Source organism: Thamnophis sirtalis, unplaced genomic scaffold (assembly GCF_051295495.1).
Source record: "Thamnophis sirtalis isolate CommonGarterSnake01/CBP01778 unplaced genomic scaffold, rThaSir2_p1.2 scaffold_1, whole genome shotgun sequence".
NCBI lineage: Eukaryota > Metazoa > Chordata > Lepidosauria > Squamata > Natricidae > Thamnophis > Thamnophis sirtalis.
This window is the reverse complement of record NW_028261381.1, coordinates 83,874,429-84,118,812: the sequence shown is the minus strand read 5'-3', so window position 1 is coordinate 84,118,812 and position 244,384 is coordinate 83,874,429. Positions and strand designations below refer to the sequence as shown.

At 36.3% G+C, this 244,384-nt stretch overlaps 2 protein-coding genes across 3 annotated transcripts; one reads left to right on the top strand and one right to left on the bottom strand.

Moving 5' to 3' along the window:
• Positions 1-2,237: 2,237 nt before the first annotated feature.
• On the bottom strand, positions 2,238-4,947 carry ADM (adrenomedullin). The gene is made up of 4 exons (XM_014051682.2): positions 4,822-4,947; positions 4,121-4,223; positions 3,684-3,839; positions 2,238-3,224 (listed from the first exon to the last, which is right to left on the bottom strand). Exons 2-4 carry the CDS (start codon positions 4,216-4,218, stop codon positions 3,032-3,034), a joined length of 447 nt encoding a protein of 148 aa, XP_013907157.2. The 5' UTR covers positions 4,219-4,223; positions 4,822-4,947; the 3' UTR covers positions 2,238-3,031.
• A 22,461-nt stretch (positions 4,948-27,408) lies between these two features.
• SBF2 (SET binding factor 2) lies at positions 27,409-241,106 on the top strand. 2 transcript variants are annotated; one of them, XM_014051690.2, is made up of 41 exons: positions 27,409-27,655; positions 79,953-80,038; positions 117,410-117,547; positions 124,790-124,903; positions 126,456-126,566; positions 128,367-128,472; positions 144,313-144,445; positions 145,952-146,060; positions 147,211-147,324; positions 150,602-150,679; positions 151,632-151,745; positions 154,973-155,101; positions 155,793-155,891; positions 156,674-156,878; positions 159,219-159,328; positions 160,143-160,292; positions 181,900-181,968; positions 189,156-189,326; positions 197,012-197,274; positions 197,366-197,538; positions 197,798-197,871; positions 198,682-198,877; positions 201,284-201,411; positions 202,446-202,621; positions 203,290-203,435; positions 203,525-203,723; positions 207,180-207,376; positions 209,768-209,905; positions 210,792-210,887; positions 215,493-215,680; positions 217,179-217,355; positions 219,059-219,160; positions 220,415-220,600; positions 224,597-224,723; positions 226,433-226,560; positions 227,648-227,881; positions 229,977-230,081; positions 232,939-233,129; positions 234,236-234,323; positions 235,255-235,386; positions 238,806-241,106. In XM_014051690.2, the coding sequence occupies exons 1-41, from the start codon at positions 27,601-27,603 to the stop codon at positions 238,902-238,904; spliced, it is 5,634 nt and encodes a 1,877-aa protein (XP_013907165.2). In that variant the 5' UTR covers positions 27,409-27,600; the 3' UTR covers positions 238,905-241,106. The 2 variants fall into 2 exon arrangements, with proteins under 2 accessions (XP_013907165.2, XP_013907166.2); XM_014051691.2 differs by lacking the exon at positions 210,792-210,887.
• The last annotated feature ends 3,278 nt before the right edge of the window (positions 241,107-244,384 follow it).

Below are 244,384 nucleotides of genomic sequence, written 5' to 3'. Positions count from 1 at the left end.
TGGACCATGTAAATCTGTCTATGATTACAGTAAGATTGCTAATGCAAAAAAATTAGAATATTATTGTATGATGAAGAGGGGATAAAAGTAACTGAATACAATTTTACATGCAAAATATTAGTTTACATTCTTGGAATTTTTATTTGTAAAAGTATCAAATATAGGGCCAATGTATGGTATTATTTCCAGTATCTCCAGCCAGCACAGTGTAGGATGCTGTTCAGGGACTTACGGAGAAGAGCTCTGAGACCATCAAGAATGAACAATTCCAAACTTAACAGAAAAGTGCTTTCTGGCAGCTGGTGCTAAAACAAAAATCATGCTTCCATGAAACTGTAAACTCCCTCCATCAGATTATCAAACACACACACACACACACACACACACACACACACACACACACACACACACCTGCATACCAAATTTTCAACCAAAATACCATGACAATGTGCCACCCATAGGTGGCTATTTTGGTTGAAAATTTGAGGTAAGATTATTTATGGATGGCTTTATCTACATGCATACATGGAAAATACAGGTACTTTTAAAATGTATGATTATATGTACTGGCAGATAAGCCCATCTGTGGATAAGCTGAATCCCATTTTTTTAGGTTTTGGGATCTAAAATTCTTATCTATAAGGAACATTGAGTTAAAGACGTTCATGTACAGGGATGCTATTCCACAGCACTTAAGGCTGTGGGAAGCTGACTCAGCTGTGCACAAGGTTAAACCAACTCTGTTTCATCCAGGTCACCAAAATGCCAGAGCCATCAATTGCCCATTGGGTCACGCAGCCTGGAACAGCTGTGGAAAGGATGAGAAAGCCATCCTCTCTATTAGAGATCTCTCTGCCAAGATCAGCAGCAAGGACATGCTTTCAAATGTTGCTGTAATGGCCAAGCCATAGGGAATGGGGTATCTGCTCAGGCAACAGGCAAAGGGCTGGCAATGAAACCTTACGAGGACTTTCCTGATTTATGGAAGAGGGCAGGAAGACCATATTCCAAATGCAACTTCTGACCCTGTTACTCTAATCTGGTTGTTACAACTACCAATGTGGTAACTTGACTTGACTAGTGTCTTACTAGACTAAGTATTTCCCAAGAGTATGGCTTTGGTGTCTAGAAAATAAACCTTTTTATTTTATTCTGGTTATTGTTACTATTGCCTAGTATTAGCCAATCCTTTGTCTTCAGGTCATATTAATTCACTAGTTTTAAACCAGTATTGCAATTGAATTAACGTACACCTTGAGAATTTTCCAGCCAACGTAATAGTTTAATTTAAAAACATTATTCTAGGATCTGCAAAAATACTTTATTTTCAAGTTTCTTAAAAATCCATGTACTGCATTCCAAAACATTACTTGGGAATAAAAATATGCCACGCTGTCTTGGGGCTATTCTTGAGAAACCAAATAGCAGCACCAGAATAATGATAAATTATGCCACTAGCCGGTGCTGTTGTTACATTAAATGACATTATGACTAGAAACTGATGAAATGTGTGTTTTGGTCACTGGCTGTAATGTGTTTTTGCCCACAACAATCCTCTGGATTAAACCTGAACTGTGGTCCAGGAAATCCTTTAACCTTGGAAGCTATTTTGGCCATTTTCCTTTTTCTAAGAATATGTTCTTCTCCTACATAAATCTCTGAATTTAGTTGTGCAACGTGAACAGGACAGTTGCTTCTATGATTAATTGCAGCCAAAAATAGTAATAGAAATACAACAAAATAAATAGACAGACCAAATTCTGGCATGTTATAGCTTCACTTAGAAACATGTGTGAGGAGACGGGACCTTGAAGTTTATAGGGCTTTTGGCCTCAACGCTGGCTTTTTGGCCAATGACAAAACTATGGCAACTGAGGAGGTTAGGATTCATGTAATTCTAAAGCTAAGCATGAAACATCATGTCTTCCCATCTTGTCTTAAAACATCAACCGAGAATTATTTTTTTGCAATAAGATTTATTATTTCTTTCACATATTGGTCTTGGAGAGATTGGCAATATAACTTCATCAAATGGGGCAAACAGACTAATATAAATACAATGAAAACTACAGGATGCACGTTTCAATGCACTCCTGACAAGTAGCTTGTTTTCCATCGGTCTCCTTGATGCTTACAAAATGCACTTTTCATACAGAAAGTATAACTGAATCATAAAACTACACATTACAACGAAGGCTTGTAGTCCTACAGATCCTTGCAGGAAAGCCACCTCCACCAAAATGCAAGAGGGGTTAATTTAGAGGAAAGATGCTTAGGTTAAACATTGTGGATGTGAAATATTTTAAAGAGTTCTTCATTGTGAAATTTAACGCATCTTGCCAATTCTAAAAAAAAAGCACTTTTCCTCCCCTAAAACTGTTTTATAGCGGGCGATCCCACCAATGAAATCCTAAAAGTTGGAAACGAAATTTTTGGGAATTAAAAAAATAATGCCCATAAGCAATATAATCTATGTCTATACATATAATATAAAAATATCTCTGTCATTAAAAAGAATACAAGAACAGAACACCACTTGTTTAAATAGGATCGATTTCTCTCATCGGCAATCACTCGCTCACTCATCCTTATTTGATTACAGGCAGAAATAACCTCACACACATTGTATAGTCCATTGCACTTTGCCAGGCCGGATCATTCAAGTATCAAGACGCCCCTCCTGAGAGAAGGGCCTGCCAATTCCATGCCATGTGGGGAAGAAAGGGAGGGCAGTCACCCCGAAGTAGAGAAGAGCCAGCCACCAGCAGCACCATCACCACCAAAACTTGACGAAAGAGTGCCTTCTGTAGCTTCCATCCAGTCTTTATTCCACAAGATACTTAGGGAGGGGTGTAAAGTTTGGTCACCTGTTCCTGCCGTAGCCTAAAGCCTGAGTCCTTGGAGGGCATATGCCCGTTCCCCCTTTTCGCCATCAGGGGGCTGCAGCAACTCTTTTGATCCTCTCCAAGGTTGGGAGCACATAGATTTGCATCAAAGTGGACTCCGACTCAATCAAACTGGCCGTGAACTCCTACCCTTGGACGAAGAAAGCAAAAGAACGCCGCCTGCGCCCGTAGCCCGAGATGGTGAGCTTCCTGGGAGGAGCAGAGAGGTCCTTGGAACTGTCAGTCCACTGGTTGAGCCGCTTGACTAAGTCCTGAGTGACACATGTCGACAACTTGCAAGCCGGTTCTCTCTTCGCACGGATGCGTCTGCTCTCCAGGCTGAGATGGAGGAAAAGGAAAGTGATACAAGAAGTTGTGAGTGAAGGATGACAGAGAATCCGCAAATCCCCGGCAAGAACCCAGGGAAGTAACCAAGGTGCAGAGCAGAGCTGCAACAAACCAAGAAGGGTTCTTTACCCAAAGAGTCCAGTTTTGAGTCCTTTGGGGAATGAACACCCCCTCAGCTTTAGGCACTTTGATCTCCTTTTGGCACCTGCAGACCTGACATTTATCTTCTTAACAGAGTTCACCGCAACGTGCCAAGGAGCCCACTTTCAACTATCATGGGGAGGCATCTCTAAGGGGAGTGTGTGTGCCTCCCTTGCTCTCTGTCCAACTCTGGCTCCTTTCTTGCTCTTTCCTTTTCTTGCTCAAACCTCCCATCCTTCCATTCCCCCACCCTCCTTTGCCTGCAAATGTTCTGAGAGTCACAACATTCAGGTGAGAAGAGTTAATTACCTGGGCTGCTGCAGGATGTCTTTCACATCCTGGGTGCGGATGAAAGAAGGCACCCTTGGATCAGCCACTTGCTTTGGCAGGTTCCAATGCAAGCTTTCAGCAGCCACCTGAGCTGGCAGGTCCCGCCTGGTTCGGCTCATCAACTTTGTGATCCACCTGGATAATGAGGAAAAAGAGGAAAAAGCGATCAATGCTGAGTTATGTTGGTGGTATAGAACTAGCGAGTTGCCCTTCCTTTGAGAAAGGAGTGATCCGTTGAAGGACAGTCTGCCTTTGGCAGGAGGAATAAGAGGTGCCAAAGGGGGACCCAGAGTTCTTCTTCAAAGACCCCCCCAAACTTGGAAACAACAGCGGTGGTAAGAAGATCCCATAGGAAGACTGTCTTTCTCGATCACCAGTCTTAACCGCAATTCTAAGTGCTGTTGGTGCCTACTTACTTCCTTTTGAAGTTTGATGCAATATCCAGCTTGGTTGCGTCTACTCCGAAGAACAACACCGAACCCAGGTAGAGAAGGGTAAGCGAAAGAGCTTTCATCTTGTCTGTGGAGAGAAGGGCAAAGGGTCAACACAAGACTGATCTTCTCCAAGAGTTTCTTGGCAGCTCCCTCCTCTTCTCCTTCTCTGTCTTCTCTCATTCTCCCCATTCCTAAGTGAGTGAGGACCTTTCCAGGCAATGCTAAGAGTCTGCTTAATCATTCATTACAGCAAGATCAATACCCAGCGTCCAAGGGCTCCCATCTGACACACTTTCCGTTTGCTTAGAAAGGCTAAGGTTAAAGCCACCCCCCCTCCCAACCCCCCCAGGTAAAAGCATTTTAAAGACAGGCTCCTGTTGCCTCCTATCTCTGCTTTTTCCCTCTCCCACTTTTGCACAAGGCAAGTGAATTCTGTCCATCGCTACTTTTAGGCTCGCCTCCTCCCTTGAACTTCTAAAAGAAGCCCCGATTCTAAGGACCGGCAGCCTCTGGAGCAAGCGTCTCTCGCCCGTTTTCAGACCCGCCGCCGCCACCTGACAATCCGCGCTACACACGGTGCATACGCGCTCCAGTTGAAGGACTCCCTTTCTCCTTTATTTTCCCTCGCTCCCCCCCCCCGCCCGCGCCTTAAACTTCCCACTTCAGAAGAAGAAAATGCAGACCTGATAACGAGGATAATCCAACCGAGGGTTCCCACAAATCCTCCTGTAAGATAAATGCGGGAAAAAAATATAACCCCGACAGCTGCTCGGCTCCGCGTCTACCTCGCTTGCGCCACTGAAGTTACCACTGTCTCTCCTCCACGCTCCGCTCGCCCTTTTTATAGAGCAGCAGGAGGAAAAGGGGGGGAAGGGGCGGGGCTATTTACTAAGGTCACAGGGGGAGGGGGGGCAGGCTGTTGAAAAATAGGGAGTATTTTTATTTAACTCTATTTGAAATTAGATCTAATGGACCTGAGGAAAGTCAGGAAACTTCCAGGGCTTACCTCCTAAGGAGAGCCTTCCTAACTTTAACTATATAGGTAAATCTGGTCCGGGAAGATCAGATTCAGATCAGATTCTTTTTTTTAAAGACGATTTGGCTCCTGGAAAAGCGGCCGGGCTTATTTTTCCGCCGCGGGCCCTCCAGGACCTGGGAATCAGGATTCTAACGACCCGGGGACCGCTAACCACTCTTCCCTCTGCAGCTAGCAGGGTCCCTCTCATTTGGAAAATATTGCGGGGAGTGGCATTTGCTTATCAACCCGATGTACTCAAAAGTGGGTTGATTGTGGGCAAAGCGCTCCTTGGATGGGGTTACATTTCTTCCTGCCTGCGCCTTCACGCCAAAAGGAGAAAAGGATGTTTAGCAAAAAAAAAAAAAAAGCCCAAACCCCATTTCAAGGGAAAACCTCGCGCAACCGTGAAGGGCGCGCAGCAGTTGTTGCAACAAACCTTAAAAGCTTGGGAATTGAAAAAAGGGAAAAATAAGAAGGGCTGGGTGTGTACGTGCGCGTGTAGGCGCACATGGGTGTGAGCGTATGTATATGTGTGCATGTAGGGAAAAAAACCGTGGACCAATTTATTTGTGCTGGGCAGTTGATGCACCGCGAGGAATCCAGAGCGCATTACTCAGCTGCATGTGAGCTTTCCTTTTAACCGCTATCTCTGCACCTCCTTCGCCCGCCCGGCGGGATCTCTTTTCCAGCCGCCAGCTTACGTTCTTTCGCACACGTAGCCTGCCGGAGCAGCCTCTCCGCCAGCTGGCTCTCCTCCTGGGAACGTGCAAAGCTATGCAAATCAGAAGAGCCGGCGGCTTCTATCTGGCTCCCGTCCTTCCCTCCCTCCACCCATCCCCCGTTTTCCAGGACTTTTGCAAAGAAAAAGAACCGAAGATAGATTTAAAATTCCCGGGGACTTTTTTTCTCTCTCTGGAGATCGCTCTTGGGCTGGCTGCGAAAAAAATAGCCGCGCGCCGAGAGAAGAGCCGGTTGCCGATTTGACGCCGGGAACCGAGGTTTGCAGGCGCGAGGAAAGACCCAAGGTTGCCTTGACTGCCGAGTGGGTGACTCGGGCAGAAAAGGGAGGGCGTCCCATTGACAGCAGCCTTCGGGAAGAAATCCTGCAGCCGCAGGAATACGCTCGCACGGTATCTGCTTACCGCTCGCCGATTTAGGAATCTGGGTTCCTCCTGTAGGGGTTACTTTTGCTTGCCCCAAACTGAATCAATCCTCTCCCCCCCCTCCCCCAGTTCTGGGAATTTGCAAAACTACTCAAATGAAGTGCCTTTACTTGGAGCTTAAGAGATTGCCCGGATCGGATCATTGGAGTTTGTAAGGGGGTTGTTCTCTAGGGATTGTTTTGCTGGCCCAACGCAGCAGAAGGTAGTTTATTCAGTAGAGGTTAAATCATTCTTGCCTGTCTGCCGGCGTCAGTCAAGCCTGGGAGAGGTGACCGCATTGCAAAATTTCAAGCAGGGTTTTCTATTAACTGCAGTCTGAAGTTTTCAGGGCTGAGGCTGGTTCTAGGGAAGCAGCTTTTGAGCGTGTACATACATACACACACCTACACACACACACACACACACACACACACACCATGTAGGTATGTACGGACACACAGGTATATTAGATACACACACACACTATAGAGGAGGAGAGAGAGAGCACCTACACAGATTTGTCCCTCCCCAAATCCTGCTGTGCTGCTTCAATTGGGTGTGTATATATGTTCCAGAGTGGAATGACCGAATAACCTCAGGAGTGTATGCCATGAATATATATTCCCAGCAGGGTCACCCCAGGCGAGAAGGTCATTCCCACTGCCCAGCTAAAGCAAGCAGACATCTATATTGGGCTGCAGTGATGTAGGAAGATGCCAGAGGCAGGCAATTACTTTACTGACAATGGCAAGGGCACCGCCTTATACTGTGTGGGAGAAGACAGTGGGAAACCTAATTTTGATTAAGGAAACCATATGAATACAGATAGTTGTCAACTTACAACACTTCATTTAATTATTATTCAAAGTTACAACATCACCAAAAAAGTGACCATTTTCCACTCTGCTGTTGCAGCATCTCCATGGTCACATGATCAAAATTCAGATGCTTGGCAACTGACTCGTATTTATGATAGTTGCAGTGTCCTGGGATCATGGGATCATCTTTTGCGACCTGACAGCAAAGACAATGGCTAAACCAGACTCACTTAACAAGCGTGTTGCTAATTTAACAATTGCAACGATTCATTCAACAACTGGCAAGAAGGATTGTAAAATAGGGTAAAACTCACTTAACAAATGTCTTGCTTAGCAACATGCATTTTGGGCTCAATTGTGGTTGTGCGTTGAGGACTACCTTTTGAAGCTATAAAATGATGGATGATATCGTGCCAGATGATGGTGCCCTTAGACTGGAGAGGACTCAACATCAATGAGCACCAGTTTGGTCTAGTGGAGGCCGGGATGGGCAATTAATTTTTTCAAGGGACCACATGAGAAACTGGAACTGATGTTAATGGCCCCCATGCCTCCCCTCTCCTGACGATGCACTGATACCACACTGGACCAGACAGGGTTCGATATGACCCACAGGCTATAAAATGCCCAGGTCTGGTCTAGTAGGCACTAGGTCGGAAGCTACGAGACTATGAGTTCTAGGCTTGCCTTATGCATGAAAGATGGCAGGGACTTTGGCCAGTCACTCTTTCCCAGCCCAACCCACTTCACAAGATTCTTATTGTGAGGAAAGCAATATGAAGGAGTATTGTGGGTGCCTTGAGTTATTTATAAAATCAATATAGGATATAAATAAATATTCTACTGAGGAAGAACTGTGGTTCCTCCAGAGTACCAGTGCTGTTTATGACATGGCCAGATTAAAGTGTTTAGGATGTCTGGTTACTGATTGTGCTGTACAGAAAAAGAAAAACAAAGCTGCAAAAATAGAATCACAATAGGAACACTGGATGTAAGAAGCATGAGCATGGGAACACTCAATGTAGTGAAAGATGAAACGAACTGATAATTGACATTGCTAATTGAGATGGACTGGATACTTCCAACCAGAAGATACCACCATTTATTACTTAGGACTTGGAAAAAAAACACCGAACAGCTTTTACAATTAGGAAGAATATAATAAAAAAAGTGAACAAATAATATCAGACCACATGGAAATCTCTTTAATATGATGATCAAATTTGTGCTCTAATCACTGATACAAAAGAAGTGGAGACTGATAACTTATTCGATCAAATTCAAGTCTAGAAAACCAATTTGGGATAACATACCACAGTCTTAGGATCTAGATGAAGAATGGCAATTAGGATGAGTGACCTTTAATCATCACAACCAAACAAACCACACCTATCTAATAAAACCACTTCCAGGAATGCTGTTGCCCTGAAAGATGGCATCACCAGAATAGAATTGGGACAGGCCATGCCAGAAACTAAGACAAAGTTCTTTTAAGTAGGGAATGGCTGAGAGCCCATAATGTGACTGTGATGCTCTGAAACAAAATTAACACATAAGGTTCAAGAATGTCTTCTCAGGAAATTTCAAGGCACTTGGCATGATATTGGCGCAGCCAAATCAGAAACAGATGGTTAGCTTCCTTAGATATTGAATTATAGCATCTATCCCTTTGCAATTTTATTTTACATATACATATACATACAGACAGACAGACAGACAGACAGACAAATATCAAATTAAGATAAACTCTAATAATATCACAATCATGTGGAGCCATAGAATTGCATATGCTAACACTTTATTTAAACTAAATTTGTATATCAATGATTTCATGGCTTCTATAGATGCCATACACTAAATAAATAAATAATCATATTCAAATTGACAGAACATACGAGCAAGATGTACTGCTTGTCATTGGTGAGTGGAATGCCAAAGTTAGAAAAATGAAAGAAGTTGTAGTTGCCTTGTATTGCTAGGAAAACCAAAATGAAACAGGAACAGTGGACATTGGATTGGAAGAGATCACTCTACCTTGAAAAAAAGATTTAACAGAATGTGCAAATATTGTATAATAGTCTTCATTTCATGTTAGAAAAATAACGCTTAGAGTAATCCAACACAGTTTAGAGCTCAAATGGAAAAAGAAATGGCAAATATATACTTGATATTGATTATAGAAAGGCCTTCAATTATCTTAATCATGTCAAGCTATGGAAAATGTTCAGAAAAAATGGAACCTCAGAACATCTCATTGTTCTCATGGGAAACCAACATAAGTCAGGAAGCCACAATATGGTCAGACTATGGGTGAAACAGATTGCTCCAGGTTGGCAAAGGAATGAGACAAGCTCCTCAACTTGTATTTGTTCAACCTCAATATATATTCAGAGAAGCTGGATTGGAAGAAGATGAGAATGGTTTTAAAATTGGAGGAAGAAACATCAATAACATGTTATGCTGATAACACTGTCCCAATTGCCAACAATGCAAAGGAGCCACAAGCTATAGTAATAAAAATCAAGAAGCCCAGTGAAAAATGGAGCTAAAATTAAACATAAAGAAAACCAAAGAAGAACAAGACATGCAAAAAAAGTATGTGTGTGTTAGGGCTAGGGTTAGAACAACTAGCCAGTTGACAAAGAAGATACCAAAGGGGTAGATAGCTTCCTCTTTTTAGGATCAACTATGAACAGTAAAGAAACCAGCAATGAAGAGATACATGCAGACCAGCACTTGGTAGAGTGGAAAACAGAATCAAACACTGTAATATATGTATATACAAAGAACAGAATTGTACAAACCATGTGTGACACAAAGGCTGTGATGCTCTATGGATGTAAAAGTTGGACTTCCAGGAAGCAGATTAGGAAGAATATTGATACCTTTGAACTTTGGTATTGGAGAAGACTTACGAGAATACTGTGGACAATCAAGAGAATAAATCGAAGGATCATAACCCAGAGTTCTCACTTGAAGCACAAATGATCAGGGTCTATTGAACACATTATGCAAAGATTTCGGTCTCTGGAAAGGACTCTAATGCTGGAAGGAAAGAGAAGAAAAGGATGACCAGTTCCCCAAAGGGGACTCAGGGCGGCTCACAACTCAACCAGGGAAGGGGGATACAAACAAGAATTTAAAACGACATAAAAAAAACAATGCATGATTAAAACACAACAGTCATACCAATTCGAGACGGGGGCAACAGTTCTTTAGCCCCAGGCCTGTTGGAACAGCCAGGTTTTAAGGGCTTTGCGGAAGGCCTGGAGGGTGGTGAGGGTTTGAATCTCCACGGGGAGTTCGTTCCAGAGGGTCGGAGCAGCCACAGAGAAGGCTCTCCTCCAAGTAGTCGCCAGTCGACACTGGCTGGCGGATGGAATTCGGAGGAGGCCTAATCTGTGGGATCTAATCGGTCTAGTGGAGGTAATTGGCAGCAGGCGGTCTCCATTTGAGGACTCCAATGATTAGATGGAAAAATAGCTAATCCTTAGTTTGAAGATGCACTTTGTGACTGAACAAGATAAATGTTACTTCCAGTGAGAAAATCCCTGGCAGTATCAGGCACTCTAGTATTATTGTAACTAGGCAGATGTAGATTCGATTCTTACAGAAGCAGAATATTTGCAGTTTTTAAGGGGAAACCCCCAACTTCCCGTTAAGAAGTATGTTCCTCTAAATCCAGGAAAGTACCTATGAATTTCTGGACCGAAACTATAATGAAATATCCCCACTGTTTCCAATAAATAGGAACTATCCAGATAAATTAAAGAATTGTACAAATTATTGATGCTATTTTCAGTGCATCCAGCAGAACACACTTGGCAGATTTCAGATATTTTAAATTTAACTTAATTTGGAACTATAACTGCTACACTTTTCCCATTTCTGAATGTTTATTCTGGACTTAGACTTTAGTTGGTATTTTTGTACAATCTAAAATGTGGGGAAAGTGGGAAAAGAAGGAAATAAGCAGGAAAGGTAGGTGAGACAACGTGACATTTCTGCCTCTGGTGGAACATTGATCAGCTTGTAAAAGTGCAGGATTATAAAACCTTAATTAACTTTTATGACAAAGCAGTGTTGGTTTGCTTTACATCAGAGGAAAGCAATTGTTTGCTTACCAGAAACTACACTTAATGTGGGTGTGGGCAGGTGTGCCACATCACACGTAGGGATAAAAGGAAGAGAAATGATATTGTCAAGTAGATAAAGTTAGAATTCTCTGTCCAGGAATACCCCCTTTTTAAGAGGATGTTTTAACCATCGGTTATCTGCCCTTGTGACCTCTAGACTGGACTACTGCAACGTGCTCTACATGGGGCAGCCCTTGAAGAGCATTCGGAGACTTCAGCTTGTCCAGAATGCAGCCGCGCGAGTGATCGTGGGTGCACCTCGGTTCACCCACGTAACACCTATCCTCCGCGAGCTGCACTGGCTGCCTATGGGTCTTCGGATACTCTTCAAGGCGCTAGTCGTCACTTATAAAGCCCTTCATGGTATTGGACCTGGGTACTTGAGAGACCGCCTGCTGCCAATCACCTCCAATAGACCGATCAGATCCCACAGATTAGGCCTCCTCCGAATTCCATCTGCCGGCCAATGCCGACTGGCGACTACCCGGAGGAGAGCCTTCTCTGTGGCTGCTCCGACCCTCTGGAACGAACTCCCCGTGGAGATTCAAACCCTCACCACCCTCCAGGCCTTCCGCAAAGCCCTTAAAACCTGGCTATTCCGGCAGGCCTGGGGCTAAAGAGCTTCTGCCCCTCTTCTCGAATGGTATGGTTGTTGTGTGTTTTAAATTGTGTATTGTTTGTTTGTCTTTTTATCCCCTGTTTGTACCTCCTTTCCTTGACCGAGTTGTGAGCCGCCCTGAGTCCCCTTCGGGGAAAAGGGCGGCATATAAATGAAATAAATCCTAATCCTAATTTCTTTTAACTATATTAAAAATCAAAACAACAATTAACATTTGCTATTTTACATTTCTACGCAGCCTTATTCAAAGATGTACAGGGCAGTGCATATGATTCTGCCTTCTTACAGTCACAATTATTTTGTGAAGTAGTTTCTGCTTCAAATTGATGATTGATCCAAAGATACCCAATGGAATTAATGAATGGAATTCCTAACCTGATAGTATCCCCTGGTGTGTTGGAGCTGTGCAAGGGTGGGCTTCAAACATTTTAGCGAGGGGTTCTCTGCCCGATTACTGGGTGGGTGTGACCATGGTGGGTGTGGCCTAGTCAGCCTCCTGCACCACAGGGGGGGGCATTTTTGCCCTCCTGGGGCTCTTGAACCTCAGGGGGGGTGAAAACAGCTTCCCCAGGCTCTGGAGGCCCTGTGGAGGCCAGAAATGGGCCCATTTCTGGCCTTCCTGAACTTCCAGGAGGCCCGTTTTTGTCTTCCCCAAGCCTCTGCTTGCACTATGCACTTATCTGCATCCAAAATGGGCCGCATGGATGAAGCCAGCCAGCAGTGGGATTTGGGGGTTCTCTGAACTGCACAGAATCTTAGCTAGAGATTCTCGCAAATGCTTGCGAACCCCCAACCTCTACCAGAATTTTAACCAGCATCTAGAACGACCTAGTTCCATTTTTTTCCTCATTCAATCATGTCCAGTTCTCAGAACTGGCTGGCAAAAGTCCCTGAAGTTTCCTTGACAAGGTTTTTTAGAAGTGATTTCCATTGTCTCCTGCCAAAGACTAAAAGGAACCAACTGGCCCAACATCCCTCAACTGGCTTTGTGCCCAAAGTGGGACGAGGACTCATGTTCTCCTAGTTTCTAGCCTGATGCCTTAACCATTACATCAAACTGGATCTCGGCTCCATATTAAATACTAATATATCAAACAGGACTTGAAAGTAAGCATACATAGATGTAATTGGTCCAAGTCACTGTGTGTTGTGTGCAACCCTATTTAGCCAACCTTGGCTGACCTTAGAAAAGCTAAGCAGAGGTTGGACATGGTTAATGCTTATGAAGTGTTAAGCTACATTGGTAGATTAAAAATATTTTAGAAAAAGGCAGTAGGAAACCATATTTCTATTACCTCAATAAACTTTAAAGATGATATTGTCATTTTAGCTACCTGTTATATCCCAGGCTGTGTAGAGGTTTTCTGATAGTTACCGTTTCCTCTTTTTTTGCTGTGCCATTATAAGCCTTTGTACTATTTGGATTGCACACTGCACACTGCACACTGAATCATGTAAGCTAAGTATATTATAGTCCTCTTCTGTTGGGACAACTACTGTATATTAAAATGATTTTTTCATAGTTCTGTATAGTTGTGCCAACAAAGAAAATTGGGTTAATAAAAAAAAACCCCATAAATTTTATATATATATATATGCTGTTGGTCATGCATGCCCAATCAAAATATTTAAGTGTCCATAGAACCTTAGTAGGTGTCATCTTCATTAGGTAGACCAGGTCAGGAAATTAACTCTGGGTAAAGCTAAATCTATTCTGAATAAAATTAATTATAACAAAAGAATCTTATAAGTCTGATTGTTCTGTACATTATCCTTCTTTTTATACTCTAGAGAATTAAGGATTAGTGTTAGCATTTAACATTTCAAAATGTTATTTTGTGGGTCTGGACTTGAAAAGACACAAGACTTGAAAAGATGTTCAGTCCCTTTTGCCTAAAAAATTATTCCTTGCATATCTTCACCAATCTAATCTTTCTTACCGCCTAAAGTACGCTAACAGTCTAACCATTCAGACTAAATTACTGGTTTACATACATTTATCACACAAATGATGCAGAAGTAGCTCAGAGGAAAACTAAAACTTGTCATTGTAATTCTTACTATTGAGTACAGTGCTTGGCTGCAGAGAAATCAGTCACCAAAATAATACGAGTTAGACTGGATGGAAAACTCTTTTAATACGATGATTGGTAAATCTGTGCTTCAACAATTGATACAGAAAAAAAGGAGATTGATGACTACTGTGATCAAATTCAATATGAAATCGATAGAACATGCAAGGAAGATGTGCTGCTTGTCATTGATGACAAAGTTAGAAAAATGAAAGAAGGAAATATAGTTGGCTTGTAAGGCTTAGGAAACCAAAATAAAACAGGAGACTGACTTAACAAATTCTATCCCACCATTCTTCCAGCAATTTCTTCATAGCTAGCACTGACTTCAAAGAACTAAAACAATGCCTCAATACAATGACGTCACCAGATGGATATATAAAAGTTAACATGTGGTAAGATGGGCAGCCAATAAATTTAATAAACAAACATAAAAATAAAATTACTATATTATTGCTAAAAGGAGGTGGAGTAGCTCAAATAGAGTATCAAATACATGACTGGTGTTAACTATGTAATTCTTAATACAAAATATTGTTTTGTTTTTACTTATACGGAAGAAAATGCTTTCTCCACAATCAGCCACCAAACATTTCGTAAATTTTATGAGTTAATTTGAAAGTTTATTGGGATGGCAACAGCATTTGTTGGTCAATAGAGGAGAGGAGTAAGAAGAACGTTATAAATAAAAGTTCTTTCTTAAACCTCATGGAGATAAAAGGAAAGAGGAGCATATTTTGGATTCCCTTAAATTAATTTTTTTTTAAAAAATGGGGTAATATTTTTCAGCTGAGCTAAGAATTATGAGACACTGTTTAGTTCTTGACAGATTTTGTATTTTGATCAATGGGCATTGTCAAACTCTCTTAAAGAGATGCCTTATTAACACTAACCACTACTCTCCCTGCCATAGTCTTCAAATTAGAACCAGAGGATTTGCCAGCTCTACAGAGAGAGTGTGGGGCTGGGGCAGTGGTGCAATTCAGCCGGTGGGTGCACACACATTTGCGTAGTGAAGGTAAGTTGATTTCACCCCTGGGCTGGGGGTACATCAAGAGAGAGGAGGAGTTTACTAATTTTTATGATATCAATGAACAAAAACCATTGGATGTAACTTCCAATACTAGTTTAGTACATGTTTAGTTTCTTTTAAACATGTTTCTTTTAAAAACGAATAGTGAACTTATGAAAGAAGTCCTATTTTTTGAAAAAATCCTACTTTTTCAAATTCTGCTGAAATGTGGAGAACTGGAATTTTTACCAATATAATTTCCATTTTTTCTGGGTTCAGTATCACTTTGTTTGGTCAAGACCCAGGAAATAATTACTTCTGGGGAATGGTCATTGTGGTATCTAAAAATAACTGAGAATTTTTGTCCTCTCATGCCCATAGAAGCCTTGGCTAAAACATGATTTGTTCATTTTTGGTTGGGTTCATTGGGTAAAAAAGCTAAAAGTTATAGCTTAGTAAAAAGCATACAGGATTTTAAAACTCTTGTTTATCATGATGTATGAATGTAAATGAAGCTCAAGAACTTTGGTCATGTAACAAAAGAGAGAACTCATTGGAAAAAACCTCAGTGTTCTGAAAGATTGAAGGCAAAAGGAGAAGGCGATGGCAGAGGATGAGATGGTTAGAGTGTCATTGATGCAATGAACATGAATTTGAGCAAACTGGGAGATAGTGGAAGATTGGGGAGTTTGGGATGTTATGGTCCATGGCAGTGGTGGGTTCCTACTGGTTCAGACTGGTTCAGCCAAGCTGGTTGTGGTTTGGCGGCCTGGGTCTCTGGAACCGCCAGCCTGCCACACCCCTGACCCGGTTTTCCTACAGCGGCACCATCTTGATTTTTGGTTCTATGCATGAACAGAACAATTTTCATTGCACAAATGTAATTTTTTTTAAAAAAATTAACATTTTGCTCATGCACATACCTTTTTATGTGCAAATGTGCACGTGCATGGAGTGCGCACAAAATTTCTGTGTGCACCGAACTGACAGTAATGCTCACAGCAACCTACCCCGGTCCATGGGATTGCAATTGTGAAGAGTCAGACATTACTTAGTGACTGAACAAGTGAATATAAACAATATCACTAAGATAGTTGACTATAAGAAAGGAGAAAAAGAGGACGTTTCTGGAGCTGGGATCGTGGGGAGCAGGTAAGGAAGAGAAAAGCAAGGAAAATGTTAATTCTTCCTGTTGCTGCAGCCAGTATGGAACTGCAGGTCTGAAGTCCAAGACCATAAAGACCAGAATTCCAAATCCATAGATTGATAAGTAAGGAGATGATGATGAATGGGATGTGATCAGTTTTTCAGCCAGGCATAATGTGGTTATTAATGCTATTTTATCATGTATCTATGTTCAGGGACATATATTCTATTCAGAAGTGAAGTTTATTTTCAAAGCAATGCGTTTCTTGCTAAGACAACTGAAGCAAATTTTATTTTATTCCTGTAGTCAGAATGGTGCCATTTTTTCCAGTGAGTTGAAAATGTGAAACTGGGTATACATAACTACTGTAAAGGAATGTAGATGCAAAATACCAACAATGTGTTCTTTACAAGGCTGTTAAAAGGTCTAATATTAGTTGTATCCTGCTAGTTTTGAGTTGAAAAGATATTTCATCTTCTGAAAAATAATAGGAAGTTGGTAAATTGCATAGGTTTTGGTACATTCCATAGATGTATTAAATGAAGGACTTTATTATGAGCCATTTGACCTTGCTAAATCTTTACTCTCCCATTCCGCCTGACATGGTCAGATGCTAAATGTGATAAATATGCATTACCTACTTAAGTGCCACTTGCATTTTCCATTCTATTACAGTGTGTCCTTGCTATGCCAGTTTGGGGAAAAAATTCCCACATAGTGCCCACATTTTAACGGAGGAGAAAATGTTCATTGTCTTCTTTGCTGGGAAACTGTATTGTATAATTTGTAATTTGTGTTACTCAATCCTTTCTGTTTCAACCAAATGATAATTACAGATTGCTCTGTGGTAATTGTTGAACTTAGAGTCTTTAAGTTCCCCACTAAAAAATTTTTAGCCCTTAAACCCCATAAAAATAAATAAATCACATGGCTGGAAAAACCTCCTCTTCTTTTTTTTACTATCTGTAGGCAAAAACAGATTGCAATGATGCACACATATTATAAACACTTATAAATATATGCCTTCCAAAGATTACATTAGGCAAAATCAGTACTTTTGTATTAATAGTTCTAAGTTCATAATGATCTGATTTAAAAAATGAGTATGTTCCAGACACATCCATATAAATATTATTTCGAGATCTTGTATAAGTGTGTTTCCACAAAGTTTTGTAAAACTTTAATTCATGGGAGTAGTCATTTGTAATTTCAACTAATGTATACAATATATGTATTGGCACTGTGACATACCATAGACACATTACAAATGTCAGTACAAATCTTTAAACCCAAGATGAAAAGATCTGAGTTTTACCTAGATACTCTAAATACTGCTTGCTTTTCTATGAAAGTCCATGGTGGTGCACTGGTTAGAATGCAGTATTGCGAGCTAACTCTGTCCGCAGCCTAGAGCTCGATCTTGACTGTCTCAAGGTTGACTGAACCTTCCATCCTTAAGAGGTCAGTAAAATGAGGACCCAAAATATTTGGGGGCAATATGCTGACACTGTAAACCGCCCAAAAAGTACTATAAAGCCCTATGGAGCAGTATATCAGTGCTTAAGTGCTACAGCTATTGCTATTTAAACTATTTTAAATACTTTCAGTTTGGTTTATTCTGGTTAGTTTCGGTCATGTTCCCAACCCCTTGGCCGTGTCCTATTTGAAAGCAGGCTGGCATGTTATGACCCAGCTCCCCAAACACAAAAAACCCTCTTTATATAAATCAATGATTCCTATATTAGGAGCACCAGCAGCCCTGGCAAAAAGTTTCTCTCTCAATGCAGGCTAATAAGTCTCTCTGGTAGGGAGATGAATTGTCGTCTGCCACATCTATTCATCTCTGCCCCCTGCTTTTTATCCCCAGAGCTAGGGTGGGGCTTCGCTAGCAGCGGTGACTCTTTCGTCCCAAGGATCGGCCCACAGATTTCCACTGCTTTCCCCTCCTCTGCCTTCTGCACATGCACTGGACCCAGGTATTCCTCCTCCTCATCAGCCATCTTGAAACCTGGAGGCTGTTGACTCTTCATCTGAGGGCTGATGGACAGCCCAGTCTCTGTCTCTGTCTGTCTCTCTCTCTCTCTTACAGCTCCATTCCGTCTTCCTCCTTGGAGCTCTCAGGTTACCTTGATGCTGACCCTGACTCCCATGCCTCTTCCTCCTGATTTGGCTGCTAGAGGGGCCGGCAGCTGACAAGCCACAACACCGTATGAGCAGTGTGCTCTCGTGACGCTCTCATGCAAATGGATCTGTATGCGTGCTTGGCCAGCTGATAGCACGGGCCCGGTTCCCCTCTCTCCCCCCACAGCTGGGCCCCCAAGCTGCAAAGGTTGGCACTTGCTGCTTTAGATAATGCCAGTTATCTACAACGGTGAATGGTGTTTTAAAATACTTTAAGGAATATGCGCATCTATATTTCTTGTTCCTTATATCAAATAGAACAATGCAACTGAAAATCTTAAAAATATGAAGATAATTTGGGATTAGAATATGATAAGCCTTTATTGTAAGATTTTTTATAAACATTAATTTCTGTAAACATACAAGTGTGTTCTGTATGTTCTCTTTACACTGCATGCATCTCTATAAACTTCAAAGGCACAATTGCTTTGTAGAAGTAGTCCACAACTTACAACAGTTCAATAGTGACTGTTTAAAGTTACAGCAATGCTGAAAAAAGTGACATGACCCTTTTGCAATTGTTGCAGCATCTCCATATTCCCATGAATAAAATTCAGATACTTGGCAACTGACTCAAATTTATGATCGTTGTAGTGTCCTGGGATTATATGATCCCCGTTTGTGACCTTCTAACAAGCAAAGTCAATAGGGAAACCAGATGACCTTAACAACCAGATTACTAACTTATGAACTGCAGTGATTCACTTAATAACTGTGGCAAGAAAGGTCGTAAAACGGGCAAAACTCACTTAACAAATATTTCACTTAGCAACAGAAATTTTGGGCTCAATTGTGTCATTTGCAATTGAAAATGACATAGGAACAATAATAACCTCCAAATGCAACTCTATGGAATTCATCCTTTAAATCCTTCTGGTCCTTAACTCCCAGTACATACCAGTTGATGATATAATTTCATCCAGCCATTCTTAAAAAGGACCATCACAGTCTTCTTAAGGAATTTCCCCCAAAAAGGGATCTTCAATTCTATAAAGTTTTTATTTTTCTGCCATGTTACTTTTAACTCTACCTACTATTCTAGAGTCTTGACTATATTGTCTTTTAATATCTTTATTGCCTTACTTTTTTACCTTGTAGTCTACTGACTTCTTGTCTGTATGATTGTATTTCTTTCATCAAACAAACATCTTAATTCTACCCATCTTTAAAATTTCTTTTCTATGCTTGGGAAGGCTGTGAGTTGTTAGTTATGGTTATTTCTGTCTAGTGGATAATAAAATCCCATTCATAAATTTCAAATCTTTCTATCTTTCTGTCTGTCTGTCTGTCTTTCTGTCTATCATCTATCTATCTATCTATCTATCTATCTATCTATCTATCTATCTATCTATCTATCTATCTATCTATCTACCTACCTACCTACCTACCTACCTACCTACCTACCTACCTACCTACCTACCTATGATTCCTTATTAGTCATGTCTTCATCCAAATTCAAGACAATGAACTTCCTTAAAGACCTGTTGTAAGATGGAAACTATCATTAGGAAAGTTTGATTGAAAAAAAGCTTGAAACTATATTATTGTGGCATATTTTGCAGTGAACTGACACTTTTAAATGTATTAATTAAATAGCATAGCCCAAAAATAATAATAAAAAGAATAAAAATAAAGCTTTAGGTGAAAATAAAGGGGTGGAGGCATAGGAGACATTGTAAACCTTTTCAGAAGTAAAAGTAGGAGAATTTGAGGGCATTTGGATGTTTATTATTCCTAATGGTATAAATTAGACAATTTCTAAAATGGTATAGGGTCTCCTGCTTGAGCAGGGGGTTGGACTAGAAGACCTCCAAGGTCTTCTAGTCCAACCCCCCAGAGCTGTGTTGGAGCTGTCCAACACAGCTCTGTTCTGATTGATTGATTGATTGATTGAAAACCAATATGGGATTTTTAAAAAGCAAAATAGTTACTAGCACCAGTTATTGGGATATCAATAGTAAGATGCTATGTAAGAAAGAATAGGCGTCTGTGTTATTTTCTTCAGGTGAGGCTAAAGTCACCTTCAAATCAAGCTAATCTTCTGCTGACTTTCTGGATACATTAGTGCATGTTTCTTGTCAATAATATGGAAATGATTTTGCATTGCTTTCTTCTGGGTTAATTCTTTTCCTCACCAGACTGGCGTACACCTTTGATAGCCTCACTTCCAAGAATGACGCTGAAGTGTGGAAAAACAATTTCACCTGTTGAGAAGCCACTTCCTAAGCAGTTTTTTTCCTGCTCTCATTTAGCATGTCCGTTCTGCCCCTTTTCTCTTTCTGCTCTTAAAGAACTATTTGGTTACTAGCCGTGTGGAATGTATGCTTTTCTACTCCCACACAACAGATCCTGGTGATTTTTATGAGAGCATATATTACAGGACTGCACTTAAAGTTACTGGCAAGTATTCTCCCCTCCCTCCCCAGTGCTTTCCTTCAAAACTGTAGCTGAGAAGGGATATCACAGGAGCGCAATAATTGTTCGTATTGTATGCGAATCCTGTCTGGTATGTTTGATTACCACTTGTAGCTTGCCCAAGTCATCTTCTCCCTCCTTTTCTCCAGTGGGGTATGTTGTTGCCTCAAACCACAGGAAAATGTAAACAGGAAACATCCTGAAATTCCATGTAAAAATTCCATTCTTGAGAATGAGCTGAGGGGTGGGGTGGGGGAGGTGTTACATTAAAGAGTCTTTGTTATCTATACTGTGGTACTGATACAAGAAGTACATCAGCAAAATATTAAAAACACATTGCTGGAAGCTATCAAATGGAGAATGACCCAATATTAAATTTTTGTGGTTGGAGAGGCTTTTAAGAGGGATGTGCGCAGGTCACAGGCTACCACAGTAAAAACAAAGAAAGCACAAAATGTAGGAACAGTAGAATGTTCTTTCGTCATTCTCAAGATGTGTTTTAAAGTTTTTCTCTTGTTTTGATCTGAAATTCATTCATTTATTAAAACTTATTGCTGCTCAACTACAGTGGACTCTGGATGGAATACAAAATTAGTAAAAAACAGCTAAAAACATTGGCTCAAATAGACAATCCAGACTAAAATAATGCAATAGATGGCAAAAACAACAAACAAAGTAGAAAGGCCTTTAAACAAATAATAAACATCAACCCCAGGCCTGGGACCAAAGTCAGATGTGCAAAGCTCTCTGGAATCACCTTATCTCTGGGGAGATGCTGTTTCAGAGGATGGGGGCTGCAGCAAAGAAGGCACGCTTCCTAGGACCTACAAAACGGCAGTGTTTAATGGGAGGGATCTGTAGTACATCTACTGTGCTAGGTGATAGAGAGCAGTTGAGCGGTTGAGACAAGCAGTCTCTTGAGTAACTAGATCCTATGCCATATAGAGTTTTATGGGCAATAACCAGCATCTTGAATTTCACTCGGAAGCCAACTGATAACAAATACAGCTCACATATCAGTGGTGACCCATAGGCATACCAAGAGACATCTATTATTGCTTACATGGTTGCAATTTAAGCCAGCTGTAGCTTCTGGATAGTCTTCACGAGTTGCCCTGTGAAGAGCCCATTACAATAAATCCAAACATGAGGTAACCAGGACATGAGTGACTGAAGGGTCTTCTGATGAAGGAAAGGGCACAATTAGCATACAAGTTGAATCTATAAAAAAGCCCTCCTGGCCACAGCTGCCACCTGCACTTTGAACAGTAGCTGCCAGTCCATGAGGATCCCCAAGCTCCATACCAATCTTGACTAGGGAAGTGCAGCCCCATCCACATTTGGAGACATCCCAGATCCAGGGGGTCCAAACAGTCATAGCCAAGCAGTCTTGGTAGGATTCAGCTGAAGTTTGTTCTGCCCCATCCAAACCCAAATAGCCTCCAGACAAATTGGATCAATACAGCAACAGCTTTACCTGTGCCACTTGGGGTAGAACTGGTATTATCAACATGCTGATGGTGCTCCATCCTGAACTAATAGATGACCTCATTTAATGGTTTCATATAGATGTTGAACAGGAGGAGACCATCAAGCCCTGAGGCACCCCATATGATAGGCCTCAGACATAATTTCTCCTGTCAGCATCAACTAGAACCAACCACTGTGGAAGAGATGAGTTACTGGAACACAGTGCCTTCCACTCCTAACCTCTGCAACTGGTCCAGAAGGATAGTGTGGTTGAAAGTATCAAAATCTACTGAGAAACTAAAGAGCATTAAGTTGGATGCACCACTCCCATCCCAGGTCCACCAAACGTCATCAACAAGTATGACCAACGCCTTTATACAATACACTGGCCTTAAGGCAGACTGAAACAAGTCCAGATAATCTGTTTCCAAAAAGATCAGCTATCATCCAACCACCTTTTCCACAAGCTGGGAAAGGAAAGAAAGGAAACTGGCTGATAATTCTCCCAACAGGGAAGATCCAGTGATGATCTCTTGAGAAGGAAGCATACCACCTCCTCCTTCAGGATTGGTGGGACCACCCCTTCTCTCAGAGTGACTGAAACCATCACTTGAACCCATCTCTTGATCAGTTTCTGGGCTGCTTTAATAGCCCAGGATGGGGCAGGCTCCAACAAATGAATTAACAGACAAAAGGACCTTGTCCATTTTCTCAGGCATAACAGAATCAAAGTTAGTCCAGATAGCATAATAGGGCTGTTTCTTGGGCAACACATTAGGACTTGCTCACTCAAAGTTCAACTCTGAGTGAATCTTCCAAGATAACTATTTGAGGATCCTGAATAATTTTCTGTTTAAGATAATTTCCCCCCTTATTATTAAGCAAGCCATATGCAAAAGGTTAGGAAGGGCAATCCATCTGTCTCCTCCCTCAAATCTCTTGGCACTCACTTTTCATACTAAACAGCAAACCTTTAACATGACTAAAATGGTAGATATGCAATTAGCACAACTTCAATAGTTTGTGGGGAAGAGAACATTAGCCCTCTTACAAAAATAAACTGTTCATGCTTGTTGCAATCTTCTTTGATAATTTCAAAATATGGTTATGTGGTCAATTAGAAATGTAAAATGTGACAGTTGTAGAGTCAGGGAGTTACGTGAAATTTAAACATTTCTGTGGAATCAGTAAAAATGCTGTTTGTTTCTACTTGTAAAAAGATTAAAGTAACACATTTTCTGGCTTATTGATATTTTGAAGTAATGTCCTAATTATAGGGAACGCATGAGAAACATATTACTAGAAGAATGCTAGGTGCATTGCTTTATAACCTGCAATCTTAACGATAACTGAATTCCAAAGACCTGGTATTTATAGAACTGTCTAGTCTTCAAACGCATGCCGTTCTCTTCGGAAGTCGTAACTGTGTAGCACAAGTCATGCATTGCATTTAATTAAGTTTATATTCAATTCTGAACTTGGTTTCACACTTCAGTAGGATCATCACACAACTTTTAAGATGACATCTTAAATGATTTTCAGATGGTTTCCTTAGCTTAGAATCACACAAATGTAATGTTAGAAGGATCATCTCTTCCAGTCTTCTGCAGCATGCAGAAAATCCAGTTAAATCCTCTTCAAGAGGTGGTGGTTAAACCTTTTTAAAATTTCAGAAATAAAGACCCTACTATTTCTGTAAATAAATTGTTATTGCCAAATAGATTTGACTGCCAGTTTTTCTTTCTACTTAAATGAAAAGTTTTCTTTTCCTTAAATGAAGTTTTCTTTCCCTTTTGTCTAAATGAAATTTAAGTAATTTAGGGTAGTTTTAGGTTATCACCTTTTTTATACACACTGGAAATTAAGCAAAGCTGAGTTATTTGTAGATCATATTAAATTCACTATTCCCTTCCAATTCAGTTCTCAAACTGCTATGAAAATCAGGTCATTCTGACACGACACCATTTTTTATGATTTCTTTATATGCATACCAAACATAATTCCTCCCCTGACCAAGAACATTTGAATGGGTCAGTTTAAGGTCTCTTGTAAGAGAGGTGAAATGTGTTGTTGTCTGCCTGATTTCTATAGTTTCGCCTTTAAGACTAGACGTGGGAGGGAGAACTCACATCTTCCTGGAGAAAGGTATGGAAACTTTTGTTCTGATGATCCAACAGGCTTTTTTACCAGACCCCAAAAGTTTGCAACATTAACAGAATTACATGGCTTTCTTCAAACAATATGTCACTTCTTTGCCTTCCCCTCCCCGTCCTGTCCTGCAAATATAGAATATGAAAGTATTCTCGGTGCTGCAAAAATCCAGATGACCACTGGATGGAGGTAAAGATATGCAGAAAAATCTAATTATTTTCTCTCATCTTGTGGTCATATGGATTTCTGCAGCCTTGATCTGGTAGATTGACATAGAAGTGTAAGCAGTTTTTATTTGTTTCTTTTTGTATTATTATACATGTTGATACAGACATGTTTATGTCTGTACATTGTTGTTTATATAATTAAAGGCTGTGACATCTATTATTTAAATAATGTAGAATATTGAAAACAACAGAAAAACTGGGGCAGTTGTTAAGTAACACAGCAAATGCTAAGCATAGACTGCTATCATTAAGCAAACTTTTTGTTCGGTATGGGGTGAGTTCGCCAGAAACCAGAAATAGATGCTTCTGGGAAAACCATTGTAAAAGGCAGTCAGGTGACCATGGGGCACTGTAAATAGCCATTAATGCAGGCTGGCTGAGTGTCCAAAATGTTGTCATGTGACTGTAAGGGGACCTTGATGTCAGAACTTTGAAACTAGGCCTGACTAAGTAGCTTGTTGGGGTGCTTTGAATTATTGCTAAGTGACTGGTTGTAAAGTCAAGGACTCTCTGTATTAGGTTTCTATCTTGTCCCTTTTTATACAACTGCTAATTTTCAATAGTGTATTTGTAAACCTTTAAGACTTCTTAGTGATTGTTTTTGCAATGCTGCATGATGTTGTATGCATATAAGAACCATGTAACTGTAAGCATTAATTGGGTAATTTTATTTAGATGGGCAGTTTCCCACATTAGATTCTATAGCAGTGATATTCACAAGTGTTCAAATACAATACCATATGAAAAATGTGTTTTACTTAAGCTACTTCATACATTATTTTAATGGTGCCATAATTAATATGAGGGAAATCCTAAAGACTTCATGCAGTAGGCATAAACTAGATTAAAGTCTCTATCATTAAACTCTGATTCATGTAACTTTTCATTAGTTTGAACCAAAGTACCTGAAATGTGCTAATTTACATATGCGTCCAAAATCCAGGACCCACAACTCCCGTGGAATTGGGCTATTTTAAAGGAAAATGCATCTCTGAATGTATCACAACTTTTCCAATGAAAGCAGTACATTAGAAATTCTGTCATTGTTGAGGGCACTCTCGGATCTGGTAAAGAAATATTTCATAAAGGATAACCTAACGGACCACAGGTCCTCTAGTAAGTTACGTACCCCATGCTATTATTTGTAAATACATTTAAAGCATTATTTATTAGCTCCAAGAACAGCTAGTTGTTGCCACTTTAGGTATGAAACATTAAGTATCAATCTGACATTAGCACCAATATTTAGAGAAATGACTGCCAAATTAGAAAAATAACTGTTGCAATTTAGCATAAGTTTACTATAGCAAGTCTGCATTGAGGTTTAGGCCAAAATTATCCATGGGGTATCCATTCCCCTTCAGACCCTATTATTAAACTAGTTATAGTTTTTTCAAAGCACTGATTTGCACTGATTTATTTCTAAAGAATTTTTAAAAATTCTATAATTGTGGGTGAGACTAGCACTTAATACTGATAGTCCTCGACTTACAACAGCCCATTTAGTGACCGTTTGAAGTGACAACGGAATTGAAAAAAGCGACTTATGATCATTTTTCAGAGTTATGACATCCCCACAGTCACGCGATTTACATTTGGATGCTTGACAACTGGTTCACATTTATGACAATTGCAATGTCCCCGCGGTCATGTGACCACCCTTTGCGACCTCCTGACAAAGTCAACGGGAAAGCCAGATTCACTTAACAACTGTTACAAATTTAACAACTGGGGTGATTCACTTAACAATAGTGACAAGAAAAGTCATAAAATGGGGCAAAGCTCACTTAACAAATTTCTCACTTGGCAACATAAATTCTGGGCTCCATTGCAGTCGAGAACTCACTATACAAGATTGTTTTCGAATTGCCTTTGAACCCAGCAAATTAGTGCCCCCCATTTTTTTCCCAAGCCACACTTCCACAAAAACAGAAAACTCAGCAGCGACAGGAGGGGAATTTAGCATCCTTTTCAACAAGGGCATTTAGAACAGAATAGAACAGAGCTGGAAGGGACCTTGAAGATCTAGTCCAGCCCCCTGCTCAAGCAAGAGAACTTGCCCTATACCATTTCAGACAAGTAACTGTCCAGTCTCCTCTTAAAAACCTCCAGGGATGAAGCACCCAAAATTTCTTTTTTAAAAAAGTTTTTATTTTATTTTAAAACAAACAAAAACATACATAAAAATATCATCAGTTACATATATTTAGCATGTCGTTTGGTCACAAACATTTGTGCATCACCGCTTTCAATTGCACATAGAATCAGTAGTTATCAGCCCAATACACGTTAGTACATTGATTATCATTGTAAATCCTATATTCAATTTACTCTTATAATTTCTTCCTTTTAAACAGCGCCCACGATTTCTGAAGGCAAGCTGTTTGCCCATCTTCAAGACGTGTCTTCTTACTCGGGAGTCAGTCTTTTACGGAAATCAGCCTGAAACCGATTTCCTGCAGAAAGCGGCTTCCAACGCTTCTCCTCGCCTACCAAAAGCGCGGCGGCTCCCGTTCAACTTCGGAAACAGGAAGGAAGCCTCTGATTGAAGAGGGCGGCTGAGCTTTATTTCTGGGAGCGCCTTCCGTTTTCGGGTCGCGTTTTAAGGCGAGCCCAGTGCAAAGCAATTATGTAACCCACGTCCACACAGGGATGTAACGGGGGAGCGAAGAGTAAAGAAATCGCCCTGTCGAAGCTGAGCTGGAGGCAACCCCGTCCAGCGGCGCTTGTAAGACCCGGAATTGCCACTGCCTCCTCCTCCTCCGCCGCCTCCCCCCTCCCCTCTTACTCTCACCGCGAGCCCGGCTCGAGCGAGGCCACTGGAGAACGGCTCTCCGAAAGGGAGGGGGGAAGAGAATGAGGACCGCGCAGGCGCACCAGGAGCCTGACTGTCCAACATGGCTGAGCTGCTGCTGCTGCCGCCGCCGCCACCACCGCTGCCTCTTTTTGCAGGACAGGGGGAGTTGAAGGGAGGATGCTGAACTATTCCGAAGCAGCAGCGGGAGCGGTAGGTGGAGCGAGGCTAGCGAGGACGGAGCCGGCCTCTGCTCGGCTATGGCCCGCCTGGCAGATTATTTCATTGTGGTGGGCTACGACCACGAGAAGACAGGTAGGTGTGGCTATGAGTAGTACGCCGTTGTCTCTGCCTTGCATTTGAAGGGAGGGGGGCTTCCTTTTGGAAGGGGCCGGGCGTGGAGGGGGGGAAGGCAGCTGGTCATCGTGGGGAGGGGGAGGCGGCGACGAGGATCCCCTTTGGGACAGAAGGGGGGATATCATGGAGGAGTGGGTGGAGGAATGTCAGGAACAAGCGCTTGGGCTTCCTCTCCCGTGGTTGAGTGGCTTGGCAAGGAAGAGGAGTGTGCGTGTGTATGTGTGTCAGTCATCTTCCTTTACAAGACTTGCTGGGGATTTGACACGCAAGGGGATAGCAGCATCAGCAGCGGGGGCTGGTTCTCCCTCTTTGAAAATTGGGCGTGGAGATGTAAAGGGGGCATTTCTCCCCCTCCCTTGAAAAGCCACCCCCGTGGTTTTTCTATGGGGATGGGGGACAGGTTGGCTTTCCAGCATGGCTAGGGAGGAATTTTATTGACCACCTGGCCAAGGAAAATGAAAAGTAACCAGTAGTAGCTTCTCCCTTATCTATTTAATGACATGCTGGCCTGGGTCTGTGTATTAGGTGAATTGCCAGATGTAGAAGGCGATCTTCCTTCTTCCCCAGCATTAGGAGAAAAATAAACATTAGAACGAATGTGCCCTCCTTGTCTGTGTTGTCATGAGTGTTAACATCCAGTAGTAATTAAGGTTTGTTTGGCCACGTGAGAGTTGGCTAAATTTAGTTGATTCGAAAGTACAGTAGAGGAAACTTGGGTAACTTGTTGAAACATTATCAATGCAGATATATAATCATGGTAAAAACCAGTTACTTGTAATTTGCAGGGAGAGTTTGAATCTGGAAAATAAATTTATAAATTTATATAAATACAATTATTCAGGTTCTAGGAATATTTTAATAAATGTAAGGCAGTTCTTAATAACATAATGAGAAGCGTATAAGTCTGCTTCAAAAAGAGCACAGATGTTAAAGGGGAAAACAAGTTGTATAGTAGAAAGTTTACATTTTCTGTCATCTGAATAGAGTGCCATTTTTGAAGATATAATGAAGGGTTATTATAATATTTTTCTTACAATTTTTCTTTTTGCTAAATAAAAAGCAAAGTAGTTTGATTTGTCTGAATGTTTCTACATAAGAGTGCAGGATCTGGCACTCTTCTATCTACTGTAGCACACCTATAGCACAGTATGCTTATAGAAATATGGGATAAACAATGTAAGTTTATTTGAGAGAAGATGATAATTTTACAGAGATATGATATGGAATGCTGAGCTAGTGTTATTTCCCTATCTTAAAAAAGTAATAAAAGTTTTAAGATTCATGTTCAAGGAATTGAAATAGAAGTCAGGAAACAAATATTTAGGAATATTACACGGTAGTAGCAACAATGCTATACAGCCGTGTTTCTTAAAGCGTGTTCCTAGAATTCTCGTTCACCCGCCTTCTCATGGGTCTTTGAAATCAAAATTATTTGCCAGCTTATGTTAAAAAATAATACAACCTTAAAATCCTATCAAACAATCTGAGCACTGATAGTGGCAGTGAATGCATCAATTTCAATTGTTAATAAATGTTGATAAACGTAACACATTTGGACAAAAAGCTCTTTTGGAGTCCTCCATAATTTTTTAAGTGGTAAGGGGTCCTGAGAGAAAAGTTGATGAAAGACTGATATATAGCAATGTTAGCTAACTCTAAGTAACTCTACTTCCACTGATTTATTAGTCGTTGCTCTTCCAGTGTTATATTCATAATATGGTGTTTCAGCTTTTAAAACTATTGCCTATATCACAATATATACACAGTGGGATATTGTACATTTTATAGTTATGATTTAGTTGTTTATTATATATCTTTCTATTAAAGTCGCCTATGTGTGAATTGGATGGCCATATAAATTTGTTTAATAAATAAATAATGTGCGTGTTAGTTACACTAACTTTAGACCTGAAAATATTTAAGAAATTATCCAGTTTCATGAAGCAGGATTTGAACAATTTTTAAAGGGTTCTAAGAAAGTTTTAAAATTGTATGTTCCTGAAAATACAGACTTAGTCTGGCAAAGTAGTCTCTTCTGTAAAGAACTACAACCAAAGCAGATTCCAAACTCTTTGATATAGTAAAATATCCTATCAAATGTATGTTATATTTGTAGCAAATGAATCTTCAGATTATTACTTTAATTTTTTACAAATGTGCTGTTAAATTCCCCTTTGTATGCTTGTTTATTTTTAGAGTCAGTAATTAAAACTATTTCAGAGAGAACCTTCTGTAAAAGAATAAAGTGCACTGTCTATTCTAAATTCCTTTATCCCACATGCAGTCCCATGATGCATAGAGAATTGACCTTTCTTAATCAGATTTTTTTCCTAGTGAAACTCCAGCATTATGAAGTTGTTCTTCAATCCATACACTCAAGAACAAACAGTAGTGTAGTATCTCATATTTAGTTTTGCACGGATTTAGTTGTTGATATGCTTTGACTTAGGCCTAGTATGTTCTTAACTATAATCTGGAGCAATAGTTTTAAAAACTCAGAGTTGGGGATATTTTAAAATCTTTGATAGGCTCATTCTTTCAAGGGTTCCCTGATAGATTTCTCCCAAGTCAGGCTAAACCTTCTAATACCATCTAGTTTGTCCACCTTGGGAATTTTTAGCCTTTCCATCAAAGTCTTCTTCCTTGTGTTTATCTCTTGGGAAACAGAACAGAAGGTGCTTTGGATGTTCAGAGAATCAGACAGTTTAACACATCTTATGTCAAATCTGGCAATATTTGACATAATACAGACTGTAGAGATTCTCAACCATCCAAGTCATGGTTGTCTAAAAGATGCTTTTCCAAAAGGCACCTGTACTTTCTTGGTGAAGAAAGTTGCCTTTTGGAAAAGCACCTTTGGGATAATTGTGTAATCTTACATGTATCTAATATTTTAATGAGATTCTTGTCTAAACCAACTCTTGAGATGTAGAAAAAAGCCTATTGGGAAAAGGTAAATTCAGGTCAACAAGGGAAGGCAAGCTGCATCCATTCTGTGCTATAAGCTCTGCTACTCTGACTTGATTACAGTCTACTGCAATGTGGGAAAGTGTTATTTAAATTGTCCCAAAGGTGATTTTTCAAGAGGCACCTGGACTTTCTTGTTTTTCTATGAAAATGTTTTGCTTCTCATTCAAGAAGTTTCTTCAGCTCTGATTAGATGGTGGGGAATGGAAGGATTTATATTCCTTGCAGGCAGCTGACCATTTGCATCCTTTTAGAGAAAGGGTGTCAAACTGGTGGCCCATGGGCCGGAAGCGTCACATGCAGGCCAAGCCCACCCCAACTCTGTAAAGGCAAAAAACATCATCACGCGTCATGTTATGCAATTGAGTTTGACACCCATGACACCAATGACTCTCCACTTGGAGGTTTATCTGTGTCCTCAGGACCATCTGATTAGTGCAAATGGGTGTGGAGTCTTCTTGGAACTGGTGAAATGACTGTGTTGTAGATGTATCCTTCAACCTCTGTTGAGAGAGGACTGTTCAGTTTTGACATTGATGGCCTCTTTGACCCCTCTTTCAAACCAGCAGTCCTCTCTGTCCAAAATGTGGACTTTGCTATCTTCAAAAGAGTGACCTTTGACTTTTAAGATGGACTGCTGAATCTTTTCCTGATGGATTTGTTCTATGTTGTGCCATGCATTTATGAAGTGGTTGTTTTGTTTCCCCAATTTACAGATCTGCACATGTACTGCATATACCATGTTGTTCATTTTGTGTCTGGATGTTTTATTCTTGGGGTGGACAAGCTCCTGCCTTAATGTATTCTTGAGTTTAAAGTGTGCACGTATGTTGCGTTGGCTGAATATCCTCCTGACCTTTTCAGATATTCCTGCATGAGATTTGCTTTTTGTTTGAAAACTCTTCAGTTGGACAGTTTTTAAAACTAGTTTTCATTTTCAGGAATCCCTCTTTTTGTTGTTCCATATGCTGGTAGATGATCATAATAAATATTTGATTTGATCTGTTATTCTCCATTGAAACATTTGCCTGATGCTAACATGACTGTTCCTCATTGTCATGTACTTTAATATTTCAGTGTTCCTTTTAGCTCACTTTTGTCTAAGTTGACCAGGAGTAGCTCTTGGGTGACTGCTGATATGTCATAAGCTATAGTTCATTGGCTTTGTTTTGATGAATATGACGTACAATACGTTAAACCGGGAATCATGTTTTTACAGAACACAGTGGATGAGTTCATGCTCTATACAAACTGAAGTTAAATTGTTCTGAATTCATGTGATGTGTAAATCCAATGCTGTGGTTTCTTTAGAAATCTTTTCCAGAGTTTTCAGGGACTGAAACTATTCACATTCTGCTTAGTTGTTTTGTCCAGATTTTGGCATGGAGAGATTTTCCCTATTACATGCAGCATGTCCTTCAACATGTAGCTAGGGTATGTCCTTTCATTGTGCATTGACTCTTTAGAAGGCAAGCATGCAGGTTTTTGAAATTAATTGAATTTGGAAAACAGATTTCTATAATATTTTAGCGTCTAAATAATGAGATTGTGCTAGATGGTAGCAGCTGGGTTAACTTGTGTAGTAGGTTCAAAAACTGAACATGGTTGGGTCTGATTAATACTTGGATGGCAAAATGCACCCATGGAATTTCAGTGCTGTAACCTTGAATTGGGAAGATAAAATATATCCTAAACCGAAATGCAGAAATGGCAAATATATTTCTGTATTTTTGTTATGAAAATTGCATGGCTGGTCCTTTTGTTGTCAAGATTTGAAGCAAATGACAACCTGTATCTTGTTTGAAACTGTGTGAGAGTATTTTACCAACTTTGCTTTTCAACTCTCTATAATATAACTTCCATGTTAGTCATATTTACTCTATATCAGCATATAAATTATCCTGATTTTCCTGGCAAATTTCAGGGCTTGAATTTTTCCTGTGTCTTGGGCTGCAGATACCCATTGACAGTGTTATTTGCAAACCTGAAAACCTGTAGAGCTATGATGCAAAAGGTTTTATATATTACCTGACAAAACCATATAAATACATGTGACCAAGGGCATGAATTGTGTGTGCACCTGAATACTAAAAATATATTTTCTTGTGAAGAAAGGAAAAAAGCTATTTTTTTATTTATGGAGACATAGAAGCTCTGTACACAGTAATTGGCCAGTTTTGAAACAAAGCAAATTCTGACTGGCTGGCTGGCCATTGTCTATGATTGCCTGGACTGTGATTGGCTGAAGATGCTATCTTCTATGTTATGTTTATTTCAGAGTCTTTAAATTCTTAAACTTATGATTAATTTATTTTTGTTTAGGACTGAAGGCAAACTGTTTTTTCCACTTTCCAAAGGTCTGTTTTCAAACTTTCCAAAAGTCTCCAATAATTTAGTAATACTTAATGAACAATTTCTGAAAGTAATTAGTAAGGTTTGTGAATTTAAAAGTCTTTACTGCTGTTCTTAGCAAGATGGCTAATCCCTTTGTCTCCAGGTACTCAGACCCACAAGAAACCACTCTACTGCAGTCTCCTTATGAGGAGCAGCAGTCTAGAGAATATGTGGGCAACCTCCTGTCCTTTCCTTATCCAGATAAATGTCTTTGTCACTGTCGTTGGCACCACTTTTGCAGAGTTCTCTTCAGTTTGCCATACCTCCCTTGAAAGTTTGTATAAAGTGTGATTTAATATATTAAATAATTTTGGTAAGATGCAGATACAGAAAAATCTAATTGAAGAGTAACATTTTTGTGGCCATATCTTTTAAAATGTATCAATAACATCAATAATTCCCATGTAATGTTGTTTGCTAGAATATTTCTAGGACTTGAGGGAAATAAATAGATGTTTACAGAAGATAAGGAGAAATATAAATATCCCACTGTTTCCCTTTTGATTTCTATTTATTAGCATGAACAGGTTTTAGTTGATCTTGCATTTATAGGGAACATATGACCTCTGAGATTCTTTCCAACTCTGATTCTATGAAATTTTGATCATAGTTGTCAGATCCAGCTGCTCAGAAATATAATTACAGCAACTTTCTCAGGGACATATACAACCAAGCTGAAAACTACGGTAAGTGTTATTGCAGGCAGTTTTAATGACCAAGAAAAATATTGATCAATTCTGACAGTGTTGAACTGTCATTAAAGAAACAGATTCATATCCACCTGCCATATTTCCTATGTTTGTAACTCCATCAAATCCAATTTCACTTTAGATTTCTTGCTCCTTCCCTCGAGGCTATAGAATATCTGCATTCTCCACATTCCTTCAGTGGAAATAGACAATGCATTGGTCTTAGGCTGAAGAACTTCTCTTTCCCCAAACTTCTAAGAGTATTCATGTTTAGTTATTTGTTCACCTTAGTAAATATCTTGGACTTCCATAGGTACAGTTGTTTAAAACTAAAAATGTTTAAAAGGTATGGTGCTAGGACATCTACCCCAAAGCTGCTTTTTTAGTGATAAATGCTTTTGGATTGGTTGAAGAGCAAAAAGGAGCAATGTAAGCTAAATCATGTAATTTCTTCAATAGATATGCTGCATACACATAGCATTAAGCTATAAAAGAAAAACCGTTTAAAAGTTGTAATAAGCAGATATCAGCAGGCAGTCACATTGTGTCTGTATTCCATTGCTTGAAACTCCTGAAAAAGTGTATATTTGATTTCCTACTTAAATGCAAGACTTTTATAGAATGTCAGAATCAATTAAGCATAAATAACCTTTGTAACTCTTTCCTTATATTATTTCCATGGGAGGCAAGCAAAATGTGTTCCTCCCAACAGGAAATATTTGACACAGCTAGTTTGGTTTTAAAATTAATGCCCAGAAGGGACACACATTTTTGTCAGCAAAACATCCGGAAACCCATTTAACTTCCCAATTTGTGAAGACAGTGAGACTGTTCAATATAAGGGAAAGTACTGAAGTTTATCTTGAGCCAAAATGTTGATAAAGAGAATAGTTGTTCAGTATAATGAAACAATGTTGCTACAGTTGTGCTTAGCATCTGCAGCTTCGTTTATTGATAGAGACCAATAAGAATCTTGTTTTTGAATGTCATGTGGTGTTTGAGTAAATCTATTAATTTTTATCAGAATCTCTTTAGGAATATTTTAAAAATTGTTAGTACTGAAATCAAAATTCTGTCAGGAAACATGGCAATCTGAAGTTGAGTAAACATTCATTCCCTGCCTCAACATAGGTTGTGTGTTGTTTGTGTGTGTGCATGTGTGTATGTGTATACAGTAGGTTCAGGGGCATAACACAGTAGAAAGTCTTCCACATGATCTGGATGGGTTTTGTACCTTTTGTATCTTTTGATGCAAATAGATGATACAAGATAGTCGTCAACTTACAGCCATTTGTTCAGAGACCATTCAAAATTATAATGGTGCTGAATGAAGGGATTTACGACCAGTTATGACCACTGCAGTGCTACTATGGTCACATGAACAAAATTCAAGTGCTGGACAATCCGCTCACCCTTATGATCAACTGCAGGGATACTGTTGCTACCCTACCTGTGTATCTTTTCCTGCCCTGCTGAGTCCCTTAGACCTACCTCCCACACACCTTGGCTCTGCTTCCTGTACCACTGGGTCCTTCACCTTTGGACCTCCACTACCCCCCATCATGCTCAGTCCACTTACTTTTTCTGAAGATTGCCTTTGAGAAAGAAAACTGGTGGATCTGCCACGTGGCCTTCCTATGCAGAAGCCATATGATCCTGTCCCAGAAACTGGTGCCATTTTGGAACTAGTCTCAGTTTTTGAATCATGAGAATTACCACTACTCCCAAAATGTTGCTGGCCTTTAGGAAGGCCACACAATGGATAGGCCAGTTCTCTTTCCCTTTCTTTTGAAAAACTAAGTGGACTAAGTCGTGGGGAGGGGGAGGCAGGAGACTGAAAAGTGTGAGACCTAGTGGGCAGGAAGATCTGTAAGAAGTGACTCAAGGTGTGTGGGAAGCCCAGGGCAGACCACATGTGAGCTGGGCTGGTGCTGCTATGAATTGTGCAGTCACTTAACAACCTCAAACAGGCAGCAAGGATTGTGATAGTTAAGCGAGGAGATTATGCGGGTACCTCACTCATGAACATAATTCTTGGCTCAGTTGTGGTTGTATGTTGAGGACTACCTTTATTTCTCTCTTTCAGAAACGTAAAAACTGTAATTTTTCAGTTACTTACTGTATACTGATATAGATCTAAGGATGTATTTTTGATACAGTAGCTGAACACAACTGCCTTAAGCTATGTCTTTATTGAGGAAATTTATTTTCTACCCATTCAAACTGAATCTATAATCTACATGATCTTATTTTACAACTAGAATATTGCAACACTTAAGATTGTTGCAATTTCAGCAAAATTGAAACTGCAAACCATGACAAAGTAAATGTATTTTTATTAGGATGGCGTATAAGTGTGACATCTGTTTCATAATAGAATGAATTCTACATCACATGAGAATTTCCTCTATTAAGTATATATGACAAATGCTTTTGTTTAAACTGCTAACATTGAAATTGCTTGTCATCTTTTGCTCTTCGTACATCTTGAAAGAAAAAAATGATAAGATGGAACACTGGAAGTTATGCTCGTTCAATAAAATATGACATTCCCACAGCTCAAATTTTATTGTATAAGAATACCACAGATTCTTTCTATATTCTTGAAATTTAGGGAGATTTGCAGTAGTTTACAGTTCTTGGACAACTTTGTTAATTTCCTGCATAGATCCTTTTTGTAAGGAAAAGCGTTTTCTTTGTGTTACTAATCTTTTTCTCATTCCTATTCAGTATTTGAAGAGTTTACGGGTGGGGGTGGGGGATTGGTTTGGTAAAATCTCAAAGATTGGAATCTGAATATTTTATGCAAAATGAGCAAAAGGTTTCATGATGGAATATTACATGAAACAATTACATTATTGAGCAACAGTTGGGAGAGCAAAAGAGCCTTTTATGCTATGAGGATTAAATTTTTCAGTTTATTCAATGAAGAATATTTATCTTTATAAAAAGACTTATTTTTTGTATTTTAAATGTTTATAATACTACAGAGTTCATATTGCTTACAAATATTATATTTTTATAATTATAATCTTACATAGGCATTCTGAATATGTTTAAACATTCCCCCAATATAAACATAGGCAATTTTTTAAGGAATATTATGGTTGTAAACTGGAAACAATAGTTTACCATATGTGCTTTAAATGCTTATAAAATCATCAGTAACTATTTTTTTATGCTTGTTCCTCTATTTCTTTTTAATCTGTAGTTTTCATTGATATAAGATTTCTAAATTTATTGCATAATAAGGATATAGTTTAGAAATAATATAGAAACTCTATTGTATGGCTTTATTGAATTGACTATCTGCCAACTCAAAGGATATTTAATTTTTCATCATCAGAACTAAGTTGGTTCAAATTAATAATGTTTAGGTGCTCCCTCCAAATAAACTTGCCTGCTATTTTAAAACGTGGGTTATTCCATACTTCCATAAGTTCTTTATAAGTATTAAAAATCAAAATGTTATATATAGCTCAATATATTCCATATGTTAAGTACTAGTACTGAAACTAATCCTTGAATGCAGAATGTCTTCCAGAATTTCAAAAGGATCAGATAACAAGTTTCAAGTTCAGCCCCAAGACAGCTGAATTCTGAAGTTCCTTATTCCAACTAGTATCTAAAACTGAGATAAGTAGCATTATAATCCTAAAACTATAAAAACATTGTACCTGATTTTTAGAATTATTAATCTGCATATTGAATTTATCTAGCTAGGATAAATTCACTAATGATATTTTAAATTCACTTAAAGTAGTACAGCATAAAAATAAAAAAAACTTTTAAAGATATTAGTCAATTTTAGAGTTAATCACAGAAATTTAGACTATGTGTTTAGGTCTTCTTTCATTTGTTTCAAAGTAGGGGGAAAACTACCTGAGAGAATTTCATTTAGTATATAGATTTCTAAGATACATTATATTCTAGATCTGGTATTCGCTTTGCAGCATTTTTGTCATGATCTTGTTCTAGGAGACTTACCCTCAATTGTCATCTATAGATCATGTCCTTGATTTCAGGGAAAGGGGGTCTATTAAGATGGTCAATCCCAGATGTCTGATCAATCCAGGAGGTTTCACTTTGCGGAGTTTCCCAGTGATCTGGAAATCGCTTCTATTTAAGTGCCTTGTTGACCACTGGATAATAGAGGCAAAAAGAGTGTTTGGCAAGATCAGTCCAAGAAGCTTTTCCTCACTTGCCAAACCCTCCTGCACAGGTTAATTTATTGAGAAGCTGTGTGAAAAGGAGTAAAGAAATGCATGCAGTGACACTAGTGTAAAACAAGAAATGTATGCGGCCAGACATAAGAGTTCAGGTTTAAGTATATATCAATAAGAGTGATAAAGTATAATTATTTTTCCATCCTTGTTGTGTCCATGGAATGCCAACCAGGGGAAAGGTGGGCCAGAAGATCCATTCATTATAAGTTGTAATTGTTTGACCAAACATTTTGTTGATAAAAGTGTGCATATCTGCTCCAGGTTAGAAGTTTGATGGGCACAATCTATTGAGCTGACAGAAGTGACCTACTCTAGCTTTATCTGTATCCTAAGGGAGTAGAGTCCTCTGCAACTTTAGTTCTGCCACTTGTGAGCTGGACCGCTGCCCACCTGGCTAATTCAAGTAGGGAGGAGACTGAGATTAGAATATAAACTATAGTCAATGCCTTTTTGAGAAAAGGAAGGAGTTTTCACAATTTTGAACAGCTGCTACCTATCCCTAACATTTAGGAAGAAGGTTTATTGAGAAGATAGTGGGACTACAGTTGCAGAGACAATGGATTCTAGACAATGGATTATTAACCCATGGCAATCTGAATTCAGACCTGCTTATGGGACACTCTGATTGATTCCAATACTGTGCCAATGTGTGCCATCTTTTTTTTTCTTGGATTATGCTCATAGAGCACATTCATAATCTGAGGATGTCATTGGACTTGTGATTCTTGCTGTAAGAACAGGGATACTATGGCCATCAAGTTCTGCTTAATGCAGTAAGACAAGTTAAAAAATTTGAGACAGATACAAGCAGTAAGAGAAGCACACCACTTTTCTTGAAATTGGTTCCAGTCATTCAACCAGAATCTACCTACCTGAAATTTCATCCTGCTCTCTGGGCTGATAAGAGAACAAGTCTTTATCTCCTATGTAATATTTTTTCAGGTATGTACTGTATATTATCCCTGTTTTCTCTAATCAAGGCTAAATATTCCCAGGATATTATTTTTTTGCTTGTTCTCTTCTTTGGATTTCATTTCAAGTCCCAATTATCCTGTTGTTATCTGTTGCCAAAAGAACACATTGCTTATTGTAGGTCAAGTCAATTCAGAACAAAATTATTATATTTGTGACATAGCTTAAAATTACATTAGCCCTTTAAAAACTTTTGCAGCCATATTATAAATTAAAGAGTAAGAAAGATGATCTTGATGGAAATATACAAGAACCTCGCTGAAGAGGCTGAAACATTAAGCCCTGGGAAACAAGTTTAATATTCTAAAGTGGCTCAGACAAGATGCCTTTCGGATTAACTGGGGAATAAAAAGGGATGGGGGATGTATAGTACAGTTAGGCTTGCAAGATTTTGATATTGTACAAAATGGTATCAATGTTAATGAAGTTTTCCTGTTGTGTTGATTTCCTGGTCTGATCTAGTAAGGCTGATAGTTATAGTAAATAAAGTAGCATTCTCTGCAGCTGATTAGTAACAAAGCAGTTACTATTTTAGAATCTGAATTAATGATGTAAGGTTGTAGCTTAAGAATTAGTCATAGAATTAAAAATCTTTTAAAACTGATGTTATGTAAACTTCATAAAAAGATAATGGCAATTTACATATTTAAATACTTCATTATGGTTCTCTAATATTGGGGCCAACAAATCTATAAACATAGATTTATACCATTTAAGAGGAAAACTTTTGGGCCCAGGACTTTTCCATTTTTATGAGTTTGATTGTCTGTAATATCTTGTGAAGTTTCAAAGATGCTTTCAAAATGCTTATGCAATCTTGTGATAAGAATTGAATATCAAACTCACTCAAAACTACCCATTTGCTGTTGATTTACCATATTATCAAATTTATAAAATTGCTTATTGAATTGGAAAAAAACAATAGGTTCATTATCTTTGAGTCTCAACTCACTTGTTTTAAACAATGTGCTAATAATTTACTGGCTTTTTCATCTGAGTCCCAATATTTTCACTTTAATCTCCTCCCAAACAATTCAACGTGGTTAGCATAAAAGTAACTTATCTGAAACTTGGTTACATGAATTTCTCATAAATTTGCACCAAGGGATTCCTTGTATCAGTCACTAACCATTATTTAACTAGATTCCACTTTGCAATCTCTGAAGGAAAAATAAATTTTTATGTCCAGAAAGTGGCTACTATCAGGTTTATGCAAACTGATTGAGATAAGTAGCAGTTTTTTAAAAAAATTCATTTGCATTCATGTATGTATAAATCTTTATTATGGTCAAAGACCATGCAATACACATTACTTTTTACAATATGTTAAAAAGTACTGACATTAAAATATAATTAAAAAGTATTGGTGTTAAAAGTGGATAATGGCATATGTGTTCTCAATTTGTTCAGGTCACTCTCTGGTTTACCTGGGTGCAAAGCCGATAAGTATGGGAGTAAATACAATGATCCATAAATTGTTAGAGATATGTCCAAATAATTGGTACAAGATGCTAACTATACTTCTGTAACCAATTTTTTTCTTGTGGACATTGCAGCAACACAGAACTTTGCCACTGCATACGTGGTAGCTGGGTTTGTGTCCTGAAGGAGAAAGCCTAGATAAAAATTGTCTGCCCTCCCTGGCAATCCCTCTAATAAGGGGAGAATATGTGCAGACCTACAAACTCTGTATAGCTCACAGTGAAATAAAGCATGTGAGATATTTTCCACTTCTCCTTTACCACATATGCAAACCCATTCTGCTGTTGGTGTTCTCTTATACCTGCCCTGGAGGAGTGCTGAAGGGAAAATGTTAAATCTACCTCTGAAGAGAGCTATTCTTTATTTTGGGAAGATCAGGTCATTTAGATATCTTGCCAATTTCCACCCACCCTGTTTGATTCTGTCCCTACTGTGGAGAGGCAACCTATTTAGTTCTTCTTGGAACTCCATATCCTTCATTCTATTGATTACTACTTGCTTTGCTTGATCAAAGCCTAGAGACATTAAGAATACTTAACTGGGCAAGAATTCTTAAATTCTTTGCACTTGCATGCATATGTTTATGAAAATAAGAAAGTTATTGGTATGACAGTTTATCTAACCAGGAGTAAAGAATGGAATGGAATGGAATGGAATGGAATGGAATGGAATGGAATGGAATGGAATGGAATGGAATGGAATGGAATGGAATGGAATGGAATGGAATGGAATGGAATGGAATGGAATGGAACGGAACGGAACGGAACGGAATAGAATAGAATTCTTTATTGACCAAGTGTAATTGGACACACAAGGAATTTGTCTTTGGTACATATGCTCTCAGTGTACATAAAAAGACAAGATATATTCATCAAGAATCATAAAGTACAGCACTTAATGATAGTCATAGGGTACAAATAAGCAATCAGCAAACAATCAATAGCAATATAAATTGTAAGGATATAAGCAACAAAGTTACAGTCATGCAGTCATAAGTGGGAGGAGATGGGTGATCGGAACTATGAGAAGACTAATAGTAATAGTAATGCAGCCTTAGTGAATAGTTTGACAGTGGTGAGGAAATTATTTGTTTAACAGAGTGATGGAGTTTGGGGAAAAACTGTTCTTGTGTCTAGTTGTCTTGGTGTGCAGTGCTCTATAGCATTGTTTTGAGGGTCGGAGTTGAAACAATTTATGTCCAGGATGCGAGGGGTCTGTAAATATTTTCAGGGCCCTCTTTTTGACTCTTGCCGTATACAGTTCCTCATTGGAAAACAGGTTGACAGTAATTGGTTTTTTTCCTGCAGTTCTAATTATCCTCTGAAGTCTGTGTCTGTCTTGTTGAGTTGCAGAAGCAAACCAGACAGTTATAGAGGTGCAGATGACAGACTCAATAATTGCTCTGTGGAACTGTATATTAGCAGCTCCTTGGTCAGTTTGAGCTTCCTGAGTTGGCACAGAAAGAACATTCTTTGTTGTGCTTTTTTGATACATTTTTGATGTTAGGTGTCCATTTTAGGTCTTGAGATATGATAGAACCTAGAAATTTGAAGGTCTCTACTGTTGATACTGTGTTGTCTAGTATTCTAAGAGGTGATTGTATCATAGGGGTTCTCCTAAAGTTTATCACCATTTCTATGGTTTTGAGTGTGGTCAGTTCCAGTCTGTGTTCCAGTCGCACCATGAGGCTAGTTGTTCAATCTTCCGTCTGTATGCGGTTTCATCATTGTCTCAAATGAGACCAATCACTGTTGTATCATCTGCAAACTTCAGTAGTTTAACACACAAACACTGAAAAATACATACCACATTTTTCAGAGTATAAGACACACCTTTCCCCCCCCCAAAAAGGGTGAAAATCTGGGTGCGTCTTATACACTGAATAAAGCATTTTTGCCCTACTGAAACCCTTCACCCTTTGCAAAAATAGATGTGCACAGGGTTTGGAAGGCTTGCAAAGTGCTTCTGGGGGCTGGGGAGGGCAAAAATGAGCCAAAACCGGCTCATTTTTGCTTCCCCAGCCCCCAGGATCACTCTACAAGCCTCCCAAAGCCTCTGCATGCCTCCCTTTTTTTTGAAAAAAAAATGGGCCATTTTTGTGAAAAACGGGCCATTTGTTGCTCCCACCAGCCCCCAGTAGCACTCTACAAATCTCCCAAAGCTTTGAATGCCCTTTTTTGGATAAAAATGGCTCATTTTTGCTCAGTTTTGCCCCCCCCCCCAGCCCCAGGAGCACTCTACAAGCCTCCCAGAGCTCTGCATCCCCCCCCCTTTTTTTTGCAAAAAGCAAGGCACACAGAGAGTTTGGGAGGCATGCAGAGTACAAAAACTTTTTTTTTTAAAAAAATTACCTTTTCAAAATCATGGTGCATCTTGTATTCTGGTGCGTCTTATAGTCTGAAAAATACGGTAATACATATTAATAATATAAACACATCCAAAGTCTGAATTTACTTTAGAAAAAAGCTTGATTTCTTAGGGATTTGCTTCTAAGTGCAAATGAAATTGCAGCCATTACCCTAAATTCCAAATGATTACTGTCTCCTTTATTGGTAAATAATTATTCAGTAGTCTAGTTCTGAATTAAGTATGACTTAAGTTTTTAAATTTCACTCACATGTCAATGCTTTGTTCAACAATAATAACAACCCCTTGCATTATTGAATATTATGCCATATCTTTTTCCACAAGTGACATTATTGGTTGAACATAGAAATTGTCCATAAACATTGTATAATCACAATGGACCAAATATTTACCTAACTGATAGCATTATCTTTGAGAGAACTTTGTTTCTCTTTGAGAGGAGAAAGGAAGGAAGATGTTGGCTATGATAAAAACAATATTCAAAGTAATTCGTTTTCCAGGTGCATTTCTGCAGCTGTAGAGTTGAAACAAATAATAATGCGTTGTATAATAAAAATATTGCTGAAGTCTATTATCTTGATGTTGCAGGAAGTACAAGGGTGGATATTTCAAAGAGTTACCAGTCTGTAGGATTTTAATGGTATTTATACACCTGTTCAGTTTTGGGATGATAGGAAGCTTTCTTTTTCACATGCCTTCTGTAAATCCTCTTAATTGTTTGAGTAATATAGTCCAAAAATATTAAAATAATTTACTATTAGAAATAACTGATCCCCTGATAAGATCATTTAATTTTAAAGAAATAATGTGCCCTAGGGCTAGTTTGAATGGGCCTTGAATGGAAGGCTTTCTATTTGTCATGGAAAAATTTTTTTTTGAGTATTTTTTTTTTTAGTATTTTATTAGGATTTATAGGCCGCCCTTTACCCTGAGGGGACTCAGGGCGGCTTACAATCATTAGGGAGGGGGTGCAATTCAAAATAAACAATATGTGAGCAAAATAAAATAATAAAAACACAACTTGCATTCAACACTCGGGTGGGGCAAATTAGAGGCTTATCCCCAGGCCTGTTGGGATAGCCAGGTCTTGAGGGCTGCGCGGAAGGCCTGGACGGTGGTGAGGGTGCGTATCTCGACGGGGAGATCGTTCCACAAGGTCGGAGCTGCAACAGAAAAGGCTCTCCTCCGTGTAGTCGCCAGTCGACATTGACTGGCGGATGGAATTCGGAGGAGGCCCAGTCTGTGCGATCTTATCGGTCGGAGGGAGGTAATCGGCAGAAGGCGGTCTCTCAAGTACTCAGATCCACTACCATGAAGGGCTTTAAAGATGGTCAACAGCACCCTGAAGCGCACCCGGAGATCAACAGGTAGCCAGTGCAGCTCGCGGAGGATGGGTGTTATGTGGGCGAACCGAGGTGCGCCCACTATCACTCGCGCGGCCGCATTCTGAACTAACTGCAGTCACCGGATGCACTTCAGGGGCAGCCCCATGTAGAGCACATTGCAGTATTCCAGCCTAGAGATCACAAGGGTTCGAGTGACTGTTGTGAGAGCCTCCCGATTCAGGTAGGGTCGTAACTGGCGGACCAGGCGAACCTGGGCAAATGCCCCCCTGGTCACAGCCGACAGATGATGGTCGAGAGTCAGCTGTGGATCCAGGAGGACTCCTAAGTTACGAACCCTATCTGAGGGGTATAAAATTTGACCCCCCCAGCCTGATAGATGGAACATTAGCCAAATTGTTGGGAGGGAAACACAACAGCCACTCGGTCTTGTCCGGGTCGAGTACCAGTTTGTTAGCGCTCATCCAGTTCTTAACGGCCTCAAGACCCTGGTTCATCACGTCCACCGCTTCATTGAGTTGGCACGGGGCGGACAGATACAATTGCGTATCGTCCGCATATTGATGGTATTTTATCCCGTGCCTCCGAATGATCTCGCCCAGCGGTTTCATGTATATGTTAAATAGTAGGGGGGATAAGACCGAACCCTGCGGCACCCCATATTTTAGGGGCCTCAGGGACGATCTCTGCCCCCCGACCAACACCGACTGCGACCTGTCCGAGAGGTAGGAGGAGAACCACTGCAAGACAGTGCCTCCCACCCCCACCTCCCGCAGTCGTCGCAGAAGGATACCATGGTCGATGGTATCGAAAGCCGCTGAGAGGTCAAGGAGAACCAGGATGGACGCATGGCCTCCATCTCTGGCCCTCCAGAGATCATCGGTCAATGCGACCAAAGCGGTTTCTGTGCTGTAACCGGGTCTGAAGCCGGACTGGAAGGGGTCAAGGTAGCTAGCTTCCTCCAAGGCCCGTTGAAGCTGGAAGGCCACCACCTTCTCAACAACCTTCCCAACAAAGGGAAGGTTGGAGACAGGACGGTAGTTATTTAAAATGGCTGGATCCAAGGATGGTTTCTTCAGGAGGGGTCTCACCACCGCCGTTTTAAGTGCGGCGGGGAAGTGCCCCTCCCGAAGGGAGGCGGTTACGACCGCCTGGATCCAGCCACGTGTCACCTCACTGCTGTTGGCAACCAGCCAGGAGGGACACGGGTCCAGAATACAGGTGGAGGCACTCACAGCTCGAATGGCCTTGTCCACATCCCCAGAGGCAACATCCTGAAACTCAACCCAGAGATGGTTTGCCAAGTGATCCTCTTGTGTCCCGGCTGGATCTGCAGTGGTGGAGTCCAAGTCCGACCGAAACCGAGCAACTTTGTCCGCTAAGAATTGGGCATAATCCTCAGCTCTACCCTGCAAGGGTTCCCCCGTATCCCTCCTATTTAGGAGGGAACGGGTTATCCTAAACAGGGCGGCTGGGCGGGACTCAGCGGACGCAACCAAGGTGGCAATATGAGATCTTTTTGCTGCCCTAAGTGCCCTGATGTACTCCTTGGTGCAAGTTGTTAGGAGTGCTCGGTTCGACTCGGACTTATCAGACCTCCACAAGTGCTCTAGGCGTCTCCTCCGGTGCTTCTTCTCCCGGAGCTCCTCGGTGAACCAAGGAGGTCTCCGGGATCCGCTGACCCGGAGGGGCCGTAGTGGCGCAATCCGGTCAAGAGACTCCGATGCCGCTGAGTACCAGGCAGCAGCCAGAGTCTCCGCCGAACTGTGGGCGAGGGTATCAGGAATAACCCCAAGCTCCGTCTGGAACCTCAAAGGGTCCATCATGAATGAAAGGAAGGTAGATTTATAGATCAAATCCATGTTTCTTAAATAAATGTATCTTCTTAAAAACATTACAATAAGGGGTGAAGGAGAGAGGGTTTCTTTATGTGTAATTTTTATGTAATAATTTTCCTGCCTTCATATACTATTAATATTTTATAATAATATTTTTCATATTTTTAATAGAAAATGTGTTCTTGATATATCAGATCATTAATAAGGCTTTACATTCTGCACTTGGGGGTATGATCATTATTGTTCTACTACTGCAATACAATGAAAAACTGAGGATCTCTTGCAGTGAACCTTAAGATACAAACTTTATGCAAGTTGAAGAAACAAAATTGTACCACAGAACATCATAAGAGTTTAAAATTCAACCTTAAAATTCAAACTGTATGCAAGCTGTCATAATCTAAACTCTAAAAGGCAAGGACAGAGCCAAAATATTATATGAATTAATTAAGTTAACTACAGGTAGTTTTTTACTTACAACTTTCTGTTGCTAAATGAGGCAGTTAAGTGAGTTGTGCTTCATTTTATGATTTTTTGCCATAGTTGTTAAGCAAATCACTACAGTTGTTAAGTGGATCATGCGATCATTAAGAGAATCTGGTTTCTGCCATTCACTTTTCTTGTTGGAAGCTGATTGGGAAGATTGCAAATGCTAATCCACACCCTCCAGATGAGATTGAAATTCAGCATTTATCATTCAACATCATTAAAACTATTTTGGCCAGGTCTAATGAAAATTAAAGTTCAACAGTATCTAAGACACTATATATTGTGCATCTCTTTAACTTGAATAGCAACACAAGCCTTTGACGTGGGAAAAAGACCACTGTGTGTGCTATATCAACTTCTCTTTTTAGCCCAAAAGATGGTTTGTGATGAAAAGTCTTCTCTAATGTATAGCAAAATAAACTAACTTTTCTTAATATCTGTGGAAATTTTCGGTCATCCAGGTTATGGTTTCCCCAAAAGTACTTTTTCAAGAGGCAACTGGACCTTTTTGTTTTTCGCTTCTCATCCAAAAAGCTTCTTCAGCACTCTCTTCATTCTCTTCATGAAGGATTTATCTTCCTTGCAGGCAGCTGGTCATTTACATTTTTTTAGAGAGTTGACAAATTTGGAAGTTTGTCTGTGTCCTCCGGATCACATGAGTACTAAAATGGGTGTGGAGTATTCAAGGAATTGCTGAAAGATCTGTTGTGGAGCTGTGCGTTCTGTAGGATGTTTTAAGAAATTCATGTTTATCACAAAAAGCTGTTGTCTATAATGTGTGCTAAGTGTTTATATATTCTTTTTATTTTTTCCAATACTTCAGTAAAACTCTTTCTTTCAGGCAACCTTATAAGGTGGTGCATTTCCATGACTCTTAAATATTGTGACTGTCTTTTTAGATGTTTCTGTGGCCTGTTTTGTTAGTGGTTAAAAACATAAGTGCTCCAAAACTGGAACGCCTTCTGTTTTGCACTATAACTTGTCTAGTATGATTTCTGTAAGAGGAATTTAATCAGTATGGTGAAGCAGCTGAGACTGAGGCGTTTGTCATAGGCGTTTTACAGCTTTGATCAAAGATTTTTTAGATGGGTTTCAATTTAGGCTGCTTCTAAGGATGTGATCTGTGCGTGACATTTTTTTGACATGTGAGAAGATAAAACCAGCTCTTCATCTCTATCAGGATGCCTGCTGGTTTCTACATTGCATCATACTGTATTATAGCAACAGGGCAGAAATACTGGACTTTCCAATTGTTAGACTTTGTCAAGCGTTACCAAATAAGTACAAAAAGAAGTTTGTCTTTCAAACTAAAACAGTATTTGTAATTAGGGTTTTTTTTGCCTTAAGATAAATCATACAGATTTACGCAGGATCGGGATATATGTGATACTGCTAACAAAGCAACCAATAATGGTAAGCAAGGTATCATATCTGATTTGGATTTATCAAGGGTAACTGTAATCCAAGTCTCCAGGGAGATATTATAATTCAGATGGCACCCTAGGAGGCAACTTTGAGATACATCCATTGTTCCCTTGAGGCAGAATTCTTCTCTGGCAGTGGAGAAACTGAGCTATTTACCAGACTTAGAGAGCCAGAAAGTACAATGGCAAGCAACAATTGGGTAAAAAAAATAAGCACTGAGATTAAAATCCCCAAAACTTTAACTTTAAACTGTCTACTATTGACTTCACCCCATTCCTAAGAGGTCTGTAAGGGGCATCCATAAGTGTACCATTGTACCTCCCATCCCTGTCCTACTGTCCCCATTTATTCATATCCATTTAATTCATACTCATGTTTATTCTTATACCTATTATCTTGTAAATGATTGACAAATCAAATAAATCAAATAAATAAAATAGCATAAAGTTTTATGAAATGGACTTCTTGAAAATGAAATCAAGCTCCCACACTTTCACCTCTCAGAGTCCAGTTTATCAAAATTGAACTTTACATGCCAACTGATTTGGTTACTTTCATCTTCTTTCTTGGACTATCTGGATTTCTTCTTGACCTGCAATTCTCTCTTGTTGAAGTTGGTGGGAATTGCAGTACAGAGATCTGTAGTCCTCCAGAACTTCTGCACGATACTGCTATAGTTCTGGTCTAGTTTGCTGTTGGCAACCAGCTTGTACTTATTTGCAACCTTCTCTGCTGACTTCCCACAAGCAAAGTCAGTGGGGAAGCTGTCAAAGTTGTAAGTTACTCCCAAAAAGTCAGTCCTGCTCACGCTTTTTCTCTTAATATGAAAATGAACAGCATTTAACCTTTTCCTTCTGCATATGCTATACTTGAGGCTAGTTACTTGATTTGACTGATCAATAGCTTAAGAATAAATATTAAAAACAAATAGAATAAAACATAGCAATATTGAAACTTAACTGCAACAAATTTAAAATATGAGTAGACTAAAGCAGTCTGGTTACTTTTAATAGTTTTTAAATTTCCAAACCTGATTTTAAACCTATTTTTTTTTCGCTGAGTAAACTGCGTATAGTAATTACTATAACATCTAATTTAGAAAACAGTCTGTACACACTTTATATTTTGATGCTTTTTTATATGTGGGATTTTTTTTTAAAAAAGACCCTTACCTAGTGAACATTAATATCCCAGTTCTTTAGTTGCTTATTTTCAGTGTTTGATGCTACGTTTATTGTTGCTTCCCTTGAATGTTATGCTTTGATCGTATTTTGAAAAGGTATATCCATATGAAAAATGCATTATTTAAATAATAAGGGAACCATTTCTTAGAATTCATGTTCTTTATATTATAAATAGAATAAGCATAATATTTCAATAACTAACACTTCTTTGTAAACATTTTTTTTATAAATTTATAAAGGCTGACATCTAATATAAATGATACTTGAAATATTTATCAGTTACTATGTAAGTGTTTGTGTTAGTAAAGATTTTCTAAAATATTTATTAATGTAAAAGATTACTAAAATATAAAGTTTATGTTCGGGGAAAAATTCAAAACAAATAGCTGCTTATATGCAACCTGGAGAACTCATAATTTAAGTAAAGTGAATCTTGCAGTGTATTCAGACTGAGTCTATACATTTTGATAGTAAAATGAAGATCCATAAGGCACCTTTCCTATCTTCTATTACAGTTTTAGTCTTTAAGAGACATTTTGCTCAGAAACAGGTGAGACCAAAGTAAAGCCACATAGTTTTGCCTTTCCTACCTTTTTAAACAGCTTTGCCCAAATGAAGTTGAACTTCTCTAAAGAACCGGAGGCTATCAACACCTTTTTTAGTTAGTGGAAATTCTGAAGCTTCACCAAAACAATTTTACAAGTAACAATCTGTTTGTATTCCAAAAAACTATGAAGATTTGTAGGAAGAAGAAAATAAAGTAATGTACATCAGGTCTTAATACTTTGCATATTGTAATGACCAGGTGAAAATAGTACCACCCAAAGCACCCTGAATAACCTGTCATCCAAGAGAAGATTGCTTTGCTGATTTTTCTTAGTTGGCTTTGATGAGGAAGGAAGATAAAGGGCCATTTCTCTACTATTGGCTAGTGGCTAACAACAACAACAAATGAAGATTGAAAGAATGGCTACCATTCCTGCTGCCATTGCTGCTGGTTCTAGTATGTTCACTATTCTGCTCATATTACCGGTACATAGTTCTACATGCAGTTGGTACCACTGAATTCTGATCTAATATAGGATGTTATCTCAAATGTAGGTTGAACTTCACATATCTATATTTGGATATGCAATTGTTGTCTTGCTCTTATGATAGCAAGTCAAATTTGTTCCATTGTGCTGTAGATGATAGATAAATTCTCTGTGATTCTCAATTAAAGCAAAACAAAAACTATACAATCAGATAAATCATAATAATGGAGACACAGAAGAATATTTATACAGAAAAAGTAGTCAACATTGAAAAAGCCTACTTAAATGAGGTAATTTTCACTTGGCACTAGATAACTAGGCTCTAGTCAAACAGTTTGCCTTTTTTGTGTTTGTACAGCTGTATTCATAGAGAATATTTTGAACAACTTCTCCATTGTTATCCCAAAGAGGGAATGCTGTTTTTTTAAAAAAAAAGGTTGTTTCTCAACACCTTTTCTAGACTGAAGTAGAGCTTCCAGTAAGGCATTCACATGCATTGGTAGCTGCTTAACTATTTATAGGCTTTCTTCTCTGATAGAACCTTACCTGCTACTGTATTAGTATATATTAGGTTGGTTTTCAATTACCTAATTACCTAGTTGTATTAAGTGTCAGATGAAGCGAGGACTTGAACTTTTACAGCATTTGTTAGTTTATTAAATGGACTTGCTCTTCTTTGATACTGATTATTCACTGTGTGTAAGTAACTAGTTTCACTCTAATTCTCGAAAACATTCATTTAATCTAACGCAAGAAAGATTGCAGAATTGATTATTGAAACGATCAAACTGTTGCTAACAATTTCTGAACAGGTTTCATTAACTGAGTGACCATGTTGATGTGATACCCATGAAACTCCATAATAATCTTCATGAATATAAACACCATTAATACAATGGGGTTTCATTTTCAATAAATAATTCAACAAAAAAGACATTTAAAATTTATTGAGCCTCATTGTGTTTATATAGATCAGGGCTGTCAAACTCATGACCCGCAAGCTGGATGCATCACGTGCTTGCCACACCCATGTCCAGTTTAGCAAAGGGGGGGGGGAAGTTCCGATATGTCACATGACGCAGCCGTGACAACTTGAGTTTGACATCTCTGATATAGTGCTAGTGTTGTGTTGCAAATTGTGTTTCATTAAAATATATAGTTTTGCACTGGACTAATATTTATATTAATTATTAATTTAACATTGAGACTCTTGGATGTCCATATTATTTTGAATTATGTATCTATTGGAAACTGATGATTGGACAAAATAACATGGGTTCTCCTTGCATTTAGTCTGAACTAGTTTTTCAACATTGGAAATATAAATTTTCAGCCCCAATTATTTAATGGATTGAAGATCTGATGTTGTGACTTATAAATAAGTTGCTTATGGAAATAAAAGCTGTACAAAAATTATTATGAAATATGCTTATCCTGTGTTCAAACTTTTGAATGTTAGCGATGGATTGGAGAAGACAGCTAATATGAATAGCCAAAAAACCAAACAAATGGTTTATGAAACAAATCAATTCAGAGTTCTTACTCAAGGCGCACAAGTAAATTATTATACGTTGAACACATACAAGGACCTATCTAGTTTTCTGGAGAGGTGAAAGAAAAATAAAATTACTAGTGATGGACACAATTACAGTAGTAATGGGTTTACTATTGAAGGATGTGAAGGATCAGATGAAAACTAATGTCCTGGAGAAAATCTATCTGTGGTGACTAAGAACCAACACCAACTTGATATTACGTAATCAATTGGTAACTAAAACTTGTGGAATATTTCATTTACATTATTCAGTCTAAATTTATGAAAGGAATCACGTTTGGACTACAGAAATCGAGAGGAACACTAGATGGTAGCAGAAAGGCACAGAAATATCTTAATTGTTTTCTGCATGTACAGAACATTAAGCACAGACCTAGCATTCCTAAATACAATACTACATTATGTACTGTATATGACAGCACATGGGTTGCAATATATAAGAATTTTTTTTTGATAAGTTCTTTTTGTAAGTTTCAGTGGGAATTCATGCTGAACAATTTTTACTTGTAGAGAAAAAACTACATTGTATTGTTGCCCGGAGGGAGGAGTCCCCCTCGTAGAGATGTGCCCAGAAGGATTTCAGGTGCTTCATCAGCCGAGAGCCCAGAGAAGGGGTGGGGGTGTGGCTATTGTTATCCGGGAGTCTTTAGCACCTCGTAGGATCCCTGCTCCGGAGCTTGTCGGGTGTGAGTCCCTGCTGGTGAAGTTGGACCTCATGGGTCAAGTGGGTTTGCTGTTAACGTACCTGCTTCCCAACAGCGTTGCAGCAGCCCTCCCCTTGCTCCTCGAGTCGGTAGCCGAGCTAGCAATTGAGTTCCCCAGGCTTATGGTGCTGGGGGATTTCAATTTGCCTTCGCTCGGTGAACACTCTGACGGGGCACAGGAGTTCATGGCTTCCATGACAGCCATGGGCTTGACCCAGGTAATTCGGGGCCCAACCCACTCAGTGGGTCACATGCTTGACCTCGTATTCCTCTCGGAGCAGTGGACTTGTGATCTTGGTCTGAGGGGTAATGAGATCATACCCCTGTCGTGGTCAGACCACTGCCTACTGAGGCTTGACTTCCGGAGACCAAACCCCCACTGTAGGGAGGAGGAACCGACCAGGTGGTTCCGCCCCAGGCGACTTATGGACCCCTTGAGGTTCTAGACGGAGCTTGGGGTTATTCCTGACACTCTCGCCCACAGTCTGGTGGAGACTCTGGTTGCTGCCTGGCACTCGGCAGCATCGGAGTCCCTTGACCGGATTGCGCCACTACGGCCGCTCCGAGGTGGCGGATCCCGGAGGCCCCCTTGGTTTACCGAGGAGCTCCGGGAGAGGAAGCGCCGGAGGAGACGCCTAGAGCACCTATGGAGGTCCGATAAATCCGAATCGAGCCGAGCACTCTTAACAACTTGCACCAAGGAGTACATCAGGGCACTTAGGACAGCAAAAAGATCGTATATTGCCACCTTGGTTGCTTCCGCTGAGTCTCGCCCAGCCGCCCTGTTTAGGATAACCCGTTCCCTCCTAAATAGGAGGGATACGGGGGACCCCTTACAGGGTAGGGCTGAAGACTATGTCCAGTTCTTGGCGGACAAAGTTGCTTGGTTTCGGTTTGGACTCCGATTTTGCAGATCCAGCCGAGGCACAAGGGGATAATCTGGTAGACCATCGCTGGGTTGAGTTTCAGGATGTTGCCCCCGGGGACGTGGACGCCATGAGAGCTGTGAGTGCCTCCACCTGTGTACTGGACCCATGTCCCTCCTGGCTGGTTGCCAACAGCAGGGAGGTGACACGGGGCTGGATCCAGGCGGTTGTTACCGCCTCCCTTCGGGAGGGGGTTTTTCCCCCCGCACTCAAAGCGGCGGTGGTGAGAACACTCCTGAAGAAACCATCCTTGGATCCAGCCGTTCTTAACAATTACCGTCCAGTCTCCAACCTCCCCTTTGTGGGGAAGGTTGTTGAGAAGGTGGTGGCCTTTCAGCTCCAGCGGGCCTTGGAGGAAGCCAGCTATCTGGACCCATTCCAGTCCGGCTTCAGACCTGGTTACAGCACAGAAACCGCTTTGGTCGCATTGACCGATGATCTCTGGAGAGCCAGGGATGGAGGCCATGCCTCCATCTTGGTTCTCCTTGACCTCTCGGCGGCTTTCGATACCATCGACCATGGTATCCTTCTGCGACGACTGCGGGAGGTGGGGGTGGGAGGCACTGTTTTGCAGTGGTTCTCTTCCTACCTCTCGGACAGGTCGCAGTCGGTGTTGATTGGGGGGCAGAGATCGACCCCTAGGCCCCTAACATATGGGGTGCCGCAGGGGTCGGTCTTGTCCCCCCTACTATTTAACATCTACATGAAACCGCTGGGCGAGATCATTCGGAGGCACGGGATAAGATACCACCAATGCGCGGACGATACCCAGTTGTATCTGTCCGCCCCGTGCCAACTCAATGAAGCGGTGGACGTGATGAACCGGGGTCTTGAAGCCGTTAGGGACTGGATGAGGGCTAACAAGCTTGTACTCAACCCGGAAAAGACCGAGTGGCTGTTGTGTTTCCCTCCCAATAATTTGGCTAGTGTTCCATCACTCAGGCTGGGGGGCCAAGTATTATACCCCTCAGACAGGGTTCGCAACTTGGGAGTCCTCCTGGACCCACAGCTGACCTTTGATCATCATCTGTTGGCTGTGACCAGGGGGGCATTTGCCCAGGTTCGCCTGGTGCGCCAGTTGCGACCCTACCTGAACCGGGAGGCTCTCACAACAGTCACTCGTGCCCTTGTGACCTCTAGGCTGGAATACTGCAACGTGCTCTACATGGGGCTGCCCTTGAAGAGCATCCGGCGACTTCAGCTAGTACAGAATGCGGCCGCGCGAGTGATTGTGGGTGCACCTCGGTTCGCCCACATAACACCTATCCTCCGCGAGCTGCACTGGCTACCTGTTGATCTCCGGGTGCGCTTCAAGGTGCTACTTACCACCCACAAAGCCCTCCATGGTAGTGGATCTGGGTACTTGAGAGACCGCCTCCTGCCAATTACCTCCTTGTGACCTATTAGATCACACAGATTAGGCCTCCTCCGAGTCCCATCCGCCAGTCAGTATCGACTGGCAACTACGTGGAGGAGAGCCTTTTCAGTAGTAGCTCCGACCCTTTGGAATGATCTCCCCGTGGAGATTCGTACCCTCACCACCCTCCAGACCTTCCGCACAGCCCTCAAGATCTGGCTATCCCGCCAGGTTTGGGGTTAAAGATTGTAATCCGTCCCCTCCCGAATGATGAATGAATGTTGCTTCTATTTTTAATTACGTACTGTCTTTATATGTCATTGTGTGTACTCCCTTCCCTATACGTTGTAAGCCGCCCTGAGTCCCCTCAGGGAAAAGGGCGGCCTATAAATAAATTTATCTACATCTACATCTACATCTAAAAAGTTCCTTTTTTACATTTACATTTCTAACATTCATTTGAAGTACCTTTATACATTTTTGATGATTTATTTGGTATTAGATACCAACAATACATCTTATCAATGTTTCTTTTAAATTATAATTTATAGGAAATTTTAAACCTTTCATCCACCTATTTTTCTATTGTTCAAGCTTTATATTATATCCAAATTTTGTTGCCCACTGAATCATATAAAGCTTCACATACTCATTTTCAAGTTCAGTTTCAATAACAATTTGTAAACCTTAGCAATAACATGTTCACAATAAAGATACAGTATCTCAAATATGATAATAAACATTTATATTATTTTATTAAACAAATTTATATAGTTGCCCAACTTACATAGGTGACTGGGTAGTTTACAACAGTTCATTCTCTATACACTTTTATTAAACAAATTTATATAGTTGCCCAACTTACATAGGTGACTGGGTAGTTTACAACAGTTCATTCTCTATACACTTGTTCATAAATATATTAAGCAATCAAAATCATATCAGTTAATAATATCTATTCTCAGTTCTGTGTTGAGTAATTCCTTAAGCAATCAGTTTATTTTCACACATGGTTTGGTACAACTCTTGCAGTATTTATCAACCATATTTCAATTTCATCACATTTTGGCTAGTATGCCATAAGTGCAGCCATAGCTCAATCATTACCCTATGCGTGGTGTTTTATCAAAGTAGTAAAGGCTGTATTACAAGTCATTGTACTGTTGTTCATATCTCACCAAATAGGAGCTATGGGCTATATGTACACAAACACACAGCGTTAATTAGAAATAAATATTTAAATCTTTTCAAATCAAATAATTTTGAAAATAATTGTACACTAATTGTGACTCTGTAGTACAGTATATTTACTGATGAGAATTGGATAACTCTGTAGGGCGCTTTAACCACATGAATTTAGGTGATGACATATACAAGGGACCGCTTAAAATTAACCTAAAGTAAGCTAGTATTTTCAGTTTCATAAATAGAACGTTGACTTTCAGATGATTCTTTGACAACTCTGGATCTCAAAATGTCATTGGGAGTCTAAGAAGGATGTGTGGATTTGCACCTTAACAGAGAGAAGAATGATTGAAGAATTAAAGGTTAATAGTCATCTGATTCATGGAGCTCTGATGCTGATAAACAGGATTTTCACTGAAGTGGGCAACCTTTGTCATTCTGAGACCTACATAGTGTGCCAAGCTGAAGGTTGCCCATATGCATCAGTTTGTGAAAACATTTTCTTTCCTATCCCCAGCCTTGTGACCAAAACCGAATCAGCAGATTCCTTCTTATATTACGAATAAGATATCAGTGATCCATGTCTTCTCAGACAGTTGATGAGTTGGTAGGACTTCCTACAGTTTGGAAGAATAAATAAAATTCCCCACATCTTCACAAACTTCATTTGTTTTAATGTAAAATGTGTTGCAGTGGATCTTTGCATATCTATAATTGTAGAAATTATGAAAGGGTAACAAATATAAATGATAGTGTTTTATAAATATATATTTGAAGAAAACTGGACATAATGCAGGATTTGAAATATTTCTATGCCTTGTATTTCTGTCTTTTTTTACATTCATAGAAAAACATTTACATAAAAGTATATATGAATGTTATGCGTGCTGGTGTAGGAATTGCTAGTCAGTCTCTGAAAATAGCCTTTGCAGAAGTCCTGGAATCTTTTGCTCACATGTTATGGACTAAGAGCGGGAGAAATTACCAATAAGTATTTGGTATTTTTATAAGACTTTAGAGCCTTCATGTTTCAGATCAGAAAAACTATCTTAGAACTCTGAATGTTCTTGCTATAAAGCCAAAGAGGTAACCAAACATTATACTTTGCCACGTTACACTTTGCCATGTTGCCAAAACTCGTATGTGGATTATATTTAACCTATCACTCAAGAAAGTTATGCGTAGGGATCTGAAAGACATTTTGCTGACAGAACAGGGCTGTATCAGACTTCATGCACTTGATTCTTGGCATTAGGAAAAGAATGAAGGGCACCGCAAGTGCAGTTTGGAAGTACATCCTTATACATTTTATTATTTTATCCCACGTTTGATTGTCCTGAAAGAGTTATGCTTGCCGAAATGATTCCCATTTGAAGAGGAACAATTTGATTTAAATTAGACTATTATTTGAAAGAGAAATTTCTATTTGTAATCATCCCCCAAAACTGGAGCCAAAAATGGCAGAAATCTTTAAATGGAGCAGGCTACAGTTTAAACTGGATAGTACATGTTGACTATGCATTCTTGCATAAAGTCATTTTTAACTAGAAAGGATGGGTTATTTTTTCCAGATGTGACAATGCAACTCTTTGATTGCTTTATTCACATCATAGAAAAGAGAGAGCATGACTGAAATATCAAAGCCAGGGTCTGTAACCATACATTCCACATTTTCTTTTTGTGTTTTGTCTTGCACTCCCTTCCTACAAATTGTAAGCCGCCCTGAGTCCCCTCAGGGAAAAGGGCGGCCTATAAATGTCAAATAAATGGAAAAAAATGAAATGAAAATGAAAAACATTCCAAAATTGGTGTCCTCAGAAAACCTATGCCAAAAGATTGTAATGCAGCAATTTTATTATGTGGTTTAGTCTATGGCCATAGTTATGTAATTGACATTTCCAATGTATCGTGTGCTCAACACCTTTAATGAAACATTTTCATATTTGCTTGGCAATCGTGGTTGATGGACTAGAAAAACAACCTTTGTTTTTTGAATGAATCCTCTCATAGTAATTCTCCCCCCCCCCCTTAAAGAGGTCTCTGAATCAGGGTTGGCTAGATGCTCCCGCTTTCTGAGGCTAAGCTCTTTTTTCCCCACCCATTATCTTTCAAAAGATTTCCAAATCATCTCTGCAGATTCATTTATAGAGAGAAGTAGCACAATATCCCTTGTGCCTTGCAAAGCATTTCTGTAAAAGAGATCTCTGCTCTGTACTGAAGGCAAGGAAACAGTACCTTTTTTGCCCTTTTCACTTTCTTATCTCCTTAAGATAGAGTAATGCAGGTAGTCCTTGACTTACAAAGTTCATTTAGTGATGGTTCAAAGTTACATGGCCCCAGTTACGGGTTACGACCAGTACGCACCGGTACGAGCTTACCGGTGCCTGCCGGGAGCACTAGGTATCGTTCCGGTACGGTGCTCCGGAGGGCCCCCCTGCCTTCGCCTGTGCTCCTTACAGGTATTTGAAGTTTTTGGGGCTTCTGCACACACGCATGGAGCGTACAGCGCCTGCGCGACACTCCACCAAGCAGCTAACTTAACAACTGAAATGATTCACTTAACAACTGTAGCTAAGAAGGATGTAAAATGAGGCAAAACTCACTTAACAAATCTCACTCAACAACATAAATTTTGGGGTCATAAATCGAAGATTGCTTATATATTGAAGTTAGGATGACACTAATACTAATTTTCTTTAGTGTCCAGATGGTTTTCATTGGTAAAATTATGCCTTGTCTGTTGGTGAAAGAGGAAGAAGCCCTGGTTCATTTCTTTTTTGACCCCCAGTGAATCTTGTGCATCTACTTTACTTTTACTTCTGTTGTTTTGTGCTTTTTCCCCTTTCAAATGGATCATGTTAGAGTTGAGGTTGACAGTTGCCTCTGCAAATTTATGTACCCATACCTTAATCTTAACAAGGATATAGTACCAATTATATTTGTGCAAGGTAAAAACTTTTTAAATATGAAACTTGGCATTAGTGGCTAGCAAAAATTAACAAGATCTGAAGTTCCCCTTACTGTGGCAAAAAAGACAAGATGAAATAAACATTAGTTTACAAGTGTTTCCCTCGCTTTTCCTTGGAATTCTGAAGTGCAACAGATCCTGAATAATTTGCAGAGCAATGTAGCAGGCATACAGCCTGGCCTGTACAAACTGTCTCCTATGTGGATCTGCCACAGAATGTTTTGACTGCAGAGAATAAGGTCTGTCAAGTTATTTCTGAGCCAGATGTCATTTCTTTAGATTTATTTATAGAGAAAGTTAGCATAACATTCATTCAGTACAGTATAGCAAAATACCAAGAGGGGGAAAAAATGTGTGATTGATGTATTATACCCACTTTCAACCCTGGAAGATTTTTCAGTTGTGCCATTTCTCTAGATTTATTTGAATAGAAAATTGCCATGACATTCCTTCTTATTTACAAAGAATTTAATCGTCCAGTGATTGAAATCTTAAGATTCTTATCATCCAAATAAGTATGGGTGGCATTGCTGTTCTCTAATGCTTCTCTAGAACATTTTCTGTGCATTAGAGGAGCACAGAAAATTGCATTTCACCTCAAATCATATTATTGACTTGACTCTAAGTTTAGTCAAGCCACTTGTGCTGTAAACATTTCTTAGGGATTGCCCTTCCCCTCCCCACCACCACCAAAATCAGGCTTAGAAGCATAGAAGTATGCTTAGTCTGAAAATAACACAGGAGTAGGGCCTCTCCCATGTGATAGAAAGGTTAAAAATGAGTTTATAGTCTTTAAGCTTTTATAGCTTTGCAGGTGAATATCAACATCTTAAATTATGCCAGTAAGCATTATCGGCCAGTACAAATCTTTCAGTATGAGAAGCATATGATTCCTGTATGCTATACCAGATAGCACGCGGATAACTATTGAGAAACCTGACTGGTTCAGGAAGAATCACAGCTGGGGCACCTGTGCCATAAAGTACTAAAGTCACCATGGGTAAATTCACAGTGCTAGCTGAGCATCAAGGAAAGTTCATCAAATGAGAACTCAAGCTTTCCATCCTAACCTCCTAATTCTCATTCCTCAACCCGATTTCTTATTTATATAATGCTTGTATTTTATCTGATTTTAATTTCAATTTAATCTCCTTCTTTAACCTATTATCCAATTTGGCAATGTTTAGGGGTACTAATTAAATGCTAAGGTGCGATACATCTGGGTTTCATGCTGATGACATACCATTCCCAAGAGTTTCATGAAGATGTTGAACAATATGGAAGAGAAAATGGACACCATTTAGTGTCCAGCCTTAGTCTCAAAGCTCATTGTAAGGATAGCCCACTAGAAGGATTGAGATTTTATTAAAATAGTGTCAGTTCAGCCAGAAGATCCAGAAGGATATCATGGGTGCTCAATTGCAAAATCCATAGCTGAGCCATATTGTATATTTGTCACATAAACAATTTAAGGTGGCAGAACACAATGGAAATTTGTGGAATAAAAAAAATATTGGATATTTCTGGTAAAAAAATTAAATTTTCCAGTATTGTTCGCAGAAGGGTCCAGTAATGGGTATTCTCATGTCCAATCTGAGAATGGAAATTTATGGAGTAAAAGAAACACTGAATATTTCTGGTAAAATTTTTTTTTTTTACATGGCTTGAAATATGAGTAAGCAATTGTGATTTGTGGAAAAAATATAAAAGAAAAAATTGTCATAGTTTTTGAGGGAGAGGAAGGACAAATGTTAAGCTTTATTATTAATAAAGCTCTTTAAAATATATAAAGCATATTGATAAAATAAATAAAACAATAACAGCGTAATTTAAAACCAGCAATATGAATTATATGTCTGAGATTTTAAAAACATTGTAATTACTAATAGCTTGATTTAGGTTACCTTGAATGATGGAGGAAAAATGTTTATTAAATCTGAATTATATAATTACTCAAATGACAAAAATAATTTATTAAATTTATATGCCATGCAATGTCAGGGTTCCAAATAGCATCCAAAATTAAATCAGAGTCAGGCAAAGCTTTCCTCAAAGCTTTAATTTATTAAGACAGCCATGTTGGCATCTGGGAAAACCCGAATCTGAAAGCTTTCTGGTTTTCACCACCCAGTGAAAGTTCAAGATCTTGCCCCCACACCTACAAGTCCATCACATGAGACAGATTTTCACTGCCATGCTGGCATGCTTTATAGATTGAGTTTCAATGGGCTTCTCCTGATGAAGTGGACAAGGCCATGGGAGCGGTGAGTGCCTCCATTTGTATACTGGATCCGTGTCCCTCCTGGCTGGTATCGACCAGCAGGGAGGTGACACGCGGCTGGATCCAGACGATTGTGAACACCTCTCTCCAGGAGGGAATCTTCCCACCCCTCCTAAAGGATGCAGTGGTGAGACCCCTCCTGAAGAAACCGTCTCTGGACCCAGCCATTTTGAGCAACTATCGTCCAGTCTCCAACCTTCCCTTTGTAGGGAAGGTTGTTGAGAAAGTGGTGGCCTCGCAACTCTGACAGTCCTTGGATGAAGCAGATTATCTAGACTCTTTTCAGTTGGGTTTCAGGCCTGGTTACAGCACAGAAACTGCTTTGGTCGCGCTGATCGATGATCTCTGGCGGGCCAGGGATAGGGGTCACCCTCTATCGTGCTTCTTGACCTCTCAGCGGCCTTCGATACCATCGACCATGGTATCCTTCTGCAACGGTTGTGAGAGGTGGGGGTGGGAGGCACCATTTTGTGGTGGTTCTCCTACCTCTCGGACAGGTCGCAGTCGGTGTTGGTCGGAGGGCAGAGATCGACCCCAAGGCCCCTCAAGTATGGGGTGCCGCAGGGTTCAGTCCTGTCCCCCCTCCTATTTAACATCTACATGAAGCCGCTGGGTGAGATCATATGCCAGCACGGGATTAAGTATCACCAATATGCAGACGATACGCAGCTGTATCTGTCTGCCCCATGCCAACTCAGCGAAGCAGTAGAAGTGATGTGCCAGTGCCTGGAGGCTGTTAGAGTCTGGATGGGAGCAAACAAGTTGGCACTCAATCCAGACAAGACCAAGTGGCTTCTGATGTTCTCTCCCAAAGATTGTCTAACTATTCCATCTCTCAGGCTGGGGGGCGAAATTATACACCCCTCAGAGAGGGTTCGCAATTTGGGAGTCCTCCTGGACCCACAGCTGACTCTAGAACACCATCTGTTGGCTGTGACCAGGGGGACCTTTGCCCAGGTCCGCCTGGTGCACCAATTGCGACCCACCTGGATCGAGAGGCCCTTCAGACAGTCACTCACACCCTTGTGACCTCAAGACTGGATTATTGTAATGCTCTCTACATGGGGCTGCCCTTGAAGAGTGTTAGAAGACTCCAATTAGTCCAGAATGCAGCCGCGCGAGCGATTGTGGGTGCACCAAGGTACACCCACATTACACCTATCCTCCGCGAGCTGCACTGGCTACCTATTAGTCTCCGAATCCGCTTCAAGGTGCTGGTCGCTACCTATAAAGCCCTACATGGCATTGGACCTGGGTACCTGAGAGACCGCCTCCTGCCGATTACCTCTCTCAGACCAATTAGATCGTACAGGTTAGGTCTCCTCCGGATTCCATCTGTCAGCCAATGTCGGCTGGCGACTCCCCGGGGGAGAGCCTTCTCTGTTGCAGCTCCGGCCCTCTGGAACGAGCTCCCTGTTGAGATCCGGACCCTTACTACCCTCCCGGCCTTCCGCAAAGCCACCAAGTCCTGGCTGTTCCAGCAGGCTGGGGGGAGCTGAGAAGCATCTACCTCCACGGAAATTGTGAATGTTAGTTTTGTTTTTAATATGTTGTCTTTGTCTTGTTCCCCCCTTTCCCTTGTCTTTTGTGAGCTGCCCGGAGTCCTCCGGGAGTGGGCGGCATACAATACAAATAAATAAATAAATAAATAAATAAGGTTCTGGTCAGGTGCAGAGGTGCAAAAACAAAGGATGATCTTGGCTTTCTAGAAAGAATTTTGTTATAGCTACATAGCATCTAACTCCGTACAATCCCCCCTCCCATTTTCCCACAATAGAAAATGCATAGTAGAATAATAGAGAGTGTGGCAGGCCAAAGATCCAAAAGAAAAGATGGCTGCAGACCTTACATGCAACTCACAGTTACTTTATTAACAGTATTTAAAACTTACCTTTGTTCTTTTCCTTTCCAAAAGTCTTGAACAGGTCAAGCAGAAAGCAGTTAGAAATTTTTCCTCTTGCCAATGACGTACTTCGGATTGCCACCAGGAACAATAAATCAGGAATCTGATTGCTGTCATTCAGCTGATTAGATGACTGATAGGGACCAAAATAGTTAGATTTCTACCATTAATAGCATAAGGAAAAAAACAATCAGTTTCCTTCTGGCCAGCTAATTATGCTGCTCAGTGACCAGTGGTGAATTTGAGTAAGATTTCTTATACGGTATGATGCCTGTATTATTTGTATATGAGTAAACACGTATGTCTTTACACAGTCCTATGGGTTAACCTTTCTTTCTCCAAAATTCTCCTCATAATCTGTAATCCCCTATAGGACATGACAAACTGAAACTTGGATTTTTCAGATCTCTCCATGGAACAAAGAGCCCACTTTTTATTGTGTAGTTGTCTCATTTACGAGAATGGAAGAAACTATTTGCACAGCAATTTCATTTTTAAAGGAAAATACATTTGTTGGTCAAAGTTCTTAGCTTCATCTAGAAACATCTTTACAAAGCAGCAAGTCCAGTTCAGTACATAATATAATAACTTGCATCAGAGGTGGGTTCCTACCAGTTCGCACCTATTCGGTAGAACCAGTTCGTCAAATCTATCGAACCGGTTAGAAGAGGTTCCACCAGTGGACCCGGAAAGCAGGCCACACCTACAGAAGAGGTTCCAAAATTTTTTGAAACCCACCACTGACTTGCATAGATTTGGGCTATAAAATAAATAGATTTTGTCTGTTGGTCTGACTTTCTAGCAAGGGTCAGCTAAGTTATTAATTAACAGACTTATTACAGTCTTGACTACTTAATGGGCAGATCACGTTTCAACTATTTTACAGGGTTTTTTTTAATCAACTGCTAATTTTAGAACATGAATATAACAAAACATATATTACACATATTTGGGCTTGCAAAATTAAGTGGCACTTTCAGCCTTAATGGCAAATTCTATTATTTCTTCAGAAGTCAAAGAATACTGTTTTACTGTTAGTAACACTTATTTTTATATTATGTTGTCAATTTGTATACCCTGAAAGGGATACATATAATACATTCTTTGGAATGCATTTGAATTTTAAAATATTTAAAGTGCTGCTTTAATTCCAATGAAATCATGCAGATTTTCTGATATAAATTTTATGGTTTCATCCAATTGACCCTGATCTTATGGTTCTTATCAAAATGAAGTTGTTTTATATGACTTTATTATGAGATTTTCATTGCTTTGTTTAATGATAGTCCCGGATGTGTATTTCTAGATACATTTGTCAAGATATTGTATTTTAAGACATGATGACTCAAGTAGTTATTTTTCTTTTCAACAACATTCTGGCTATCTTTGATGTAAGTTCTAATTCTCTTAGGTATGGAACGCAGCTGGATGACTTAGGACAGTCTCTCATTCTTAACTGTAACCCACTTCACAGGTTATTGTGGGAAAAATAGGAGGCAGAAGTATTGAATTATACAAATAAAAGGATATGCATCGGATGGATGGATAAATAAATAAACAATGTCTTAATAACCAGGTTAACCTACTGAAATTGCCTTTTCTGATACAGCATGATTTGTTATGCAAATTGATGTGTAAAATTGTTCCAATTAAAAGCTTAATTGAAGAGCAAATACTTAAAAACTTCTAATGAAAGAGAGTTAAGTTAAATAAAACTGCTAATATATTCAGTATTGGTACTGTATCTAGATTCCTTTGTTAGCTGAAACAATTATAACGAAATGTGAGGCCAAATCCTGCAGTCTACTGTGAATTAATCTGGTAGTAAATGCATAATTTTTTAAAATGTAGAGAATAGCATTATAGACAGCCTCTGCTGCCCTCTCCTGCTGATGATATTTACCTGGGTTTTGGCTTAGGATAAAATCTGGGCAATGTATAAGTGATTTCAGCCTAGAAAATGGCAAGAAGGCTGCCAGTATAATTTGTAAAAGCAATAAATGTTCCAGAAGCTGTGGTGTCATGTTGGGAGACCTGTTTATGTGTTTTAAAAGCAAGGGTATGGCTAGCTGATGAGAGCTAAATAGCTTGAAATAGATCTATACTAGTCTCCCTTTATTTATTTATCAGCATAAATATAACAAATGTAACAAAAAGGCAACAGTAAAAAATATTGGGTTTCTGTCTGGATGGTCTCTTGTGACGAGCCGAAGGACAGCATTATCAAGTGATTATATATCTGTAAAGCCTTTCATGTCTAAAATTGGATATTTGTAGGACTGCCTTCTGTTTCTGTTTCTTACTATTTCTGCTTTCCTATAAAATTGGACAGGTTTGGCATATTCTGAATATTATCAATCTCTGAATAGAGTTGTGGTGCAGTAGAATAGAAACTGGAAGAGCTTCAAAATAAGAGCAATGAAATTTATTTAGAAACTGGAAGCTAAGTCTTAAAAGAAGAGTTGTCCCATAAGATGCAGTTTTCATTCTATTTCAATCCACCAATCCCCACAAATCAGTATAAAGCTGATCTTAAATTATTTTCATTTTGGTTCATCTCAGAATCTTGGGAACAAGTAGTGCACACTTTGGTCAATCAGTTCTGTCTCCAACTAACCAATTAGAGATTTATAAAACAGTGTCCTGCCTTCAGATCCAACAGCTTTTATACTAACTATAGCAACAATGAAATAATTCTATCCTCCATCTCAGAAAAAAGGGTAACTTTACTAACTTGTGACCTTAGATCATAGTTATAAATTTGAAATGTGCAGCAGTTCTAGTCCTTCACTCTTTGGGGACCTGAGTGTACAGAACTGATAAGATTTCTTCTTAAAACAATTTAAATATATTTTTGAAACAACACTGACAAATTGACAGTTACGTTCTCTGAAAATATTGTAAATTCTGTGTTTAGCTGTAATTTCTGAAATACAGGCTTGAAGCATAATAATAAAGCCTATATTTATAGTTACAGTCGCCACAGTATGCTCTTGCCTAATTCTGTTTTTTTTTAAAAAACAGAATATGCCTATAATAGAGAAAATACATCACAGGAAAAAGCAAGAGGAACTGAACTTTGTATTTAAGTAAAATAATTTTAAATTAGCAAAAATACGTTTTGTCAGGATTGAATCACCATCTCTTGATTTCTTATGTATTCCTTACATTATGTCCTGAAACTAAACATGTAACACTACTTACTGCTTGGAACAAAATAGTCATAATACTATACTGAGAACTCCAAAGGGCAAATTACTTTTGCCAGCACATAGGACAATAGTTGTTGTTGTCTACAACTCATAATGCCAGTATTTTCTGCAGCAAACTTTACTTGGGCATACCATTTCTTGATGTCCTAAGAAAGGATCAGTGGTGGGTTCCTTCTGGTTTGGACTGGTTCGGCCAAACTGATAGTTTGGCAGCTTTGGTTGCTGGAACCGGCAGCAACCCAGGCCTGCCACGCCCCCGAACTGGTTCCCCATCTTGTTTTTCAGTTCTGCAGATGCACAGACCAATTTGAATTGTACTGCAAATGCATGCACATGCAGGTGCATGCACATCAAGCATGCACATGAGTGAACCAGAAGTAGTGCCTGCCAGAACCCACCCCTGGAAAGGATATAATGGATCCTAATTTAAAGCTTTTGGTTATACCAGACAGGAAACTATCAGTTGGCTTCTATTCACCTTTAGTGTTTTTGAAGTAATTTTAATAGTCCATGTAATGAAAGAGGTGGGGATGGGAATCTGATAATTCTTAGCATCACCTATTTTAGAATTAAAATTTAAACTTAGAATTAAAATTTAGGGCATTGAATGTAACCCTTTTTCTTAATGTAAGAATTCAAACTAAAAGCTACTATACAGACGACTATCTGCCATCTGTTTGAACATGGCCACTTAATAGAAACCTACCAATTCTGGTTATTTAGTTCCACTATCAAAATACTTTTACTACTTCGGTAGGAATTGTTTCCTAGGATTCAATTAGAATGTGGCTAACTTCTGTGTGACATCACTTTAAGTACTGGAGGAATACCCCAGTCTTCTCTTCTTAAAGTTAAACATTACAAGATCAGTCAATTTTTTTTCATAAAATGTACCTCTGAATCAACGTATGTTGAGAATTAGACAAATTACTCAAAGTTGGGAGCAGATCAAGAGAAACGTTATTTTACGCTTCTTTTTAGTTGGCATTTGTTATTTGTTTTCTATGTGAAGAACTTTTCATTTGTTAAATGTTATTCTGTTACTTTCAATCAATTTCTGTAAACTGTTTGTTATGTTTTATTTTTCTTTTCTAGGATATTAGCTATCTCATCTAACTTGTGTCAAATTCGAAAAATGTTTCTTCAATTAAGTAGATGATCCAAAGTTGCTTATGCCATTTCTTCTTCAAAGTTTACATTTCTGTGATTCTGCTGTATTGTTATGCATTTGAAGAAATTCAGTGAAATTGGAGGATATATTAGTGTGGTTTATTCAACAAACCATTTGAACCTAGGTGATAGATGTAAATAATTATTTACTTGCTAGTATTTCATTTCCTAATCTTGATTAGAGATCCTAGCTTTCATGAAAAGCTGGTATAAAACTGGCATTTGATTGAGATTGTGGTATTGTCATATCATACCCAAATTAACCAATATTATGATCTTAATAATGGCAAATAGTTCTGCAAGTGATATGGTACAAGTAGGTTGGTAGCCAAGACACTTCTTTCTTTTCCTTATTAAAAAAGCACCCAAAACATTAGTCAGTTAATGACTATAGCAGAAGGAATTGTAACATAGAATTAAGGATAATAAAAGTTGGAAAGTATGAATTAATAAAAGAAGAGAAAATGAAATAGATTTGAATAAAGATGAATTGCTCTTCTAAAATGTTGATATATGAAAGTGAAGATTTATGTTAAAAAGCAACTAGAAAGTATATAGTTTCTGGTTGATACAAAAATTGGAATGAATACATTGGTATTATTTCCATGTTAAGTTGCGTTCTAATGAGTAGTGATAATAAAAGATACTTTAGGATATTCTTTGGGAAAACATATGCAAAATTCTGAATTACCATCATCTGAGAGAAAAAATAATTATGTTAATTGATATGAATGAATGGGTAGAACAAGATGGAGAGTACATAAAAAGTGATTTGGATATTCAGAAACCCCACATAAATGAGAAAGGTGACTATCTACTAAGGTAAAGGTCTTCTCCTTTCAGATGTGTGATTTAAGTATAAGTCTATGCGCAAGTATATTTTACAAAACATAAAAATATATCTACAAGCATTGTGATCACTTAAGAAGAATTGAGAAAGATAGTGAAGAAAACAAAGTGATGAGATGTGGGACAAACCATTCATGGTTGCATCAAGAGGTAATCTTTCATAAAATTGAAAGATTATGAAAGAAATGAGATATGAAATGAAATGAAGGAAAAAGTAAAAAAAGTAAAAGTAAAACATCTACATGAAAAGAAACTATGGGTGCATTATGAAAAGAATTAACCACATAACATAATGGAGATTGAACGAAAGAGAATGTAGATATTGCTTGGAATACAATGAAAATTATGTTAATAGTCCCACAAAAGTATGTGGAGTTATGCTAATAAGTGTAATCGTGATTAGAATTATTAAATGGACAAGGCTCCGGATGAGACTAAAAATGAATATGAGAGATTGTTTGCTGCAAAAAGCAAAGATATAAAAACGATATTATATAATGTGTACAGAGAAAAAAGTTAATTCCAAGTAATACAATCAAAGAGCAAGCAATGTTTAATATTAAAAGATGAAAAGAAAATGCTGAGTCATTTTGCAAATAATTAAACATTGTCTTGATTTTGTAAAAAAAAAAGTGAGGTGAGGGAACACTGGGAGAAGATTTCTAGAGATTTATGTGGCAGTAATAGTGATATGTTAAAAATAGAATTGATATTAACCCTACACAGGTTATTGTCCAAAACATTAAAGAGTGATTTGTAGATTGTACAAAAGTTATTTGTAGATGCTGTGCCATTTGATGAGCCAGTTTCATATAGTAGGTAAAGGCACTAGGTCAGAAATGGGAAGTTCATGAGTTCTAGTGCTTCCTTAGGCACAAAGCCAGCTGGGTGATCTTGGCTCAGTCCTTCTTTCTCAGTCTTGGGAAGGAAGCTATAGCAAACTACTTTTCAAAATGTTGCCAGGAAAACTGAGAAATCTTACAGACAGTTGCCAGGGGTCAGACTGACTTGAAGCAAGGGAAAAAAAATCCCATGTGAATGTTTAAAAAATGGTATACTAGGAGGTGTTCTGACCCCCCCCCCGCCCTGTGAATAAAGCAGAACACAGGCTTGGCTATTTGCCACTGTTCAATTACTGAGATAACGAATCCTTTTGCTGAGGGCCCAGGCAACTCACGTTCAATAGAGTAGCTCTGCAGCAACCCAGATAATTCAAACGAAGCAACACAGATAGTCCAAACGAACAGACACGACTAGAATACACAGATAGATTTTCTTAACTACTAATTCAAATGGTTGTTTCCTGCAAATGTCCCCTCCTAATGCTTCACCTATAATCTCTCTTGGGAGAGGGGGGGGGGCAATCAACAACCACCTGTGCTTAATCATCTGTGAGTCTGCCTATGGAGTTGCTGCTTCTGTTTCTCAGCCCTTCTCAATCTAGCATCAGGGGCAAACTGCCTTTGATCCTCCACACTGCTCCATGCCTCAGGCACCTCCTAGTGGCCAACCAGCCTCTCTGGTCCCTGCTCTGAGTCTGAACCCTGCCCAGGGTCCTCCACATTGTCCAGGACAGATTCATATGGTTCCTCGCTATCCGAGTCCATCAGCAGCTCAACCGGATCCTGCTGGGCCATAACAAGGAGGTATAGACAATGTGATTAAAGAAATGTTAAAATATGGATACATGGTATGCTTTGACTTTGATATGCATTTTATTTTTATTTAGTCAGTTGTTTGTCAGATTTATATTCAGCATTTCCTTTAGGAGCCTGTTCCAATAGGTAGTATTTTCCTCTTCTAAACTTTCCACATAGCATCAGTTCTGTGAGTTTGATTAGCAGGAGAAAGGATGACTGGCCAAAAGACATCCAACAAGTTTCCATATCTGCAAAAAAAATCACATTGTGTGTTGCAATGAGAATCAGAAAATTAATTTATTGAACATCTAAATTACAGTAGCTATATTTGACATTGGAAATGAATGGAATGAGTACAAGTTATAATAAATAGTAAAATTTAAAACAAATAGATGAATTTATGTACATTAGTAGAATGTTTGCTAAATGCAGGAAAATATATGGAGACATTTGGAAATCAGATGATGGTAGAATAGTAGCAGATAATGTGTGTTTGGTTGGAAGGAAAGAAGGCTGCATTGCTGGTTGAAATAAGCAAAAGCGATTGAATAAAAGTATACTTCTGCCACTTTGTTATATGGATAGAATAGAATGCACTGGGAAGGCAGATGATTCTTTTATCCAAAAGTTAGAAATGTTTACGATGGCTTTATAATTTCTGGCTGTTTTTGGCAAAATATTTTTTTTACTATCTCCAGTTGTGTTACTATTTACTGGTATATCTGATTATAGAGAGCTATGGCTTAGCCACAATGACCCATCAAATGTGATTATATATAAGATTAGGGTAATATAATATACTATATATGAGGCTATCCTTACTTTGCCATGGAAGTTGGAGTGATGATGGGCCTCAGGTATACAACTCCCTTCCAAGGCATGTTTTCCTGGCCACACACTGTTGTCTTCTAAACACCAACTGACAAGATGCCCGGTCATTCATACAACACTGTTCTATGACCAAGTTACCTTTTAGATGGCTTTTTTAAAACAATTTTTTATGACTTGTTGCATTTTTGTGATTGCTATTGCCTTTATTTATTTATTTATTTTATTTAATGTATATGCTGCCTTTATTATTTATAATATATAGTTAGTATTACTCATTGGGGATTGGAGCATAAATTATATAAGTATATTGCCAAAGCAGGCAAGCTGGCTATTATAACCTTTTGTGTTACAAGCATTTTAAAATTATTTTAATTTTTGGGTTGCATCATTGTAAATCTGTGCTTATCTCTTTTTTTTAACTTAATAGGGTAGCTTTGCTATAGATTTTCTTGGCCTGCTTTATTATCCCACATACAGAGCACAGTTTTAAAAGATGTTTTTTCTTCAGTACAGTATCTATCAAATGAAAGACTTTTGTTTATGTTCTGTATTGAAGTTCCCTGTACTCCAATTATCAAGTGGCCTTGAATTTTTTTGCTTATTCTTGGGCAATGTGCATTCCCTACTAATTGGGCTCATCCGACTTTCTGGTGCCTTCTACATTTATCAACAATTTGAAATAACACATTTGGTCTTAATTATTTCTTTAATGACAGTTTTCCTCAGCATTCCATGATCTTTTGAACTAACTCCTAGTAGACCCAAATACTCCAGAATTAGTTCACCAGGAATAGCTTTTCCACATTACAGTTTAGTAACAGGTGCAGTGTCATTAAAGAGCCAATTCTTTCTTATGCAGACAAGATTGTTCTGATAAAGTACTGCGTGACGTTTCCATCAACTTTATGGTGCTGCTATTTGAATTAACTTGTAGAGCCTTAAATCATTTAGGTGAAGCTGCTTGAAGGAGTATTTCCTTCCAGGTTACTGCCAGGACCCAGAATTTTAAGCTGAGCAACTAATTAGGAGTAAAAGGGGTTGAATGATATTAAACCTTCTTGCTTGTTTGCTGGCAAAGCTCATCTATTGAGAAGAAAAAAATCATTTGGTTATAATGTTAGACTACAGAAAATCTTTCCCACACAGGATTTTTCCAGTTTGGTACTTTCCTGATTTGTTTTCTTAATTCATTTTCATGAAGTGAATATCATATTGTTAAAATGCATTGCTTTTAACTGAAAAATGCTTATATGTGAGAAAGACAATTATTATGACTGCTTGTGTACTGTAAATGCATGGGATTGTGCTGGAAGAAAAGGAGTAAAACACTTACATTACAAAAAGAAAAAGTATTTTAAGTCTGCAGTATTAAATTTCTTGATTGTGTATACGCTCATACCGGTAGTTAAAGTATAACAGCATCTCCTTTAAGACTTCTTAATCAGTTTTTAAAAATATTTTTAAATGGTCAGATTACGCATAGCTTCTTTATTTTGGTGTATATACATATAGACATAAAGAGTAAAATGCTTATACACAGAATTATGTATTTGCATAAATTAGGTTACACATATCACATCTCTCTCTCTGACATGTACCAGTATATGAAATATGAATTCCAAAACGCCGACATTTTAACAACAAACAAACCCACAAAATGACATTGAAAAGTGTAAAAAACACTAACATATACACATATTCCCTCTACTGATAAATATATTACAGCAATATTAATTTTACACCCCTTTCAAAACAGCCCCGCAAAATTTTAAACTACTAATTCTATTTGCAGATTATTAACCAATCATCTAATCTACTATATTAATGACAAAATAGTTAACAAGTAGAACAATAATTTAAAAAGAAAACGATTGTTTCAAAACCTTCTGTTTACAAACTGTTATTGTAATCAACTCGTAAAAAGTTTCCCATGGCTTCGTAATTAACCCAAATCATCCCAATAACACTGATTTGTATTTTAACTTTTTTAAAAAAATAAAATAAAAAATAGTAAAGAAGAAGAGAAATCTGAACTCCAAACAATATAATTTTGGCACAATTTGGTAACGTACTATTTATACAACAAAACTGTGCTGCTGCATTATACAATACATATGTATCTCTTGCGATATGTTTTGCGCCTGTCATTATCAAGCATCTATTAACTATTTGCACTTGACTAAACACAGAGTTAAAAACAAATTCAGTTTAAATATATTGTTACTTATATCTCACAGGGGGGAAAGGCAAAGCTTATCACAAAACTCATTAATTTGGAATGTAACTTGCACTAACAATTTGCTCCTGGAATTTAAAGGGCAGCCAGGAGATGGCATGTGACCTTTAATAGGAAAGATTTATATAACAAGGGAGTTGAGAGGAAATGAGATTCAAAAACTAGATTTTTTTTCTTCAGGATTTTAATATTTAGAGTATACTATTTAAGCAGAAAAGTCTACAACTAAATGGTATTTGTGGCTGATTCTTCATTTCAATTAGTGCGCTATAGATATAAAATTATTCCGGATTTTTAATACAGTCCTTAATATTATGTACAACCAATGCTAATGTTGGACTGCAATTCAACTATTGTATTGATTATGTAAAGAAAACATATTTAAGTGTATCTTATTAGATCATTAATAACTTGCATATGATTTGTAGAATTTTGTATTATGAGTTACTATATTTTTTGGACTATAAGACACTCCAGACTATAAGACACACTTGGTTTTTGGGGAAAAAACTAGGTGCGGGGAAAAATCTGCCCCCCAGTAATTTGCCTTCTTGCAGCAAACAGCCTGGTCAGCTTCAGCACAGTCTGATTTAGCATGAGCAGCTGATTGGCGGTTGGATCGGCCTCCCGGAATACTGTTTTCCAGGCTGCGGGGATCACCACTGCCTATCGCTTCTGCCACCTATTGCCGTCTCCATGTGCCCCATTTTCGGCCTCCATGTGCCCCATGTTCGGCCTCCATGCGCCCCGTCTTCAGCTCGTTCTAAGCAGCAGGGATCTCCATCGATGGCTATCCTTGCTGCCTGGAACAGGTAAAAAATGGGGCATGCAGAGGCCAAAAATAGGGTGTGCAGAGGTGACAATAGGTGGCAGCAGTGATTGGTGGCAGCAGTGATGTGCAGTGACGATCTCCGCAGCCTGGAACAGCTGATAGGTGGCATTCTGGGAGGCAGATCCAATCACCAATCAGCTGATTGTGCTAAATCAGGCTGTGCTGAAGTTGACCAGGTTGTTTGCTATTTGCTGCAAGGAGGCAAATTGCTGGGCGGCAGAGGCCGAAGGGTGGGAGTCGACAGGTAGGCAGGCCTTCAGCAACATTCCCTGTATAAGATGCATAGACATTTCCTCTCACTTTTTGGGGGAGGAAAGTGCGTCTTATAAACCAAAAAATATGGAATATATTACATGTTTTAAGGCATAAGAAAATACATCTTAATTGTAAACAGTACATTGTAAACAGACATTAATTGTATGTGCCTTAATATTGTATTTTGGTTGACATCTGTTTTTGTTTGTTTGACATTCATATTTTTATATTTTAAACAGATCTAATTATCCATTATGCATCAGTAGAAAGTATCTTGTTTTAATTGTGGTTTAAAAGAATAAAGAATAAAAGAATAAAGTGTAGATAATTGATGTGGCAATATCAAGTGATAATAGCAGAGAAAAGTGATGGCGAACCTTTTCAGCACTGTGTGCCCAAATTGGAATGTGCACGCACATGCCCACACCAGAAACCCGAAGACCAGCTGGCTGATGTGCATGCATGCACTGGCCAGCTGGTCTTCAGGTTGCCAGTATGTGCAAGCGTGCAAAGACCAGCTGGTCAGCGTGCATGTGCATGCTAGAAACAAGAGCAGTTGGCAATGGTGCATGTGCCCACAGACAGGACTCTGCATGCCACCTATGTCACACATGCTATAGGTTCGCCATCACGGGCATAGAAGACAAAGAATTGGAGAAATCACAAAGTATAATGATCTGAAAATTGAAATGGAAAGATTATGGTATAAATCATCTGTGGTAGTTCTAGTGGTTATGAGCAGTTTTAGATTTCATTGAGTGAGCATTCTAAGCTAGTAAAACCAAACAAAACACAGACAGAGAGTTACCCATTGGAATGTACCTTATAATATCTCTGTTAATCTTAAAAACTGTTTTCTATGCTTTTTTAATACCTTTCTAATAGAAATGTTTACTGCTAATAATTTCCGTGTTGCCATTTTTAAGAATCAAATTACATATATGTCTTTTCATATTTAGTATGATAGAAATTCTATAATCTAAGACTTGCAAAAAGAAAACATTGAATGGATAATAGAAAGAATGCATAGAAATCAGTTAAAGTTTGTTAAAGTCAATGACCTAATAAATTTATTATGGCCAGGAATGTTATGGCAGTCAGACCTTCCTAGATCTGAGTAGGAATAATCAAGGTCATCACAAATTTATATCTAAACATTAGAAGAATTCACTGTGTACATTACCCTCAAAGTTATTTGTTTGCTTTTTAATTTGTATAGTCTGCATTTTTAAAGGAAATGCAGATACATGATCTGATAATGTCATTTTAATTTTTGAAGCATTTTTGGCTACATTGAAATATGATGAGCCCACTATTATGAATGGTAGCATTAATGCAGATTTACAAATAATTGTAAATGGGATGGTTCAAATCATAGAATCATAGAGTGGAAGAGGCCAGCAAGGCCATTAAGTCCAACCTTCAGGTAAGGGCAGGAATACAGATTAAAATGTCTGGCCAGATGGCTACTTGAATGCATCCAGGAAGAGGAGCTCACCATCCTTCTGGATAAGTAATTCTACTGTTGAAGAGTTTTTCCCCAAACATGCAATTGGAATTCTGCTTTTTTTGTAACTTAAGTCCATTATTCATGGTCTTACACTCTGAAATGTTAGAAAACCATTGATCTTTTATATGAGCATCTTTCAAGTATTTAGAGAGTGCTGTCATGATCTCATTGAATCATCTTTTCTCTTACCCAGCTCGTTCAATCTCTCATCCTAGATTTTACTTTCTAATCCACTGAATATCTTTGTTACCCTTCTTTTAGAGTGTTTTATTTTCCTGAATTCTTCTTAAAGTGTGATTTGAAGACTTGGATACAGTAATTAAGGTGGTATCAGAAGAAAGTAGAACAGAATGAAAATTCAGGTGAACTTGAAAAATTAGAATATTGTGCAAAAGTTCATTTATTTCAGTAATACAACTTAAAAGGTGAAACTAATATATGAGATAGACTCATTACATGCAAAGCAAGATAGTTCAAGCTGTGATTTGTCATAATTGTGATGATTATGGCTTACAGCTCATGAAAACCCCAAATCTACAATCTCAGAAAATTAGAATATTATGAAAAGTGCAATATTCTAGGCTCAAAGTGTCCCACTCTAATCTGCTAATTAAGCCATAACACCTGCAAAGGGTTCCTGAGCCTTTCAATGGTCTCTCAGTCTGGTTCAGTAGGAATCACAATCATGGGAAAGACTGCTGACCTGATAGTTGTGCAGAAAACCATCATTGACACCCTCCATAAGGAGGAAAGCCTCAAAAGGTAATTGCAAAAGAAGTTGGATGTTCCGAAAGTGCTGTATCAAAGCACATTAATAGAAAGTTATGTGGAAGGGAAAAGTGTAGAAGAAAAAGGTGCACAAGCAGCAAGGATGACTGCAGCCTGGAGAGGATTGTCAAGAAAAGGCCATTCAAAAGTGTTGGGGACTTTCACAAGGAGTGGACCGAGGCTGGAGTCAGTGCATCAAGAGCCACCACACACAGACAGATCCTGGACATGGGCTTCAAATGTCGTATTCCTCTTGTCAAGCCGCTCCTGAACAACAAACAACGTCAGAAGCGTCTTACCTGGGCTAAAGAAAAACAGACCTGGTCTGTTGCTCAGTGGTCCAAAGTCCTGTTTTCTGATGAGAGCAACTTTTGCATCTCATTTAGAAACCAAGGACCTAGAGTATGGAGGAAGAATGGAGAGGCACACACTGCAAGATGCTTGAAGTCCAGTGTGAAGTTTCCACAGTCTGTGTTGATTTGGGAAGCCATGTCATCTGCTGGTGTTGGTCCACTGTGTTTCATTAAGTCCAGGGTCAACGCAGCTTCTACCAGGAGTTTTTGGAGCACTTCATGCTTCCTTCCGCACATGAGTTTTATGGGGATGCTGACTTCATTTTTCAGCAGGACTTGGCACCTGCCCACACTGCCAAAAGCACCAAAACCTGGTTCAATGACCGTGGGATTACTGTGCTTGATTGACCAGCAAAATCGCCTGACCTGAACCCCATTGACAATCTATGGGACATTGCCAAGAGAAAGATGAGAGGCATGAGGCCGAACAATGCAGAAGAGCTGAAGGCCGCATTTGAAGCATCCTGGTCTTCCATAACACCTCAGCAGTGCCACAGGCTGATAGCTTCCTTGCCACGCTGCATTCAGGCTGCATTCCTTGCCACGCTGCATTCAGGCTGCAAAAAGGGGCCCAAACCAAGTACTGAGGACATATGCATGCTTATACTTTTCAGAGGTCCAATAGTGTTCTATGTACAATCCTTGTTTTATTGATTGCACGTAATATTCTAATTTTCTGAGATTGTGGATTTGGGTGTTTTCATGAGCTGTAAGCCATAATCATCACAATTATGACAAATCACGGCTTGAACTATCTTGCTTTGCATGTAATGAGTCTATCTCATATATTAGTTTCACCTTTTAACTTACATTACTGAAATAAATGAACTTTTGCACGATATTCTAATTTTTCAACTTTCACCTGTATTTTCCATGATTTGGAAATTACAGATATGGATGAAGTCTAAAATTAATTTATAGTACTTTATTTACAGGTACAATACATTGCTGGCTCATATTGAGATTCAAGATCTATCTTACAAATACTCTTACATGTAGTCAGATATCCCATGTTCTCTATCAGTACACTTACTCTAGGCATCAGCAAGGATTATTATAGTTTCTACACTGCATTATGCTGTTTGTTTCTCCTGCTTGTTGGCTACAGGAGACTACAAGCCTTTAATCTCAAGATAAAGGTACAGAAAAAGAACTTCATTACCCATAATTAAAAAGTGTGTCCAGATAATGTACAGGTTACTTTTAGTTTTCTTCTGTAGCACTGAATGTTGCAAACAATATGTCATGATCACACTTCTTATTCCTTGAGTATCTTTTAGTTGATTGTACATTTAAAGTTGCATCTTGATATATTCATCCCTCTAGGAATTATGTAAATACAGTAACATTTTCAATATCGAATCATACAGGAATTGAATCATGACAATTGAGAGTTAATCATATGAAATTAGTGTGTTGTACCCATTGCACACAGAACAGTTTTACACCTACCTGCTGCACTCAAATACCAGCTCTGTTACAACATGTAGTTATATAGTTTTGCTAGGTTTTGCACAGCAGCACTTAAAATACATCAGAAGATGACCTGTCTTATCAAATCAATTTTAATGAGCAGCAGTTGCATAAGAGGCAGTTGCCCTTGCAGGCTTGCAAAATGGCAGGTGTGTCAAACTCCATCTTTGCTAAACCGGGGATGAGCGTGGCCAGCATGTGATGCATCTAGCACGCGGACCGCAAATTTGACACTCCTGGTATATGGAAATGACCTTGGGAGACAGGAGGAAAAGCCAAAGTCAGAAAAAAATGGAATGCTATTTCCAGGCTTATGAAAATGCATGGCTTTCTTAAACAAGGTCTGGTTATTTTTTAAAAAATAAGAGGGTTAAATGTGTTAATGTAAGCAATGCAAACTGAAGTTTTGGTCGCCACGATGTAAAAAAGATTTGGAGACTGCAGAAAGAGTGTCGAGAAGAGCAAAAAAGATAATTAGGGACCTGGAGGCTAAAAGATATGAAGAATGATTGTAGGAACTGGGTATGTCTAATGAAAAGAACGACAAGGGATGACATGATAGCAGTGTTCCAATATCTCAGGGGCTGTCACAAAGAAGGAGTCAAGCTATTCTCCAAAACACCTGAGGGCAGGACAAGAAGCAATGGGTGGAAACTAATCAAGGAGAGAAGCAACCTAGAACTAAGGAGAAATTTCCTGACAGAACAATTAATCAATGGAACAACTTGCCTCCAGAAGTTGTGAATGCTCCAACACTGGAAGTTTTAAAGATGATATCGTCTGAAGCGGTGTAGGGTTTCCTGCCTAAGCAGAGAATTGGAATAGAAGACATTCAAGGTCCCTTCCAACTCTTATTCTGGTTTTCCCCACTCTGAAATGTGATCTGGTATGGTGTAGACAGATCCTTGTGGCATTCAGTGTGAATTCTGATTTTAAAATGTGCTTTTGAAAACTTTTCATTAAATGTGAGTAGTTTGTTTTCATTTCCAAATGACATTTTAAATTGGAATAAAATATTTCCTCTATGCTTTTCTCTAGTTACTTAGAGTGATGATAAACATATTGAAAGGCAGTTTGTTACAATGCCAGAATGATAGGAACTTTATTCAAATACTTTTTAAAAGCAAGATTACATTATAGCGTTTGTTCATTTTCATTTTGTTTATATCTAACAAAGAGTTTATGTTGGATGCTATATGTATTTTAATACTGCATCCACAACATAGGTTGTATTCAGCAGGTTCTGACCAATTCTGGAGAACTGGTAGCGGAAATTTTGAGTAGTTCAGAGAACCAGTAAATACCACCTCTGACTGGGCCCGCCCCCATCTATTCTCTGCCTCCTGAACCCCAGCTGATTGGGAGGAAATGGGGATTTTGCAGTAACCTTCCCCTGGAGTGGGGAGGGAATGGAGATTTTACAGTATCCTTCACCTGGAGTGGGGTGGGAATGGAAATTTTACAGTATCTTTCCCCTGCCATGCCCACCAAGCGACGCCCACAGAACCGGTAGTAAAAAAAAAAGAATTCCACCACTGATCCACAGTGTGTGCAATAGAATTGAATTATAAGCAAGGTAGTTTGACTTGAATTGAGTATATTATTTGAATTATTGTTAAATTCTACAAACTTCAGTAATAACTTGTCAGTTGAAAATATATTAAGAACTCTAAATACTAAATGCTGTCAGTTCAAAATAACATTTATATTTAGAGTTCTTAATATAATATGGAACTTCTTTGCAATTTATTTCTTTGACAGCTTTTTTTAATGGGAAAAATAAAATTCTAGAACTTCATTTTGATATTTGATATTTGTCTTTTCCTTTTATTTGTAGGCTCAGCAGATGGTTTGGGGAAAATAATACAGAGATTTCCCTTAAAAGATTTGGATGATACTCCTTTTCCACAGGGAATAGAGTTGGTAAGTTGATCTGCAGCATGCATTTATAAACTTTTAATTCTGGGTTTGTACATTCCACATCCCACTTTGCCATAAGGTTAGCTTAGCTTCAACTGTAAATTTATATTGTGAACAAATCATTGCTTTGAGTATTAGAACTTATTAGGACATATGAATGTGAGATTTTGGGCTTCATTTTTTTGGTGTTCATTTTTGAAAAGAAAAATTAATAATGTCCCAAATTTGCCAGATTTCAAAAAAAGAGGAGTGGAGGCACAGAACAAATGTTGATGTTAATATTCTGAATTAGAAACTAGTATAAGTACGGTAATAGGCTTTTTGTGAATTGAGAACTGCTGGGCTGCTTTACTTTTTTAGTAATGGTAGCATTTTTATTGTAGTGCACAATTTGATGTTTGGAGAAAGGTCTGGACTATGATGGTTTTGCATCCAAATATGCCATATTTCATAAAGTAGTTTTAAATCAGTGAGCTGGAGACCATTCATCTCAATTTTCACCAGAAATTCTTAAGACTTTATTACTTAGAAGACTGTCAGTATATAATTCCCACCAGACATATATGGATTATACATTATCTGCATTGTAAATATAAAGGCACAGTCAATCCAACTTAATTAACTATTTCAATTTGACACGAGTACCATCTGTGTAGAAGCCAATTCTACAATAGAACTCCATACAACATATTCAATTTTAATAGTATTCTCCTTGGATAATTACTCTAAAATATGTAGCATCTATATACAATATTTAAAATCCTATTTAGGGATCCTAGATGCAGACATTGTGCATATTTAGATTGGCAGCCAGGATAAGGCATATATTAGTGTTATAGCAGCCATATGGCATAAAGGCTTTCTGGCACTCATGCATACAGTAAGGCGAAGTGTAAACATAGTTCTTTGGTTCTGAGCCATAAAAGGAAATGCTTATCACTATACATTTGCACATGCAAGACTAACTGTGAGCTTCCTGTTCTTATAAACAAGATCATGATATTCTGACATAAATTGTGGACGGATATGCATTGTAACCCATTATTTTGGTGTTTTAATACTTCCATACATACTGTGGGAACATTTTTTTCTGTTTCTTGTAAAAGTCACATTGTCAGGAAAATATTTTTAGAGATGTGATTCAAAAATTTAGCATAATGAATTCTTGGCTAAGAAGCATTTGTATGATGGGAAAAGAATACAATAAGAGCAATCAATTCTGAAGTTTTATTATATACATTCAAAAATGCTTCTCTTTAAATTATAGTTGTATTTATATTAGTAAATAGGAACTTCCAAGAAAGTTGTTGGCCTTTTGAAAACAGGTAATACTTCACGTAACCCCTTGATGCTAGGGATGTTACAACAATATCTAGAGTTGTTGTTTTTACATTTTTTTTATTTAGGTATATTTACAGTTATTATTTTTATACTGTGGCATTTCATGTAATTTGTTGAAAGCTAATAACAGTTCAATTCATAGTCAAAACAACTTTATAAACAATGTATTGTAAACTCATTGCAATATCTCATATACAAACCTAGCTTACATATGAACTTAATGGCTTACAAAGTTGATGATTATTAAATATCTATAAAACTTTCCACAGGTTTTGATAAAAGTAATAAACAGCTTTTCTATTACTTCTTTTACAATTGCTGCTTAGCTTAGTATTGCCTGTCTGATATGCTTTTTTCTTTCTTTTCTCATAGAGACTCAAAGTATTGTACATGGGTTTTATGTGTGTCTCCATCCTTTTCTTTTTCAAATCTAAGTCTCCTTGGCTTCAATAGGTTACAATCTTGTAGCACTGAGCCATAATCAAGAAGTTCTTTTTTATTTTATGAGAAGTGAGGGAATAATGAAAATCACATCTTGTTTATAGAAATAATGTAATGTAGAATTCTGTTTGTTCAAAACTATTTCTAAAGACACAATACATAATTTCTTCCTTACTTACAAATAACATTACATTTATTGCCAAATGGATGATGGGATACTTTATCCTAGCTCCATACCCTCTGATCAGTTTTTTAAAAGCCAATTTATTTCTTAGTCTGTGGAATGTCTACTAGTCACTGTAGTCCAGGTTTATATATTATTGTCTGTTAATTTTCATACAGCTGAAAATTTAAAATAAAAAAATGACCTTAAGTAAATTGGAATAGGCACTTTGTTTAAAACAAAAATTCCCAAAAGTTGCATCATTTTGCATTATCAAAATATGTGTACTAAGGAAACTTTGTGTTACATTTCCAATGATTCTGAGAAAGTTGAATTCCCTGAGCTAAAAATGTATTTAGAGTTCACAATGTCCTAAAACTGAATTTAAGTTGTGTCATTTTTAATCTCACATCATATGTTTCTTCATTTTCATTAGTAGAATTCCATTCATTTTTAAAAATAGAAATCTCTAAACTAAACTGCATTGTTTTCTAAGGTTCAGAACAGGAAGCATATCCATATATAAAAATGGAGTGTTTTCAAAATCAAGTGGATATTTGAATTGTCCACTAAACCACTTGGTTTCAGTTCAAAAGCATTTGTTATTAGCATACCCAGCAATCTGGTTTGTACAATTTTAAAAAATATTTTTAAATATTGTCTTTAATTTTATAAATAGTCAAAGTGATAGACATATCTAATACTGCTTTCTCATCCTAGTTTCTCCACAGCAGCCATGTGAGGTGAGTGGGGCTGAGAGAGAGTGACAGGCTCAAAATCACCTAGCCAGATTTCATGCCCTTCTAAAGAGCTGCCTTTAATGCTGGTCTATGGTACACTAGTCTTGAATTACTTGAAATAAATTTAGGATGCCAAAATATTGACAAGGCAATATCACATCAGTTTCTGAAAGATATGCAAAGCACATATTTTTGCTATACTTTTAAAAAGAAGTGCAGGTCATTCAATTCTATTAAGCTATTTTGTAAACTTTGTTAATTGTTTCATTGAAATGAATTTAAATATTTCTATGTAGTAATAATCTTGTTTTAACCTATCAAACAAGATTGGTTAAACAACACAGGTCTGCGACTAAAAAGCTGTTTGAATATTTTCATCTAATTTCCATGTATTTTGGTGTGCTGAAAACAAATAAAATATTGAAAAAACTCCTAGCCATCATGATTTGCCACAACATGCAAAATTGTCTTCAAATTTATCATTTTTTTTTAAAATGGTATTTTTTTATATTATGGGTTTTTAACCAAATTTAAAGTCCAAATTACTATTAATTAATTCACATAAGTGCATTTAAGATATACAATGCCAAAAAAACCTTAAAGTATTTGTCCGAGTTATGTAAAAAAATTATAGCACTGTAAATCTGATGGTCAGCAATATATACATAAGCTAAGCAAGTTTTACGTCTGTGCTTCTAATGGTAGAAGGGGTTAATATTCCCTGAAGAATCCAGTGGGAGGGAGACACAGGGCAGATAGCAGCATCTCTGGTCAGTGCAGGGGGCATGGCCAGCACTGTAACCTCTCGTGTACAGACACAGAGCTGCTCTCTCCTGCATACCACACTTGTGCACGAATCATCATCAGGTTCTTGGTTCTAGGCTGTTCACACTTTTTCATCGCAATTCATATTAGCTCGTCATTCTTTAATCATTATGTTATGCTCTGCAAAAGTGTATTAATTTGCCAGATAGTTTCTGTTTCATCTGTGGTGAATATACAGTGTTGAAGCAACAGCAGAATATTACAGACTTTGTGAAAAAAGTATTCTTTGCATACTTTGGACTAAAAATTGTAGATCAAGATAAAGTTTGGGCGCTTCATAAAATATGCAAACGGTGTGTTGAGGACCTCCGAAAGTGATTCAAGGGTAAGAAAAAATCTTTTCATTATGGGATTCCTATGGTATGGCAAGAGCAAAAGAACCATAGTGATGACTGATACTTTTGTTCGTTCGATGTGAAAGGGTTTAATTCCAAAACGAAGCATTCCATTTCATACCCCAATCTTCATTCAGCAATTCGTCCCATGGCACAGATATACCAGTACCCAAGCCCCCTGCTACCTTGGAAGAGATACCTAGCTCCGATGAATGTGAAGTCATACCTGAACCAGATGACGAATCAAGTTCTGACTTTGAAGATGATACAAGACCAAAATTGTTTTCTCAGGAGGAGATGAATGATTTGGTAAGAGACTTGAATCTTCCCAAGTTGAGTTACTCGGATCAAGGCTGAAAAGCAGGAATTTATTGTTGCCAGGAGTATCATCTTCATGGTTCAGACATCATGAAAAGGAGTTCGTTCCTTACTTCGCCCAGGAAGACAAGTTGGTTTATTGCATCGAAGGTCTGATGGGTCAGTTTAAAATCCAATATGATTCAGAGCAATGGCGTCTTTTTATAGATTCTTCAAAAAGAAGTCTCAAAGCAGTTTTACTCCACAGTGGTTTTTATGCTTCCATACCTGTAGGTCATTCTGTACACTTGAAGGAAACCTACGAGAACTTGGAATTGGTTCTTCGTAAACTTAAATATGAAGACCATGGTTGGCAAGTGTGTGGGGACTTGAAGGTCTTGTGCATGCTGCTCGGACAGCAAGCTGGGTATACCAAATACCCTTGTTTTCTGTGTCTATGGGACAGTCGAGACCAACAAAATCACTGGACCAAGAAGAGTTGGCAGCCGAGGGTGCTAACAGTGAAAAAAATGTCGTCCGAGAAACTTCAGAAGGTGTGTTCGTCGGACCAGACATTAGAAGGCTTATAGTTGATCAAGAGTTTGCCAATACCATGATGGATCCTAAAAAAAAAGGGTGGATTGCATTTAAAGAAGTCGTACAGAAATTTTTAGGCAATAACAAAGATCCTCACTATAAAAATATCGTCAGACGAATGCTGAACGCATTTCAAGCTTTAGGTTGCCTGATGAGTTTGAAAGTGCATTTCCTCCAGTCCCATCTTGACTACTTTCCTGAAAATTTGGGAGCTGTGAGTGAGGAACAAGGTGGACGATTCCACCAAGACATTAAAGAGATGGAAAGGAGATACCATGGAAAATGGAGCATTACAATGATGGCAGACTACTGTTGGATGCTTCAGAGAGACATTCCAGATGCTATTCACAAGCGTAAATGCACCAAGAGGAGCCTCACAAGGAAGAAGAATCGAGTTTAGTGTGTGTAGGTGAGCTCATTTCAGTTCAAAAAAGGATTTTCATGAAAATATTGTAATAAAACTTTAAATTTATAAGTCTATCTCCATTTATTTTGAGGTATTGCCTAATTTAACATAATTACCTAAATTGTCAGGAAACGTGATGTCCTATGACAAAATGGAGGTCATTTTCGCATTCAGCGCACCAAAAAACATAAAGATTACATGGAATAACCAAAACAGCTCTCGAAATTTATTTTTTTTACAGATAATTATAATCTTAGTTGAATATATAAGACCTTAATCAATATAGTTTTAAAGTAAAATTTTATGATGTATTAAGTCATGATTCCCTTTGTTCCAAATCAGTTTCAACAAATATTTGTCACTGTCATTTCTGAAACTTATCCCATAATACCAAATGCAAATAAATTTAGAGTTCATTTGGGAAAACTTGTTCTTCTAGGTCTAATGTTCTATTTTTTATTGAAGTAAATCTTAATGTTCTATTGTAAAACAAAATCTTCTTGAACAAAATATTTTTATTTCAAATGAGATGATAAGCCAAGTAATTTAAAGGATAAACTTCCAAAATAAACAGTGTAATTTAAAGGTCATTAAATATCTATATCAAAGTACTAAAAAGAAAATGAAAAACTAGTCCAGCAAAAAATAAATAAAAATAGGTACTTGGCAGCGAGGTAGCAGGGAGGGGGGGGGGATAGATGGGGGGAACCTGTTCATTCTCATTTTAATTTCTGTCAATCCATTAAAATTATTCACTAGTTAAAATGTGAAATTTATGTTTTAATTATTTATCCCGCTATGCTGAATATAAGTTCTTAGCTTTTTCTTTTCCTTATCTTCTTCATGTAGTCTACCTTGAAATGTTTTTATGGTATCCCAGCTCTTGCTTAAATAAATCAATTGTGCTTATTCGTTTAATTTATTATCATTGCACCTCCTACAAAATTAAATGCCATCTTCAGTGTACATCATACATAAGAAAACTTTAAAAATAAAACAAAAACAGACATCCTTCACATTCTATACAATTAAATTGAAAACAACTAATACTGCATTAACATTACACTATACAGTAGAATGCAATATAGTTACTGCTATGTGAGAGAAGCTATTTTTCAGCCTATTTTTCCTTGTTTTCATTATCCTGTACCATCTGCCAGAGGGTAATAGTTCAAAAAAGGGGTGTCCAAAGATTAGATGGATCTTTAAGAATGTTTTGAACATTCTTAAGGCAGTGGGAGCTATAAAGCTCTTCCAAGGAGGAGAGAGGGCAACCAATGATCCTCTGGCAATGATGTTAACCCTCTGGAGTGCTCTCCTATCTGCCACTGTGCAATTGGCAAACCATACCCAGGTGCAGTAAGTTAAGATACTCTCTATAGTGCAGCGGTAGAAGGTCACCTACTAGTTAAAATGTGAAATGTATACAATAATACAATAATAATACAATAGCAGAGTTGGAAGGGACCTTGGAGGTGGTCTAGTCCACCCACCTGCCTAGGCAGGAAACCCTATACCATTCCAGACAAATGGCTATCCAACATCTTCTTAAAGACTTCCAGTGTTGGGCCATTCACAACTTCTGGAGACAAGCTGTTCCACTGATTAATTGTTCTGTCAGGAAATTTCTCCTCAGTTGCTTCTCTCCTTGATTAGTTTCCACCCATTGCTTCTCTCCTTGATTAGTTTCCACCCATTGCTTCTTGTTCTACCGTCAGGTGCCTTGGAAAATAGTTTGACTCCCTCTTCTTTGTGGCAACCCCTGAGATATTGGAACACTGCTATCATGTCTTCCCTAGTCCTTCTTTCTATTAAACTAGACATACCCAGTTCCTGCAACCGTTCTTCATATGTTTTAGTCTCCAGTACCCTAATCATCTTTGTTGCTCTTCTCTGCACTCTTTCTAGTGTCTCCACATCTTTTCTACATCGTGGTGACCAAAACTGAATGCAGTATTCCAAGTGTGGCCTTACCAAGGCATTATAAAGTGGTATTAACACTTCACGTGATCTTGATTCTATCCCTCTGTTTATGCAGCCTAGAACTGTGTTGGCTTTTTTGGCAGCTGCTGCACACTATAAGTTTTATTTATTTCTCCTGCTATGCTGAACATCAGTTTTTAGCTTTTTCTTTTCTTCTTTGTGTAGTCCACTTTGAAATGTTTTTATGATATCCCAGCTCTTGCTTAAATGAATCAATTGTGCTAATTGTAGTTCTTATGACATCTTTTCAAACTAAACATTTTTCTAAATTTCTAATGCTGTAGATCATTATTAGCCTCCTCTTCTCTGAAAATGATTCTTGGTTATTCCTCATCACTGCTTTTTCTTTTTCTATCATTTGAACATAAATTAGTAAGTGAAGCTCTTATTTTTAAGAGTGTCTCAGTTTAATTTTAAGTAGACTTTAAATTTCCATTGTAAATTTTCCAGAAGTCACTATTTGTAACCTTAGTTTAAAAAGCTACATTTTAAATAACTGAACTGAATTCATTGATACTAGTGTTAATCCAAAATACCAAGCAATTCACCTGATATGTCAAAAAGGTAGAGATATGCACTGTTACAATCAGGTGTCATTTCCATTTGTTTAGTTGGTTCTTCTTCCTAGATGGGATTAAAACTATGTGTAGGTAATATATAAGACAACAATATGCTTAAATGTATTATTATGTTCTATGAAAATACATACGCTAGGTTTAAACTTTGCTATTGTGCATGTGCATTCATGTGGTGCATAATGAATCACTAAGTCTTTTCTCTAATCATGTGTTTGTGGTTTTCAATTCAAGTGCATACAAGTACAAGAATGCATGTATTGCATAGCAAGTCAATTATGCTGCTAAGTGCATTTCTTCATCAAAAGCTCCTCCCCTCTTTTCAAACTGAGATGTCAATGTTTGAGAAAAGCTTACTTTTAATTTTATTTTAAATTATAATCCCAGTCATGCATACTTTAAGTAGTTCACATATTTACACACAGAAAGACAGACACATACACAAAGTAATGACAGAGTGGTGACGGTTAGTTGTGGTAAAAATACCATCAATTTATTGTGATTTTTAGAGCTTTATTTAGATTCAGGTGATCCAAACAAATGAAACATATAATTTTGGGCCATACTAAATGAAAGTAAATGTTCTTTAGACTGAAATTAAAATTTAATTTTGTTATTTGCTAATTTGTTTAAAATTCGATTACATTTTCCCCAAACACCCTGAATTCTTAAATAGAGTGGGAAGAGGATGAAGAGACAGTTTTGTGACTGACAATACTAGTTCTTATTCACAGTGAGTGTTTTTATCAGGACTCTCCAATCATAATACTTTTGACTGTGAGAATGTTGAAATAATGTTGCATAGTTCAGCACTTTCTGTTGTTTTCTGTTCCTGGAGCAAAGAAAGTAAAATGTTTTTGTGATGTTTGTGGGACTGAAGAAAATGTGGCATTAGTCTGTGCTGGGAACATGCTGTATTTTTAAAGCCTCTCTTCCTCCTGTCATCCATCCAAATCCTATTGTACTTTCAACCACTTTCACCTCTTTTTCCATGTTATTTTTACTACTGCTTCTAGCATTTTTATACAAAGTACCAAACAGCCCTTGTACTTATGCAAAAGCAGTTACTTTCTTTAAAATCAGTTCCTCTACATCAGTTCTATCAGCTAGATCATTCATTCCTAATTGCAGCTGCATGTGATTATATATGTAGTCTCCAACTTAGTCAGCAGTTCTTAATCGGAAAATTAGACAGTAATGTAATTCCTCTCTCCTAAGGAGGTACACCTAATGGAACTAAGAAGAAGCGCCTTCTCTGTGGTGGCTCCCTCCTGTGGAAAATCACATCCCCACAGAAAAAATTGCCTCCTACTCGAACTCTCTTTTTCAAGGTCCCAAAGATCTGATTTTGCCAATGGGCCTGGGGAACCCAGAGTTTGGGGGAGGGGTGGGTGAGACCATTAAGTTATTGATTGACTGATTATTGACACTAGGGAGCTGGGGGATTATCACATTTTATTGCTTTATATTGGGCTTTTACTTTTGTAAGCCTCCTGGAATTGGTTAGCCATGTAAAATTCCTTAAATAAATCGGTCAAATCATATTAAAAACAAATTTTAAATGTTGATTTGTTCATTTCTTGAAAGATGCTCAAATAGTTAGAAAGTTTATGTTCAGACAAGCTTTTCCTTTTCTTCAGTCTTTTCATCTGTTCTATCACTAAGTAAAAACCACTGGATATTGTACATGGGGACAATAAAAATTTATTATGCACAGTAATAATAAAAAGTCCAGACATTTTTAGTTCATACAGCAAGATAATATTAGAGGTTACAGAGTTGTCAGCGAAAAGGAGGCATCTTGCTTCAAAATATTGAGTCAACAGTTAGCAACTGGATTTAGCAAGCAGTGTTTTAGATTTTTTTTTCCATTGCAAATGTCAGATTGATCTAGTTTTTAGTAATACTTCTTGACTGTCTTTTAAAACTACATACCAGAAAAGCTTAGTTCATAATGATTGTTCTTGATTCTGGTTGTACTCATATGCTTGCAGAGACTTGCTGATGGGTTGAAGTTTCTAAGATGTGAGGTTGGATCCTTTCTTTTATCTGTTTCATGACCTTTGTATTAAATTTGACCTCCTTTTCTTTTTTAATAGTGAAATTGGATCTTGTTTAAGAAAAAGGGCAGTTCATACTTTTTCTATATTTAGTCATACTCTTGAGGAAAGGTACTCAATAGCAGTGATTTTTAGAGGGTCAGGGTTAGCTGCTTTGCTATTTGCTACCTCTGTAGCAATCTCTTAATTTATCTTTAAAAGATGAAAGTTATCAACCACTCCAAAGTCAGCATCAATCCTTTTGTATCAGGTCATGAAATCTCAGATATGTCTTATTCTTTTTATACTCTAATACATCTCTGCCCCGGAGCCGCGGAAGTGGCTGGGAGAGCTGCACCGCTGTTTTTAGCCTCCCAGCCTTAGAAGAAGCCCCAAAGTGCGCCAATTGTGCCGTTTTGCATCAGGGCATGTTGCAGGAGGGAGCGAAGACATTTTCCTGATTGCTGGCTGTTGTGGAGGTGCGGGGCGATCGTCGGAAGCACAAGGAGGGCCGTGAGTAGCTGTGTATGTCACCAAGATGGCGGAGGGACTGGGAGGTCCCCATCTCCACCCATGTCCCCTGGGGAGGGGACTTCATCCCAGCAGCGGCCTACTGCCTCCTCCAGGAAGTCTAAGGCCTTAGCTGCCTCTCTCCTTCCTGTACTACCCAGAGGGACGAACAGCATATGCACAGGGCCCTGTCCAAGATCTTCTCCAGGGCTGAGAGATTGTGAGCCCTGCAGGACAAGCTTAGCCCTTCCCCACCCAGGTCCAGGTCCAGATCACGTGTGGGAGGAACTTTGAGTGGGGATTCCCCCCCTAGGACCCAAGATTCCTTCAAAGAGTGCTTCAGGGAGGATTCCCCCTTGCCTTCTCTCCCCATGGAAGATCAGGGTAACTTCCCAACTGACCCAACCTTCCAGGATCCCCAGTTGGGGGTGAGACCTCAGCCAGGCCTAGTTCAGCTCCTCGGCCATATCCGAACCGGAACTCAGGGGGACCTGACTGGGATGCCATGAAGGTAGATGACCTTCCCATGGGTCTTCAGAACCTTATTGAGAGGGCGATTGCTTCTGGGGTTGCTGAAGGCTTGCAGTGGCCAGTTCCCCTCCCCCTCCCAGGATAGGGCTTCAGCTTCTAGGGCTGCTTCTCCTCTAATATGGATTTCAACCCAGGCAGTTAGCCACCCTGTGTCACCCTCCCTGGCCAGTGAGGGGTCAGTCATGGGAGATAAGACCCAGAGGGATCTGGATCTCTCTGAGGATGATATGGCTTTCGACCCCCACCCCCACCGCCTTTACGGGCTTGTTCCCTCCTGATTTATTCCATTCCATTCTGCACAAAGCGTGTGCAACTGCACAGCTGGGGGGGGAGGGGGACCCACCGAAGAAACCTCAGGGCTCGGTTTTCTCTGAGCCTAAGACTGTGAAGGAGGAGATTCCTGCTCCTCATCTATTCTTGGAGGTGGTAAAGAAGCAATGGGAGCACCCAAGGGCCTTCCCAAATCCAGGCAATAATGACAGAAGGTTCTATAATATTGAACCAGATTTCTCCCATGCATTGCAGATGCCCTCCATGGACCCACCTGTGGTGGCCTTGGCTTCTCCCTCCTCCCTGGTACCCAAAGACCTGGCCGACAACTTGAAGGCTGAAGATAGGAAGGCGGAGATGATCCTCAGGAGGACCTTCCAGTCAGCGTCTTGGGCATAAAGGCAGTGGCTTTTGTTTCGTTTTTCAACCGCATGGCTATCCTTTGGATGGAGCAGATCCAGACATGTATCCCACCGGAGGACATTCATCTCCATCAGGATCTGAACAAGTTAGTAGCAGTTGCTCAGTTCTTGGCTGACGCGACCCTAAACGCTATGAAGTTTGCCTCCAGGGCCATGGCGTCGTCCATCGCATCTCGTCACCTCCTGTGGCTCCAGGGTTGGCAGGCGGATAACAAGGTGAAGTGGCAGCTAGCCTCAGCAGCCTACTCTGGGGGGTTCCCTTTTTGGGGCTTCCCTTGATCCAATCCTGGTCGAGAACAAGAACAAGAAGAAGGTCCTGCCTACCTTGGCAAGGAAGGCAGAACAGAAGACTACTCCCTTTTACCGCAGGTCTATATATTCACCACAGGAACAGGAGATGCACCAGCCCGCCAGGCAATCCGATAGGGGATACAATAGGGACAGATCATGCTTCCAGCCCCAGAGTAAGCGGCCCTCTCAGGGGGGAGGTGGTCACCCCTACCGCCGGGGCAACTAGGCCGTCCCTGATCCCCATTGACGGTCGCCTGGCACTGTTCCCAGATGTCTGGGTGGAGATTTCCACTGATGTATGGGTACTTAGTACAGTGACACATGGCCTTTGTCTGGAATTCCTCTCCCTCCCTCCAAACACCTTTCGCACATTCCCCCCTGCCAAGTGCATTGAGAAGCGCCGGCAGATGCAGCAGGCCATCCAACACCTGCTGGATATTGCAGCAATAGAGCCAGTCCCTGGGGACCAGGCAGGAAGAGGGTTCTATTCTAACCTCTTCCTAGTGCCTAAGTCTTCAGGGGGATGGAGAGCTATTTTGGATCTAAAGCTTCTGAACCAATTCCTGGTCTACAGGCGCTTTAAGATGGCCTCCCTCAAGTCCATCTTGGCAGGGATTCGGGAGGTGGACTACATGGCCTCCATTGATCTCACAGAGGCCTACCTACACATTTCCATTTTCCCTGAGCATAGGCGTTTCCTTCGTTTCTCATAACGCGGGGTACACTATCAATACAGGGCCTTGCCACTTGGGTTAGCTTCGGCCCCCAAGACTTTCACCATGGTGCTTGCAGTAGTGGCTGCCCACCTGAGGGAGGTGCACATCAGACTGAATTGCTACCTGGAGGACATCCTCATCCAGGGGCCATCGCCCTCCCAGACAAGAGTGGAGCTCCAACAGGTCATCAATATGCTCCAGGGTTTGGGGTTCTCTGTTAACTTCGAAAAGAGTTCCCTTACCCCAGCCACTAGGATTCTTCATCTAGCAGCTGTGCTTGATTCCCATTTGCATAGTTTTTCGTTCCCCGGATCGCAGATCCAGTTTGTTGAAGTTAGTTAAGCAGATTCGGAAGGATCGTTGTGTTCCCATAGCCCTCCTCTCCAGCTTGCTGGGGAAGTTCATCTCCTATATCGAGGTGGTGCCGTGGGCGTGGTTACACACCAGGACTCTTCAATGGAGGCTGCTCCCGTACCAGAGGTCTGATTCCAGCAATTAGAAGCTCAAGGTACCAGCTACACCACAGGTACTGCTGTCCCTCAAATGGTGCATGTCCCAGCCCTGCTCAGGGGTTGTGAATTCAGGGAACAGGAGCACCTCACCCTGACAATGGATGCCAGTCTGTTCGGCTGGGGGATGACCCTGGATTCCCAGCTAGCACAGGGCAAATGGTCATGGAGCGACCTGCAACACAACATAAACTGGCTAGAACTCCGGGCGATCCACCTCACCCTTCGACGGTTTCAGACCACAGTCAAGAGCCACCACATCCTGGTCTTAACCAACAATGTGGCAGCAAAGGCACACATAAATTGACAGAGGGCCACGTGGTCCAGGGTGCTACATGTCAAGGCGGTGTCCCTGGGTCTCTGGGTGGAGAAGCACCTACGCTCCATCCAGGCGGAGCACATCACTGGCGTTAACAACCACCAAGTGGACTGGCTGAGTTGGGAGACAGTGGACAACGGAGAGTGGAGCCTTTCCAGGGATCTGTTCCAGAGGGTCTGCCAGAGGTTCGGAAGACTGGTGGAGGACCTGTTCGCCACTCCGTCCAACACGCAAGTTCCGCGGTTCTTCTCTCGGTTCCCAACTTGGGGAATGGAGGGGGATGACACCCTTCGCACAAGATGGCCAGTCGGGCTGCTATACCCCTTTCCTCCCCTCCCTCTCCTTCCCGGGTTCATCCAGAAAGTGGTCAGAGAGCAGGCAGAGATCATTCTAGTGGGTCTGCATTGGCCCAGGAGGGCCTGGTTTGCAAATGTCATGTGTCTGTCATGGAGACTATGGAAGATCCCCCAGGGGGAAGTGGTGTTGCATTAGGGGAAGCTGCTTCAACCAGATCCACAGTGGCTTCAACTAGCCGTGTGGAGATTGAGCGGGAACGCCTGAGGTGTGCCTACCTGTCCCAGAGGGTAATCAGGACCTCCCGCAGATAGTCAACCAATAGAATATACGACTCCACCTGAGCGCCTTCATAACTTGATGTCGGTCTGCTCGCATGGAACCGTCCAGGGCCTCAGTTCCTCAGGTCCTGGACTTCATCCAAGATGGCTTGGATAAGGGCTTCTCCTTGCCATGGCTAAGAGGCAGTTGGCAGCGCTAGCCACAGTGATCCAGGGGGAGGGCCGAACTCCGCTAACCCAGCTACCCTTAGTTAGGAGGTTCCTCAAGGGGCGGATCACCTATGCCCCCCCGCCTGTCCATAATGGGATCCCACGTGGCATCTTCCCACAATGCTGCAGGCCCTTATGGCCGAGCCCTTTGAACCATTACGGACTGTCAGCAGGAAGCTTCTCGTGTAAGGTTGTGTTCCTGATAGCGGTCACTTCGGCTAGGAGTGTGTCTGAGCTGGGAGCTCTCTCTTCCAGGGATGATCTGTGTGTGTTCCACAGTAACAGAGTCATGCTTCGCCTTGACCCGGCATTCCTGCCCAAGGTTAATTTGGCTTTTCACCACTCGCAGGCGGTTGTGTTACCAGACTTCTGTCCGGCCTCGGCCAGGGAGCAGGGATACCAGTGGCACCACTTAGATGTGAGGCAGGCCTTATGGATCTACCTGAGGCATACAGCTGAATTCTGGAGGTCTGAGGTCCTGTTTGTATCGTTCCAACCTTCATCCCTAGGGAAGAGAGTCTCTCCCTCCACCATTAGCCATTGGATTTGTTTGGCTATCGCCCTCACCTATGAGGCACAGAACCTACCACACTCTACAAGGAGCGCAGCCACGTCCGTGGCCTGGGCCACTCAGGCATCCATAGAAGATATCTGCAGGGCGGCGGTGTGGACCTCCCCGTTGCCATTTATCCGACACTACAGGTTGAATGCCTTTGAGTCCGTGGATGTGGCGTTTGGTCGCCGGGTCTTGCAGCAGGTTCTGTCCAGTCGGTAAATGTCCACCCTATGGGATGGTAACAATGGACTATCCTGCAAACCCAATCTGGAAAATGACAGTTGGTGTTAACTGAACTGTGATTTCAGAGTTGTTTGCAGGACGGTACAGTTCCCATCCTAGTTAAGTAGACAGCATGGTAGGTGGAGGTGTCTCCTTTGTGACTTGTTTTCAGGATCTTGGGACCACACATTGCATTGAAACTGGAGTCTGAAAGGAGGAGCTCAGAGGTGTGGCTTAAGCTTCAATCCAGTCTTGAGGCCAATTGGACATGACTATACCCATCAGTGGACCATCCTCCGAACAACTCTGAAAATCACAGTTCAGATAATAGCAACTGTCATTTAAATCTCCTGTAAAGGACAGGAGATGCTGCATTAACACATTCTTCATAGGAAACCTGATGACCTGTTTCAAAGGATGTCAAGTATTTCAGGTGCCTGATACTGATTCCTTGGTAGTAGGATCTGTCCTCATATTCCAGGTGCTGCTGTGCAGAGTTAAAAAGTTATAGCAGGAACCATACAATAGTTTCAACTTCAGATAATTTTGGCTGTCTATAAAGAGTTCATGAAAAGGAATGTGGTTTAGTCATCAGTAATCTTCAACTAAATTTTATCATTGCTGAAGTATCATATCTTTCCTGTAAGAGTACTGGTCACTGTGTTCAACATTCAGATGCATAATTTGGTACATGTGTTCAAAATTTGGACAAAATTCAGATACTGGTTACAGTGTCCCAGGTTCATGTGATCACCTTTTGCGACTTTCTGATAGACAAAATCACTGGGGAAGTCAGATTCACTTAACAAACTGCAGTGAATTGTAAAATGGGACAAAACTCACTTCAATTCTATCTTCTCTTCACTGAAAGCCATATTTCATACTTGCTCTTACAATATTCTAATTCTTATGCCTGTATCCTAATTATTTTTCGGCCTGAATTGTTCACATTTACTTTGGGATGTTCCAGGATTCTGATTTTTGGGTAATACTTGGAGTTTGGTTTAACCCTAAAATTGAACTAATTTTGGAATTTGCTTTAGCAATCACACTTTGCATTTCGTATCACAATGCATGAACTTGTTCTTTATAAAATATCCAATTCATTCTGTCCATTAGCGACCTGATCTAAACAATGTTTTAGTTTGGTATAATAATGCCTGTAGAGGAACACATGTTCCTTTCCTTTTCTGTCTGGAAGTTGACAGATTTAATTATTTTAAGACAAGAAGTGTAGACATCGACAGGTCATGGTAAATGACAGGAAAAACATAGTAAGCAACAGCCAAAATGGGAATGGTGAAAACAAAAATGAATGTAAACAAGATGTCAGAACAATACTGAAAACAAATGAAATGACTGAAGTCTTAAGAATTCTGAGTTTAAATTGTCTTCTACTAGATGTGTTATATAATGCAATGTCTCATTCAGTTTCGGGGGAAAAGCACAGGCAAGTTTAAGAGATCTTAATAGACACCCTATTACAAATCATACATAAATTCAGATGAATAAATGGTAACATGGACTAATACTGATTAATGTTGCTGGAAGTCATAAGTAGGGAGTGGGCTTGTGATGAGTAGCAACAAATAATTACTGATGAATGTTTTTACTGCATATATTAGGATAATGATATTATAATTTAATTTATAACGCAATAAGAGAAAATGATCATAGGCAAGAATTAATCATGAAATTCCATGAAAATTAGTATTTTTTTAAAGATGTGTTTTGGCAACATCCAAGAAATACTTTACCTTTCTCTACATGCCACCATATTAGGAAAAGGTTTAAAGTATGAAATTAGATTTTGTAAAAGTTTTTTGAAGTATTCATCTTATGTGACACATCAGCATCTTAATGATTCAGTGTAATTATTAACTATTGAGCCACATCAATATTAGATACACCCAATTATGTTTCATGTTTTAAATTTTGTTGTGGTTTATTTTCAGGAAAAGTTATAAAGATGACATATTAATATTTTGGTCATAGAATTAATACTGCTGGAATCGTAATATTAGATGTATAAATATGTAGCTTTGGGTTTTCAAATTTGAGGATTTGAATTAGATTCAGTGTAAGTTTCAACACATATATCATTACTATTACACATATTTAATGATAGAATGACTACAAAATTTATGTTCATTGGTATTCTACATAGCCTTATTAGATAACAAATTGCATAAACTTTGAATTTATATTAATATGCAAAATCAAACTTACACAAAGATATTATTAGTTAAGTAATCCAGTTTGGTCTGCTTTAGAAAAAAGTTTGTGACAAATAAACTTAAAATTGAAAAAGACAAATAGGTAAAAGACAAATAGGAAAAAGACAAATAGGTAAATTGATAATTTTCAGGATGTAGCGTAATCAAAGCTGAATGAAACAAATTTAAAAATGAACAAATGCAAAACTGAACAGGTATGATTTCTATTGTGATTTTTTCAGTTGTGCATTACACAGGTAGTCCTCATCAACGACATTTGAGACTAGCAATTCTGTTACTAAATAGCATGGTCAAAATGAAAAATCACTTGACTGCAATCAACTTATAATGGCAGTTCATCAGTTCTAGTTGTGATAGTTAAGCAAATCACAGTCACTAAGCATGATTCTGTCTTCTGGGTGGTCATTGTCATTGACTTTGCTTGTTGAAAGCCACCTGGGAATGTCACAAACAGCAATCACATCACTGCAGGAGGCTGCAACTGATCCCTTAATTTCCCATATTCTGAATTTTCTTTTGATTGAATTTGTACAATCAAAATCAGACCAATGCAGGGCATATTCATTTTAGCATCATTAGGAACACATTTAGCTTGGTAATTATATTAGTGTCATCTTCACTCAAATTTCATTAGATTTTGTCATAGAAAAAAACCCTGCAGGTATCTTTAAAATAAAGACAATAGATTTCAAATACACTTAAGTGTATTCTTTAAAAATGCATTGTTTTTTATAATATTTGGTGTGTTATTGTCTTCCTCACCTCTCCATAATGGTTAACTTTTCTATAATTTTTATTTTATTATGATTAATAAAAATTCTAGCTTTTTAGATTTCTTTTCTTTTTCTTTTTGTATTTGATAATGGAAGAATTGTATGCCATTTCCCTGCTGCTTGATCTGAACTTGGGATTGAACTAGATTGAACTCTTCCTGGAGTGATCCAGATTACATATCATATCTAGAGTTGTGCTTCAAACCTCAATTCTTTATTTTTTAAAAATTATATATTTTTATCAAAACATTACTAAAAAGTCTCATGCTAAGTCTACTTGAAAGTTTGTGTTGGGTTATTTACTCATTTCTGCAACTTTTGTGCTGTTTTAATCTGACTCACTGAGAGATGTATGAAAGTCAGAAAGGAATTTACCTCATACAAGCGTAATAGTTAATAACCATCCAAATAATTGCACCCTTACTGAATCTACAGTTTCATCACTTACAATTCCTTCAATTCCCAGAGGCTTTTTAATCAGCCACGGATTAACAAGCTTCCGAAGTATCATCATAGGAGGAGTCAATCTTGTCTCTGGAAGTTTGTACCAGTGAAACAGGGCAAGAATAATGTCCGAAGAAGCTAGAGTTTGTTTCATCAAGAACCATGTCCATTTCACCAAAACCCACAAGATCAAACTCATTCCAGGAAACATAAGAAGACATCACACATGGCATATTTTCACATTTTACCCAAATGACAAATCCAACTCAAGAAGACAAGTACCTAGATAGCAGTGTCCTATTGTTGGCTCTTCTGTGTCATGTTTTGCTAATAAGGCCTAGCTCATTTTAAATTACAACCTCATAATGCCACTGCAAGGCATTATGAAGTTGTAATAAAGGTGGAAAATTACCTATTCTTTACCATCCTGTCCACTGCAGTCTGGACTTGAATTTGAGCTTGTACCCATATCTTCTCATCTTCATTTACCATCCTTCTAGGTGTCTCTTTTATTGCTTCATCTCCTAAAGCTCCCATTATGCCAAGCAGTTCCCTCGGTTTGGCCAGTCAGAAATGACATTAGAGAGCATTCTGATCCTACACCTTTGCTATTCTGTGTTCTAGAAATTAACTAGCTACTCAGCTGAATTGCTTTCCAAATTCGTTACCAAACACAATTTGAAAAGACCATAGGGCCCATTAATTGCCTGAGTCACTCCATCCTAGTTGGTTTTCCATGTGCAGTTAATGCTCTGATTATCCTCAAGATTATGAAAAAGTGATTTTTCTAGAAAGGGCCAATTGAAAACCTTATTAATAAATAACAACTTCATATGTTATTTATGTTTTGTCCGCTCTAGAGTAAAAACCCAGATCATCACAGTCTTGATTGTTCATCTCCTTGCCCAGGTCTTCATATGGCTACTTCCTTTCATACTTCTGATCTCTTAGCTGAAAGGTAGTGATGTTCTCCACATATTTTGGTCAAAATTTTTGTAGAACCTCTTGCTGGCTTTCACTTTCCCATATATTGGCCTCTGATTGTTTTCTGAATGGTAGCAACTGCAGAATGGACCCCACTTGGTAAAAAGCATCCACGAAAGAGACCTACAACACCAGCAATATTGCAGCCCCAATTGGCAAAAGAAAGTTCAGGACCATATTGTTTGGAAACATGTGGAAAAGGCCTTCCTGCAGTGAGTAGATAGTAGCTAAAATGATGATGGTGATGGTGATGATGATGAGGAGGAGGAACAACTGCAGAAATAACTCTGCATAGCCATAGATGCCACAGCCATCATAATTTTTGTTGTTCTCTTGGAGTTGCATTGAAAGTTACAACAGCACTGGGAAAAGTGATTTATGACCATTTTTCACACTTATGACTCCAAAGTCATGTGATCCCCTTTTGCAAACTTTTGACAAGCAAAGACAATGGGGAAGCCAAATTCACTTAACAATCATGTTACCAACTTAACAACTACAGTGATTCATTAACAACTGTGGCAAGAAAAGTCATAAAATGGGGCAAACTCACTTGACAAATGGTTCACTTAGCAACATAAATTTTGGGCTCAATTGTGGTCATATCTCAAGGACTACCTCTATTCCTCTCAATATGTAACTACCAAAAGCAAAAGAAACACTTTAAGAAAGATTGTTTAGATCTGTGCAAGCCCCAGCAAGTTAGAAATAGTATACTTTCGCCTATATTAATCAGCTGGAAAGTTAATTACATGGAAATAGGAATTCTAAAATATTTCTTTTTTTGTAAACCACTAATATGATCTGTATCCCTAAGATACAAATTGAAATAGGTTTTTAAAATTAATTTGTACTTCTAGATTTTCGTGGAGTTCAAATCTTACCATTTGATGTTGAGATTTTTTTAAAAATATATGTATTTTCTGAGACATCATGTTCTGTTTATATGTAATTTTACATGCAGCTTTAAGAAATTCATTGAATGTCAGTCAGTGTGAGATGGGCAGTCATATAAATATGAGTAATAAATAAATAATCATGCAGAAAACATTGTATTTATAATATGTCTGTGAAACTAATAGTGACTGAAAATTCTTTGTTCTCTGTGATTTTATTTCATATGAGCTGAAAGTTAGGTAACTAAGAAGGTTCAACAGTGATCTTTTATGATTTGTACTACTTGCATATTAGAATGCATTTAAAATATGATGAAAACGAGACTGGTCATTTTTGAGACAATTATGAACACTTAATGTACTGTTTTGATTAAGGAATTTGAACTTTTAGCAATGTTTTCTTAAAAGAATTTTAACCTTGTGCTACATAACTATACAGTTTTCTAAATAGTTTTCTAGTGGGTATTATCTACTCTAAATATTTAGTGCATAACAAAATTATCCACATTCCCAGTATGTATTATTTGGACTAGATCCATACATCTATCTAACAAAATAGATATAGAGAAAAATAAAATTCTACATTTAGGCAAGAAAACCTGAATGCACAGGTATAGAATAGGTGCTTTCTGGCTCAATAGTAGTTACTGTGAGGGGGATCTTGGAGTCCTAGTACACAATCACTTAAATATGAGCCAGCAGTATACGGCAACTGGAAAAAAAAACAACACAGTACAAGCCTGCATTAACAGAGGAATAGAATCAACTTCATATGAAAGTACCACTTTATAATGCCTTGGTAAGACCACAGTTGGAATATTGCATCCAGTTTTGGTCTCCATGATATAAAAAGATGTTGAGATTCTAGAAAGGGTGCAGGAAAGAGCATCAAAGACGATTAGGGGACTGGAGGATAAAACACATGAAGAACTTTTGCAGGGGTTGGGTATGTTTAATGAAAAGAAGGATTAGGGGTGTCACGATAGCAGTGTTTCAAAGAAGAAAGGATCAGCCTATTCTCCAAAGCACCTGAAGGCAAAACAAAAAGCAATTAATGGAAACTAATGAAAGAGAGAACTAATCTAGAACTAAGGAGAAATTTCCTGACACAACAATTAATCAGTGGAATGGCTTGTCCCCAGAAGTTTTGGGTGCTCCAACACTGGAGGTTTTAAAGAAGAGATTGGAAAACAGTTTGTCTGAAATGATATAAGGGTTTCCTGCCTGAATTGAGGGGGGGGGGGAGGGTGTTGACTAGAAAATCACCAAGGTCCTTTTTAACTCTGGTATTCCATTCATATATTATAAGTCCATGTTCAAATCTTACTCAATGTTATTGAGTAACATTGTTATTTTTTGACTGCCTAAAATTCCTTTTGACAGGTGAACATTTATGTACGATAGATAGATAGATAGATAGATGGATGGATGGATGGATGGATGGATGGATGGATGGATGGATGGATGGATGGATGGATGGATGGATGGATAGATAGATAGATAGATAGATGATAGATAGGCTTCATTGCATTATTTCCCCCTGTGCATTGTTTCCACTGCTGTCTTATTGTAATCTTTGATATAAAACTACTTTTTTCAGATTTCCAATGTGTGAGAAATCAACTAGCTTATAAAATGCTTCAAAAGATGTGGGTAACATTAACAAATACTTGTTAGAATACTCCCTATGATGATATTGATGGATGATATAATATTTTTGTGCAACCTCAATAGTTCTTAAAACTGTTGTTTCTGATTTGGTAAAAAAACAAAATGCACATCTACTGTAATATTTAATAATAGCAGGATACCTGGCAAGTAAAGGGTGCATTGTGGTTGCTATTTACAAAGAAGTGGCAGAAGGCCAGCTACACCCAGAGATAATGCCTCATCAACCATTTAGAACAGGGGTATCAAGTTTGTATTGTCACGGCATCATCACTTGACAAAGCAGGACTTTTTCTCCTTTCGCTAAACTGGGCGAGGGTGGGGCCAGCACGTGATGCATCCAGCCCATGGCCCACGAGTTTAACACCCCTGATTTAGAAGAACATCATTTTCATGTATTTTCTCTCAAACATAAAATCCTAATTAATTAAAGAACTTGTCATATATGCAAGATGGGAAAAACGTACGCAATTTTACTTCTATTACATCTGATTTCACTTTGAATCAAACTTTTATTGCTAAATCCAATATCGATTTGGTAAAGGGAAGTAGCTTCTTATTTCCTTGGAAAATAATCAGTGTTATGTCAGGAAAGGCAAAGTATATTTTACTTACTTTTTTATTACTTGTAATTTGAAAATCAAAAGTTTCTTATTACTTTCTCATTCTTACTGATATGTATAATTAGTGATCTAAGTGGTCCTATCAACTATGGTCAACAGAATTTTTGTGTTTTTCAGATGATCACAGCAGTTAAGCTAGATAATAGTATCTTCTCCCTATGGATTTTGGAGAATGTAGCACTTGTCTCTGTAATCCTGTAAAATAACTTTAACATGAAAAGGCAATATGTTTTGATTATATACAGATACTATTTTTTAGTATGGCTTTCAGTAAGTTTTTAAAAGTAGCTTTTTAAAATGATGGACTGATATCAGTGAAAGGACTTGAATCATAAAGTACAATATGATTTTTTCTTTTGTCTAGACACTTTAAGTATATAAGCATTACTATGATATATTGTTTGAAATGGAATGGGTTACACTTCAAGAGACAGTATTTTTAGGGGGAAAAATAAGGTGATGGAAGTTTATGTCTCCTCATATTGCTGAGAGAGAAGATGAGAAACAAGCAGGTGCATAAATGACAGAAAGAAATGAGTGTTTGGGGGCCAAGTATCATCTTTTACCTGTTTCAGTTCACAGAACAGATGTGAGAAATGGGGAAGAATTGTATTTGCCTTTACAAATTTTGACAGAGAATTGTGATATTCATGTGTTTGAGGTTGGGAGAAAGGAAATTAAGAATGATATAAATAAATAAAGTGAAATTGTTCAATGAAAAAATAGAAGTAGAATAAGATTTGTCTCATATGAGAAATGATATTAAGTGAGGCGGTGCAGCTCTTTGGATCTGAATGCAAAAGGAGGATCAGAAAATGCGTGTTAACATAACACCCTTCCACAGTTTCTTAAAAGAATTGCTTTTCCTGGGGTTGCATAGCTGTTTTCTCCTGCTGCAGTATAATCCCCAAAAAATGTATGTGGTTTCAGGAACTACAGATAGGTGTGTTCTACCACAGAAACCATGTACTTCAAAGCTTCTTTTTGAAATGAGGAATGTTAGGGAGTTAAGATAATCTGAACAAAAGAATCCTTAGTAATTACAACAGATTGGCTAAAAAGGAGGTGAAAAATGTAGGGAGAGCTATAGCAGTAATAATAGTAATAGAAAACTATTAGCAAACAAAACATCTATTACTAGTCCATTCTATAGAGAGAGGTATAATCTGTGTAAGTAACATTAAAATTGATTACTTATGAAAAACAAAAATGGAGTGTGTAGGATTGCAAATAGTTCCAAAGAAGCTGAGTTCTAAGTGTACTTACTTGATCCTTTTATATTTTTGCTATATTGCAGCCCCAGAAGTAACTTGTTAGTTGCATTAAATTCAGGGAAGGGCATAGGTTTTTAAAGAAAAATCTGATATCAGATAAGTTATTAATCAATGTCTACAAATGACTGTGTTTAGCAGTAGTAATTATCTACTGCTTCACGGTGCTTTACAGCCCTCTCTAAGCAGTTTACAGAGTCAGCATATGGCCCCCAACAATCTAAGTCCTCATTGTTTTGTGAAGAGACGAACTCTTGATAGTCAGTGATGGAAAATGGTGGGAAGGCAAGAAGAATTATTAGTTAATAAACTAAAGCAGAAACTTTGAATACTTTTTCTTAACATTTTTGTAATGAAAGTTGCTGTTTCATAGGATAAAGCATTAGTGACATGTAAAATTGCATGTAACTAGCAAGATAATTGACTTGCCAACATCCCTGTTACATTCTCATGTTTCAAGGAATGTTTTATCCAAAGAATCATATTGCTTTTTCTCACAAATGGAAAATTACTTTGTGTTAGCCAAATCTACACAAGCTCTTAAATGCAGCCATAACATACTGGGCAATCAGGTGTTCTTTTTCCAGAAACAGCCTTCAAAACCAATTTGTGAAAACCCATTCATAATAAATTTGATAATTTTAAAAGTCTTCATATGATAATGGAAATCCCACAGTTTTAAGTATTTAAATTCCATTCCATTAGCCAGTACATATAGTTCTCCAACTTACAACAATTCATTTTTGGACCAGCCTAATTCAAATATATCCAAGAGTGACACAACACAGAGTTCAAATGCTTCTTCCTTTTTTTCTTTTTTGATGCAGGTATATGAGGTTAGAGTTTGATTGGTAAGACTAGAAATTGAATTGATGATGCATTAAACTTCCGCATTTCCAGCCTTATATTAAGTGGATTTATAATCAGTAAAATGCAGATAAATGCACTCTTTCTTTCTCACTTCTACCAGTGCATTACAACAGGCATTCACATTTCTACCAATATGTAGCAGTGAACAACTTCGGATCAGACTAATTGAGAAATCAGTAAAAACTGGAGAGATTTAAACAGATAAAAATGACTACTTAACACCTGTTGCTCGATTCTTGCATGTACAATATCAATTATATTAGCCTACATCTTTTGGTCATTTTCAAGGGGAGTATTGTGTAACAAAATAAGATGGGATTCTAGGAGAGATAGCAATGTTATTGAACTTGTAACTAGCAATTATTGCCTAAGTTTACTATTTTTATCTTTCCTAATTCTTGTATATCATATTCATCTTTTAATGAGGGATCACTTTCAAGCGCAAAACAAGATAAAAAGGCATTAATGAAATAAAAATAATCATTTATGTGATTCATATTGTTAGCGCCTATTGAAAAATATTTATTGAATAAAATCACATTTGATATTTTTCTTATTTCGTCTGGTTTCCAATCCTCTCTTTCATAGATTGACATCAATTCATATTATTAGCTGAGCTGCAGAGCACGATGAACTTTTCAGATATCAAATTCCATGAAAGCTTTTTGTCTAGGGGCAGTTATAGAGTTAAAGAAATTTTTGGAAAGTTGCTGGAAATGAACCAGGCAGTTTGGAGAATTTATTTTTTCATTCAAAATACATTAAAGCTTGTTTTTAATATTCTGAATTGTTCGTTCCAAGCAAGTAACTGGCATGTTTTCCCCAAAGGTCAACAGCTCTGGTTTCTGTAAGAGCTCATGAGTTGTCAACAGGTTTTTAGTTGTTGTTGTTATAAAACATCTGTATATCAGGAATATAAAGATGAAGTTCAAACATGCTGTCTAATGCTGATCATAGTGTCTAAAAAAAGTCCCTTAATTATTGTAGTATTTATAGTCTTGCTACAAAAGGGGATTTCCTTTTCAACTCTATAGTTCTATGCGGCATGCCTTAAAAATTTATTTTCAAATGCTTAAAAGATTCAAAATTTAGAAATTTGATTGGTTTTGTTTTACTGTACAAGGATGCACTGAATAAGTAAGGCATTTGATAAGGTAGACCATAACCTACTACTAGATAAAGTAGAAGAATGTGGGTTAGACAGCATCACCACCAGATGGATTCGTAACTGACTGACCAACCCCATTCAACGTGTAGTCCTCAATGGAACTGCATCTACATGGAGGGAAGTATGCAGTGGAGTACCCCAAAGCTCTATTTTAGGCCCGGTACTCTTCAACATCTTCATCAATGATTTGGATGAGGGAATAAATGGGGAACTCATCAAATTTGCAGATGACACCAAGATGGCAGGAATAGCCAACACTCCAGAAGACAGGCTTAAGATACAGAAGGATCTTGACAAACTTGAACATTGGACATTATCTAACAAAATGAAATTCAATGGTGAAAAGAGTAAGGTTTTACATTTAGGCAAGAAAAACGAAATGCACAATACAGTATAGGTGGTACCTTGCTCAATAGTAGTAACTGTGAGAGGGATCTTAGAGTCCTAGTGGACAATCATTTAAATATGAGCCAGCAGTGTGCAGCAGCTGCCAAAAAAAGCCAACACAGTTCTAGGCTGCATTAAGAGAGGGATAGAATCAAGATCACATGAAGTGTTAATACCACTTTATAATGCCTTGGTAAGGCCACACTTGGAATACTGCATTCAGTTTTGGTCACCACGATGTAGAAAAGATGTGGAGACTCTAGAAAGAGTGCAGAGAAGAGCAACAAAGATGATTAGGGGACTGGAGACTAAAACATATGAAGAAGGTTGCAGGAATTGGGTATGTCTAGTTTGATGAAGAGAAGGACTGGGGGAGACATGATGGCAGTGTTCCGGTTATCTCAGGGGATGCCACAAAGAAGAGGGAGTCAATCTATTTTCCAAGGCACCTGAGGGTAGAACAAGAAGTAATGGGTGGAAATTAATCAAGGAGAGAAGCAACTTGGAACTGAGGAGAAATTTCCTGACAGTTAGAACAATTAACCAGTGGAACAACTTTTCTCTAGAAGTTGTGAATGGCCCAACACTGGAAGTCTTAAGAAGATGTTGGATAGTCATTGTCTGAAGTGGTATAGGGTTTCCTGCCTAGGCGGGTTGGACTAGAAGATCTCCAAGGTCTCTTCCAACTCTGCTATTGTATTGTATTGCATTAATAGAAAGAGCAGAAAGTTTTGGTGTAAACATTTATCTGCATAAGTGAGACATGTGCAGATTTGTACATTGGGGAAACAAAACAACCACTTCATAAATACATGGCACAACATAGGAGAACAAATCATCAGGATAAGATCCATCAGTCCATCTGCATTTAAAAGACAAAGTCCACATTTTGGGCAAAGAGGACCGCTGGTTTGAAAGAAGGGTCAAAGAGGCCATCTATGTCAAAATTGAACAGCGTCTCTCAACAGAGGGGGAGAGATACATTATCTATCTCCAGTCTACTACACAGTCCTTTCAGCAGTTCCAAGAAGGCTCCACACCCATTTGCACTACTCAGGTGATCTTGAAGACACAGCTAAAAGAATGCAAATGACCAGCTGTCTGCAAGGAATATAAATCCTTCCTCCTGGATCCACAGCTGACGTTAGAACATCATTTGTCGGCTGTGACCAAGGGGGCCTTTGCCCAGGTTCGCCTGGTGCACCAGTTGCGACCCTATCTGGACCGGGAGGCCCTTTGGATGGTCACTCATGCCCTTGTCACCTCAAGACTGGATTACTGTAATGCGCTGTACATGGGGCTGCCCCTGAAGAGTGCTCGGAGCCTGCAGTTGGTCCAGAATGCAGCCGCGCGAGCAATAATGGGTGTACCTAGATACAGCCATGTTACACCTATCCTCTGTGAGCTGCACTGGCTCCCCATTGGTCTCCGGACACGCTTCAAGGTGCTAGTCGTTACTTTTAAAGCCCTACATGGTTTAGGACCTGGCTACCTGAGAGACCGCCTCCCGCCATTTACCTCCCAAAGACCAATAAGATCACACAGATTGGGCCTCCTCCAGGTACCATCAGCCAGTCAATGTCGGCTGGTGACACCCCAGGGGAGGGCCTTCTCTGTTGCTGCCCCGGCTCTATGGAATGATCTCCCCGTAGAGATCCGGACCCTTACTACTCTTCTGGCCTTCCGTAAAGCCACTAAGACCTAGCTGTTCCAGCAGGCCTGGGGCTGTTGATTGGCATCCAGCCCGCTCCAAGTAGTATGTATGTTGTGTAATTTTTAAATATTGTATTTTTATTTTTATATGTCCCCTAGTCTTGTCTGTAAGCCGCCCAGAGTACCCTGGGAGTGGGTGGCATACAAATGTCAATAAACCTAAATCTAAACCTAAACCTAAACAATTCCCCACCATTCAGTTAGAGCTGAAGAAGCTTCTTGGATGAGAAGTGGAAAAAAAAAAAACAAAGTCCCGTTGCCTCTTGAAAAAAGCACCTTTGAGATTATTTATTTCTGTAATCCTTTTACTGCTGCTTGGTCATCCGAAGATACTGAGAATCAATTAAATGTTGAATACCGTGTAATAAGAGATTTTATATTTGTCCTGTTATTAATAACATCATCTAAATTGTCCAGTGAAGAACATTTCTTGCCTTCATAGAAATACACATTTAAAGCAGCAAGAGGGGAAGTGTTCAGACTTATTATTTTTGTGACTTCTAGTTCTCAGGTGGAATGGGGAAAGGGAATGGAGGAAGGTCCTCTACTCTGGTTCAAGGTACGTGAATGTTTAGTTTGACACCAAGACCAATGTTTACAGAGCATTACTTTTTGGTAGTCTCTGGTATCTGAAAACAAATCAAAACAAACCAGGCAGCAAAAGAAGCCACTGTTCAATCTCTGAAGGGAATCACATTGCAATCTCTATAGAATGTGCTTCTGTTCAATGGAATGATTTCAAGCTGACCCACTCCAGGAAAGGAGAAATGTACTCAGAAGGAAAATATGAGAACAAGAATGTTTAGCAAGGTAAAGATGGAGTCCACTATTGCTAAGGACGATCTGTCCCAATGTCTCCAAGGCCCTACATAATTATCAATACTACAGAGTTTTGGGTAGGAACATCAAAGATATTTGGGAAGCTTCAGGTAAGCAATATGTAGTTAACATAAGTATAGGTTGCCCTTGACTTACAACCAGTCACTTAATGACTGTTGGAAGTTGTAACAACCTTAGAAAGGGTGCTTTACAGCCTATAAAGCACTTCTGACTATATCAAAATGTTCCATCAAGCACATTCCTAAAGAGAAAACAGATCCATCAAGTAAATTCCTAGAGACGAAGCAGATCCTCCTCACTAGGATTCTGCTTGATAAACCTCATGATTGTTAAGTGAGTCATTCAGTCATTAAGTGAATCCAGCATCCCCCTGACTTGCTTGTCAGAAGTCCATTGGGAACGTTGCAAATGGTGATCACATTACACCAGAACATTGCAGCCATTACATGCCTTTAGTTGCCAAGCTTATAACTTGTGAGCAGTCCAGAGTCACCTTGTAGGAGAGATGAGCGGCATAACAATGTAATAAATGAAGTTGCCAAGCACCCAAATTTTGATTGTGTGACTGCAAGGACATTGTGATATAAGGGCAAGGACCAGTCGTAAGTCACTTTTGGCAGCGTCTTTGTAACTTTAAACCCTAAATGAATGGTTGTAAGTCAAGGGACTACCTGTATCTTTATATCTCTATTACTATTTCTAGCATCTCTGTCTCTATCTTTATATATCTCTATCTATGAAAAAGAGTTCATAGTCATGGGTTAGTACTACATGGGCGGTGCATCAGTGTTCATATAGCTCTTCCACATATTTGCTAGTGGGATTGAAATTGAAATTCTTCTGTAAAGAATGTTAGGAAGCTCTCACAGAACAAAAGAGCGGACATTTTCATCAAATTTTGTCCTCATGCTCTGGGGTTAGAACGTTAAGGAACCCTCTGGATATGTATGAAAATGGTATGTTGTAAGTGAGGTATTTGGCAATAACCATCCCCAGTCTCCAGCATGGTTTGTTATTGGTTTTCAATCCTTTTTGTTTGCAAAAGGGAAAGCCTGGATACAACCCAAAGTATTTGTAAAGAATTTTCTAATTTCTTAGAGGAAAAAGTGTTCTTTGTGTTTTGAAAATATATTGTCATTTTAATCTCCTTTTCCGTGTTTTCTCCAGCTTTGAAGATGTGGTAGCTCAAACTGTAAATAATATTTCAAGTCTGCAGTACTAATTTGTAGGAACATAGCTATTTATTTGTATATTAATTAGGGAAAGTATGAAATATAATAAATGAATTTACAGTTTCTGTCAATGGAAGTATTATGTGTACTAAAGAAATAGGCTGCATTTTTGAATCAAATTAATGATACCTGAAATGCAACATGATGTAGCAGAATTTGGTATAACCAAATATGATATGGGGATGCAGACAAATTAATCTCTTAATTTATTTGAAAAGGAAAATTACTTTTAATTTAAGACAATTCCCCATAAAAAGAACAAAACAGTTCATTAAACACACCCAAAATTGTGCAATGCTTGGCTTTCTATTTTGTCTACTCTAGTTAGAGTCAGCTTTGGAAATTGGTCTATGCATACATAAAGGATTTGGAAGAAGTGCCTTCAACCTTAAACAAGCACAGCAACATCTCTTCCAACGAAAAGCAGCTGCATCTTTTTTCAGACTTTTCTACAAGTTCCTTTAACAGCTGGTAGAAAGAACTGACTTCTGAAAACATTGGCATTCTCCCCACCCCCAATTATGATAGAGATTGAGAAAAGACATGCTGCTTTAATTAGTAGCAGAATGGTTTTGTGTTAATGTGAGCATTTATTCCACATCACATAGTTGCTGAAAGGGGTCATCAGAGTATTTTCCTACCCCAATGCACTGAATCATCTTTCTTCCTTTGCATTTGGACAACCTCAGAGCTGTCAGAAGCCAGTAGTAGTAGTAGTAGTAGTAGTAGTAGTAGTAGTAGTAGTAGTAGTAGTAGTAGTATCATCATCATCAATATTATTGATGAAGGTTATCTTATTTCTAAAATTAATTGCTCATTTATTAGCAATTCATTGTCACACCAACCATCCTCACCCACAGAAAGGCTTGAGGGGATAGGAATTCATTCTTCTTTCCAGAAAAAAGAAAATGGAAACCTGGAATGGAAATGGAGTAAGGGGACAGGGAAAGAAAGACAGCATAAAACTGAATGGAAATAGGACCAAGGGAAGACATAAGATACCTGCAATAAAACAAAGTTCCATTTAGGTATTACCAAAAGAGTTAAATTTAACCAGTCAAACACTAGGGACGATCTCTGCCCCTCATGAGTTAACTGAGTCAGTTAATCTTATCTTTAGGGGGAACCTTCTTTTTCTTCTTCTTCTTGTACCAGATCCATCATCAGACATCGGTGATCATGTTGACGATCCTATTTTTATCAATAGCCACACAAAAAAGTGCTACTGTGTTTTGTCCAAACCAGTCCCTTAGATTTTGAACCCATGATGTTCTTCTTCTGCCTGGACTTCATTTGCCTTCAATCTTTCCCTGGAGGATTAAGTGGAGTGTGGCGTATTTTTCCGGATGTCGCATCACATGATAGCAATAGCAATAGCACTTAGCAATATACCGTTTCATAGTGTTTTACAGTTCTCTCTAAGCGTCAGCATATTGCCCCCAACAATTGGGGTCCTCATTTTACTGATCTCAGAAGGATGGAATGATCCTTATTAGAGATTTCTATAGCTGACTCATTTGGTGTATTTTCTCTTGTTCAACAGCACATATTGTTTCCAATAAATGGAAAGCAAATACCATAATACACAGATGATAATTGAAGAGAACAAAAACCTCTACTTCCTGTCAAAATGAATATTGTATAAATATTTTGAGCCTTTTTAAAAGAGAGTTTTTAGATTTTTTTAAATCCTGCCTTTATTATTTTTATAAATAACTCAGGACCCTGAGCATACCTAATATTCCTTCCTCTCTTATTTTTTCCACAACAACATTGAGTTGGGCTGAGAAAGTGTGAGTGGTCCAACGTCAATGAGGCAATCTTCATGCCTAAAGTGGGACTAGAACTCAGTTTCCTGGCACTAGACTAAATGGGTTCTCATATAGTTGTTTTCTATCATTTACATAGTTATGTAGTTTTGCAGGACCAAATCTGGTCTTACATTGCTGTTTTCATTTTCTATATACAAAATATATAATAAAAACTCAAAAGCAAAATAAAAATAAAAGCCATTTCAACAGAATGACTAGCAACATTAATCTCCAGAATAGAGAAGATCGACACATTTGGTTAGTATGTGAATTGTTATACTCCCATTTCCAAATAAAGTAACTCTATACAGTAGCAGAATATAATAGATCATAAGTTCAAGACTTACAATCGTATCACAATCATTATGAAGCAACTACAAATCCTTGTTGAGCTAAGCCCAGCTGCAGGCTAATGGCGTTATTCATCTGGGCTGGTTTTCTTAGCTTCATTTGCAATCATAGTATATTTCATGCTCTATTTGTGGAGCGGTGACCATCTATTTAGCTTGGCTAATGCAGCATTTTATCATGCTCTTAATTAAATCCTATGCCATATATATTGGAGCACATATTATGTTCCTGAAATATTTCCTACCCTTCCTATCTTTCCATGGTATAATGTTATACTTGTTGTTTCTATGTGGATATAAACATGATTTACATCCCCTGGGGGGCAGTTCAGCCCCATGCACTTTTGGATGAAGTCTATGTTTGTTTTAGTCGCTACATTTAGCGCAGAAGAGCTAGGAAGTTGATTTCCAATCTGTTCTGCTCCTGCCCTTATCCTGGATACCTATCCTGGATAGGGCAAATCCTTGACATACTCCAGTAAGCTGCACAATGAATGGATTCGTTTTATCAGTTTTAAGTGGGACTAGAAGTACCATCAGAGGGAGTACATTAGGCAAGTGATATTGATGTCACTTCTTAAAAAGGTTTCTTTTTGTATCCTGGTTGGGACTTTTTTTAAAATAAACAAACACTCTGTATAGACAGGTTATGCAGTATTTTCTTATCCTTTTCAAATTTTCCCTTGACAATAATAGTGGGTATCTGGCAATACCTTTTCAGACTGACAACTGCAATTGGGGCTAGCAACTCCATCAATAAGTGACATGGTTGCAAGTCAAGTGTCATATGACAACATCTGACTTGCATCAGTTCTGGCTGCAGCCATTAAATGAGTCATCACAGGTGGTTAAGTGGATGACATGAGACTGCAATCTATGACTTCCTGCCAGCTTCCCCATTGACTTTGCTTGTTGGAAGCTGGTTGTGAACACTGCAAGTGGTGATTACATAACTGTCCTTTAGAGAATACTATGTAACTTCTAATGACCAGACATTTTCTCCCTTGTATAGAAATATGTCTTCGTTCTTCCTTACAGGAACTTGTGAGCCATAGGTACTAAACATAGAGGGGCATGATGGCTCAGTGTTTGATATTGATCTTGTCAGCTGAAAACTAACAGCCCAGGTTTGAGACTTGAATTCCGCACAATCAAGTGAGCTCCCCTTCCTTGTCCCAGCTCCTGCCTACCTAGCAGTTTGAAAGCATGCAAATGCAGGTAGATTAATAAGTACCACTTTGTGGGAAGGTAACAGTGTTCCATGCGCATTTAGCCTATAGCCATGCTGGCCACATGACCACAGAAAATGTCTTTGGACAACGCTGGCCCCTTTGGTCAAGAAACAGAGATGAGCATCATATCCTAGAGTCAGACATGATTGGACAGGGAAGGGAAACATTTATCTACTAAACATAATCCACTAAACAAGGTAAAATGTATCATTAATATACCATATATAAAATTACAGAAACATAATTCAAATGATATTTAACTGTCATTGAAAAATTGTTTTATATTGAGAGTGATGAGAATATAAAAGGTGTACATAAAGGTAGAATCAGATAGTTGTATCTATGAAATATAACAATCTGTTATATCTTTCTGATATTCAACCATATTGAATAATTTGAGATTATTGGAGGACATAATATAATAGTATTAAATTCAGGAAGACAGATTCCAGATGAGTATTAGAAGACATTTTTCCCCATTATGCATAGTTTGATAGTGGAAACTAAATATTAAGAGAAACATTGAGCTATACTTCTCTGAATATGTTGAAGTAAAGGGCCCAGATGATCCCAAATAACTTTTTAGAGAAAAAAGAAGTAGAGATCTTGTTCTTTACACATTAGCGATATTTTCCTGTAATCAATTGGTTTTCAAATACAGAGGTATTCAGTTATCTCTTTCATTATTCATTGTCTGGGAAGATAATCATTGCATTGCAGCTTGTTGACAAAAATATCACTCATACAGTCCTGTTAACTAAGTTCCTTCAATGGTCAGTGAACAGGTGAGTGAATTTCTAGGAACTTAATGTTGAAGGAGATGGATTGGTTTTTTGCATTCAAAAAACGGAGAACATGGACAAATCTTTGTTATAACAATCTTGTTGTCTGCTTCTTCAAACATCCTTGCCCATTTCAAAGCATGTTTTTTACAAGAGTTTCTGATTGCTGATATTTTGTTTGGTTCCATTCTCAACCTACATAGACATCTCTTTTCCAGCCTTGGCATTTGTTTGGCGTCTGTGTAGAATTGACTTGATTTTTATTATTTACAACTGCTGTTGATGGGTTTGACTTTGTTTCAACTGTTTTCATAAAGATTTGTCTGTGCTACTGTTGACTTTAGTATTTAGAATATATTTGATGTTGGAATTGATGCTGGATTTGATGCATTCCATTCATAGCACTCATAACATTCATAGCACTGTTCTCTACTCTTTCATGTACTTTGCTCTGCAAAATTTCTAGGAAATTGTTATTGACAGGATGCTAGTCACAAAAAGACTTCAATAAATGCTAATAGAACACCGAGACTCAGTCTCCTTCCGTTATTTGGAGTAGAGGCAGTGGTATGCTGGTAAATAGTTAAGAACTAGGTTTCCTGGCCCCACTGCTGTCACCATGCTGCTAGCCATAGAACAGCCAATTACCACACTAAGTGTTGGGGCCCAGTTCTGCTCTCAATCAGCTTGCAAAATTCTTGAAAATGTAACTGAGGATACGGGCTATTTTATGATCCAGAAATCTGTTCAAGATGCAGCAGTTGGAAACCAGGATCTATTGCATTTCCTTCAAGAGGTTCTATTTTTTTTAAAGTGAAAAACAGCTCTTATGAAAAAGGTAGATAAATATTAGAAGCAAAAAAGCCTTGAAATTCCAATATGTAATTCATTGCTTTACTCAGTCAAGTTGGCTGTTTTTGCTCTGAAATTAATACTGATATTGGCAAAACTTATTGAAACAATGCAAGAAACTTGACAGAAACCATATCCAGGCTTTTTTATTTCCAGCATATTGAAAATCTAAACAGAGTACAGTAAATGATTACTTTGTCATCTACATTAAAATTCTAATGTAGGTAAATGCTTCCAAAAACAATCTTGAAGGAGCCAAATAATTGTTACGGATGAGGAGGGACACTAGCTTGATATCTTGGGTTAAAAGCTCTACTGTATGTTGGAATCACCAGTTTATCAGCATGACATGCTATTAACAACACTTTATGTAGTGGGTGTGCTTTTATCAGAATTTGACATGTCGTAATTCACAGTGTAGGGTGCTGATAATAACCTTTAAAAGCCTTCATGGATTAGGATCTGGATATCAGTGAGATTGTTTCAAGTAGAATCTTGTTTGTCCTGGTTTAAAGTATGTGAAGTACAATGGAAGGAGGCATGGTATTTTGTGCTAACAAATTCCCTCCTGTGGAGTCAGCTATTGTCAGTCACTAAGATTTGCCTGAATGAAGCTGCATAAAAGTACAATAAAGTAATAAATAAATATTGGTTTCTTTTGTACTTGAACTGCTTGTTTTCAACAGGGACCAATATTGCATCTTTTTTTTATTAAAATCTGTGCACTGAACATGCTATGTTATTATTGTAAATTGTTACATTACATGACTTTCATTATAATTTATATGTTTATAATGTCTATGTGGGCTGAGGCAGCAGAGAAATTAAGTGAATAAATAATCTTAGGATATCTGTATAAAGTGCTGTAAATATAATAGAATATATTGTTAAACAGAATTTCTTCTTGAAAGGGCATATGACTTCTTTATTTTGTTGCATCTGATACTTAGTAGAAATATCTAACTAATGTGATCTGCAGTACATTGCTGAATATGTCATTCATGTTGCTTGTTAGTAAACTGACAGCCAGTTCATGTAATATTTTCGTACACATAATCATAACATTCTTTTTGTTTATTAAATATTCAGAAAATATGCTTTTGTATTGTGTTCTTTAATGTAAATAATCTTGATTCTTGTGGACAATGAAACTCTGAATGGGATAGTCACAGATATCATTCAAAAAGTACCATAATTATTAGAATTTATATTTAGGACAGGATCAAGTTTCCATCAGGTTAAGCTGATATTTTCATGAATATATTCATGTAGTTTTCCTTGCAAAAATGTATTTAAATAATTTGCCATTGTTTTCCTCTGAAGTGATGTTCAATCTGCTAGCCTCCTGGTTGTATACTAACCATGCCTGACTTTGCTTAGGTTCTGAACTCAGAGAAAATTGGCCTCATGCTCCTCCTGTTCAAATCAGGGAGTACATTGTGTGAAACAAAATAACAGAGTTGGAAGGGACCTTTGAGGTCTTCTAGTTGAACCCTATGCTCAAACAGGAGACCCTATACCAATTCCAGAGAAATGACAGTTAAGTCTCTTCTTAAAAGCCTCCAATGATGGCACCCACTTAACTTCTGACGTTAAACCATTCTACTGATGAAAAAATAAAAATTAAAAGCATCTGAACTATTTCATTACCTTTATCAGTTTTTTCATGTATTAAAAACTTTATTCGGGGATAGAACAGGTTTTCTTTCAAAATATTTTGATTCAGACTTCATTTTAGCATTCTTTTTAAAACTATAGAGAGAAAATGAGATTAAAATATTTGTTGTAGACTGAACTGTAGCAGTCATACTTAGCATACTTGTCTGTAAAGATTTATGGAAGCAGTAAGCTTTGGGTACTATTTTTAAAGGGGAAAAAATCTCATTAGAGAGCTACTTAAATACTTATCTAACTGAAAATTATAAATGCAACACCAATTTTTAGGTTTGTGGGAAATAAAATTATATTTTGTTATGCAAATATCATCTTACCTGGATTAGTCTGCATAATAAATTCTGTATTTGAATGCTTCTGGACCAATAGCTTTGTATCAAAACGAAACATGAAATACATTGTTTTTAAATAGATGATATTAGTAATTAAACTGAAATATTAATGGAATCTGGTACAAAACCAGAAGAAAAATAAAATTTTGAAAATCAGTAGAATATCTGCAGTGATTTTTTTTTTCAATTCTTGCAGCTGGATTTCTTATATTTCTGAATTGATTTTAGATCTGCACAATATTGGTTTTGAAATATTAAATTATATATGCTTTCAATTATTAATTATTGTACAAAATAAGTTTTATTCTTATTGTCTAACGCATCTTTGTATTAAACACTCTGTGTGCTTACTTTTTTTTTAGTTTTGTCAACCTGGAGGATGGCATTTATCCAGAGAAAGGAAGCAGCCTACATTTTTTGTGGTGGTTTTGACAGATATAAACTCTGAACGACACTATTGTTCTTGCCTAACATTCTATGAAGCAGAGATCGATTTGCAGGTAAATATGACAAAGCATAATTTAAACAAGTAGGAGAGAATCTAAAATATTTTTTCAACTTAGAGGGTACTAAACTACCCTTATATATTTACTAACACACTCTCTGCCAGGTAACAGGATAACAGAGATGGAAGGACCTTGGAGGTCTTCTGGTTCAACCCCCTGATCAAGCAGGAGATTCTATACCATTTCAGACAAATGGCTGTCCAGTCTTTTTTTAAAGCCTCCATTGATGGAGAACCCACAGCATCTGAAGACAAATGATTCCACTTGTTTAGTTTTACATTGTTTCTCTCCTTGATTAATTTCCATCCATTGCTTTTTGTCCTACCTTCTAGTGCTTTGGAAAATAGGTTAAACCACCTCTTTTTGTGGCATCCTTTCAAATACTGGAACACTGCTATCATGTCTACCCTAGTCCTTCTTTTCATTAGTCTAGATATAGCCCTGCAACCATTCTTCATATGTTGTAGCCTACAGCCCCCTAGTCATCTTTGCTGGTCTTCTCTGCACTTCTTCCAGAGTCTCAACATCTATTTTTATATTGTGACCAAAATACATTATTCCAGTGTGGTCTTACCAAGGTCTTATAAAGCAGCACTAACTCTTCATGTGATCTTGATTATATCCCTCTGTTAATACACTCGAAGATTGTATTGGCTTTTTTGGTGGCTGCAGTGGGCTCACATTTAAGTGATTGTCTACTAGGACTCCAAGATCCCTTTCACAGTTACTATTGAGCCAAGTTTCACCTAGTTTGTACTTGTATATTTGGTTTTTCTTGCCTACGTGTAAACCCTTACTTTTCTCTACATTGAATTTCATTTTGTTAGATAGGGCCTAGTGTTCAAGTCTCTCAGGATCCACCTGGCTCTTGAATCTGTCTTATGGAGTGTTGGCTATTACTGCCAGCTTGGTATCATCTGAAAATTTGATGAGTTCCCCTTTTACTCCCTCTTCTAAATCATTTATGAAGATATTGAAGAGCACTGGACCTAAAACAGAACGTTGGGGTACCCTACTGCTTACTTCCCTCCATGTATATGTAATTCCATTAAGGACTATACATTGAGTGGAGTTTGTCAGCCAGTTATGAATCCATCTGGTGGTGATACTGTCTCACCCACATTTTTCTAGCTTACCAAGAAGTAGGTTGTGGTCTACTTTGTGAAATGCCTTGCTGAAATCCAAATATACAATGCATGAATGGATAGATAGATACAGATATTTCCTGAAGTAAATATATAGATACATATTCTGTACCTTCCTACTCTTTATAACTCTAATTACTTAAAATTCTTCCTTCATTCACACACATAACAATATCTATTCAATTTCAGTAGGAACAGCTCTCTGTAAGGAAACAATACTTGAATTATTTTGCTCTGTTTGCAGTAAGCCAGCCACAGTTACTTCTGAATCTTAAATTAAATTAATATTTATATTAAATGAATTTCTAAATAAATTCTGAAAATTTTAACAATTGATCTAGTCTTAATACATGTTTCATGTATCAATGCTTAATTCATTGCATTTAGCCTCAGAAATACTTCTCAGAAATATTTACTTGAATTGTAGGTGCTTTTGTTGTCTAACAACTGAAATATTTCCCATAATTTTTTTTTCCAAGAACAATTCAACATAACACTTAAGTGGTGTTAAATGATTTGATATCATTTTCTTCTTACTACATTTCAGTGGAATTTATTTAAACATCCTGCTCCCTCTGGTGGTTGTGAATTGGAGGAAAGCAAATCTGCAAACCTAACTTTATTTTTATTTCTATGTTATATAATGAAACGCAAGGTATATGGTGCACTGTTCTAAAATACTGGTTCTATATAAAAATTTTAAAAAATTATGAAAATTTGTACGGGATTGATCTCTATGTGTTTATATAATTACAAATTATGTGTTCTGTCCTATTTATTTTCTTATTCATCATTCAGATCTGAAATGGAATATTTTCCTCTTAAAATAAATGCATTTAGATATGAATACATTCCTTAAAATAGAAGTGTTGGTTTAGATTTTGGGTGTAACCTGTTTGGCAACTTCTTTTTAAAATATGTTTCTTATTAACATTTGGATACTGAATAATCCAAAAATAGTTGCTAAATTAATTGACCCACTTTGGATTTTTAAATAATTTGTCAATGACATATTATTTGGCATGAGGGGATTTAGTGGGAAAATCCAAGCATTCAGATAATGCAATATGTACTTGTGATTTTTTTTTTCTACAGTGTTTTAAATCATTTTCTTTTAGCATTGTTTTTTGGCTAAAATCAAATGGAATTCTCTTATAATTCTGTAAAGTAACCTTTTTGTTTTTTCTTTTCTTTTGCAGTTTTATTATTCAGCATTGCTTGAATCATGATAATACATTTAATATTACCTTTTTTTATTCTAGGGACATTATTATAGACAATTTTATAAATATTTAAGTTATATCTATTTGCTTTGAAACTTCATTACCTAAGTCAATTTTTTCTTGTAAACCTATCTCTGAGTTCACTTCTTTTCCTTTATTATATCTAAGTTTGTGTATACTGGTGGACTCCAGGTTGCCAAAATATTATGCCACAAAAAGTGTATTGGTTTTTAGATTCTGTAAAGTAATTAATACAATGACAAGTGTATCAATTAATTCTTCTGATACAACTTAAATAATATATTGAGAACATTCCTAATTAATATAATACCACATTGCTGAAATTACTTTCCAGTAAAAAAAAAAATGCTCCATAAATATGGATAAGCCAGAAAGTATATTCCATCTTTCTATCTGCCATACCTATATATTATGTTAATTTTAGAATATAGTTTTGACATGCGTTTATATGAATCCAAAAGTATTTTAGATCATTTTTGATCAGTAATATATTTAAGCAGATCATTTGTGTTTTTTAAATTCTGAAGCAGTGTCAGTTTTTCTATTAGGAAAGTAAACATGGCTTTGGCATAGAGCGAACAATGAAAGAAATACCAGAAAATTATGTATTTGGCAAGAGGACAGCCTCCCAATACTTTTAGCAGCGTGGGATAGAGAAAAGCACGAAGGGAAAAAATGATTAGACAATAATATGAATAAACCTAGAGTGTTTTAGTCACAGTATTTAAAATTATTTAACATACAGAGTTGCTTTCTTTTGTTCTTATTTAAAAATGGAAGAGGGGATAATAACAGAATTTTAATACTTTTTACCTAACTTGGTTTTTATTGACTTTTTTTGTAGCATACATCTAAAATTAACTTTTAATGTGGCTTGTATAATGCATATATCACATTTTTCATTTCTCCAAAGGGCTCTGAATTCCAATTAAGCCTATAAAGAGATGGCATATTGTTTTAATTCATTGTTTTTCATATTTTGTTTATAATTCTGTTGTAAGCTGTTTTGAGATGCATTTCAGTGTGAAGTATAAAATATTAAAATAAGTAATATTTATTCTATTCTTTTGATAGAAACAGAGTAGAGCCATATAACATTAAAATCAAAATTCAAATTTTAATGGAAACATAATAATTTAAAAATATATTAAATCATAAAATACTTTAGAATTCCCTTCAGAATTCTTACATCATATAGAATATTATTGTCAAATCCATGAATGAAATTTCCACATTGTGTTTAATATAGGAACATAAAAAACCAGAAGCACTGTTAATGCTAAAATAATGTATTGGAATTAACATTGTTGTCTAAAATGAGATTAAAATCATTTTATTTAACAAAAGCTGCTGAAGGCAGGTGTATATTTCAAGTTAGGTATAACCAAATTTATTATTCATCAAAGAAATGTAGAAAGAATGCATGGAATTCTGGAATCTATTGTCATATATTTTTAAAAATAAAATATGTAATGTATTTTGATTAATCAACATGACATCCACCACACATGTGCAAATACATACAAACCCACACACAAACAATCCTTTAAAAATCATCATGTTTTCAGTAAATGCCAAAATGAGGATTTCCAGTTTGGCATCTGTAATACTAGCAGGTTCATAAACACTATTATTGGTAGCCACCAAAATCAATGTCCCATCTAGTATCTTTTTATTTTTGCATTTTTTTAAAATGGAAAGTAATTATTTGCTGCAAAGTAGCAGCTTGGGGCCCAGTTTTTGTTTCTAAAAAGGTTTCATGACCCAGTATCTATTCCAAGGGCCAAAAGATAAGAAGCTGCAGCCACTGCTTTCTTCTGGAAATATGCCTACTGCTCAGAAAGAAAATGAAGAAATAGGCTTTATAAGAGAGTAGAAATTGTTATGAAGAGCTTTACTGGGTATTATTTTGGTAGACAAGTCTTTATAATAAGTATATCTGTTTTTTTTTAACGTGCCCTCCAAATTTATGCTCTCTAAATTCCAAATGTTCCCATCAATCAAAATATTTGGAAGGCCCTACTTTATAGAAAGGTAAATATCCGGAAGTTTATTTTTAATAAGCAGGAACATATGTAAAATTTGCTAAAGTATGTGATCATCTGGTTACTAAACGTGCAGGGGGGGGGGAGAGGAGGGATTTACCATTATTCCTAATGGTTAAAGAAAATTTATTATTATCATGAGGTTGTTTGTACTTTACTTGTGCCAGATATACAGAATTGTGCAGTGCCTTTTCCTCATCCTCATAAATAAGGATGAGGATGTTAAAAACTTACAATGGATGTGAAGAAATAATTTGACATCATCAGAGAGAGAATATACAATAACTGGAAACTCAGAACATTGTCTACAGTTTATTGTGTCATTTAGTATTTGTTAAACAATGCTTGGAATGTTGGAAATGAAAGAACATGTATCATCTTTGATATTGGTTGTGACTAGTATAAACTTGATGTAATACTGTTTGTCTAATTACCATATATGGAATTTATGTCATTCATTGTACAAAATGCTGAGTAATATGTTTGAAAAAAGTCTGTCAGTTCTACTACAACTTTCTGCAAAGCCACAACTCTCTTCTGTTCTTCATGCTGTTTACATTTCTTTCTTCTAGCAAAAGGAGGTTAAATCATTTGTTTGCTTGAAGGACTGAAATGTTGCAAGCTGGAATTTTAAAATGCAGGAATTTACTAAGTTTTAGAGGTCCTGCATTTAGATTATTTTTCTAGGTACTTTCAACTCCTGATTTATCTTGCCCACTTGAGGAAGAGAATCGAGGGTGGACACTTTAGGTTGATAAGGGTTTTTTTTATGTAAAAGGAAACTGTATGAGAAACTAGTGCAAGTCATATAATCATAGAGCAAGAAGAGACCTTATAGATAATCTAGTCCAACATCTGCTTAGTTTAGAATCTACTAGAATATCTCTAGTAGATGGTCATCTAGCCTGTTTAAAGTTCTCTAGTGAAGGAGATCTAATTAACATCTGGCTGATAGTTCATACAGGCATAAAGTTCCTCCTGATTGCTAGCCTGAACTTCTCTCTTTGTATTATTAATGGATCAGTTCTGATCCTGTGCTCTTGGGCAATACAGAATATGTCCACTCCCTCTTGTGTGGAAAATCTTTTAGATATGAAGTTTATTATCTCATCCCGTAATAACCTTTTCTGTAGGTCAAATATATCCGGTTCTTTTAACAGTTTGTTATAGGATTTGTTTATGGATCCTTCACCATCTTGGTAACCCTCCTCTGCAATTTATTGCTCTTTTTCAAATGGTGATGCTCAGAACTAGACATAATACTTGAAATATGGTCTCACCAGATCCAAGTAGAGTAGAACAATTATTTCCTATGATCTGAGTTCTTTGTTCATGTTAATGTACTTAAATACAATTTGCAATTTAGCAGCTCCATCTCACAGTGGTTCATATGGTTAAAGGATGGCCTTTCACATGTATTGTTGCCAGGTCAAGTTCCCTCCACGCCATCATATTTGTGCTTTTTATTTTTCTTACCAAGATGCAAAACTTTACATTTCTCCTATCCTACTCATTTCAGCTTTTCGATCAAGCTTGGCTAGATTTTTAAAAATCTTTCCTCTTTCCTTTGAAGGATTAATCTTCCTTACCAGTTTGTTTTATTCTTGTAATTTTTTTAAATTTAAAAAGCAAAGATCAATAGGAGAAACAATGAAAATATATAATAATAAATGAATAATCTAGTTTCTGTTCCAAAGTAGCTCTGTTATTATTGTGGCAAGACCAGTCCTCCCGTCTAGGAGTTAATATGTACATCATGCTTGCCTTGGAGTGACGATGACCCCCCTCATCAAAACACCATATTTGGTTACAGGAAAATGTTTTTGCTTAATTGCTATAGTGCAGTGTCAGGTAAAACCCCTTCCCTCTAGCCATTGGTTGCTGTCCTTTGTGACCTGTCCACTTCTGAAGGGAATTTCCCAATTGGACTGATGAAAGACTGGATTTTATTATTTTTCATTTCATTTCTTAACAAGATGAAATTTGTAGGAGCCATGCCTGTTTTTTCTTCTAGCCAAATTCCAGAAAAGACATTAAAACTTTGGGGTTTCCTTACTTCTCGATTTACTGATATTACTTCCTGTTTACTGGTATTACAGAGGGAAGATGCTATGCATGAGGAGTCAGCAAAAAAGACCTCATAAAAATGACAGCAAATTCTGCTTGCATTTCTGGCATGGATAGAGGGATAATGAATCAGGGGTGATGGTAACCATAATCTAGATGGAATACATAGCTGGCACTGTTTCCAGAGCTGGAAAAAAAATAAATTAAAATCCTGATTGTAATTCTTGAGGACACTTTCATTTCCAGCTGTTGTAGTGTAAAGAACACACGGGTTAAAGCAGCTATGTGGAAGAGTCCTAGAAAGAAGCAAAAGATTTGAACAGAATCAGAAGGAAATACTACTCCCAAGTATATGACTTTGAGAAATATATAGCAAACATATAATAAAGGGAATTTTAAAAAATAACTAGAATGCATGTTGGCTACATCAATTCCCTTTTTATAGAAAACTGGTATGTTATATTGTGTGCTAGCTTCAAAGTGCAATGAATATAAAGTACACATTATTTACCTTGCTTTGTGTATTACAATTTTATACTATTTATCAGTGTACTGAATTCTGTGCAGATTATATCATTTGGGTGGTAAGATTTTTAGATGTGAGGTACATGTTATATTCTATTGATTTAAAGTTTTAAAATGTATTAAATGAAATGTTTCTGATTGTAGGTTTTTTATACTGTTTATTCAACAATCACCTTCTGTCTGTTAATCGATGCATATCTTTTTTTCAAGGGGTCAAGAGTAACTGAAGGTGAGCAGGAATCTGGATTGATTCAGCCTGCAGAAGTATTTGCTCCCAAAAGTCTAGTATTGGTGTCCAGGTTGGATTATCCAGAAATATTCAGGGTAAAAAACCTATAAATAACATTGTTACGTATGCACATTTATGATATATAACACATAATCTGAATTAACCTTTGTAACATCCACATTTTTTAATAAATATACATCCTGTATTTTCTCCAAGACCTCAACTAGTTTATAGAGTATTTCCTCGGTCCCCCCCCCCGACAATAATACTGTGAGGTGGGATATTATAAATAATATACCCCAACGAAACTGGATCCCAAAGTCATCCAGTTCATTCAAAAACCATTCAGTAGATTTCCATGGTTAGAGTAGAACGTGAGCCTCTCACTATTTCCAACACTCTAAATTTCTACACTGATTTTTTTTGTATGTATACAATGCAATTAATTCTCTCTGTATATGTTTTTTGGGGGAGGGGATGTAATTTTTTCCTCCCAAATAATAGGAAATGATTGTTTCCCATGTTTATGAATTATATTGTATCTTTGTACAATGGAGAACACTAAGCAGCCAGAATTGCAAAAAGGGAGCATTATGTCTATCCCAGGCAGTACCACCACAAATATCTGGATCATTAGGAATTTTTCCCAATTATGACCATAATTAAAACTAGACAGCTTTGTGACCCTTTGAGTCATTTTTTCAGAGGAAGATTGTGACTAGATAATGTGACTAGAATGAACATTAAATTATAGACTAACCATATATTTTACCCCAGAGCTAGACTGTCCAATGATCATTTAAAAAGAGCATATATTATAAGTAGAAAAATAAATGTAGTGGCAAACAAACTTCAATAATTTAAATATTTAGTTATTTAAACAGTTAAGTAGAATGACCATGGGCGGGCAGAGTAATGAGTTTGAATGACTTCTGACTTCCTGCTGACTTCCCCATTGAATTTACTTGTGAGAAGCTGCCTAGGAGCATCAGAAATCACAAACATGCCACTGCAGAATACTGCAACTATCACAACTTTGCAAATAAAAGTGGTCTGAATTTAAGTTCCATAGGACTTTTTCTAATTTTTTTAGATTAAACTACTTTAGATACATTGATTCAAAACTGTTGCAATATAGTGCACCATTTGGGCTGCCTTGAGGCTACCATAGATAAATAGAATTAGAATATAGATTGCCTTGCTTCCTTTCATTTAAAGTTTAATACCAGAAGACAGATTGCCACAATAGTAGCCTGAAGATGAAGCAACCCAATTGAACCACTATATTATGGCAAACTTTCTATAGAAATACTGTGTGTTTGCTGTTACAGTTCAGCAATAGTAGCTTGCTTCAGTGGATCTATCTCAGTTTTCTACCTGAGTAATTATTTTTGAGCAAAAGAGCATGGTCCGTTTCAAGATTGGATTTTATTTGAATATGTTTGTAGTTTATATAAAGTGCATAGGTGGTTTATATAGAGGCAGTTATAGAATGCATTTTTATTTTTTATCATATGATTCTCTGTGACATGTTTTTATACTCATATTTTATGTTACATTTTTAATACTATGCTGTATTTTCCAATCATTATTAATATTTATTTTTCTCTGGGTATCAATTTTATATATTCCTCTTTCATATTTTAGGCTTGCCTTGGCTTAGTGTACACTGTGTATGTAGACAACCTGAATGTCTCATTGGAAACTCTCATTGCAAATCTCTGTTCATGCTTTGTTCCTGCTGCTGGAGGGTCACAGGTAAAAAAAGGGTGGGGGTGGAAAAGAGATTATTTATCCAGTTAATTTAATTTATGAAGAAAGAAAAAATAAATTCTTCAAATAGTTTGATTTAATAAAGGGACATAGCTCAATTAGGTATGTTCTAGTGGCCTGACTTCTAAAGAGTGCAAAAATTCCATTCCAAAATAAGGTCAAGGGGTTAATTCATCATTGTAATTATCTTTCCAGGGTGTTATATCAGTGGTGAAGTTTGCAGAGCTCAACCTTTTTTATTATTGGTGATACAGAATATATTGCTTTTAATTTTTTCTTTACTTTCCATGAGGGAATTGAGCCCCCCCCTCCCCACACTTTCTGATGTAATTTACTATTTCAGGATCCAATGTATTGCTATGGAAATACTGGTATTTATGAAATATGGTGTTAATGAAACTAGGTTTTAAAAAAATCATGCTTAGTAAGTTAGAATTTATGATTTAAAATAACCATGGATGTTAGTAGAAATCATTCTTTTTAGCAAAAACATTGCTGCAAGTTACAAAAACAGGGCATGATGGTAAAGTCATTAGCCAGGGGTTTTATCACTTGTTATGGGAAAGGCTGGTAATATATCAGAGTTAGCTCATTGGAGAATAAACAGCAAATTACTTGAAGAGAAAACTGAAATTAATATTCTGGATGTTTCTTTTTTTAAAAAAACTAGTTTTATTTTTTGTTACCATACATATCTAAAGCAAGCTAGTTTTATATGTATTCAAACTGGTGAATTAATTTGATCAGTTTTGTTCTTTGTCATTTCTACATTTTTGTCAGTTTCTGCTATGTGTTCTCTTTTTGAAATATATGTTCATATAGAAAATCCCATGTTCTTATAAATATTCAATTAAAAATAAAAATTAATTAATTAAAAATGTCAAATAATTATTAAAATGCATATGTGCCTGAAACGCTTAAGTCAAAGTAGAATACATCATACCAGTATATATAGAAGACGTAGAATAACTTTATTGTCACTTTGTATGTACACTAATCAGGCATGAAATTCTCTTACCTTTGCTATTGGTTCAGAACTGGGAGTGTGCGTGTGCGCACGCAGAGCATCCATGATGAAGTCTGGGTAGGTGGATGGAGCCTCCCGCCACCGCCACTACCGGTTCCCACGAACCGGTGCTAACCAATATAATTCCACCTCTGACACTAATACCAGGGATTCTCTAAAAAAGTTGTCATTAGAATAAAGTTTAGTTATTTGAAAACTTACCTTTGAAAAGAGATGGCTTGTCTTGTTAGCTGAGACAAGCTTTGGAAAATGCTAAAATCAGCAAAAATCTTGCGATTGTGCTGACATTCTTTAAATGAGAAATGAGGGACCCCTGTATCCCATTTGGATTTATGTGATGCACTTTGATGAATAGGTTTCTTAATTGGTCACATATGTTTGGGACAAAGGAAAATCTCTTATGACAATAATCAGAAATTATTTTAGGTATGATTTTTTTTTCTTAACAAGTTTCTAGACCCCAAGTTTATGTCAGTGCATAGTACATAATTTATGTTCAATTCAATCCTATATCAATTTAATTAGAAATCAGCATTACTGGAATAGTAGGGATATCTTCTGAGTTAGTATGGCCAAGATTGCACGAAAAATAGATAATTAATAACAGTAATATCAAGTTGAATTCAATTTGGGTGATTAAATGAACATATCTGTTTTGTTAGTTGCATATAAATTAGTGATGTGACTTCTTTTGGTTAGGATAACCATTCAGCCTACTTAATAGTTTGCAATAAGGATCTTAACACTTTTTTCTACAGAAACTGTTTTCCCTTGGAGCAGGAGACAGGCAACTGATACAAACTCCTTTACACGATAGCCTTCCAGTAACAGGAACTAGTGTGGCTCTTTTATTTCAACAATTAGGTAGGTTGGTTTTTTTATTGTTACACAGTTTTTGTAAAATGATTAGAGAAATGTTGTGATTATTTTTAGTTGTTCTTATTTTAACAAATTGTGTCCCTGTAGTGTGTTTTAGAATATAATTTACCTGCAATTTGTTAAAATCTCAGTCTTCGTTTTGATAACTCTATCCGCATGTTTCTTCATTGTCTATATTGACTCCATCTCCTCCCCTCCAAAATGAGTTCAATAAATCAGAAATTAAGAGTTATAGTAATCCACAGTAATTTAAGTAACAAGTTTTTTCTTGGTATCAGTTTTCCCATCCTTCCCAAAGCAGTTATATGAAAAAATAGGTGCAAATATGTTCACATAAAGATTGTTTGATTTATTATACAATCTTTCTTTATCAATAAGTACACTGAATCTGAAATACCATAGCACCCCTGATAGCATATTTTTCCTGAGTTTAATGATCATTTGCAAGGCAGATTATTTGGAGGTTCTTATAAACCAAGCCAGGGAGAAATTCAACATAGAAACATTGGCATGAATAGATCCAGGAATCAGATGCAGTTTGACTGTGACAAAATTATATTCCAAATCACAGCAAGTAATAGTTCCTGTATTGATCAAATCTGTTTTTGAGTATACAGTAATATCCAGTACTATGATAGTTTTGAGTCTACAGTAATGAGAGCTTCCTTTCCTTCAGAAATCCTAAAAGTCTGGGATTTCTAAAGTTTTTATTTCCTAGCCCCTTGTTTTCTGAAACACCTGAACAAATCCCAATTGATTTTCTGTCAAAGAGAGAAGTAGGAGAATTTTATCTTTTAGTTGAAGTGAAAAATCAATATAATTTTGCATGACAAAATGTTTAGCAGTGAAATTTTTAAGACCCCTCGTTCTGTCAATTCCCAACTGAATTGAATGTTCTCATTCTAAGGTGACAAAGCAGCACGATACAGGAAATACCAAAATATATTACTGGCCTGTTCTAAAAAGTGATGATTAATAGCTTAAGGGCATTTACTCATTTCTATTTTTTATTACAATTTCACTGTAGTTATTCAGCCACTTATAAATCTAGAATTAGGAAACACTGAAGGAATCATTTGGGTTTAAATTTAAATTATAAATTAAAAAATGTATACCATAACAAAAACAAAATCTAATAAGTTATACCTAAAGCATAAAATCTACTAAAAAAACAAGTTAGTGAATATTCTGTGGTTAACCAAGTTTGTTTATTTGGTATGCTTGTTTTTAGCAACTTCTTCCTTCACACAATATTTATATGTAGAATGTTAATTAATGAGTATGATTAATCACACAAACTTACTCATCTTAAGCAGGCAATAGAAACTAAAGTTAACAAAGATGTTTAATATGCTATGTCATTACCAATCTGTAGTTCTACTTTTGTTATGGATTTGTTACAGTGAATATATACCGTATTTTCACCCATATAACCCGCGGGTTATATGCGGTTTTTACATGCACAGCGCCCCCCTGCGGGTTATATGCGTGGGCGGGGTATACAGAAAATATTTTACACGATCGGAGGCTTACACGATCGGAGGCTTGCTTCTTTCTCCGTTTCTTCCCCCACCCCGATCTCAGCTGTTTCCTTCTCCTCCGTTCCTTTCCTCTTCCCCAGCGTGCGCAGGCTTCTTTCTCCGTTCCTTCCCCCACCCCGATCTCAGCTGTTTCCTTCTCCTCCGTTCCTTTCCTCTTCCCCAGCGTGCGCAGGCTTCTTTCTCCGTTCCTTCCCCCACCCCGATCTCAGCTGTTTCCTTCTCCTCCGTTCCTTTCCTCTTCCCCAGCGTGCGCAGGCTTCTTTCTCCGTTCCTTCCCCCACCCCGATCTCAGCTGTTTCCTTCTCCTCCGTTCCTTTCCTCTTCCCCAGCGTGCGCAGGCTTCTTTCTCCGTTCCTTCCCCCACCCCGATCTCAGCTGTTTCCTTCTCCTCCGTTCCTTTCCTCTTCCCCAGCGTGCGCAGGCTTCTTTCTCCGTTTCTTCCCCCCCCATCTCAGCTGTTTCCCTTCTCTTTTACTCGTCGCGGGTTATATGCGTGGGCGGGTTATATGCGTGGGCGGGTTATATGCGTGGGCGGGTTATATGCGTGGGCGGGTTATACGGGAAATATTTTACACGATTCGGAAAACCCGCGGGTTATATGCGTGTGCGGGTTATTTGCGTGGGCGGGTTATATGGGTGAAAATACGGTAGGTGGTCCTCAATTAATGGCAGAAATTGGGATTAGAATTTTAGTTCCTAACAATGCAGTTGTAAAACATGAAGTAATGTGACAGCACTCCTCATACTTTCCATTGCTATCATGGAGAACCTCTTCACAACTTCCTGCCAGCTTTTAAAAAGAAAACTCAATGGGGAAGCCAGCAGACAATCCCAGGTGGCTCACAATCAGACAAATAAACTGCTGTCAGCTGCATGAGATGCGGGGGCTTGGGGTGGCTCTGACCTTGGAAACTCACCATAGATGATTCCTTGATCCACAAGTCCTTCCACATATTAAGAGTACCCCAGGTGGTCTTCATTTGGAACATTATTTCAAATTTCCACCCTCTTGATTATGCAACTTTCCAGAGTGTGAAAACTTGATTTTAGAAGGTTTCGCTAAAATTTCTTAACCCTTGACTATTTGAAAATTTTTAACTGCATTATTGTTTTTTTAGATTGTTAAAGTTGTTTTATATATTTATGTTGTGCTCAATATTCACTATTAAAAATTTATCATCCTGAATTTACTTTTATGAAAATGAACAGGCTAAAAACACAGCAGCAAATATCCTACCAATAGTTCTTGACTTACAATTTAGTCACCATTCAGAGTTACAGTAGATTCTTTCCCCCCTCATCCCCGCCCACAAAAAATAGTATTTATGATTTAGTACGTATGAGTATTTCCAGTAACCACATTTAAGACTAACCCGCATATATGGCTGTTTACAGCATCCATGATCACCTGATTCTGATTTTCTACATTTTTGCCAAAACTTGGTATTTACTTGCAATTTTCAGCAAAAATGCCATAGCAAACAATGAGGTCACTTAACACCTGTGGTATTCAATTAACTACCATGGATTCATATAATGATCATGGTGATTGGCTTAACAATTGTCTGTAAAATAAGCTGTCAGACTTACAACCATAATGATTAGGCTCCATTACAATGGTAAGCTGAGGACTACCTTATTGTAAGTCACTTTAGCTGTTACATTTAATTCAGTTCAAACATTAATGTAGCAAAACTTGTTTATGTAAAAAAAAAAAACAGTGAATCACTAAGCGTTCCTTCCGTACTTTTAACATCATTTTTATTTAACTATTGTTTGTGGGCAGATAAATGGTTGGAAAATTAAGGATGGAATAGTGAAGGTTTACTTTTCATCCTGTTGTTCCTTGGTTCTGAATTATGACCTATTACAAAATAATTTATTGGAATCACACATTCATGGATTCACAGCTGTTAAGGGAGGGAATTCCAGTGTAAAGTAATCTCTGCTTCAGCCAAGAATGACCACTAACAAAGAATTCCATGTTAAGGCAACAATTCCTGCTTTTAATTGCAAGCAGTCGAATAGAAAGGCAACCTTTTTATATGTATTTTAGTATGTCACACAGAAAGTAACACTTGTGGGAAAATAATTGTATAATACCGTGTTTCCCCCAAAATAAGACAGGGTCTTATTTTCTTTTGCCCCACAAAATATGGTCCTGGGCTTATTATAGGGGGAGGGCTTATTGTTTTGGGGTTGCTGGGAAGTTTCTCCCATGCGAGCAGGCTCCCGAAGAGCCGGACACAGCCAAGGCACATGGTGCTCTGCCTGCTCCCCAGCTCCTGCAGCTTGGCACATTTGGGATATACCCTAGGTCAGTGCATGGAGCTCTGCCCGGCTGGAGAAGGAGGTTGCACGAGCGCCTGTTCCGCCCCCAGCAAGCATGCCTTCCAGCCTCACCATGCCCTGACCCCAACTCTCCCTGCAGGGCCAGGGTGCCGCTGCCACCGCCGCACTCCGAGCATAACTTCTTCTCCAGCATCCAAACTCCAAAACTTGGCTGCTGAGTCTTCCAGCAGCAGCCGCTCTAGGAATGCACTCTATGGTTGTGGGCTGGCTGCTGGAAGACTCTCTGTCCAGAAGACTCTCTGTCCGGCAGCCGGCCCACAACCATAGAGTGTACTACTAGAGCAGCCACTGCTGAAAGACTCGGCAGCCTAGTTTTGGAGTTTGGAAGCCGAAAAAGAAGTTATGCTCGGAGCACGGTGGCGGCTGGGCCAGGGCCTGGTGAGGCTGGGAGGCATACCTGCTGGGGGCGGAACAGGTGCTCGCACAACCCCCTCTCCAGCCAGGCAGAGCTCCATGCACTGATCTAGGGGGGTATGACTAAAGTGCCAAGCTGCGGGAGCTGGGGGGGTGGGCAGAGCACCACGTGGCTTGGCGCCTTAGGGATACTCCCTAGGTCAGTGAATGGTGCTCTGCCCAGCTGGAGAGGGGGTATGCTGGGCAGCTGCTCATGAGCGTGGTCACCTCATGGCTGCTTCACCCCTGAGGCTGTGCCTAGCTGTTTGGGAGTCCACTCACAAGGGAGCAGCTGCATGGAAACTTCCCCCTCCGGCCAGGCAGAACACCACTCCCCAACCTAGCGATATCCCAAAGGCGCCAAGCAATGTGAATGCCTTTCCGGGGGGGCCAGCTCCTGCGGCTTGGCGCCTTCGGGATACTGCTAGGTCGGTGAGCAGAGGGGGGGTTGTCCAGGGGGCTTATTTTCAGGAATAGGCTTATATTTTTGCCCATGCGAAAAATGGGGCAAGGCATTAGTTTCAGGACAGGTCGTATTTTTGGGGAAACATAGTATTTTTTTCAAAAGTATAAATATAATTGTATTAGTACAAATGCAAGCTATTTTTAATAAATTGTTCTTGTCTTTGTACTAAATATAAAATAACTAACATTTGCAAAATAATTTTATAATTTACAGAGACATTGTGCAATATCAGTATGTAACTCACTCATCTTCCTTTCCTCACTTTTGGTAAGAAATTAAGGGAGGTTCTTTCTACATCATACAGAATGCATTGTTTCTAAAAAAAAGAAAGGAAGAAACATCCAGAGCACAGTTTACATTTCTTGTCAGTAGTTCAAAAATAGTTTGAATTTTTCTTATTTCATAAAGTAGATGTATGAAATGCAAACTTAAAAATCCCTACATTTTAAAATACCTATTTGTAATAAAAGTAAGAGAGGCTTGTCAAGACTTACAATGTTTCTTTATTTTATTTTATTTTAATGATACTATTAGAGTTCTGAAGGCTTCACTGAAACAATGAAAGCCAAGTCACCTATTTTTAACCTTTATTTAAGTCAGTTCAGGAATAATTTTATTTTGAATAGTTTCAGTAACTGTTAATTACTTCTGTTTGAAAAGATCATAAAAATAACACAGGAGAACTATTGATTGAATAAATTTGGTTTTCTCATAGATTAACAAGCCTATTTTTCAGAGATAAGAATAGCTATCAGACTAACCTATAATAAATAATAACTCTGTCTCTATTAAGAACACCAAAATACAGGTTCCTTGATTAATCTAACTGGTGTATAAGTGCTGTAGGTTATAACAGGACTAGATAATATTTTTTGGCTATTGTTTATCTTCATGTATTAAATTCAGTTACCTATGGCTTCAATTGTATGGCAATGACATATTGATGCCACCAAATGGAATTTCAGTTGAACTTTATTAGCCTTCTCAAGGGTTTGAAGAGTATTAAAGATGAAGGTATAAAACATCTATTTTATTTGTTGTTGTTTTAAAAAAAAACCTCTCAAGATTGCACTTCCAGTTACTTTTTTTTTTTTGCTGCCAAATGTTGATATCTGATCTTAAGCAATATCAAAAGCTGCTTTTGACTTCTTGGATATGTATTCTTGATAAATGGCTTAAAATCTTGTTTCCTTTAGGAATTGAATATATTTAAATATTTAAATAGCTTTTAGCAGTGATCAGGTAAAGGAAGGATATTGTAGTTACTTAGGGGAAGACTACTAAAAGAGAAATTCTATTTGTATTATGTAAGACAATTTTGTTTGAGTCTCAGGTTTGGAATGGAAACATTATTTTACTGAAAGATTTATAGAATAATGGATGGTAGAACTGAACCCAAATAAGACAGAGGTGCTATATGTAGGAAAACTGCTTTCTTTGTTACTGGATAGGACAGTGCTGTTTCTGAAATGAAAAATATCTACTTAGATTACATGTGAGTGAACAATATCATGTATAAAGATTCTTCTTTTCATTAGCTGTGCTTTAGTTATATGAAATTTATGTTATGTTTTCTACATAAACAATTTGTATGTGCTTATAGAAGTTAGTACTGGAGGTCCTTGCTTAACGACACTATTTGGGATCGGAATGTCTATTACTAAGCAATGTGGTCAGAAAATGCACATTTATGTGATAGCACCACTTGGTTTTGCTATCAACCAGCAATCCCTGATTACCATTGTTAAGCAAATCATTGCTGGTCATTAAATGAGTAACTCACATGACCATGATTGTCATCTCTCTGCTGGCTTTCTTAGTGACTTGGCTTGAGGGAATCCAGCAGGAAGGTCATAAATCACAATCATGTGGCCACGGGACACTGCAAAAGTCAGAAATCTGCGCCAGATGCCAATACTCCTATTGCAATCATATGACTGCAGGGGAATTGTGAGAGTTGGAACTTTCAATATCAGTCATAAGTAGTACTTGTTCATCATAAATTTGAAGAGTCATTGAATAACTGGTCATTAACCAAGCACCATCTGTATAGAGGCTTTATTTGTATACTGGTAAGCAGTAGTGGTAATAACATCTGATTTGTGGACTTTGTTCTAATTGATATCTACCAAACCATATGATTACAGTCTCCAAAGAGGCAGTGATGTCTTACTTGTTTACTCTGGCTTATAATTGAAAGAGTTCTAATTAGTGTTAATTGATTTTAATTGTGAATTCTTGATCTGGTTTTTTCTCCAAACATTGTTTAAGTACTGTATAAACAAAGAGTAGGGTTGTGGTTTTTTTAAAACACATTATTTTGAAAGTGTGTGGTTTATTAATATTTTAAACATCTTGTTGGTATCTTAAAATACAAACATAACTCATGTCATACAACCCAGTCTTAATTGAAAATGTTGAAATTAAGCAATCATGTTTAATCAGGCAAATATGCATCTATCATTTGCTGTTATGCATTGCTATTAAAAATACTGGTCAACCCTTAAGAAAATATAATTTATACCCAATGTTGGAACAATTTTGAAAAGTTCCTTATCAACCAATGATTGATTTATTCCCTTAAGAATGAGGGCTACTTAATTTCAAATGTTTTTCTTGTAAAAGAAATTATATTAGAATAAAATGATACAAAGTATGTTGTATTTTAATATGTGTTAAACACCGGCTTTAGAAAACATCTTTGCAAAAACAGGATTCATGTAGCTGGCTTCTAAATAAAGTTCATTGTCTTGGCATTTTAAATCAGGAAGATGAAGATTGGAATGGAATGAAGAATCTGACCCCTGCAAATATTCCAAATTTAGCAGAAGCTGTTGTAGTCTGAAAATATTGCAAGGTTAACAGTTGATTCCATGCAAGGAACAAAAATAGTACAATTAATTATTGAAGATTATGGCTGTGAATTTGCAGTTTCAGGATTACTGATATGAAGTTGCAGTTACTGGACAATAATAAAAGATTATGAATTTTTTGAAATTGAGAGTTTAATTTCTAAAATAGTTTTGAATAATTTAACATTCTAAATTTCAATGAATTAATTACTGCCACGAACTATATAATTACCTTTAAAAAATAAGCTTTATTGCATGCAAAACAATGGAACTCCCAACACATTCACAATTAACTGTAACAATGAGAAATTTTATTGCACTCAGAATTATAATACCTGACATAGTTTTATATTTCACTCTTAATTGTCCTAGAATGTTATGATCAAAGCTACTGGTATATCACCTTTTATGTCTTACAGCATACAATAAAGCATTTACTACAGGACGTTGACCTTACACTGACCTATTTTAAGTGTAGATTGCCAAATAATGATCTATTCCTTTGGAATTTGAAGACTTAATTATCCTGGTAACCAATTACAAAGCATTAAACAAGTCAATAGCATCCAAAATAAACAAATGAAAAAGCTAAAACAAACAACCTGAAACTACATACATGATTAAGTATTATATCTGCCAAGATTCTGCTTTTAGAATATCAGATTTTGTATAATAGGAAACAAAAAATACTCTTCATATGAAAATAAATTCTATTCTCTATATGCACTGAATGATCAGTTGTCCAGGCTTCTGCTTATCCCTGGAAATTTAATATGGTGAAATACTTTTATCATATTTTGGTCTATTAAATTGGCCATTTCTATTTAGATATATGGTCAGTGTTATTACACATGGGTAAAACAAGAAATCAGTTGCTATTTACTGTTTGATAATTTTGTCAAAATATTAAATATCTAAATCCATATACATTATTTCTCATGTGACAGAAACTGGTTTTCCCCTATCTATTTTTTAAAATTCTAATTAGAATAATGTTGTTTTATTTCCTGAAATTACTGCCTTATTTGTGAATTTTTCCAGGTTATTCCAAAATTATATGCTGTAAAAGGCTCCTTGTGTTAGCAATACTTTTCTGCTACATACTAAAAACTAAATATAGTATTACAAGTCAGAATTTCTTCAGGATTGTATTTCAGTGTTCTTATTGCTAAGCTTTTGATTACACATTGCTTTTTTAGTCTTATTTTAAATTTCTAATTATAAATATTGATATATAAATTATTGATATATAACACATATGGGTGCAGATCTTCAATTAATAAAATAGTATATTGCTGTAACATGTGCATTGTGACTTATTATACCTGCATTCTACTTTCCATCAAACACTGCTCAAGATCACGTAAAATAATTGCAATATAACTGCAGTAATGTACTCTGTAAAAAATAGTTGCAAAAAAATAATTGTAATATAATTGCAGTAATGTGCACAGTAAAAAATATAATCCAAACAATGAAGTTCTTAAATATAAAGCTATACTATTTACCTTTATCCAAACCAGTCAGCCTAAGGAACTGCTTGTATAGCAATAGCACTTAGACTTATATACTGCTTTATAGTGCTTTACAGTGCTTTACAGTCCTCTCTAAGCGATTTACAGAGTCAGCATGTTGTCCCCCAACAATATGGGCCCTCATTTTATCGACCTCAGAAGGATAGAAGGCTGAGTCAATCTTGGCGCCCTTAGAATCGAACTGCAAACTGCTGTCAGTCTATAGTCAGCAGAATTAGCCTGCAGTACTACATTCTAACCATTGCTCCACCATGGCTCTAATGAATGAAAATGACATATAAGAAAAATGCAGATTTCCACATCTTGGAGTTAGCCACTCAGAGGGCCCCCTGTCATGTCCTAATAGTTGCACTTAAGATGTTGGCAAGACAAAACGTCCTCTGCAAATGTTTTAAACTGGGATAGGATATAATGTGTAATTTATTTATTTGGATGATCTCATCCCATGCCAAAAATGTTTAGCACTTTTAATTGTGTTGGGAATATAGCAATAAACAATATTTGCTGGTATTTTCTGGATTAACCTTCAGTTTGTACACTGTCATCAAACTGTAATAATGAACTTGAATTTTTTTCCTTGGATTTAGATAGACATGAAAATATTACCAGCATATTATATCATAAATCCAGAGGACCTTGCATATCTGTTTCATGTATTAAATAACATTTATGAAATAGTAGATGATGAGATTGGAAGTCTTTTTTTCAAATACAAAAAAAAGACTTAACAGTATGTACATTATACAATATTTAGCACAATTTCAATTGCTAGAAAAAATTGCTTAGGATTATGCAATGCAATGTAGATTGCAATGCAATGCATGTAGATCCCTACATGGAAAAAGAGATGTCAGTTGTTTAAGCTGACTTTAGAAGAGAGATGGAAACATAAGTATTATTATTGCTGATGCACACTGGATAATTAAGATAGACAAAGAATACTAAAAAAGTAGGTACTTCATTCTTCCATATATGGATCAGGAAGCCACAGCACATACCAAACAGATAGGTTCAGATTGGCAAAGGAATAAAACAAGGCTCTGTACCCTCTCTTATTTATTCAAGCTATATTTATGAAACTGGATTGGAAGAGCATGGTTTTAAAAGTGAAGGAAGAATCTGTACTACTAAGAATCTGAATCCTTAGCTTCTGCCTTTTAAGCTCAACCATTAACAGTCAAGAAATAAGCAATCAAGAAATACACCAAAGACTAGCAATTGGTAGAGCAGCCATAAAGGCCTTAGAAAAGGTATTTGGATGTCATTATATCTACAAAGATTAGAATTCTGCAAATTGGTATTCCCTGTAACACTCTATAGAACCAAAAATTGGACTTTGAAGAAGCAGGATAGAAGGACTATCGACACTTTTGAACATTGGTGTTAGACAAGACTCTTAAGAATAACATGGACAATAAAAAAAACCAAATGGATCATCAAACAAACCCAGGATTCGAGATACAGATGACCAGACTCATTTTATCCCACTTTCTGATATTAAAATACAAACCATACTTTTTAACACAATCCTTAAAATAAATTGGTCCCAGTTTTTAACAACTTCAAACTTTAATAACGGCTTTTTGAGTTGGCTTAGAATTGTTAAGTAGTACAATATAGATGTTGCATGTTCTAATTTCCTTGCTTGCAATTAGCCTTAAAAGCTAGATGGATCAAAATTTGAAGTTTTCTATAAAGAAAGCTTCATGCAGTGCATCTTATTCTTCGGCATGTACTCCTGTTGGACAAATATATATTCTACAATTCTATATTTTAATTTTTTTTTCTCCATTTAGGAAACCCAAACTCTCGCTTTGAGATTCTAGTTTGATTTGAATCATATGTTAATTATACACTCTTCAAAAATAATCCACAGTTTGTGAAATTTATTCTTAATTACTAAACATAATAATTTATTTTTTATTTTGCTAAGCATAAAATGCCCAAATCTTTATTAGGCAAGATACATCAAAGTTCTCTAAATGTAGTTTTAGAAGGCTGTATATTTTATTTCTTTAGTGAATCTGATTTCCCTTCTGATTAAAATGCTGCTTGCATCTCTTTCTAGAATAATTCAGAAAAAAATTCTGATAACTGCTTACTCATATTTGTGAATTATAGTCTCACTAAATTACTGATAATTGGAATCAAAAATTGTGCATGCCTGTTTTCTGTTTCATCATGTGGCAATTCCGGAAAATTCTATAATTCTTTTTGTGCTAATATGGTAACACTTTAAACAATGCAGTATGTACGTGAGTGTCTATGTGTAGCTTGTAAATCATTTTTAGAACAACAGGAAACAGGATGATTGATTACATTTTTTTTAAAAAAAATATAGGAAGTCAGATATTTCAGTGCAAATTACTTACCTTTTCAAATCTTTAAAAACAGTAAAAAAAATTAGTCAGGAAGCTTCTGTCAATTTTTTTTTCTAACATATGGATAATGTTCAACAGGAAGCATGCTTGACTATGGAAGCTTAATCTGTAATAATGAACACTAGATATATTGTTTGTTTGTTTTAGCATTGTCTGGTCTGTTTGTGCCCTTGGCTAGTCAGTATCACAGATGTGTTTTGAAGTTCAAGGTGACAACAAATATAGTTCTGCAAGCATGAAGATCTGTCTTTAGAAGTTGACATTGCAACTGATTATTTTTCAGAAGTTGAAGAGGGCATTTTATTTTACTTCTTTCATATTTTTACATCACCTAAAGTAAACTGTTGTTATTACTTATTACTTTTACTTACTGATTGAAATAAATTTTATTTTATCCTCCAACTGTTTCAACTTTTGGAGTTAAACATAGCTTTGTGCACTTTTCTGACAGTCTTAAAAAAACATTTTTTAAAGCAGGTGCTAAAGCTTTGATTTTTGGCTTTATACTTGCTGATATTAGCAAGCCCTGAGTAGCATCATGTGTGACCTATTTATCATAATTGGATATAAAGTATGATTTTGTTAAATTTAAGAGATGTAAATATCTATCACTTCTAATTAAGTCCTAATCAAAGCAAAGAATCTCACTTTATCTAAATTCACATTGGATATCAGGAATAATATAATAATATTTTGAGGCATATACAAAAAGGAGAGAAGGTCAAAGAATACAAGCCAGACCAAGAAGAAGATGGAGAAACAACATCTAATAATAATGGTTGAGGCCACCAGAAGAGCAAGAGCCAGAGCTTTGACATCCAAAGTGATAAAAGAGGAAGTAAAGAAGAAGTCCTGTTTAGATGGAGAAAATCTGTATGAACGTTGATATATTGGGTTGAAAACATATATTAAATATATTTGGATTAAATAAATACAAGACAGATTTGTGAATAAGAGTCACAGCTGGTGTACAGTAATTTTAAAAATTGAGTTTTACTGTGTAATAATTTCCCCCTGCCTCTGTTGATGGACACACATTGCCTAGTCTTGATATGATGTGTAGTTATAAAAACTGCAGTTGTTTAACATCCTTGGACAACAGTCTTCTTTTATTTCCTTATTTCAGCAATAAGCAGATTCATATTCCAGACAGCTCATTGAGTATTAATTTGTGCTTATTTTCTCACTAGAGAGAATGCATGCACACTTCTCATCTGTGAAGTCTTCAAACCCAAATCCAAAACTCAAACCACTGGCTCCTCAAAAAGTCCTCAAACATTATTCTGCTGGCAAGCCATCCCATATTTGCTGTTCATGGCACAGGTTGAACGACTGGCCAGAGGTGCTGTCTGAGTTCTAGACTTGCAAGTGTAGAGACAGTGCTGTCTGAATAAGCTTTCAGTCTGTTGAGAGGGAGGACAGTGGTGGAGAGAATGCAGATTGATTATAAAGAACACTGGGAATAATTATCACATGAGCTAGCTGATGGTAGTGTTCAGAGTGTCTTAGGGTAAAAAATGAATTTGGAACTGAAACTCTTCTTGCTTCCTGTTATCCGCTATTTAAGAGACAAGTGTTCTTGAATATCTGTTGTTTACACTTAAAACCTTTGTAAATAAGTTGAAGTAAGGATATAGAAAGATTTGGATAAGATTTTTCAGGAAAATATGAGAACTGGCTAATGTTATTCTAGAAGCATTGCAAATTTGAAGGAGATGGATTTTTCCCCTTTATTTGAAATCTACTGTTGAAATATAAGTATAATCTTCATTATCATTGTACTTAAATACAACAAAATTGGTGGTAAAGCTTCTAAATTTTTCCAAGTATGTGTTAATTAGCACAAGAACCAAATACTGTGTTACTATTAGTTGCAAAAAGGAAGTAGCAGTAAACATAGTTGGTTTTAGAGTAATATCATACTTGACTTCATTAAGATTTCAAATATAATTAAAAATGTCCATGGGGGAGAGAGGAAAATTTTGACCATTAGGAGATAACATTTATTTATCAATTACAAGATTTGGCTAATGTAATGGGAACAGAATAGTTAAAAGAAGTAGTACTATGTTTTCCCAAAACTAAGGGTCTTATTTTCTTTTGACCCCCAAAATAAGCACTTGGCCTTATTTTCAGGGAGATCTTATTATTTTTGAGGTGCAGGAGGTGGTGAGTGTGGTCACCCCATGGCTGCTGCTGTGTTGCAATATTTTCAGGAAGACCTTATTTTCAAGGAGGGCTTATTTTAGTGCATGTGCTCAAAAGCCCGATTGGGCTTATTATCTGGGGAGATCTTATTTTTCAGGGAAACATGGTACCACATGAGATATATGATAATAACAGGGAATGAAACACAGTAATAAATAGACACACACAAAGTTGGAGAAACAGAAGTATGTAAATAATTATTTTTTAAAAAATGGAAGTGTTTGGAGGTTTATTAGTGAAAATTGTTCTTATTTTGTTTCATATATATATATATATATATACTATTTGGGGGGAAGTGAAAATAACAGAAGGAAGAAGTGACAAACAGCTTTTATATTGTAACAGAAAGTTGATTCAGATGAGGCCTTTCTTTCTAGCTCAATACATTTAGTTTTTTATACTGTTTACTTAATCTTGTTTAAGTATTATACTAATTGAGTTTTATATATTCTCTCAGTGTCAGCATTATGGATGGTCACTAGTGATGGAATTATGCATCAAATCTTTATTTCAGTTATCAGCCAGTGTTACATAATCAACCCAACAAAGATTAGAGTTAAATAGCTAAATCCAGAAACTCTGGGCTTCAATATGAATTCATTCAGATAACAGAATAGCGGAAAATATGAATTTTAGAAATTTAGCATTCACAGGGCAGGGCAACCAGCAATGTCAAAATGGCAGCTGTCGTTTGGCAATTAAAGCCCCGCCTTTTAAATTTTTTGTTGTACACACCTAAAAAGGGGAATCTAATTACAACTACCATTTTGTGCTGTCATCTCTGCAGTGGCCTCTGTATCAATTCCTGCTTGGTTGAAAAAATACTAGAGCTCTACCTTATGAATTATCCTCACAATAAAAAAGAATTCATTCCCTCATACACTTAGCAAAGAGAAATGATTTGAAAATATATAGGATTGGGATAGTGGCATTCCTCGGAGATGAAGGAGACACTATAGCCTCTAACACAAGGCTAAAAATATTCCAGGTAACCACTAGATAGTAGCAAAGGGGTAGTTCTTCCTGTAGTCATTTAATGTCATCCAGATATTTGCAGTCCATACCTAGTAGCATTACATTCATTACCTTTACCTTTGAAAAACCTTCTCAGAGCTACAGGTAGTCCTCAGCTTAACAACTATTTGTTTAGTCATCACTTGAAGTTACACAGCACTGAAAAAAGTGATTTGTGACTGTTTTCACACACGACCATTGCAGCACCCTGTAGTCACGTGATCCAAATATGGATATGTATTTATGGCAGTTGCAATGTCCTGGGGTCATTGATCATGTTTTGTGACCTTCTGACAAGCAAGGTCAATAGGGAAACAAGATTCATCTAACAAAAATGTTACTAACTTAACAATTGCAGTATTTCACTTAACCATTGTGGCAAGAAAGGTCTTAAATTGAGACAAAATTCATTTAATATCTAAAATTGTTTTAATTTTAAAGGGTGGCCTCAGAATTATAAATTCTTAGAAAAGTTTTGGCAGTTCTTTTGCTCTATTTTTACTGGTGTCTGATTCATTAGACAATCACAATTAATGAAAAAGTTTGTTAGATTTTTCAACCAGCTAATCTTCAGTCACTTTGTAGAAAGTATGTTGGATTTTTTAAAAACTCATAATTATTAATGTAAGTTTTTCAGATAAGCTCAGAGATACTTTTTTCCTCACAAGAGCAGCCTAATTTGTTTGGAATTCTGATTTTGTAAGATTGAGCTATTCTATAAGATTGTGCTGTTAATACTTGTTCGATAAACTACAATAACCACTTAAATGGCTTTTAGATTAATAAATAACAGAACAAAACACATTTGAAGTAATTATTGAGCAATGTTGGAAAATGGGATCAAATATACTGAAAGATATCCAATTTCTATGTCATATTGTAATATGGAAATAATAATAGAATAATGCAGACATGTCAAAGAACAAATGAAAGAACTCAGAAATAAGATCTCCAAAACACAGAATATTATCACATATTTTTCTAAAGTAATTCCAATAATAGTCAATTAATACATCATAACTGTCATTCTTTTGTTATTGCAATAAGTCTATATATTTTAAAACTTGTGTATCTTTTTTTAAGGAATTCAAAATGTGCTGAATCTCTTCTGTGCAGTCCTTACAGAAAACAAAGTCCTCTTTCATTCTGCTAGTTTCCAAAGACTAAGTGATGCCTGTAGAGCATTAGAATCATTAATGTTTCCTCTCAAATACAGGTAAAGTTTTTATAATGAGTATACAAAATCTTTATCAATGTGGACCAGTATTTTGTCAAATCTTTTATTTACCATTCCTTTTCATTTAGGACTGCCCTAATCTAGAACTTTTAGAGACATATTGCAAAATAGTACATCACACATATATCCCTCAGTGTTTTGCGATCTGACTTGTTTTATTTTAATTCATTTGAAATACAAGTCAAAGGGCCTTCACAGAAATGTTAAGTTTCAATATGAGGGCTGCAAGTGTCTTTTTAAATAAATCGTTTATCCACTAAAACCAGATTTCTAGTATATAAATCTAATACTATTCTTCACATTATAGAGGTTATAAATGCTGCTATAGTTATTTGATTTCTGAAACGATTGAACCTTCTGTATAGTCCAGCTATGTGATGTGCCAGGTAGCCCGGCTGCTTCTTTTTCCAATATTAAAAGCCCTTAATTAAGGCTATTGATTTTGTGACACATGCTAAAGGCGTCGTGTGCAAAAGTGAGATCCAAAACCCAATTACAACAGCATAATGTTCAATTCCACTGCCAATAGCTAAGCCACCTGTCCCATTATAAAGAAGAAACAAGCTCATGGATATTGTCTGCCCAATTTATTGATCTATTGACAAGTTCAACCATTCATGATTATCATAAAAATCGTAAAATGCACAAGTTCAATATGTGTATTCAATCATAGCTTTTGGAGTTTTCAGCACCTCAAAGACCACTGAAACCACCTCAAGCAATATGGTTACTCCCTATGTGTGTAATAATTTACCCATTATTTTACAATAAAATATTTTGACAAGTGATGGAGGTCATGTTATTGGCATAATTCTAGATATGGTGTTCAAATTGTATATTAAAAGTTCTTAGGAGGAAGGGGGAGGGAGGCAGGGGGGAGAATATTGCTAAGTGCCACCTGAATGCAATTTTAGAATTCTTCCTACCTGGATAAGCTTAAATTAATCATTTTGTTTAATATATTTTAAGCTATTGAAATAATTTCTGTATTTAGAGCTATTTCACATATATTTTGTTCTTGCCAGCAAAGTACAGATAAAAACAGCTCAGTTTCAGCTATTTTAACTAATTATTCTTGTTTAAATGTAGATTACAGTTCTTGCTTATCTGTAACTTTTAGATAAATAATGTTTCTCTTGGAAAAATCTAATTTTAAGTATTTTACCTCAATCAGTAGTTGTCTGCATATCTTGTATTCAGACACCATTAATTTTAAAGATTATATTTCAGTCATTCAGTTGAGGAAACTCTAGATACAAAAATGCAGTGAGATGTATTTTATGATATTTTGTTAACCAGAAACTAGAAAATTAAGTTATTTTTGTAAACATTCTACTTATTAAACAAGAAAATGTTTTTTAAAAAAGTAAATAAAACCCAGCCAATATATTTTTGCTGATATAATGGAAATAGTAGAAAGCATGTAAAGTTTCATGTTTAACAAAGTAGAGTGGCTGCATTATTTGTCCTTTCTTTTCTTCGCAGTTACCCATACATTCCAATTTTACCTGCACAACTCTTGGAGGTTCTAAGTTCACCAACACCTTTTATTATTGGTGTACATTCTATCTTCCGTAATGATATTCATGAACTTGTGAGTATATTAAACTGGATTTTATGCCTGATATAACAACTTCATCTAAAATTAAATAAATAATTCTACTCAACAATGGGATATTCTCTTACATTCCTTTCATGCATACTGTGCATCACAAAATCTTAACTAATTGCTACCAGCCATATGTGGTTGGCTCTCATGGGATGAGAAGCCCCATTACGAATGCTATATTAGTCATTGATTGATTACATTTCTATGCCACCCAGTTCTCTGATATAGGAATTCTTAGTGAATCCAGAGAGATTATGTGGGGGGGGGGGGAATAGTACATGGCAACCTTAACTGTAAAAATTTCAAAGTGATACAAATGTATTAGTAACAAACAATATCAAGAAATTGTTACATATCTGATAAATATAAAATGAATATAATGAAGAAAAAGTAGAAACTTTGACAAGAGAAAACCCCATTTGGAAACTATAGTCATAATGTGATTTACGAAGATCAGTATCTCAGCCTTTTGATTTTGAATGGCTTCTGAAATTTTCTACGAGCAGTATAAGAGTAGCACTGAGTAATAATGAGTTTTATAAATAATAGGCAAGTCTGGTAGTGGTTATTCTAGTGGAGCCCTTATTTAAGGGGGAGGTGAACCAGTGACACTGGATGATATTTGAAAATTTTATTTGGAAAAAAGTTCAGTTTATATGGTGAATTAGATCCAGACTTATAAATAAGTAGATTTTATCACCAGGGCTCCTATTTCTCGAATTGTGTTTCTTCTACTTCATGCAGAATCAAAAATTGACTTGAAAAATGACCAAAAGATCATTGGGAAAAACCTGTATTAATATTGCTCTGTCCTTGAAATACGAGGAAGAAATATGAGCCCTTTCTTTAACAAAAGGGCTATCTAAAGTTAGCACTGCAGTGAGATCTGCTCTGCAAAATGACTATATTTACAACTTGGTTAATCAAACATTTTAGATATCAGTCAGAATATTTTAACAATTCCAACCAAAATTTGATTTACTATCAGAATTTTATATTTACATAAATTCAGCCACTCCATATTTCTCAGTGGATATTCAATATTGTTTGGTTTATGGACATTTCAGTATTCTATCTATGTTTAATGATATTCAAGATCATACAAAGTGTTTATTTCTATCTCTGTGTCTTCTAGTTAGATGTAATCATAGCAGACCTAGATGGCGGTACAATTAAAATTCCTGAATGTATTCACCTCTCCCAGCTTCCAGAACCACTGCTCCAGCAGACGCAAACTTCTCTATCTCTAGTAAGTATAATTCCATGATGTAAACATTCATGCACGTTCACCCACCCACATAATTTGCAGATAGCTGACAGCTTTGTTTAGGATGACCACAGCCCACTTGAGTAGAAGGGACTCTGAAGTGCATCTACAGGGCTATGCAAAGGATTTTTTGTGTGGAACAAAATTGCTCAGATTTATTCCCAATTAAATGCCAGCTTTAGTTCAGTTCCTATGGAGGTGCAAAGGTATAGTCCTGCCAAGGAATTGAACTTGTTACATCTAAAGAAGCAGATAGCGTTCTCATGACTGTGAGCTCAGCCAATGCCTATTACACACATGCCCTTCCGGATTGGTAAAGAGTGCTGGGAAGTGACTTACAATTAGGTAAATTATTCTTTGTGAGAGGCAGTGGTTCTCTCCCCCTCCTCAAGAAGCCATTACAATTTTTGTTCAGTATCCCATCTTCCCTTTTTAAAGAAGATTGTTGGAAAGATGATTGTACATAAACTTCAGAGGACCTTGGATGAAGTGAATTATCTGGTATGAGATTGAACTACGATGGTCACAATTTTAGATAACCTCTAGATTCATAACTCTTCTTTGAAGAGCAGGTAGCAATCATAGCTAAAAGAGTATAACTTTGGGTTGTGTGTCAGTTGTGGCCATTACTGGACTAGAAGGCCCTAGACTGAGTCACTCATTCTTGTTCACCTCCTGTATGGATTATTGTAATGTACCCTACATGGTGGTGCCCTTGAAGGGTAACTAGAAGCTTCACCTGGTACAAAATGTATGGCATGGACCATTATGTGTGCATCTAGATCATTGCACATTATACCTTTGCTCTACAAGCTACATTGACTACCAATTTGCTTCTGAGTTCAAGGTACTGATGATGATCTGTAAAGTCTTATAGGTCATGGGGCTAGGGTATTTGAGGGACCACTATACCCCAAGTACATCTACCAAGATCTAGCAGAAGGGGTATGTTGTGGCTCCTGTCTATGAAGGAATGCTATTTGATGGGACCCAAGGGATTAGCTTTTTCTGCTCTAGAGCCCACCATTTGGAACCATCATCTTCCCTAAGGTAAGGTTGGTCCCAATCTTGTTGCCATCTAGCCTAGGTAGTTGGAGACATTGGTGCAGAGTCTGCTAAGTGATTGTACTATTAGAAAAATAAATGGTGCGGTCTCACTGATTATGTTGTTATGGTTTTAATAGTTTTTAGCTTTTATTGGTTTTAATGATTTTCACACTTATTTTTTATTGTTGTTTTGGATTATAAACTTTGTAAGTTGTCCAGAATCACAGCAGTGAAATGGGCAGCTATATAAATTTAATAAATAAGTAAAAATAACCAGTGCAAACCACACCCATATGCCAGCCTACACTTTACCATTTTTTAGCATTCACTCAACGTCTATGCCTTTTATTGGTTTTATTCTTTGGCACCAACATTTATAGTATATAGTTCCAATCTGAACTGATATATAACTCTAATTATCTTAATCAGTAAGATCTTCTAGCATTCTCTCACGTTAGTTTCATACCAAATTTTGTTGTTTTTATATTTATCTAAAGAACCTATGACCTGTTGGGCTATCCTTTGAGAGAAAGATAATGTAGTCTTATGTGACCAGAATAAACATTAAATTTTCCCACTGGATTCTTGTTCTCTCCCCCTCCTTGCCACTTCTCGGTGATATTTGATGTCATTTCTTGATCATGATGCTTCTCCGTCCCCCTCCTTTCCACACTGCACAATTAGGCTGACCATATTCTTGCTGGACATGCCCATTGGCAGTATCTACATAATGTTGATGACAGGGATATTGCAATGACTAGAAAATTGAGAGTAAACTGGTCAGAATATGGTGGTAATTTCAATGCCACAAGAATAACATGTCCTGGATTTTTAATGCATTCTTTAAGATTTGAAGTACAGGAATAGGAGTAACTTCTGACTTCATACCAGTTTCCCCATTGTCTTTGCCTCTGGGAATCTGTCAGGAAGCATCATAAATCATAATCATGCAACTGCGGAGATATTGCAATAATCACAACTTAGCAAGTAAAACTGGTGTGGAAGTTCAATGGAAATTTCCATTTGAAAGAAGTAATGTTTAATAAAGAAGTAATAAAGATATTTTATGCATTCTTTAAGTTAGGGCATTTAAGATATCTTGATTCAAAAATTGTTCTGATATAATGCACTATTTACAGGATACAAACAAAGAACAGGAGAGTTTAGATCCCATTCATTCTGGTGCTCATCATTTTTCCTTCATTTTCAAATCCATTTTAACTGCTCCTTGCTCTCATTGATTACATTATTATTATTAGGTTTTTATCCTACATTTTTATCCTGCATTTATACATGTGCGCACCCACCAACCCACCCACCCACGTACACGCACACACACAGAAAATTACCTAATTTTCCTGACTTCTATATTATTTGCATCTATCTTCTTTTGTACATGTGCATTATATAATACCTTCCTCCACCTCATTTTTCAGCAATATATTTTTCTATAATATATCTTTTTCCTATCTACAGTCTCTTTCGCATCATTATTCCACCAAGCATCCTTTCTGGTAATACCTGTTAGCATAATTTTACATAGTTTTGCCATTCTTTAACATAATTCTTTTCACTCTAAATAGCTTCAACAATTTTTTTTAAATGTTTGCTTTCCATTCATTCCAGTAGGAGATTAAACTACTTTCTAATTATCTACTAATTATTACATTTTATTTATGTTTAAAAATTTTTTTTTTAAAAAAAACCATTGTTGGCTATTAGGGCCATTTTTTTTATTCATTCCTTTCTTCCTAATTCTTCCTTATCTTTTCCTCCTCCTTTTGATTCATTTTAGCAGAAAAAAAGCATTAGACATAGATTAATATAAAATGCATTTAATTGTTGCCATGAAAAGAAATTGGATCAACACAGATAAATCATATTTAAAAACTCTTCTATATGTTTTCTGAGAAGTTTTCCAATAAAGGGATCCTCTTTTGTATAATGTTGATTATTCAATCTGTTTGAGTTTTTCCCCTTTCAAGTTTAAAATCACAGTTAGCTGCTTTGAGTTATGAATGTTTCCTAACTGACTTAATATTTGTTTCTTTGTATTTAGCATCAGACTGAAATAATAAGGATACAAGAATGCAAACATTTGTTAAATTTTCATATGAAATTTAAATGTGGTACAATTTACATTTAAAATATAAAAAATATTTTAAAAACAAATCGAAACCACTTCTTTTAAATTTTGTTCTTGAAATTGTAGGTTTTATATCCAGATTTGGCAACAGCAGATTATGCATTTCCTCCCCCTCGAACCGCTCTGTCACATTCCAAAATGTTGGTAAGACACAATGTTCCCAATGCTGAAATAAACACGAAAATATAGTGTATTTCCATTTCTGTATTTTTCCCAAATACTTTACTTTATGCCATCAAAGATGCTGATCTAAGAAATCTTGCTGGAGCTGATAGGAAAGGGTTAATTCCACTTCCAGCAAGAAAACAAACTATGATTTTGGGCTCAATTGTGGTTGTAAGTTGTGGTTGATACTACTGGTATCAGTCCTATCTTTTAATTATAATTTGAAGCATTACGGCAGTATCCCATCTCTGATGCCTGAATTAAATTTACTTTCCACAGTTAGTATCAATGTAAAGTTTATGGGAAAATGCAATATTGATGAAAATTGAAACTGAACTGAGCTATATCAAAAGTACCGTGCCAGTGTCCTTAAAGGTGAGGTTTATACCTGAATAATTGAAGTTCTTGCAATCAATTATGGGGGAATATAAGCAAGCTGTTCACATGGGAATTTTAATTTTAATATCATATTGTGATATTTTTAGCCCTTTCAGAATTTTAATGACTAGATTTGGGGAACAGTGGATGCATTTTGAATATCCATTCATAAAGGTATACTGGTGAAATTTGGGGAACAGTGGATGCATTTTGAATATCCATTCATAAAGGTATACTGGTGAAATTTCTTCCAATCAGTCTTCTAGATTCCAGGACCGTTGTTTCTTTTGCTACACATGCAACTTCCAAGCAAATAATGGCTACAGCCACATGCCATTTTTATTGTTTTAAGTATGTTTTCTTGGTCTCTGTGGAACCCATTTTGCTTCCTATTTTTTAATTTGAAAAAAATTAAAATAGATTAATCTCTGGTGGGGCTTGAAACCTGTATGGTGTCAAGAAAGATGTTGTCAATCCATTGGGATCTCAATCTACTGATGAATTAGTTGGGAAACCTTATTTGCGTATTATAACAGTTTGATGTCTTTCTTAGGATAAAGAGGTGCGAGGAGTCTTTCTTAGATTATTTGCACAACTTTTCCAAGGATATAGATCTTGTCTTCAGCTAATCAGGATTCATTCAGAACCAGTGATAAACTTTCATAAGGTAACAATAAAGTTGAACCTAATAGCTTATAAATAATATTGCATTTTTAAAGGTTAAAATAATAAAAATACTATTAGTTCAATAAGTTCCTTGATCTAGTCTGAAATTTTAAAATAATCCAGTTTCTCTTTTTGTGTAAATGGAACTTCTGAATATGTTAGCTGCAAATCCAACGGTATTTTATTAGGTAAATGGATAATAAACAAACAACTTGTAGAATATTTTTCCTTTCTACCAAAAATAATATATCTAATTGCTATATCTAGGATATAAATCTGAAATGGAACCTAGGGGAAACAGTAATTCCAAAATGTAATTCTTACATTTAGTTTCCATTTAACCAAAAATGCTGTTTCCTCATGTTTCCTTTTTGCTTTGAGTTGGTGTTGACTCTTGACAAGTCAACTGGACTACCTGGACTAGTCTTTGCAGTTTTGTTGACAAAAGTTTGGAAGTGGGTCGCTATTGCCTATTCACTTTATACTAGATCAGAAGTACTCTGCTGGACAATACAGATGCATTATTACAGGGACATGATACGTTTTACTGCACTTGTTTAAATCCTTTTGTTCAGTACCTTGAGCAATAGAGATACAGTGTTCATATCTTTAATAAGGCAGAACCATAGGTATATTAAATAGTATAATAGTATAATAGTATAACAATAGATCTGGTTTAGAATCTAGGACTGTCTGCATACTTCCTGTGAGTGCTGACTGTACTTCTGATCAGGGCAACTAACAATATCATCATTATCATTATTCGTAAGAATGCTGTGATTATATGTTATGATTTATAGTAACTGGGATGTTCTATATAGCATTGCATCAGTTTCCAAAAAACGATTTGCCCTTGTGACAATGCTTGTATATTTCTTATTTGTTTTCCCAAGTTAGATAGGAATGTACCCAGTACAATAGGCCCAGAGTCTTTATTTATCATTTGGATACATGCCTGAATAGTTGAAGCTGCTACACCATCAGATTATAAGCAAGTTGTCATTAGGGAGAGGAAAGAAGGAATCTGAGATTCAAATTAACTGTTTCTTGAAAATAATAGTCTGTTTGACACTTGGTATCACCTGATGCTAAAATTCCTGAAGTTAATGCTGATCTAATTGAGTTTTGTTACTTACTCCCAAAGTAATTTCAAGTCCTGCTCTGATACTTCATTCTGCAATTGGTACAGATCAGAACCACATTCCATAGATTTAGTCTTCTACTGTAGGACCCAGCCAGATGCATCTTTAATGGATGAGACAATCTGAATTGCCAAGCGACCCAATATGGTGGCAGGTAGCTAGTACTATCTCTCCTTCCAAAAGGATCTTCTGACTGACTGAAATAAGAGAAATTTCTCACAAAGTGGAATTTTCCCTATCCAGCACAAGTAATTAAGGTTGCCTCTAAAGCTCTTTCCACTCTGTACTCAGTTTTTCCATTGATATTTTTTATATTATCTGGCAAATTGTTTCTGCATATAGCTTTTCTATAAATTGTTATATTTTTTTCTCAGCTCCTCAGTCAAAAATTTGAGGCTACTGTGTAAATGTTGTGTGTTTGGTGCCAAATTTAACTCCATTATAGAATCTGTGTTCTTCTTCCAGCTAACTACAAAGCCCAAATCTATGACAATTGCCTTTTAATAAATAACTTTTATTATTTATTTCCTGTTTCTGAGCCAATAAGTTATTTGTATCTCATGTAGATTCTGCTTTATCTTGTTTGGCTTTGAAACCGTGGTTCTAATCATAACTATAGTCTGGACACTATCAATTGGCACACCTATCATCTCAATTGATTTTTTTTAATGATCTTTGTGATGATCATCATGTACTGTTAGGTATTCAAGCTTGTAAGTGTCATTTGATTGAGTAACTCTCTGTCTAATACTGCCATAGATCACCTGCTAAACTTACTGCCTGTGAGCACTGAGACTATAAAGAAATATAGCAAGTTATCTGTAATTGGAGTTGGCTTACCAATTTTTTTCTCCAGTTCTCAGTATTGTGGCCTATTTTTCACAACTTGCTATTTCAATATGAGTAGGATTCTTGGTGTGATCTTGCAGGATCCAGTGTCCAGCCAAAATTCTCAGCTTTTGCAAGTTCTGTAAAGGTGGTTTGTACTAATGAATAGCAATAGCAATAGCAGTTAGACTTATATACCGCTTCATAGGGCTTTCAGCCCTCTCTAAGCGGTTTACAGAGTCAGCATATCACCCCCAACAACAGTCTGGGTCCTCATTTCACCCACCTCGGAAGGATGGAAGGCTGAGTCAACCTTGAGCCGGTGAGATTTGAACCACTGAACTGCAGATAGCAGTCAGCTGAAGTGGCCTGCAGTACTGCACTCTAACCACTGCGCCACCTCGGTACAGTATGTTTGAATGTAAAGATGAGTGCACAAAGAACCATGGTTAGCAACCTGCTGAGATGGTTAAAAATATTGTGCCTCCTAGTAGAGATTAGGAATGAATAATATGCTTTATGTTAGATGTTAATTCATGATCCAATGAATAGTTTCGTAAAATGAACCAGATGGCTCCAGCAAGTGAGCCAAAATGCATTCCATAAAGAGGAATAAACAAAAACGAAGAAATATCTGACCATGGGGGGAAACTCTTTTTGACCTCAACTGGATTGTGAACATGAAGCAAAATTCATCCACCAAGTTGTTTTTCTAATCGAAAATTTTCTTGGCTGTTTAGCAGCAATCTTCCCCCACCCTTTGTTCCTTCTTCATTTGTCTCATCACATGTTCTGATGCCCTAGAGGAAGGTAAAGGGTTGTGTGGAGATGCCATGTGTTAGGTGAGCTAAGCACATTGGCTTGTATCTCAAGAGACAGAAGTCCAGATTTGAATTGATAGGGCAAATAAAGTTATCTAATCTAGTTTTTATATCATTTTTATGTTTTTAATGATCACCCAGCTGTTAAATAGATTCTGTATGTAGCCATTTTACATCTTACCTTGCATAATTTAAGTTTATTGAGAGAAAGCAGATTTCTGAATGCATTCCAAGCATATTTGGAATGCACATTTGTGTGCATTCATGGAAAGTTTTCTGTTTTTACAGCAACCTTGATGTTATGGTAATTCATGGTTTGGTTTTATTAAAAACATTAAACACATTGTTCTTTTTTGAATTTTACAGTCTATTTTAACCTTCCTTTTTTTCTTCGTGTTTCTGATAAAGTATTAGTTACAATTTATTTTTATTTGCAGGCAGCTTTCTTAAGCCAACGGGGCTTAATTGAGAATGATTTCCTTACCAAAATTCTGAATGGAATGGCATTTGCAGGATTTGTGTCAGAGAGAGGTCCTCCATATAGATCCTGCGATCTCTTTGATGAGGTAGAACATATACATATATGTATATACATATATTTTAAAAGTTAATTGTGAAACTTGAGAGAAAATATTTAATTTGTTTGAGGTTTTTTTGTTTTGTTTTAGTTTTTGGTTGCATTACTTTTGCAAAATAGTTTCGAGTGAATTAGCTTAAAAGGGTAATTATGGGCGTGTATTAATTTTTGTTTTCAAAATATTTGATTGAATATTTTTAAAACATATTATTTTTCCTAAGAACAGATATCAGGGGGAATTGTCACTGGTAAGATAAATATATGCAAATAGTTTACAATATTTGTCATAATAAAAAAATTGTTGACCATTTTAAAATTTAAAACTGATAATATTATTTTATTATTCGTAGGCTTTTTTAACAAACTTTCAATGAAATATGAGAATTTGTTAGGAGAGCAAACTTGGAAAATTTAACCAAGTGTGAAAAAAGGGGCCATTAAATATTTTAATATTTCTTTCACTATTAGTATTCATTATATGCTTTTCTGAATACTTAATTTGGTGCACCCAAAATGTCAAGTTTATTATTGTTTGAATTATTAACAATTATGGAACATGCATGCAAAATAAAAATGGGAATGAATTATTAAAATTGGTATATAAATATTTTTAGGGGCTATGTAAAAATACTATCTAAAAGCTGCCTTTTTATCAACAAAAATATGCTTTATTTTTAAAGCTGGTAGCATTTGAAGTAGAGCGAATTAAATCTGAGGAGAGCAATTCATTAAAAGTGTTAAAACATATCCGAGAACTTGCAGAACAGCTATTGAAAAATGTAAGTACAGTGTATTTTTATGATATAATTCATTAATATTTCATTGTAAATAATTGTAAGTTAAAGATGCACAAAGCTGCTTTCAGTTATATAAATCAATTACAAAGTTAAAAGTATAATTCTTAAGTAAGCAATGGTCTTTTTTAATTACTACATTTGGTAAAAAAATCTATTTGATATGCAACAGATCCTTGGGTTATGAAACCTTAAGGCAAAGTCATGTCAAAAAGAGGAATTGTTATTATTTTCTTCATTAATTGTTTTCTTATAGTTACAGTATGTAAAACACAGAGAAATTTGGGAGTTGGGGAGCTTCTAAATTGAAAAAAAAAATACTTTTCATCTCTGTTTCATGTCAGTCTATCTACCCTTTTTCAGCCCGAGAAATTTTATTTCTCATTATAATACAATTTACATTTTATTTTGTTGTTACCTATCACTGTATAATATTGATGTACTGTAATTATGCTATTCCATTTTATGATTTAATTTTGGTCATCAATAGATGATGTTTTATTGGAAAGTCTGCAAAGAATATTTAAAATATAAGATAAAATAAAGTGATTATCAATTGTTAAACTGTTTGGTTTCCATACATACATACCCAAAATTAATTTTTGCTTTTATTTCAAGACAAGTGTGGTATTATCCTTCAATGCATTTATTATTAATAAAGAATCATTAATGACACTTTATTAATAAATATTTTGGCAAGCAAATTGTTTAAATAAATAAATAGTTTACATCCCTGAATACAAATACTCTTTATTTAATGTCTGCAGGAGAATCCAAATCCTCATATGACATTCCAAAAAGTTCCACGACCTACAGAAGGATCTCATCTACGAGTTCATGTACTTCCTTTCCCCAGGATTAATGAAAGTCAGGTTCAGGATTTAATTCAGGAAAATGTGATTAAAAACCAAAGTGCACCGTCTGCTTCTCGCATTGAAAGGAAATGTGTGGTTCCTGCTGGCCCACCTGTTGGTATGAGAGTTAGCCATGTTTTATTCAATTAAGTCAAATTGAGAACTGTTTTGAAATCTCCAATTAATCCCCCTGACTTTTCAAAGACCATTTAAGACCTTGATAACATTCTGAGAAATATAAAAGATAGTGCCAGTTTTTGTTATTCTTTTTAATGGCGTTTGAGAATAGGAATTATAAGTCTCCGTAATCAATGACAACCATTCTCAACTTTAAAAGTCCTAAAAATGATCCTAATTGCCATAAGAAGAAATATTTGAGACATTATTGGGGGAGGGGGGGAGATAGGATGGGAGTGGTTTACAAAAAAGTAGAAATCCTACTCTTTCAGAAGCATCCCATTTGAGAAATTAAATGCCCTGGACCAGCTGGAATAACCAAATTAGTGTGGTCTAGAGGAGAAACAGGAAGTTTTCAAATTGGTAGGTTTTATACAAATCTCTTTATCTTTTATAACTTCCCATTCTTATTGGAGAACCCCAAACTTCAAGCAAAGGATTAAAACTTTACCAGAAACTAGATTTTACTTTTCTATTCTTCATTTGAAACAAAAAGAAAAACAAAAAATGTCAAACAAATCTCATCACCAAAGTTAAACCATCCTGCTCCTAAATTTCAGTGGCAGTCTTTTGATTCTAGTACATCATTTTTTCATAGATTTCCCCCCTTTCCCCATGTATGTACTGATTAAATTTCTATATCACCCATCTCACTGATACAGTGAATCTAGGTGGCTCACAATGTAATGAAAAGTAGAAAGAATTAGAAAACAATTAAAATGAGAAAAATTGAACAGAAAAACTAAACGCCAAGATAATAGGTGGCCATGGGGTGAAGTTCTTCTCTAGCCAGTCAGCTGCTTCCAACATAGCAGGGCCTTGTTGGAGACCAAGGCCAAGTGACAGAGACAGATACTTCCAGAAGGCTGGGAGTGTATGTGCAGACCTCACCTCCCATTAGAGAATATTCCAGAGGATGGGAGCCACAGCAGAAAAGGGCTGCTCTGGACCCTGCCAACTGAAATCCTTTGGTTGATGAGATCTGAAGTAGGCCCTGTCTGCTGAATGAGTGGGGTGGGCTAGTCGCATCAGAATGAGTAGGTGAGACTGGATGAGATGCTTCTTCAGATACAAATATCGATGTTTGGACTCCATAATAATATGTATATTTGATTTTTATAAAATGCTACAAAGTATCTATTTCTATTTCCCATTTAACTAGGACTTGAAAGCTGTTTGATATGTATAATCATATCAATTCCTAAGGTTAGGATTTAATATATTAATACATAATATATTTGGGTTCTTCCTTATATATTGTGATGAGACACAAGATAACAATTGTGAAGAACTTCCTGAATTTTTGCCAATAAAGTATTGCTCCAAGATGCAAAATGTCCTATATAGAGCCTTCAAATATTAAGAAGCAGGCAACTCTAATGTGACATTGCCACAGAGAAACTCTTTTTTATTAGTACTGATGATATTCAGCATACATTAATTCGTCCTTATCCCTTTTAATACTGTTTTTTGAAATTAGAGGTATCCTATACAGGTAGTACTTGACCTCTGACCACAATTGAGCCCAACATTTTGTTGTTAAGTGAGAAAGTTGTTAAATGAGTTTTGACTCATTTTACAATCTTTCCTGCCACCGTTGTTAAGTGAATCACTGCAGTTGTTAAGTTAGTAAAACAGTTGTTAAGTGAATCTGGCTTCCCCATTGACTTGGCTTGTCAGAAGGTGGCAAAAGGTGAACACAAGACCCTGGGACACTGCAAACATCATAAATATGAGTTAGTTCCAAGTGTCCAAATTTTGATTACATGACCATGTGGATGCTGCAATGGTCATAAGTGTAAAAAATTGTCCTAAATCACTTTTTTTAAATTCTGTTGTAACTTTGAACAGTCACTTAAAAATGATTGTATTATATGCCTCTTCTTTTGTTCTGGAAATTAATGGACTAATGCAAATTTTTATACTACCAAAATTTATATGGAATTTGTAATGAAATTTTTAAAATTAGAAATTTTGTTTATATATATATATATATATCTTACAAATTTACAGTTTTTCTTTATAACAGACAGACTTAAATTCTGCTAATATAATAATATGTAAATCCATATACAGTATGATTATACATTAAGAATTAATACTGGAAAATATTTGTATCTGTCCTTGTGTGCTTCTAATAGAAACACATGTACAAAATAAAACCTTGGTATGTAGAAACAATCTTTGGAATGTTTCCATTATAATAACCTTTTAGTGATGGTAGTTTTAAAATAAATGGCTTCACATATGTTTCTATTTCATTATTTTCTTTTCTTTTTAGTTTCCATAGTAGAAAAGTCAAGCACAGTTTTCAACAGTGCGCAAAGACTGGAAGTTGTTAGAAATTGCATCTCTTTTATATTTGAAAATAAACTTTTGGAGACTGAAAAGGTAATATGATTTGTTAAATTCTTTGACGGGCTTTTCCAAGTTGCTAAAACATACCATACATGTTAAGAGATGAGCTCTTTCTAGTCCTTTAAAACTTACAGTAACTCTACTTTTATATATCTGTTAGCCTTTTCAGTTCCTACTGCAAGTATTAGAGATAAAAGAAATATACTGTCTCTAAAGAAATAAGCAAAATTGTTTGGCATCACAGTCTCACCTCCATTTCTTTTTCTATCCCTTCTACTGAATTATTAGTTTATTTAATACTGAGAGATATGTTCCCTGCTTTGTATTTTTCTCTTAAATGAAATGCAAGCTCCTCACCCAACCTTGAATACTTCATTTTCAACTTAAAGAGCAATTGAGAACCAAACTAATTTACCTCATAGATTGTTTTTTTAAAGGAAACTTTTTAAGGTTTTTTGTAAATTTTGCTGATGTTATGGCTAATTGTACAACATACAATATTTGCCTTTTTCATAACAGTCCTCAAACATATGGAAAAGAACTTGTGGTTTCTGATCCTTACTTTTGTGAATCCAATATATTCTTTGTGCTTAGGGCATAACTAAGACCTTGCTTGATAATTGCTTGATTCTACACCTCCTGCTTTATTATTTAAACTTATGTTTAATTATGAAATAAACTATCCAGACACAAAAATCAGAATTCAGTCAGTAGTTTAATAGGGACAATTCATATCAAGATTGCTGGTGGAGCTTATTCTGTAATACTACAGAATATTAGCATAAAAACATAATTTAAAGTTAGGATTCTTTTAATTTCTTACTTTTGCTAGCATTCTTGTCTTTAGACCTTGCCTGCTGCACTGAGAGCTCTCAAAGGAAAAGCAGCTCGCCAATGTTTGACTCAGGAACTAAGCCTCCACGTTCAGCAAAACCGTGCAATTCTGGATCATCAGCAGTTTGATTACATAATACGAATGATGAACTGTACTTTGCAGGTACATGCATTTAGCCGTATTTTGGTTTCTTTGTGGTACTTCTAGCTTGCTCTGTGTATTTTGCCATATCTAAACTATAAATTATATGTAAAATATAAGTTTTTTTCTTGGAGTTCATTGTTCTTTCTCCAAAGTTAGTGGAGACAGCGGTCATGCATGGGTTAACTCAGTCAGTAACCAATAGAACTGAGTCTACCAAAGTGATGTCATCGCCTCTGAGGAGCATGCTCCCTCTTTTTTAGACTCAGTTCGATTGGAACTTTCTTAATTTTCCTTAAGAAATGCAATTGCCACATTTCATGTTTTGGTTGCAGTTAAGCACCTCATTACAAGAGTGCTTTCCTAGTTGTTACCATCTTTACCATCTTTCTTTCACTCATTTGTATCTTTTTCTCTCAGCACTCAGCTGCAATTGTTAGTCTGCCTTTACAGAATTCATGAAAAGAACACTGTCAGACCTTTGGAAGCATGGAAGCAGTGAAGATACTGGAGTGGCAAAGGCCCAGGCCTACTGCTATGCCAGTATTGCATTGCTCATACATCTATAAAGGAAGTCTTCAATTGATTAAGGAACTATTCTTATATGTCCAAGAATTTTTCTCAATGAAATTAGTTTATTGCAACCTTCACTGGTTGGCTAGCACAGAAACCGTAAATTCCTGGAAAATCACTGGAATGGCTTGGGAACCTACTGTACTGTGGGAATGAAGATCATTGCTCTCTTCTGCTTTTTAGAGTGATGATTGTTGTTATTTGTAATTAGTGATTGAAGACACATCCTATCTCATCACCATCTGTAAAATAACTACTCAGATAATTATTTTGATTGTTTTAGGATCTGTACACTTTTGTTTATCCAAGAGAAGAAAACATTTTATGGGAGAGCTAAAACTCTAGCATGGTACTAAGGAAATAACATTTAGTTGAAATGAATCGTTTTAATAATTTGTGTTTGTGATGTATGAGTATTATTTTTTCCTACAAGAAAGGTTTCTGATTTCAATTATTTTTTCCAAGGTACCTTATCACTGTGCAATTTTCTGAAACTCACAATTATTGCCTTCTTTTATAGTTGTTTATTATTTAAATTGGGAATAATTATTGCATGCAATAAAGAAATCTAATAAGCAGCTTTATGACAATCACAACAGAATTTTTAAAACTATTGTATTTGAAAATACAGTCAAGAAATTGAAAAATCCATATAAACTTTGGTATCAATACCATACTTTTTCCTCTTTTGAAATTAATAAAAAAAATGAACCTACCTATGTTGGAAATTATATAAGTGGAAGGCAGTAAATTTTATTTTGAAGTAAAGTCAGTGTTTCAAACAGCATTAACAAAATCTATAAAAGATAAGGATCTGAATAAGTACAATTCAGTTTTCCTTAATAAAAATATTGGGATTCTTCAAATTTAAAGTAAATTATTTGATCTACTTTTAAATGCTGCAAAGATTATGTCTTCAGATTCTAAAATGTTTCTGCTTAGCAAAGAAATTATGGCATAATTCAATGCCTATTATCTTTTTGGACCACTTTGAATTAAAGCAAACCCTTTGGTTTCACTTGGACAGGTACTGCAAAAATGAAAGGGAAGTTACTGCTATATGAGACTTTCCAGACTGTTAGTTTTCTATTTGTGACCATTATTTGTTTTCCATATCTTCTGTATTTTTTCCCCCGGTATCTTCTGTATTCTTTAAGCAGCAATAGATGAAAGCTGCACAAACTTGTGGTTGATAGTAATAGTACATAGTATATAGAGAGGTATAATCTGTGTAAGTGAGATTAAAATTGATTAATTATGAGGAACAAAAATAGAGTGGGTAGGATTGCAAATATTCCCAAGATGACTTTTAAGTGTACTTGATTTCTTTTATATTTTTGCTATATTGCAGTCCCAGAAATAACTTGCAAAGTTATATTAAATTCAGGGATGGACTTAGGTTTTTAAAGTAATATCTGATCTCAAATAAGGAGACATTAATCTGTGTCTACAAATGACTGCATTTAGCAATAGCACTTTGACGTCTAGACGTATATACACTGTAAAGCACTTCACAGTGCTTTACAGCCCTCTCTAAGCAGTTTACAGAATCAGCATATTGCCCCCAATACTCTGGGTCCTCCAGCAGCTTATCTGCCTGGAAACATCCAGAGGCCATTGGTGATGTCTTATTGAACAACCAAAGGGTTACTTTGTTTCAATATCCAGTATTATTATACCACAATTAAAGCTCCAATTTAGCAATAGCAAAATGATAGTGTTCAATACACAATATTAGGAGTCATCTAACGATAAAACGTTAAAATGCAGTCAGTACTTTTATGAGCCTTCATTTACCTTTATTTACGCCAATACAGTAAAAAGATAATGAGCATGGGAATTGAGCATATCTCTGTCTAATAAACTGTGATTCACAGCTCCTTGAAAATCAATCTTTGTAAAAAAGAATGTTTGAACTATAAAAATTAATGTGCTGTAACAGGATTCACATGAAAGATAATATACTAGTACATAAACCAGTAACCTATAAATGTGAAGAACTTAGGTAGATTTAGTATACCGGTATATGCGAACTACAGATGACTTGAATGCAAAAATGCATTTTAAGCTAAAGAGCAAGCCAAATAAAACTGGCAATAGTATAGAATTTATGTTTTTTCCCATCATATAATTGTAAATTGCAATCCAGTATTATCGTTAGACTATCTAGTCTCAAAACCTCTTGAGTAGTATAACGAATAGTAACATAAAAGGCAAAATGGTTAAATACTTGAAAAGCAAAATGTCAAAAGTTATCTCTTCTGTTTCTTAAAATTTCTTCCCACAAATTCTTTATTTTTACACAAGGGATATCTTGTGGTACTTTCCCAAACAAATCTCACTGCATATCCACATTCATTTATCCATTTATTTGTGATCTCATTACTTTTCAGAATTTTTGTAGATTATGTATCAATTATAAACTACATTGCTTTTTAAATTCATATTAAATTTCTGTGGATTATAATTAAAATGTTTCTGTTTCAGATTCACATAACATGATTAATTCCCAGGCTTTAGGTCATGAATAGATAGGCTTCAGGCTTACATAATTTATTTTAAATTTAACTAGAATATCATCTAAGATACGTTAAGAAATTATCTTCATTTTCATGTTAATTTTTTGAGTTAACAGCATTATCTGATTTTTTTTCCCTCTGCATTTTTTTGCTGAAAACTTTCTATCCTACTTGTGGCAGTTTTATCAGCCCAGCAAAATAAAATGTCCACATGTATGAGAGCGGGAAAGTAGAACTGACTATAGAAATGCTGGTTTATTTCTGTGTTTATATTTAGAAGTTATAGAGCAATGTTGTGTTGTGCAATGCCAAATTTATGTTTGTTGGATTATTCTTTTCCATTATTTTTTTTCAAATTTGTGTCTAAACACTTCACTTAACATTGGGAAATTACTTTTATCTACACATTTCCTTTAAGCCCTATGACTCAACTTATTATTTTTTTCCCATCATATAATTGTAAACTGCAATCCAGTATTATTAACTTACTTCAGTCTAAGTAAAGACGGAAGATTGCCTTTTGGTTCTTCAAATAGTATTAAACAGCATGGGAAATGTTTGACTTCCAACTGAAGGCTGATGGCTGCATGCTAAAGAAAGAAGTATCTATGTTTCAGGTAATTTTAGAGGGCTGTCCTCTATCAAATAAGCAGATAATTTTACTACTTGAGGGCTGTGAAAGATCAAGGAAATTGAAGGATAGACTGTCCCAACAAGACAACGTCTAGAGCCTATTCAGGAGCTGATGAGACCAGAAGTTCCTTGCAGACTGCTAATAATTTATACATCTGCCCATTTACCTTGTAGGGTCATAGTATCCCATGTCTGTGAAGCTATGGGGCAAGCTTCTACTGGTAATATCTACGTACTTTTTTCTTTCTGTAGATGTTGGGAGCAAATTTTAGTTGAGATTCAATAAATTCTAATATTATTGAATACAGCCCATCTAATTGGGTGGGCAGACACAACTAAGAATGTTGTGATCTATTTTAAGCTTTGTCATTCTAATCCATTTCCTTCAAGATGCTCAAGGCAGTGTACTATGGTTCACTTATCTCCCATTACTGGTGATAATATTTTTAGGCAATAATAAATGCCTCAGGATTAGAGAGGATTATAGGAATGTTTTAAAGAAAGGCTAATCAATTGTACCAATCATGGGCTACAGGTTCCTCTTTTTGGCATAGCAGTCATTTTTATTCTCCTAAGCCAAAGTTGTAGTTTTCTCATCATCGAACTCAAGTTTTAGTGCCTGTGTAAATTAGTAAATAAAATAAAATTAGAGGGATTTTTCTAAACATATTGGTTTAGATTTGTTTAGATACTAACAGTTGAATTAATTTCATATGGCCATAAAGAAGATTTCATTTTATGCTTCTTGTAAATCAAATTAATAAATGCTCTTACACTCAATATTTCAAGCAATAAAACTGTTTGAAGAATATATGTTAGCAAAAGGATTTGTTGAACAAAATATTTAATGTGGTTATGCCTCATTTTACCTGAGATGTTTGTGCATGTCACATTACTTTCGCTATCTTCTCTTACTATATATTTGTCATTTGAGTATTAAGGATTAAAGTTAATGCAATGCTGAAACTGTTTAATTAGAGCAAATCCATCTTTTCACACAGTATCTCCCATGTATCAAAAGAAAATGAATTACTGAAAAATAGGAGATAAAATGTGAAAATGTGAAGAACAGAGTCTCTGGGAGCATAGTTTTTCTTTGTTTCTGTAAGTGGGAAAATAGTAAACATTGTAAAACTTTTTAAAAGTTCTATGCTATTTTGTGGACCGTATTAAAAGTTTGATTTGCTTTAAAAAGTAGAAAGCATCTGGAATTAACTATTGTCTGAACAGTTGCACTCATAATGGTTCCGTTTCTAATGAAGTTATAACAAGACCATGTCTAACTGAGTTTTCATAGAAATAAAATACAATCAAAGCAGCAAAGGAAAAGTCATTAGGCTTTGTAAATCCTTCAAAGAAGGTGCCAAACGAAATGCTTCATAACGCATGCAAGTGGGCACAAAGATTTTTCTTCACATCATTAAAATCGCAGCTTTTTTTCCCTCCAGGCTTATGCAACTGCTTCAGTCCAGCTCCCCGCTGTCTCTGCATCCATGGCTGCTCTAATAATTCAAAGAGAAGTGCTTCATCGGCACTGCCCTTAAGTGATCATTAACCATGTCTTAGAAACTGGGGAGAAGTATCAAATGGTGTGCCACAAAGTTCAGTCCTGCATCCTGTATTACTATAATGCTTTTATTGGCAAACTCAGAGAAGAAATAGAGGAAATGCTTATCAGATTTCCAGAAGATACAAAATTAGGCAGTGTAGTTAAACCAATAGAAAATGAGAAAATAATCCCAATAGATTGGAGAGAGGACTGAAAACAACAGAACAAAAGTTAATCAAGACATTGCAAAATACCTTTCTTTAGGAAATAGAAACCATGTGAGTAAGATAGAATAGGTCATACCTGGCTTGGCAAGAGTAGTTATGGAAAATGTGTGGAAAATACATTAGATTAGCCATTAATTGTAAACTCCAAATAAGTCAGGAGTATAATATGGCTGTATGTTTTTTTTAAAGCAGTTTTAGTGATCAGTTTTAGTGAAAAGCAGTACAAGTACACTTTCTAAACCATCTAAAGTAACAAAATCCTTGAATTGGTGAGTCCTCAATTTTGAGCACTACATTTTAAGAAGGATTCAAAAGAACCAAGATAAGAAAAGCAACAAGGTTAATCAGGCAACTAATAACGAAGTTTTTTTAAAGAAGGCTAAAGAACTTGAGGATGTTTAGCTTTGAGACAAGAAGGCTGGAAAAAAAATAAAGCACTGTTCAAGCACTTACAATGTGTCATAGGAAATCTGCTTTTTATCGCTTTAGAAAGATGCACATTTATTAATGGGTTTGAATAATAGAAACTCATATTATAGATAATGACTGTCTTCTAGATTGGTAGGTGGGAGAATGCTTGCAGGAAGCAGTATTTTCAATGCCTCTTGTGATCTTCCTGTTCTTGTGCCATTATTCTGCTGAACACCTTTTTACCACAGTACTGTCTTATGTCAAAGTATATTTACCCAGGTAGTATGGTTGTATTACTATTATCCTTCTTATATGAATTGGAGACAAATTCCTTGTGTGTCCAATCACACCTGGCCAGTGTTCTGTTCTGTTCTATTCTTGAGGAAAAAACTAGTGAAAGATGGTGCATTTGGGTATCTTAGCAGAATGTTCACTAAAGATTGGAAAAGAGTTAATACTAATTAAGAAAAGAATGTAGCATATGGTTTTTGTGCATGCCTGTAATGTTGCTTACCCCCAAAGGAATTAGCATGATATATCTCTCTGACCCATGAAATCTACCTATCCATAAAGAAAAATGAATATGGCTTGCATCTAAAAGAAATGTGTGTAAATAATAATAAAAAATGTTTCTGAAAATTAACTTTATTTCCATATTCTATTGTGGCCCCCACCTTGCACCTCACTATTTCAGATCTTTTTAAAATCAAACCCAGAGAATATTTTGTACACAGCTTATGCAAAAAATGTTTCATTTTCCGCTTAAGTGAAATCCATGTTACATTGCAGCATCCTTTTAAAATTCACTATTTAAAAAAGGTGATAAAGGGGTCTTTTACAACAAGACAAAAAACATTCCTTCATGGAAGAAGATCACATATTTTGTTATATTTGGATCACTGCCAGAGGAAAACAACATAAACATTTTATTCATTTCAGGTCTTTATTCTTTGGGGGAAGTAAGTCTATTTCTGTTTGTTTTTTTCTGTGTTTCATTGGTAGTTGTTTTTTAATACAAAAAAAACCACACGCAACAATGGAGATGTTCTTTTTTTGTGTGCTGGAGGACAACTGGAGCAGAACTTGAAGACATAACAGAACATTAGAATAACAACAGACTGGAACTGATAGAATTCATTCATCTCTAGAAAGACAGAATTGGAGAAATTAAGCTAAGTGTGGGAAAATGGAACAAGTAAAGTTAGATGGACTATAAAAAGAATAATTAGTATAGACTAAGCATTCAAAAGCAACAGTCGAAAAGGGAAGGAAGATAAAAGTGAGGAAAAGAGAAAAAATAAACTAATAGTAGGATGAGCCAAGTTGAAAGATACAATGTTTCAGAGTTATTATTATGAGTGATGCATAAAGCCTATATAATTTATTTTGAAAATCAAAAGTTGTCCCTAATTTTTTTGAACATTTTCTAAATCAAGCATTTGATTTGCCATTTTTGCAATGTAACATTTTAATAGAAAAAAAATTAACAAAATTAAAGCAAAGTACAGGCTGGCAGAATTGGATATGGTAATATCCAAATGATTTATAACGCAATATAAACTGCTTATTGTTTTTATTATTCCATCACTAGAATTTTCTGAAGCCAGTAACACAATAGTGTTAGTGTGTGGCTGTTAATATATGTTCAAGAAATAATTGTTATGCTTTCAATATATTCTTTCAAATTTGCTAAATTAAAAAAAAACTTATGGTTATAGATTTTATGTAGCATGTGGACTGAGACCAAGCTTAATTAAACCCTCAAATGAAAAGGGATTGCTTTAGTCCGACCTTTCTTGCCCCAGGTCTGCAACAAAAACGTGCTTTAGAACAGTGGTTCCCAAACTTTTTCAGTCCACCGCACCCTTGGTGCTACAAGCTGATCCTCAGTGCTCCCCACCCAGTGGTGGAATTCAATTTTTTTACTACCGGTTCTGTGGGTGTGGCTTGGTGGGCATGGCTGGTCATGTGACTGGGCGGTTTGCATGATGGAAGGAAGATAGTAACAGTAAAATTCAAAACTGTAACAATTAATTGCACATTTATTCAAAATCCAATTTAAAAACCTTTTTAGTTAATGTTAATTCAACAAAATTGTTGAACATGATCCAGTAATACCAGGTTTTCAAATTCTGATAGTCATTTATCAAGAACCTTAGTAACTAGTAACTTAGTAAACTCAGTAAAATTTAGTAACTACTTCACTGTTCTTAGTAGATGATAATTCCTGTGTAGATATTGAAACACGTAATCTCAGTAAGGTATTATCACAAAGCACAAAACTGCAACAGATATCTTTAAGATATCACAAACTTACACAAAAAGATGTTATTGTAAGAAACTGAAAATGGATAATAAACCAGTGGTGGGTTTCAAATTTTTTTAGAACCTATTCTGTACATATGGCCTATTTTGTGAGCATGGCTTGACGGTCATGTGACCGGTGGGGGTGGCCAACTTGTAAAATGTGAAACTCATTTAAAATGCTCTTGCTTAGCTACCAAAATTTTGGACTCAATTGTGATCATAAGTTTTCTTCCTTCCTTCCTTCCTTCCTTCCTTCCTTCCTTCCTTCCTTCCTTCCTTCCTTCCTTCCTTCCTTCCTTCTCTAGTTTAGTTTAGTTTTAGTTTTAGTTTTAGTTTTAGTTTTAGTTTTAGTTTTAGTTTTAGTTTTAGTTTTAGTTTTGGTTTATTTGTATGCCGCCCTTCTCCAGGAGGGACTCAGGGCGGCGAACAACTCAAAGGGGAAAGGGAACATAAACAACAGTACACATAATTAAAATACACGAAAATCACACAGCCATACCAGTCGAGAGGGGAGTGGAACTCATCAACCCCATTCCTTCCTTCCTTCCTTCCTTCCTTCCTTCCTTCCTTCCTTCCTTCCTTCCTTCCTTCCTTCCTTCTTTCTTTCTTATATCTCTCTTTCCCTCTTTCTTTCTTTCTTTCTTTCCTTTCTTTTTCTTCCTTCTGTCCATTTATTATTTCTTGTGTGTCTCTTTCTTTTCTTCATTTCTCTTCCTTCCTTCCTTCCATTGTTCCTTCTTTCTTTCTTGTCTCTGTCTCCCCCACTTACTTTCTCTTTCCTTCTCTCTCTCTCTCTCTCTCTCTCTCTCTCTCTCTCTCTTTGTCTCTCTTTTCTCTCTCTCTCTTCCTCTTCCTTCCTTTTATTCTCTCTCTCTCTCTCTCTCTCTCTCTCTCACCCCCACTCTCTCTCACCCCCACACATACCTTCCAGTTGGCGAAAATTTCGGTTTTGCCAGCTGGGAAGCTGGCAAAGAAGCCTCAATTTCCCTGCCACCTGCAGCTCTTGGAGAAAGGATGAAGGGAAGCGAGCCCCAGGCCTCATCACTGCCTCTTTCCTCGAGAGCTGGGGACGGCCAGCCTCTCCCATCACTGCATCCTTCACTCTCCTTTCACCCAGAGGATTTGCCAGTGGGGTGCCTGCCATTTCATCTCCCAAGAGAAGCTCAGGAGAGACATGCAAACGGCCGCAACGCGAAGCTCCTGAGGAGGATGCTGGACACCAGGGGTGGCAGTGGCGCCCGCTACTGTTCTTCTGCTGCTCCCAGTAATGCAGGCTTCTTGGAGAGCATTAAGTTGCAGGCGCACTGATTCCAGCAACTACGTTTTCCCTTGAAATTTGCTGTCCCAGCAACCCGAAGGGGACAATCTCCCAGCAGCATCTCAGGCGCTCCCACCCTTAGCCGCAAGGGAATGAGAATGGCTGGGTGCAATTTGGCACCTCCCGGCTCCCTTCAGATCATCAAGGGGCCTCGCGCGCCTGCTCGCTCACATGGCCTGCCTGCTTCCAGCAGAAATGGGAAGTGCAGGGATCTTAATATAGTAGGGTGGGGGAAGCTGGAGGGGGAGATTAAATAAACAAATTTGGCTTCGCTTCCTTGCGTGGCAAGAGAGAAAGGTGCCTGAGACGCTCCTGGGAGAATGTCCCCTTCGGGTTGTCCCCTTACCATCCCTCTGCTGCCCCCATGCCTCTTAATGCCCCCCTGCCACCCCCCTTGTCTCTTAGCGCCCCCCAGGGGGTGGTACCGCCCACTTTGGGAACCACTGCTTTAGAAGCTTTGCATAACTTCACTTTGATTATAAAAATAAATAAATAAATAAACAGATAGCCACAAGTTCTTCTATTTTTACCAGAATAGAATGAACATTAAGGCATAATTAGCCCATCTAATTGAATGCATCTGCCAACTTTCAGGGGAGCTGCTTTTGTAAAAATAAAAATAAAAAAAAAACTTAGAAAATGTTAGTGTTTTAATTTATTTCTGTTTTCAGTTCCTGGTGATTTGATCAGAAATTTGTAGCTGGAAACTGATACAAATAATAGAGGCATAATCTAGATTCATAATTTGTAAAATATAAAAGAATCAAGGTGGGGTTTAATAAAATACCAAAAATGAATATGTGATACATTATTTTTTTCCCCTACTCATTGACATTAGATTTATAGAAGAGACTTCTGTTGATGGCTCTGATAAAGTGTAATTTTGCAAAACTGTATGAAGAGTGCAGTACATTATAAAATACAAGAGCAGCCTGAAAATCACATTCTCATTCTCCTTTTGTAGGCATGTTGTTGTTGTTGTGTATTCAATGATACCACACTTGTAAAATCATATTGCTCATAAATCTGCTTATAAAGTTCTAATATTTTGGGGTATATTAGTAAAGGCAGAAAAGCAGCCAGGCCTGCCCATAGTCCCATGGCCCACAAAAGCAGATATATTCTCTGATGGAGGGGAGTTCTGTCCTCAAAACGTCCAAACCAATTTAGAGGAAGTTGCAGAGACTATTGACAGAAGGCGAAATGAATAAAATTTACCCACCTTAGAATACTAAAAGCTTCCCTGTTTGTTTCCTCCTGTCAGCACCATCTGTTCATCTGCCCTGCTTCTGCCTCCAAGAGAATTGTTTTCTTGTTGCAATCAAAAGAAGACTTAGTATGCATCTATTTTCCCATTTGTCTGGTTATAGACAGAAGAATTGCAGTATAGCATTATCTTTGAAATATACATATTTATTTCAGTGTGGAATCAAACCTAGACTAAGTCGTCTCCTCCTCTAGTGGACTTTAAGTCCATAAAGAGGAAAATATCTAAGCATTCAGAATCTGACTGGCAATCTTCTTTGTGAGACCATGATCATGTTCTTCTCCAGATGGTCTGGTAGGTGGATGACATTCCCATCAGAGAACTTCAAGGCGTAGCCTGAGTACAATCATGCAAAATACAAAGTCCATTATTTTATTAATGATCTACTTGTCTTGTATGGAGAAGGATAAGGCTTTTATGGATTGAAGTTGCTTCTCCCACCTCTCCACACTTGCCTGACAAATTTCAATTCATGGATACTTTGGGGGCATAAGTCTCTTAAATTGCAAAGTAGTAGATTAATATAACCTGAACTATGAGTAAATCAACTTGAAAATAATGGCCTCCATTTGCATGCTTGGCTCAAGTGTAGAAAGCATTTGTATGTTTTCTACATGAACTAAATATTTTCCTTTAAAAGGTAGGAGTCAAGTGCCCTTGATAAAATAGTAAACTTTAGTTCACCATACACTGAATAGAGCTGAACTGAGCTGTGTGTCTTTTAAGTAATAGAATTGTTTCAACAAAGGATCAAACAATGCATCAATTTACAGATCTTCCATAACCTGTTATTGCTTTCTAAAACAAAGTAAATTATTGGCCAAACTGTCAGATTAGAGGGAAGGAAAAAGGCACAACTTTATGTAAACTGAATGTCAGCGTGTCTTCAGTATCTCTCTCTCTTTCTCTTTTTTTTTTTAATCTTGCAGTCTGGAAAAGTGAAGAAAAATTCTGAAAGCATTTAAGTTGCATGTGATTTTGATAAATTGTAATTAGATTCGAGGTAATAGTAGTCTTTCACATGCTACCAATTATATAAACCATAATCTGTGAAAAGATATTTTTCCCCATTCCTCTGTTTCTCAAGTTCTGATTTAGTATTTTACTGTACTGTAATAAACCATTATCATGTTGAAATGACAGTGCTGGACAGAGTATATTTTCAATTCCTGTAGCATTTCCTACAAATATTTGCAGCTAGCGATCATCATTTTTTAAAGATTGCTGGGCTGCTTTCACAACAAGAGTACGCAAGGGGAAACTACAGTATTGAGAATCCAATAAAATGTTTTAAGCATAATTTCTGTTGTAAGCCTTTGAGTCACTGTTGACTATGGACTAGTCTCTGCAGTTTTTTGGCAGTTTTTTCAGAAGTGGCTTGTAATTGTCTCCTCCTTGGACTGAGAGAGTGAGTGGCCCAAGGTCACCCAGCTAGCATTGCGCCTCGGGCAAGACTAGGACTCATAGTCTACCAATTTCAAGTCTGATCCTTTAACTAGTACACTGAACTGGCTCTCATAGAAGCTCTTAAGCTTCAATCAGTTAGTTGTTTATTTATTTATTATTCTGTTTATGAAAAAATTCTCTAAATTCTAAAGAGAATTTTTCCCTTTTTTCTTTCTTTCATTTCTTCTCAACTTCTAATTTTGAGTATAAGTTTTTGAGCCCTGAGCTGCAGAATTCTTTAAAACAACAGATGGCCTCATTGAATGAAATTCTATGTAAACAGGCTGAGAAGTATGATAATCCTCACTTAATGATGATAATTGGAAGGGACAGTTTTGTTGCTAAGGGAATAGTTATAAAACACAATGTAGCCATTACCCTGCTGATTTATTCTGTCAGATGTGGTAGTCAGATGTCATTAGGTGAATCCTGCATGGTCATAGTGTCCCATGATCATGTGGTTATCATTTCAGACCTTCTGCCCATTTCCCCATTAACTTTATCGGAAGCCAAGAGTGAAGGTCCTAAATTAGAGTAACATGACCACCAGACATTGCAGTGTAATAACTGCAAGCTTGTTGCCATACGCCTAAATCATGACAATGTGAGTGTGGGGATGCTATGACGCTTGCAACTATGAGGACCCATCATAAGCTCGCTTCTTTCACTGCCATTATAATTTCAAGCAATGACTGAATTATTGGTTGTTCAATACCTGTATATAAAAGTAAAGATTTCCTCTTTCAGTCGTGTCTGACTATAGGGGAAAGTGCTTATCTCCATTTCTTATCTGAGGGAGCCAACATTATCCGAAGACACTTCTGTGGTCATGTGGACAGCAATTGGCAGCATTGATTGCTTTTTCAAGGTTCTGATTGGCCTTTGAATCAGTTGGAAAGCTTTCTTCCTTCTCTTTTCTCAGCCAAGGCAACATACCAAACTGAGATGTTAATATTTCTACTTGTACTAAGTAATTTGTTAAACATTGAAAATTTAACCACTACAGATAGTCCTTGTATAACAACCATTTATTTAGTAATTTGAAGTTATGGCAAAGCTACATAGATGCTCCTGGTTCACCAAATTTTGGGCGTTGAAGTACCCTTGTGGTCACCATGACCAGATTTCAGGTGCTTGGCAGCCTGCTTGCATTTAGGACATCCCCCCCCCATCCACCCATCTCCATTTTTGCCTTTATGGCCACTTCTTACTCTACTGCCTCTGCCGGCCCTACCTCCCTAAGACTTTACCCGCCTGTCCCCAATTGATCTTCACTATCTTAGTCCTCCTCCTACTGGAGGAGGCATGCACTGCCAGGCTCTTTGTCAGGCAACTACTGGCTGTGCTGTGCCTATGCAGCCTTATTCAAACTGCATGCAGCCTTCTCATTGCAAAGTACGTGCAGGAGTTGGCAGGATATTGTAAGGAGGTACTTGCTTAATAACTTTCAATTTTCACTTAACGATAGCAATGGGACTACCAGGACTGCTGTCACCCATTGCTTATCAACGGAAATTCCAGACCCAAGTTACTGTTGTTAACCGAGGACTACCTGTAACAGTTTAACCAATACTGTTAACAGTACACAAGTGCTTGAAAAGCAAAATTTAGAAAGTCAGCATAAAAATATCTCGAAATAGATGTTAGTCAACATTCATAGAAATATCCTCTGAAGGAGAAGGACGAAAAAAATGTCAATCTGACTAAATCATCCAGTCCTGTTTCAGTGAAAATCTGCACGTAGTCTGAAACATGAGGAGTGCGGAATGTTGCATTGCAGTGTCAATACATTGGAAAAACAATAATGAATTTCATATTACATATTTTAACTGTTTTGAAAAGTGCTTCTTATTTGCTAGAACTTGTAAGTACAGCTACATAGTTGTGCTTACATATGTGCATAGAAAAGTAAACAGTACAGTTTTCTGAATAAACGGAACAGCCTTCCATTTAATGAGTCCACATTCAGCAAACTGGCTGTAACAGACCAAATTTCAATCAAGATATCCTTCAAAAATAAAGGAAAAGCATATTGCATCTGAAGTATCCCAGACTTTGTCAATTTTATGACATTCTTAGACATTTATATCATTTGTGAATAACGTCATTGTACAAATGACATGAACAATATATTTTATAACAAATCATTTGCAGTGATACAAATGCAGCATTTCTATAAATGGCATAATTTCTATTTTTTATGAATATTTAGGAGTAAGGGATGGCATTCTTCCTCCCAAATGGTCCAATAAACTAAAGATTCACTGAACGTTGGAATATTACAGCTATTTTTATATTAACATTTTTATTTACACTTAGTTTAATTTTTAGTCCTATCATAATTTTGGTAGAAATACTTGCCTGAGCAACAGACCTAAAATATCAACTACACAACTACTAATGTGTTGTGCCTTGAATCTTTTTATGTTTGCCCTATATTGATTCATTTTGCCTTGCTAATTTGTTATATGCTATAAAACATTGCCTTATTTAATTAAAAATGCAGGATACTTCTGTAGATTCTCTCATAGCACAGTGAATTGCAGATGGTGTGGTTTAAGATTTGGACAGAGTTGAAGTGAATGAAGTCCTGCTGTGAAATATAAGGCATCTTGGCATCCCAACCATTTCCTTGGGAAAAGATTACAGCCAAAGTGCGCCTGAACTTTATTGCTATGGGCCTCATGACAGTTTTCAGAAACATCCATGGCATTCTCACTAAAGAAATTCAGATGTGCTGAAATTAATTCTTGTATTTCATGATTGGTTTAAGAAGGGAATAAAAAATATCTTAGATTTTTTTTACCCTCACATTGTAAGGGTAAATATGCTATGAAATATATAAAATGACTGGGGTTAGTACAAATTTTATACAATGACTCTGGAAATGAATGTGCAGTGTCATTGAGTTCTGTTGCTGTTAATATTTCAAAGCTTTCCAGGACATATGTTTTCAATTGTTAAAATTCATAATCCTTATGAAGTAAATCAAGGTAAAAATACTTTTCGTCAAAGTAATTGATTCCAAGATTGATTAATGAAAAATTAGATCAAAGTGAAGATTTACTTTCTCCATACCCATTCTGAATTTATTGAAAGTCACGAATGACTAGTTCCTGAAAAATCAAATTTAGCTGAAAAATGGTTGTAGTTTAAAATTTTTAAATACAGCTCTATACACCTCATAACCTTATGTCTCAGACGCATAAAGGTTAACAAATCCAGTAAAGCATGCAGTTAATTAACAGGTTAACATGTTCTGGGGGGGGGTTCAGTTAGATAAATGTGATGCTATGGAAGGTCAACTGGGTTTATGTATGATCACAACATGTGATTTGATATGTGCATTTAAATCCCCTTATTCAAGCATTCCTGGAATAAAACTTGCACAATCCGAGATTGCTGGTTACGTGATGTGATGACAAAGCAGAAGTTGCTGAGTTGATCATTTTCAAACAATCCGGTGACATAAGGCTGCATTTTTAAAATAAAGAATAGATTGTCTTTATTTTAATGTTTACTCTGTAGCCAAAACCCTAGTGGCTGCACAGGGCAATGTTTCAAGAACAATATATCAACTGTCTACAGAATATCAACAGGTCTCAGCTTAATTTTATTAGATTGATGAGGTTTATCAGGTTTTAACTTAGGCCACGCTATCACACTGTAAGTAAATATATATTATGTATTTCTTCATGTGTCTGAGGTTTTTTATGTGTCTGTATTAACATCAAAATACTCAAAACAGCACAATTTTCAGTACAATTGCTGAAGCCTTTATAGGATTTGTGGAAGATGTTAATATCTTGACATGATACATGGTCCCCACCTTTTTGAGTGGGTATGTTTAACAACGGGTTATGGATACTTTCACAAGTATTGCCCTTCACAACATCCTGGGTCAACAGTGCGGAACTGAAGTGGGGGACTTTCCAGAGCCAACAACTGCAGCAGAAAAAAGGGCCAGTGGTTGGATTGGTTTTTTAGAAGTCATCTCCAGATTAAAGAGATGACAAGAATTACCCAAAAGCTTGCTCTATAAATAATAACTATAAATAATCTTCCTGTGAAGACATCATAAAATAGTGGTCTCCACTGCATTCATTTTGCCTAAACCACAGTTCAACACCATTAATTTGGACATGATACATGGTCCCCACCTTTTGTGTGAGTATGTTTAACAATGGGTTTGCCTACTTCCTCTCATAAGATCTTTCAGAGACCGCTTATTATTTACTTTCTAGGTGTTAAGAACCATTAAAAGGATAATTTTCATTACTCAAGAATTTCCTACCCTGAATGAAATAAGGGTTTGGGGTTTGTTTGTTTGTTTGTTTTGGGGGCGGGGGGGGGGGGTAAGTGTTAGGATTAAAAAGAAACATTTTAATTTTGGGGAAACAACAAAAGGCAGAGTAGAATCTTGATTTTGGAAAGTTAAAGTGTAGATGGACTATTTTCTGTGAACTGGTTTAAAATTTTATAAGAAAATGTATGATTATTTTGAGATTAACTATAAAAATCCTTCCATGAGAAAAATTGGTTGATTGGGAAAAAAAGATAAGTTGGAAGGTTGACTACTTGGGAACCAGAGAGAACAAAGGATTACAATTAAAGGAGAAGCAACCCATTGATACAGTGGACTAGTACTATTTGACTATAGAAAAAATTAAGGCTGTTTTAGGATGAGACCCAGAAATTACTTACAAAATTGTCTGGTAGTACAACAGAGATATAGAAGGACCACAAATTTTATTGGATGAAACAGACTAGATGATTTGAATGTAGATCTGGATTTTTAAAATAATACTAGATTACAAAAGTGATATGGAAAATGATGCTATAATCTGAAAATGGATTTTAAATCCTATATGATATGAAAAATGCCGCTATGGATTTATAAATGAAACCAGTTGCTTTAATAATTAAAGAAGACAAACAAATAATAAATTAGAAGAGTGACTTGAAAAACCTTCTTATCCTGGATTTACCAAGGGGCATATTAAACTAATGGAGTTGTTCCTGAGGGGAGGCAATGAGAAAATGATTTTAAAAATCAGCTTGAGGGACATTATTTCACAGGATAAAAGATCAAGAAAAGTAAGCAGAAGGAATTCAAGGTGAATTTATTTCATCAGGGTTATATATTGGGGTACTGACAGCTACTAATGAAATTTCATTTTGATGAGGACTGAATGATGAAGCTTTAAAGATCTGTTTATGTGGAGAGAGTTATTTTGCTTGCTTTCTTAGAGAGTGTGGTAAATTGGAATACAAAAAGGATTTATTAAATTAAGGTTTTGGTAGCTTTTAACAGACTTTTGCTGATTAGCATTGAATGATAAGTCTCTTTCATTTGGAATATTGATAAGGGATGAGAGATGGGAAAAAGAGAACTTTTTATTGAAATATTATTTATAGTTGTTTGGAGGGGGCAAGGAATCATCACGCAACTGGACATTAGTACTGCTTGCAAACCACTCTTGATAGTAACCTACAAGTAGACTATGGGGCAATATTACCAACTGACATGATGATGATGGGCACACTATTACCAATGGATATACACAATTCTGGATTAAAGAGATAATTTCATAGACTTCTGTTTAAAATGCTATTAATTCATGTATGGAATTTCTTAGTCAACCCAATCATGGTTGTGCGAAACTTTTCCAAAAGGCAACTGGACTTTCTTTTTTTTTCCTTTGAAAATCTTTCACTCCTCATCCAAGAACTGGAAAAACTTCTTGAATGAGAAGCAAAATGTTTTCAAAGGAAAAAAACAAACCAAGTAAGTCAGTTGCTTTTTAGAAAAAGCACTTTGGGATATTTATTCATTTAAATTTAACATAATTGTAAGCTGTCCAGAGTCACTTGGATGAGTTGCACATCTATAGAAACTGAATAAAACAAAGAAAGAAAAGAATCTATGGTTAAAATATTATTATTGTTTGCTTTAGTGTCACAATTCAATATAGAATATTCAGGTATTTTTGATCCCATCTGTCAGGTAATCCTCTTTTAATGACCATTCATTCAGAGACTATTCAAAATTACAACAGCACTGAAGGAAGGGACTTACAACCATTCTTCATAGTTGTGGCCATTACAGGGTCCCAGTGATTACATGATCCCAATTCAGATGCTTTGCAACCAACCCACAGTTATGATGGTCACAGGGTCCCACGGTCATTTAATCATTTAATTTGCAACCTTCACAACCAGCTTATTACAAAGTTAATAGGGAAGCTAGTAGGAGGTTACAGTGACAATGACTGCAGGATGCTACAACTGCACAAGATTTACCTGATCACAGCAACTAGAATTGCTGCTATGGCCGTAGTAAGTTGGGCGTTGATTTCGTGCTTTAGAACCATTCACTCAGCAACACAGTTGCTGGTGCCAATGACCATTGTTAGACAATACTTCTGTATAACTATGTTAATAAGATTGATATCTCGAGCAGCAAGTGTTTGGTGCTAGGAAGCATCAGGAGAAGATCAGAATTCAGAATGGTATATATCACATAACCACGTCTGAGCTGTGTCCTCCTCTAATGTATTCTGCAGTCCTCTGGAGTATTATAGGATGCGCTTCCATTGACAGTGTTAAAGTAAGGTTTGAGTTGAAGTCAAGGCAATTTCCATAACTGGAATGGAATTCAACTGCTAAGGTAGTAAAATACCTTGATTGATTCTGTTCAAAAGTGTCTCTGTTTTTCTTTATACATCTTAAGTTTGGTCTACGATAGTAGACCAAAGGAACAAAAGTATTGTGGTGCACGACCCTGAGAATAAAAGTCAGGCCATTCATTTCCATCATTACTTTCTCATTGCTTTTCAAAAGTATGTTTTCCTCATTGTTGACAGCAACCACATTTTTGATGGATAATTATTGTAATGGCAAGTAAAAACACAATAACTCTTGCTGAAAACTGAAAGCAGGTTTGCGAAAGCAGCTTGTGCAATCTTCAACCTCCATGGAGTCAAACTGGATGTTTTTTGAAACGGCTGTTTGCAAGCTGATGCTGTAAAAAAAGCAAACTTGGGGCCTCCTGTCAAGACTGATATGAGTCTCCTCAATTTCCTCTGATTTTGTTTTGTTTTTTAAATATTCAAGTGGCTCAGAGAGCTGTGGATTTTTTCCCCTTTGCTTGTTAGTTGCATAGTTGTCTATATTGAATAGAGGTGCAGAATAATAGTTGCATTAGATGGAATGACCACTTTTTTCCCTTTGGGAAATGAATATTTCAGATTACCTAGCAAGTACTAAAACCAGAAGCCTCATAGGCAGAGATTCAATTATTAGCTTGAATGACTATGCTTACTCCAAGAACCAGAAAAGCCTTTTATGTTTTATTTACCATATTTTTTCGGACTATAATATGCACCTGGCTTTTGGGGAGGAACAAAAAATCTGCCTCTGCCTCCCAGCAATTTGCCTCTTTGCAGCAAACAGCAAACAGCCTGGTCAGTTTCAGCACAGCCTGATTGGCGGTTGGATCTGCCTCCCGGAATATCACCTATCAGCTTTTCCAGGCTGCAGGGATCACTACTAATCATCGCCACTGTTGCAGACCATTGCCACTGTTGCAGACCATTGCCGCTGCTGCCTGTCTCCGCCTCTGCGTGCTCCATTTTCGGCCCATTCCAGGTGGTGGGGATAGATAGCGGTAGTCCCCGCCTGGAATGGGCCAAAAATGGGGTGCGCAGAAGCTGAAAATGGGGCACATGGAGGCGAAGATAGGTGGCAGCAGTGATGGCCGGTGGCGATCTCCGCAGCCTGGAACAGCTGATAGGCAGTATTCAGGGAGACAGATCCAACCGCCAATCAGCTGCTCATGCTAAATCAGCCTGTGCTGAAGCTGACCAGGCTGTTTGCTGTTTACTGCAAGGAGATAAATTGCTGGGAGGAGAAGCCAAAAGGTGGGGGCCAGCAGGTGGGTGAGGCTTCAGCAACATTCACTCTATAAGACACACAGGCATTTCCACCCACTTTTAGGGAGGAAGTGCGTCTTATACACCAAAAAATACAGTATTTGTTTATTTAGAAAAATTATGTGGCTGCCCAAATAACAGTCATTCTGGACAACTTATAGAAAGAAAACCTGTTTCTCCATGGGGATGATGCTCCACAAGGAGGAAGCCACCACAGAGAAGCCCCTTCATGGTTACTAGGTGGAACTCCTTAAGAGAGGAAATCGATAACATATCCTGCCTCCTCGCTCTCATGGGTGGGGTAGATGTAACTGGGAAAATACAGTCCTTCAAATTTTAAAAAAAATCTAGCAACTGCCAAGTAAAAAATGCAAGCCATAGCAATGGAAGCAACAAGTTTCAGTTCCTGTATCTGTTTCTCCAGCTTCTGTTAGATAACTTTGGAATCTTCTCCATTCTTCATTTTGGACTGTGAGAATAGACTCCCATGTAGTGTAATTGTTAATCCAGTTTCAGACTGTTAGCTGCTGACATGGGCTGATATAGCTGTCCCAAACACTCGTCATTTATGTTTGCAGCATTTTACCAATAAGCATTCTAATATATATTTTTATTCTATCATTTCTCTTTTTCCTTGACAAGGCCAAAAGTTTTGTTTTCAATATTTTTCCTTTTCCTCGTTTTAACCCTTTTTCACTTGCGTTAGGTAGCACACATTCAAGAACTGCTTAGAGTCTAAACACGTCAGTTTAGAATCACATATGTGGGATGGGCAGCTGTATAAATTGATTTATACGAGTAGTTTGAATGGTTAATATTCAAAATGCATGTTTAAATATCTACATTTTTCCTAGAGTAGGAAGAATAGAACCCTAGACATTTTTATCTTGGTGTTGTTGAACACATGTCAGAAGGCTTTATATTTTCAAAGTCCCATTCTCTTCCTCCTATTAAACATAAACAGGTTACAGTTATTTACAAGATGTTTCTGTTTTATATGGAAAAGGTGTATCTGTTCTCCCCAGAGCCAACTTGCTGGTATTCCATTATAACTGTGTGCTGGATATCACAGGCTGGATCAGGTAATGGGATTATTGGAGAAAGTAAAAGGTTATACAGTACATTACCACCAAGTTGATTTCAAAGGAGTGGACACTGATACCAATTGTACTTGGATATATATCTAATTTACTCCTACAGTTTTTCTCCAGAAGTGGTCTATATATAAATATTTTTTGTTGGGAGATGTTTTTTATTTTATTTTATATCCAGATTTATTTAAAAGAATATCAGGTTCTTCATTTTATTTTTAGCATGACTGAGTGTGGTTTCTTTTTGAGATACAATTTCTAGGAATGCGATTCCTGATTAAAATTTAAAATACTTCAATTAATAATTATCTTGCTAACATTCTCCTTTTTGTTTTTTTTCTATGAACCCGAAGGATTGTTCATCTTCAGAAGAATATAATATTGCTGCAACATTATTGCCATTGACAACTGCTTTTTATAGGGTAAGTTGTGTTTTTCTAGAAATTAGAATATATATATTCCATAACTGCACTGAAATTGCGTGAAGGATGAAGATTACGAGAGCATCTTACCCAGAATTTGTTCAACTTATTTTTCTTACTTTTTTCCAACCCAAACTCTCAATCACTTTCTGATACTGTTGGGTTTCCTGTCTTTCCAACATTGTATAATTCTAAAGGGCATTAAGGGGACAAAAAGCAACTGAAAGGATTAGATTAAATTTAACATTAAATTTGACATGGCAATATTAGGCAGACATTAGCGTTGTTGTACTCCTTTTTTTCTTATGTTCTATATACAGTAGAGTGGAGAACTGTAAAGAAGGTTCTTTCCTTTCCTTTCCTTCTGTATTGAAGCGCTATAGAGAAGGAAGACTATTCCATTATATAAGGATACTTCACTTCTCTAATTAGTCTTGACATGTCTAATCTATTTCTTTCAAGTGTTTGTTAGGTCTCATAAATCTAAACAGCAACTGAAATAAAATAGAAATAAAAGAAGTTATAAATTCTATAGTTTCAAAATAATAAATTTGGGACAAAAAAGTACATCAAGAAGCACTCTTTGCTTTGATCCAGAGTATATAGAGAGAGTATATTATAGGCAGCTGTACAAAATTAATATGCCATTGGCATAGCCAGCCACAAAAAATGAATTATCTAAAGTCAAATTTACAATCATATTCCCCATATCCCTTCCCCAGGCTACTCCCTCAGTATATCCTTGACATCATTCTAAGTAAGATGGTTCCATTTCCAAATAAAGTCCTGGGCAGAATCAGCTATTGTATATTTTTCTAAAGATTTGATTGAAATACATAGTGGATTTAAAGGCATTCTTGGAAGTAAAAGAGTTTAGTGCAAGATGCAAGAACCAGTTTGATCTAGTGGCTAGGGTACTAGGATAGAAACTGGGAAACCATAAGTTTGAGTCCTCCCTACCCACAAATACAGGTGGATGACCTTTCAGCCTTAGGAAGAAGGCAGTGGCAAACCATTTCTGAAATCTTGCCAAAAAAGTTGCAGAAAGTTGTCCAGGCAGTTGCTAATAGGCAAAAGAGGATAATTACATGCATCAAAGTATACTGGCTTCTAGTTTTCCCATTTAATTTGTTTTTAAATTAACAACAATACAATTTCTTTTTAAAAATGTGTACAATGACAAATTTTGGGATTTTTAATGCTCCCTTCACAATGATTTTATTTAGATAAATTATTATCTAAGCTATTTAACAGGCTGTGCTTAAGCACTCCTAATGTCCGTCACTACATTTAAATATTTTAACTGAATAGCTATGTTGTTTTAGACCAGAGTTTTTCTCCACTTTGGCAACTTGAAGATGTGTGAACTTTAATACCCAGGATTTCCCAGTCAATGACGTTGAGGTCCACACAATTTCAGATTGCCAAGGTTGAGAAATACTGCTGTAGATTAAAATTCCAGCCAAAGACTAATAGAACTTTAACCTAAGAAAATAGGACTATTTAATTGAAATAACACAGAGAATGTATACTTAGAATATATTGTGGCTTTTGTTGATGTTTAGTAAAAATTCTAATGCAGTAATTAATATCCTATGACTAGGCTCTAACAAAACTTGACAGAACAGGATATGACAGTAGAAGTTCATGGGCTCATAGCTTTCAGCATTAAACTCATGAGCAAGTCAGTATATTGGATGCATACTTGTGGCCGGAAAATTTTTTACAGTTGTTCAGCAGCAAGCATCACATAAATTTTATAGTACCTTAACAACAAACATCTTCCCATTAATTGAAATTTTATTTACTGGTCTAAATAATCAGAGGAGGATGAATCATTTAAGCCAGGGGAAGTATTTTTCATTGTACATGTAAAAAATCTTGTGTAAATAAACAACTTTAATCTTTAGTACAGAAAACAATGTTTCTGTTTACCATTAGTAATACAATTGGAATTTGTTTAAAATATCAATTAGTACTTGTACTTGAGATACAATGTGTTTTGTCATTCTTTTCAAGATTATTAATTTTTGACAATACTATTTTGTAGCAGTAGCATTTAAATCACTTTTAGCATTTTCAACCATCTGAAGAAATTCCTTAGAATATAGGAAGCCATCTATAAATGTTTCAGATGCAGATTTGTTGGAATATCTCCCTGTGAGTGCATACTTAGCTTTGCAAATTATAAATCAGCATGAGAAGAGGAATTATAGTTTGGTTTGTTCATCATCTGCTTAATGTTTTGAATGCATTAAATATACTCTGATTTTTAACATGTTAAAAAAACCTTTCTTGTGATTGCTGGTATATTTATTAAATTAGTTCAGTAACTAGACATTGATTTCAATAATCATGACCAAGGTTACAGATTTACAGAGTAAATCCCATGAAACATATATAACTTATATGTAAACTCACATAGGATTGCCCTCTAAATCACCCTTTAGAACATTCATGGTCCCATTATTTTTGCTAGAATATGCAATTTGATTGGTTATATATTCTCATACAGGAAGAATTCTCATAGAAAAGTAAATTAAATACCATGCACCATTTCTTTTTTAAAAAATTGCAGTTTGCAGATTTTAAAGCCCATAATTCAGAAGGATTTAATCAACCTGAGAACAGGCTTGCTGCTGTTTTCTAAAATAAATCTGTGGCTGTATTTTATCACAGCATTTTAACAGAATTTTTTAAAAGAGATAAAGCACACGAAGACAAAGCAGCCCTGTCTGTTCTTGAATAAAGCTCATATTTTTAAATCTATATGCTATTTATGTCTGGGGAATGTCTGAGCAGTCATCTATAATCATCTGTACTCATCAGATGGATAACTTATTTTTGGTTACATTTCATTAAGGATACATGGAAGCCACAACTTCCTGAGGCTAAAACTGCAGAAGACTGAATATGCTCTAGTTAAGAGATTCTTAGCCAGCTATAGAACTCTGTGCTTTCTTCTACCAGTCACTCCTTTCTTGTATGAACTGGCCAATACTTTTCTCACCAGCCTTAATTGTCATTTAAAAAATTCTATAGAGACCCACAAAGGAAGGGAAATATGCATGTCCCAGGATAATATTGCAGGACTTAATCTGGGTCAGTCACTGGGATCAGAGGTTTAGTCTTCCAAGCTTCATGCTGGATTCATGCTGGAGCCTACCCGTCTTTTAAAAAATTCTACAGACACTACTTATACAAGGATTTCAGAATATTTTTTCAAATTGGTTTGAGGAGCTTGTTCCTTAGCCTCTTAAGGAATCTTTGGTTTGCCCCCTCTTAAAGAAGTCATTGCTGGTCCCACTATACTGGACAATTTTTGTATATTATCTAACCTTCCCTTTGGGAGGAAAGGTGATTGAGAAAATGGTTACAGCAATTTCAGAGGACCTTGGATGAAGTGGATTATTAGGATCTCTTTCAATCAGAATTCTGGCTCTGATATGGGACGAAAATGGCTTTGGTCATGCTTATGGTGAGGGTGAGATGGGGGTTGTGCATGCATCGTTGCTCTACTTGACCTCTCATTGGGTTTCAATACTGTCAATCATGATCAACTCAAGAATTGAGGGTAGGAAGCATTGTGTCATGCTTGTTCATCTCCTTCCTCTGAGGTGATTCCAGTTGGTAGTGGTTGGGCAGGAGACATTCCGCCCTCGGCCCATGCTATATGGGGTGCGTCAAGGTTCGGTATTCTTTCCCCCCTCCTATTTAATATCTACATGAGGCTCCTCATCCATCACCATGGGATTGAGGTTTATTCTGGGTCTGGAAACTGTGAGAGTCTGGGTGGAAAATAACAGGGCCCAGCTCAACTGGAGTGTTTTAGGGTTTAGGGGGGCGACTGTGCCATCTTTGGTGCTGGATGGAGTGATACTCTGTGCCCAAGGCAGACAATCTCGGATTCCTTCTGAATTCATTGAAGAGCAGGTGACAGTAATGGCTAGCCAGCATGTGCAGCACATTACTAGCACTTTTATCAATTAACAATTGTAACATGCAAAGAACTCACTGCATTTGTTGAGACCTTTTGAGATTAATTTTTTCATGTATGTGGATTTGGCAACCTCGCACTTGGTGATGGAATTAAAGTAGCATTTTTCCAATAGAATCACTAGAGTGTCCTGGGAGATTGAAATGATGAAGTTATTTTGTCTTCATTTTGAGTCCTCATGTCAAATTTATGACCATTAATTATTTTGTACAAAGTTTGTCCCATTTATCCTATATAGGATCCAAGGTGGTCACTGTGAGACTTCTTTATAAATTTGCTGAGCAGAAGTCAAACTCATTTTTTTCCAATTGATGAAGGAAAAGTGACTATTTTATTCAGCTGCCCAAACAGAGATATCACGTTTTCCACAGAAATCTATTGCCCTCTGCTGGTTATACATAAGCTTCACTTAATGGCACTCATCCCAGTTTTATTTAATGAAATGTATATAATCAGAAAAATTAAATAGAATAGCTTGAAGATTCGGTTTGATTATACACAAAATAATGTTGGATAACTGGTATAATTTTATAGAGATACACCAACATAACATGTGAATCTTTATTCATTGACGATTTGTATTTTGATGGCTATTACCCAGAATCCTTGTCTAAAGTTCAGTCTGGTTTTGAAGAAGGGAGCCAAATTAAGCTGTTTGTGGAGCTGGTCTGTGGTATTGTTCACTATATATTTACATGAAAAGGAATAAGTTCTCCCTTCCCCCTGAAATATCTTTGAAGTGGAGTTCTATTGAAAACAAATTAATTGGGAATTGCAAATAATGAAAGCAAGTGGGAGATAAGAGAGGGGATTGTATCAGCAGATGAGATAGGCTCTTTTGCCTGCCATTTTTTGTAGAGGGTGTTTATTTGCAGGGGAGAGTCTTCTCTGTAGATGGAGGCTTTGCATGTAGGTGATTCTAATTTCTGGGAAGTTACATTGACTTTTTATAAATATAAAAGGGGGAAATAGTTCATTAACCCAAGGATTGCTTTCCTAGTGTCCATCCTAGTTTGAACGGAATAAAGTAGTAACTACAAATCTATTCTTAGCACTGCAGAAGCCAATGCACTCTACCCTGGGCATAAGGACTACTGAATCCAGCTGGGTTTAGAATAAACATAGATAAATACTTGCTTTCCAAGCACAGATTTTGACAAGCTGTCACACTCTGACATGATATGTGTATGTATGTGTGCCTATGATAACAGCAGTTTGTGAATGAAGTAAAGGTGTGTGTGTGTGTGTGTGTGTGTGTGTTTCTCATATACTGCTATAACCCAAATCGCCCAGCAATTTAAAGTGGTTTCTGCAAACAAAGAAATACTAGCAAAAAACCCAAACATTTAATTGAAATATCAACTCTTATTTTAGATTATTGTAAATTCTAGATAATTTGAATTAGCTAATATAGCTAATTTTCTGTTGAACATATTTCACAAGAAAATTATGGGCTCCACCTAGTATTATTTCTTATAAAAGTGCTTGAAAATGAAACTGATCATAAGCTGTATTGCATGGAATGTATTCCCATTCTTTCTTCATTGTTACATTTTTATGGAACTATTGTAATCTGAGTGGCAAAAATATATACATTATTTCCAGGCCCTGAATTAGTATTAGCTATTTCTAGAGTAGAAATTGTCATTGTGGTTGGTTGCAAAATCAGCTAGACATTTAGACTAGATTTTGCATTTTTCTTTAGGTCCTGGGATAGTCAGATTGTTGTTCAAAGGTTTTAAAGTCACAGGATGTAAGTTTTTCCAAGTAAAACTGCCTTTTGCAATGCCAATACTATTATTTAATGGTACATTAAGGAATTATTATTACAGAAATACTGTATTATCAAAGCTGTAGGGAAAGCATGGAAGTCTGAAAGCACTCATTTTTTATCCATATTGCATGGAATTTTGATAAATAAATTAACAAAGAAAGAAACAATACTTTCCCCATGGAAACACACACTCATTCCCACAATGAAAGAATGGATGAAGTTAGCAGATATGGAAAAATTGATACTTTTAATTAAAGAGAATAATTTATCTAGTTTTGCTTCTATTTGGAAACCAATTCTGGATTTTGTACTTGAAACTGGAAAAAAAGGAAGTTTAATTTTATGTTTTGATTATTACAATGATTTGAAACATTTAGAAATGTAAACCAAAAGGTTGAGATTGTAGTTTTTTTCTATTCTGTTGAACTGAAGTCACTACTTTTTTCTTTTCCATTTCTTTCCACAGTTCTCTTCCGTCTTTAACCGTTTGGTATTTGTTTCTATTTGTATTTTATATTATAATAAACTTTAATAAAAACTACTTGTACTTTGGGCAATGTGGAGATTGCACTAATTAAACCTTGTGACAATCTCTATTTCTGATCATACACATAGTCGTAACCATTTCTGAAAGTTGTTATTAAATTTCCCTTCCATGACTTTCGCAAGTAGAGTACTTACTCTGAGAAAAAGATGTTATAAAAATATTTAGGGGTAGCATAAAGAAAGCCTCCAAGGTATCTGTAGCAGTGATATAAAGTTTCAGATCTCTTATTTGATAAGTATAAAGCATGCACTGTTCGCTTAAATTCAAGCATGCCTTCAACTACGGCTTTTTCTGGAGCCAGTATAATTAGCAAATCGGATGGGAGTTCACTATAGGCCAGAAGTGGATTCCTACCGTTTTGGACCGGTTCGGCTGAGTATGTAGTAACATGGCTTGCCACACCCCCAAACTGGTTCTCTTGGTGGCGCCATAGGCAATGCCATCTTGTTTTTTGCTTCTGCACATGCTCAGAAGCTTTTTTAGTACTGCACATGCGCGCATAGTGCACATCAACTGTGTGCTCTCAGCGTATCCCTGAGTGAACCAGCAATAGCAGCAACCAGAATCCACCCCTGCTATAGGCCATGTCTGTGTTGCCTATCATAGTAATGGAAATTCAAGATGTAAAACAAGGCTTTTGTGAGAGATTTGGAAACATATCAATTTATGAGTGTTTTGCCCTCCCTCTTGGATTTAAAAAATATATATTAGACAAGATAGATTCACATGGATTTTATCAAAGCACAAGCATTGCTACAATTATTTCTCCTGCTGAAACTATCTGTCCTAAAAAAGTTTGCTTCTTGAAAACTGAATTTTCTGTAGTTCTTGTTGGGTAAAATTATTCTGCTGACTTATTTGATTTTCAGAAATTAGCTCCTGGAGTCAATCAGTTTGCATATACCTGTGTACAAGACCACCCAATATGGGCTAACCAGCAGTTCTGGGAAACAACCTTTTATAGTGATGTGGAAAATCAGATTCGCTCTCTCTATCTTTCAACTAAGGAAGACAATCATCCACAACACTTAAAGCAAAAGGTAAGTAAAACAATAATATGAAATACTAATGTAAAAAAACTAAATCACACACGGTTTCTGGGGGTTTGTTTAACCAACAGGCTCTGTAACATGACAAAGTTTGAAAAAATCCGTTCTACAGTACAGTATTAGCTGTCTCCACCATCACTTTCTTCAATTCATTATTAAAAATGTGGAAAAGAAATGACCAGGAACAAAATCATGTCATTCCCTCTTGACACCTCATTTCATTGTGAAGAGTAGTCATTCGTGAGCACTATTTAAATATTTTAATGCAATTGTAGCTCCAAGTACTGAAGTAGACAAGGTGACCAGCCCCTATTTTGCTAGCTTGTTTAACAGAATATCATGGTTACTCTGTTAAATATTTTATTAAAATGAAGCTATAGCAGTGCTATGGTCTTCTAACAGATTTACCCAATCTGTGAAATTAATCTGATGAAACTTGCTCTTGTTAATCAAATTTGTATGGCTGCCCATCTCACAAAAAAGTGAGTCTGGGCAGTGCACAACAATACAAAGAAATAGCATGTACTTAAAGCAATCAGCATAAAAATATAGAATCAGCATAGAAGATAATAATATAAAACAAACCCTAGGCAAAGAGAGAATAAGAGAAGCTTGTCTCAGCAATGGAGCCATATAATCATATATTTGGTTTCTTGATCCCCAGGCTGGTGACATAACCAGGTCTTGGAGGACTTCTGAGACATGGAAAGGAATGGGGTTCATCTAATTTGGGGGGAGGGAATGTTCCATAAAGTGTGTATCACAGCAGACAAGGCCTGTCACATGGGACCCACCAAAGGTACATCTCTGATGGTAGCAGCATATCTTTTCTGCCAGATCTTGTGGATACACTATTCATACATTCATGCTGATTTCAGTAATCACTATAGTTTTTTCAAAGTGCTGAAATATCTGATAGTTATGGTAATTATCTAGAATCTTCCAAGATGTGGGTGTCAGATTAACTACTCTGTAGTCCCTGGAGCTTCCTTTTTCCATTTTGTAAAGAGGGGACTATATGGCCTTTTCTCTAGTTCCCTGATACTTAATCATTCTCCAGGATTTTTCAACAATGATGAATAGAAGTTCTTTTTAAAATATACAGTATACCCGTGATGGTGAACCTATGGCATGCGTGCCACATGAAGCCATATTTACTGGCACGCGAGCCATCATCTCCCTGATTTTCAGCCTTCCAGATAGCCAGGGGAGGCCGTTTTCGCCCTCCCCAGGCTTCAGGAAAGCCTCTGGACCCTGGGGAGGGCGAAAAACAGGCCCAACAGACCAACCGGAAGTTCAGAAATGATCCATTTCTGGGGGGGTGGGGGAGGCTGTTTTCGCCCTTCCCAGGCTTCAGGAAAGCCTCCAGAGCCTGGGGAGGGTAAAAACTCTCCCCTGTATGGGGTGGGCACGCATGCATGCATGGGGCAGGGAGCCCGCGCACTTGCGTAAGTTGGCAGGGCACATTGAATTGCATATGAACGCAATAGCACACACATGCACAATTTTGCCACATCTTTAGAAAAAGGTTCGCCATCACTGCAGTATATACTGTTCATTTCTCCAAAAAGTGCTTCCAGGCTAAATTATAAAAATAAGACTATAGAGTTAAGATCATGCCAATAATTATTCATAGTTTATAGTCATATCATTCTGCCTTTGGGCATAAGTTGGCTTTCTCTTAAATTAAAAGTGAACATTCCTGAGAAGTATGCATAAATTACTGGAGGTTTCACCGTGACTCTTGTATTATTATAATGAGTAGCATCAAGATATAAAATAAGCTTGGTTAATTTAAAAGCTCCTAGAATCAAACTGTTAACATTATGAATTAGATTCTTACAGTTTAAATATCATTTTACTACTTTTGAAGTCAATATGTAAACACTTCATATATTTCTTTCTCTGGCAGAAATATATTCTTTCTCTTCAAGTCAGTTCTCTCAGATAAAATGTTGATATTTAATGAAACTATTCAGTTTAACAAGAAAATAAATGGAGACATTTTTGTGAATATTCAAGCCAAATTAGATTTTCTATCCTTGTGAATCGGCAATTCTCATAGTAATATTTTCCTGCCTTTAATAATAATGGAAAAGCTGGTAGGAAATTAAAGGCTCATGCTGCTGTCAGATTTTTCTTCATTCCAAAGCAACAGTATTTCTGATTTTTTTCTGCTAATTTCTTCATACATATATTCATTCACACACATTTCAGAGTTGTCAATAAAATAGATTTCTTCCAGAAGTTGCCAAAGTTATTTGGAGTCATGAGGAATAAATAACCTGTCTGTTTAGCCAGAAATTAGTGCTTTTTTTGCAAAACTGAAACTAAGAAGCAACAGCCTGAGTAATTAGTAAAACTGGGATGAAAATGTCTGGGGTTCCTCAACATACATATGTACGTATCAGTGATGGGTTTCAAAAATTTTTGGAACCTCTTCTATAGGTGTGGCCTGCTTTCCGGGTCCACTGGTGGAACCTCTTCTAACTGGTTCGGTAGATTTGACGAACCGGTTCTACCGAACTGGTGCGAACCGGTAGGAACCCACCTCTGGTACATATGTACATTACATATATACAGATAAAGGAGAAAGGGAGGAAGAACTCCCTGAAGATTTCTTGGCCATAGCTAACAGAATTAATAGTAGTAGGTGAGTAGTAGGCAAGGGCTATAAGAAAAGAATGTTAATGGAAAGAAGTAAGTGGCAAGCTTGCATGAACTTGTTTTTATTTGTTTGCTAAAATTACCAAGAATTTTACACGAAGAACTTGCATTCAAGTTTTGTACCTGATCTCAAATTCCAAGATAAAGCATCAGTTCTAGACAATTTCCTATATGTTCCTTGAGAATACATGAATAGAAAACTTGATATGAAAATAATTTCATTGGCTTCAATTTTCTGATTCCTTCTCAGATTCCTTCTCCTTTCATGAACTTCCTTTGAAGTCTTATTTCTAACACTGAACTGAAAAGGCATGTCAATGTCCTAACCTAATTTGGGTTCTATTTGTTGTGGTTTTGTCACTGTGCTATGTTGTATCAGTTGTGTTTTGTTTTGTAATGTTTGTTTCTACTATTTTGTGTTTTTCTGTCCTTTTGGACACTTTTCTTTTTCTTTTTTCTTCTTAATTTTAAAGTTATGTTGGAAAGCAGTATTCTGGTATGGGAAATTGCATAAGTCACAAGTTATCATTTGTATTATTCTGAAATGATACTTAATGCTTCTGTGAGTATGTGTTGTATGACTAAAGGAATATACCTTGGGCAAACCTGGTTGATGCCAATAATATGCCTGCACATGTATTATAGACATTATAGGAATGCTGCATTGTATAAGTATGTTACAGCCTGTAGAATGAAATGAGGAATGGAATGAGGCATGTCTTAATTATCTAGGGATACTTGACTTACTGACATTTTGTACCCTGGCGATAAATCAAAACGTCTCCAATATAGTAAAACTTGTGAAATGGAAGATTTGGTATCTCAATAGAGAGTAACAAAAGGAGGCTTTTTCTATCATATTGCCTCATACTATTAATTACTTGCATCTTGAATTATATGAAATATCAAACATGACGCAAGCACATTTTTATTTGTTTTGAAAACAAGAACATTCTAGTTAAGCTTTATTTCCCATTGATGTCACACAAAGATCTTGAATGTGCAGCTGAATGTGCAAATATCTGCAGGGGGGAACATTTGTACATATATTGGCTTCCACACAAGCCCAACTCACGTACAGATGTCTGCAACATCTGAGCAATGTTGGCAAATGACATGATTTTAAGAATATCTGACAAAGGGCTAAAGAAATGTATACAGTCAGAAAAAGATAGAAAAGGACAGCAAAAAGGAGAGAGGGAAGTTATTGCAAACACGTGCACGGAGAAGAACAGCTGAATTGCTGAAGAGAGAGTTGTAGCAAACAGGTATTTTCTTGATGCCTTTCCCAATGTTCTTCAGATGTCTGGAATACTGTGTTTATATGCAATTAACAGTAATGAAGTAATGTAATGAGACTTGCCAAGCACCTTTGCCCTAATTTCTTAAGTATACCATATATTTTGTCTACATGCCAACTACCTAGTTTACAGGGAGTGATACATGCAGCTGGTGAAAATGCGAAAATTTTTCAGTGCTACAAAGTTATTAACACAGCTCACCTATTCATATAATACAAAAACAACAAATAGAATATAGCAACACATAGAAAGCAGAAATAAATAATTGTCATACTAGAATGAAGGTGAAATGAAAACATTGTTACCAGTTTTTTAAAAGGACGCTTTTTAAAAGGCAAGCAAACAAAAAACAAGATGAAGAAAAAACTTTTTAAAAAAATAGCATTATGGGAGCCTTCCTCCCTCTATTTTTTTCCCAGCTGCTAATTGCTATTTATACTATACTAGTAATGGTGAACCTGTGACACACTTGTCAAAAGTGACATGCCATGATATTTTGGGCGAGAAGCCAGCATTCACCAATACCTGATGACTATTCTCAAAAGCACACCCCATTTTGTGTGATTTTTGGAAGGTGTGGAGGCCTCCAGACCTGCTGGAAATCATGAGAGAGGACCATCTGAGCCTCTGAAAAATCCTCCAAGAACAGGACATGCTTTCTTGTAATTTTACAAGGCTCCAGAGGCGCAGAAAAACTTTGTCCGTAATTGTTTTGAGGACTAAGGCCTCATCCAACCCACAACAGCCCCAGCCTGGAAAGACCTGTCAATAGAAAGAGAAAACAGCCTGAAAATAAGCAGCTTGCAGAATGCTGCTATTCAGGATAGCCTAGGTTGCTGAGAGGCATTTTGCTAACTTATGATATGCTGAACCCAAAAGGTTCAACATCACTGTATTGTACTTAGACCTTCGCACTAATTAGTACGTAGTAAATAGTTCATTTCTCTTTGGTTCCTTTTGATTATTATTTTTAAAACAGTTTTTTTCTTCAAAAGCTACATTCTTTTTTATAATAATTGTATTAAAGGTTATAAGTACAAAAATAAAAGATTAATACACACTAAGTTAAAAAAATAGAAAAGAGATAGAATAAAAAATGAGAAATAAGAAAAAAATACAAGATGATTCCCCAACTCAACCATTTCAGTAACTAAATAGCTTTTCTAATATTTCAATCTACAAAAAAGATTTCTTCTTCCCATATTTCATTACTTATCAATAATCAAATTATAAAAACTCATCAGTTCTAATCAAGTGTCTTTTAAGAGCTACCAGAAATATTAATTTTATTAATTGATTTATATTTGTTTATTTAACTTTTTTGAGCATTTTGGTGAAAATACAGGTATTTCAGGAACATAGAGAAATAAATAATATGTATTAACCTGTATTGCAGTAATCTGGCCCAAGTTGAAATCCAATAAATCCATTTACTCTATAAAATTAAACTAAAGTCATATTCTGTACACAATTCATTTCAGGATATATTATTCCTGAAATATTGCCTTGCTTAACCATAGAATTTCAGCGACAGAGTAAAAAGTAAAGTAATACAATCTATTATTTATTTTAAAAAACATATTTTTAACAGCCCTCTCTTTGAAGACTGCTGTTATTCACCTTTAGTAATTTCTTTCTCTTTGAAAACTTCATCAATTTTTCTTCCATTAATTTTTCTGGTATGCTGTTATTTTTCCAATTTTTAAAAATGAAAAACCAATGGGATATAAAAATCAGATATATGAAGGAACACTATGAGTATGAATGATCAACTAGGCAACTTCTGTTTTGTCATCATATCACATATCAGGAGTTCCTGGTTGTAGGTTCTATTCCAAGGATGTTCGAATAAGAAAATTTTAGTACACATCAAATCATGTGTTGTGATCATACACAAAACCGGTGTTTAAAAATCAAGCAGCATTAATTAATCTATATGCAAGTACATTATTTCTTCGAACACCTCAGTTATATAATGGGCTAAACTAGTAGATTACTTCATACACCTTTACGGATTTGTTAAATTTTATGCAGTTTGAAATATAAATATAAGATGATTGTATTCAAAACTATATTTTAAATGATTAAACTACAACTATTATTCATTGATGTATTAAAATTGATTTTTCAAGGATATTCATGTCTTTGAGTAAATTCAGAATAAACATGGAGAAGATAAATCCACACCTCGATTTAATTTTTTTATTGTGTTGAAAAGCATTCATTGCTTGAATTTGGTTAGGCTTCTGCTATGAATACATATCATTTTTCCATTGCTGCATATTGTTTAATTTTAGTCTCCCAATTCTGTGTTGACAACAATATTTCTCTTTTCCAAAGTTGCACCAGGTTTATTATTGTTACCATCAGCATATATTTTAATAAATTATTATGTTTTTCAGCTGTATTGTTTGACATCACACCTAATAGAAATATTTGTGGTTTTAATTAAAATTTTATGTTCAGAGATTTCTGGATGTTTTTGTGCATTTTTTCCAATACTTTTGAGTCTTTTTGCATAACTACTACAATGTTCCTTCTTTGTTGTGGCATTTTCAATATGTATTGTTCATAAATTATCCATTTTGGCAATAATTGAGTTCTATGCCATCTGTAAAATATTTTGTACCAATTTTCTCTCAAATTGCAGCTTGGTGTAAATTGTATTTTTCCCCCATAGTTTTTCCTATTGTTCCACTGTTTTTTGAAGTTCTGTATTCATTTCATCATACCATTTTTACTAGTTCAGTCTCAATATAAACTATTCATAAAGAAGAAGCAACTTTATATCACAGAGGAAAGGAGGATAGTCCATAGGAAATGTCTAAAGAAAATTAGACTTAAACACACCACTCTGTTTATACTATTAACAATCATATGTTGCCACATATTCTTTGGGCATCTGTCAAAAATAATTGGAATAGTACTTTTTAATTTTTTTCTTTTGTTATTGGATGTTATGCTTTTACTGGGTCTGATCTTGAATGTACTGGAAAATGGAATACAACTTGAAATGGGAATTTGGGAGAGAAAATCTGAATTGCACATAGCTCCAGATTTGGTATATCCTAAGCCAGGGCAAAGTAGACACAAAAGCAGGATTTGGTTTGAGAGTTGGAGCAACACAAGATTCTACCTATGAAGGTCATTTGTCTATTCACATACACAATGGCATGACTATTGGAATAATATAGAAGCTGCATCCCAGTATCAAGAGCCGAGGTGGCGCAGTGGTTAGGATGCAGTACTGCAGGCCACTTCAGCTGACTGTTATCTGCAGTTCAGCGGTTCTAATCTCACCGGCTCAAGGTTGACTCAGCCTTCCATCCTTCCGAGGTGGGTGAAATGAGGACCCAGACTGTGGGGGCGATATGCTGACTCTGTAAACCGCTTAGAGAGGGCTGAAAGCTCTATGAAGCGGTATATAAGTCTAACTGCTATTACTATAAGTCTAACTGCTATCAAGTCACCTTCTGATTTTCATTCCTTTGAAGATTTGTGTTATCTTATTGTGGTTTATGTTTTATGTTTTTCTATTCTTCATCACGGTGTCTTGAATATATTTAAGACAAAGATTTCTGCCTAGGATCCTAATTTTTTCCTCACTTTGATTTTCTATTTGATTTATATTCTTGTTTCTTGTTCTAGAGGAGGAAAACATTTTAAATGTTGGAAATAAAATTATATCTAGTTATTTTTCTTTTCCAGGACAAGTGTTCCGAAGACCAAGGACAAGAAAAAACTGCCATGGACTTGGCAGCTGAGCAGTTACGTTTGTGGCCAACACTTAGTAAAGAGACTCAACAACAGCTGGTACAAAGTGAAGAAAGCATGGTCTTCAGCCAAGCAATTCACTTTGCCAACCTCATGGTATATCTGTTAGTGCCACTGGACACCAGTAAAAACAAACTGCTAAGAATGTCAGCTACAGGAGACTGGGAGAGTGGAAGCAATAGCATTGTCACAAATAGGTGTGTCAGTAGAATTCCCCCATCATTACAATTTATTGTCATTTATTTTCTTACCCCAACTGAATTTAGCTTACTGGAATTGCTTTCTTAGCATTGCAGGCAGTGTTGCAGAGAGCTATGATACTGAAAGTGGATTTGAAGATTCTGAAAATAATGACGTTGCCAATGCTGTGGTGCGCTTCATTACCAGATTCATAGACAAGGTTTGTACTGAAAGTGGAGTTACACAGGATCACATCCGAAGTCTTCATTGTATGATACCAGGTATGAGGAACCATATTCTTGTCTTGAATTCCTCTCATAGGGAGATATTTTGTTCTGTCTCAGAAAAGATAATCTTATTTGTATATGTACGTACATATGTGTTCTTTTCAGATGAAAATGAGAGTTTGTTAGTCTAGTTTTAGTCACGTCTGAACTATAGCAGGTTTTCTGGAGGCAATTTTTAGAATGGATAAGCTGTTTTGTTAGTCCGTTTTGTTCTTGCTGCATTATGATCATTTGGGGTGGCATTTATTCCCAGGAATTGTAGCCATGCACATTGAGACTCTGGAGGCTGTCCATCGAGAAAGTAGAAGGTTGCCACCAATACAGAAGGCAAGTATTTCAGGCTGTTTATACTGCTTTATAGCTGTGAGAAATACAGCCAGTTTGATAGCTTCAGCTTTCCTTTTTTCTAATGTGTTTGATAACATTTGAAAAGTTCAAAATATTCCTAAAAAAACTAATGATTTCAAACAGATAAGTAGTTTTTCTACAATTGTGTGAAATCCACACCAGAGAAAATACTGTAGTTCAGCCAAAACTCTTAAGTAAAACAAACTGCTCTTGTATGTACACTACTGCTTTAACATCCATTATATACTGTGATCCAGCTTTAAATCAAGGAGCAGTTTAACCAATACAGCTTTTTTCTTTAGACTGAATAATAATTAACTAATCAAAACCTTTTCTCACTTATCCTTAGTTAGTCCCAGTAAGTAATTGAGTTCTGATCATGAATAATGAGGAAAGATCTAAAATATTCTAAGGATCTACAATATTCTAAGAGTGGAGAAGCAGTGATTTCCTAACCAAGATAATTTATTGCTTCTTACAGGGTTCTTGAATCAAATAAAAAAGGGAGATGAGTACTCTGTCCCAGAGGATTATTAACTTTCTGTAGGTGGAGTATCTCTTCCAGTTTAATAGGAAATATCTGGTTATAGAAAAAAAATGCTTTTGAATGAAATCTTCGTAGGCTACACTGAATTTGCAAAAAACATTCAGACCTGCTTTTTCAAACTAACTTTGCCAGATTTGTTATAAAATATTCTTGTAATAATCATAGCCAAAATGTATTCTTTGAAATTATAGTGTATTTGTTATGTTGCAAGTTTTTTTTAAAAAAAATATCTTTGGGTTCAGCCCAAGATTCTTCGACCAGATTTGCTACCAGGGGAAGAGTTTGTGTGCGAAGGTCTCCGTGTGCTCCTAGATCCTGATGGCAGAGAAGAGGCAACTGGAGGGTTGCTTGGAGGCCCTCATATTCTTCCTGCAGAAGGAGCTTTGTTCCTTACTACATACAGAGTTATATTTAAAGGCACCCCTCATGATCAACTAGGTAGGATGTTTGTTATGACTGTCAAAATAATATGCTTTCCAGAACCCATGGAAGATTAACACATTTATTAATTGTTGTTATTAATTGTTTTATTATTTTAATGTATGCTAGGTTAAACGTTTCTAAGCCACGCAGAGTTGTCTCTGATGAGATGGGTGGCATAAATTTAATCAATAAATAAATAAACAAACACACACAGAGATTAACAATCTTCCAAACTTACATTCCATTTATACTGCTTCTAAAATAAAATTCATTCAAAAGTAAGATTTGTATCAAGATTTTTAATATTTTACTCAAAACACCTTTCTGCAAACCCTCAAGTTAATTGAATGCAAAATTAGTATAAGAATTGTTGCAGTAAGGTTTATTATATTCTGCCTATAAAGTGGGTATGCTATGTATGATACTCTATGATAGATTTGCAAGAACTGAAAGTAAAATTGTCACTATCTAGAATCGCTTTTGATTGTATGATTAGTGCAATTCCATTATTACTAAGTACTGTCTAGTCCAACTGTGCTGGGTCTTGATATTTACTGTGGCCATAAACCAGCATAGGTTTTTTTAATATGCATTTATAACTATTAAAATAAGTCTGCCATTGACATCAAGTGAGTTTCAAAACATTGGTGCTGACTTTTATCTTATGTATCTTAGAATATAAGATTATTTTCAAAAGCTCTTTCCCATATGCTCTTTCCAAATGAATAGGCTGATGAGTATTTTTAAAAAGTGACTTGCTTAGTGCTGATAAGAAGGCCCACATCTAAATATCACATCATTATATTTTCAATGCCATGGGAATATTTTACCCTTTTCCAATAAATTTTAGATTGTATCTTTATTAGGTCTATATTAAGTTAGTATGTTTGCTTTCGTATGTATGGCTTTCTTCTTTCCTGTGCTGTTGATTATCAATTTGATTTTTCTTTCTCTTTCCCCTTTTCTTGTTCTCTCTCTCTCTCTCTCTCTCTCTCTCACACACACACACACACATCATTTTTGATACTTTTCTTTTATAATAAAAAGCACCATCTCCTAGCATATGCTTATTTAAGTGAATATATGATTCTAGAATTAGTAGTTGTTAGCCAGCAACCATTTCTCTAATCTCAAGACAGTTAAATATGCATCAAGATAATAAAAAGTGGCTTGGTAATTTCTTTCATTCTCAGATTTATATATTATACTTCCTTATGATAGTTCAAATCATTTACAGATGGTTTAAAAAAAAATCTTGTCTGGTTACATTATTTAAAATAAAATGAAAGCTTAATATTTATGGCTTCAAAAAATAAGGGATTTATTTTTTATTACAAGACAGGGAAATTGATGTTAAATATTTAGGCAGAGTACTATCCACCAGGATTCCTCGCACTCCGTAATATTATTTTTAAAGAGAATTAATAAAAAGTATGCTATTGTATATTTCAAAATGCCATGAGAATAGTAGCATGAACAAACACGGAAATAGCATTCCTTGATTAGCATTATTGCTATTTAAATGTAGCTGTACCATTCTGAGGATAAACATTCTATTGTGCAATTTCTGTGGGTTTTATAAAAATAAACTCCAATTATTTCTAGACACCATGGAAACAGTGGTAGAAGTGATTCATCAATATTTTTCATCAGTGTATAGAATAAGAAACAGTGTAGTAATATTTCTACATTCAGAATAACAGGGATAGTTTGTACTGGCATGTTTGGGACTGATGTTCATTATTTAGAAAAAATATGCTAGGAAAAACTGTTTCTATGATATAACCAATACTGGCCTTGCAGAATTAAAAATGATGCAGGAAATATAATGCATAATATAAAATATATTATCTTTATCAGGAATGCTGCTGCAATGCATTTTTTGCCTGAAATGGAACTAAAAATTGCATCTATAGTTCACCTAGCAAAGCCAGAAGGCTTACCAGTATGTCCAGACAGATTATTTTGACCCATGAGACAGGAAATACCACAAGTAACTATTATTGTCTCGTCTTGTCTGCTAGATGAGAATATTAGTTCAGTCGACTAAAAATAGCTACTTCCGGGCAGTAGAAAATATCAAAACAGTAAAGGTACAAAACTCAGTAAAGGTATAGAAATAGCAAGGATCAGTATTCTTGACTCTACCCTCTCTGGTTTGTCTATTGATAAATACATTTTTTTCAAAGAAGCTCTTTTAATAAATATTAAGAAAACGGTGCAACCATTGGAAGTGTGGGGAGGGGGGATTTAAATAAAAAATAGATCAAAGCTCTAGGTGTAATTTATCTGCCTTGAGATTTTAATTCCTTTAGCCTTGGCATAGGCCTTTTGTGTGGTCTGACTTCCTCATGTATGAATACGGCTTTCCAGTTGCCTTACTTGATCTATGATGCAATGTTTCTCTCCTGATATTCTTAGTTGGAGAACAAACAGTTATTCGGAGCTTCCCCATAGCTTCAGTAACAAAGGAGAAGAAAATTACCATACAAAACCAACTTCAACAAAGTATGCAAGAAGGGCTGCAGATCACCTCAGCTACCTTTCAGGTAACTAGAATATAGAAACCTTGTGGATCAGAAATATTCTTGTTTTGAAAGTCCCATTGATTTCAAAGGCCTTTATTTTATAATAATTGTTTATTCTGGATATCTTGAATGAGAAAGCAGAGTAGAAACTAATTGACTTATGTGCCAAAGTAGTTTTTAAAAAGTTTGTTGAAGTGGACACCTGCCCTCACAAAACACTTCTGCCTGCTCTTCATTGTTCCTGCTTATCATCCTGAGCAGAACTAACAACATTCTCCTGAGATATTTATTAGAGAAATATATGAAGAGACCAAAGAAATGAAGTATAAAACTTACTTTAAAAGAAAGATAAGCAATAAAAAACTCTCTTTCCCTTTGTTATGTTACAGTGCAGTTAGTTTATAGCACAAGTGATAGGCACGACAGGACAAATTGTACATTTCAATGAATCCCTAGGAAACAGAAGCGGAGACAAATTCAACATTGTAAAATGTTAAACACCCATAATTCTGAAAATTTAAATGCTTATTTATGTTCATTTATCTACTAAACCTAAATTCAGTAGACAACTGAACATAAATGATTCCTAATAAGAAAATAGTTTGCTTGCATTTACACTGAAACATACAATTTGATCCGAGGTTCTTAAACCTTTGTATGCAATTGTATCACTCCACACATGGCTTTTTAAAAGTGGGTGAGAAATAATATAGTCTTCTTAGAATATATAGTGCTGAAACAATATATTCCTGGTATCAAACTTAAAATATATTACTGTATAACTTAAATGCTCCTTTTAACTCTAAGTTTAAATGTTATTAATTAGAAAATATTATATTTAATATAACATATTAAATAATATATTTAAACTGTTTAGTTCATTAACATGCACTGTATTTTTTAAATGATGTATTAAAATTTAAAACTTTATAATGATGTTTAACTTAGCAATACCTTTTTCTGTAGTCCTAATACCGAATATCCTAAAATCTCTTTATCTTTTATATCTCAATATTTATGTTTTATTTTCTCTTATTATGTCTTTTTATTTGCAGCTCATCAAAGTAGCTTTTGATGAGGAAGTGAGCCCCGAAGTTGTAGAGATATTTAAGAAACAGTTGATGAAGTTTCGCTATCCTCAGTCCATCTTCAGTACTTTTGCTTTTGCAGCTGGCCAAACAGCACCTCAGATCATCTTGCCAAAGCAAAAGGAGAAAAACACTTCTTTTCGGTAATGATTGCCCCTTTTATTTATGTCACATTTATTAAAAATATGATTTCAATGGAGAAATATAGAGGAGCCTGGTGACCTAGTGGTGAAGATGCTCACCTCCTATTCGGAAGGTTGAGAGTTCAATCCTAGGTAGTGGCAGATGTTTGTCTCTCAGGGTGCAAGGAAAAATATCTTCTGCGAACTCAGCATGTCAGGAAGGGCATCCAGCCAGTAAATTCTGAGTTCCATCTGGTTGCCCCAATTCTACCTCAAATAGGGACTACAGGATTGTAAAAAAAAAGTGGGAAAAGTTCTTACTTTTAGTTGATTTAGATTTTATGCCATGCTTTAACAAAGGAAGTAGTGCCATGAATGAAAATCAAAACCAAATTGTAGTGAAAATGAACAAGTCACAATAGGACATTTGTTGTGATCAACCCACACTTCTCTAATTCTGATTATTGAAGGAGAAATGTATATTTAAGGTACACACTTGAAAATGGTTTGTGAAAGCTAAACTCATGGGCATAATAGTTCTTTCTGTTGGAAGGCATGAAGGCTGAACAGTATGCCACTCATTGAAATAAAGCCTAGCAGACCTATTTTGATGGAAAGAGGAAAATATACAGTTGCAAGCATTCTCTTTCAGCAAAAGTACATTTATTTTTATTTTTTCCTGAATTTAGCACTCTTTCAAAAACAATTGTAAAAGGAGCAAAACGTGCAGGCAAAATGACAATTGGCCGGCAACACTTACTAAAAAAAAAGACAGCAACAATCATGGAAGAGAGAGCAAATCGTCCTGGATGTAATGAAGAAGATGATGTCTCAGGTAATAATAGATTGAAGCCTCTTTTTTTTGCCACTGTCTTGTTACATAAGTCACTGTATGCTAAACTACTAAAATTATTGCAACTTTAGTTTCAGATGACAGTGAAATGCACACAAGTGGTACTTTGAAAGCATCAGAAAAATCAACAATGGAGCAGCTAGTCGAACGAGCTTGTTTTAGAGACTATCAACGTTTGGGGTTAGGAACTATCAGTAACAGTTCTTCACGTTCAAAAACAGAATACTTTCGAATAACAGCTTTAAACAGGATGTATTCCCTTTGCAGAAGGTAAGCCAGCTTAGTTATTAAAATAGATCTAAGTTAGATGATTCACTTGTCACAATTTTTAGTCTATATTGCAAATGGCTGAAAAATATTATTTATCTCTGTGGAGGGAAGACTTCTAGAGCAGAGGATTTGCTTGTAAAAAAAACCTCTCAAATAAAATTCCTGAAATCTACATTTTGGGTTAGGAAAGAGAGTGCTTCAGTTCAGTGGATATGATATGGTATTGATCTAATTGTGCCAGTAATTGGACCCTTATGTTTCTAAGCAAGAAGATATTTAGTTTGTTAATAACTAGATTATCATCTGCGTACAGTTATTCATGAGATACCAACATTTTAAAAATCATTTGATCTACAGTTTGTTTTCTCATTGCAATACTAACCTGATTAATGAACAAATAAAACATTTTAGCTTTTTAAATTTTTTGACAGGTATGTGCACATGTAGAAGTTGAAGTATACATAGAATTAAGAGTTAAGCGGATAGTCAGAAGTTATGATTTCTAGCATTTAGTAACCATAAAGACTGCTCAATAAAAATGCATCTTTTTATTTTTTGTGGGCATTTGTTTAGATGTTCATAATCTTCCCATTACAACTATTTAAACACTACAGGCTGGATTCAGAGGGATAGTTTAGGAATGTTATCAGTCACCGAGTGATTTCCCTTCATAAGCATAAGAGTCTGGTATCCTGTTCCCTTTGTACTTTGTACCCAGTAGTAGTTAACTACTGTAGTTAACTACTATTGGGTTAGTTAACTACTGTAGTTCTGGTTTTGTTTTGTTAATTTGTTGACAGTAGCCTACCACGGAAAAGAGAGATTGCTGCTGAAAATGGATCACTGCCGTAGAGGTTTTTTAGAAGTTTTTTCCCTCACTATATATTTGTGAGAACAGTATCTTTTTAAACTGCCTATCTATATCAAATACTGAAATATTTTTTACCAAATGTGTTCGTTTTAATCCAGGAACTTTTATTCCAGAACAGTTTGTGGTGTGTGTGTATGTGTGTGTGTGTTAGAGTGATAGCTCATGTGTAGCTAGAGATCGAAAAACGGGGTGAGAGAAGACTTTGGTATTGATATAAGTGGGCAAAATAAAGCAGAACTTTTTTTAACAAACTGCATGAAATAGACTAATATTATTAAGACCAAGTTATCTGCTAACAATGATCTGTGAAATCTCCCACATAACTCCCAAATTTAAGTTGCAGCATCATAAATGGCTGAATGAATTGAATTGCAGTTGATCCAGAAAAAAATGGCTTGGTTGCCCAAGCAGAGAGCATCATGGAAATAAGCGTTTCAGAGTTTATGTTGAATAGAGACAAATACTTAATGCTTAATTACAAGGGGCCCTGGAGAGGTGGATGAAGAGGGCTCAGAGTTTCAGCTACTTCACTACTATCTTTATTCCTATTCCTCTTTGTTCAGAATTCTATCTCTTCTAGGAATTCTACGCATATGAATTTATTCAAATTAAATAAGATTTAATGTTGTACATTTTCCTTACAAATTATCACACTACTGCTGACATTAGTTGTGTATATGGCATCTTAGGCAGATCATTTATACAATGGTGCATGGGATAAATCTCCAGTACATTTGCACCAATCAATGGAATATGAAAAAGAAAAATACCCAGTGAATTTTGTAACCACCCTTAGGAATGGTTAGTACTTCTTATGAACTACTTTCATAAGAGCTTAATTAATTACTTTATTTTTTAAAATTGTGATTAACATGCAAGTTTGTGTTGTGTATTTCCAAAACATACAGATCATCAGAAATATTTTAAATGTGTTTATTTTCTTATACTGGTATTCAAAAATGACCACAGACACAAATGTTCCAAAACTCTAGAATCTTGTTGGAAAACTTGAACAATATTTTCAGCTGAATATATATTTTTTTAAAGCTATATAATCAGCTATTTGTATACTACAGCATTAAACAGATTTTGAGGCAAGCCAGAGTTCATTTCTTCTCAGGGCCAAAATATTGATTGTGTTTGATGTGTACATTTGAAACATCTAAACTTTCTTGTTCATAGAAACTAAGTATTTATAAACAGCTAGTCGTGGACAAGTATGAAATTTACATCTTGTTTTTTTATTGATTTCTGTAGTGACTGTCTTACTTGCTAAAGATGTCTTCTATAATATAAAATATTACTATAATTATAAATAAAAATAATTTAATTAAGCTGTTAGAGCATGATGAAGCACCCACAACGTCTGAAGGAAAGCTGTTTTATTGGTTAATTATCCTCACTGTTATGAAGTTTTTCCTCAATTCCAGATTGCTTCTCTCCTTGATTAAACTGGGAAGAAATCTAAGGGCATTTGGCAATTACACACCCAAGGCACTTATAGTAGAATCTATCACCTCTTTCCTAATTCGAATCAGTAAAAATTAGTGGAGAATTTCATTGACTATAATTGAAAAGAAATCCCAGCATCTCTGATCAGTACTAGCCAGGTTGGAAAAGAAAGAGATTGCCAAAAAACTTGGCAGCCAGAAATTTTGGTAATAATTAAGCAATAATTATTGACTGTTCCCAACCAATATTTTGTGAAATACTGTGTATTGATGCTCCATTTTGTAAAGGAAATAGTGGATTAAAAGTAAGCCGTTGAAGTAAAAATATTTTCATCAATTTCCTATAAAAATATAATCTGCATTAAAATTGTCACTTCTGGATGATTGCAATGCTAACCCTACTACAGAACATAACATTACCAATAACAAAATAAAAGGTATTAAAGCCACTAGCAAATTGTAGGCAATCTGGACTCAAAAGGAACCACTGAAAAGAAGTAAAGGAAAAAGTCCACACCAGCAGAAAGTCATTCTGGGGAGAGGCTGGGGCAGGGGTGATATCTTGACCTCTCAATGGACAGGGAATAGAATCTATTTTACATGTTCAATTGTATGAAAGCAATGTTTCTGAATCTGTTTCCTGATGAGTGACCAAAAGCTTATTTTGATATTGATCAAGTAAAATGCTGACAAAGTTTAAGTATGCAGGGTTTTTTTCTTGAAGTTGTTTACAATGTATATACAGTATATATTTTTAAAAGCTTATTGGGTGGGAAGATTTATAAACAAGAACACCAACCACCACCACCCCAACAGATTTTAGATGGTCCAATGAATAGCTTCTGACTCTCTGGGCTATGGCAGATTTAACAGGAAATGACCATAGCCTGGGAAATATCTGTTAAAACAGATGTAAGTGATATGTTGATATGTTAGGTGGTCTTTTTTGGGTTGTTGCCACTGCTTCTTGATGTCAGAACAAAGGTGTTTATTAGCTCTTGGAGTTTTCAGATGTTCTAAGTTCACACGGTGTCTAATCTGCTGTTATACTGGAAATTCTGTAACGAAAAATCACATTAGCTTTTCTTTATAACCAATTCCACTGTATGACCTCCCTTTTTCCCTTTGTTCCAGTTACCCAGGACTGCTAGTAGTACCCCAGTGTATACAGGACAGCAGCCTGCAGAGAGTAGCTCGCTGCTATCGGCACAATCGCTTGCCGGTAGTGTGTTGGAAAAACTCAAAAACAAGTACATTCCTGTTTCGAGCTGGTGGGTTCCATGGGAAAGGAGTTGCTGGTCTTTTCAAATCACAAAATACACAGACCTCAGGTGAGGTTATGTTTTGTATGAATTATCTCATAGAATGGGAAGGTGTTTATATCATCAATTGTTTTTAAATCGTGTCAGTCTTTAGAAATACTTTAGGTCTTTCTAAAAAAGTTAATACTTTCTCTAAACAAGTGCCTCCAGATGTTCTGGACTTAACCTCTACACAGGCAAAATACAGTGGTAGTTAAGATGCACTTGGGAAGTGGAATGGGGAAAATTATCTCAGCGTATCATGTAACCTACATCTAATAAATGCAAAATTATTAAGGTTCTATCTTGTTCTAACTTTTAGAGAATAAGAGAAAATATTTAATGTTTAAGTTATTTTTGAGCTTTATGCCTTTTCTGCTCTACCATGTAAACAGAAGAAATGTTGCCTAGCTAAATCCATAATATCATACATAGAATGTTTCTTTCTCATTAGGATATGACACTCCCCTAAACAACCCCCACACCCTACCACACCCCCCACAAATGTGACCATTTGCTAGGCAGTGAACTAAAATGAAAATTGGTATTTATTGTATGAGGTAAGAGTGGAAATAGAGTTTATTCTATGCTTTGGTAACCAATTAGTATTATTAGCTTGCTTGAAAAAACTTGCCCTATGGAATTTTTGAAGAGGATTAAAAAAAGAAATGAATAGTTATGTGCAAGTTACATAAGCCATGAATCATTCAAGAATTTAAGATGTGAATAGATTTCAATTGCTTAAATACTTCCAGCATAATCCTGGGAATACTATACTGCTTTGTATGAGTTTGTGCTTTGAATGTATCCACACAATAAAAGAAAATTCTTCGATGTCAGTAATCTACAAATAATTGCTGTGCAGCTTTTGTGGTATGTCTGTGTAGATACTTTCAAGTGTTTAACTGCAAGAATTGAGCAATTGAAAATAAAAATGTATCACCAAGGACTTTGGATTTGCCCCAAGAACAAACCATCCCCAAAGTCATTGTTTGCTTAAGCCAAACTACAGTATATACAAACAGAGACTGTTCTTTCTTGTCATTATTTTGTTTGGGGCAAAAATATATAGAGGGAACTAAGAGAAAGATTGGAGAGAAAAATGAGTGCACAATGAAATTGAAAAAGTAGTAAAAGTGAATAATATAGGGAAAAGCAAGGAAGAAAATGCCAAATTGAAATAAGGATTAAAAGAAGTACTAGCCAAGCCCTAAACAGGCAATGGTGAATGTTAAAAGAAGAAAAAATCTTAATTAGTTATCTTTTTAGGCATTATTTGCCATGTTTGGGTTTCCTGGATATTTGCACCTTTGTTGAGATGCGGCCAGGGACACAGTGACTCAGTGGCTAAGATGCTGAGCTTGTCAATCAGAAAGGTCAGCAATTCGGTGGTTCAAATCGCTAGTACCGTGTAACGGAGTGAGCTCCCATTACTTGCCACAGCTTCTAGCAACCTAGCAGTTCGAAAGAATGTAAAAATGCAAGAAAAATAGGGACCACCTTGGTGTGAAGGCAACAGCATTCCATGTGCTTACATGACCATGTAATTGTCATCAGACAGCACTGGCACTTCGGCTTAGAAAGAGAGATGAGCACCGTCCCCTAGAGTCGGGAATGACTAGCACATATGTGCGAAGGGAACCTTTACCTTTTACCTTTGAGATGTGGCCATTTACTTACTGAATTTGCTGCACAGCTTCAGGGATATTTTGAAAACGATTAGGCAGTGCTTCAAGCATCATATGAGTCTTGAGTCCTCTCTGCTTTTCAGTAAAGTGTTCGCTTTTTTTCAGGCTTCTTCATAAGCCTGAAGAAAAGATGTGGTTACTTAATAAGTTAATTCAATCAATTCCATTAAAAGCTGCATCTTTTTTTTAGGCTTGTGCAAAAGCCCTCCAAAAGTGAGTTTCTTTAATAAACAGCAGAGTGGTGCTATGCTTCCATGAGTCCAAAGTATTCCTCTGAATCTTTTTCAGAACACAGTTCTGTTATTCATGCTCATATGAGTGGGCCAGTGGGAGAACAATATATGGAAGAGCAGAATTATACAGTACCTACCAATACTGAAATGGTAAAGGTATCTTCATAGGGATATTTTAGAAGCAGCTCTTCATTAATACAGTAGTTCTGATTTCATCTGCAAGCATAATGCTTAAATTGCCTCATATGACTTTCACAGTGATAGATGGTTGTACGTCTTATCCATGTTGGGAGGTATGACGTTATATTGTATTTAGTTTATATTTATTAAATTTTATTTTTAATTTGAATAGTTATATTTATTTTATCTGCCCATAATCAGAAGAGCAGATTTAAGACAAATAAATAAACACATCAATTGAATGCTGTTTTCATTTCAGAGAAGTGAAATGTGCTGTATAAATCAAGGGTATAATCTGTTTCCTGCATTTGTTTGCATAGCTCCTACATCACTTGAGTCATCAAGCAGCATAGAACAAGAAAAATACCTTCAAGCCTTACTGAATGCAATTTCTGTCCATTGTAAATTGAATGGCAATAATACTCTTACCATCAGACCAGCAATTGCTTTATCTCCAGGTAATATGATCCTTTGGGATAGCTTGGTTAAAATCCAACATTTAAACAGAAAATGTTATGTTTATAATGATCTTTCTTCGAATTTAATTTTCACATTATAATCTCTCATTGCCTTAATAAATCATTGCCTAGTTGGCTGATTTGTCTCTGGAATTTTTGCAAGTATACTTTTCATATAAATGGCAGTATATAAAAGTAAAGTACTTTGAACTGAAGTAAAATTTCTAGCTAGTGAGATTTTATGCCACATATGTGAACAAATGTACAGGACTTTAGGTCTATTACAAATTTACAAGCAATTTGAAATGCTTAACACAGCTTTATCAACATACAGTACATATACGGTAAATATATCTTGAAGGTGAAAGGTTAAAATGTGATATGCTTTTTGCAGAATAGGTCTGGATAAAGCCATTAAGAAATGCATTAATATTCTATTTCAGTTGTCATGTGATGAAACCTGTAGGGTTCAAACAAAGGTAACGCTGCTGTTTTAGATACAGGAGCATGCAACTTGCCAAGTTTGTCCATTTGGCTTAATCAGTTGGTGAAATCAATTGTATCTAAATTCTGGCTTTTTCATAACATAACCCTGTCACCAATTGTGCATGCTTTGCTTCATTTGTTGTTAAATACTTTGATTGTGTTAGCCATGCCTAACTTCCTGTGATGCTGCAAATGTATACTTGCTATTTCTAATTACGTGTAATGTCTCTTAAATGTGGGAAAGTGGCAGCAGTTAGATAAATGAACCATTGACAGAATATTTCTATATATGTGTCATTGTTTTCAAATATAGGGTTCAAGTTAGGGTAATATGTAGGTAATATGTCAACTTGAATGATATTCTACTTTTAATCTCTCCATTCTTTTTGACTGACTTTAGGCACTGAAAGGAGGGCTTCAAGAATGTCTACTGTGTTTAAGCAGGTAGTGCCAGGACATTTGGATGTAAATCTATCCAATAGCTTTGCTCGAGGAGGTTAGTAAGACTAGTTCAAAGCCTACCCATGGATGTAAGGGTGATTCTTGCATTTTGCCTCACTTGATTGCATTATACACACATGAATTATAGCTTTTTATAAAAATTGCCAGATCTGCATATCAATGCAAGACCTTGCATTTTGAAATAAAGATTGCACATGCAAATAAATATGCATGTAATTCTTGTCATTTGGGGGTGAGCTTTTTTGCATCATCAGTAAGGACTGGTAACAATTATGTTTTCTAGATTTCAGATGTGGACATTTTATCAGATGGGAGATGCCATCAAGAGTGTATTTTAGGTGGAATGCTAGGTGGGCCACCTGTTATAACATTTACTCGTATATTACTTACACTTTCAATATTTGACCACATGCACAGAATATGAAACTACATATGGAGCATCCCAGGACAGTGTTTTCATAGAATAGAATAACATGGCTTCCATCAGCTGTTCTTTTCTACACATTCACAAATGTAGATCATTAAAGTAATAAATTTTAATTCCCTGTAGAACTCAACTATTCAGTCAAGATGTTTAATACTGAAACACCTTTTATGTATAGATATTAATGCTATATATTGAAATGAGAATGTCTACCCACAGCAGAATTAGTAAATATAATAAAATATTAAAACAAACTTTTTTCTGAACATTGCTTTGAAACATCAGTTTTGTTGCATTGATTGCACAGCCACTGCAGATTCTGAGGGGTATGTAATCAACATAATAGGATATTCTGTCCCTAAAGATGCTCTTCAAATTGCAGGAATATGCTTTTGATAAAGGGATAATGTAAAATGACCAGGATTTGACTGGGGAAAAGATATAATTCAACTGAAAGTAACTTCTATCTAAATCCACTATAGATGATAATGTTTTAATAATGAATAGATTAGAAACTAATGGAAGAAGTCCTTTTAAAATACAATATATCCCTTATTGTGACAATATTGTAAAATTTGTATCTTATCATGTGTGGTAGATCAAGTGACAAGAAACAATAGGCTTATGAAAAAAGTTTTACTTGTTAAGACTGACACTTAAAGAACAAAATGCCTCCAGAGTTGTTAGAATTAAACTGAACTCAAAATTATCAGTGTTTCACAAATCACATCTGGCTACTCTTTCATTGCGGATTCCTAATTTAGAAAGCAATAGCTGTTTGTGGTTGTTGTTTTTGCTATTGATAGGAATTAAAATTATTTGCTCCCCTATTGCAACTCACCTAGGGATCTGCCAGTAGATATCAGTCTCCCTTTTTTTTATTACCTTTAATATAACAAATTAGGGACAGTGCTGAATTTGGAAGTCAAATTTATTTAATTTGGGATAGATGAGGTGTAATGATGTGGTTAGAATGCTTATGACAGGATGTAAGAGATTCATACGCATCATATTGGAAGAATGTAGTTGCCAAAGTCACCAAAAACTTGCCTAGATTTATTCTGTAAGCAGTCCAGAAAATATTTAGGTTTCCCCTAAAAATAAATCTAGGATAGCAATAGCTTTCCTCCTATGTAATTACATAATGTCGATTCCAGTCATTGCTCTCATAAAATCTTAATATAATAATAAAACATGCTAGGGATAGAAACAAAATGTATTCATTTTTTTTCTTCTTTTACATGACAATTTACCTCCATAATGCAAGGAATACCAAAAAGAAGCACTTTACTGTAACGGTAACTGTGAATTCAGCCTTGTATTTAATTTAGAACTTTCTTGGCAACATTTTTGTATTTTGGGATGAAATATCTTTTCAAAACATTCATTATAGTATTAATATTTATTTGTTATCTTACTTTAAGAAGAATGGGTATATTAGCTGACTGTATAATGTAGGTTTCATATAAAAGCACTCCATTTCTTGGAGATCTCAAGGAAAAAAATCAGAACCATAAGCAAGGAAGCTGTATTTAGAGTGATTACAACTATCAGCACAATTAAGTTCAATTAAATGCCAAGTGAATATTCTTGAATGATGTAATATCTATGTCAATTGGTCCCAATTGCCATTTAGATGAATGGAAGGTAGCCATTTTTTAATATGTTCCCTGTCTTGATCATATAGAATTATAAAGAATACAAAAACAGGAGAAAACTGCCTTAGTTAGCAGAAGCATCATACATGAATTACATTCTTGGTCAGTTATAAACAGTCTTTATTTTTTAACATCAAGTCAATATTTGAAAGAGAATAAAATGTTTTAAAAAGAATAACATTTCTTGTTGCTCTCAAATTGTTTAATGCTTGTTTCTTTAGAAAAAATTAAAATCAAAGCTAAAATGCTTTTTCTTAAGTATCAGAAGGCATTTCAGTGAATTTCAATTTAAATATACAGCTCCATTATATAGAATGATTTAATCAGTTGAATACTGTAAGACTAGATATTATGTTTAATATTCAGTGTATTAGTGCTATACAATAGGCTCAACCAAACAAAAATTTTGCATGTTAATAATTTGATTGCACAAACACATGCTTTGCATGGTCCTTGAAATAAAGAGATATAGAGATAAATTTGTTTGGTTTTCCACCCTGCATTGATTTTATTCTTCTACCAATAAAAATAAATTGTGATAAATTGTGAATTTTGAAACTGATACATTTTTCCAGAATTGTTTTTTTCCCCTTCCAATTGGTATAATTTACTGTCACTGCAGCTACTGCAGTGCCCATAAATGTTAGTCTATATTGCAGCTGATCTATATTTTTCTTCTTGCAGCTTGATTTAGTGATTGAATCCTTGATGCTAGCTGTTAAAACTCAAATGTTACAAGCAATTGTTTTTATCATAATCAAAGCAGTAGAAATATAGAAGTAATCTTTCTTTTTTTCTGTTCAATATGCTGTTCAATATGCTGTGATTCACTGCTTTATTGCAATGTCCGCCCCATTGCTTTTCCTTTTCTTCCTGTCCTTACTGATAACTTCCAGTGGTTGGGTACAGAGATAAATGTTTCAAACAAATTCCAAATTAGAAAGAATCTAAATTTTCCCCTCTCTTTTATGATGTATATCAATGCACCTTAAAGAAACTAGGTTAGTTTGCTTAGGCATGAAATATAATTGCCAGGCCATCCTCTTGCTATAATATACTATGGAGTGATTCATAGACCCATAACCATTATTTTGAATGAATGTTGAATGTTGATTTTATTTATATGCTGTCCTTTTCCCCCAAAGGGGGAAAAGATAGAATTATCCTCAGATCACCTACCAAAAACTAAATCATGAAGGAATTTTGTTACACAAGTACTCCTGTTCACATAAATACTAATGGTTGTTAAAAAGGGAATACGTGTTTAAATTATAAGATAAAATAATGCATATATCCATTCGCTTGTTTTAAATATTATCTTATGATCGCAAGAGATTTGAAAGTTATCTATATGTCCTTTAATCACTGTAACCTATCACTGGCTAATGTGGTAATCTGCATGTGCTTTTCAATCTGCAATCATCGCTTTTTATGTAGTGCAAGGTATAATCAAGCCCTGTTTTAATAATGGCAAAAGGGGAACTGATGCTTTATTTCAGCTTTCTTTCCTTCTTTCTTTTTAGAAAAAAGATATAATGTGATCACTTTGTCAGCTAATGCGCTGAGTCTTGAATGGCAACTGATTATTTAATTATTTATTAGTAATAATAATAATAAAGATTGCATACCGTTTTCCTTATTTCAGAGATTACTTCAAATTATAGTTTACCACCTTCAGTTTCATCACTAAAAGTCAGTGGGGCTTTGTATGTAGGTGGGACAATTCCTATCAGCAATATTTGCACGGCAACATTTCGTTATTTTTTAATCATATCAATTGCTATAATACAGTTTTTCAGTAATAATATCAGTTGATCTGGAATTCTCAAGCTGCATTATTAATGTTGTCAATAAAGCCATAGAAAGCAATGACCTTCAGACCAAACATGATTTATATTTTAATGCACTTGCTGTTCTCAAAGAGCATGTTACATTACATGACAGTTTTCTGGGGCCAAAAAATCTGAAGAACCATTGATGGGAAACAGTAGAATCCGCTTATCTCTATTATATGTAATGACCAATTGCACCATAATGGTAGTATATTTCTGGCATCAGCTAGATTGCTCAGATCACATGATTATTTTCCATCTCGATGCAAAAGGAATAGGAAATCACATGGCCCCACTTCAATGTACTAATGTTAGTAGTAATACAGGAAGTGGTTTTTTTAATGCATATATGTCAACAACAACATTTTAATTAGTAAGTGCTTTTTCCTGTTCTCTAACTCACACTGTTTCTATGTAATGTGATTATACAATGTCTATAGCGAGCTGAAGATACAGAAAAGTAGCTTCATAAAGTATTAAACATGAGATGATTTGAATGTGATTATTATGGTGAATCATGATTATCAATTCAGAACAGATTACATTAAATATGTGTTTAATGTAACTGATTATAATAGTGGTGCAAATGTGTTTCAAAGTAAAATATACATAGGACATTTGCAACTGCCCAGAGTCATTGGGAGGCAGCATATAAATTTAATTAAAAAAAGCTCATGTATGTGAAAATACAAAATATTTCATAACTTTTTAAAATTTTTATGAAGGTGTGTGGGCCAGTCTTCGTTCTAGTGGTCGATTTATCAGCACTCAGATGCCATTCCTTGATGTGGGTGCAAGATTAGCTGGAAAAGATGGTTCACCTTCATATACCAGCAGCAGTGCCTATTTGCAGAACCGACTCCTCAAGCGCCAAGCTGCTCTTTATATATTTGGAGAAAAATCTCAACTCAGAGTATGTCTGTTTTCCATATACACTTCTAGGCTTTGGGTGAAATAATATTAGGACTTGTTTTTAACTGGAATGCACCAGAGCAGTGAACTGTGCACATTGGAACACTCTTGATTTCAATAGGTTTTAAATCTCACAGTTGTTCTAGACTGCAGGATCTCAACTGAAATAGCATAGGCACAAGGATTGTGTCGAGTCTTTCAAGATATACTCAGTGCGTTATTAGAAGCAGCAGAATCAGAAAGAAAGGGAGCTGGAAGGCACTAAGAAGCATCACTGAATAACCTCTCTAAAGGCCTAAAATGGTATCATCAAAACTTGTCAATCCAGTCTTGAGGTACTGGAGAATACATGAATAGAACCCTGCAAGTTTCATGTGACTTGGGGAACTCAGATTGCCCATCCCTGCATTAGAACATAATGTGTGCAAACCTGCCCCCCACTAGACAGTGATTACTGAGAACAATGTGTTGATACCTGGAGCCTAACAATGTAATTTCATTATTAGTTTTAATTGAGTTATTTTACTCTGTTAAAATTAAAGACTATTTGTCACAATCCATTCTTTTCAGTGAGATGGATATTGAGTTGAGTGTTCACCCATGTTTGGGCTTACCTAACTAAATAAATATCATTTTTACATATGACTGGAAGATCTGACTTTGGTTGTATTTACTTATTCGTGATGTATTTATTCATTTAACATATTTCATGATAGTATTTCAGGACCGTGGTTTTCATAAGCTTACAACACAAAATGGTAGATTCAGTATTTTAAAAGTACTTTAAATCATTGTTAAATAAGCCAAGTAAAATAGAGTCAAATGTATAACAGCAGCAAATGCCATAAAACTTCTAAAATTGAAATCTAGTGGTGATTTTAAAGCACAGGTTGGTTTTCAGCCAGCTTTTGATCCAAACTATATGAATTGTATATAATATTAATTATTATATACATCATATATGCGTAGCAAAATGGTCCTGCGACATTTAAAGTGGTGTCCCAACCAAGACACATAAATTGAGGAATTCAGAACCTCTCAAATCTAAACAGCACTTTTATGTTCAGTAACATCAATTATTAGTATCCAAAACCCCTTTCCTAGGCTATCATAAAAAGGCAAAGTCCAAAAATGTGGACTTTTCATTACCATTTTTCATATTATTCTAATTAGATTCCAGGAGAGAGAAAAGCCACAGTCTGCATTACATTGTATTACATTGTAATTTTTATACAAGGATCTGCATAATACTAAAAAAAAATTGTACTGTCATCATATTACAGCAAAATAGATCAAAAGGAGGATTGTGGGTCATGAGGTCATACAAAGAAAATTATGTAAGATATATACTATATCTAGTAATACCATGTTATTTCAGGTCTCAGAAAAAATGTTAACTTCTTCCAAAAAAATGGGATAGGAAAATTAAATTCCTTAATAAATAGTTTAAGTGTATGTTTAAAACGAATAGCATAAATAAATGCCTTCTTTGTCCACAGGGCTTCAAACTTGATTTTGCTTTAAATTGTGAATTTGTTCCAGTTGAATTCAGTGACATCCGGCAAGTGAAAACTAGTTTTAAAAGACTCATGAGTGCTTGTGTTCCTAGCAATATTCCAGCAGATTCTGAAATAACATTCCTTAAAGCTCTTGGAGAGTCTGAATGGTTCCCTCAGGTAAGGTGATATGGGGCAATCATAAATGCTTGTGGTTTCTGAGGGGAAACCAAGGCTATTTTGATTCTGTAACAAAAAAAAATTTCTTCATTTTTTCCTGCATTAAATAAAATCTGTATTTCTATGGAGACAAATAAACATCCATCAGTGAATATTTATACAATGGCAAAATGGATTTGACCACTGAGATACTCACTTAATCACAATCAGCCATAAAATGTTGCATTTGGCTATAATAATTTAAATTTCTCTTGAAGTCATTTTCCATTTTCTACTTTTAACAAAAGAAATTCAGTTTAATAAACTATTATCATAGATTATCCTATAGTAAATACCTCATCACTATATTATTGGCTACGTCAGGTACATAGCACAGGTATATTGAAACTGAATAGAGTGTCTTTCTTGATAATGATTTGTATCTAAATATTTTAAGTTGGTTTTATATCCACTGTAGATTACAAGATAATTAGCCACTTATTTTCTAAAGGAGATTGACAATGCAATGAATTGTATTGTGGAATTTAATTCCTAGAATCTATATATCATGTTTTGTAACAGAATTGAATTGAATTGAATTTTATTATTTGTATGCCGTCCTTCTCCGGGAGGACTCAGGGCGGCGAACAATTCAAAAGGGGAAAAAGGGGAACGTAAAAATGAAATACAGATAATTAAAATAAGCAAGAGTCACACAACCATACAAGTCGAGAGGGGAGGGAACTCATCACCCCAGGCCTGCCAGCAAAGCCAGGTTTTGACGGCTTTTCGGAAGGCCTGGAGAGAGGTGAGGGTCCGAATCCCTGCGGGGAGTTCATTCCAGAGGGCCGGAGCTGCCACAGAGAAGGCCCTCCCCCAGGTAGTAGCCAGATGGCATTGGCTAGTAGATGGAACCCGGAGGAGACCAACCCTGTGAGATCTAATGGGTCTGTGGGAGGTAATTGGCAGCAGGCAGTCTCTCAAGAAGCTTTTGTAAAACATATAACATGCTACAATATAGTTTGACAGCCAATTGGGTTTGAAATATATGCTACAATATAGTTTGAGAGCTAAAATATGCTATAATATATGCTACAATATAGTTTGAGAGCCAATTGTGCTTGAAAAAATTATGACTGAATTAGATATCAAAAGAGAACAGCACCTGGCTAATTCTGGTTGCTCTCAGAAAACTAAGAAGTGCCAAATCTGCTTAATACTTAAATGGAAGACCATCAGAAAATTGAAATTGTAAAACTAGATTTGTAAGATTTAAAAAAAATCCTGAAAGAAGGCATTGATCAGCCATTTGTATATTATTGCCAAGAAAATGATATAAATGTATCCATTAAATCTTCAGTCTTAAGACAAACTTTAATAAAGCATTTGATCCATAAAACTACTTTATGGATCAATGAAAGGATACCCATATTATTTAGTGTTCTGTAAGCATTTTCATTTAATAGGAAAAAAGATGTTCCCTCTAGTCATGAGGCCTAGAACTACTAATTCATATATGGGTGCAAATGAGGGGGGAAATGACACTGTACTTAATTCTTCATTTTGTTCTTTTTGTTTTAAACTTTATAATCTATTAGTTCAATAAGACCTGATACAAACTGAGTATCTAATATTTTCAATAGTTTTAATAAAAACATATTTTATTAGTCATTGTATAAACTATCATTCATTTTAGTAATTTGTTTCCTTTATGTTTTGTATAGCTTCACAGAGTAATACAGTTGGGTGTTGTCATATCAGAGCTACTTGAAAATGGTTCTTCAGTTTTAGTTTGTCTGGAAGATGGCTGGGATATCACAGCGCAGGTCAGTTATTATGACCTGCACGTATAGCAGGCAAAGTGAGAGAGATCTGGAGTATATTTGGACAGGGAATGTAATATGAAAGTTAACAAAAATTCCTTTTGCTGCTGCAGAGAAATGCTTTCCATTAGCAAAGGGAGCCAGTCCCCTCTAGTGGGAGTGGGTTAGCTTGATCAAAATGTTTTATATTGAAAGCTCAATTATATCCTGAACCCATTCTGAGAATACACAAAACAGAAAGTAATGCATTTCCTTTAAAACCCCATCATTTAAAAAAATATCCTGTGAACACTTTTCTAGAGAATTTTAGCTTCATCTCTAGAATTCATTGCTCCTCTTCACAAACTGAAGTACAGTTTCCACAGTTGTTTTAAATAGGATGTAGTAAGGCCCCCAAAAAGCAGTCTCTCTCATACCTTTATATCTGCAAATATTCTTCGCATATAATTCTATTAAAGATGATTTTCTGATTAAAAACTGGAGGTAAGAAATTGTTATCCTGTGGAACAAACAAACAAACAAAATTAATATGATTGTACTATTTTCAAATATCAGTTTAAAATTTGTTTCATCTTTAAATTAAAAGTTTCCAGATTTCCATAAAAAATATGTCTATATTGTAATTCAACCCTGAATTAACCATTAAACAAAATAAGCATGTGCTTAGAACACCAAGAGAAAGAGAACACCGCAAAAGATTTTCCTGTACTACCAGGCCCTTAACTCTTTCACTACCATACCCAACTTTGGCCAGATAACATTTCTCATGGTGTGAGAGTTTGGGTAATGCTTAGCAATAACACCTAGACTTATATACCGCTTCACAGTACTTTATAGCTCTCTCTAAGCAGTTTACAGTGTCAGCATATTGCCTCCAACAATCTGGAATTTCATTTTATCCACCTCGGAAGGATGGAAGGCTAAGTCAACCTTGAACCTGGTGAGATTCGATGTGCCAAACTGCTGGCAGCCAGTGATCAGCAGAAGTAGCCTGCAGTACTGTATTGTATCCACTGCCACACTGCAGCACTAGAAGCTTGGGGTTAATCTTCATATTGTAGCAGTTGTGAACTAATTTTTCACTATAAATAATGCACTGCAGTTAAGTAGTTCCAATGTCCCGAAAGTAGATAGTACATTTACATTTATATCTAAAAAGAAAATCCTCATCCTAATGGTAGATAGAAATAAAATGTATATTTGGGTGTGTATATAAAAGCATTTTGATTAACATACCAGTATCATTTTGTGGCCTAGGTTGTGTCTCTTGTGCAATTACTCAGTGATCCATTCTATCGAACACTTGAAGGATTCAGAATGCTAATAGAGAAAGAATGGTTATCTTTTGGTCATAAATTCAGCCAGCGCAGTAACTTAACTCTTAATTGTCAAGGAAGTGGATTTGCACCAATTTTTCTGCAGTTCTTGGATTGTGTACACCAGGTAAGCCTAAATAAAGGAGCATGTACATAGTGGATATTTATTTGTTTATAAAAATCATAACCTGAATTTTAATTGTTTATAATACAGAAATTGAGAGCCAATTTGGTGTAGTGGTTAAGGCATAAGGCTAGGAACTGGGAGATCATTACTTCCACATTAAGCACAAAGCCAGCTGGGTGACCTTGAGTTAGTTACTTTCTGTCATTAAAAGAGAATGTGTGTAGCTCAGGGTTGATCTGTGGGTTCTAGCACTAGCACTGATGATGTTGCATAGTTTGGTAATAAAATATCTGCAAGAAAACCACCAAACTCAAAGAGAAGCAAGGACCCTATAGTCATTTTCTCTCAGTCTTAGAAAGAAGTCAGTGGCAAACCACTTCTATAAATTCTTGCCAAAAAAACTCTGCAGACACTTGTCCAGGTAATCTTGAAGAATCAGACATGATTGAACAGAAGAAATCCCCTGTGTCTCGGTGTATAGTCATGCTAGCCACCTGATCATGGAAATGTCTTCAGACAACATTGGCTCCTTTGGATAAGAAACAGAGAATAGAATAGAATTCTTTATTCTTTATTGGCCAAGTGGGATTGGACATACAAGAAATTTGTCTCCAGTCCATAAGATCTGAGCGTACATACAAGCAACAAGTGATAAATCATGGTCATAATCATAAAACACAATCTGAAAAATCATTAGATACAACACTCAGTGATAGTCATAGGATACTAAATAATCAATGTAAATCATAATAGGATACTACCTAAAAGCAATCAACATAAATTGTGAGATATAAAAAACGAAGTTATAGTCATAAAAAGCTAAGGAAATAGGCAAAGATCAGAAGGATAATAGTAATAACAATACAACTCTACTAGGTGGCTTGACATCCCAGGGCATGACAGTGTTATGGGAATTAGTTGTTTAACAGAGGGGGCGGGAAGTATCTTTGTGTCTGGTTGTTTTGGCATGCAATGCCCTATAGTGTCAACTTAAGGGAAGAAGTTGAAACAGTTTATGTCCAGGATGTGAGGGGTCTGTAGATAGTTTCACAGCCTCTTTTTGGCTTGTGCAGTATACAGGTCCTCAATGGAAGGCAGGCTGGTTGCAATTATTTTTTCTGCAGTCCTAACTGTTGAAATCTGTACCTTTCCTGTGTGATTGCTGTGCCAAACCAGAGAGTTATAGAGGTGCAAATGACATACTCAATAATTTCTTTGTAGAACTGTATCAGCAGCTCCTTGGGCAGTCTGAGTTTTCTGAGTTGGCACAGGAAGAACACTCTTTGTTGGTTTTTAATGATGTTTTTGATGTTAGGCATCCATTTTAAGTTCTGAGATATTATAGAACTTAGAAACATGATGAACGCTACTGTTGATACTATGTTGTCTAGTATTGTAAAAGCTGTAGAATAGAGGGCTTATCCTAAAATCTGCTATAATCTGTATAGTTTTGATTGTATTCAGTTCAAGATTGTTCTGGCTGCACCACAGGGCCAGTTGTACAACTTCCTACCTGTATGCAGATTTGTTGTCTTGAATGAGACCAATCACTGTTGTATCATCTGCAAACTTCAGTAATTTAACAGAGGGATTATTTCAGATGCAGTGGTTGGTATAGAGAGAGAACACACAGCCCTTGTGGGGGGGGGGGGGACCTGTGCTAATTGTACAAGTATCTAATGTGATTTTGCCTAGCTTCACCTGCTGTTTCCTATCTGTTAGAAAGCTTATGATCCACTTACAAGTGTGGTCAGGTACAGCTAGCTGTGTCAGTTTAGTGAAAAGAATATTTGGAATTATGGTATTGAATGCCAAGCTGATATCTACAAAAAGGACCCTTGCATAGGCCCTTGGAGATTCAAGATGTTATAATATGTAGTGCAGTGCTATATTAAGAGCATCATCTGTTGATCTATTTGCTAGAGTTGGCAAATTGCAAGGGATCTAACAGTGGATCTATGATGGGTTTCAGGTGGGTCAGGACTAGCCTTTCAAAGGTTTTCATTATTATGATGTCAAAGCAACCAGTTTGTAGTAATTCATCTCCTTGATGAAAGGTTTCTTAGGCACTGGGATGATAGTAGAGTGCTTGAAGCAAGTTGTCAGAGATGAGCACTGGTCCCTAGATTCAGACACAACTGGACAGGACAAACCTTTATCTTTTAATTGACTTCAGCAGTTATGAAAATGAAGTTATAACCACTATATATTTTCCCAATCTTGTATTCCTTAGCAAGTGGACACATCCTCATCCTAAATTTTGGCTTATAGAACAGTTGGGAGAAGGTAATCTGTTTTATCCTCTCCATATCATTTTCAGGCAATTTAAATCCCTCCCTCTCCATCAAACATTTCAATGAGTCATAAATTTGGAAGGATAGCTTGATGCAATAAGAATAGATAACATCGGTGTAAGTTTTATGAATTCATGTACATCTCATTGGTGTTTAAAAAAATATTTCATGTCAACACAGTTCAGTATATTTCTAACATGGCCCATGCAGGTGCTTTTTAAGTCAGTTAATTGACACAATAGCAATAGAAATCTATTGCAGCTGAAATCTAGAATATGGAAAACATATATTGCATATATAAAGTTATTTTCTGTGAAGGTTTTTTCTAATCTTATCAACTTCCATAATTATGCTGAAATAAAAATGTTTTGCTCTGCAAGTATTTTTGGAATAAATATCCTTTATTTCTTCATGTGCTTGAAGTTGTACAAATATATATTTGGAAAGCTAATTTTAGATTTGACTAATTTTAGATATGCAGTATAAATTCATAAGAGTACTACATTCAAACAACCAAGAGCAATAACTGAAGATTTAACAAATGAATCTTTTCATGTGGTTGAAAAGCAATTGTCCTTATTTTGCCTAGAGAGTACATAGGAGGTTGTGGTGCTTAAATTAGAAATGCATCATCTTTTAAATAGCCATTGTTTATGCCAATATCTCCAGGTGTCAAGTGAATTATTAATGTGAATCGTTATTTCACAATAGCAACATCTGGTAGATTATCCAGTTATTTCTAGGAAGACAACTTTAGTGTCAATAATGTCATATTATAAATGATGCTTCTCTCACTTTCTCCTATAGTTCTAGTGATTGCTTAATCTTGCGGGAATAATACTATTTGCATAAAATCAATATAAAAATAGACATTATTCCTTCAACTGTTCTCCCTTTCATTTTCCAAACATCAAAATGGAGAACATATGTTATAACTATTATTTTATCCACTACATGTGTATTTTGTAGGTAAGATAGGAAGACTGGTGCAGTTCAAAGAATGCTACTAAATTTTATTTTTCCCATTACATTTGCATCACCAAATACCCACTAACCACAGAATTTCTGCAGTCTGTTCTAAAACTCTCTTATAAAAGTGAATCTAGCAATCTTCTGTGGGTAGAGCCAAGAAATGTATGTTTCACCGTACAAATCTTTCCTTGGTCTTAAAAACTCTTCTGATTGCTTGTTCACTAATACAGGAGAAATGATTTGTAAGTTATCTGTTATTTGCCTCAGTGCCTGAGTTTATTTATTTATTTATCTTAGATGTCACTAAATCTCTGTGCCTCATAGCAGGTTTACAATGTAATAATATAAAACATCCAATCAAAATTATAGAATAAGAAACTGAATCACAATGCATCTATAAAATCATAAAATAAAATGAAAATAAAGCAAAGATTAGTACTAATTTCATATAACTTGGACAACACAAACTGGCAAAAGCTCTGTGAAAAAAATGAATCTTGACATCTTTCTAAAGCAATGTAGGAATGAGTAACAAAATAGATCTCCATGGGAAAGGCAATAGAAAAGTCTGTATCTGTATCTACCTCTATGTGGGAAACATAAATTATTTTAATCTTGCTGTTAAAAAAGATACTTAAGAGCTAAAAAAGATGAAATAATATAATTTGCTGACTTTGCCCTTGGTAAAAAATAAAGTTATGACCATTGTTTTTGTTTTTATAAATTTCAGATTCACAGCCAGTATCCAACAGAGTTTGAATTCAATCAGTATTACTTGAAGTTCTTAGCATTTCATTATGTTTCCAATCGATTTAAAACATTCCTGTTGGACTCAGACTATGAAAGACTGGAACACGGTATGGATCTCAAGTTGACCAGTATTAATTTGGCTGCTATTTTATTAATTTTAAAGGTTTTCATCAGAAATGGATTGAAATAATATCACTGACATCTGCTTTGTATTGAATAATAATAGAAGAATAGAGTTAGAAGGAACCTTGGAGGTCTTCTAGTCCAATTGCTAGAGGAAAATTTATAGAGTAAATGTGTATATTTATTTTGTTTATTGGATTTAGTGATTGCCCACTTCACTCACAGAGCACCTCTGAGTGGTGTACAGCTTTTTTAAAAAAATATATTAGCATGTTATTTTTCATTAAACGGTCTTTCAAAATGCCATCAGTATTTTCAGAAATTGAAAAAGTATCATTTAATGGTTCCTAGCAATTGATTACTATTTCATTACAATAACAGAGTATGGAGGCTTACTTATCTACAAACTGGCATGTTTATTTGTTTATTGTAATAGCACTGAGACAAATTGGGAATCTGGGGTGGAATTTTTGCAATTGTATGTTACAGACACCTGATGAATAGAGATGATAGCAGAAAATGTTGTTGAGGGTTTTCTGATAGTGTGGAACTGTGAGCAAGTTGGTAGCAGCAGTGCTGATTTGCTCAGACAGCCCTGCAGGGAGCAGGTTTCTGGATATGTAACAATGGTTTCAAGAGCAAATTAGCTGTGTTTCCAAAACATGTATATTCTCTCTCTCTTAGTCAAAGGTAATTTTGGAAATTACCATCATTTTAGGAAGCATAGTTTGAAAACAGAAAAGGTATACATATATTAGATATATATTTTGCACAGTCAAATCATAACCAATTTATAGTTAATAAAATACCCCAAAAGAAATATCTTTAGCAATATATTTTTATTCTTTGCTCTTGCATTTTTTATAGATGGGTGTCTGAGTCAAATCACTTATACAATAAGCTTAATCTATAAAAATGCAGCTAGTAACACTATTAGATAGTAAAAATCTAAAGATGTTTTCATCCTTTTCACAGATAATTGGTTAAGCATATCTAAGTATACATAGGAGGTATTTGTACAAATATTCAAATTTAAATTTGTCCTAAATATTTAAAAAAAAGCTATTCTCTGATTTTTTTTCTTCAATAAAATAGCATAAAAGTCATTAGAATAGTTTATTAAAATATTAAATCAGAACCAAACAACTATCATAATTAAAATCCATCCCAGCATAATTTCAGTGGAGGACAGCAGAGCTGTGTAACTTTCATACAGTGAGTTCTGCCATTTCTCTAATTTATTTTGATTTGATTTTACCACTTTTATTTCTTATGGTTCCTTGACTAATCAATAAATTATTATTGAATCATATTGTGTTTTGATTTTAAAACACGGAATTCTTGTGATGATTTCAGTTATTTTGCTTTTTTTAACTCTTCCTAAATTCCCAATCCAAATAGCTTCTAGTCAATATTTTTGCCACTAGTTCTTTTAATTTTAGTTTGTAATCTCCTTGACAAAATTCTAGTATCTCATGATAGTTAGCCATACATAGTGTTTGCCTACTATGTGTCACTTATAAAATGCTTCTTGGCTGAAAGCCACAGATATATTTTCAGGCACATTCTGGATTTGTCTCTATTCTATATTCTCAAAATGGCACATCTAACTTAAATATTGTACCACAATTATTCATGCCATCCAAATCTAAGGTTGTGTCCTTCTAATTACATTACATTTTATCATTTTAAGGAACATTATTTGAAGATAAAGGAGAAAAACATGGCAAAAAGGGAATTTGCATTTGGGACTGCATTGACAAGATACACAAAAGGAGTCCGGTTTTCTTCAATTATCTGTACATGCCCCTTGAAACAGAGGTATACAGCCAGTTTTCAGAATTACCATGCTGTCTAGACAGTAGTTTTTCAGATGCAGGGATCTAAAGACTATAGCCAATGAGTCTGGTTAGTGTGTATTTTTATGCGTCTTCTTGTTATTTTAAGGATGTTGTGATTTGGTAGATATGACCATTTTTTTGATATATAATTGCTGTGATAGTCTTATTACTGGACGAAAATTATATTATAATAGCAAATTTATTTATTTTTTAAGGGTAAGCTCAAGTGTTGCAAAGTACCCTTGCTTCACAAAGACAGCTTGTTAATTGTATGTCCAGAGCCAAACAGGACTGGCTAGTTTGGTTTGGGGAGAACTACATATGATTTTTCTTTCCTTCAAGGTTTTTTTAAAATCACTATGAAGATCTACTTGTCTCTAATTTTTACTTCAAAGAATATGCCCAAATATGCCTGTGTAATAGTTATATATGACTGTAGTTTACTGAGGTAGCAACATATAAAACTAGCTAAGCATTTAAGAGGGCTACCTGGGATACACAGTTTTAAGTGGTGGTGCCTATTGTAATTGAATGGTCTTGATGCTAATGTTATTAGGATGGTGTTGTTGAATGTTGGCATACTTTGAAATAAAGGCAATAATTGTCCCACATTTTTTATGTTACTTGATTGCAAGGGACCAAAATATTTGCAAAGCTAGGTTTTTTTTTGGTATGCTGTATTTTAATAACATTTCTGAATTCATAAGTTTCATAATTATTTTAATATGGAACTCACACTCGACTTATGTTGCATCATTTCACAGGAATAAATTGAGCAAGGGCAGAATCCCGCCAAATCATGAAGAACTTGATATGTTCTAGGCACACAAAATTTAAAGGAGAGGGAAATAGAGGGGATTCCCAGGGTTAAAACTGAATTGGGAAACAATTTGCCTACTTAACCACAGGAGGAAACTGAAAAAAGTATTGAATTGCTTCCTACTATTAAAATGGATTAAATCTTTATCTGCATTTAAGTTGAGGAAAATGGTTTGAGCCAGGGGCATATCATTAGGGAAGATGGGTCAAATCACATTTATCAGCTACAAGGGTTCTTTTTTATACAGGTATTAAAACCAAATGTCAGCATTTCCTGCCTTAAGAAATGGGATTACTACACAGAAGAGACTTTAGCCACAGGCCCAGGTTATGACTGGACTATGATAAGTGCAAAGTTTAGTACCTTGGATGAAACCGATCAGATGGATATGTCACCTTCCCACAATAAGAGAAAAATTGTCTGGCCATGCTATGATAACCTGGCTAAAGTGCAACCTGATGCCATTACCAACTTATTTAGTGTAAGTGTAACTGTTTAATATATTCATGTAGCTTCATCTTTTTTTTTCAATTATTGGTTTTCAGTGTTTTTAATTTAACAAAAGATCAAGATAAGAAAAATGTAGAGGAAGGGAGAGAGTCAGTTTTTAAAGTAATTTTAAAAACTGCCACAAGGAAATACTGCATTTACTTTATTGACCATTACTTAAATCTCATAATATACTATATGTACATATATTCTCTGAGTATATATCCATAGCAATACAAATACAGTAACTGATGAAGTCTTGTTTATATTGCCTCCCACCTTCTTCAGTTTTTAAAGTAATAATTCCATTAAATACTAGGTTGCCCCAAAAGGAATGACTTTTTTCTGAATTACAGCTGACTAAATCTATTTTCTGTATAGATTTTCTAGTAAAGTACGCCACTATTATTATGCCATCCCCCCCCAGCATAACTAATATTTAGTATGTGCATTATTCAAGAATTTGCTGGAATATCTTTTGATTAATTGTGAAGAACTTATTTTGGTATTTTGTGACTTGGAGTTTTTCTTGGCAGTCACAGAAGCTTCCATCATTAAAATGATGAAAGCAGCCCTATCACTTTTGGCATGCAAATAGTATGACATGACAATGCATATACCAAACAGGTTAGATTTAAACAGAACAATGCTGCTTTTGCAGCATGAAGACTTTGGAAAAGATATTCAGATATTGTGATCTCTGGACAATAGAACCTCTGGTCAAGACCATAACTTTGGTCACAAACCAATTTGGTTGTGACCTGAACCTAATTTTGGAATTTTGGCACTTACAAAAAAATGGCACGGAAGGGGAAATCAGGCATGAAAAAAAAAGGTGAATTTTTTGGTCGGAACCAAATTTGGTCGTGGTTAGAAGCGTTCGTTACCAGAGGTTCTACTGTTTCTGTCTACAGAGAACAGAATTATGCAGTCAGTGGCTTTCCCCATAACACTCTTTGGAAGGAAAAGCTGAACTTGAAGAAGCAGAGTAGAAAACTATTGGTGTTGGAGAAAACTCTCAAGAAATCTATGAATAGCTAAGAAAGCAAACAAATCATGAATGACCAGCTCAAATTATCATATTTTGGATACATTATGCAATGATCTACCTTTCTTGAGAATGTGTCATACTGGGAAAGGTGGAATAAAAGATGACCAGCAGCAAGGTAGATGGACTTAATTACAGCAGTGATAGATGCACCTTTAGACACTTTGAAAAGCAAGTTGAACACAGAGCATCCTGGAAAAAACACTTGGGGGCTGCTACACATCAATATTGACTTGATAATTCTTTAAAATCTTAAAATTGGGTCAATAATTGTAGCAAATATAATAACAATACAGGTCACATTTAGGATTCCTTAAGGATTAACTGAAGACTTTGACCTTTGATCAAAATGTGAAATGAAAAATGCTGTTCTTCTAATTCTTAAATAATCTGGGCTGTCAAATCTAAACTGCCAAAATCCAGAGGACCAATAGATGGCAGAAAACAATTAGGGCAAGCTAGTGGAAATATGTTTGGGTTTTTTTGTAGTCCTGGTCTAGTAGATCTAGAATAATATATAATAATCTAATGATATTTGTAAGTAAAGAATACTGTGTATCTTTAACAAATCCTGGGAGACTGAAGAATGCTGATATTGCTGAAGAATGATTGATAATGATGATGCTGAAGCATACTACCTGAGCGCTTGAGAAAAAAAATGTTTCTGTCTTATTTTTATTTTTCATTATATTTCATTTATAGCTTATTCATAGGAAATAACTCTAATAAGAGGCAATAAGGGAATTCAAATTCCCATTTAAAAAGTAGAAATAAATTGCAGTTTGGCAAACACATTAAATAAATCTGTCACATTTCCTTTTTTTATTATAATTTAGTGCTGTTTCTTTTTTAAAAAAGTGATAAATGTTAGTCTTGGCAATGTAAAATCTTGCGGTCACAGCATTGGACTTGTGCTGTGTAAGTATTTTTAAAAACACTTTCAGTCCTTATCGTCATTTTCAACTGTAGCAAGAGGTTGTAGCTCCTGTGTTTGAAGGAACAACAGAAAGATTTAATCTTATGGAAGCTTGTTTTTTAGGAAATTGAAAGACTGGAGAACAAATTAAACCACAGCCCAGAAAGGTGGCAGTCACTGTGGGAAAGAGTCAAAATAAATGTGAAAGAAGATTCAGGGAAAGACAATGTAAGTATTTTAACAAGAATCTTCAAACTTTCAGCAAGAGCTAAAAATAATTTTCTCAAAATTCCACATATATGTATCACTATCACATTATTGAATATGGCAGTGTATGCATTTTAAACTCTTAACATATTTACAGTACATCTCTGTCACTGGATTCACATTTCATGCTGAAATGGGATAATGATTTATTACTGCCAGATAATGTACCTGACTGTAGTACTACATTCCACTCCCCAACAGTGTCCATCTTAATTATTTAAGAATGTTTTTAGTTTTCTAAAAACTAAATGATTTATATAGTTAGTGGTTGAGACAATAAATTCAAATTAAACCGTGAAACATGGTTTTGACCTAGACTTATACAGATGTCAGTGGTTTCAATGGCTGCCTTCAATACAAGGACTTGGCACACTGTGAGGACCCTTGGAGTAATGTAACATAATGCCAGGATGTTTGCAGTAAGAAAGGATACGTAGCATTGCTTAAAGAGTATAGAGGGCTGCAACAAAAAGAAACATGGAGGAAAAATTCATGAACAACTTTTCCACTTGCATACATCTGACTCCAAATCATTATGAACTTAGAATTTGGAAGAACTTATAATAACTTTATTGTCACTTTGAATATATACTAATCGGCATACATTAAAATGAAATTTCTTTGCATACAGCTCTCAAAGGGTTATCACCTCCAATATACACAACATAAACATGACAAAATAAATGCAAATTTATGCACATACTTACATATATGACACAGAAAGGGAACACAGTTTAGTTTGTATTATACATGTACTTGGTGAGAAAAATGAATCCTGCAAGTTTACCAGATGGATGGCATAGGGAACAAAGCTGATACAGAATCTGATAGTCCTGTTAGAAATAGTTCAAAACCTCCTCCGAGAGGGGAGTAACAGAAACAGACCATAAAGTGGGTATGTGGGGTCTCTAACAATGCTTTGAGTGCTAAGCCCATAGCATTTATAAGCAGTATCCTGAATAACAGGAAGTGAGCTTCCTATAACCTTCTCTGCTGTCCTTCATTCTCTCTGTATGGACTTTCTATTTGAGGCACTGCTACCACCAAACCAAATAGTGATGCAGTTTGTTAAAATGCTCTCAATAGTGCCTGGCCAGGACAGAAGGAGAAAGATGTGTTCTCCTCATCCAACACAGGAAATGCAGATGCTGGTCTGCACACTTCACTAAGGATAACATGTGGAAAAACCAATTCAGATTGTTAGTTTTCTGCTAGTTATTGTTAGTTATTATGACTAAGAATATATACTATAAATGCAAAGAACTCCATAAATAATTATTATTCTTTCATTTCAATCACCATCCCTGTGCAGAACTTTTTCTTCTTGACTTTTAATTTATCCAGTTTCCTAGGTATGAGATAAATAACTTTCGTAGAGGCTAGCCAAGCTCACTCAATTATACTATCATTCATTTTTTCTTGAACATTAATATTGATAATCTTATTTTAATTCCATTTTTGATGTATCCTTAAATATAAATCTCTAAAATATTCTTTCCACCTTATCTTACTTCAATTTCATTTCAAGTAACTATACCTCTTTTTGTTTAAAATCCATTCATTTGCAGGAAGTTTCTTGTTTAGCCCTCTTCATCTACTTCCAAAACAAAATGGGCTTTTCCCCCGTCAAAACAGGTCTCCATTTTCTACCCTTCTTTCAATTTTAACTTTTTCTTCCACATTCTTTGGTTATGTTTTTTCCCAATACACACAATCTTTTATTTTTGCTGTAATTGTTGTCTTACTTGCTCTTTTCCTCACAGCCTCCTTCATGTCATTGTTCTTTCCAGCATTCTTTTTCATGCTTCCATTAGCATAATTCCCCATTTCTTGGGGTTTTTTGTAACCTAATTCTTTTCATTCTATCTCAAGCCTTTTTTCCAGGTTTCACTCTTGACATACTGTAACCAAATTATGATCTGTCCCACATTACATCACTCAAGCATCCTTTACTAAATCTTTTATTTGTTCATCTTAAACAATCAAATCAGTCATGCTTTGTGATGAATTCCCTTTCGATGTGTAAGCATTATTTTCTGCTTAAATCAGAAAACAAAGAGATGTTTATGTAAGCAGATATCAAAATGTCCTGCACTTGCTCAGAATGTTGCAAAAATGCACAAGTTTTCCTAAAACTCATCCCTGGTTTTTCCATTAGCACCATTTACTGGAGCACATGCAGCTACCACCAACATATGGCTTCTTACTTTCATATGCATTCCCAACAGCTTAAATAAATCACAAATTCATACTTTCTGACATAAATGTTAACCATTTCATTCATAATTAGACCTACACCTCTATTCCCTAGCATGTATTCCTTTATTCTCTTCTTCAGATCTGTTGGGTCCTTCCTTTTTTCCCTTTCTTTTTCTTTTCCTTTCTACTTCTACTGATAAAAAGACAATATATAGCAAAGATATTTTGATGTTTTAGCACTTGTATGAATCAGCACTTGATGTTTTAGCACTTGTATGAATCAGATTGCAATGTTCTAGCTAATCAAAGCTACAGTAATTGCTAGAAATTAGAAATTTACAACCAAAAATGCATTTGCCACAAACATTTAATACGTTCTAAACTATTTTATAGATCCTTTCAAGTATCTTTAAGTGCCAGCTATACTTCCATTTGTCTATTGCAAGAAATAGAGTATAGCGATTCATTTCTGAAGTGTTTAATTCAACCCTTGGATTTCTGTCACAATGTTAGGCGATTTAAGCAGTCACTGAAAAAGAGATAAAGTATCTCTGTTTGGATTTTTGGCTAACCCATGATGTTTTTTTCATCCCTGCATTATGTCACATTACGTTTAAAGCATCAGAGACATCCTTCTGGCTCTTCTGCAATGTCTGTCAACCTGCACTCTTGTCAGAAGAGGTCTATGTTGCATCTGCCAGACAGTGGCTTGGGTGAAGAACGAAACAGCAACATTTCATCTGCCAATGGTGTGGAAAGGAGAGTAACAACACTGTACAATCAGTTCACTTCAAAACATGATGAAAATAGGTAATGTGAGCTATCAGACTATGATATAACTTTGGCTTCCTTAAAAAATTTGCAAAATTGTTATATTTGCTTTATTTTCATTCTGTTTCAAATGCCTCATAAAACATCTTTTATTAAAATTACTTTTTTCCAATTGCAACTTCATCTGGTTATTTATAAAACAAATATGTTACAGTGGAAAATAGTGCCCTCCAGATGGATTGGCTTTTGGCTGTGTTAGCTAAGTCCAGCCCCATCTAGACGGAATGTATGGTGTGCTGTTTTTAAATTTGTTTCTCTTTTTCTCTTTTTAACTTTTATCTTGTTTTTGTAAGCCGCCCGGAGTCCTACGGGATTGGGCGGCATATAAATTTATTAAATTACTAAATTACTAATTACTAATTCTGGGGAAACATAAAGTCAAATTAATTAACAAGAAAGTATAACAGGACACCACTGTTCAAAAAAAGAATTCAGTGCCCCACAGATGTTTTTAAAACAATATGATGTGATAATCAAAGGAAGGGTTCTCAAAATTTAAATGAGCCTTAAGTGTTAAATCAATCTTAATCATATTCACATTCAGAAGAATCTGAAACCTTTGGTCTAGATCCCATAATATTTGTCTGAAATAAGGGGTAAATTAACATTTATCAGTTAAGAAAACTTTCTGAGAATTATTATACCAAAATAAACAGAGGAGTCAGACAAGTTATCACATTTTGCCAGCTCCTGCTAGCTCCAGCCAATATCAGCTCGTGTTTGTGGCTCATGCACTCACCAAACCTCCATATTGGAGAAGGAGTAAATAAATAAATAATATCACCAATATCAAAACACTTTGCACATCCTGCTCAGGAGGCTTGAAATAATTTAAGCTGTAATATTTTAAGCTGCTAACATTTTGCACACCATTATAATAAAAGAACTAAATTAAAACCTATAACTTGATGTTGAGGTAATGGATATTACTTTGAATTAATAGGAAGTTTCACTTGGGCGTTTTGTTCTAATTGCTTTAAGTTCTGTCCTATGAATTGAACTGAATTAATAAACATCATTACTATGTGGGTATTTTTCTGATTTCCATTGCTTAAAATAAGAAATAATATATATTTTTCTTCTAGATCTTTTGAAGGAACCCTTTACAAAAGAGGAGCTTTGCTAAAAGGTTGGAAACCACGCTGGTTTGTGCTAGATGTTACAAAACACCAGGTGAAGTGTAATAATGGTCTGTAATATATGTGTGCAATTTGTGAGCTCTCCAGTCTTTCAGGGGAGCAAGTAGAACCCCAGAAGTATCCTTCCCCCACCACTGTTCTTCATCTGAAATGTTGTTTCTTTCCTTTGTTTATTTAAATGTATATTATTATTATTTCATTATATTTTACATCATTTCCTTACCATCAAACTGTCAAGACCATGTTGAGCTTTAAATCAAATTTGCTTTTAAATATTTCAGATTATTAAGTAGGTGCTTCATTTGAACCTACATAACTAGTGCTTCAAATTTCCCTTGAGCACAGTGCTTGTGTGCTGTTTTCCTCCCTCCAATTACCACGTGAAAAAGATACTACTTTCTTGCAAATTTAATGATAAAACTTTTACATTAACATTAGGCATTAAATGCTATTTTTGAATGCTGATTTTAATCAACGTTAAGAAATTATTTTTTGCAATGTTGCTTATTTTTAAAATATTAATACAGATTATATTATACATTTTCTCATGAGCATTTCAGGTATCCAACATATTTGAATTTTTTTTCTTTACTATCCTTAAGGATTTGTAATTATTATGAAAAGATTTAGAATTTTCAGTATTTTGATTAAAATATTTTATTAATTCGGTTTCAACAGTTATAAACCATTTAACCCTTCCAAAATGGTTCAGAAACTATAATCCAGGATATCCCTATACCATGCCTTTTAACGTGTCTTCCCTTTCTCTGTATTTGCTACTTTTATGCAGCTATGAATTTTAGGAAATTAAAAATTGTCCACAACATCTCATTTGAGATAATGGCAAATCATAGCTACTCAATATACAGTTATTTACATGTTTAGTATAACAATGGCAGACTGTTCATATTACTATGCTTGTTGTTTTCTTTCACGTTTACTGTTTCTTTTTCTTTTAACCCTAGCTAAGATATTATGATTCCATGGAAGATGCTTATTGTAAGGGCCATATTGAGCTTGCAGAAGTAGAAAGTGTAATCCCCGCTTCACCAACTATTGGTGCTCCAAAACATGCTAATGAAAAAGCTTTCTTTGATGTAAGTAGATTGGTTCCAGACTACCATCTGCTTTAAATTAATAACAAAAATTTGTACTCATAATCTGTGCTCATACTAATCTGTGCAGAGATACAACTCCCTAATTTTTCTGAGCCAGATTTAACTACATTTGTAAGAATTTTTCTGGGAGTGGGGGTAAGCTGCAATATTGGATATGATTGTAATTTGCACATTAAGAAGACACCAGTGTAGCACATCTCTCCATTGCCCATATATATATATATATATATATATATATATATATATATATATATATATATATATATATATATATATATATATATATATATATATATATATATATATATATATATATATATATATATATATATATATATATATATATATATATATATATCTACATATTTTAAGTAATACCCGCTTTAATGTCATTTGATTGTCAAAGGTAGGTTCCCATGTTCTAGAATAGAAGTTTTGGAAGCTGTCTTACATTAAATCACATCTTTGTCCATCTGGTTCACTACTGTCTGTGTGGACTGGCAACAGTTTTGCAGAGTTTTGGATTGATGTCTCTCAGCTCTTCCCAGATTGACTACAGATTTAACCTGGGATTGATCCAAGGAAAGCAGATGCTGTGCCACAAAGTTTAGTCTTGCTCTTAATTCACTAGACCAGTTTTTCTCAACCTTGGCAACTTTAAGATGTGTTGGCTTCAACTCCCAGAATTCCCCCAGCCAGCACACTGACAATAGAATCTGTGCAGAATGTTTCTTAAATAAGGACATGGAGAAATAGACACATTTAGCCAGTACTCCATTTCTACCAATAGAAGAGAAGAGAATGGCTCAGGATTGAACGGTGGGGTCCTTGTGGTTGTTTTCATGTAGACATTCCATTACCTGGATAGGTAACATCTTCAGTGCTAGAAAGGAGTAGAATTTACTCCCTGTTTATATATAACAGTTGCTTGTCTTGGCCACTCCCAAACTTGGTGAGAGTGTTGTTGTTTTCCCCTTGGTTGATTAAGCTGTTGTTGACTGCTTGGTTGATTGTTTGGTTTTGCTCCTAGGGTTAATCCTTGCTTATCTGGATTTTGATTGCTGGCAAGCATTCTGATTTTCTTCTTTTTTTAACTTTTTATTGTCTCTTGGTATGTAAATGTAGTTCATCTATGTGCCTGTTGATGGATGATTTGTCTGAATGTCAGACTTCAAGTAATTCCCTAGCATTTTTGGATGTAGCGTGATCTAGGATGTTCAAGGTTTCCCAATTGAAACTATGCTTAAGTCTGTTCATGTGAAATTTCATCATGTCTTCTGACTCCTACTTGTTGTTCATGGATGCACTTTGCTAGTCTTCTACCTGCCTTTTCTATACAGTGGCTATTGCAATACTTACATTTTATTTTGTACATGACTCTTACTTTTTCTTCTTGGGCTACTACACTTGTGGTTTCCTTAAAATGTTTTGGAGGGCTTCAGTTGGTTTGGCTATTATGTTGATGTCATGTGACTATAAATAGTCCATTGGTTGTTTCAGAGATGTTTTTGATGCATGGAAATGTTATCTTTTTCATATCTTGTGTTATGAGCTATTATATATAACAGAAAGCAAACTCCACTCCCTTCTAGCATTGAAGATATTACCGGTAGGTAATGATACATCTGCACAAAAACAACCAAGCACCAAAAACTCCACACTCCCTTTTCTTTCATAACTTATGATCAGCCATTTTTAGAGGTCATAGGATTGTTCAAATAAATGGGTCAAAATTTGTGAATTGGGTCTATACTATTTTTTTCAATGGGTAACCCTGGGATCTACCGTGTTTCTCCAAAAAGACAAACCATCTTGAAAAGAAACCCTATCACATACATGCAATCAAATTAAGCCCTACCCACAAAATTAGCAGTAATTAAGACCATGCCCACCCCAGGGCGCAGGGGGTGGGATGAGGCACACAAGTAAAAAATAAGCTAGAGTGGAGATTGGGGGGTGAAGCTGCTCTACTTACCAGACTTCACATATCCTGACATCTGTGGCTGCTTCTTTTGCGGCTGCTTGCCGCCACTCGCATGCATTGCCCTGGCCTCCATTTCACCTTTAGATGCCTGCTGGAAGGTATCTGCAGCTGTTAAGAGAGCTCTGGATTGATCCAAAGCTATGTTATCAGCTGTAGATGCTTTCTTGGAGGCATCTGAAGGTGAAATGGAGGCCTGGGTGATGCATGCGAGTAGTGACAACCAGCCACAGAAGGAATGGGCCAGCAGCGGGCTCCTGCTGGGTGGGGCTATCGGTCCCACTGCCACAAGGTGAGTCAATAATTAGAACCCTCCAAATGAACGTCTAGCCATTTTTTCAGCGGTCAAAAGAAAATAAGACCCGGCCTTCTTTTTGGAGAAACACGGTAGATAGTATGTATCTGCTTAACAACCTGCAGAAAACTGTGGAGAATAATGCTTGATATTGGATGGACTCCTAGATGAAGAAAAAAAATAATGCTTAACACATATTAGACATTGGCGCTCTTGAGCAGTCAAAAGGCAGATAAAAGGATTGCTAAGCAACTCTTAAGGAAAACATGGGATGGAAACAATATATTGGAAATCAATATATAATTTCTCTCCCTGACTTTCTTCAGTTGTGAACTTGCATTTAACCTAGTTGGTAGCTCATCCCTAGGTTGTATGATCTAGATAACACATATTAGACTACTATCTATCAAACAGAATGTGTGATAGATACAGGAAAGGACAGCAACTTTCAAGGAAGCAAATTGCCTCAGCATTTAAAGCTGCTTGAAGAGAGAATTCTCTCTTTGCAGGCAAGTCTGTTATTAGGTACACCCTATTTCTTGAGAAAAGTAGAGGGAATTGTCTGATGCATCCAATGATAACCTTTGTCTTACAACCATACCTGAGCCTGAAATTATGGCTGTAAGTCATGCTGATAGTTAAGCAGGTTGTCATATGACCATATCTAATTTTATGATATTTTTTTGCAGTGTCAATAAGAAATCAGAATTAAATGCTGATTTCTGAGGAGGTGGAGGTGTAAATTGAGATCATGTAATTACGGGGCACTGCAAACAACTACAAATGCAGTGTGGGGGGAGGGGTTTCATAACTTCAAATCTGGTCATAAGTAGCCCTTGGGAGGCCATTGTAACTTTCAATGGCCGGTGAGCAACCGGTTGTAAGTTGAAGACTACTTGTATAGTAGAAAATCTTGATTTGCTTGAAGATTCTCCTTGCAAACTTCCCATGCATTTGTAGATATGATTCTCTTCCAAATGGAAGATTTTTGGAGTTCATGAGAACAGCATAGAACAATGTTGTTACTGCAAAGACTGTAATGACAATAGGATTTGTGAAGTATGGAAATCATGTATGTTCTAAAATTAATACTGCTTTTATCTTTTAATTTTAATTGTGCAGCTAAAGACAAGTAAACGAGTATATAATTTTTGTGCGCAAGATGCACAGAGTGCCTACCAGTGGATGGACCGGATACAGAATTGCATTTCAGATGCATAATAAGAAATTTATTTTTGCTATCATCATCATCATCATCATTAAAAAAAATATCTGTTGATATGCCTAAGTAACTCTACTTCCAAGAAGAATTGTTTATTGCAGTTCGAACAGCCTTATATTTCAGCCACAGTGCTCAGAACATCATATTTCTTTTAGTTGATAATTTATATAATGCCTCATTCTCCATTTGGAAGACACTAACTAACCTCATTGCCCAGAAAACCTCATCTTCAATACAATTCCAGGCTAAGTGATCCCAGCGGGGTAACTTTTTTCTACACACAGGAATGAATAATCCAGCAGAACACTTGATTTTTCGAAAATAATCCTTTATTTAGCTTTAATCTTTTTAGCTTCCTATTTTAGAAAAAAAAAGATTCATATTCAGACTAGCAGTGTTTTCTGAGAAAGAGGTTATTTAAACCTTTAAACCCTGGAGACCAATAAAAAGGCACACTCAAGGCACCATAAATTAAAAGAAATGCTTTCTGTTCCGCCACTTCTTCCCTCAACAGTCTGTCTTGAGAACTATCTTGCCATTTTCCTACTAGTTAATTCATCTTTGTAGATGAGTGGAAACCAAGATCAGGCCTCAGGAAGAGGAAATGCTAAATACAAAAGTTGTATATTAACTGATGTGCTGTTCTGCTCATTGTAAAAAAAAATGCACTAAACAAAACAAACACTTGCACTGAAATCTTTGAAAACAGGCATTTTGAAGGAGAGAAGTAAATTATTTATAGCAAAATGCTAGCAAGATAACAACAATTTAAGATAATGATGTGTACATAATTTGGCTTGATGTGATGTAATTTGATACTTTAAATGTTTTTGCACATAAATTGGAAGAATGTTTTTAGATTTTTTAACATTTGCCAATGTGTTTGTTCATCTTAAAAATCTCTGACAATTTTTTTACAAACCAAAATAAATAAAAGCTTTTCTTGCTGCAACACATAGTGACTTTTGAGTGTAACAACCCTAGAAAGAGAATATGTTTTCTTTAAAAAGTAATATGTTAAAATTAATAACTCAATGTTTGTTTATACTAGCCAGTATTTTCTAGGGTTTAGTGACGTCACTTGTAAGTTAATGGCTGAGTTCACATGTAATGCTAAGCCAAAGTTTAATGGTATAAGGACATCTCACTGCAAACCTTGGACTGATGGATAAAACCCTTCCCTGTCTTGGAAGCTTTCATAATAAATTCCATTCTAAGAGTTGAATTGGACAGTGATTCATCTTCACTAAAGTTGGCTATAACAAGCCATTAGTTTTTGAAACAGCTTTCTTTTTACTAACCAGAGTTAAAATTAACCCCGATTTATTATTATGAACCTTAAATTATGATTTCTAAAAACTAAATCAAGAACTGTTAGGGTGCTTCTCTTACATACAGTAGAGAAGGAAAAGAAAAGGGGAGCCCACAGGTCCAAAGCTCTCAGTAGTTCCTCCTTCTAATATTAAACCACGGTTTAGCATTATGTGCAAATCAGGCCAGTATTGACAAAACAAACTGATTTCACTTGTAGGATTTCAGTTTCTGGAATTGTTTACCTTTTTTAAAAAACCACTATTTTCCCTATTTTTCTAATGAATAGTGAATACAGATTTCACACTACACAAAATAGGAAATATTTCTTTTTTAAATATATTTGGATTTCCAAACTTAAAGAAATGAAGGATTTTTCTAGCATTTTCAGCTGATAAATTACCACTTGTGGGAAAAAAATGTGTTTGCACATTCATGTACTTTTCTTTGTATATGAAGTATTTTTTATGTGCTTTGTTAAATAATGACTGTGTTTGTTTTGAAGTTGTTTAAAAAATATACACTACTCATAGAGTTCTAACTAGGAATTTTAATTATTTTATGTATGTTCCATAACTAGCATTTGTTAACTAACTTGTAATAAAGATATCATATGACAACATTCCTTCTTTAACCAGTGGAATAGTTAATACCATATCTTTAATTGTATAATTTAGATCCCAAGTTATCCTGTAATAAAATTCATATTTTTGTACAAAATATGCCATTTTGCATGTGAAAAACTGTTCCTTGCTCTATTTTTTCATTGTTAAACTCAAAACATTCCATGAATATCACAAACTGGCCATATCAGTTATCTGCCTTGAAAAGTTAAACTATGTATTTCATTCTGTGTTGACTGAATAAATAAAAATTGTATGAAACATAAATATGGCTACAAGATACAAATAATATAATAGCAACTTTTACAGCAAATTTTAATAGCAACAATGATTCACATGTTATTGGAACTGTCATTGGAAAACTGCAACTTGTCCTTGGGAGGAAAACAAGCAATTTTTTTATGGGGCATAATTTATGAAAGACCCCTCTTTACGTTTTAGTGTATGTAAATTAAATATGCATATTAAATTGAAATAAGAGCAAACACTTTTTATAGGAGCATAGCTCTGCTAAGAGGTTATCATGAAATTATTAGTCATTTGTATAATTCACAATTCCTAGCCAGATGAGCACACAGTTTACTGGTTTTCTCTTAATAAATAAGTTGCTCTCTTATGATAAGAGCAGTAAGTGTTTTGTGATCGTTTTCCAGCTTTCCTTGTGTTATATATAGCCACGCTTGCCAATTTGGGGAAGCAATTTGTGTGTGTGTGTGTGTGTGTGTGTGTGTGTGTATGAATGACAGTTATTAGGTCTCATTTATCTCTTTTTTTGTTTTGTTTTTTTCACAACAGTATTGCTGTTCATAGGGCCAACAGTTCCTTTTGAACCAAAGACCTCCTTACATAACAATTTCCTTAATATCTGGTCATAAATTGGCTGGCCAGTGGAAAGAAACGTGGTGAGTTGAACTTAGCTCACATCCAGGCAGAGGTGAAAAGAGGAGGAAACACAGCCTGCAAATTAGAGGAGGGCGGTCCTTCCTTGCTAGCAGCCATCATATCTGGTCCACCTGATGAACTTCAGCAGGATGAGCATCAGATGTCCCAAATAAAGAAACCAATTACAGCTGATGCTAAAAGGGTCAGAAACCAAGCTGAGCTATTATCAGCTGTTAAAACCGGTGAAGGCAAGAAGTCATTTTGGGTTATATGCAATCATTGGTTGTGGAGGTTCTGTCTGCTTAATATTTTTAAATAAACGTTGCTTTGTTAATGGGAATTGGGATTTTTTTTTCATTTTGTGAAAAAGTCCCATGCAGCATAATAAATGCAACTGGGTTATTTACTACATCATGCTACTTTTGAAGATTAAGAAATTTTGGAGTTTCTCAGCAAAAAAAAAATAGCATATAGTGCATGTTACAAAATAAGTGAAGGAATCTGAGAAATAGATGACACATTTAAACCTTTCCAAAGAGTTAGAAGTCTCAGTTAAAGCTGCTGATTCCTGAAATAGTAGGGAACAAATATGAAGCACATACCGCTACTTTTGAACATTGGGGGAAATTAGATTGCTAGTATCTAGCAATCTAGCAGCTAAGCAAGGCAGAGAAAAAATTATTGGAGTTGTAAAACTTTGCAGAATGTATATCGAAAGAGGGGGGAAGACATTTGAGAGATATAAGCTCTAAAAATATTTGTTTAAGAATGTTTTTCTAAAGAATTCCTTGCAGATTCAGTTTTGGGCAGAATACCATATCTCAAATAGCACTGAGATTTCCAAAAAGTACCCAAAAATAATAAAATGAACTTTAGAACACATTTATTAGATGACAAAGGAGTGTGCAAAATTAATTATTAAGGCTTAATTGAAATGGATAGTTTTTTGTTTTCAGTTTTACTTTTATAATAGCACAGTAGAGTTCATTCCCAGCATGAAAAGAAGTCAAAGCTGCAGTTCATAAAATAGATCATAAAAGAACAAAAGCAAGTGACAAGGCAACTGGAAATCAGTATATGGATATTTCTGATTATATGGATAAAATATCAGGTCATCTGTGCTAGCTGACCTATTATCCTATCCTATTATGCTTAGAAAGATAGCTAAATGGGAAAAAACAGATAAGAGTGCTGACAATCTACAGAGGTAATTTGATAGGAGCAAGCTGAGAAAACAAAAATAATGTGTTAGTCATCATAGGAAAACTAGAAACCTAGCTGTGTTTATATCCAAAAGAATGTAATAAATATGTACAATTACAGCATTTCCCATTGGCCACAAAATAAGATATATTTAGTGAGGGCTGGTGCAAACTATTTTTTGGTTGTGGATCTTCAGAATCTGGCAGGTTCTACTGCATGAACAATGTTCAGCTGTCTATTTTTAACACTTTATTTGGAGTAAGCCTTTTTAGTCTTCCATTTGACTTAAAATCAACCCTATCTTTCTGTATAGAACATATACAGTATAATAAATACTGACAATAGTATGAGATAGATTACATTAAAGGTATTACAAGTTATACAAGGCAACTGAATTTTAACGTAGACAAATGCAACTGAAGATTTAAATCACCTTTGAAGCCTCAAATTTATTTTGTCACAAATCTTCTAAATCTTTTCACCTGGACCCTCCCTTCTGTTCCCTAGGATTATGACTTGGTTAACTTTACTGCCTCAGTGCCACCACTTATCTTGTAGAGGTGCCTCACCTGGTAACCTACAGTTTATAACTCCCAGATTCCAGACTTTTTTTCTTTTTAAGGATGAAATTTGAAATTTAAATGGGAAGGCCTGGGAGTTCATTAATCTGACAAACCTGTTGATGCTTATGAACTGGGCAGGGGTATTGCAGACATCAATGTGTGAGATAGTTATTAATTTACAATTGAACTGCCCTCACCGCTCAAAGTTATTAAGGCTACCTTGGACATTAAGCTGAATCATTGTCTTCCGTATTGTCAACTGCTGGCAGATCTCAGTGATATTTCTAAAGGATCCCTGACCATTTATTGCATACATTTATATGGTGCATTTACTGTATACACGATCCATTGTATATAAAGTAACCTTGAAATGTATTCTAATTTTATCCATATAAAACCAAAATCTATCATCCCTTTTCATTTTCTAAAAGGGAAAAACACAGTTCCCCCATAAATAAGCTCTATACATTTATATCATGCACAGACAATATCTATGTACTTTATTGCTTCTAGCAATATGAAGTTTGCAAGTTCTTTTTTTAATTTCCTCCTTTATAATGCTGGTTTGCAAGTGTGACAACTATTCATTGTTGCACCAACAACAAATAGTAAAGTCCATCATATCAAGGACAGATTTCTTCTTTAGGCTAAATAACTCAATTCTTCATTCTGTTCCTTATAAATTCATAATTTCCATAGCATATTATATTGATGGCATAGGTATTTACAGCCCAGTGCTCTCCACTATACCTGTTATTTGTCATTGGTTGTATGATACCAAAACAGCTGCACAAATCCCCCTTTTTTATAAGTCAATTCTATAATTATTTAGCTTTAAATTGTTCATCTTTAATATTAAAGACTACATGACTCTGGCCTGTAATCCTATTATCCATG

Bases quoted from the DNA above. Each gene is read 5' to 3' on its own strand.
- ADM (XM_014051682.2), bottom strand. From the start codon at position 4,218: ATGAAAGCTCTTTCGCTTACCCTTCTCTACCTGGGTTCGGTGTTGTTC. The intron at 3,840-4,120 runs GTAAGTAGGCAC...CTCATTATCCAG, and splicing joins GCATCAAACTTCAAAAGGAA to GTGGATCACAAAGTTGATGA. The intron at 3,225-3,683 runs GTAATTAACTCT...CCTCCATCTCAG, and splicing joins GACATCCTGCAGCAGCCCAG to CCTGGAGAGCAGACGCATCC.
- SBF2 (XM_014051690.2), top strand. From the start codon at position 27,601: ATGGCCCGCCTGGCAGATTATTTCATTGTGGTGGGCTACGACCACGAG. The intron at 155,892-156,673 runs GTAAGTACAGTG...TAATGTCTGCAG, and splicing joins CAGAACAGCTATTGAAAAAT to GAGAATCCAAATCCTCATAT. The intron at 198,878-201,283 runs GTAGGATGTTTG...TGATATTCTTAG, and splicing joins CACCCCTCATGATCAACTAG to TTGGAGAACAAACAGTTATT.